Genomic DNA, 288,358 nt, shown 5'->3' with positions numbered 1-288,358 from the left:
GATGTATACATACAGGGTTTGCTATATCTGTATTTTATAACCCTGTTTTCCTGGCCACACATAACTAACACAGAAGTGGACACTTAGACTGCATCAGTCCAATGATCTCTCTTTAGAATTTGAAGTTTGGAAGAAAGTTAATGTTGCATGGTAGAGTGCTGGGGATGCTTTTGGTAGCATTTGCCAATGCCCTTGATATGAGTACATCATGGCCAATTTCAAGTGACCAATGTCATATCATTTGGTTTGTAAAACTCCCGAAAAATTAACCGACTCTCCCAAGCCCTGGTGATCCATCTCCAACAAACCTATGGACACAAGTCACGCTAATTCATATTAACCAGAAAACAACCCCTGAGCCCTCCATATACACATTGTGATGAATCAACATATTGAAAGACACACCTGAAAAGCTAATAAATACTCCATTAAGACCCTCCCTGAGACCTCCCCTAGGATTCCGGCAGGCCAAAGGGAGATAAAAAGCCTCAAGACAAAGGAGTCATGGTGAGCCCTTATAAGAGCACACCACCCACATCTTGTATCTTTGCTCTTTTTCTCTTCAACTCCAAGGGACCCCACGAGACTTGCAACCAGGGGAGCAGTGGGCAGCAGCAGCTCAGTAGGATTTAAGCACACTTCTACCCCACTCCCTACATTTCCCAGGGCTAGGGAATGCAACTCCTTCTTAAATCCTTCTTAAATGAATGGGAGACATCCCTCCCATTCATTTTCTTTCCTTTTTCTGCTTAAGCTAGTCACAACCCGTTTTTGATATGTGTGATATATAGAATCTAATATAATATGGTTACTCATTAATGGAGTAACATTTTAGTTTGAGTAAATTTATGAGATGCTTAAGTCCCTGAGAGAAGTAGGAAAGCATTTTAGAGGGCAGGCCGGGTGGATGAGTCCAGTGGGGAAGCGCTCAGTATCAGATGGTAGCTCAAAGGCATGGTGTGCTTTTGGGAGGCGGTGAAAGAGGGTCACAGGCAGCCTGGAGGACAATAGAGTGCTAAACAACAAACCTTATTTTCAGAATTCTGCTCAGCATGGCTTCTGGCACTCTACCTCTTTTGGAGAGAATTGCTCAAACATTTTAAAAGGGCTATTGACCTACACACCATGGGAGCTCGCTTTGTTTATTCACAAGTACTCATCTTCCATCTTGTGAAAGAGCTGAGATACTGCTGCTTAGAGGAGTAGGCAAGAGAAGCAGAGGAATCAGGGATAACCAATGGGGCAAAGACAATAATGTCTGAGCCTCCTCCCAGATAAGCCTTGAGAATTGAGGCATTCTAACCCTCAAAATTTACAAACCTGTCTACAGAGCAGTGTGTCTATTTAATATTTCAAACTGTGTGCGTTATTGGGGGGAAAAAACCTAAGCCCTAATGCTGATTATATATAAGTAGAGGCCCATTGCATGATATTCGTGCAAGAATAGGCCTTCCTTCCCCTGGCTTTGCTCCTGGCCACCTGGGAGCCTGCAAGTCCTCGCTCCCAGCCAGAGCACCGCTCCTGTAGCTCCCTCCGCCGCCCACCCCCCTCATAGCAGGCGTCCCACCCCTCCCTGCCGCTCCATGCCTGCATATGCAAATTAACCCACCATCTTTGTCGGGTTGATTTGCATACTCACTCCTGATTGGCTGTGGGTGTAGTGGAGGTATGGTCAATTTACATGTTTGTCTATTATTAGGTAAGACTAGAGGCCTGGTGCACAAAATTCATGCATGGGGGGGTTCCTCAGCCCGGCCTGCACCCTCTCCAATGCGGGACCCCTCGGGGGGTGTCCAACTGCCTCTTGCAATCCGGGACCACTGGCTCCTAACCGCTCGCCTGCCTACCTGCCTGATTGTCCCTAACCCCTCTGCCTGCCTGCCTGCTTGCTTGATTGCCCCTAACTGCTCCCCTGCTGGCCTGATTGCCGCTAACCACCTCTGCCTCACCCTGCACCCAGGACCCAGAATTCCCTCCTCCGGCTGGTCGCAGACACCCGGGACCCGGGCTTCCCTCCCTCTGGCTGGCTGCAGGCACCCAGGACCCAGGCCGGCTTCACCCGGGCCAGCCGCAGTCGCAGGGGACCGTGGGGGGCAGCTTCACCCAGGCCGCAGCTGCAGGTGCCCGGGACCATGGGACAGGTGGCTTGTCCCTCTCCCAGGCTGCAGCCTCAGCTGCTGGCGCCTGGGACCATGGGGCATGCAGCTTGTCCCTCTCCTGGGCCGCAGCCTGGCTGGCACCCATTCCTCTCTGGCAGCTCATTTGTGTCTGGCTGGTCCTCATTCCTCTCTCCCCAGTGTTGAGTGTCTGAGCCTTTATGATGTGATGGCATGAGGGTGTGACAACCATTTGCATATTAGCTCTTTATTATGTAGGATATTTAAACGGAATAGAAAATTTGATTGAAACAATATAAGGATGTCAATTTAAAGTAATACTAATTATAGTCATTTATCCAAACTCCTTGCCATTTGGGCTTAATTATGCTGCAATTTGTTAATTATATGCACATTAGTAAATATTACCTATAAACTTGGTTCTTCTATTTGATTAATTTATCCTTGTAATACATAACTCACAAAGTTTAGGCTGATGTAGCAGGTTTGCCTACTCAAAAACTTTTAAAAATTAGCAGGGCTATTGCTCATATTCTGTCATTCTCTGTGTGATCCTGGGGTGCTCACTCACGCCTTCTGGTCTTCCTTGTCCTCAACTGAAAATGACAGATGAGATTATCCATAAGAGCCACTTTAGCTCTATCAGTCTATAAATCTAAATGTATTTACACATGCAAATTTTTATGTATGTTCTGAGAACAGAGGGAAAGAAATTATATGAATACATGATTTAAAATGTCTGGATTTTTTTCTTTGAAGATTCCATATAAAATAATGTTCTTGGTAGTACTAGTCTAGCAAACAGGTCATAATTTAATCCCTGGAAAAATCAGTGCTTGACATACATTAGTTGATAAAACAGGAAGGGAATAGGCCATACTAATGCTTATATCAGGATTCTAACTCAGTCATAAATAAACAGAACACAAGGGAGATCTCTGGAACGTCACAGGCCCTTACAGCTGCCCAGTGATTACACATGCTTTACTGCTCCAGGGGTTCTGAAACACTGGTGTTTGTCAGAATCAACCCTGAATCATGATACAGACAAAAGCTCAGGGTCTGACCTAGTCAGCAGCCTGGTCCTCTGTGTTGCGTTATTGTTTTATTTGGTGGTGACACATACCAAATGTTGAGAACAACTGCCCTGGACTATTTACTCTTCCACTCTCCTTGACCATTGTTTCTCAGTTTTCTGCACATTAGAGTGAGCTGGGAGCTTTTAAAAACCCTGACACCCAGGCCAGACTTCAGACCAATTGAATCAAAATCTTCCCCAGGCATCAGTACGTTTTATCAAGGTGACTACAATATGCCGCCCAGTCTGAGAACTGGTGTCTTTTACCTGTTCTTCTTAAACGTCAATGAGCATATGGATTTCCTGGGAATCCTGTTAATGTGCAGATTCTGATTCAGTTGCCTGAGATGGGGCATGAGGTTCTGCATTACTAACAAGCACCCAGGAGGTGCCATTGATGCTGGCCTTGGATCCTACATTGAGTAGTAATGTTGTGGAAGACAATTTATATTTTGTTCTCTTTCCAAAATCCCCAGCATCTCTTCTTCAATCCAGCTAACTAGAAAGTGAATCAAAGTTAGGAACTCAGAAATAGAGAAGCCATGGCAAAAGAATGAGTGGTTGATTTGGAGAGTGCTGCTGGTAGTGTAAAGACATTGAAAACTGGAACAAATGGTGCACTTGAGGTCCTATGTGGATGCTATAATCAGCTGGTCATTGGAATGGCATAATTTGTGTCCAGGAAAATGCCACTTAAAAGTTAAATCCAAATAACACAAATTAAAAAAAAATGTGCTGGGTAAAGATAACCTGAAGGCCAGTATTTTGAATAAGAAGAGTTGACAGAAATAAATGGATGCTTAAGAAAAACTTTTTCCTGATGAAACCTTCTTATGGTAATAAAGACTCAAAATTTAGAAGATGTTTCCTTTGGACTCTTTAAGACTAACTTTCTGATTACTATATTTTGTAACATGGAAATACAAATTCCTTTAATCTATTTAAATAAACCCTTACTTGCTTGAACAATAAGAATCTAAGAAAGATTGATTTGCATTAAATCTTGCTGATTTTAAAAACAACTCATCTAATTTTCTGCTAAATGTACACGTCAACATTGCATATTTATCTAGCAACTTAGTAACACCAGCAAGACTGAACATGTGTAAATGGATTCTGATGAAGCTACACCAAGTGCAATTTGCTTCAGTACTACTCTTTAAGCCCTTCTGTTGCCCCGTTACCAATTTTTAATTGTCCTTTTAGTGTAAAAATCACATTTCAATGTGTCCTGATAATTAATTTTATGATTTATATAGTGTAGACTTCCAAGAGTATGTTCCATAGAACACCAACACAACAAGATCTTCTACCATTCTGTTTGAATAACCCTGGGAAATGTTACATGCATTTCTTTTTCTTGGGGATTTATACTACATACTAGTGGCCCTGGGTTCCCTCAGCCCAGCCTGCACCGTCTCCAATCAGGGACCCCTTGGGGGATGTCCGACTGCCGGGTTAGGCCCGATCCCTGTGGGACTACTGGCTCCTAACCACTCACCTGCCTGCCTGCCTGGTCATCCCTAACTGCCTCTGCTTGCCTGCCTGATCACCCCTAACTGCCCTTCCCTGCCGGCCTAATCTCGCCCCTGATGACCCTCCCCTGCCGACCTGATCTCGCCCCCAACTGCCCTCCCCTTCTGGCCTGGTTGCCCCTAATGGCCTCTGCCTCAGCCCCCACCACCATGGCTTTGTCCAGAAGGAAGTCAGATGTCTAGAAGATGTCCAGTCAACCCAGTCTAATTAGCGTATTACCCTTTTAGTAGTATAGATAGATTATATAGGATAGGATTGCTTAAATGGGGGGGGAGCCTTTTTCAGCAGGAGGAGATGCTCTTGGCAGACAAAAAGTACATAATCCCTATATCTGGACTAATAACCAGCCATATGCACTATACTGCCAAACCGGTCATTAAAAAATTGAACCGCTTTCTTACACCTTACACCAAACAGCTGTTGCCCTTAAAACCCCTCCTCAGCCCCCACCTTAGGTTCTGCCTTCGCAGTTCACCCAGATTTGATTCTGATTGGTCAGTTTCTATGCCAGTGAGCGTCAAAACCTCCACCTCCTAGGCAGCCATTGGCTCCTTGCAATTCACCCAGATTTGGTTCTGATTGGTCGGTTTCTATGCTAGTCAGCGTCTCCGGGCCTATCAACGAGCCTGATCAGAGAGTTGGGGCTGATCAGCAGCCCCAGCAGAGGCCCAAGAGAAAGAGAGGCACAGCTCCTGGCCAGGCCCCAAGAGAAAGAGAGAGGCAAGTGCTGATCAACAGCTACCATGGAGGCTAAGGAACAGACCCTGCTTCTCTGTCCAGTCCTCTCTTCGGGCCTGATCTGCAGCCCCTCGGCAGTCAGTGCTGGGTTGGTCAAGCCTTCGGTCATTTTGGATGTTATGGACCCTGGGTTTTTATATATTAGTATGGTTGGTATGTGACTTAAAGACTTGCAAAAAATAAAACTTCAAAATTAGACTTTTCAACCCTTTCTAGGCCACTGTTTTCCCAACTATCCCCCACAGAAACCTCCCCCCATCCCGTCACACATGAGCATCCCACATTTTGTAAGATGCTACTCTAGAGTCATAGAACTAATCATAGTTGGAGGGAGTCAGAAAATATTTTGCTATGCTCAATTTCCTCCACTTTTCTTTCTTCTTCAAAACTATCTTTTTAAATTTCTTTCAGTTTTCTTTATATTCCCTCAAAAATATATACTTGAATATATAAATAGCACTTATCAAAATTATTTCTGATTAAAAAGGTTTCAGGTTATTAAAAGCCCAGCATAATTAAATTATGGTCTATATTTAATTAATGTTCTATAATAATTAAACTTTTCTTTTAATGAAGGCATGACTCTGAGAGCTGATTATCTGAAAGTAATTTCCTATGAAATAATTCTGTTTCTGTTGAAGCATCAACTTGAGAAATGGGCGAACTTGGTTTCCTTAATTAGACTGCGTTAGGCCTTGTATCCCATGGCTCTTTTCACTGGTGAAGAATGAACAGGGACACCAGAATCTATGAATTAATTGCAAACTAAACACCAAGGAAAACAAAAGTCTGGAGCCCTCTGCAGACTTAGATCAGTGTTTGGCATGGTCTACTACTGTAGTTAAACTGGACTGCTTGACTGATAGATAATGTCCTGTATTTTTTGATGCTTTTTTTTTTCTTTTCCAGGGTCCTGTAAGTTTGTGTCTAAACAACCTATAGGCATGGCACAGCAAACCTACACACAGATGCTGATTTTACCTCATGTATTCAATCCAGGATGGTGAGCGGAATCTGTTTTCTGGCAGTTCACCTTTTGAACCTTGGAACTGAAGAGATTGCAATGTCAGGCCACTCCAGTGTCAGAGCAGCAGGTGCACAGCCAAGCGCAGCCAAAGAACACCAAGTGTGCCTTGTGCTGGGGCCAGCAGCACATGGTCACTCTGGCTGAAAATGGCAGTGACATTTTAACCTTTTCTCAGGAGAGGTGAGGCACATAGGAAAAAGGACAAGAACCAGAGGAAAAATAAAAGACAAAAAGAACAGGAAGAGCAAAGAAGACCAATGTCAAGGACAGTACTGATTAGAAATGGTGGTGTGGAGAGCAAGCAGCAAGTCCTTTGACAGCTGAGAAGAGAGCAAGTGATAATAGACTTAGAGTGGTTCTGCCACGTGGAGAGAGGGGTCAAAGAAGCTCCTCAACAGTATAGCAATGGCGGCATTAACTCATTCATTCATTCATCATTTGTTCACTCACTCATCCATCAACAAGTACTGACTGGGTTCTCTCTGTGGAAGAAGCCTAAACTTGATTCACTTACAAACCCCCACTTTTTTTTTTTTTTTTTACAATGGACCAAGGAGATTAGATTTCCTGATTTGCTCCAACGGGTAGAGTATTGCTAATTTTTTTCTGGCGGTATATACTCAGGAGCATGAAATCTGGCAGAGAAACATAGATGGGTAATACTACTTTTATGAGAAGGGAATGTCAGCGAAGATAAATGCTTCCTGAGGACCAGATCCCTACCTCCAACTTCCCTGATCTGAGTGTAACATAAAACTGTCCCCACCTCCAGATAGTGATAAACATGGAATCTCAGAAATCACTAAGAAAAATCTTTCTTTGACTCCTATCACTGGGTGGATTCTGGGCACAAGATAGAAGTCAGTTATAGAAAGAAAATAAAAGTACAATTTTTGCATATCTAGGTTTGTAACTTAAGTTCTATTCTTAAGTTTTTTTGAAAGAAATACTGAAAAAAATTCATTCCCAAAAATTTTTAGTTAAAATTTTAGGGCAAGATATAATACCCATATTTAACAATAACAAAATGGTATTGTGTTTCCATAAATATAATTTAGTGCTTTGTTACTTTTGAAAAAAACTTATTTTAGATGCAAAGTTTTATATTTAAGTCTGACAATTAAAATAGACCTTTTCAAAAGCTATATTACAATCCCATTGTTTTTAATTAAGTTTTACAATGTTCAGATGGCAATGTGAAAGATGAATAGATTAATTTTCTCCTGACAGGGAATTATTATTGCCTTAAATTTAATCTTAGTTCTGTAAATGCTGCAGGGATTGAACTGTTTTAAATTACCTTATGATTTATCTACCTTGAAAAATGAATGTACTCTATTCACAATAAGGCAGAATGATATGTAGTAGGCTATAGATGACTTTAAATGTGATTTTCTAGAGATATTTTATTAAAATATTTCTCTTGGGTGAACTGTTTTAAATTATGCTTCTTGATTCACTTCAGGGGCAGGGTTGGGAGACTGGACTCAGCTGATAGTATAGTACTTGTTCATTCATTCGACAAGTACAGAGGTAAATAGATAAGGGTTTAAGGGCAGAGGCTCTGCTATAAGAAAAGAGAAAATCAGGTCTAGAAGTCCACAAAGAAAGGAAGGGCCAACTGGTGTGCTCCAACGACAGGACTGTGGTCACTGATGCCAGGGAAGATGTTTGCTCTCCACAACCTGTGGGTAGAAGGTAGGGATCTACAACAGGATCTAGGCTACAGTAGAAATAGATCTGACATCTGATTATAGGAGGCCAAAACAGAGAGGCTAAACTTACCAATTAGTCTCATACATATTAAGAATATGTACACTACAGAGTCCAAAAAGTTATTCAAATTCAGTTCAATGGCTTGTATACTTAACTCTATTTAGAAGTGTGTACAAAGGGACAAAGGCCAAGGACTGGAGATATTAAGGCACCTGTTAGGTCATAGGGGCAGCTATGATCAACCTCATTTGGCACAGTGGACCCATCTCCCCCCTGGTAAGGGTTTGGATAATATGAGTTGTATTTATTCAGGTTGTAAACTAGGGAACAAACTTAAAAAGGCAAAGTTCTTTTCCCACACAGGCCACTGGAAGATGTGAATTTGGAACTAACTGTAAAATGTGGCTTTGGAAAGATGGTTTTCTCCATGTAGTATTTTCAAATTTGTTTTATGAGCACAGTGCCTAAAATAACAAGAGGCAATGTTACAAGTCTGAAGACCAGTCAACCTCAAAGTACTTAATTGAGAGTTCTGAGAAAGAATAATGTTAGAAAGGTAAGCAAACCATTAACAGTGGTAGCAATTGTATTTGTGCCCAAAGAGGAGGAAGCGTTCACTTATAAAGGACAGTAAAAGGTGGATTTTTGAAGGACATCAACACACTGGAAGAAATCTATAATCATAGACATTTCCGAGTTCATCCTAAATGAAATCATCCTGCTCTAACCCTTTACCCCCGGTCTTGAATACTCGCACACATATGGAATATTACTTTTCTGATCTATAAACTAGGAGTAAGAGTACTGGCCTCCTAGGTGTGAGAACAAATGACATGATGATGCAAAGCACTCAGTGCAATGGCCACCTAGCAGGTAGTAAAGATGACTAGAAGGCTGTAGTCATGGATGCAAATTAATACTATGCTTTTTATTTTATAGACACGCCAAATACCTAGCAACAGATGCTGATGAAGTGGTCTGCAGGCCACAATTTTACTTGGATTTATAAGCAAATCAAATTAAGCAGATTTATACACTTAAATCATTGAAAGCCAATATTGTCACTCTGAGCACTCTCAGTTTTTCTTTTCATCTTTTTTGTTCAAATGATAAATACAGTATAGGCACTTACAATAACCTCATATATGTGTTCCTGAAAAACTTTAGATTTTGTAAAAATTGCACATTAAAAATAGCAGGATCTATGGGAAGAAAAAAAAACTAGTATTAAGGACAGAGTATTGAAAATCAGTACAACCTGGATGTCATCTTCCTGATAAAACCAATTAGAATTCTAATAAGACATTATACTAGCATGGTTACATTTCCATGGACATTGGCCACAGAATCTCAGTCATCCCAGCCTGTGGCCTCTTACTCTGGAGTCATGCTTCCTTTGTCTTTTGAAATAAAGATCCTTAAAGACAGGCACACCCATAATAATCAGTTTAACCAAAATTTAAAATACAATCCCAGAGCAGCCTTCTTTATCCTTAATTTCTATTTTTAATGTGGGGTAAATATTTTAGGCTTCTTCACCTCTACTTGAAACTCCCTGGAGAACTTAACATGGTAGAAAATGTAGTGGTTTTGAAGATAAGTCACATTTTGCACAAAGAAAAGGCATTACTGTAGGATTTTTAGCCTTTATCTTAAAGACTTAATATACTGTGAAGCTTTTTCTCTAATTGTGAGAAAGCATAGCTCTAATGACTTTAAAACATGGACATGTTGGGCAAAATTGTGTATGAAACCACACACCTTCCACAATACACAGATCTTATTCTCCAATTTACAAGGCGAATATGTTAAATGAATTAAACAAGGAGTCTTTTAGTCTGGGGTGGTTCTAATACCCAAGCAGCTGAGGTAAGCAAACCAAAACCGAAGCCTGTAAATGCCTTAAGATTAAGAAATCGAGCTCTAAGGACAACCAATCACAAACAGCTACCTAGGCTTTTCCAAATAACGCAGCCACTTAAGCGTTGGCCAATCAAATAATTTCTTTGTTTTCTTCCACCTCTTCTCTAAAAAACTCTTTCCACTATCTTCTGTTGGTGGAGCACTCCTAACCATTCCCAATGGTTTGATGCTACCCAATTCAAATTGACTGTTGCTCAAATGAACTCTTAAAATATTTACTCTGCTTTAGTTTTTCTTTCAACACATGCTCAAATCAGCATTAAAAACACACATTGTAGAAGAACAGACTGTATGTTTGCATCATCATTATTATAACAACTAATGATGATACTCACCACTAAGCCTTTTTCTCTGTGGAAAACTACAAAATAAACTGACGAACAAAATAGTACTAGAGACATGGAGAAATGAAACAGACTGACAGATCTCAAAGGGGAGAAAGGTGGGGAGGATGGAAAGCGATCAACCCAAAAATATATATGCATATATGCATAGCCCATGGACAGAGACAATAATGTGGTAAATGCCTAAAAGGGGCAGGGGCAGGGTGGAGGGGAACAAAGGATTGGGGGGGAGGGAGGGCGGGAGGATGGGGAGAATCTATAATAGAATCAACAATAAAAATATCAATGATGAGGAAAGTTGAATAAATATCCAATGACAGTGACCTGCAGGAATGTAAGCAATTCTGTCAAAACTACTTTTATAGGATGCACTGTATCTCTCACTCTTGAAACAATTATTTATCAGGAAGGCTTTGGGGGAAAGGTCAATGCAACTGAGTGGGCAGAGGTGTGAACAGACCAATGCTCCCCATGGGGCTTCCCTTGCATAGTAACCTCTGATTTTAGGGTAAAGACTGTGTTCCTTTCCATGACTCACAGAAACCAGGCACTTTGCTCCAAGAAAAGAGGGTGATGACATACTTTAAACCTTGGCCCCTATCAGAGACGATTGCAGCAGAACTTTGATTCCCCTTGGATCATTTCCACTCTCTACCACTTACTCAACAGCTTGAGCCACACTTAGATCTGCATTTACAATCAAGTGAATCTGAGTCCCAACACAGCTCCTTCTGGAGCTTTTAGGTATAAGGGAACAGGAAGGTGCAGAGGAAGGGAATTTTCAGTTCTCTGGGAATTAGTGCAAATACACAAATTCATGCACACATGTACACACACACACATATATGTGAGTGTGGCATGTTTCCTTCTCAAGTATAAACCCAACATATCATGTGGACATATCTGCCTTTCAGCCTCTGTACATTTCTCACTATCACTGAAACCCAGATCTGGACTCAGAAACAGGAGAGCTGTGTAGTTTTCCAGGTCACTAAACTTTGATGAGTGCCAAAACCAGGCTGATAGTTAACAGATATAGTTATGCACAGTATAGTTATTCCAGTTGCTCAAATGTTGAAATATTTCCATATGGTTTTCTGAGTCCACAAGTGTCTAGGCCACCATCCTGGTCTCCCTAGTGTCTCCCCTGAGTCTTCCAGAAGTCCCCTATCTCACCTCAGACCACTGCTCTGGACTTCTTCACCGACCGGAAACAAAGGGTTTAATGCCCGGCCGGCAGGGCATCCAGGCCATGCTCTGAACTAAGGCAGCCACCATTCTAATTGGTCTCCGGCATCTGTGCAGCACTGATTATTAAATACTTTTTACAGCACCTCTCGCTGAAACATCACTAGAAATGTCACATAATGAAGACAAATATATTTGCTGCCACTTTCATTGAGTTGACCTTTCTTTAAAACAAGAGTGTAGGCAGAGGCTATTTACTGAAGAGAGCAATCATCGTACAGTCACAATCCTGATGTGACTCATTGGCTAATTTATAGATGTCCTCCTGGAAGCGTAGAAATCTATTTCTACGGCCCTCCTAACCATTCTTTGAACTGCCAAATGTCATTTAATAAATTCTCACATATAATGCATCCAATTACATCACAGCATAGGAGGTGTGAGAAAGGGCCATGACCATGGAATCTACTGGTCTGAGAACCTGCCACAGCTTCCAGAACCAGCAGGCTTCAGTGGGCGTTTTCTCTGCAAACACGTTGATGTCCCAGAGATAATGAACACACGTAAGACATTTCAGCCAGGCCGTCTGCAACTCACTCTCAGGCAAAACAAAGAGCTCTCTTAGGGAGGATTTCTGAAGAGCAATATCTCTAGGTGACCTGGATGCAAATTAGGTAAAAATTTAAGTGGTTTTTAACTGATACATCTGATGCTTATTTAAGGATTTCATGGAGATAGTCTCGAGGTTCATAAGCAGCACCGAAGATACTGAAAGTTATTTCTGAAAGCCTTAATCCAGTTTGGCAATGTTTCCTCTGATGCTACTGCTAAAATGAGTCATCATCAATAACAGAATGACTAATATGTATTGAGCACTTAGTATGTACCAGGCCCCATCACATTTGATCCCAGCTTTACAGCCCTTCAAGGTAGGTGCATTCATGACCTCCAGTTCACAAATAATGAAGTTGAGGCAAAAGAACTGAAGTAAGTGCACTTAACCCCAAAGCTCATGAGCTCAACACTTGGTTAGATCAGTGGGGCAGAGCCAATGCCCTTGTGAAAATTCTGCTGGCATTTACCCAGCAGTAATTTTCTCCACTACTTTTTAATAATCAAAATACACCTGCAATTTAAAGCTTCCCAAAACCTTTCTCATTCTGAAATAACTTGTGTGCTTTGTGAACCAATCTATATTGTGATTCTTGGCTTGAACCAGCAAATTACTCTCATAAACAGGAGACTAAATTAATCTTTATAAAACTTTATCACTATTACGAAGTTCTATACTCAACAAGACATTGTCATACAAGTTCTGTGCGTCAAAACAAAAACAAAAACAAAAAACAAAACTAAAACTTGGCTTTTTAGTTGGGAAATTGAAGTCACTGACCAGGGTAAAGGTGACCTGAGAATCAGGCTAAACCAAGCAGCTCCTAGCAAGTATCACGGTGTGTGACAGCCAGCCATGAGATTTGGAGCTTTGGACGAAAATTATCTGAAATTTGAGTGATTCTGAACAAGACATTAAAAGAGACTCCATCGTTATCTGGTAAATGGTTGACTTTTTTAGTAGCTAATGAGTTAGAATGAGTCACACAATTGACACTTAACTTATGCTTCTCAGAACCTTAGGATTCACTTAATTGTTTTACCGTATTTTCAGGCGTGTAAGATGACTGGGCATATAGAAGATTTTCCTGGGTTAAAAAGTCGTCTTATACGCCGGAAAATATGGTACATAAATATTTCTTATTTCAAGACCAACACCCACTATCTCCTGGAGTCTCTCCTCTCTAAATCCACCATTTTGCCTTAATCTTGGCCTTTCACCTTCTCGTTCCCTTCACGCCCCCTCAGGAGCCTCTGCTCTTTCATTCCCCAAGCCTCCCCCCCCCCCCCCCATCTCATCCTACCCTTCACAATCCCTCACTGTAGCCCTCTGTTGACTGCAGAGCCTCCATGGCCTCCAGGGGTTCCTGTCACCAGTCAGCTGCACCCACTCCCAGGCTGGCACACACTGCTTTCCCCTGTGCTGCCAGATACCAGGGTCCCGCTGCCCTCACATCTGGTAGGACCTTCCTGCTGTTGTCTTCATCTCTTGGGATCTGTCAGAGCAGCTCCAGACCCACATATCTCTGTCTTGACCTCACACTTATAGAGTCTTTTTCCCCCCAGCTACCCTTTCTCATTGGAGTGAGTCATGAAACTCTCTACCTTTGGCACTTTAAAAAATATGTTTTTTTAAATGAATACATTTAAGTTTTTTAAAGTGGGACACTATTAACAACTATTAAGCAAATCATAGTTTAGGTCAGGGATCCTCAAACTTTTTAAACAGGGGTCCAGTTCACTGTCCCTCAGACCATTGGAGGGCCGGACTATAGTTTAAAAAAAAACTATGAACAAATTCCTATGCACACTGCACATATCTTATTTTGAAGTAAAAAAACAAAACGGCAAAAATACCCGCATGTGGCCTGCAGGCCGTAATTAGTCAAAGAATGTGGAAAAAACAAGTGGGAGGGTCCTTGTATGATTATTACTGAGATACTGAGACTATTTCATTAGCATTTATAACAACATAATAAGGTAAACAGTTTTTATCTGTAGTTTTCAAAGAAGGAATTGGAGACTCAGAGAAGCATTCAGATCATAGTTTGTAAATGGCAGAACTAAGGATTGTACCCAAAGCTGTCTGATGCCAAACTCCACTTGACTAGGTACCACTATACATCAGCACTTCTATAAACCACTTAGATATAGTACTTGGAGTTTAAGAAACGTGGAGTAGGATTCTTGAACTTCAAATTATGATTCCCTATGGTGAGCTTTCTCTTTTCCACGTCCAGCACGGAAAGAGAGATGAACCGGTTCTGAATAGAGGCGGCTGGGGATTGAGAAATAAAAGAAAGAAAGAAACAAGACACAGAGATAGAAGGAAAAAAGCTGGGACTGGGTGGGACCGCCGTCCTCTCTTATGGAGGGACAGAGACCCAGAGCCGACACAGCAAGTTTATTTTATACCTCCAAATACCAGGAAGTTTCACCAAAAGTTAGGCTCAAAGGAGATTATTTGTATTCTTGAGTAGGCCCTGAGCATTCCTGATGCTTGACTGGATTTACATATCAAAGTCACACTCCCCGACACCTGGGCTGAAATGAAGGCCAAGCTGATAACACCTTGCCTTTTTGGCAAAGCGTGTATCCAAGACTTGGCTCTGCCTGTTGCATTGAATTCAGCTGACAATAATTTAAAGAATGCCCATGCGCCTTCCCAGGGGGCCCTCTACAATTCCCCCAAACCACTTGGTGCTCTGGAATGCATTGAAAAATTCACTGATCACATTTCAACAGTAAAATTGGGTGTATATATTAAAGATAAATGTCAAGTCTTGTCCTGCTCAAATCCATCCTCCATTCGACAGTCAGAATGGTACTCTTTTCAACATGCAAATGGGATCTAATCACAGCTGCCACTCCTCCCTACTGCAAACTCCTGCTTCAAAGCAGGCCACTCATTTCAAAAATCTCATTAAAAAAAAAAAAAGAAATCTCATCTCAATCACAATCTCATTGTCCCTTTAGTATCACTTCCTCATGTGCCCTCTTCCCCTTTTCAAATTCTCATCATTCTTTAAGTTTCAGTCTATGTTCCCTCTTCTCAAATCCTTCCTTGACCCCAGGTAAAGTATAAATTCTGCACTATAGATTCCTAAGGGCAGAGGCATGGGTCAGACAACATTGTATTTCTCATTGTATTCATCTCCACCTCCCCTCCCCAATTCCCAAAACTTAGTAAACTTTCAATATTGTGATACCTATGTATGGTGCCGGGTGGGTACTTGAATTACCCAGGGATCACTGTGTAAATTATATAATTGTCTAACCACTATGCTGTACACCGGAAACTAATATAAAATAATATTGAATGTTGAAAAAAGTGTTTCTTGAGCACATAAGTGAAAAAATGAATGAATAATGAATGGAGAAAGGACTGCAAATATTTTGGGAGAAGAGAAGTAAAGGCAAACGTGGCACATTTCTTGGTTTTCTTGGGAATAGTTACATAGTCATAATGTATGTGTACTTAATGATTTTCAACCTTTAGAACTGACCTACAAAAAAGGAGAAGATTTAAGTATGATTATATGACAGACTGTAAATATTATTTATCTTAATGCTGTAAAAGTGCAGGTCTGGTTCATATAAGGTGGGAGTGGAAGTGGGGAGGAGATGTAGGGGACACTGATACCCTTATGTGGGAGACAGTAGAGCTTTCTGGGTCTGGATTCAGATTTTCTGGTCTCTCTGCCACCTTACTGACCTTGAGACCTTAGGCAAGCTCCCCTCCCCCTGCTTCCCCACACACCCTTCATCTGTAAATTGGGAATGATAGGACTGCTACAAAGATTAAATAACATCATTCATGTGAATGCTTAGAACAGTGTCTGGCACACAGCAAATGCCCAATAAAATCTAAGTCATTGTTATCTTACATATTCAAACAGGAAGAGATATTATCTAAAGTTGATGCAATCAGAAAACAAGGTTTACATATATTGTATAAAGATATAAAGGTAACAGAGAAACTAAAATGAAAGTCATTTAAAACAACTTTTGGAGTAGGAGGGAAAATTGAAGAAAATAGAAATGAACTAAATTTTCATATTTCAAACCAGGGAGACAACAGACCCTATTTCAAGGTACAGTGGTCCAAAATATTATTTAGAATTAGGGAAATAACTGTCAGAAAATAAAACAAAAAAGCTTACAAGTGGTTGCTTCTGGGAAATAGGAAGGAATAGGGAGAGGTTTTTTTTTTTAAAAGAACAAATCCTGGATTAAAGTTAATATTTTATTTTAGTTTTTTACTTTTTGTGCTATCTCTTCCTGGAATTCTTTCTAGAGTTTTTAGTCAATAATTAATGTATACAACTGGGATGATAAAGGTTGGTCCCTTGAGCAGAGATGAGACCTCCTCAATTCCCCTTACGTCTCCTAAAGGAGTGACATTCTTATCTAAATAATAGTAAAGGTGTCTGAATATTCTTACAGATACAGAAAAATCACTTAAGATCTGCATCTTGTAAAAAATTTTTCTATTTTAAAAAATCTGATTAATTTTAAAGCACCCAACCAGGACAGGTTTGGGGGGAGGGCCAATTCCTCCATTTCTAATGTCTCCACTGATAAAATAAAGGCTGCACTTCCAAAGCATTCAAAGCTTCCAGATTAGATTTAGTAACAGAATCTTTTGACTTCTGACCCCTTAATTTCACATATCAGAAACCCAAGTCTACCTAGAAAAGGGATTATCTCACGTCTGTGTTGTGTATCATATGAACGTATCTAATTGCCTGTTGGATTGCATGATTTGCCATAGGCTGCATGTTTGCATAGTTAGTACTGACAAATGCCTTCTGCAGTTACACTTGTCACCACTAGATGAAGCTCCTGCTACTTTCGCTCTCCTCTCAAGAGAATTTGTTCTGTTTGGCTACCAGACGTCAGTGATGTGGAATTTAAAATCCTTAACCAAGCTTACTCAAAGTTGCTTTGCTCTGAGGGTAAGGTGACCAATCTATTTTGCTAATTTCAGTGAAATTTGGAAAGCTACGTGTTAAAATGCACACGGATGGCCTTAAAATTGTATTCCATGACTTCTCTAGTTGATACCTGTTTTATTTAAAAAGGTATACCCACCATCCCCGACTGCCTAGTTTTATACCAAGTATTGGCTTCGGGGAGGTGTAAACAAGAGACATCAGGAGAAAGAGAAAGCCTCTATGTCCTTTCAGGTAACAGTTGGGAATTACTTTAGTCAACATATTTTCTCTTTGGTGATCACTGTCCTCACTGCCTTGCAACTGTCTTTTGTCCATTCTTTTTGGTTGTTCCAAGTGAGGAGATAAATCCCAGGCCCTATTCTATTTGGGCCATAGTGGAAGTTCTTACAGATTTTTAAGCTAAATCTGTAAGTAGTGGGAAGCCAAGCAATACTCTTGTTTGGTTCAATCAGTTGGAAGCATAAAAATTTCCCTTCAAAATATTTAACAAGCTCTGAGTCACTTTGATTTCTTTTTAAATTACTTTTCCTGCTTGGAATTGTGTCATCAGTTATTTCTGTGATCTTTAATTGGAAAGGTGACAGAAGCAAAATAATTTTTCATTTGGCTATTAAATAAAAAATTTAAATCTAGTATAATTTCAGTTGTACTTAATATTCCATTCTACATTAACAATATAAATTTTTCATTGTGACATTCTTCTGTTTCCATTTTTAGTAAATGTTGTGGAAGGCATGTTAAAGATATTAATATTTGAAAAGCAACCTTCCTGTCAGTTACTGACTTAAAATTCTGATTATATGCTGTTTTAATTTTCTGTTGAAACTGGATGAGTTTAAAAGAAGCTACAGAATGCATTTTCTAGGTGAATTCCATGCCCCCCTCATGGACTCTCAGTCTTTGTACTATCATAAACTTTCTTTTTTTAAATTAAAACTTTTAAAACCATATTATAGACTCTGCCTCTATTTTATTTGAAAATGTACAGAGGCATAGCAATAATTTCGTGATGTACTTTCAATAGATTTTTAGAGATCCTTTTGAAAAGAAATGGAAGGCAGAGAAGAAGTAGTTTTTTAAACTGTAAACTAGCTGGTATTCAGAGTGATAGCATCTAGCAGGAACAAAGGCCAAGCTGTGTCTATGTTAAAGGGAAAAAATTCAACAGCAAAAAGCTAAAAGGAGATTCAGTAACCTTTCATTTGTCAGGAGGCTATTAATCATTTTGTTTATACTGAACTCTCACCACCCACAACACTAAAGCCACAGGCAGCATTAAGAAATAAATTTTAAGGCATCTGAGTGCCTGAAATAATGTCCAATTAGCTTCATTTGCTAATTTGTCAGCCTGTAACACTGTTAGAAGGAATAAACTTAAAATAGGTATAGGATGTTGGGAATAGCTGAGATAACAAAAGAAAGCAAATTAAAAAACTGATAATAATGGAGAAACTGGAATAAACTCTGTATAGTACCCACAGAATTGAAAAATATATATAGCAACATGGGTTATTACATCTGGTTGGCCTCAAGGGCAGCACTTCACTACAACATAACATTGATGATTATTAATAAAAGGTAGCTATGCATGTAAACAACTTTAAAGTTTTCAAACCATTTATAAACTGTTTCCACATATGTATTATCACAGTCATTCTGAGATTGACAATAATCCTCTGTAATAATTAAGGAAAGGGTTACTGCTTCTTCTTTGGAAATGAGGAAGTGACCTATTTTAAGAAGATGACTGTAATCCAATCCTCTTGATTCTAGGTCCAGTGTGTAATAAAATAAAATAAAAACCTGAGCCACTAAGATTTAAATCTGTTGAGAACACCGTAAGGGGATGGAAATATTTATAATATATTTGGGAAAGATTTCCATTAAAAATTAGTAAAACTCTTTCAACATTTTTACAAATACATTAATTTCAACTCTTTGGAAAATTAATTTTAACTCACTCATTCTCGCCTGTGTGTTCAGGGCCTCCAAGGTGCACAACTCTGAGCAGTGCTGGAGAGAGGTGGGGGCATGGTGTGTGGCCCTGGCCTTCAGGAGTTGATGGTTTAAGGAAGAATATGAAGCACAAATATGGCAGCATAAGGTAAGGGCCAGTAGATCTGACTGAACAAAATGCCTAGTTAGGGGCTGGGGAGGAAGCATGTGTCACTTCCCAGGTGGCTTTCTGAAGGTGACATTCGCCTTGGGACAGGTTTACACACGACACACTGAGAGAGATGTATTGCATATAGAGTGGCAGTCTCAGTAAAGGTGAGGAAATGCTGGCTCACCTTGGCATGGAAGTTTCCCTGATTAGCCAGAAGCATGGAGCAAGTGTAAGGCAATCTGAAAAGAAAAACCTAAAAATATTAAAAATGCCTTCCCCCATTCAACAGCTATTTATCGAGGGTCTCCTACATGCCGGACTCTTCCCTAGGCTCTGGGCATGGACTGGTGAGCAAAGCAGACAAATTCCCTGCCAGCAAGGAGCTTATGTCCTATTGGGGAGATAGACCGAACAAATAAAGACATACATAGTGAAGTCTCAGGAATTGATAAATGTGAAGATGAAAAATAAAGCAGGCTAAGGAGGCAGACCCTGGGTGGTGGCTGGGGTAGACTTAGGGAGGAGTGCTGCTGTTTTAGACAGAGCCAACAAGGACAGCTTCTCTGAGCAAGGGATGGTTGGGAAGACCAGGATGATATGAGAGAGTGAGATATGTGAATTCCCTAAGTAACACACATCCCAAAGCTTATTCTATTCTCAGGAAAAAAAGAGAAACCCCTCTGGTGAGAAATAGTTTTCAATAATAAGCTATGAAGTCACCTGGATCCTACTCAACTTTTTCTTCTAGGATCCCATAAATCAATATGATCACCTTGGTTCCTCGCTCTCCATCATCACTTCTGTCCTCGGGGGCAGGGGAGAATCCTGAGAACTCACAGACACACAGACAGATGTACACAGCTAGGCTGGGTCCTGTGAAAAGGAATGTTGCAGAGCTACCACCACTACTCCTCTCTCCCTCTCCCTTCCTCTCTCTGAAATCAATAAAAACGTATCTTTAAAACACACACACACACACACACACACACACACACACACACACACACACACACTCAAGCTAGGTTCTGAATGTGTACACGTGGGGATAAGAAATGGGAAAGAAAAAGGAGCAGGAGCAGCAGCCGAAAAGCTGGGTGCCTACCCTGACTTGCTATGGTGTGGCTCTTGCTCTGAAGCCACTTGCCAGTCTCTCCTGCTTTCCGAACAAAAGCTTTTGTGCTAAGCCCGTTATACCTCTGTGACCATGAACCAGCTAGTGCTATGACCAGGAAGTAGCCCAAGTTCTGAGTCTTACCAAATAGAAAGTGAAAGCAAAAATAAACTCCCCTCCATTCAAATCTGCAACAACGTGGATTAAGGTAACGCTTTAGCATTTCTCTTGAAATTGTCTTTAAATCAGAATTTTTCAGTGAGGCTAATGGCCAGAACTGAAGGCATAAAACTGCTGTACTGAGGAAGTCTTGCCAAATGAAGGCGAGGCTCTGGTGAAAGGGGGTGAATCTGGCACTACTGTATTGGAAAGTGTGTGCTTAAAGGTGGGACTCGGTTTAAGAATCTTCTGCTTAACTCACTCTCTTTTGGAGATTGTTTAGCCTTTCCCAGACGTTTGTTGCAATACCTGCATCTCCAATCCCAGGATGTTTTGTTCATTGCAATGCTATTGGAGCTACAGTGCAGTATAATGGAAAAGTCGGTGAGAGCAAGGATCCAAGAGCTCTATTTTGGTCTTGATTCTGCTTCAAACTTCCTGTGTGATTTTAGGAAAGTCCCTCTCCCTCCCCCAACTCAGTTTCCTTATCTGGACACTAAGGACTTGTGTTATCTGGCATTTAGAGTCCTTGCCAGTTCTAAAGTTAAAGACTATATGAGTAAATGCCAAGGCCTTTCTCTCGCTCTTACAGAAAAAAAAAAAATGCACCTTTCTTGGAGTGTGTTTGCTACAAGTGGGGCAGCACTACTTCTTAATTTAGGCCAGAGGATACAAGTTACAATATCCAAAATAATAATTTAATATTTAACATGCATTACATGCTTCCTATATGCTAGTTGCTGTGCTGTGCTAAGTTCTTCAATTAATCCTCCCATCGTGAGGATGGTGTAATAATTACGTTGTTTTATAGGTGAGGAAACTAAGGCTCAAAAAATCAGAAATTTGTCCCAGCTCACACAGGTAAATGTGGCAGAGCTAGTATTAGAATCCAGGCATCCTGATTCCCAAACCTAGAACCTAACAAATAAGCAATTTCATTTTTCAAAATATCAGAAATTCAAGCTAATAGACCAGTTTTGGTTTTATGTATCAGAGGTTTCTGGAACATTGAGATTTGGTAGCCATCTATATATATATATATATATATATAAAGATAATATATATATATATATATATAAATAGGTAATATGCAAATTAGCTGGGATGCCTTAAGGCATCGCAACCGGCTCAGGAGGAGGCTGCATCACAACTGGCTCAGGAGGAACTATGTGCGCAGATGGGCAGGAGGGGACTCCATGCCGCCCCCAGCCCCAGCGGACACACACCAGGGGTGGGGGCGTGCTCCGAATGGCCGCAGGTCGGCTCAGAGCACACCCTGGGTGGGTGGCGGCAGCTGCAGGAGTGAAGCAGCCTGGGTCCTGGGTGCTGGAGGGAAGCTGGTGCCGGCAGCCAGGGGAAGGAAGGCCTATTCTTGCATGAACCTTCATGCATCGGGCCTCTAGTAATTTAATACTTGTCAAAAAATAATTTAACCATTATTTTATTCTTCTTTGTCTTTGTTCATTTAACAATACCTGTTGATCTGCATTAATATTGCAAATTGGAAAAATGAAGTAATTGATCAGATAAGTAATTCTAAAGAACTTGTTAATAATGGAAAAGAAAATAAACCATTCATGGGTTTAAGTTGAAGCAGGGAGGAAGCAGGCAGAGGCAGGTGGCAGGGTGGGAGTTGGTATATTAACTATACTGTCCTAATTTTATGTGTTCGGTAGCTATACCCTGCTAATAAGAGGAAATCATCTTAGTTCTGTTTACAGAGGTAGTGAATTCAGTTTAATTTGTGTTTTCAGAGGTAGCCTAAAATGCAGAGGACAAAAACAACTTTTTAATAATGTCAGAATATTATAAACTCAAATTTTATTTCCATAGCTTTTGATAATTTGGAAATAATCCAAGGGTAAACATCTAGCTTGACCAGCAACTTTTATATCAATAGCCATAGAATAAGGCCATTCAGATGTGTATGAAAGAGGCAAAGTTCAATGCCATTAATAGTAATATCTGGCCCTAGCCGGTTTGACTCAGTGGATAGAGTGTCAGCCTGCGGACTGAAGGGTCCCAGGTTTGATTCCGGTCAAGGGCATATGCCCAGGTTGCGGGCTGTCCCCAGTGGGGGGCATGAAGGAGGCAGCTGATCAATGATTCTCTTATCATTGATGTTTCTATCTCTCTCTCCCTCTCCCTTTTCTTTGAAATCAATAAAAAATATATACATATATAAAATAGTAATATCTGGTATCCAAAGAACATACTCTTTGTGACGTAGAAAAAGAAAATAGAAACACCTGTGTAGTTCACTTTCAGGTGAACCAGATACTCTTAGAATGATGTAGCCAAATGTTAGAAGCATTCACCAGGCAATGAATTTACACACCTTCCTTCCGCTCATTGTACAGAAATGCGGAGGGCATTTGTTCCATACAATTTTAAGGCAGAGTCCTTTCATTAGAGCTCTAAAAAATTTGTATTTGTAATAACCAGATAATAGCTCAATTTCTACTTTATTTTGTGGATATTTGGCCTGATTCTGACACGAGCAGGTTTTCCCTATTCCCGTATATCTTTTTATTTTTTTAAGATTTTATTTATGAGTTGAAATCTTTTTTTCATGCTAATAATGTTTTCTTTTCTTCTAGGTTAAATCAATGTATTAAAACATTGTTCAGATCCTATGTGGCGCAACTGGAGCCTATATAGTGCTATGAAGACTATGAGAGTTAGTCTGGAGAGTAACATATCTTCTAGAGAATAGACTTGATATTCCATTCTTCTGCAATGGTTAATTCACACAGAAAACGAATATTTAATGTTTATATAGGATTTTACTGTACAGCAATCATCTTACCTAAAATATGCATTTGTTCTCGGTTCTCAATGCCATCTAGTGATCAGTTCAATCAGGACCTTGGGGCTTTCCCGGCAGCCACCAATGGGGAACCATTTCCTTGGCATGAGCTAAGGCTCCCCAACACGGTCATTCCTCTTCACTATGACCTTTTTGTTCATCCAAATCTCACCTCCCTGGACTTCGTTGCATCTGAGAAGATTGAAGTCTTAGTCAGAGATGCCACCCAATTTATCATCTTACACAGCAAAGATCTCGAAATCATGAATGTCACCCTTCATTCAGAGGAAGATTTGAGATACAGGAAACCAGGGAGAAAGCTGGATGTTTTGAGTTATCCTGCTCATGAGCAAATTGCTCTGCTGGTTCCAGAGAAACTTACGGCTGACCTGAAATACTATGTGGCCATTGACTTTCAGGGCAAGTTAGCTGACGGCTTTGAAGGGTTTTATAAAAGCACGTACAGAACTGTTGGTGGTGAAACAAGGTAAGATGTTGCCCCAGCTGTTTGCAGTCTCTCATGATACTTTCCTTATGTGTTAGATCTCTTTGCCAAGAGCACGTTTCAGCAATCATTTATGAAAAGCCCAATAAACTGTGGGAAAGGAGGTAGAAGGAGACGCTCTGCCGTTTCTTAAGGAAATTGCAGGAAAGCTGGGAAGAAAGAATGCAGAGGCATAAACTGCTGGAGGGAGAGTAGCTGGGAGGAGAAGCCAGTGTGTTTGTGATAAGACAGACATGTTTATGTTCTGCAGGAAAGGATGCTCAGTGCAGAGAGAGCTGAAATAGGGGAGGATTCTCAAAGGAGGCGAGCCTTCATCTGGGACCAGAAGGGAATGTGAGATGTGGCTAGAGAGAGAGAGGAAATGAAAGTATGCAGTTTACCCAGGAACCAGCATGACTCAAATGCAGGAGGCAGGAGCAAATATGTTTGGAGAACTGAGAAATACTGTTTATTTGATCACCTCATGTTTATTGGCCACATGCTTTATGCCTGGCACTGTTCTAGACACTGAAGCTCTAGTGGTGAGATATGAACGAGGTGATAAATGTTATGAAGGCAATAAAACAACGGAGAGTAAGTGTAGCTGGGGGTTGGGACTAATTTAGCTGAGTGGTCATGGAAGTCCTTGTCAACGAGGTGCATTTAAACTGAGATCTGACATTTTTTTTAAAAAGGACACAATCATGAGGATGTAATAGAGCAAAGTGTCCCCAGAAAAGGGAACAGCAAGTGCAAAGTGGGACAGATTGAGAAAAGAAGGCCAGTGTGGCTTGAAGAGCATGAGCAAGAGAGAGAAGTAGAGTTGAAAGGGGTGATATCACTTAGTGCCTCTTGTGAGGAGTTTAAGCTTTTACTCTAGTGCAAAGGAACTCACTGGAAGGTTCTGACCTGATCTCTGCTTATAAAGTCCAAGTGTATGTGGAGGACCCATTATGAGAGGAAAAAGTAGAAGAAGAGCAATCATTTAGGAGGACATTGCAGTAGTTCAGGCAAGAAATGGTGGCTTGGGCCAGGCTAGAGGTGGTGCCTTATGGAGTAAGTGATTGAACTTGGCATTTCTTTTGGAGGATAAACAGACAGAATTTGCTAGAGGTAAGCGAAAGAGAAAGAGGATAATTTGTCTAGAGCTGGGTCACCTGGGAGGCAAGAAGAGCCTGGCTCTCCCACCCTTTATCAGTTGTGTTCAGCTGCCAGTTAGAGGAATCCAAATACAGTGCTCAACACATAGGGGGGTAATTTTCTTGTGGGGAAAAAAAAAAAAAAAAGAAATCCAGAAGTAGGGCAGCTCAGGCTTACTACAGTGCTTCTCGGTGTTATCCAGGACCCACACTCCTTCCATCTTTCTGCTCAGCCTCCTTGGCATATGGCTCCCTTCCTAATACAAGATGATTTGTGCACCCCTGGCCTTCAAGTCCGCATTCCAGGCAGGAAAAACGGGGAAATGGGGGAGAGAAAAAGGCAGAAAGAAGCATTCCGGCTGAGTCTGACTCCTTTTACAGAGCTTTCCCACCCAGTGACTTCAACTAGGCCAAGAGTCATATGCCTACCAACTTGCAAGGGAGTCTAAAGATGCATGGCCTTCCGGAACAAAATCAGGATTCTGATGGGACTGCAGAAGGGGGATATGTTAGTAGGCAACTTGAGCAGCATCTGCTACATACTTGCTTTTCCCTCCCCCACCTTAGGTACTCATTGCCCTCTGGGGGCTCATGCACCCACCCAGAGCCTTAGCAGTCCACTTAGAACAGCCTTCCCCAGGCCCGTCTCTTTCCCCCGCTTCCCTGGGGATGCTTCCCCTCATTGCAGCCTCACTTCTGGGGGGCCTGTTCTCAGGTCCAGGGTAGTGCTGGATAGAAAGCTCAGCAACTTCTTTCCACTAGAGCACCATGTGATGCCTTTTCTTAAATGTATTCAAGTGACAGTGGCCCTGCCCAAAGAAAATACTTTTTAAGGATATCATTTTAAATGGGAGACCTGGGAGATTAGAGGGGGGCATTTTTTGGAATAAGAGCTGGAGGACTTCCAGAATGCCTCCCATAATTAGCTACAGGCTATTTCTGACTCTTATTCTGATTATCCTGATAGCTTCTCCTTTACAGTCTGAATTATACAATTTCAGGCATTATCCAGGTGATGGGATATAGAGATGTGTCTATGCTATAGCTCCTTGCCTCCAGTTGGGGGCGTGGGGGAGGACTTGAAGGTGGAGTTTCCTTTCCAGAGCTCCTGGGGATCAGGCTGAAGCTGCGACCTGGCCTGGCTTCTTCCTCTCCCGATCCTGCTTTTCTCATTCCCTTTTCTTTTGGCAGAACTTTCTTAATAAATCAGGGTCTGCTTCCTGGGAACACATCCTAAGTCATGACCCACCATTAGTCATATATCTGGTTGAGATTCCCACAGGTTTAGAGATGGTACTGACCTACTAATTTCCTAGTCCATTTTGACCTCAACTTGACTAGACATGCATGCTTCTCTCAGCCACTTACTAGCTAAGGATCCAGATAAGGTCAAGCCAATTCTCTGAGCCTTAAATCCTTGTCTGCTAGGAGAATGAAGGAGATCCTATAAACAGAGTGCCCAGCACCATGCATTATTCACAATTGGCAGCCACTAAAACTAAATGTTACCATTGTTTATTTGGGAAAAAAAATAAAGCCTGGATTCTCAAAAATTATAATTTGAGAAATCAAATATGTCACTTCCAGGATTGTTCTGAAGGCACAAATTCATTTCTGTCTTGGTTTCACTTATGTATTCTGCCTGGGGGTGGTTCTTTTCACAGAACAATCGCAGTAACAGATTTTGAACCAACTGAGGCGCGAATGGCTTTCCCTTGCTTTGACGAACCATTGTTCAAAGCCAACTTTTCCATCACGATAAGAAGAGAGAGCAGACACATTGCACTATCCAACATGCCAAAGGTATTGCCACTTTCAGAAACATTGGGGAATCGTTCTCAAGTTGAGCCTTTGTCTTTGCTGTGTTGCTTTTAAAAATATTTTCTTTTTTTCCCAAGACTTAAAGTATTAATTTGTTCTATCAAACATATTGTTTAATAACCCAAATCCTTCTAGATTTTAACATCATTTTGTTTGGGACATTGTTACACCAAAAGCTTTTTAACAAAACAAAGTGATTTACAGCTTCTTTATGTTCATAAGGAAACATTGTTCTTTTAAATCAGTGTTACTTGGCCAGAGACAAAATTCAGAATCAAGTAGAGCAGTCCTTCTCAGACTTTAATGTTCACATGAATCATCCGAGGACCTTGTTAAAATTCAGGTTCGGATTCAGTGAGTCTTGTGGTGAGGGAGGCCCCAGATTCCGTCTTGTTAACAAGCTCCCAGGTGACGGATGCCATTGCCGCTGGGCCAGGGACCGCATCTGAAGGACAAGGATGGAGAGACCCCTGCCTGGGCCCTCCCCCAAATATTCTGACCTAGACTTCTGTGCTGGAACTTACAAATCCGTTTTCATTTTTTGTAAGTTGCAGTGGTCGTTCTTAAAGTTATTTATAAAAATTATTTATTGTGGTTATACACTTTTTTTAAATTGAAAGAGACCTTTTATTTGGCTTGTATTTGTACTCAAAATGCAGAGACTCCGAAAGACACAGTGGGCCTGAGTTGATGTGGTATTTCCTCACTAATGCCGTGCTTGCCATTCGTGTTGCTGAACAAAATGTAAAGTGTTTCCCCACCCCGACTTGTAATGTAGGACAAAGGCAGAGGCTCTCCTGCCGGTGCTTCAGCGGGAGGGGCAGCACAGACAGCAGCCGGCTCTGGCCCTCCCCGCTGCCCTCTCGGCCCTGAACAGCGGGTGGACTCACGGTGGAGGGGAGAAATGAGTTCATAAGCTCGACACTGAACTTCCCAGATTCCTATTTAAACAGAAAAATAAGATATTTACTCTGAAATACTGGCAGAGCAGATCAAGAGGAACATCGCACTTAACACACATCCTATAGCTTTTCCACGACTGTGAAGACAGCAGTTTAATTAGTCCTCTCATTTTCCAGGTAGAAATGCTTGCAAAGCACAGTTCAGCCCCTTTCTGGCAGCTTTTTATTAATATATTTTTATATGAATAACCATGGAGGCTAAAGTAAAAACAGAGTTCATTAAGCCTTTTAATTAAAGTGTGACACCAACATAAATGGTCATTTTGTTATATCAGAGTTTAAGTTTTCTATTTTTAGAAACCCCCAGTAACTTCCCATATTTAAGAAAAATAAGTGAACACTTTGAAAGTATTTTCTACAACCCTTGAATCTTTGCATTGCCTCAGTTGACTAGACCAGTTCTCTGGATCGTGCCGTTTTCAGCAGTTTTGGCTTAACATCCTGCTCCTCGCTGACATGCCCAACCAACCCAGACTTTCAGTTCAGCCAAGAAAAAAAAGAGACCTAAAGGAATACTACAATCATACTCTCTGGATAATAGCAGTGACAGCACTTAATATGGGTTATGGTCTGGTGAGAAGAAGCAACAAATACTAAGTTCTCAATTTGTTTAGTTAAGATTTAAGGGAAGTGAGGAGGCCAGCCAAGCACTGGTAGAGGCAGCATATCTTTAGGGCATTTCTTTGTCCCCTTTATTCCTTAAAGGAGCACACACCTGCTGGTGACACTTGCTGTGCAAGTAGAGTCCTGCCAGTATTGAGAAAACCGCCAACTCCTCATCTAGCAACAAGTGTTTTATGCTTGGAACGTACATCACCATCCTGGATGAACTTACACTAACACCCATACACTTCCACTTAAGGCAGTGTTAACCTATGAGTCACTCCAAGTTCCTGAACAAAACTCAGCCTCCATGGGGTACATCTTTATCTGGGGGAAAAATCAGAGGGAATGCCCATCTGTCTCCTGCACATCATTGCTACCAGCTGTCTGGAGGCACAGATGCTCATTTCCCCATAGTGCCACAGCCTTGCCTCCTCTTTCCCTCACCCCCCCACACACTTGACTCAATGGTTTTGCTGCCGAGTTTGGTCAGAAGACTACAGTCAATGCCTTCTCCCTGGCCCCCTCTTCTATAACCCTCTTTTTTGCTAGGAGTATGTATCCACAGAACTCTGCTTGCATCAGACTCATAAAGAAAGAGATTATTATTGAGCTAAATGAATTTGCTGGAAAGAAGTAATGACAGCCCAGAAGATACTGCTAACTTTCTTAGAGCATGTGGTCATTGTCTTCTGCTTTATAGGAACTTAGGAACTGAATGCTTTGATAGAAATCTGTAGAATTAAATTATGTAGAATTTAATAGCACGAACATTTGTCATTGAAGTAGGCTAGGCAGTTTATGGTGATATTTCAAGCTATTGCCTCTTGCCAAAGCAAACTATTATCTTAACCAAACACATAAAACATGCTCAAGGCCTAGTTAGCACTGCCCCAAGCCTGACACCTTACAAAGTGGGGTGGAAGGTGTGAGGAGGGGAGCAAGCTAGCCCAGGAGTTCTCACCAATTTGAAGAAGATGGTATTTTCAGATCACTGAATCTGACCCATTCAGTATTTAGGGGTATTATACCATATTGGAGATCATCTCTGGGACTAGCTCTTCAGAGCAAATAAAGATAGAACTCAGTAATTATTCAGTGAACTTGAGAGATGCAGCTGACGAGTCTGTAGGCTTAAAACTTTTGCTTCCTCAGTACATAGGCAGGAGCTTAAATTACTAATGACCTCCTTGGCCTGACTGCTTTCATTGTGAAATCAATGAAGCAAAGATAAAAATAAGACTGTGACTAAAGCTGTCACACAGTGAGGTGAAAGAATGAGCAATGTCTTTGGAGTCACACGGTCACATCCACATCTTGGTCTTGCTGTGGAACTTGCCTTGTGATCTTGGGCAATTCAGTTCATATTTTTTGAGACTCTGTTTCCTCACTTGTGAAATAACACCTACCTCACACACACACACATGATAATAGAATTAAAAGATAATGCTAATCATTTAGCACAGTTTTGCTTCCCATTTCCTTCTGCAACAGAGATTTACTTATTATATAACAAGGGAAAAGGGGCCATTCTCTGGGTATTTTTCCTTAGAAGTGCAGAACTTGAATTTATGGCAATTTGAAGATTATTGCATTTCAAGTAAGTAGAAGCATCTAGGCTGCTATTATGCTTTCAAGCAATTAAGCAAATACATTTTCAAGCAAATAAGATTGGCATACATTTTGGGATCTCAAAATTAGTGCAGTGTGTCTTCAGGAAAGTCCAGGGATAAGAAAAAATAAAGGTAGAGAGATCACCGAATGCTATGCCCTCCTAGAAGGAGTGTCAGGCTCTCCTCTGACTTACCTGGCTTATGTCATAGGCACTGGTGTAAAATACTCTCATTTTCAAATGATTCTTTTCCTTCCTGTAGGTTAAGACAATTGAACTTGAAGGAGGCCTCTTGGAAGATCATTTTGAAACTACTGTAAAAATGAGTACATACCTTGTAGCCTACATAGTTTGTGATTTCATGTCTGTGAGTGGGACAACCTCATCAGGGGTCAAGGTAAGATTGAAATCTAATTTCATACACAGCACAGAATAGTGTGCTGAGCGCAATGAACTTTTCTTTAGTTTCTTAAGCTTTGTTCCTTATTATCAAAATATCATGCTTATCTTACAAACAAGAAATAGGTAAAAATAAAATAAATTACCTATAATTCCATTACTAGGATATAATTACTGATAATGTTAATGTATACCTTCCAACTACTTTCTCTATGTATGTTAGTATATGACAGTATATATATATATATATATATATGTATATATATGTATATCTTATATAATAAAAGGCTAATATGCAAATAGACCAAACAGCGGAACAACTGAACAACTGGGTCGCTATGACATGTGCTGACCACCAGGGGGCATGTGTAGAACATGGCAGGCATTGGCCGTGGCAGGATGGCGGAGCAGGTGAGCGGGGGTGCCAGACCAAGGGTGGGGGGCACTGGTCGCTGTCACTGGGGCGAGCCTGTGTTGGTTACTGAAAATTCTTTGCTCCCTCTCTACAGTCCTGCCCAGCGCTCACACCTGCTGCCAGTGCCGGCCCTGCTCGCACCCGCTGCTGGTGCCCAGCACCGATCCCAATCACTTGGTGCCATCAATAGGTGCAAGTGTCGGCTGCCAGCCCTGATCACTCCTGAGGGCTTCTCCACCTTCCCCTGCTCCTCAGGGTCAATCAGGGCAGCAGCCGCCGCTTGCATCGCTGACGGTTCTGGCTCCGCTCGCAACCGCTGCTGGCGCCAGCCCCAATTGCTCCGCGCCAGCCCCAATTGCTCTGCGCCAGCCCCAATTGCTCCGCGCCAGCCCCAATTGCTCAGCAGGTACAAGTGGGGCCGGCACTGTCAGCGCATGGGAGCAGCGGCAGCGGGAGCGGGGCTACCGGCAGACATGGGACTGGGGGTCATGGCAGAAGGGGCCGGATGGAGGTGCAGAAGATGGGCCAAGACCCACCCTTGTGCCTACCACAGCCATGTGGCCCACAGTTCCTTTCAAGGTACACGGATTTGTGCACCGGGCCCCTAGCATTATAATAATACTAGAGGCACGATGAACAAAATTCATGCAAGAGTAGGCCTTCCTTCCCCCAGCTGCCAGCACCGGCTTCCCTCTGGCACCCGGGACCCGGGCTTCCCTCACAGCCCTGGCTTCGTCTGGAAGGTCGTTTGGTCTAATTAGCATATTATACTTTTATTATTATAGATTTATTGGTATTAATATTAATAGTAGCAATCAAGATCAGAAGAGAAGCTGTTAATAGCAGTTTTGTAGAGGAGGTGGCATTAGAAATCCTATATAATAAAAGCCCAGCGACCGAAATGGTGGAATGACCAGAGACCAGAACAACCGCAGCCCCTCACCTTGGCTGGCCCCGCCCCCAGTGGAGACCCTCACCCCAATCAGGGGTGTGGCAGGCTTGCAAAACCCCCACATGGCCCCTCGCCCCAACTGTCCCCACCGCCATTATCTGGGGCCCCCATCAGGGCAGGCCGGCCAGCCCCCACCAGTGCACCAGGCCTCTATCCTATATAATAAAAGGGTAATATGCAAATTGACCCTAACGGCAGAATGACCAGAATGACCGCTCGACCAGTCACTATGAGGTGCACTGACCACCTCTTGGTCCCTCCCCTGGCTGGCAGGCTCTGATAACCTGATGGCGAATGGGGAACCGGGGTAGGTGGCAGCAGGGATCAGGGCCAGCTGTGGGCAGCCGGAGAAGATGGCCCTGATCGCAGGTCAGGCCTAGGGACTGTTCCCGGGCCTCTAGTATATATGTATGTATATGTATGTGTGTGTGTGTGTATGATACATATATATATATATAGTAACACTATATACTGTGTATATACTTTATATAAAATAATATGTGACTATTTTAACTCAATCTTTACCATAATATGCAATAAAAATTGAATGCCATTAAATATTTTTCTGTAATACTATATTAATAATTGCTTAGTACTCTACCTCAAAAAATTTTTTAATCAGTACCTTATTTCAGGACATTCACATTGTTTCCAATTGTTTTTCTCAATAAAAGAAACTCTTCATAATTCTTAGAGTCTTCATTGTTTGCAAAAATTTACAATACCCAATATTTATTTTTATATAAGTTTGGCAAACATCAATAGACACATTAAAATAAACAAGAACTCCTTAACCTGAGGGACCAAATGATTGACATAAAAACATATTCAGAGAACCATAAAATAATGCTTATGAAAAATAGCCATAAACTGGCTATAAAATGGCTATTATAATTTACATATATATGATACCTATGTAGAAAAATTATTAACTATGTATCTGCACACACATCATGGCATCTCTGCACATAGGTCTGTATGTGCATAGCTGTAGACCTGTGAGAGGTCAGATGGCGCTTTACTGCAGAGGACAGGTTGCTGTCAGCTTCCTTGGACTCATATCCCAGGTCTATAGATTCTACATGGGTGACTTGGAGCAAATTAATTTCCAGGAAGATAATAGCAGCTACTTTGTAATGTTATTGAGAGGATTAATTTATATTTACATGTACACTTTTAACACAGTGGCTGGTAATCCATCAAAACACGGCAGCCATGAACATATCCTTCCTAAAAAGTTCTCAGGAACTTCAGTTAATTCAGAGCATGAAAGGAGATAATGGAATGAAAGTAGCAGATAATGGAATGAAAGTAGCACTATGCTTGAAACCCAAGAAAATCAGAAACTAACTTTATTTTTTCTACTTAATGGCTATTTGCTTTGAGGGGAGTCAATGAACATATTTGGCATTTTTTAGTTTAAAGTAAACTGGACTAGGAAGGGGATGGTGGAAACTGGATCCAATATGTTCTTAAAGGCTTTTCCACCTCATAAAACTATGTTTTATTTGAATTGTGCTAATCATAACTTTGGAAGGCTAGTTTTAAGTGTACATGATACTGATGAACTCAAGTGGACTCTCATGACAGAATAGGTTAACAGAGCTTGAAAAATACAACTAGCACCTAGGGAATGAATTGTAATGAAAGATGCAGGATTGTTTATAATTTTTACGGGTGGCTTTTGCTTTAATACTTTGCAGGACATCGTATCCCATGTTGACAACATGCTTTAATGGTATTTCAATACATGTAGTTTGCCTTTCTTTGGATAAGTGTTGTTAGGAATGGTATCATGCCAAGGATCTGTCATTCAAAGACCACTCTTTCTGACCAACATTTTGCAGGTGTCCATTTATGCATCCCCAGACAAATGGAGTCAAACTCATTATGCTTTGGAGGCATCATTGAAGCTACTTGATTTTTATGAAAGTTACTTTGATATCAACTATCCACTCCCAAAACTGGGTAGGTGTCTTTATTTTTGCTTAGAGAATTTGCTTTGATTCCCTCCCCCTTTAGATGTAGTTTAAATGAGCACTCAGGAGGTTCACTTAGCGCAGGAAGCAATAACTTGTACCTCAGAGAGGGTCCTTGAGTGTAGAAAAGTACTTATGAGAAGCCTAAGTAGTGTGGATAATTTTTCTATTCTTTTATCAGGTTTAAAATTAAAATAGCTGCATTCCATGTTAGGCTTAATTTGGTGAATTTTCTGGAGCACATTTTTTTTCTATGCCATATTTGTACAAGACCAGCAATGTTTCATAAAAGTTGCTAAAGATTTATGTAAACAGCTGAAAGTTGTCCCTTCATCTGTTATCTGTAGTTTAATTGAGGTTAGAAAATAAGAAAGACTGTGGTACAGATTTTTAAAAACGATTTGGAGGAGATAGATAATTTGAATGTGGTAGTAAACCTTTATGTAAGAAAATACACACAGTCTATCTTCGTTTTAATTTTATATCTTAAAAGTTAAAAGTTGTGATTTTCATAATATTGCAGAACATATAAAAACTATGATTTCATTTTATAGCTTATGTAGATTACTTTTTAAGAGTTTCTGACAGTGTCAAACATTTATTTTCTTTGGGACGTTAAGAAATACTTCTCCTTATCATATCCTTTTTCTCCTTTCCCCACAACCTCCATTCAATTTTTTTTTTCTTTTTTAGAGAAGGTAAAAGGGAACATGAAAAGACATCAGGAGCTTATTCCTATAGTTGCTGAGTCTCACTGTATTATTTGAGTGTGGATTCTATATACCCCTTAGCATACCTCTTAGCACAGATATACTAAATTCAGTTACCCACAATCCACTGCTCTCCTCTATGTCAAAAGTCAAGGGAAGATTAAATAACAGCAATCAACAATCTGATGTTGTTCTTGAAAAATGCAACTTTGAAGAGTATATGAAATGTATTTTAAAACTAACTGAAAAGAAGCATGCAGCTTAAATAAAATAGAGCCAATTTAAATGTCTCTAATGGCTTTAAGAAATAATCCAACTAATAGAAAATCAACAGTACAATTTAGAAAAAGACTCATTCCCACATTTGAAGTGCTAATGAATACTGATCTTTTTTAGTGCCAATTTAGTTTCTTATTTTGTTATAAGTATTTGTTTTTATACACTGGAATTAACTAGTACAAATTCCAGACAATGCAATTTAAACCAATGACATGGTTCATTGCAAACTTAAAAAAAAATTATCATTCTTTTCAGCTGTACAGTACTTCTTCCAAAATGTCATGGCAAAATAAAAATAAAAATCAAGATTAAATATTAGCCAGAAATTTAAAATTTCTAACCTACATGAAGTCACTGGCAAAGGATACACACACACACATACACACACACACACACACACAACACACACACACACACACACTTCCTACCCACCCATGACTTAGTTAAGAGGTAGAGAAAATATCAATGTTGAGAGGAAATTGAGGTAAAAAATAATTGATGCCTTTTCCCTCTACTGCCTTAAAGAACATTTGCTCATAAAAGAGGCCATATATTCTTGAAATATTAATTGCAATATTGACTATAGATTTTGCTCCTAAAAGGTGTTTTCTAAAATTAAATTTTTATAGCTTTCTCTTTTTATAGAAATGAGTTCATTATATGTTTTGATGAATATCAAATATGTTAAAAATTATTTGACACCTTTTATTTATTTTTTGTTTATTTATTTTTAATTTTTATTATTAAATTTATTGGGGTGACATTGGTTGACATAATCATATAGGTTTCAGGTTTAAATACGCTTTTATTTATTTCAGAGAGAGAAAGGGAGAGAGAGAAATAGAAACATCAATGATGAGAGAGAAATATTGATTGGCTGCCTCCTGCCTCCTACTGGGGATTGAGCCCGCAAACCAGGCATGTGCCCTGACCAGGAATTGAACCATGACCTCCTCAACCAGTGAGCCACACCAGCCAAGCAGACACCTTTAATTTTTGAAGTTTTCAGTATACTAACATAAACTACAGCATGAGTGTCTATAAATAAATTATTTTCTTAGCAGTAGTGCATCCATGGTATTTTCAGAGTCCAGAACTTTTTGAAAAAACAATGGTTAAATGTCAATAGGGTACTTCAACTGCAACTAAAACTGTATTGATAGAATATAGTCTACTTGACATGGGTACTGATTATTTTTAGTGCAACTACAAGACACTGTGTCAATGTTAAGATATTCTTGATGTTTTTAGAAAGTCTGCTATGTATACTGCAAGGATCATAAAGTATTTGAGAAGGAAGCAAATCCCACTTCTGGGGTAGAAGCCATAATGATCAAGTATGGTTGTTCTTATGTTTTAGATCTAATTGCTATCCCTGACTTTGGATCCGGAGCCATGGAAAATTGGGGCCTCATCACATACAGAGAGACATCACTACTCTTTGATCCAAAGACCTCTTCTGCTTTTGATAAACTATGGGTCACCAGAGTCATAGCCCATGAATTAGCACACCAGGTACTTGGTACTCATGACATTTTCTTAGTATCAGTTCAAAAGAGCATTATACAGGACACCACCAATCTTCCTAAAACAACATAAAATTGTATTATTTTATCTCTAGAGGGGACCTTATGGATTACCAAACTAGACACAATATGTCAAGTAACAGAGGGCTACAGCTCTAGACTATGGGACTCATATAGGAATTTTTATCATGAGAGAAGTGATCACTTTATTTTTCCAAAACCCTTCAGGGTAGACCCTTCAAATGTCATTTAGTAGTGAAGGGTGGCAACTATGCAAATTCATAAAACACAGAATTGGAAACCCTACAAAAAAGATTTCTATTAAATATATTTTTTTTCTTATAGCCCTAGTACTGTGATATTCCAAAATCAAGCTTCTTGAAATTATTGTGAGGATTAGAGATGTCTGTGCCTGTCATATAGTAGGCCTTCAATTAGTGTAAGTTATTAATGATGATAATGCCCACTACTACTGCTACCATTTCTTGCAGAGTAAGATTTCCAAGGCCCACTTATTGACACTGTCTTACACACAAATATGGAGCCAAAAAACTAATACTATAGATATCAGAGACCATTTCTACTCTATTTATTTCTGAAAATCCCCGGTAGCACAGTGAATTATTTAGAGCCCTAGAAATTCTCTGTCACCATGTATGTAAATATCATGACAATATAGAACCTGATAATTTCTCTTCTTTTTAATTTTTAAGTTTACCTTTTGTCATCATCATAATAATGTCTTAATTTGTGTGTTGTTGTTTTTTAAGCAGTGAACTAAATACCCAATTACGTAAGAGCCATGCTCTGCACTGCACTATGTGGGCAGCTTTCTCGGATTCAGGATCTCCCCACTGGCCCATCATAGGGATTTTGGATATTAGTCACTTGTAGCTCTAAAGCACTTAACTGAGCCTAGGGATTCCTAATCTTTCTACCCAGTGTTCATAGAAAAATGGTCGGAGAACTCTAGCTCTTCAGCTCCACGCTCCCTCTGAGTTTTTCTTTAATAGCTTCTCCTTTGTGGAAATGCAGAGTGTATGGATGGCTAAAGCAGCAGGCTGCACTAGAATTTTTTGCCTTGTCCATTTTGTCTCCATATGACCGTGTCACTCCTCTGTGTAAAACCCTGGCAAAGACTCCCAGTGCCAACTGGGTGAGTCAAGGGTCCCCAGAATGGCATACAAGGTCCCCATGATAGCCCCTCTCCACCTCTCCAGCTTCATCTCTGACTGACACACTAAGCTTTAGCCATCCCAGACCACTGCCGTTTCCTGAACATGCTAGGTTGTGTTGCTGCTCTATGATTTTGCTCCTGCTGATCTGCCCAGAGCACACACCACTCCCAACATACCCAAGACCACTTGCAAGACTCAGGAAATGAATCATTTCCGAACTAATCTACAAACTCTCCAAGCAGAACTGATTCTTTCCTGCTGGAACCCTCTGTCCCTTGCACAGACATTGATCATGGCACCCATAATGCTTTATTGCATTTATCTGTCTGCTGGTTGCCCTCCATCATTTGTACTGAGACAGAGGCTGTATTATATGCATTCACATTTCTAACATATGGCTTGGTACCAGGAACATAGGTTCTCAATAGATACTCGTTGAATGAATGAAGAAGCAAACCACTCTTGCCAACTAAAAAAAGTGGCCAGAATCAGCTCAACCTGCATTTCTCATATTCATTACTTCTACAATTGAGGAAACACCACCTGTCCCTTCTCACAAATGTCCTTGGGAAGATTGGTGCCCACTTGCAAAATGATCTGAGGGTCATCAAAAAAGGAATAGAGCTCAAACATTTTCTAAAAGCTACAGATGTAGCTGTTCTTCTCTATAACTGTAACAACGCTCTTCTGGATCTTAAAATCTTTTAGTTTCCTATCCTCCTGGAGACTGCAATCCTAACATAGATAAACTAGATGCACTGTAATGGGTATATAGGCTAAATAAATAAATAAAATATAAAAGGACACAAAAATAGTAATATGTAAAACTACAGATCGAATATAGGTCAATGGTAGAATTTTATTTAGATTATCCTTATCCATCCTTTTTATTTTATGTACATAGTTAAAATCTTAGACCTTTATTCACTTTAGTGGCCACGTTAATCCCTGGAAATGTCAGGGCAGAGGTTAACACCAAATATGCTCATCAGTAATACTAAGTAACAATTTGAATGTCCTAAATGAACTCTTGGAATTCTCTTAAGTACCTACTAGTAAAATAAAGAGGTAACTTAACCAAGGATATTTTGGCTTATATTTTTCCTTAGACCTCACCATATATCAAAGATAAACTGAGATTATAGTTGTTGTGCAAGACACAAACAACGCCCCCCCCCCCCCAAAAAAAATGTTTTATTTTCTTCCAGAATAGTAAATCTAATATTAGGAAGTATTCAAAGGATAGAATGAAAATTGGAGAGCTGGAGGCAATGGGAACACAAAAGAAAAGAAAAGTGAAGCAAGCAAAAATGTGGTAGTGAGACAAAAAGGCAGGGAACTCAGTTGAATAACACTGGTGAATCGCAAGAACTTTCAAAACATGCAAAACATGACTATTTAGTCAGGGGCACTGACCTCTTCTCCCTTAGATTATCAAATTAAAAAGTGACGACAACCAATACAATAGCCGTCAGGTCTGAATGAATCAAAATTATACCTATTCTTTGTCAGATTGGCAAAAAATATATTTTGTGTGTGCCACAGAATTTTAATTATTTTATATGCACCATGAGATGCAAAAGGTAGAAGGAAATTGTCCAGAGAGAAAAGGGTAGCAAAGATAGAGGAAAGGCCTTATTTACTAAAAGAAGGAAATTGGCATCCATTCTATTTTTTTGCCAGAGTTAACAGTTACCTGTATTTTTTTGACTTTGAATAACATGGAGTTTTTACCTCCTAGTGGTTTGGCAACCTGGTTACCATGGAATGGTGGAATGACATTTGGCTCAATGAGGGTTTTGCAAAGTACATGGAACTTATCTCTGTTAATGCTACATATCCAGAGCTACAATTCGTAAGTTCACAGTTTTGTACGTCATGCCATGTGCCCTAAGCAATCGTCGATTTACTGTTAAAATTTTTGTGAATGCTAAAGAGAAAAACAATATAGCATGGTGTTTTTTAGCCTATGATGTTTTGTTTGATATACAAAGCAAACTGTATTAGTTTGCTAGGCGTGCCATGATAAAATACCAGACTGGGTGGCTTAAACAACAGCAATTTACTTTCTCATAGTTCTGGAGGCTAGAAGTTTGAGATCAATGTCTCGGCGGGTTTGGTTTTCTCTGAGACCTCTCTCCTTGGCTTACAGAGGCCTCCTTTTGCTGGATCTTCACATCGTCTTTCCTCTAGTGTTTCTCTGTGTGTCCAAATTTCCTCTTCTTATAAGGACACAAGTCATATTTGATTATGGCCCACCCTACAGCTTCATTTTAATTTTGTCCCCTCTGTTAAGGCCCTATTTCCAAACACAGTCACATACTGGGGACTAGGGCTTCAACTTAGGAATTGGAGAGGGGCATAATATTCAGCCCAAAACATAAATTCCCCAACCAAAAAAATTTTGGACAGAGAACTCCAATAGTACAAATACTCATGTGTATATGTGGAGTGAGAGGAAGAAATTTCACTGCTCATATACAGTGATATAAGATAAGACAATGCCCATGGCTATAGGTTCCGTGCAGAGTTCTTAGCATGTAACCTGAATTAGGCATGATTGGGGGCACGATCCTCTAGAATTTACAAAGGGCCTATTATTCACTTCCCAAAAATATATAAAAAGGTTTCTTCAATGCTCTCCCTTCAGGAAGACCGCCCTTGCCTTTCCCTTTCCCTTCCCCCTCCCTGCCCCAGGCGTGTTACCGTTCGCTTCCTCACTCCCAAGCTCCAAGGGCCCTTCTAGGAATTACTTTGTCTACCTCTGTAATTTACCCAATAAATGTCCTCTTACAAAAAAAAAAAAAAGATTTCTTCAAAATTGTCTTTTTATAGACACAGGAGTTCTAAATACCACATCAAGCTGGTTAATAATTAGCTCTTTGGAGTAGGCATTGGTTTAGTATGATATACAGAGACATGGATTCAAAGTCAGTGTCTTATTGCTATGTGATGAATACATGTTTTAGTCCCAAAGCTTCACATAGTCTCACTTATAAAATGCATGTAGTGTATCTCCCAAGCAGGGTGTTGAAAGGATGGCAGATGATGGATGTAAGTTCCTGGCACGTAGCAAGTGTTCACTAATGGGAACCATTAGTTTTAGTTCTGTATCCAAAGGCTTGGTAGCTGGTAAACATTCATGACATATCTGAGGGGATGTTGGATTTATACATTTATGAGTAGAGAACTGTTGAAAGGGAAGTATATAGGGGGAAAGAAACTTATAATCAAGTGTCAGAAATATTAATTGAATATTTACTTCTAAGAATATCTTACTAAACCTAGTATGTTTTCTATTGCTTTGAGAATGTCAAATTGAAATTGAAAAAAAATTGTTCTCTTCTGTTTAGGATGACTATTTTTTGGAAGTGTGTTTTGAAGTAATTAAAAGAGATTCACTAAATTCATCCCATCCTATCTCCAATCAAGCAAAAACTCCTACTCAAATACAGGAAATGTTTGATACAATTTCCTACAACAAGGTAGTAAATGCTGTGGGCAGTGGAAACTCTGTTTTCAGGAGAACTATAAGGCGGCCTATAAAATTAACAGCTTAAGTTGGTGCTGCCGGGTTACTGCACCTGTTTTACTTTTTATTTTATTTGCTGTTCATTTTTCAGACATTATGTGAGTTCTGTAAAATGAAGCTTCCTTTAAAAAGATGTCACACTAAAAACATATATCAGCCAAAACCGGTTTGGCTCAGTGGATAGAGCGTCGGCCTGCGGACTCAAGGGTCCCAGGTTCGATTCCGGTCAAGGGCATGTACCTTGGCTGCGGGCACATCCCCAGTAGGGGGTGTGTAAGAGGCAGCTGATCGATGTTTCTAACTCTCTATCCTCTCTCTTCCTCTCTGTAAAAAATCAATAAAATATATATTTAAAAAAACAAAACAAAAAACAAACAAACAAAAAAAACATATATCATACTCTTTTCCTTTATATATTCTTTTCTCTTTCTCTCTTTAGGGAGCTTGTATTTTAAATATGCTCAAGGATTTCCTGAGTGAGGAGAAATTTCGGAAAGGGATTATTCACTACTTAAAGAAGTTCAGCTATCGAAATGCTAAGAATGATGATTTGTGGAGAAGCATGTCAAATGTAAGTCAAATGTTGGGTTACAGCAGGCTGTTAAGCCTGTAAGCCGAGAGGCTAATTATGAAGGTTATAAATAGTTATATTGTCAGTCAACAGTTACTTATTCCACTTGCCACACTACCGGGGTCCTTAGAAGACAGCACTTTTCCTTTTTCCTCTGGCTCCATACTGAACTGGGGTGCCACACTGGGTTAGCCATAGGGGTTTGGCACTTGACCTCCTTCTCTTTGGTTTCCCTGCTGTGGTTAACCATACACTTTTATCCTCCCGTTTTCCAAAATATGTAATGACTTTGTAATTCCTATTAAATAATACCTAATCTTCTCTGCCCAAATTTTAAGGTTGAACTCTACGTGTTCAATCTGTCTTTAGTGTGTGTAGTAGTGTGGGGGAAATTAAAGGAGAAATTTGGCCAAGAATAAGAGGATATATAAAAGCCAATTGTGAATACTGCTATGTTAATTTTTGTCTCATTATGCTTATAATCATATCAGGAAGGGAAGGTAGGCATTCTTACCCCATTTGTACAGTTAGGAAAACTAATACTAAGGGGAAGATTTGCTTAAGATCATATACCAAGTGAATGATGGAGTCAGTGCTTAAAATCTGTTTTCTGACTCTGCATCTAGTATTCATTCTTTCCATTACATCACAGTTTCTTCCCAGTTATCAGTAAAGTCTCCCACTTAACCTTCTCTTAAAGGACCTATATTCTAGTTGACCCCCTTCTGATGCCAAATGAAACTGTGGTATTCAAATGATAAGTTCCTGAAAATAACTTACTCAGCATTATGTCACATAACGTCAGTTCTAATCCATGTCATAGCAACTTGGAAATCACAAGAATTCTCTGATGTTATTTTTTGTAAAGTGATTTAATAGCACTTGAGAGCCTTAGACAGTGTATATGTCATTTTTCCCACCTACAGTTGTCCTTAGAGCATTAAATCCTGGTTTCAAGGGTTGATTGCCAAGCTGGTGATTTTCTTAGGTCTCATATCAATTCTGAATTCAAAATTTATTGTCCATTCATTATATGTATGCTACTATGGTAGTCATTGGAAATAGCCAGGTAAGGAAAGGTGTTTTCCCCAATGCCAAAGAATTTATGATGTGACAGGAGAAAGTTAATACTAGACACAGTTGCCTAAATGTTAAATAAGGGCATGAGTAACATGCAGAATAAACGGATAAACTAGGACCTTTCCCAGGGGAAAGGAAACAAATGAAAGAAAAATCCAACAAATTGATTCAAACCTAAAACAGTTATCCCACTATGGTGAACTTCTTTAGCAAACTTTAAGTATATAGTTGAAAATTTAATTCATCTGGACATGATAAGGAATATAGCAATTTATGAACTAACTTTGTGTATTTCCTATGGTCACTGCGAAGATGCCTTTTATTCATTTCATGAGTTGCTATGTTCATTATCAAATGTCTGGGTGAATTAAATTGTCATATAGCTATGCTGGTAAATGTCTGCATTCGTGTCTAATATGCATATTCGGTCAACTGGCAGTGCCCAAATGGCAGTGCTCTTTATTCTTGCTTTATAGGGTTGTTTAGAAGGTGATTTTACATCTGGTGGATTTTGTTATTCCGATTCCAAGAGGACAAGCAGCACAGTAAGTATAAAGAGATCTACAGAGCAGACGAGATCTGGCCCATCACCTGGCGGGCGTGAGTGTGCAGAGAGCCCAGCGGTCCCTTTAAATAACTGGAGAGGAAGAGAGCCTCCAGGATTTCCCTTGACACAAAGCCGACTGAAGGGGGAATGTTCAGGCCATTTAGGGGGATGGTGCTGTTACTACTACATTTTTGTTGTTATAATTCAGCTTTCCCACAGGCCCACGGCTGCCTAAAAATATCTCAGCTTTAAATTCCGCTGAGCGCTTACCGAGTCGCTGGCATCTTCTGGGCTCTGAAAACTGCCAAGCGGGATGTGCTAGGTTTGGGAGTGGAGCAAATGGCTTTTGGCTTTCTTGAGGCCTTGTCTCTTCGTTTACTTCTGGGGAGTTATTGGAGCACTTTAGGAGAGAGAGAGAGAAAAGTCATCAAAAACAACAACAACAAAGCAAACTCTTTTTTTTAACCGTCATGGTAATCCCATAAATTATGGATTCTAAAGGAAGATTCTGGATCATCCAGTTTTCAGAAAGCCATGCTAAGAAGCTAGAGGTTTTGTTCTCCATTGAATATACCTCTGTTGATACACGGTTCTGTTGGAACATTTAAAGCTTCCCTTAAAGGAAGCCCTTTCTCTCCTAGGCCACCCACCCTGGGTTCCACCGCTACCAAAATGGAGAGGTGTCTCTTTTCGTGTTGTTTTGAAAGGGAGCAGGAGGAAGGCTCCAACCTCAAACCCTTCCTCTTGGCTTTCCCCGCCATGTGTGTGCTAACCCTCAAGCTCCCACTCCCATCCCTCCCTCAGGTACCTTGCTCTGCCCAGAAGCAGCCCCAGTCCGCCCTCCTCCCCCAGCCTGGTTTCTGGCATCCCAGGGGCCCTAAGTTTCTCATCTCTCTCTGTTTTCTCTCCTCTGTGTTGACTTAACCACAGTCACTTGTCCTTTCAGCTCACCTTTCAGGGGGAAGATGTGGAGGTCAAAGAGATGATGGCTACGTGGACTCTGCAGAAAGGAATCCCCCTCGTGGTGGTTGAGCGAGAAGGACGTTCGCTGAGACTGCGACAGGAGCGCTTCCTGAGCGGGGTGTTCAAAGAGGACCCTGCATGGAGGGCCCTGCAGGAAAGGTGGCTGCTTGTCTTCTGTCGGTCCCATGTACCTCAGCTCAGTTTGCTCGATGTGGTATTAACTTCCTTTCAGCTTCTCTGGCGACCGCGGGCTGCTATCTCGCACAGGGATCCAAGGCCTAAGCTAGCCTTGATCACATTTAAAGAGCTGCAGGTGGCCCAGGCTGTGTTGTTCACCGTTGCCTTCCTCGTGCTTCTGCAGCCACCTTTAGAAGCTCAGTTCTGATGCAGAGGTGGTCGATTATATTTCCATTATAACATCTCCTGACTCTTTTCAATACTAGATTTCTGGGCCTTACTAAGTTGCGTGACTGGCCTATACCTAGGAAGTGTTATTACAGCTATACAAATCACCGGAAAAGATATTCCCCCTGTGGTTAATTAAATGCTAAGACCTCCTGTTGCCTTTTTATTTTCAGTAATAGACGGTAACTGTTATGTCTTAAAACATATGCTGTCCTTGGTGATAATTAAAGCAAATCCAATTAACCACCCTGCCTTGTTCACCAGCCTATCCTGAGAAAACACAACACTGTCCTCTGATCTATTAGCCTATTAACAAGAGGAATTAGGTTCGTTTAAAATGAAACAATCCAAGTGATTCTGTACTGCCTCTTATGGTTATTATTTCTTTTTTCTAAAGATCTAGCTGTCGAATAACAATTCTAGAATTTTTCTTGAGAATCAGAAGCAAATTCAAGGTCTTTAGCATATACCAGGTGGAATATGCACATAGAAAGCGAATATTTTCTCCTTTTGTTTCATCAGTTACCTATTCCCAACCCAACAGCAACGTTTATGCTACTTCTCTGAGACACAGTTTTCTGTTTTTCTGTATGTTCTTCTGAAGTCTGAACCTCACAGAGCTTAGATAATTTGTAACTTGGCAACACAGCCTGGAAATTTTTATGTTTGATACATCGTTGGGAAAGGACTCACAATTTTGTAACTTATCAAAATGTCACGAGAAAGTTCAATAGTATGGATGATCCAGAATTACAAAGATCTACAATGACCTGTATTTTTCCTCTTCTTATGGCAGCTTTTCTATTACTGTTTTAAAATTATTGTTCTCTGATTCATGCCTATTCAAACTTATGAAATGCTAATCTCCCTCTTTTTATTCCAAGATATGTTTATCTGGAAACATCCCTTTCTTCCAGAGCTAAGATTTCATCCAGGAATCATTCCATTAAGTCTTGGCAATATCTATGTGTCCATTTTTACCCTTTTTTGTGTAAATATTTCAATTGCTTTGTTAATTATCTGTATTCTTTGTGGGTTAGCAGGTAGATAATTCCTTTCTGACCCTTTCCTAGATGGAGTCTGTGTATATTGTGTCCTTTAACTTTATATATTTTGAGGACTCTCTCCTTTCCATTGTATACCTGTTAGTGCTTTTCAAACCCATAATTTCACGTGTGCTGGATTACTATGGTTAATATGGCTTAATGTGTGAAAGAAGTAAATTCTGGAAGTTTCTAGAAAGTCAGTGAGGAAAAAAATAGCCAGTTTCTGTTATTTAACATAGTAGGACCATTGGTAAGTAACTGAGGCTTCTATCCATGCTGCTTTTCTGCTCTCTGGACTTGCTGACCTGCAGTTCCTAAACTGTTGGCCACTTACAGTCACTTAGCAGATGGGCGGTTGGATGTGGTTAGCTTTGTTGAGCAAAAGGATAAGTGGAAGGTCATACTGGAATAAGATCTAGACTTCTTAAGGCTTCTCAGTTATTTGCATTAGTATCAGGCTGTCTGAGGTTTTAAAAATATGAAAGGAAGATTGGATTTTTTTTTCTTTTTTATAGAAAACAAAAAATAGCAGAACTTATTATGGTATGAGATTTATACAGCAAATGGCACAGGTAATTGTGACAGAATTCAACTAGTTATATGTTGCTACACCTTCAGTTCTTTTTCTTGGAAGAATCATTGCATGCCCAAGGGTCTGCTAGTCTTAGCCAATAAAATTTATAAGGCCCCTGATAATGTAAAGAATGGGCGGTTAGGTGCCTTTTACAGCTTATCTGAATCTGACAATGTGAAAATTGAAATAGTCATTTATTTAATTTGTAACGGTCTTTACTTTCTAACGTAGGTACCTTTGGCACATCCCATTGACCTACTCCACGAGTTCCTCTAATGTGATTCACAGACACATTTTAAAATCAAAGACAGGTAATGAACTGATTAGCCAAACACATGTTTCAATTCTGAAATTAAATATGTTCTGAACTATTTGGAGGAAAGGTACTACTAATAAAAATTTAAGTTTGGGGAATTTCTCATTTATCCATATACTAGTTACAGAAAGAACATCGTGTGCTTTTAGCATTCAGAAATAAGTTGTATTTATATTAAGAAATGATGGCATCCTGTCTTGCCTTTTAATACCTAAATCCAGCTGTGAAACCATGAGGCAAACGTGTAGTAGAAAAAAGCATACACTTAGGAATTTATTGTCTGTGGATTCATATCATCATTGTCATCTATTAGATGTGTGGCCTTAAGAAAAATGTTTAACTCTTCCTGAGCTTCAATTTTTTCATCTTATTTTAAATGAGGACTAGCCCTCACAGTTATTAAGATAATATGATAATGCTATTTTATCACCAAGTATAATGTCTGTCATATTAAAAACACTTAATATTTCAATTTTTCCTTAAACACTTCACAGAAATTTGAGAGTTTCCATCATAACATCATATTCAACCTGGAGTCCTTATTTCACGCCAAATAAGGACTAAACTAGTGGATCAACTATTTACATATACATATTTCAATGGCTAGTAACTAAACCTGGAGACATGGCCACCAATAAATCAAGCCAAATTCCAGTCATGCTCATCATCTGGCTCTTTGGGCCCTTGCATGCCTCTTAGACCTGCATCGACTGTTTTTGAGAACAAATTTAGCAGTCCTTTTCATATGAATTAATTTATTTATTAATTTAATAAGACCATTATTTCCAGCAGAAACCATCCAGTAGACTATGAAAATCAATATCATCATGACTCTTCCAAAACTTTGTCTTCTTATTGATTTATTAATAATAGTATAGAAACCAACAGTTTTGGAGATGTTCCTGGGGTGTATGCTGATAATGAAATGCCTATGCCAATTTCCTCCTCTCAGATATTCTGGATTTACCTGAAAATACCCACTGGGTGAAATTCAATGTGAACTCAAATGGCTACTATATTGTTCACTATGAGGGGCATGGATGGGACCAACTCATTCAACAGCTGAATCAGAACCACACACTTCTCAGACCTAAGGACAGAACAGGTCTGATCCACGATGCATTTCAGCTAGTAAGGTAATGTAAAATTTTATCTGATTTCACAGGAAATAACTGATTCATAACCAGATATGCTGATTTCAAAATCAAACATTCTTTGTTTTATCATTCATATGATATGAAACTGAACAGAAGCCAAATACTGACCATTAGGCCAAAGCCTACCCACTGATAAGGTATTTTGGCACACACAAGCTTAGATGTTTAATCCAATATTTTAAAATGTGAAGAATTTCATATAAAAATCCTGACTTCTGGAATCTCTTTAAAAATGAGAAGATTTGGCAACTTTGGACCTTCATTCTCACAAGGCAATCAGAGGAGGGTGCAGTAGGAAGATCCCCTGCAGGCCAGGCCTGCACTCTTCCATATGCCCAAGTCCCAGACAGTACACATGAATGGCTTGATTCATTCACTTACTAGTAGGGTGAAACCTCTAGGCACTTACGCTTTTAACCCCAGATTTAAAATTTGTTTATGCTAGTAGCTTGCTGTTTCACCAAATACCTATGTAATCTGCTGGACAAAATGTATAAATATAGTCTTAACCTTTACAATTTTAAATGAGATTTTAGTTTAGTACAATAATCCATTCATTACTGTGCTCACAATAGAGAAATTAATGAAAAATTGGAAGAGAAATGAAGGAAGAATTGGCTTCTTATGTTTATTTCTTTTTAGACTTTCCTGGAAAGACAAAGTATTTCCTTTCCTTTCCCATTTATCCTCAATGAATAATATGTAGGAAAAATAAGATCATATAAGATGGCCAATGGGGAAAAAAAAAATGTAGGGATCAGGTGAAGTATTGTGCATTGTAACTTTTCCTTTTCTGAGAATTACTCATTTTATTGTGTGACATATTATTTCCTTTCAGATGTTTATTTAGGTCAACTTGAGTAAAAACAACCAGCAGGACATTTCTCAGACAAAGCTTCTCCTCCATACAACTGACCTCCTAAATTAGAAAAGAGAAAGGTTTGAATGTTCAATCCTCAGCCCCATGGGTCTCAGGAACATCACAGCATCAGAGCACATCGAAGGCTAGGATTAGAAGAAAGCACCATCCTTCATTTGAGTAGATGCATAACAGACTAGTAGGCTATTTCTTGTTAGTTGAAGGTTTGTCTGCTCAAAGGAGAGACTCACGGATTGCATAAAAGTAGATTAAAAATTTAAGACTAGAAAGGATGAAGAATATTGACAATTCAGCAAATGAAGGCCAATCTTTCCATTAGTAGCCAAGTCTTTTTTGCTGTTTCTAACCTATAGATGTTTGGGTAGACTAAATTTAGCAGAAAGAACACTACAGTTACTGATGTATCAATGGAAAAGCAATTTTCTTTTCTTCACTAAATGAACAGGTTAATGAAGTTAATTAAGAGTACAAATTTTGGTTTAAAACAGATGAATTCAAAAACTACCTCCTCACTTATTGTTTAACATGGGCAAGTAATTTAACTGTTTTAAGCCTAAATTTTCTAGTCTTTAAAACATTCCTAATCTTTAAAACTCCAGATCTAAGTAATAATATCTATTGCACAGGTGTTTTGAAGATTGCATACAATAAGGCAGATAAAACACCAAGCACAGTACCTGCCCAATAAGTGTCAGCTGTTAGCATTATTAGTATTACCTAATATACATTGTCTAAAAGATCATGTGTTGAATAGGAAGAGGAGGTGACAGCATAGAAAAATGCATTTCAAATAATGTGAAGTTGAAAAAAATGCATTTAAAATATGTGTTTGTGTATTGTTATGCTTTTAACTACATAGGAAAAAATAAACTAAACGTGGAGGGAAAAACAAAACAAAACCAGAAGGATATATTCCAGTGCTGTTAGTAAATGTGTAGGGTAGTGAAATTATAAGTATTTCCCCCCTCTTCACTAATTTCCAATTATTTTGTAATTTATTTATATTTTATAATAATAAAATTAATTGTATAAGGAGACAATTTAAAACTCTCATAATACGTCTAAACATTTTTACTTGCTAGACTCCCTTGGTAATATATATCTCTTCCTTCCCTATTCTATGAAATATCTATTTAAGAGTTAAAGGAAGTAATCAGTGATCACTTTTAGTTTGGAGACAAAATTTGACCCACGAATAGATATGTATTTTAATTGGATTTTCATACTTTATAAACATAATTTAAGACTTTGATCTCATCTGAGTTGAGTGGAATTAAAATGACAACTTTAATTTCCTTACAGAAAAACTATTTGTTTCTCTTAGCCCCACACCTTTAAAAAAAAAGAGTCCCAAATTGCTTCCATAAGAATATGGTTGTATTTCCACAAAGATACCATTTAGCTGAAACTATATACAATTAAGTAGATACAGATTTTTTCTGTTGGGTTGAAGTGTATGCTTATACATGTGTTTAATCTTTAAGGTAAAAAAACATTCAGATAACATTTTGTGCAGGTGGTGAGGAGCTGAATTTTTATTAAACAACTAGAAGCCTGGTGCATGAATTCATGCATACGGGGGTGGGGGGAGGGACAGCCCCTGGGGAAGGGAGAGGATGGGAGCGAGACAAACCCTTGTATTGAGGGCTGATTTTCAATAGATTGCAGAGAGGGAGCTGCTCTGCTATGTACGAAACCCTGACCCAGAAGGAAGCAGGTCATCCACAAATGATTTAGCACCAGGGGCCAATGGGGGCCGGCTGGCTGGGGGGAAGGACTAGGGGAGGTTGGCTGGCCACAGGAGGTTGGCTGTGGAAGCACACTGACCACTAGGGGGCAGCTCCTGCATTAAGCATCTGCCCCCTGGTGGTCAGTGCACATCATAGCAACTGGTTGACCAGTCTTCCTAGTCATTCCAGTCATTCAGTTGTAACGGTCACTTAGGCTTTTATATATATAGATTACAGTATAAAAAGAAAAGGAATCTCTTTTAAATGAGTATTAAGATTAAATTTTTTTAATGTAGGCATATATAAAGTTTTCTAATAATGGTATTTGTCTTAGTGAAAAATAAAGTAGTCTTGGCCAAAAAAAACAACAACCAGGATTAATATAAAGTAATTTTTATGTGTTCAACATTCTTTATAAAATGGTGATCGTAGAAAACAATAGCCAGTTTCTTTTGTTGCTGATGCTCAAGGGTGTCAACTGCACTCTAGGTTATGATGCTTACACATGTGAAAAGGAATAATGGCATTCTGTGGATTTGTGTTTTATAAAATACAGCAGACCATATGGTCCAGCCCTCTGTCTTTAGACAAAAATTTGGGGAAACTTTCCATTAGTTTGTTTAAAGCAGCGTGTCAGAAGAGTGAAGTCACAACAGAAGTTGGTTCTCTTTAATTTCATTTCTTTCTAGTTTCAGTTTCCCCATTGTATAAGGAAGGCAATTGATTGCCAGAGAGATTAGGTAATTTTCCCAAGATCACACAACTAGTGAGTGGCACAGCTAGGATTTAAACCAAATGGACTGGCTATAATGAACTTCTGTTATGGCTCTCTATATCATAGTTAATATTAAGAACTGAAAGATATACACAAACCACCGACATTTGTTTTATTCCTCAGTGCAGGAAGGTTGACCCTAGACAAAGCTCTCAACCTGACCCGCTATCTCCAACATGAAACAAGCAGCCTTGCACTGCTCAAAGGTCTGGGATACTTAGAATTGTTTTACCACATGATGGACAGACGCAATATCTCAGATGTCACTGAAAACCTCAAGGTTTGTATTACGTTCGGAAAATTCATTAAGTAAATACACAGTGTCTGGAGGATCAGTGAGACTTGGTCTGTTTTGTGTGGACTCTTGGAGTTAAATTTTTGAGAAGCTGAGGATCCTGGCTGATAGCACGATTAACACCACAGTACCTAATGGGTGGATGCCCCTTCTTTCTTGTCATCACCATTCTAAGAGTCGGACCAGGATCATGAGCAAAAACATCACTCCTAAGGTGATTTTATCTTATATCAGTTGATAGGTCCCTCTCAAAGAGGAAATTAAATCATATTTTTAATGGAGAAACTACCTTTGTTTCTTAAGCATGGTGGGTTGGAGCCAGGAAAAAAAAGACAAGAGAAATATACGTAGTTCTGTGTTTTGGGAAAGGTTCATGCAGATAGTTTAGCATTGAGCCTTTAGATGGGTCAGAGCTGTGTTAAGAACTAAATTTAGCCTCTCTGTAAACCATCCTGTGCTTTCTGCAGCATTACCTTCTCCGGTATTTCAAGCCAGTGATTGACACACAAAGCTGGAGCGATGAGGGCTCCGCCTGGGACAGGATGCTCCGCTCCACCCTGTTGAAGCTGGCCTGTGACCTGAACCATGCTCCTTGCATTCGGAAGGCAACTGACCTCTTCTCTCAGTGGATGGAATCCAGTGGGAAATTAAAGTACATCTAGACTTCTGTCCTATTCTTTGTTTCTTCCACTTAAAAAAATATTTTGTTATTGATTTCAGAGAGGAAAGGAGAGAGAGAGAGAGAGAGAGAGAGAGAGAGACATCAATAATGAAAGGGAATCAAGCCCCCACACTGGGGATCGAGCTCACAACCCAGGCATGTGCTCTGATTGGGAACCGAACCATGACCTCCTGGTTCATAGGTCAATGCTCAACTACTGAGCCATGCCAGCCGAGCCAGGTTGTTTCTTTCACTAATGTAAAAGTCTTTGATCATGCAGGACAATAGAGCTAAAACCTTTTAGTAAAGATAGAAAAGAAACATGCTGAGAATTATATACTCTTGTTTCATGGTCTCACGTAGTAAGTGCTCAATAGATTTTGTGGAAAGTGAGGTTTAAGTCTCTATAGAGGAGAGCTAAATAAACATTGACATGGTACCAGAAAGATAGCCAGACTGTGGGAGCAGAGGGACACCCATCTCCAAAACTGATGCCCTTTAAAGATAAAAAGCAATGTAAAATGTATATACAGTTAAAACTTCAGTGATCATTTGAGGAAACTTGTGAAAGAAGAGGGGGGTGGCCTTTTAAAAAAAATGTGTTTACTTCCTCATTAACCAATACCGCATACCAAGCCTTGGCCCCAAGTTCCCACTTTGATGGGAAACGAATGAGTTGAGCCATTTAAAGAATGTACATGGTAGCAAAATTGATTTCATGGTTAGTAGAAATGAGAAAGATGCCCCGTGATCAAGTGTATTATATTGCACTTCAATTATGTGGCTGCAACTCATAGGTACTAAAAGACTCTGCCTGTGATCATTTCAATGTAAGCCTTGATTTCTGACCAACACATGGTTTTATATTGTTATTGTTAAAACTCCGACTCTGGAGTTGGATGTTTTGAGAAATCAAATCTTTATGTAAATTAAAGGAGATTCATTTTTTTTTAAATAGAAGAAAAAATTCACCATTTTAGTACCATGTTATGAAATGATGTCATTTTTTCCTGTATAAAATTGCTATGATATGCTATCATAACTTTTCTCCACGTAACTAAATCTCAGCAAGTTTTTGAAATATTTCTTTTAAAAAATGTATTTTTTTATTGATTTCAGAAAGGAAGGGAGAGGGAGAGAGAGATAAAAACATCAATGATGAGAGAAAATCATTTATTGGCTGCCTCCTGCATGCCCCACACTGGGGATGGAGCCTGCAACCTGGGCATGTGCCCTGACCAGGAATCGAACCATGACCTCCTGGTTCATAGGTCAATACACAACCACTGAGCCAAGCCGGCTGGGCAAATTATTCCTTAAAATAATTAAAAAAAAGTAATTCCAGTTTTCTTCTTTTGGGATTTTTCTGCTCTTTATGATGTACTCCTAAAATCTTTAGCTCTATTTTTCTCTTCTTTTTGATTGGTTGTTATGAGTAAGGCTAAAATGTAAACATCCTGCTGCCCTATAACATAATAGAATACTATTTACTATTGTGTTTATGCTAGGCATAAGAGGGATGACCTCACCCACAGTAACCCATGTACACTAGATATGATGGTTCCACGAGTTGAGTAGGATGCTATGCCTGTGAAAATATTCTGGTTAAAGCTCATTTATGCTTATAATCAAGAACACATAATTAAATATTGTGGGGTTGGTTTTTTTTTTTTGCTAAACTTTAAGACCATTAGTATTAATTCTAATGAAGAATTCCTTACATAGATTGATTACTTAATTAATTACTTTATTCATTCATGAATTAAAAATATAATACTTTGCATTTCACTTATATGCCAGGCACTTTTGTAATTGTTAAGGGTTGAGTAGTGGACAAAACTACTATGCGTTCTATCTACAAGGAACTTAAAATGTATTCATTACCAATTTTCATAAAATTATACAGACAAGTACACTAAAATCATAGCAATGTGGATTAGAATTTAATTACTTAATCTTTGTTTTATGATTCAAATGGCACTTGGGATATTTAAGTATGTCTAGTGGAAATTCACAAGCATTAGAATCACAGGTTTAAAACCTATCTCCAAAATAGCTAGTTATGTCACCTTTAAGCAAATTATATAACCTTTCTAAGATTATTTCCACTTTTTAAAAATTAGTATAACCATCTCACTGGGTAGCTTTGACAGTAATATAAAGTGCACAAAGACTAGTGCAATCCCTACTATATGGTTGCTGTATGATAAATGCAAATTTCCAGCCTCATCCCAACATCTCTGAGTTGTGGTTTTTCCAAGCCATCACTATGAATATCAGATATTATTGATCTAACTATTTTTGGAATTAAAAATCATAGAATGAACTAAAGTTAAAACTAGTTAATATCTTATAGGATAATAAAACCCCAAAAGTGTTGTGTCTTCTTTAGGTGGATAGAAATAATATGATTGCATCTGATTACTTTTACAGAATTGTAAAATGACCCCCAGATAGGCCTATTAGAATACACCCTTAATGTGACTTCAAAGCAGCAAGTAATCATTTTTATAAAAATTACATAGCACCAATACAGGTTATTTAATGACAGAATTCTGTTTAAACCAGTGCTCTTATATTTCAGAAATCACCTCTTTAATTATTCCTCTGTGCAAGTTAAAATTTTATGATTACTTTTCCTGCTAACATTTTGTCATCATTAGGAAAACTCACAAATAATCTGCAAAGTAAAATTACATAAAATAATTTTATAAAAGTTTGGCAGAAAAAAGGTTTAGTATGCTATTTACTGGGAATAAGTCAGGGGTGATTCTGTTATAGCAATTTTAAATCATAATAAGAAAAAATAATCTTTCTTTCATAAAACATTTTTCTTTACTTTTGTGCTTAATATTGCAGTATCCCAACAGATGTTTTAAAGATTGTGTATTCAGTGGGTGCTCAGACAACAGCAGGATGGAATTACCTTTTGGAGCAATATGAACTGTCAATGTCAGGTGCTGAAAAAAACAAAATTCTGTATGCATTGTCAACCAGCAAATACCGGGAAAAGTTAATGAAGTAAGTGCATTACTTTAACTAAGGGGTTAAAAGTAAACTGATAAAAATTTAATGAAGTCACTAAAATTTTAGCCACCAATTTCAAAAGCATATGTTAATTAAGTCAGGATTTGAATTGCTTTGACTTAAAAAAACATTGTCAAAATGTAAATAGCAAAATGTAGTTATTAAACATGTGATTGATACTAGACAAATGGCTTAGTTTTACTTACAGAACCTTGGAGGAAAATTATTGCAAAACTACATTCCTGTATATAAGATACTTAAATTTTATCAAAGTTATTTGAAATAGTAAGTGAATAAAATTACTGCTAGAAAAAAGTAAAAGTTTAACTAGAACATTAAAAATGTTAGCCAGTAGAGAATTTATTACTTTTTTGGTCAATTATATTTTATCATGCCTCTTTCTCGCCTATTCTTTTAATATATTGGTAGTGTGAGTTCATTATCATTACATATCACCTGCCATGAAAATTCATGTGGTTTTTATTTCTTCAGATTAATTGATCTAGGAATGGAAGGAAAGATTATCAAGACACAGGACTTGGCATCTCTTCTTCATGCAATTGCTAGAAATCCAAAGGGACAGCAATTAGCCTGGGATTTTGTAAGAGATAATTGGACACATCTCCTAAAAAAGTTGGTATTGGCTTATCTCCGTTGTGTGTTCTTTCACCCAGCTGTCTCAGTTGCCTAACACCAATTGTAATCAAATGTCCCCCAAAGCATATAAATGATACCATTTCACACAAATGGTTCAATGAAGTCTATTGGGTTTAAAACTAACTAGCACAAATTACTCTGTCCAGGTGTAAGGGAGAGAATGAGCAGAAGGGAATGGGAAACAGATTTCTCTTATTCAACCCAGGCAAAGAATTGCTGGAAGCAAATACCAGTTGAGTTAAATCCAGTCATCAGCCTCATTCCCCCAACTCCTGGCTGTCTCACCAGCCCAGAGGACTTCAATGAATCTATATGTAGTGCATCACACATATTTGGCTTGCTTTTTGTTCTGGGGGAATTTTAATGAGAGCTAATCCCCACCCTCAGTTTACCTGAAAAGGTGGAGCAGCAGGGAATGTAGAATGGCTGAAAGAAATCTGATTAGAAGTGTTTTGGATTCGTTCTGTGTCTATTCTGGGGTTTCAACTTTTGGGAGAACCAGAGCTCACTCCAGTATGCTCCTGGGCCTAACATATCCTCAGGGGTGGTGGTGGGGGACACACAATAATAATCACATTTCATTGGAATGTACAGAATGGCATTGCTTTCTCTCACAACGAACCCCCTGCTAAGATGCTCAGCCATTTCCTCATCCACATCCAAAATGTCACTTATGAAATACTGTATGGAAAATACTTTGTATGAAAGAGCTGAGGAATTTTCTGTTTTAAGATAAGCAGTGTCAGTTAGCATCTCTGATGTCAGTTATCCCCAGTTCCTCTTATTTGTCATTTCTTAGCCATAAAAGACTCAGAGTCCTCACAGACAGCTTTGTGTAAGCAAAGAGCCCATTTTACATCCTTCTCCCAGACCTTCAAGGGAGGGGTTAACATCCACCTGAAACCAAACAGTTAGAAACTGCTGTAAAAAAAAAAAAAAGTGTTTCCTTAAAAACCCTACTGGAACCATTGGTTCGGTTGTTCACATGACTGTCAGTTCCCTCCTGAAATGTGCAGACTTTTTCTGCAATGCTGTAGATTTCCTTTGTAACTGGAAATTATCCCCCTGTCTGACCATGTGCACAGCCTAGACTTGGAACCATTTCTTAGATGTATCTGTGCTCTGCTTTCCAGCATGAATCCCTTTGACCTGTGGTATGAATTCTTTGTATAAAACATTAGGTGAAAGATGCAGTCTGTGGCTACAAATGAGAGCTCAACCAAGTAGCATTGCCCTAATAAATACAAGGTTTAAGCACAGTGGTATCCAAAATGGGCTGGGAAGTGAGTAAGATAATACATTGGAGTGCAAGGAGAAAATATTACCATATATATTATTTATTATGCCATTTAAATTTTATTTATTTATTTATTTATTTATTTATTTATTTATTTGGCCTTTGGTGCATCTAATTCATATATAAAATGTAATTTGGGAAGTTTTTGGTCCAAGAACCTTTACTGATGGGGTACATAGCCAAAAAAAAAAAAAAAAAAAAAAAGAAAATGTAGAGAATGCTGCTTTAAACATAAACATAAATTTAAATATAAACATTGCTGAATATGATAGTCATATTCCCTAAAATAGCTTTATCTACATTAAAACAAATTTTTATTGATTTTAGAGAGAGAGAAAGGGAGAGGGAGAGAGAGACAGAGAAACATTGATGTGAGAGTGAAACATCTATTAGTTGTTTCCTACATGCCCGCCCCTCCTGCCACCCCCCCCCCCCACACACACACACACTGGGGACTCAGCAACCTGGGTATGTACCCCAATCAGCAATTGAACCCGAGACCTTTCGGTATGCAGATGGCACTCCAACCAACTGAGCTACAACTGTCCAGGACAGCCTTATCTACATTTTAATTTTATGGTCAAATTTAATAAATTTTATACCTTGGGGGTTTTACTGGGTGAATATCAGTTATTCTTATGGTAATTAATAGTCCCTATTGTAAGTATACAAGCTTATCATATAGCTATTAATGTTATGCATTTTAAAAGTATATGATATAATAAACATAAGGCCAGTATTTCTATTACTTAAGTTCCCTTTTATTTTCAGATTTGGCTTGGGCTCATTTGATGTGAGAATAATCATCTCTGGCACAACATCTCACTTTTCTTCCAAGGATGAGTTACAAGAGGTTTGTGACTCTTGCTACCAATCTATATATATAGAAGTCTAATATGCTAATTGCCCCTCTGACCATTAGACTGTTTGACCAGTCACTATGACGCGCACTGACCACCAGGGAGTAGATACTCTGACCAGTAGGTTAGCTTGCTTCTGGGGTCCAGCAGATCCGGACTGGGCAAGAGGGGCCGGACATGCCCTGGAGCCCTCCTATGGTCCCTCCCTGGCCCTGATCATGCACCAGTGGGGTCCCTTGGCCTAGCCTGTGCCCTCTTGCAATCTGGGACCCCTCGGGGGATGTCAGAGAGCCAGTTTTGGCCTGATCCCCATAGGCCAGGCCAAGGGACCCCACTGGTGCATGAATCCATGCACCAGGCCTCTAGTTTAAAAACAAATGTTCAAGTGGTGGAATTGAAAACCAACAGGTGCAATCTTGTTTGAAGTTCTCATTTTATTAAAAGAAAATAATTTATTTTTCCAATGTTATGTAGCAAGTAAATGGAAGGCAAAGGACTAGAACCTTTTAAAATACATAGCATATGAAATGAAAATTATCTTTGAGAGATTAGTTCTTTTGTGTTATTTTGTTCATTATTGTATCATCATGAATGATTATATTGAAGATTGAAAGAGTTCTTAAAGGTTTTTAACAACTGCTATTGTTGGTAATTTTACTTGTCTTTTTTTAAGCATTCTGGTGTTTTACATCTTCTTTCCACAATAAATCCTTAATTTATTTACACATTAAGCAAACTCAGAATTCTAGAACTTAATCCAGCTCACTACAAACTCAGTGACTTGGCTTAATCACAACTTTTTTCTCACAGTGTGCTCACTTGTAAGATGAGGGTTTATCATTCCTGTCTTTATTTATTGTTTGAAGATAAAGTGAAGTACTAACTATGCAAAAAATAAATAAAAGAAGAAGAGGAAGAAGAAGAAGAAGAAGAAGAAGAAGAAGAAGAAGAAGAAGAAGAAGAAGAAGAAGAAGAAGAAGAAGAAAATAACCTTTAGAGATTGGCAGAGGAATGCCTGCACCTGTGTCTGTATAATTCGCAAGCTGTTTGAAACCCTTTGGAAGAGAAAGTATTTTTTAACCATGTCAGTAATTCTTTTCTTGCTTATTTTTTTCAGGTGAAACTGTTCTTTGACTCTCTTAAAGCTCAAGGATTACATCTGGATATTTTTCAAATTGTTCTGGAAACCATATCCAAAAATATTAAGTGGCTGGAGAAGAATCTTCCCACTCTAAGGACTTGGCTACTGGCTAGGACTTAAATGGTCAATACAAAGAGCACATCAGATGCACATTACATCTTCTTGACATTGGCAAAGCTCAAGTCAGAGTTCCAGATATTTTGTCTAAGAAGCCTCAAGAAATCAGCCAGCACAACTGCCTGTTCTAAGCTATGGTCTCTAGTGGACCAGTGTATGGCATTGAAGGTAGGGTAAGGCCAGTTCATAGCCCTTTTAAAAGTAAACTTTTCTGAATATATGGGGAGATATAGATATGGACATATAGATATACCTGTAATAGTTTAGCTGCTGCAGCACAAACTATCTACATTGCCTCACATTATGCCACTCTTTTGCTACTTTGCTGCTTTTTAACCTTGCCCAGTATCCTGGAGTTTACCCAACCAGTTTACTTCCAGGGAAACACAGCAAATCCATGAAATAAATCTTTCATTTGCATCCTGCTATCTCCCCCTCTCCCTGTCCTTGAACTTAGCCTGAGTAGTTTAATTATTACCATTTATGGAAAATCTGAATCAAATATAAAGCAAATATCAGGATAACAGAGGCTCTGTCACCAAATCTCAGATTATTAGAAACTAGATGTCAGAGTTTATCCAGGAGGCCAGGAGGGCCTCTTGGCTTGAGCCTCACATTCATGAAGAGCCTCAAGGATAACCTTTTGAGGTCATCTCGAAAGGAAGTAAAATCTATAGTCACAGAGGTACAGGAGAGAAAGACTATACCACACCACTTTAATCCATACATGGTTACATTATTTATAAACCTTTTGAAAGAATTAGATTATATTGTGTATATTTGGGTTAAATAGTGGTTTAATGTAAATATTTAAATGCATCATCTTTTTGTAACCCAATTTTAGTATTTCTTCATGTTTTAAGGAAACCTCTTGATCTCTGAAATGCTTTTCTAAATGCTTCTCTTGTTTGAATAAGATATTTGGAATAAAGAAAACACCCCTCTACATCCAGGCAGTACATGTAATATATTAATGGTCCCACATATGAATCAGTTTGAAGTATAATAAGTTATAAAAAGTTGTGAATAAATGAACCAATGATTAGTTTGTCTGGGTTATTAAGGGAAGCCGGGATAATGGGCCAGGGGTCAGTTGGGGGTATTATCCAACCCCTTTTGGAGTGATATCATAAAGTCTATGACCTTTCTCAGTCAGAGACAGAATACAGTTTGGATGGACCGTTGGCATGACCCAATACACGTTTTGTTAAGATTGTTTTCAAATAATTTCTTGGAATCTTTGAAGCGTCTTGACTATAGATTTGACCTGGTCAGGGTCCCACCAAGATCTGTAAAACACCTTAGTGATATCCCTCTGGAATCATACAAACTTTTGCATAAGGAAATTGAAAGAGTAAAGACTCCTGTTTTTTCCCACTGCGACAATATATAAATTAAGTAGTGAAATGTATATGAGGTTTTTTTTTTAATATATTTTTTATTGATTTTTTACAGAAAGGAAGGGAGAGGGATAGAGAGTTAGAAACATCGATGAGAGAGAAACATTGATCAGCTGCCTCCTGCACACCCCCTACTGGGGATGTGCCCGCAACCAAAGTACATGCCCTTGACCAGAATCGAACCTGGGATTCTTGAGTCCGCAGGCTGACGCTCTATCCACTGATCCAAACCGGTTAGGGCTATATATGAGTTTTGGTAGAACTGTGCCATCAACATTTCCATAAATAATCAAAGTTCTTTATTTTGTACAATACTTTATCCTATATAATAAAATGCTAATATGCAAATAGACTGAACGGTGGAACAAACGAACAATCGAACAACTGGTCGCTATGATGTGTGCTGACCACCACGAGGCGGGCATGGAACATGGCGGGCATCAGCCATGGTGGGATGGTGGAGCAGGTGAACGGGAGTGCCAGACCAAGGTGGGGCACTGGTCGCTGTCATCAGGGCGAGCCTCTGGTGGTTACTGAAAATTCTTTGCTCCCACGCACTGCGGTCCCACCCGGTGCTTGCACCTGATGCTGGCACCACCCCTCTTGCACCCGCTGCCAGCGCCTGGTGCTGGCCCCGATTGCTTGGCGCTGTCAGCAGGTGTGAGCGGTGCTGCTGGCCCCAATCGCCCCTCAGGACTTCTCCACCTCCCCCTGCTCCTGAGGGGAGATCGGGGCCGGCAGCCACCTCTCACACCTGCTGCCGGTGACGGCCCCATTTGCACCTGATGCCGGTGCTGGAGCCGTTGCTCCCACCCACTGCCAGTGCCGGCCCCACTTGCACCCGCAGCTGGCGCCAGAGCCACCACTTGCACCTGCTGCCAGTACCCGGCACTGGTCCCGATCACTTGGCGCCATCAGCGGGTGCGAGCGGGATGATCAGGGCAGCAGCTGCCACTTGCACCCGCTGATGGTGCCGACCCCAATTGCTTGGTGCCTTCAGCAGCTGCGAGCAGGGCCAGCGCCATCGGCACGTGGGAGCAGTGGCAGCAGGAGCGGGGCTGCTGGCAGACAGGTGACCGGGAAGGGGTGGGGCTGAGGCAGGAGGGGCTGGGCAGGGGGTCAGAAGATGACCTGCCCCTGTGCCTACTGCAGCCTCTCGGCCCACAGTTACTTCCAAGGTGCACGAATTCGTGCACTGGGGCCCTAGTTTATTATAATTTTCCATGTTTTTTTAACTCCCTTTTTTTTAGTTCCTTATTTAAGTACATTTATAATTTTTCAGATTCTTAAGAATTGAGTACAGAAAGAAGCAATTTTATTATTTAATGAGAATAAACATGAGAATTAATGTATCAATAATGTTTTAACAAATAGTTTTTTTAATGTATTGTTCTTACTAGTGTAGTATTTCAAAAGCTTTATGGTGCATGCCAGACCCCCAATACCAAATAAGACTTGGCTAAAGTTAGTTTTACCCAAGGTTGTGGAAAAGTTGTAACATGATGAATAGTTGATGGAGTGAGCAAACACAGCTTCTCCGTGCCTCCCTGATTCCCCACAGAGCCCCCTGGGAGAATTTTGTGATCTCTGCAACCTTCTCAGAATGAGAAACCTTCCAAATCAGGGGGCCCAGAACCAATGGCTTGTTCCCTTTCAGGGTTTGTGTGGGGAGAATAGGCACTTCAGTCCTCAAGAGTCCAACTTAACACCATGACAGGACTTTGCCCTGTCTCATGTGCACACTTCTGCATTTCATTCCTTGCTGTGTCATTGGATCTATTTGAGGTTCCTGAGAAGCAAGCCTGACCAGGAAGTACTACTACAAGAGATCTTGATTTTCTGGGGGAAATTCCTGGGGGGAGTGGGGGGAATGGGTTTTTGTTGTCTTGTTTTGTTTTTGGAGTTAGGAAGGGGTTTATCCCAAACCACAAGGGGGACCTCCAAATAGTCATAGGAGCTGGTTTTCCACTTGGACATTAATATCTACCAAACACAGGTTGTTTAAAATGGCCACGTTTTAACTGCAGTCCTCCTTTACTTATATTCATTATTGACCTTCTTTCTTCCATTTTACTATGTGTCACCTTTACATTTATAAACTTTAGCCCTAGCCAGTTTGGCTCAGTGGATAGAGTGTTAGCCCTTGGACTGAAGGGTCCCAAGTTTGATTCCAGTCAAGGGCAAGTACCTTGGTTGCAGGCCGTGTGGGAGGCAACCAATTAATGTGTCTCTCTCACATCAATGTTTCTCTCTGTCTCTCCCCACTCCCTTCCACTCTCTCTAAAAATCAATGGGAAAATATCCTCGGGTGAGGATTAACAAAAATAAAATAAAAAATTATCATAAACTTTAAATCAATCATCTATTATATCGTTTGCTTCCTGAAACCTTAATCTCATCAAAATCATGTCCTGGAATCATAAGGAAGAAAGATGAAAAAGATTATGAAAGACATGGGTTTGTGGGGCACCTCAGAATGGGACTCTATTTGGAAATAGGGTTGTTGAAGATGTGATTAGTTGAGGTCATATTGGAGTAGGATAGGTCCCTGATCCAATATGACTGGTGTTCTTATTAGAAGGGGAAATATGAACACAGACATGCACACAGGGCTGAAGTGTATTGTATCTTATATAATCTAATATTTTAAAAGATAGTGCCAGGCCATTTTTCTGAAAGGGGATGTTAATTCACTTTCTTCTTACCGCTATATTCTGTACTTGTCAGTACCAAACGCTAACCTCTTATATCTAGTAATACTAAATGTTTACATAGCTATGCCACTAGTTTCTTTTGACTGGTATCTGCTTGATAAAACTTTTTGTAATCTATTACTTGGAATTTTTCTATATCCTTTAGTTTCTACTGAGTCTTTTATAAACAGAATATACCTGAATTTTGCTTCCTATTATGTTCCCCAACTTGGGCAGGCCCGGGCTTTGTTATCTGTCCCTTCCACTCTCAAAGACATAAAAGCTGATACCCTCAAGGTGAATGTTGATTTCAGCCTTCTGCTTACCCCTCAGGGTTCCTGCCTTCACTCCTTTCTCATCCGTGAGTCTTCCTTACTAACTTTGCAGGACATCAATGCGTTAAAACAATTTCAAAATATACTTTATCCTACATTTTAAAACATTTTAACAAGAAGGTCAGCCAGGGTACCTAGTCTAGTATATTCTCAAAAGCCATAATAATTTATTTTCCAATATGCAAATACCTAACACTTTTACATATGAGGCTCCTTAGTATGGAAATTTGTTTGCTGTATTGACTGCATAGTATCGATTTCTCATAGATGAGATTGTGGGATGCCTAACACTGTATCATAATTAGGAAGCTAGCAGTGTAAACAGTCATTTAGTCAGAACTTAAGTCAGGAAAATTTTCCAATATTCATAGGGAGAAATGGTTTAGAAAGTCTGAGAAATGCAGATTTCACTAACAAGATAGAAAAACTTTTCTATGTCTCAATCACTTCTGCAAACTTTACTTTGCAACTATAATTTCAAGATCTTTTGCTAATTTGTTCTTCCCCTAAAAGTCCTCATCTTCTATCATGTTCCCAGATAAAGAAGAAAAAACCAAAAACAGTTCTCTGTTCTCAGTACATGACTCATTAATTCTCACTTTTAGGTATTTAGACATATAAATTTCCACACTTTAAAGTTCTTGCCTCCCTCTGTGGAATTATGCCATACTTCATTCTTTTAATACAACATTTCAGGTTCATGCTCCTGTAAGGAGTACCCGTGTAAACAATCTGGCATATCCCTTTAATCATCCAAACAATACCTCAGTTATAATTACAAATCTCATTTTAAAGTAGGCAGAGTAAATTGTCTAAGACAAAAAAATACATTAAGGACATTATGTTTTGAAACCTTATTCTCCTTTAAAATTATTTTCTAGTAAACTGAGTTTGAAAATTCTCACTCCTTTCTAATATGTTGGAGTTGAGAAAAGGATGGATAGGACATTTTAAAAATTCAAATATGGAAAGAAGTGGGATGTGGATGGGGGAAATAATTGTCTCCATGGCATAAGGCTGTTGGCATGTAGACCCAAAGACTAAAAGCAGGAATCTTAAAAGAACAAATAGAACTTTTTAGCATATCAGGTAAACAGGCGATGATAAGGTCTGGTCTGGAACAACTATGCACAATCTGTGTGAACCTGACACAGTCCACAGGAATCAACTCACACTCAGGGGCTGAATTCGGGTCATTTACGCATCAATGAATAAGTTGTTGGTTAATGAAAGAGGATGGAGAGCATTTAAAGGCTTCTATTTGCTTATTTTTGTTCTAAGTTGTGCCTTATCTCTATATAGGTAGTAGTCATGATACTACTGATCAAAACACTGTTTTAAAAAATAATGTTCTAGCCCTAGCTAGTGTGGCTCAGTTAGTTGGGTGTTGTCCTGGGCATCCAAAGGTTGCCCGTTGCATGCAGGAGGCAGCCAATGTTTTGCTCTCACATAGATGTTTCTCTCTCCCTCTCCGCTCCTCTCTCTCTAGAAATCAATTTAAAAATCTTTTAAAAAAATAAACGGTGTGTGTGTGTTCTGTATTTTAGAAAAGCCATTACCAAATAGGAAAAACTTCTTCTTCTTCTTGTTTCAGATAACTGTTTCTTTGGGAAGCCTAGCTATTTGTATTTTAAGGCCAAGGGGAGTATACTGTTGGTTCCTACGTCTCACTTGAGGACCTAGAAAGAAATAACACCTGCTCTGTTGACCTTGCAAATCCAAATTTAAAAAGTGCTGCCTGAAAAACAAATCCCATAGGTTTTGTTTCACAATACATCTCTCCTTATCCAGTTGCCTTTTCTTCTACCATTTTATCATTACAGACTTATTCCTTTGGGCTGAGAACGTTAACACATTAAATTATAATTTATTAGTCATGCTTTAGTGTGAGTTTAAAAAATTTTGTTTTCTCTATTTGAGAAAAGGGCCTTAAGGAGAGAGAAAAGACCCTGAGCTGGGGGAGAGGACTAGGGAGGGGGATAGATTCTGGAATGAGGGCAATACCTGGGTAGAAAGCTCTGGAGGGCAGTATCTGTCGCTGAATCTCGGGTGTTTGCATACAAGTGGCAATTGACAGATATTTATTGACTGTGTGAAGCAGCATTTAGAAATGAGGGAGGAAAATAAAAAATGGGACCAGAAGAACTCAGAGATAAGCCTACTTGGAAATGTTGCCTCAGGCTGGTCCTGCGAGAACGTGATTGTAGGCTCCCGTGGCATGGCTTATGCGTTATGTGTATATCCCGTGTGCTTGTCCTGACTGGCCCAATGCCGTGTAAGTGCCTTCAAAGCAAAACTTCAGCTCTTGTTTTGTTATTTGTTCTCTTTGGTGCTCTGTACACCGAAGGCCCGTCGCAAATGTTGCTGATTGACTGGCAGCCTGTGCTGGCAGGTATCAGCCAGGGGGAGGGGAAAGCATCTGAGTCAGCCCAGAAGCAGCCAAGAATCACAGTCAAGTGTAATTTTCCGCATAAATATTACCGGACTTTCTCATGCTCAAAAACGGGCAAAAACCCGAGGGACACATTTTATGGCAATGAACCTTAGACAGGCTCTGTTTCAGCATAGATGTAAGAAATAAAGGGAAATGAAAACTGAATCAGTATCTTCAGGAGTGTAAACGTCAAAGATTCCAGCTAGATATCATTTCTAAAAATATCTTTTATACCTCCTGACTTTTATGCAAGAGGGCCAGGATTGGTTTTCCTGGCTGGAGCAGAGCCCACCTTCCCTGCCGCTTCCTGGCCCAGGGAGGCCCCAGCTGACACTGGCTTAGGCATCCACCTGACACCAAGAACTTGGTTTTCTCAGGACCTCATTATTTTAAACTCTCAGGTTGGAATATGTCGGCATTATATAGACTCGTTTGCTCTTGCGTTATACTTTGTGAGTCTAAACTTTTTTGCATGTAATCTACATGGCACTGAAGTTTCACAATTCACATTTAAAAGTAATAGCAAATCCATTTTTAGAGTTTATTTTGTGCCAGTCTCTGTTCAGAGTACTTTCAGTGTGTTTATTCATCTTATCCTCACAGCAACCCTACGATGGGGCACTTGTCCTTAGTTTATAAAAGAAAAAATAAAACCCAGGGAGGTTAAGCAATGTGCCTAGTCACAGAGGTGACAATTTTTAGTATATTCACAGGCGAGTTATGTACCTATCACCATGGTCAATTTTAGAACATTTTCATCACCTTAACAAGAAACCTGTACCCATGAGCAGTCACTTCCCATTCCTCCCTCCCTTCAGTCCTAGGCAACCACCAATCTTTCTGTCTCTATGGATTTGCCTCGTCTGGACATTTCATATAAATGGAATAATACAGTATATGGTCTTCTGTAACTGGCTTCTTTGATGAACATTTATGTTGTTTATACTTTTGGGTCATTATGAATAGTGCTGCATTAACATTCATGCACAAGTTTTTGTGTGGATAGAAATTTTTAATTCTTTTGGTATATACATATGAGTGGGATTGCTGGATCCTATAGCAATTCTATGTTTAGCCTTTGGAGGAACTGTCAGACTATTTTCCAGCACAGGTGTGCCATTATATATTCCCACCAGCAGCGTATAAAGATTCCAATTTCTCTACAGCTTTGCCCACATTTATTAGTCTCTGGCTTTTTTATTCTAGCCATCCTATACCTGGGTGTAGCCATACCCTGAAGTGGTACCGCATTGTGGTTTTGATTTGCATTTCTCTCATGGCTAATGATATTGAACTTTTTTTTTTCATGTGTTTATTGGGCATTTATATACTAGTATATTTCTTGGAGAAATGTCTATTTTAATCCTTTGCCCATTTTTATTGGGTTACTTGTCTTTTATTATTGAGTTGTAAGAGTTCTTTATATATTCTAGATACAAATTCTTTGTGAGATAAATGATTTGCAAATATCATCTGCCATTCTGTGGGTTATTTTTTTTTTTCACTTCTTGATGTTATCCATGAAAACCAGATTTTTCTTGATACTTATCTTCAACCTTATTTCTTCTAGAAAGATGCTATTATGATGACTTTAATTGTGTCTACCCCAAATTCACATGTTGAAGTTGTAACTCCCAGCACCTCAGAATGGGACTTTATTTGGAAATAGAGTTGTTGCAGATGTGATGCGTTAAGATGAGGTCATATTGGAGTAGGATAGGCCCCTGATTCAATATGACTGGTGTTCTTATTAGAAGGGGAAATATGAACACAGACATGCACACAGGGAGAATGCCACGTGAAGACTGACGTTATGCTGCCACAAACCAAGGAATGACTAGAAGCCAGGAGAGAAGCTGGAACATGTACCTTCAGAGGCAAGTCCCTGCTGGAATGTTGGTCTTGACCTTCTAGCCTCTAGAACTATGAGAGAAAAATTTTCTGTTGTTTAAGCCACTCAGATTGTGATAATAATGTTTTACAGCAGTGCTAGCAAACTAATACAACTGACTAAGACTTATTTTTCCATGTTAGTAGTTGCTTTCAGGTCAAGGTTCAAGGTTTAATAATATATCATTTCTTCGTTTGTAACCCTAGTCCTATTTATCAATTATATAAAAATTGCATTGTATTGGACTCTATTTTTAATTTCCTTGTACAGTGTTCTTAGGGTTTAAAAATATTATCAAAATATTCTTAAAATATTTCAGTATTTATAACCTTTGGTGACCATTTAGATTGCCTACCTGACATTTTGCTGGTTTAACCCCCTTTTACCCTTCTGAATGAGCTAAATGATTTTGTCCAAGACCCCCTGGCTGCCTCCCTTCCCCCCCCACCCCCCCCACCCCGCCTTCTGCATATGATATAAGAAAACTGATTCTAAACTCAGCACTCCTAAACTGCTTTGTCTAAGAAGCCGATCATGGTAACCCTGTTTTCATGTCCAGTGATTTGCTTAGAAATGTACAAAATACAGTTTTGGCAAATAAAACCTAAAGAGAATTCGAATGGGGCATTTCCAAGAAAAGTTTCCTCATTCTTAAGAAAGAGACACCAGAGAAAAGGCTCCTCCTTCCTCCCTCCCTGCAGCCTTTTTGGCCACAGGTCACTCAGTCTTTCAGAAAATTGCTCACAGAAGAGACAGAGTGAGAAACTGAGATCTTGATGAGGTTGGGGAGCGGTGACTGGAGACTGCCTTATCTCTGGACTTGTCATGTGAGATGATAAATTTCTTTATTGTTTAAACCAGTTTATCAGCATTTTGCTTTTGTATTCCAAAGCATCTGAACTCCTATAGAACTGTTCTTTCCGTTCACTTTATTTGGCTGAATCTTTTTGCTAGTGTCTAAGCTACACAAGGACTCTGTTGGATAATTATTCTGTTTGTTTTTGGAGCTCTAAACATTGCTTAATTTGGTATAACTTCAAAAATCACTAATAGATGCCGAGCATGCGTGCTGCAAATGGGCACAGGGGTAATGAGATGCTGACTCGTTTGGTTCTTGGGGTGGCTGAGTAGAGTCTGGCGTAGCTGGAAACCTCATAGCGTTCATTGTGTCCTGGCAGCAAACAGCATCCTCCATTTCTTTAAGAGTCCTGAACAAGTAGTTTCAAATGTGTACACTGAGTGCATGTATTGTTTATTGCTTATTTCAAGATAATTAGAAAGATTATTTAATAATGCTAAACCTAAAGTTGACAAGGAATATCAAGAAATTAAATTGGGATATCAATTAGTTAATGGGATAGCTGTCTAGTACTAGCCTGAAGTTGGTTGTATTTCTCTTTACTCCATATCCGTTTCACAGATTATTGTCATTGATCCTACTGTCCCTGTGGAAACAGGGAAGCAACAACAAACTTCAGAGCTCTGGTTTAGAACACAGGCCCCCTGAGTTCCAGTCAATGTCTGCCACTGGACTGTGAGTAAATCCTCCAACCTATCTAGACTTCAGTTCCCGCGCCAGGCAAATTGAGGCTTGGATTAACTCATGCATGGCATACCAATTGCTTTATTTTGATGGGGGGGAAACGTCCCTATATTCATTGATTAGCAAGTTTGTTGCTTCTTGATAAATAAATGCTGTTTGTTATTCAGGGAGCTCATATTTCTCTTTTTATGCTATTTATTATGTTATACTTAGCCTTCCAATTTTTTTGGTTTTCAAATGTTAAGTAATAAAAAGCAAGGATTCTGAAATAGTAAATGGGTATAATAGACAATGTCTCACTATTGTCTCTGTTAATCAATAGTAACTTCATAATAATTTAAAGTATTATGCCCTTAACCTAAAGAGGAAGTTCTGTGTGGGAGGATTGGAGGCAGTTAAAGACTGAACCATGATGAGTTTAACTAGTGAAATTGGCTTTATGAAATCAAATGCAAAATGTTATCCAAAAAAGAAAAACAAAAACCACAATAAAACAAAACAAAATTATTATTATTTGAGGGCAGGTAGAATCCTAAAGCATTTTAGGTTTGTATACTTTTATCTCCAATCCCAAACCCAAACCACACATCTTTAAATGCTCCTTAATAATCTCTCTCTCTCTCTCTCTCTCTCTCTCTCTCTCTCTCTCTCTCCCTCTCTCCTCTCTCTCTCTCTCCCTCTCTCTCTCCCTCTCCCTTCTTCTCTCCCTCTCCCTCTCCCTCTCGGCAAAGAGAGGATAAAGAAATTATTGTCTCTTTGTCAAAGGAATCACTGAAAGACATGATTATCCACCTATATTTACTAGTGCCACGGTGAAGCATTTTTATCACAAGTCTCTGCGGAAATGAAATATTTAAGACAAAACACAAGATAAGGTGTTCCACACTTAAAAGCATGATAGACTCTCGCTTACAGGTGAGGTGAGGGGATTTAACGAGCTGTGGAGTTTTAAATATCTCTGATACTAAGTACTTTGGTTGCAAAAATAACTCCAAAGGGACATGACATGACCTAAAATATAGGGAGAAGCCTCTTATCCAAGCAATACAATGTGTGGGGTACTTTTAACAAAATCCAGCCCTGCATATACTATAAAATACCTGAACACTGATGCACCACCTATGGTTCACTTCCTATTTTCAGTTAAATTCCTGTGGGTGGGGGTAGGGGGGAGCCTAAAGACTATCTTCTAACAGTGGGGAGAGAGAGCAGCTTTGAGGTGTCATTTGATGAAGACACCTTCCCTGTACTGATCACAAACACATCATTCCATATGGAGATGTTCTCTGGAAGGGTGTTCCACAGTGCAAGTGAACTAGAACTCTAAATACCATTGCGTCCACTCCCATATCAATTCGAAAACTATTGCAGTTGTTTGGGAATACAACCCTTATAAAGGTAAAGACCTTATCTGTTTCACGCAGCTTTAGTTCTTGAGAGGGAGGTTGATAATAATAACAAAGCAACAAACAAAAACGTTGTTTTACAGAGTAATGAGTGCTCTAAGAAAACTAAGCAGTAGACCATGTTTCTGCTTAATTTCGATTGTGTGGTCAGGGAAAGGTTCTCTGCAGAGGTGACATTTGAGGTGAGACCTAAAGGACAGGAAGGAACCAGCAGGCAAAGTACCGGGCAAGAACAGTTCTTGCACGAGGAACACACTGGGTGGAACTTGGCTACTTCCAGGAACTGCAAGAAACCCTTGGTGGCCAAAGCCGTGAGCACGTGTAGGAGAGGTGAGGTCCCAGGGCTAAAAAAGAGTTTCGCTTTTATTCTAAGCGCAATTGTTAGTCATTGGAGGTTTTAAAGTGGAGTGGAAAGTGCGTGATTGGATATCATGGACATTTAATAGACAAGATTGCACTTGGATTTTTTACTTCTTTGAAATCTTAATTTCTCATCCCCGTGCGGGTCCAACCCGGCCGCCCGTTTACCCAGGCGGTTTGCGCTCGCCGCCGGCGTGTTTGCAGCCCACGTCCCGCGCCCGCTGACAGCCCGGGAGCCGCCGGTGACAGTTGGCAGGCGCAGTGAGGCTCCGCCGCAGCCCAGCTGCTGCAGGGGCTGGGGATGCGGAAGAGGAGGGAGAGGAGGTGGCGGCTGCGTCTGGGAAGGCCGAGGCCTCCACCTCGAGAGTGGCGGCGATGCGCAACCCGAACCGGGGATGAGGGAGCCGCCCCGACGAGCCTCGCCGGGGCTCGCGGGGCCCCCAGTTGCTCCATCCCCAAGACTTGCCAGGTCTGCCCGGATTTGACATCGGAAACAATGGTATCGAGGGGCCGGAGGCAGAGGCGCGAAGGCTGGGGGGTAGGCAGGGGTGACGAAGGGAGCTTCCGCTGCTCGGGTCTAGCTCCGCCCGGCCCGGCGGCGGACTCCAGCGGCGGCACCCCCAGAGCCGCAGGTGTTGATTTGGGGCTCGGCTCCCACGGGCCTTCTGCCCACATCCTGCGGCGACCGCAGGCCTGGCACATCCAGCGCCGGGTTTTGGGATTCGCCTGCCGGTAGGGGCCGCTGCCGAACCTCAGCCCGAGGGCTGGATCCCAGGGGGTCCCCGCCCTCCCCTGGTCTCCGGGCTCAGCCTCTGGGGACGACTCCGCTGGGGGCGGGCAGCCTAGCGGGGACGGCCCGAGCGCCTTCTCCTCGGAGCCGGGGCGCAGTGCGCTCCCCGGGGCCCTCTCCCCTCCCGGGAACCCGCTCTGCCTTTCAGACCGGCCGCGGCGGCGCCTCGAGCGAGGCCTCTCCACCCAGCCATCGAGTTAGCTAGCGACCCCTCACTCTCCCGCACGCCGCCCTGAGCTTATGCTCAGCGGGGCAGTCACTGCCGTCTCGGGGTCTCCTGCGTTTGTTTGCAGTCTGCTGCGGGAATGTCCGCCCCACTTGGCCATGCCCGTGTTTTCCCGCCGCGGGGCCGAGTCCCCGGCGCCTAGGGCCGCGCAGCGCGGACGCAGGAGGCCCGCACGTTGGCTGAGAGATTCACTGCGGTTCCCTGCCTCCTGGCGGGCGTGGCTGCACCCCGGCCCCAGCTCCCGCCCGGGACCCAGCCCTCCGCTCCCCCCTCTCCCCGAATTTGGCTGCGGGCAGCCCGGAGCCTTTCCCTCCCGCCCCCCGCCTTCTCCGCAGCTGTCGCAAAAACCCGGAGCGGCGGAGCCGCCGAGCGGACGGGCGCCGCCCCTCGCCGCCGCTCCGCACTGGCCCCGGGCCGCGCTGGGCATGCTCAGTCGGCAGGGCCGCCTCAGCTCTCGGAGTAGGAAGCTGGGGCGCTCGGGCAGCGGGGCGCCGGGCTAGGGGGAAGATGGAGCCCTTCACCGGTGGTGAGTGAGCCGACGGAGGGCGGGGGCCCGAGCTCGCGGGGACCCAGAGGATCGAGGGCAGTGGCAGCCCGAGGGGTCGACGTGCCGTCGCCCGGCCGCGGGTTTTCAGCGAGGGTTTGGGGGCGGGGAGAGGGGTCTGGGGGAGGCGGCTGGAGGCTGGGGGGGCGGGGATCGGGCAGCGGCCGGCGCGGGGTTGGGGGCTGGCGTGAAGGTCGTCGCTGCCGCCGGCCCCAGTCCCAGGCTCGGGGAGGGAGGAGGGGGCGGCCCGCCCCGCTGCTCCGCCAGGTGGGCGAGAGGCAAAGTTTGGGCTGCTGTTCGCAGAGGAAGGGGCCGCGGGAAAGTTGGCAGCACGGGTTTGCCCCGAAGAAGCGGGGTGTGCGCCGTGGGCCCCGCGGAACCCAACTTCTGTGCGCCCCGGGAGCTGTCTCCCTCCCTGCCCTTCAGCGAGTGGCCGGCGTGACTTTTCCTAATAGGACGGGTGGGGGTGGGGAGCCTGGCCGGTGAACGGAGTGGAAGGAAGGGACACTTGGGGAAGGCTTGCTTATAATGCGCCCGGCCCCGTGCCCCGGAGGCGCCTGCCCGCGGGGCCACCCTCCCGCCTGCCGCCGAGGCTGCGCAGGGCGGCCCGGCTCCCGTCCCCAGGCTCCCGACAGCGGCTCTTCAGATGCAGGGTCCCTTCCTGTCCGGGGTCCGGCAGCGCGACCTCACAGGCAGAGCGGGGGTCTGCAGGGTGCCTTACCGACCGCCACAGCCCTCCCCCGAAGGGAGAGGATAAATCCCACCCCAATTAAAAGGATGGCTTTTGTTTGGAGCAGCCGTGCCAGAGTCACCACATGAGGGTGAGAGGTCTAACCCTTTTGCGACGTTGAGGACATGGATTCTGTTTTGGGATAGAAAGTAGGAAAACTGCCAGGAAGGGGTAATTGGCTCTTAAATTAGAGAATGCATTCTCTAGGTGACATGTGTCTTCCTGCGGTGGTCGATTGCTTCAGGTAGATGGTTTGTCATATTAATAGGAGCCAAAGTCTACCCCTGGGTGGGTGGGTCATTCGTCACCCAAAAGACATTGTTCACTGAATATCCCAGCCATCATCCTGACTTGGTTGTATGTTGGGATTCCTTCCTGGGCCTGCGAACTACTTAATTGTCTTCTCCCTGTCCCTAATTCAGAATGCTTTTATTCTACTGCCATCTTTCTGTCTGTACTGTTTAGTCAGGTTTAACGATGGCAACTGTAATTCTGGATCTTCTCATTCGGGTTCTGTTTGTAATCATGAAGGCCCTAAGAAGAGTCTAGGAAAGTTACTAAAACAAGATTTGAACAGAAAGGGACCTTAAAGATCATCTAAGTACTTTAGGGTAAAATATGTTTACTATAAATCATTAAATCCTTTCAAATGATTATTTCAAGGCCTTTTCTTTGTTCTAAGTGAATGCTTGGAGCTTCCATCTTTGTAGGATTTTGAATGTGAACTTTCATTTAGGGTAAAAAAATGCCCACAAGGCTGAGTCATCCACTTGGTCAAGATCATTGCTAGCTGATTGGGTGAACATGTGTCTACAGAACTAAAGTACATTTTCAAGTCTTAAAATTGGGGCCTTTTCTCCCCTCTTAGAACAGGCTCCCCTACATATGAATATATACAAATTGCCACATTTGGGAAGGAAGTGGAAAAGTCTTAGAAGAACAAAAAAGAAGCAATCCTTCAACTTTCATGTGAAAAATTAGATTTCTGATCCTCCCCTCTCTATCTTCAGATTTTCAAAGTCTGTGTTGGAGATAGTTTGGCAATGCATCATTTTAGTTAATGTTTTAATCACTCCTTGGAGCCTTATCTAGCATTCTTTAACAAGGAGAATAGAAACTATAATGTCTAAAGTCAACATAAAATTAGCTTTTTAGGTTTAAGGTGGACTTTTTTATTTCAGAACTTTTGAAGGGTAGCTGTAGAATTTTCTAGTATCTTCAAACAGGACATCTTTATACTTAATCCTTTTGAATACAAAGCATACGTACATTTAATTCTTCTCCCATAGATCTGGGCGTTCTGATACAGAGTATTTCATTATCCATAGAATTTATGATTGCAGGAATTATTAAGCTTGGTATTAACTTTTGTTACAAATTCATGCTCTTTTAATAAAATTGTCACCACTTACACTTTCTCATAGATCCCAGTATATGGAAAGAATTGTGAGAGCTTAACAAAGACAGTTTTAGTAATTCAGGACAACATATCTTTCAGTTAAAATCTTGTCAATGGTTTCACCACCCTCTGACCTATAAATTTGTAAAGGAGGCAAATTTAGTTTCTCTTTCATCATTCTGGCTTTCAGTACTCATCTATTCCAGTAGGGCTTTCTGACCTTCCCCTGTTTGCTGCTGGTATGGCTCATTTTTCTTGGTCCCTGCTCTCTGCCTGCTGCTGATCATGTGAACATCCTATGTTAACCTGTCCAGGTAAGACTTCTGGAACCCATTTAATATGCACATCTCCAGAAAAGACTTGTAAAGAGGGACCTTAGTGCCGGGAATTCCCATTTGGCTCAGGAGATATTTCTGGTCTTGCCCTTGGGAGGAACTCCTGACTCTTATGCCAAAGACTGGATATCCATTCTGGCTTTGGATCTTTGGTGACTTTTTTGGTGGGGAGAGAGGTGTGCTAGAGCTAGACCAATACTCAAAATTGTTTTAACAGTAACTATTATGTCCTGTTAGGCAGGTAGAGGTGAAACTATTAGGAAGTAGTGGTTTATATTTCACCATAACAAACAAACAAAAGTGACGTGATAGGGCAAGTAGTTACTTGATGGCTTTATTTGTCCTCATGTGCTTGTAGGGTTGGAGTATTTTAGGGTAACTTAAATTCTTGTTAAAGTAATATAAATGCCAGGATTCAACCTCAGAATCTGATTGAGGAGGTCTGAGGTGTTGGGCCTAGGAATCGGTGACTTCATTTTGAGGATGTTAGAAGTATTCACCAGAAGGGAGCAAATTCAGAATTTGGAGGCATATTGACAGAGGACTTCTTAGCCTGCATGTGCCGTGTGTGTGTGTGTGTGTGTGTGTGTGTGTGTGTGTGTGTGTGTGTGTTTTCTCCCCCTGTGCTTTCTAGGCCTGAAGGAAATCTAGAGGATAAAAAAGCATTGATATTTTGAAGCCCCAGAACTGAAAACTTAATAGTTTGTCATTTTTTTTCCCATCTGAACAAAGCTCCCAGAAATCACTGAAGTACTATAACCTGGTACATAATCAAACAGGGGGACTTTCCTGTCTTACAAAATTATTTTTGTTGTTGTTTTTTAATTGCAGTCCAATTAGAAGTATTTCCCAACTTCCAAAATGAGAAGTCTATACAACAAGTTAGATATTCATGGATTAGAAGGCAGTATAAAATTGTGATTTCATCTTTTCATGTTATAAATAATAATTGTCCTACAGTATACATTTAAAAACATTTTTAGCATCATCTATCAAAAATGTGAGCTTACCACATTTTGCTTATATATATATTTTTTTGTTCTATGGTAAATTACCACATTGAGAGAAAACCCTTAAGAAATGGAAAATCTGAGTTTTTTCTCTCTGTGATGGAATATAAGTTAAATTCTGTTTTTAATCCACCTGCCTTAAGTTTTTATTTTAGAAAAGGAAAATAGCTATTTAGGAATTGAGTGTTAACATCATTTAATAGTCTAAGGTTGAGGTTGTAACAGCCTCCAAAAAAATTGTCTTGAGACAAGATAAACAGCATATTTTAGATGAAATTAAAACCAGTGATTATCATTTATCTATAGATGATCCTTGAGAACTCAGCCAGAAAGATTGAGGAAATTATCATATAGAAAATAAGCAAGGGGTGATTTCCTTCTCAGTAATGCAGTCAGATACCATTTTTCGAATGCCCATTACAAGTAGATTTTCTGTTAGGCACAGTTATAAAAACCCCACAAACCTGTCAACAGATAATGCAAACCTAAATGAGAGAAATGAAATGGAAGAATCTAATTTTGTTTTCATGCTAATATAAAAAAATAGAAGTAAAGAAGCAATAAAACCTCAAGAAAGTTTTCTAATTATGAAATAAATATACAGGGTTGTTTTTATAACCTGTTCATATAACATCTGTCACCAATAATTTCACATTTCTACTGTGAATACTCCTGTTAGAAAACAGTAGCATTTTGACCCTTCCCATGAAAGTGTTAGGAAATCCCAAAAGTTGGGATGGAGCTAGGTTTGACCCCTGGTTCGTGGTAGTTGACATGACAGATGGAAGTGCAACCATGTTCTGTAAATTTGTTACCCAATGTCTGAAAACTGCAGGAGATGGAGGTGACAATAATACTACTAAGCCTTTTCGTAATACTAGTGGAACAACTAGAGAAAGTATTTTTTTTTTTACATTTGAATCCATAGATATGCATATAGCCTGGTACATAATACAGATAAATGATCATTTCTGTGTTCACAGAAAGCAGGATTGGGAATGGAGGGAAATTTAGGAGTCCTTTAATGGTACAGTTCCTTGTATATCTAGTGGCCTTTGTAGAGAAGGCAGTCCGTTGTCCTAATGTTTCTGTACAGTGAATGTGACAATAAGAGTTCCTGTGTCATGGAAGAGTGGTCAGGATTCCCCTGTAACCTGATTCATTATTGTAATTCATTTGTGATTGTCCTGGGAGTTCCTTTAGGACTTCGGCTGTAAAGATCTTTTGGGGAAAATTGGGACTTAAAAGAATGAATGATGAAGATGAAAGAAATGTTGAGATTGAAGGTAAAGGAGGAAGCTGATAGGTAGAGATTTTCAAAATGGTCATACTTTGAACCTTGCAAATCTTTGGTTCAGAAATGAGCCTGGTTTGGGGAGCATGACACTGTTTTGTGAGGTTGAAAGACAGAATCAGAGTTGGAAGGGGGCAGTAGGTAGATCTGGTCAGACAAAAGAAATTGAGGGGTGAAAGAGATAAATGAGTTATGATTGGCATTGGTAGGCCGTAGAAGGAAATAGAAAATACTTGCCATGAGTTTAAACATACGATGTACTTCTCTTTTTCATAGTCGGAAAGTTTATAGTCACTTGTAAGGTAGGACTGTTCACTTTCATGAAAGTTTTAGATTTCAAGAAAAAAAATTTAGAGGACTGAGAGCCACTGGCCTTGTGGGACCTTCCTAATAGCAGTCATAGTTCTTTATTGCCTGGTTTTACTTTGCTATACTGATGCTTATGGTTGAACAATGAGCCAATTAACTTTTTAAAATTCCAACCTCAGCATCTAAAGCAGTCCATTTGCTAAGTAAAGAAAATTCAGGCTCCCAAGGGAGTTTGAAAACGATGGAGAATCAAGTTCAACTGTAGAAGATCCTTTGAAGTTCTTTTCCTTTTAGATTATTTTTCTTAATGAAGGTCTTCCATGGATTTAAGAATGCACTCACCAAAACATAACTCAGGCCACTTGTCAGGATTTATGTAAGTTGGGGGCCTGGGTGGTCCAAAGTCTTCTCCATTCCCCCGTTGCTTTTGAGGGAGGACAGAATGAAGGGAGTAAAAGACTTCCGGATTTTCTGTGAGGAGAGCTTCATAAGCCGTGAGAACAGGAAAATGGGAAGTGCAGTGAGAGAACTGGTATCTCTGTGGTTGGGTGTACTCTTTTCTTCCTGGATCCGACAGCGATGATGACCAGGACTATGTGGCAATGCTTCCCAGACAGCTCCTTTAGGTGTCATAGAGGAAGTTCTGGTGGGCAAGGAGGCCTTGGGCCATAGTATTTCTCACAGCTGAAACTTGTTTTTATAAGATTTGAAACAGTTGTTAGAATATTCATTAACTCAACAGCATTGTATCCTCTCAAGATTCTCTTTAGAGGAAAAATGCATGGAGATTAGTGGGAGTGATTGAGTAGAGTAAATGTTTTAAAAGATCTTTAAGTTGGTTTTGGTCATGTGATTTGAAAATAGAAAGTAGTGTAATACTTGTCTATTTTCTTCTTATCCTATAATTGTTGAAAGGGCCTCAATGGTTAAGTAAGGGAGGCTGCTGTGGACCTTGGGGCTTGGTGGGGGAAACTAGTGTGTCTTAGGTTTATCAAGATTATGTCCAGGAGTTTGGGATGGTTCCCCCTTATATGTATTAACAGTAGTTTTTCTGCTTTCAAAACTAAATTCTAAGTTCCTAACCCTTTGGTCCACTGGCATTGTCCTTGGCAGTATCTAGATTGGGTGGCTAGATTAAGAAAACAATTCAGAGCATAGGGTATTGGGTGTTAAGGGGAATAAGAAATGCATTGCTCTTTAAAACAGCAGCCTCACTCCCATCTGCATCAATCCAGGCTAGTGAGGTTTGGTAACTTTCCAGTGGGAGGAAGTACACAGAAATGATTTGAATGTAGAAAAGAGGGTCTAGTCTGATGCGGGGTTTAGATAATAAATATAGTGTGTTGAGTTAGATAGAAATAAGTACACATTCACTAAAGTGTAGCTACCCTTGTTCGGTTCACGTACAGTTATTTGTTACAGTTGGATGCATAGTTCTGTTTTAATTAATTGCCAATTTGGGAAATACCATAGAGAGAAAGACTTGAAGAAATCATGCATAGAAACTTTTCTTGACAGATAATTGAATGACAGTGGTGATTGGTAGAAAAAAATGTGGTTACAGTCCCAGACTTTTGGATAATCATCACTATTTTTTTAAAAAAATAGGTTAATGATAAACTGACCCTTAGTAGGTTGTAAATTGATGGCAAAATTTTTGCTATAGAGATTTAACACTATCATTTACTTGTGTTTTATCAGTCTGATGAGGTCAAGTCTAACAAATAAATTCACCAATTGATGTACTTTCTAACTCATAAGCATTCTGTATACATTGAAGGGTTCTTATAAATGTCTTTCAATGATATACATTCTCTACTAAATCACTTATAGGTATTCATTAAGCCTAAGGCCATTTTCATTTTAAATAAGGGATTATGGTAGATTGAAATTATTTTGAAACTATATCCAGATAGTGGATGGAATTAAAAATAAACTTTTTAACTAGCTCTTTAAAAGGTATTTGCCTGAGATTAATGAGCATAAATATTTAGGTATCATTGACCATTTCAATTGCTTTCTATAGCTGAATCGTTCTAGGTGGTACTATCAGGATTGTCAAGGACTATGGGACCTATGTTACGAAGATTTTAAAAAATATTATAAACAAGTTTGATATAAACATTAGGGTTTTATAGTTTAGCCTAGGATAGGCAAAAAAAAAAAAAAATGGAAAATTGAGCTCAAATAATTTTATTTTGCCCATGAGCCTATTGGCTAACTTTTAAGTGGAAAAAAAAAATGGCATAGCTGATAATTTTCATAATGATAAATATAAGGATAAAGGAAGCAAATGCTCTCAGTATTCTTTACTGTTTGGCTGTATTCTTTAGTCCATGGAATATTATGTTCCACTTGTTAACTTGATGCTTTTTAAGTATCCTCTAGCCAGAAATTTAACTAGAATATTTTTTTTTCCTGTGGAATCTATAATGGTTTTGAATGCTGACTGTAGAAATAAATGGTTGTTATTAGAAGTTTGTACATTGTTGTAAATTTTATCCTTCTTTTGGTTCTATATTAATTCAACTGTGGATAACAACCAGAGAAAAGAAATACAGAAATATGTATTTATTGGAATATATTGTACAAAAATTTTTTTTGAAAAGGAATGCTTTGGGCTCAGTTCTGTTTTGTTGAAACCAGGTAATACTGAGGTTTAACCTTTTGCACTCGGATGTCGAGATTAAAATTACTCTTTGAATGTATCAATAATTTGAAATATAAAAAAATCCAAATAAATAAGTTTGTATGAAAAGCAACTCTAGTTTTTTATTCTACTGCTGCGCTTTGTAAAATCTGGGGTATTTAAAAAATTAAATCCCGAGTAGAATAAAGGAATCGAGAAAAAAGCAAGCGAGAGCAAAGGGTTAAGTCTACTTAATTCTGTTTTTTCTTCTTTTCCCCATGTTTGTTTTTAGTTTCTTCCTTTTTAAACCATGCTAATAGCTTTTCTTTAGCTCTTATTTTTATTACCACAACTAAAATTAGTTTTCGTGTCTCCTTGCTCTATTTTTCTGTTGGGGAATCAGGAATAGGGGGGTCAGAGAAAAAGCATAGAGTGAATAGTTTAGTACAAATTCTTCTTGCATACCATTTTAAACTGCCTCAATTAACAAATATTTATTTGTTTTTGACATGTCCCTACTTACCTCTTTTTAAAAAGATAATAGTTTTTAAAAAGATCCCTCCTTCAAATAAGTACATTAAAATATAGGTTAACTGTATGCTAACTTGTACCAGGCTTTGTTCTTAAAGCTGGAGTGAAAATATGAATGCAGCATGGTCTCTGTTTTTGAGGAGCTTATAATCCAGCAGAATTAATTTTTTTAAAGGTATACGGACATACAAAATAGTGCATTCTTTTAGAAAATGGCCTGGCTTCAAGAAGCACAGGTCCTATCTTCTACCACTTTCCTTAACACTTGGTTTTGTACTTTTGTTTTTTCATTTTGTACATCTGTCATGATGACCTGTCTAGAAGAGCCGTTCAGATGGCAGCATTCAGATCCTTGCTCCTCACGAACTAGCTCTGTGATAGTTAATTAAGGATATTAGCAAGATGTTTTACTATATTTAGTTTAAAAACTAAAATGTGCACAGAAACTCAAACTCTTCCTGTTATTAGCTGAGGTCAAAGGTACATGGTGGCTTGACATTCCAGCCATAGTGATATTTTTCAAAATTGGAGAACAAATGGTATTTCTTGCATCTTGTTTACTAAAGGCTTGAAGCTAGTATAGAAGGGTTCTTTCCATTTCATATTTATTAACAATTATCATGCATTTGTAACACTTTCAGGTGAGTGTAAGAGTACAGGAACTATTTCTATATTCAATTTGATTCTGGCTTGGATGTGTTTTTCTCGTTCTTTAAGCAAATGTAATATGCAACACCTCATTATTCATACAAGTAGAACTTGTTTCAGTCTTAGATTAGGTATTAAATACATTTTGTCTATTAGGTGGGGTTAAAGTAGTTAGGAATTTAATACAAAAAGAGGTAGTGTTAACATGAAGATATAGAATAAGGTTACTTCATTAACTGGTAACAAGGCCTGTATTTCATAGGCACCAGGGATGCAAACAAACATGTCTGTGTTTAAATTCATACCTATTTTGCTATGTTTTCTCACAGTAAGCTTAATAAGTAGCTAGTTTTACTAGTGAATTTGTATTTCTGCTAGTGACTGTGACAACCTTATTTTATTATTATTATTTTTGCAGAAGGATTGTAACTTGGCAGCAGCTTTTGGCTCTGAGAATCTGTTATGAATCATGGCAGTTTGCCTGCTTACCTCCACCCTGCCAGGAGTCTCCAGAACTGTTTCTTTTTTTTCCCCTCACAAAGATAATACTTTCAACTTCTAAAACATATCAGGCAGTGATTTTGACCAAAAAGCCAGCTGAAGAATGTAAGGAAAAATCATTCAAGTGGCTCTGTGGAAGGATTGCATGGGAACAGAGTAAAGGCATTTCTCATCTTGGGCCTCATTTGTTCCTGGGAAACTTCAGGGTTAAGAAGATAGTGTTTTTCCACAAGAGTAAATTATTGGAGCCCATATTTCTGCTCAAAGCTGCCCAAAGAAACAAATGGTATGTTATGAAAGCAGAAGTACCAGTTGTTTAGGACGCCATTTTTCTAAATGGTTAAAACCACATTTTGAGTTCTGTATAAAGACTGTATACACTTATTAGCTAAAAACCATCAATTACATCAAATAAAAACACAATTCTCTTATTTGTTTGCTACTAGAGTTGCCACCTAACATAGTGTCCCACACATATTAGATGTTTAATAAATGTTATCTGAGGCCAATATTACTTCAGGTAACTCTGAAACAAATATTTAAATAACAATTTTATTTGTTTTCTTTTAAGTTAGAGGTTTTTCTCCCCCCACCCCTTGCCCCCAAGTAAAGTTGAATTTCAATGCTCTTTTCCTTTTTCTATAAATTTCTCAATAGCAACAGAGTAAATTCAGATCACTTTTTTGGGGCAATATTCTTATCAGTGTTCATTCAGCTTCTCTTTTTACTGAAATGCATTTTGAGTGTTTGCTGTATTTCAGACACAGCAAGTGCTTAGCACGGGAAAGATAGTGCTGCATAAGAAGTGGCCTTAGTGTGTGAAGGGAAGAAGATGATGGTTAATAGGTGGGAATCTCTTACTCTTAAGCATTTTCAAAATCAAAATTAAAGAATTGCTTAACATTTCCCTCCTTTCTTTGTAGCTAGAGAGCTGCTGTGCAGTTGAGTCTAAAATGGTGCTGTTAAATCAATTTCTCTCTGGCAGTGCTGTAGGGCCTTCTGCTGACCTGCTATTGGGGAACTTTTGCCCTTCATTAATTAGCCAAAAACAATTCCCAAGCCAATTAGATTCAACTTTTAAAAGGGAATTTCCTAATATCCCACAATTGATAAGGCATAAACTGGTCATACATAAGCATTTGTGTGACCTTATGGAAAGAGTAAAGGAGGTGACCCTACATCATTGCTGTCAATTAGGCAAAGCCATTGAGAGGCAAGATTCTCTATTAGTTGATATAACAGAATAACTAGTGGTATGAATTAGTTACAATATGAGCTGGAATGTGAAAGCATGAAACTAACCAAGAGGGAAAATGTAGATGTTTCTGTTGTAATGTTAATCAAAGGAAAAAAATTAAATGACATTTGGAGAAGAACAAAACCAATACAACTCCTTAGTGGTCATGTAACGTAAATTATGGTGTGTGAACTGTGAAGATATTAATTCAATATTTTCCCCCTTAAACAAGCAAAAGCAAAAGCAAAAACCCTCCATTTCCCCCTCCTCTCACTAAGTATATTTATGAAGTACTTATATGGAAACAGAATATAGGCAGTGTATTAGTCAACTTGGGCTGTCATAACATAATACCAACAGACTGAGTTGGGTAGCTTAAACGACAGTAATTTTATTTCCTTACAGTTGTGGTTTGGAGGTTAGGTGTTCAAGATCAAGGTGCTGGGCATGGCTGGTTTCTGATGACTCTCTTCCTGGCTTGCAGATGTCCACCTTCTTGCTCTGTCCTTGCATGCCTTTCCCCTGCGCTTGCAGAGAGAGCTATGGTGTCTCAGATCCCTCTTATAAGAACATCAGTCTTATCAACCTCACCCTTATAACCTCATTTAACTGTACTTATGTTTTTAAAGGCCCCTATCTCCAAATAGAGTCACATTGGGGGCTAGTGCTTCAACATAAGAATTTTTGGAGGGGGTGGGGCAGGCGGGTTCAGTGCAATCCATAACAGGCAGCTTTCTTTATGGATGATTTGTTTACCTTTAGGTAAAGATTCTGTTTTTTCATAGGAACAAATTATTGGAGTCTACATTCCTGCCTGAGGATGCTCAAAGGAGCATATATTGTTAATTTAAGTTCAATGATTTATTTTTGGACCCAGAAATTCAGGATGATCCCAAACCCCTGTCCCTTCCTTCCCTGCTAGAGAGTGATTTATACCTTCTATATTTATTTTCCTTACTTTATGTATTTTTATACTTTTTCAAATAATATACTGAAACTTCCATTCTTGAATCAAGATGTCTGGAGAGTTTGGGGATTTTTTCTTTATATTTGAAGGCAAAATTATGCTTCTCAAACTTTTTGGTCTCAGAATACCTTTCATACTCTTGAAATTATTATGGACCCCTAAAAGTTTTTGTTTATATGAGTTCTATTTCTAGATCTCGGCTGAAACAACTTTTAGAATATTAGTTTATCACATAACAATAAAAAACTTTTACATGTTAACATAAATAATATTTTAATGAAAAATAACTTTTCCAAAACAAAACACTAGTAAAAGCACTGTTTTATATTGTTGCAAATCTCTTCGATGTCTGGCCTAATAAAAGACAACTAGATTTTCAGATTTGCATCTGCATTCATTCAGTCTGTTATAACACATGTCATGTACCTATGGAAAACTGCACTGTATACTCATGAGAGAATGAAAATGAAAATGTCAAATAACTTCTAATTATGAAAATAGTTTTGACCTTGAAGACCCGCTGAAAGAGTATATTATACCCATACCACATCTTGAGAACTGTTTAAACATTTAATCTTCCTTTTACAGGGACTGGAGAGGAATACCTTAGGAATCCTCAGCAGGTAGAAAGTGGAGCTGTTGGAATTGGGCAGCAGGTTTCTTAAGATAGATCTAGGTCACAGGAGAAGGAAATGTTCTAGCCAGGCAGATCTGACAAACCACATATCAGGTGCCTTAGTTATATGAGGATTCTACAGTTATTTATTTCAGCCCTGGGTAGTTTTAAACTAGAGAGGACACCAAGTTTTAGAAAATGATTTAATTACCTTAAAAAAAAGAAGTGAGTTTTCTCTATTTTATGTTTAAACCTGAAGAGTTTTTAACCTGCTGCCCCTCTTTCTCAAACCCCCTTCCTCCAACATTCACATGATATGGTTACATCATTTAACTTCTTAGCCCTTTAGTGATTTCTTAGACTTATTTTAATAAATTCAAGGCCTACATGGTTAAATTCAATTTTTTTTTACAACTTATTCTGATCTATGGAGTCCAGAATGATATAAAACCCTCTGTCCCATATCTGTACTGCCGGCCATAGAGTGATCTAAATCTTTAAGAGAACTAGAATCAACCCTCTTTTTTTTCTAATGCCATGAATCTACTTAAAACTGTCTTCCCCTTGAAAAATGTCTATAGCCCCTTATTCATAGCAGCATTATTTATAACTAGAGGCCCGGTGCATGAAATTTGTGCACGGAGGTGGTGGTGGTGGGGTTCCCCTCAGCCCAGCCTGCACCCTCTCCAATCTGGGACCTCTTGGGGGATGTCCGACTGCTGGTTTAGGCTCGATCGGGGATTGGGCCTAAACCAGCAATTGGACATCCCTCTCACAATCCTGGACCATTGGCCCCTAATCACTCACCTGCCTGCCTGCCTGGTCACCCCTGACGCCCCCCCCCCCCCCAAGCCTGATCGCCCCTCACTGCCTCTGCGTGCCAGCCTGATCGCCCCTAACTGCCTTCTCTGCTGGCCTGGTCACCCCTAACTGCCCCCTGCTGCCGGCCAGGTCATCCCCAACTGCCCCCTCCCTGATGGCCTGGTCGCCCCACGCAGCCTGCTTGTTCAGTCGTTTGGTCATCCCTCACTAACCCCCCTGCCAGCCTGGTTGTCCCACGCAGCCTGCTGCTCAGTCATTTGGTTGTCCCTCACTAATCCCCCTGCTAGCCTAGTTGTAGGCAGCCGTCTTGTGAGAGCAGCTCACAATTGTCTACCATGGTGAGGGTTAATTTGCATATTACCTCTTTATTATATAGGACTAGAGGCCCGGTACACGAAATTTGTGCATGGGTAAAGTCCCTAAGCCTGTTTAAATTGGCCAACAATCAGGGCCAATCAGGGCCTTCTGGCTGCCAGCTGGGGCCTCCCTTCCCTAGATGCTGGCTGTCTGCTGGGGCCTCCCTTCCCCGGTTAGGGCCTTCCTTCATTCCACACCGCCCCCTGGTGGTCAGCACATGTCATAGCAAGTGATCGAACTCCCAGTCTTCAGTCGAACTCCAGAGAAGACACTTTGTATATTAGCTTTTTATATATATAGATAGCCAAGACATGGAAACAACCTAAGTGTCCATGTTGCAACAACATGAATGGACCTTGGAGTCATTATGCTAAGTGAAATAAGTCAGAGAAAGGCAAATACTGTATTTGTCTTGCACTTGGAATCTAAAAAGAAAATAACACTGAAACCCCAAAAACATACCAAACACTTAGATAAAGAGAACAGATTTGTGGTTATCAGAGGCAGGATGTGGGGAGAGGGGCAATTGGATGAAGGTGGTCAAAAGGTACAAACTTCCAGTTGCAAGATAAATAAGTACTAGGGATGAAATGTACAACATGATGACTGTAGTTAATACTGCTGTATGATTTGTAGCAAAGTTGTTTTAGAGTAGATTCTAAGACTTGTCATCACAAGGAACATTTTTTTTTCTTTTTACTTTTATCTGTGTGAGATGATGGATGTTAACTTAAACCTATTGTGGTAAATCATTTTATCAAACCATCATGCTGTATGCCTTAAACTTACACAGTGATGTAGGTCAGTTATAAGTTCAGCCAACTGAACTAATGTTCTATAAAAGTAGGTCACATACCCAACCATCCTAATTCATACATTTAAAGTACTTTGAAATACTAACATTATAAAGAATTAGCTCTTTACTCAGTTGGTGTTCATAGTAAGTGCCAGGAATATTTTTAAACAGAAGACCATTTATGGTTCCTTTGTGTGAGTGAACAAAAAGTAATTATGGAACAAAGGCCTAGAGTCTGGCATATGAATGTACAGTAATTGTTCAAATGAATAAGCCGTTCAAATTGGCCTTTGTCTAATTAAAATCAGAGTGTTGCATATTCCTGATTCTTGTGTTACATTTTTTAAAGTCAAAGCAAAACAAAAACTACAATTTATCCCTGCCTCTGTCCCTAGGCAACCATTGACCTGCTTTCTGTCACTATAGATTAGTTTATATTTTCTAGAGTTTTATATAAGTGCACTTATATATATTTTATATAAATAGAATAATATACTATCTTTTTGGCCTGGTGTTTTTTGATCAGCATAATAATTTTGAGATTTGTCCACTGGGATCGGGCCTAAACAGGCAGTCAGACATTCCTCGAGTGGTCCCAGATTGGAGAAGGTGCAGGCTGGGCTGAGGGACACATACACCCCGCCCCCTCCCCCCCCCCCCCCCCCCCGCCATGCACAAATTTCGTGCACTGGGCCTCTAGTCTATATATAAAAAAGGCTAAGCGACCATCCAACCGGTAGCTGTGATGCGCAATGACCACCCGGGGCAGATGCTCTGACCAGTAGCTATGATGCACACTGACCACCAGCGGGAAGACGCTCTACACAGGAGCTGCCGAGCTGCAGTGACTTGGCAGCAGTGGTTCTTGGGTGACACACCTGGAACCAGAGAGGAGGGAGCCCGATTCCAGGGTGTGTCACCTGAGAACTGCCCTCTCGCAATCCGGGACCCCTTGGGGGATGTCAGAGAGCTGGTTTCAGCCTGATCCCTGCACTCCAAGCCAAGGGACCCCACCTGTCAGAGAGACCCTGCTCACTCCGCAGATAACCTTCAAGGCGTGGCAACCGGCCAGGAAGGGACCAAGGGAGGTTGGCTCCAGAGCATGTCTGGCCCGACTCGCCCAGTCCCGCCCCACTTGCCACCTTCTAATTAATTTCCTTTCAATGTGCACAAATGCGTGTACTGGGGCACTAGTATATATATAAATATATAAATATATAAACACATACATACACACACACACACACATACACACACACACACACATACACATACACATATGAACATAAACCAAAGATGTTGCTCTATGAACTTCTGGCCTATGTAGTTTTCTGTTAAGAAATCCATGGTACTTTGAATAGTTTTACCTATATGTAATATGTTGTTGTTTTTTCTAGCTGGTTTCAGAGTTTTTTTTACTTTTCGTTTTCAGCAGTTTAATTTTTTGTGTTTTGGTTTGGTTTTCTTTGGGCTTATTCTTTTGTTGGGTTCATTGAACTTCTTGAATCTGTAAATTTGTATCTTTTACTATATTTACAAAGTTTTAGACCATTGTTTTGTTTTTTTAATATAATTTTTCTGCCCCAATATTATTTTACATGTACGTTAGTCTTTTTTATAATTGTCCTATAGGTCCCTGGGGCACTGTTCATTTTTTCTCATTCTATCTTTTCTCCCTGTTATTCAATTTGAATAATTCTTATTTATCTTTAAGAAATTATTACTCTATAATATGTGAATCATAATTAAAATTGAACATCAGTTGAACTTAGAAATCTCCTGAAAAATAGCTGTATTAAACAGCTGCAGTGAAACTTGTTTTTAGTGAAACACTGGTTCAATGAATAAATCTAAACTAAAACTGAAAAATAAAAAATTTCATGCATTATGATTTGTTGTAAATTTTAAGTTGTTAGTTGAAATGCATTTAAGCAAATTGGTCAAATCCTGGGGTATAGGGTGCCGTTTCCTATATTAGTACTCTTATCAGCCAAGACACTGAGTTCTGTGTCCCAGCAAGTAGCAGTATAGTTACTATTTTTCAATAATAACCATACGTTGAAACTATTCTTTGTAAGGAGATGGGAAAGTAATAAAATTTGTTAGAAATATTTGCATCAAAAACATTTTAAAAATTAGCAAATAAACTTGATCATTCAGCCAGAAAACTCTAATATTAATAATTATAGATTCTTTCATCCTAAGTGTGACATTTTACTGTACTTTTTTTTCTCAAAAAATCAGCTATCGCACAACATGAGAAATATCTTTAAAAATAATAATTTTTCAATCATATCTGGTCTCTGTTTTGTCTGAGATCAGGAGGGAACCATGTTGCTTAGCTCTGAACTGTCAGTTTGTCTGTTCCTTGCAATGATTTTTATTCTTCTGGTTTGGTCTTAAAGAATAGAGTAATGACTTGTAACATAGATTTGCTATTTCAGTTGACAAGTGCTTGGACAATGCTAGGATATTCTGGTATCTGAAGAGGACTCATTTAAAAAAAATTGTCTACCATGGTGCAAGAATAAATGACTTCTCTGAGGTTACTTAACCATTTCCTGTAAGTCTGAGAAAGTAGTTGTTTTCAAAATCACCGAACTGAATTTGGGGAGAACTAAACTTAGCTGAGCGATTCTGTGGGTAAAACCCACTCATTGTTTCATTTCCATCTTCCTGTAGAGAAGTTAAAATTTTTAAAAATCTCCTTGGTTCCAATCACTTTTACCAGCTGGATAACTTTATACCAAAGTTAATTGTTTTACCTGTAAAATATAAAGGTTTAGAGGGTCTCTAAAAAAGTTGGTAGTTTTCTAAAATAGCAAAAAATCAAAAGTTTCAGTAAAATGGACACAGACTGTGTTGTATTTGGATACCTTCATAATCTTAATAAGGGGGAAAGTCCAACTTACTGCCCATGATGGGGTAGTAATACAGGGAATGTAATTGGGCAATATCAAGCAGCACCTTTTGAATACCTACTCAGTGCCTGGCTGAGAGAGTTGTGGAAACCAGCGTCAGTGTCTGACACATTTGGTAGTTGTTTTAATCTTTGAGGACATCCTAAACCTCCCTGCAGCTCTTCACTTCTGACCTGGAGTTGGGTCTGTGACCACCTCTCCTCTAGAGGCTGTGAAGACAGGAAACATTTGCCAGTAGGAGGGGCCTGGTTTGACACTCCTGGGCTATTTTAAGTGATATTGTATGTTGTTGGAGAGTTTAGCTACTACAGTCAGAAAAATGTGGGTTTGGAACTTGGTTGTGCTACTTACTAGCAAGTTCTTTAACTTCTTACACTCTCACGTCTTCATCCATAGAATGTTATAGGGATTAAATTAAATAAACTCACACATGTAAAATGCTGATTAATAATACAGAAAGCTAATAATTATGAGCACTAAACTATGTGGTAGGCTCTTTTCTAAAACTTTACAGGTATCTCATTGAATTGTCTCAATTCAATGAGAGAGGTACTATTATTATCTCCATTTTACAAAAGAACAAACTGAGCTTAGAAAGGTGAAATAATTTGCTCAGGGTTACACAGGAAATGGCAGAGAATATCTCTGGTTCCAGAGACATTCTTAACTACTCTGCTGTGCTCAGCCCATTATTAGCACATGCTAAAGCCCTCAGTGAGTGTTGGTTTTTATCATCACTTTCATTGGTGGTGGTGTTGAAATGGTAATGGTGATGATGAACTCTGGTTTTACTTTTCCCAATGTCTAACCTGGTCCCCTTCTAGGACATCAGGCAGAGAGCATCCTCACATCCATTGATGAGGGAGGTAGAAAGTATGAAGTCATGTACATCAAGGCCCTTGAGCTTTGGAGGAAAAGCCTACATCTGCACACAGTTTTTGTATGAAGAATGCAAAATGTGTTCCATTCTCTCCTTATGTGTTTGAGTTGAAGTCCAAAATAACCGTGATACCCTGCATGTGTTTAAAGATGCCACAGAATCATAGAACTGGTATCTATAGCATATATCAATTTTGTCTTAGGGGATAAATTAGCCTATAAGAATAGTAGACACACCAGAATATTAAAGGTATACTGTATGGATGATGGATAAATCAGTCATCTATTGCTGCATAATAAATCACAAAACATAATGATTTAAAACAAGTATCATTTTATTTGCCCATGCTTTTGTAGGTCAATAATTTGAATTGGGCTCAGCTGGATGTTTCTTCCACTGATTTTGTCTGAGGTCACTTGAAACAGCCATCATCTGGCAGGTGAACTTGGAGTTAGAAGATTTAAGATGGATTTGCTCACCTATTGGGCAGTTGGCACTGATTGTTGGCTGGGCTTGTCTTTCCTTGTGGTTCCTCATCCACAAGGAGGCTAGCTCAGATTTCTTCTCATATGACTCTCAGGTCAGCAAAAGAGAAATAGTGAAAGCTGTAAGGCCTCTGACCTAGGGCTGGAAATATTACATAGTCACTTCTGCTGCATTCTACTGATTAAACTAAATTACCAGGCCAGTACAAGGAGTGGAGATAATAGACTCCACGTCTTAATAGGAGAGCACATGGGAGATTAATTAGCAAATTCTATCCTGGTATTCAGGTTTTCTGATTTTTACTGACCAGGAACATTTCTAAGACATGCCAACATTTGATAATTTTTCATTAATTTATTAACTTTACATCTTGAACAGATTAAAACATGATCTGTACATGTTTGAGTGTTTTTTCCTATTATTGAACATTAAAAAGAAAATGTAATAAAAAAAAAATCCAACATACCCACAACTTCACCTCAAAGAAATACTAACACTTTTAGCACTTTTATTTACAGTGTGTACAACTAGACAAATATTTATTTAAAAATGTATAGCCTGCCTCTCAATACTATATTTTGAACACCTTTCCATGTTTAAAATATATGTAAATAATTTTATGTCTGCATAATATTTTATTGGGTATGAATATACCTATCCCCTTTCATTATACACTTATGTTGTTTCATTTTTCTTGCTATGTAAACAGAACTGCTATAAACTTTCTTACATATAGGTGGGGCAAAAGTAGGTTTACAGTTATTTTTATGAAAAATAATACAAGTAAACTCAATTTCATGTATTCACAATTATAAACCTGCTTTTGCCCCCCAACTCTATATGATTGTGTAGATTCTCAAGATAAATCCATCTGTGGAGTTACTTGGTCGAAGGAGTTTCTTGGGCTTTTGACCCGTATTGATGAGACATAATTTTTAAAAGTCTTTGGTTTAAATTCATCAATGAGTATAATTTTGCAGAGCGAGGTTCTTAAGTACTTTAGCAAAATTATTCTTCAGACATGCACAAGTAAATAAATGTACTCATTGTGCTTTGTGTTTGGAGGAACTTAGGTGTATTCTTTTGACTATCAGGATGAACTCTTAGATGTGGTTTACATTAGTTTCCCTTTAATATGGAACATAATACTTTTTAAACCTAGGGGAAAATGGAAACCATAAAAATACATTCCTCTAGCATTTCAAGTCAAAGTGTATAAACTTAGTTGATAATATCATCTTATTGACTGAAGCTTTCCATATGGCCCATTGATTAGAGTTCTATGTCTTTCTTGTATATGATATGTGCTGCCCATATTGCATCTGTGATTTCTAGGTCCTTTTTTTTTCAAGTGGTTTGAGAACTTAAACACTTTGAAGCCTGGGTGCAAAAATCCTTTTAGGACCCTTGTCCCCCAATCTTTTTGCTTTTCTTGCTAATACTTAATTTGGCAGCAGCGTTATTTTGGGGTCTTGCTTTTGTAGGTCTTTCTGATACATAACCCAATTTTCATAGAAACTATTCATTTTTGTATTTTTTCATTTAATGTAATACTTAATTATTACATAACTACAATTATAATTTTAAATAGCATAAACTGGCTTATTCTCGGTAAGAATGCAGCTGCTCTGCTGGGGGCATAAATGCTTGGACCTTCTAGAGAGTAACCCTTTAGTTGTAGGCATTCACCGGGCAGTTGGCATCAAAAAATGTCTTACAGAGGAAATGAAAAACATTGGTTAATTTGGAGGTTTGTTAAAAGAACATCCACCGTGTTTGTTGAAATGAAATATATCCTTCCTTTACTGAAAGAAATGACTCCTCCTTTATTGTTTTACAAGTTAAGGTTTGTATTAAACTGCAGGTATTTATTTGTTTCACTCCTTGATTTTTGACATTAAACTCTGTATCTGAAACATTTAATGCAGATTCTTTATGTAGCCACAGCTCTTGTTTTTGTTTGATACTCTCGTTGGTCATTGACATTCTCTAGCAAGAATGCCTCCTTTTCTGCTTAAATGTTCTCCTTGACAGATATTTAAAATAATGTGCTTCACATTGAACAGACTGTCAAAGTTTAGTGGGAAGGCAGGGGATGGAGGGGTGGTTAGAGATCAACCAAAGGACTTGTGTGCATGCATATAAGCATAACCAATGGACACAGACACTAGGGGGGTGAGGGCATGTGCCGGGGGCGGGGGTGGGGTGGGGGTGGGAGTGGCTGGGGGGAGGTCAATGGGGGAAAAAGGAGACATATGTAATACTATATGTAATACTTTAAACAATAAAAAAAAATTGTGCTTCAGAGCTACAACATTAAACTAGCAAGTAGTTCATCTTTTTTGCGTCTTCCTCCCAGCACTAAAATGTTGATTTTTGCTCATAGGAATGCAGAACTGAACAGAAAATAGCAGTTGTGATTAGATAGAGTAAATCTAATACAGCGTAGAATTTGAAGATGGTGGAAAATTTATCGACTGAATATTTTAGTTTGGTAAGGTCAAATCAATGTCTATGTAATGCTGCCCTTTAGGTTATTTCAACTAGGAAATCTTGAGCAGTATATAAATTTAAATTGCCGTCTTAACAAATTGTGTATCTGTCATTTAATATCTGTTTTATTGTGTGAATGCAATTATAGCAAATGAGCATAGCCTTTAGATACACTAGTCCCTAGGAATATTTTTTTTTTTTTTTTTTATAAAACCTGCCTCTGCTTCTTTTTTTTTTTTTTAAATATTTTTATTGAGGTATTATATGTGTACATATCTTACTATTACCCCCCACCCCACACCCACACATGCCCTCCCCCCCCAGAGTTTTGCGTCCATTGTTTATGCTTATATGCATGCATACAAGTCCTTCGTTTGATTTCATAACTCCCCCACCTTTCCCAAACTTTCCCCCTGTACTTTGAAAGTCTGTTTGATGCTTTACTGTCTCTGTATCTATCTTTTTGTTCACCACTTTATAATGTTCTTTACTATCCCTAAATGAGTGAGATCATGTGGTATTTTTCTTTCATTGACTGGCTTATTTCACTTAGCATAATGTTCTCCAATTCCATCCAGGTTGCTGCAAATGATGAGAATTCCTTCTTTTTTATGGCAGCATAGTATTCCATTGTGTAGATGTACCACAGTTTTCCGATCCAGTCATCTGCTGATGGGCACCTAGGCTGTTTCCAAATCTTAGCTATGTAAATTGTGCTGCTATGAACATAGTGGTGCATATATCCTTTCTGATTGGTGTTTCTAGTTTCTTCGGATATATTCCCAGGAGTGGGATTACTGGGTCAAATGGGAGTTCCATTTTCAGTTTTTTGAGGAAACTCCATACTGTTCTCCACAGTGGCTGCACCAGTCTGCATTCCCACCAGCAGTGCACGAGGGTTCCTTTTTCTCCGCATCCTCGCCAACACTTGTTGTTTGTTGATTTGTTGATGATAGCCATTCTGACAGGTGTGAGATGGTACCTCATTGTCGTTTTGATTTGCATCTCTCGGATAATAAGTGACTTTGAACATGTTTTCATGTGTCTCTTGGCCTTCCTTCTGTCTTCTTTTGAAAATATTCTGTTTAGGTCTGTTGCCCATTTTTTTATTGGATCATTTATCTTCCTCTTATTAAGTTGCATAAGCTGCCTGTAGATGTTGGAGATTAAACCTTTATCAGTGATAGCATTTGCAAATATGTTTTCCCATGCGGTGGGCTTTCTTGTTGTTTTGTTGATGGTTTCTTTTGCTGTAAAAAAGCTTTTTATTTTGATGTAGTCCCATTTGTTAATTTTCTCTTTAGCTTCCATTGCCCTAGGGGCAGTGTCAGTGAAGAAGTTCTTTTGGCATATGTCTGAGATTTTGTTGCCTGTGGAGTCCTCTAGTATTTTTATGGTTTCCCGTCTTATGTTTAAGTCCTGTATCCATTTTGAGTTTATTTTTGTGTATGGTGTAAGTTGGTGATCTAGTTTCCCTAGGAATATTTTGAGACTAGTTATAGTGTCTTTTCAGTCAAGACAGCCATGGACAAATGTGTTAGAAGTCAGATGTAAAACCTGTATATTAAAATCTCTGAAACAGGATTATCTGAAGTTACCTTGTTCCACACTGCCTGAAGTCCTCCATGGACACCGCTGGTGCTGATTCTGAAAGACTTCAAGAGGCCAAAGTTGTTGCCTGTGTTATTATTTGGTATTTATGGCGCAGAAGACAAAATGAGATTTCTGGACTCTTCTGGCTTTACTAGTATCTACTGATAAGTGCTGTGAGCAACATTCAAACATCATCTTTTACAGTTAAAGGGTGGGGAGAAATTTTTCTGATGGATCTTAAAGAGAAATACTAGTGTGCTTGGCTGAAAAGTAAAAGCGTTTATTTGCTTATGCTTTTGAAGCTCCTACCCTAATTACTTAATATATTAGCAATAAATGCTTTATTAATGTAGCACTTTATAGTTTGCAAAATGGTGTGACCCACTTATTGGGCAATGATAATCTAATAACTGGCAAGCCAGTTATTCCCATTTTAAAGTGAGAAAACTGAAGTTTCAACACACACTTACATGGTGGAGCCAGAATTAAAATCCTCAGGTTTCTATTTACTACACTTTATGCCAGGCGTCCTCAAACTACAGCCCGCGGGCCACATGCGGGTGTTTTTGCCGTTTGGGTTTTTTTACTTCAAAATAAGATATGTGCAGTGTGCATAGGAATTTGTTCATAGTTTTTTTTAAACTATAGTCCGGCCCTCCAACGGTCTGAGGGACAGTGAACTGGCCCCCTGTTTAAAAAGTTTGAGGACCCCTGCTTTATGCCTCCTAAAACATAATGAATTTAAGTTAAATACTGACTTTGAGAAAACAAGAGGAAATGTAGTAAGAAGTCTGAAGAATCACTGTTCACTAGTGATGAAATGAGGTGACTCCGAGCCCATGATCACTGAGGTAACTACTAAGCCCCGCATCACAGTAGGTGTTAGAAGGACTTTGATACCCTCATAGCTAGCATGTTAATTTTATCTTATTACAGGTTTCAGTGAACCTGGGTTCAGCCCCTGGAGAATTTATGAGCAGACATGGAGATAATTTTCATTAATTAATACTGCCTTTTATGTATTGGGTATTTCTACTTTCATTTCAACTTTTCAACATTTATTGCAGGCTTCTTCCCCGCTAGGTACCAGAGATACAGAGGCATTGTCTAAGTGTGAAGCAAAATTTATAATTATAGTTTACTTATGCAGAAATTCCCTTCCCTATGGTATACCAGGCCTTGAAATTTTTCTACACCTCCTGTCCTTCAGATTGTAATTCTTTAATAAGTGAAAAGTTACTAAGATTAAAATGTACCCATTAGTCTAGAAAAGTATCTGAAGCAGGTTTAGGAACTTAGTATTTCATCGTAAATGTGGAAGACTTGTATAAGCATGTAGTATGCACAGCTTCCATTTTCCAGGTTTCAGAAGCTGCCAGTGAGTGGTGTGTAGTTTGGAGAGGGGTGACTCATAATTGGGGAATGATTGTTTTGATCTCTCCTGGTAGTTTCTGTAGAATATTGGCAGGGCAGCCAGCACAATTAACACTGCACAGTCTAATTATAAACACAACTCTGTGGACAGTGGCTATGGAGAAGCAAGCCTGCACTGGATAATTTTCTAACTTGGCAGAATTACTTTAGAATAATGACTAGATAATGTCGAGTTTACTCTAAATCAAGCTTTTCTGAGATTGTCCAAAGAGTTACCATAGGGAGGAAACAATATTTGTGGATATCTCACTGGGTACTTTTTTTCAGGGCCCACCTAAGCATTTATTTTTTGCAGTCCTTCTAACCTTTTCATCCTAAGACAACAGATAGGCATCTTAATGTTCAGGGGAGAGAGAGAGTAGGAGAAAGAGTCAGAGTGGGACCTTATTTCCAATAATAGTTGAATTGATATTTAAAAGGTAAAAGAATGCCGAAACCGGTTTGGCTCCATGGATAGAGCGTCGGCCTGCGGACTGAAAGGTCCCAGGTTCGATTCCGGTCAAGGGCATGTACATTGGCTGCGGGCACATCCCTGGTAGGGGGTGTGCAGGAGGCAGCTGGTCGATGAGTCTCTCTCATTGATGTTTCTAGCTCTCTATCCCTCTCCCTTCCTCTCTGTAAAAAATCAATAAAATATATTTTAAAAGGTAAAAGAAACTAGGGATTTCAAACCATTACATTGGATTAGTGTAATTAAAGAGGGAGAAAAGACAAGCCTGTGGGCTGAGGAGAGTGAAGATGGTGGGATAAGGGTCTGATGATGAAGTGGTCATAGCAGCCATGAATGCTTGAGAGAAACAGAAGTTTATAACGTGTGTGGTCTCATACTAGTCAGAGGCAGAGCAGGCACTGTGCGTGGTTGTGTGTCCTTTGGGATTTGCAGAAATGTGGCTGAGAGCCAAGGACCGATTTAGTTAGTTTATATATAGGTTTTGGTCATTGGGTCACTGAGATTCAGAACAGAGGTGCTAGCTGTGGAGATTGATTTCATATAATTGTAATCTGAACTATTGCAAGATGGTTGTATTTCTGCAGAATGAGCCTCAGAGTTGTGACTACCCTAAATGAAGTAAGCACTTTAATTCAGATGTTTAAAAATGAGGCCTTTTTTTTTACCTTTAGATTTTCCTGTTGAGAATTACTCAGTTAAAATTTTAAATGGGCACTTAAAAAGGTTTTTCATTTTTTAAAAATATGCAAAAATTTAAATACAGAAATAGATGAGTTAAGTACAGTTTTTTTTCTTAGGAATCCTTTTTTACTTTTGAAGAGATCATATGAGGTTTCAAAGGAACTTGTTTGGTTCATTTTAAATACTTGCATTTACAAAAAAAAATTTCCCTAGATTTTTATTTAAGAGTATGGGGATAAAATATGTATTTCTAAATTTGAGTATAACTAGCATTATCACTAGCTAAATGATTTTGTGTTTGCCAGCTAGTCTTGAAAGAGGGACAGATAAGACTGTTGGGCTTGTAAAAGAGAGTCTCTATCTGTAGCCAAGGAATCAATTCTGATTTGTCTCTTTAATGAACCTAACTAAACTTTTGGGGAGATATGAAAAATTAGTCTTGGAGATCTGCCATACTTAATTTATGTGGATTTTTAGGCCAGTTTCTAGGAGAATATGACTTAGAGCCAATAACACTGCCTTACTGTCCTTCAGAAGCATTTTTTGCTCAATTAATTTTCTGTTGTTTCTCTGTTTCATTAATTTCTGCTCTATTCTTTATTATTTCTTCCATTTACTTCTATTTAATTTGCTATTCTCTTCTAGATTTTTAGGATGGAAACGTATCATTTATCTAAAACCTTTTTCTAATATATGCACTTAAAGCAGTAAATTTCTCTCAAATTTTGATTTATTTCAAATATTTTCTAAATCCCTTGTCGTTTATTCTTTGACTCATGGATTATTTAGACATTTATTTTTTATTTTCAAATATCTAGGTATCTAGATAATTTACTGTTAGGATTTTTTAAATTGTTTCCATTGTGGTTAGAGAACATAGTCTCTGAAAAAAGCTAGGTTTGTCTTTTGAAATTTATTATATTTATTTTATGACCCAGCCTATAATCCATATTAGTGAATGCTTTATATCTATTTTGCAGTTATTTGATATAATGTTCTATAAATGTCAGTTAGACCAAATCGGTTGATAGTATTGTTCACATAGCCTATGGCTTTACTTATTTGTTGTCTACTTGTTCATGCAATTATGACGATGGAGATGATAAAAATCTTTAATTATGGTTGTGTATATTTCAATTTCTTCTTGAGTTTTACCATTTTCTGTTTTATAAAATTTGAAGCTCTATTCTTAGGTACATTTTTATTTAAGATTAGTATCTTATTCTGATGAGTTTCTCCTTTTATCATCATAAAATTTTATTCTACTTTGTTAACTTACTAGGTGTACCAGTTAATAATTCGGATTTTTTTCAGTAGATGGAGTTACACATATATTGATATATATGCGATCTGATATGTATGCTATTTTGTTGTATTGGCAACAAGCTTCAAAACTTCATGTGTCAAATTTGCTGAAGGTGTTAACATCATAGATATTTTTACACTTAAAAATGTCAAATTTCGTGCCCAAAAAGAGCATTTGTGGGAAGTTTTAATTCATTACTTTATTTTGAAGAAAAGTGCTGCTGAATACTTCGGGAAGCTTATGGTGAACATGCTCCATCTCAAGATACCTGTGAATGCTGGTTTAAATGCTTTAAAAGGGATGATTTCGATTTGAAAGGCAAAGACGTCCAGGTCAACCGAAAAAGGTTGAAGACCAATGATTACAAGTATTATTGGATGAAGATGCGTGTAAACTCAAAAACAACTTGTAGAAAGATTAAACGTTGCTCAGCAAACAATTTCCGATCATTTACAAGCAATGGGAAAGATTTTAAAGGAAAGAAAATGGGTGCCACATCAACTGAAGGAAAGATGAATGGAAAACTGAAAAGTCATCAGTAAAATGTTGCTTCAACGGCACGAAAGAAAGTCTTTTTTGCATCGAATTGTGACTGGTGATGAAAGTGGATTTATTTTGAGAATCCCAAATGCACAAAATCATGGGTTGATCCAGGTCAACCATCAATATCGACTGCAAGGCCAAATCGCTTCAGAAAGAAGACAGTGCTCTGCATTTGGTGGGATCAGGAAGGTGTGGTGTATTATGAGCTTCTAAAACCAGGTGAAACCGTTAATACCGATCGCTACTGACAACAAATAATCAATATGAACCATGCTTTAACCGTGAAACGACCAGAATGTGCCAGAAGACACGGCAAAGTAATTTTGCTTCATGATGACGTACCATCACACACTTCAAAACCAGTTAAAGACACATTAAAAGATCTTGCCTGGGAAGTATTAACCCACCTGCTGTATTCACCAAACCTTGCTCCTTCAGATTACCACTTATTCCGATCGATGGCACACGCATGTTCTGAGCAGCACTTCAAAACATACAAAGAAGTGGAAAATTGGGTCTCTGAATGGTTTGCTTCAGAACAAGAAAAGTTCTGTTGGGACGGTATCCACAAATTACCTGAAAAATGGGGAAATGTGTAGCTAGCGATGGACATTACTTTGAATAAAGCACTTTTGATGTTTCTCTTGAAATTATCATGTTTTCTTTGATTACAAAATCCGCTATTATTAACTGGTACACTTAGTATTTGTATATTTAAATTTAAAATGTATATCGTACAGCTAGTACATCCTTAAGTTTTCCTTTTTTTCTAATCCAGTGTGACAATCTCCATCCTTTAATTGGAATTTTGATCCACTTAGTTAATGTCATTACGTGTTGTGTTTAAGTCCATCATTTTCACATTGTTTTCATTTATTCCTTTTGTGTTTTTTTTCATTCTCTGTTTCTCTAGTAATGCTTGGGTTAATTGGTTGTTTTTAATATTTCATTTTATTTCCTCTATTGTCTTCTTAGCTATACATCTTTTAAATTACTTTTTCATTGATTACTGTAAGGCTCATGATATGCAGTTTTAACTTATTAAAGTCTGTTTATAATCAGTATTGTATCACTTAACATTTTACACTTGATCTTCTCACTTTCTACTTCTCATTTTTCCTTTTCAGTTCACAAATACAATTTAATATAATTCCCCTTATTCACCCTCTCCATTCTTTGTATTCTTGTTGTCATTTCTTTTATTTTTATATATGTTAAAAACTAACATGTTATTCTTGCTTTAAGCAGGTAGTTTTAAAATATAGTCTTTTAAGGAAATTTTAAGAATAAAAAAGGTACATAAACTTTTGCCCTGGCAGGGTAGCTCAGTTGATTAGAGCGTTATCCCAATACATAAGGGTTGGCGGTTTGATCTCTGGTCAGGGCACAATCATGGAGCAATCAATGAATGCATAAATAAGTGGAACAACAATGTTTTGCTCTCAAATCAATCAATAATTTAAAAAAAGAATATAAATTTTATTCATAACAACTTATTTGTAATTTCTGAAAATTTTTTTTTCCTTCCTGAAGATCTGAATTTCTTTCTGGTATAATTTCCCTTCAGCCTAAAGAACCTCCTTTATAATTTTTTTATAGTGTTCATATGCTTGGAATTAATCTGTCAGCTTTCATTTATTTGAAAATGTCCTATCTTGGTTTTTTTTGAAGGATATTTTCATTGGGTATAGAATTCTGAGTTGACAATTTTTTTAATTCCAGCCTCTTCAAAATCTGTGTAGTGTTTTTTCCATTACATTTTTCTTTTTTCATATACACACTGTTTCCAGGCTCCTTTAAAAATGTTTCTCTTCGGTCTTTAGCAGTTTGATCATGATGTAACTAGGTATGATTTTCTTTGTATTTATTATTTTTGAAATTTGATGAGTTTTTTGGATCTGGTAAATAGTGTTTTCATTAAACTTAATACAATTTTAACTCTTATTTCTTCATCTTCTTATGTATCTGTTAAGCCATCTGATATTGTCCCAATAATCTCTGATGCTATATTCATTTTTCTTTAATCCCTTTTTCTTGTTGTTCCTAAAATTGATAACTGCTAGTGACTAGTGACCTGTCAAGTCCATTGACTCTTTCTTCTGCTATCTCCCATCTACTAAGTCTAATCAGTAAGTTTTTCATCTTAGTTATTGAACCTTTCAGTCCTATGATTTTAATTTTTTTTCTTACATTTTTGTTGTTTGTTTTTTGTTTTGTTTTGTTTTGTTTTTAGTTTTAGTTTCTCTATGAGATTCCCATCTGTTCATATATTCTCTTTTGTTGTTGTTATTTGAACACATTTTTCTTTACTCTTTGAGACATATTTCTAATAGCCACTCTAAAATTTCTACTAAATACAATGTCTGGGTCAACTTAAAGCCTGTTTCTAATGTCTTAGTTTTTCTCAATGGATCACATTTTCTAGTTTTTTTGAATGTCCAGTAATTTTTCATTATGTATTGGACAGTGTTGATGATAAATTATTGAGATACTGAATGTTTAAAAAATTTTCTTTGTAGAGTATTGGCTTTTGTTTTAGTAGGCAGTTTAGTTACTGGCTGATCAACTTTGTGTAAGCTTGGTTCTTTATTTTATTAGGACAGATCTGTGGAAGGCTCAAGGTTTTTTTCTCAGGCCCCTCTAATGTAGCAAGACTCATCCTCCAAAGTCTGTATCCCTATGAATTTTATTAGGGCTTGGTTTTAAACTTTGTTAGTGTAGGGCTAGAGCAGACCTTATTCTTGGGTGTGCTTTTGCTCCTAAAGTGAAGCCTTTCTGGTGTTTCAAGTTGATGCCCAGAGTGCTAATGAGTTCTCTTTGTTCAGTCTTGGGTTAGACTGCCAATGTATTCCTATTCTGCTTGACTTCTAGCTCTTCTATTCTATATTAACCTTATTACAGCCACCCTTTGGTAAGCCTCATGTAGTTATGTCCTGCATTGATTAAGGACTCTCAGGATACCCGTGTACAAATGTTTTATGGCTCCCCTCTGCACAGTTCCCTCCTCTCTGGTGCCCTGTCTCTGTCCACCAGCCCTGCTCTGCTTGCAGTTTAGCTCACTGTACTACAATTAGGAAATTGTCCTTAGGCAGAGAATCAGAGAAAATACGGGCTTACCTTTTCCTTCTCTCAGAGATCACATTCTTGCGCTGTCTGTTATCCAGGACCTCAGAATAGTTGCATCGTTTTAATAGTTGTTTACAAGAGGAGAAAGTGTCTGGTACAGGTTACTCTGTCATATTGGAGGTTCAAATCTCCAACAGCATTTTTATATGTGTTTAAGTGAACTGTAGGGGTTTCATAAAAGGGAAAAATAAATCTTAGTCTCTCTTATAACTGAAGAGAGTAAAGTGAGCTTATGGTGCTCATGAACTGAATCTTTTCTCTCTGATCTTGCCTCTAACCCTCAGTCATCCATTCACTTCTTTCTTCAGAAAAGGGGAGGGGAAGCCGAAGAGGGAAAGACCTTACTTGGATCTTGAATCCTGGGTTATGAGCTTGGGCCTGTCAACTGGAATATAAATGTGGTTTGTGAAAAATAACTATATTTTAGGGGTAACAGTAGAAATGCACACAAGACTTTCTGTGTTTGTGTTTTATGATACTGCTTATGCACTGAGATTTAAGGAAACAGGATGTGGGGGAAGGGACTACTAACATCTTCAAAACTTGTTCTTTCTTAATGACTGCCCTTCAGATTCTGATGAGATGATGACATATCTAAACTTGTAACTTAACCATAAGCATTGGGATTGGGGGTAGGTGGAGAATTTTTTGTCAGATTAGAGCTGTTCAAAAAAGTCACCTCTTTTTGTTCTAAATTGTAATCTTTTTTCTTTTCTTTTTAAGCTTAAATGTCTTTAAAATAAAATCTCTTTTTGATGAAAGAAGATTGCTCATAGGCAAATAGTTACCTTTTTTGGTAATTAGCCATCACTTCAGAAATTTAATGAAGTTTCCATTTGGAGATGATCTAGAAGATTTAAATGCTGTCTCAGGCTTGGAGTTTTTAGCTCTATTTAAATGTGTCATAGGGGCCTCAGAAGACTAATCTTTTATTTTTAGAGCCTAATTTGGTTGCTGTATTACCTAATTAAATATAGTAAATCTTGTATCTGCCCAAGAAGTCTTATTTTTATTAGCCCTATTCTTATAAAATTGTTTTTGGCTTATTGATTTGGAAATACAATCCATTTCATTTTCTCAGAAAATATGATGGTAATTTGAAGGAATTAAAGTCTGTTGGAAGTTTGCTCTTTTTAATTCAAGTTCTTCACCATGTTTGCCATAGCTTTACTCAACTTGTACTTTTAACAGTCCTTTATAGGTGAGGAAGGTGAAACTAAAGCATGTTTGGTAACCTGTTTGAGATCAAGCATTTAGTGAAAGAGCCAGGATTTTAACCTCTGTCTAAAGTTAGGCCTTTAAAATAAAATAAAATAAAATAAAGTTAGGCCTTTAACTCTATAATATGCTATTAATCAAATACCTTCACTTGGCTATCTGACAGATATTAAATATGTCATGTCCCATGTCCCATACCAAATACCATCTCATACTCTGTTCTCACTATCGACGCCCCGCCCCCCCCCCCCCCAAAAAAAAAAAAAAAAAAGAGAAGAGAGAGAGAGAGAGAGTATGAAAACCTGTATTTTCCAATCTCAGTGAATGGCATTCCTTCTTTTAGTTATCCAAGCCAGAATTGTATAGAGAATTGACATATAATTACCTCTATCTCTTCGCCCTACAGGCCCATCCAGCCCACGCTGGTGTCACACAATTCCTGTGTAATTCTCCTTCAACACGACTCGTTGTCATGTTCTCCTTTTTACTTCCACTGCTGCTGTGACTGTTTGAGAACTTTATATTGACCTGGATTCCCTTTATTGTGACAATCCAACTCATTGCTTCTCACATTATCTGAGATGAAGAACTAAGGTTTCTTTTTTGTTTTTAATCTGTTGCAGAAATTTTGTAGGCATATAAAAATGAATCCTTGGAAAACTAAAATGAAAAAAGACATGAAAAATATAAGTTCCATTTTGAATTTGACAGTTATAAAATTACTCTGAAATTTCTGTAGAAGTTTTCAAATACCAATTTTCTATGTGTATCCTGTCACAGACAGATAAACAATTTGCCGATTGGCACTGGTCCATAGACAACATTGAGGAACACCAGTTCATGGTATCTGATGAAAAGAAATGTCTTCAGCTTTCTCAGATTATAACCACATGGACCTATGTTATTTAAAACTGAAATATTTCAACTAGGACATTCTTTACTCTTGGCTTATAGAGAGCTTGTATATGTGGATTTAAGAGGTTCTAGAAAATTTCCTGTTTCTTTAAGACGCCTTCTTTCAGTGTGAATAAATCCCATGTGAGCAAGGAGTAGTCATGTATTACATTATAACTTAATGCTAAGATCAAAGTTTACCAACTTCAGAATCTAAAGCAACATTTTCTTAAATAAGCTTAAAGTACAGTCTTCATGGGCTACCTGTAATAAAAGTGATTTCCCCTCATTTGATATATTTAACTTGATATGATTGCACACATATACAAAAGTTTGTTTCTAATGGGCAATAAAATACAGCAGATGGGTTGATGTGTTCCATTTATGAAAGATTAAAATTCTATATACGTATTAATCTTACTGGATGATAAATAATAAAGTTATCTGGATTTTGACAGGCATCTGACTAAGTCCTTGTCGAAGTTTTGAAGTTGATGAATTGTGAACAGGAGATGCTAAAGTGGTCAGACTGTGGATTATCCCTTGGCTTTAAACAGGGCATGGTTTAGGAATCCAAAAACTCAAAAACCAAGTTTTAGAGGGATAGATGAGTTCAGGGATGGAAATGCTCTAAATATTAAGCTGAGATCATACCTAGAGTTAGTTTAAAAATTTATTAAATGAAACCATACTGCCCAGACCCCCATTATTGTCTATATCAGGTCTGACACAGAACAAAACACATGGACAGATTTCTTTGTCACAGAAATTGGGGTGCTATAGGAAGTTTAGGAGACTAAATTCCCAAAGCAGGATGTTTGTTATAACTATCACCCTTCTTCCATTTCCATATCATTCACAGGAGATGGATAGATGGCAACTTGCTAAACCCACACCTAGAAAGTGATTAAAAGTTTTATTCAAAGAAAACTTAAACTAGCATAGCTTTTGTAGGATGGAGAGGAGGGAGGAAAAGGCAACCTAATTGGTATTTCTATGCTCCCAAAGCAAAAAAAAAAAAAAAAAAAGGGGTGAGATAAAGTGAAAGAATATGTATTTTAAAAGGTAATAAAGAAAAAATAAATAACTTTTGTTAATTTACATTGTAGCAAGTTCAGCTGAGTTATGGAATAGCAGGTGTTCACCAGGTGGACTGAATGGAAAGGAGAAATGATGACATTGTGGGCGAGGGAACAGAGAGGAGAGAAGGCATGTGGAGGACAGCATGAAATAGCAGCCTGGCTTGTTCTCAGAGTAGAAAGCAGTTCGGGATGGCAGGAGCACACCCAGGCATGGAGTGGCTAGTGTCTGACTGATCATGGAGAAGGCTTACACCAGTGCTTCTCAAACTTATGGGCACTTAAATCACCTGAGGATTTATTAAAATTCAGATTAAGGGAAGGGATTTGAGAGTCTGCTCTTCCAAAAAGCCACAGTTTTGAGCAGCAAGACTATACATTTTGTCTTAATATTTATTGATACTTTGTTTCATGGATTATGAGTTGCCACTCTTTAGTTATTTAGTGTTTGTTGAATAGCACAAAATACATGGCATTTCTGTCAAGCTAGATATTAAGTAATTTTATGTAATTTGCTGTACTGATGGAGAAATAATACTCTTAGCAACTTCATTGACAAATACAAAATAAATAATTTATATAAAGCTCTCATCACTTATTGAATTAGTTGAGAAGGGGAATGCAACATTATAATGGAAAGAATCTAAAATTTGGTGTAAGATTTTTATAACTAAGCTCTAGTTTCAGTTTTGTGACTAAATAACTGTGACTGTATGAAGATAAATTAAACCAACCCTTCTTTCTGTTCATTTTCCCCTTATTGTCTGAAATAGGTATAATACTTTCCATTTTATAGAATTGTTGTGAGAGTTAGAAATGATATGTATAAAATACCTTGTAGGAAAGTTTAATGGGGGTTTCAATTATCAAACTTTTGAGATCCCTTAAAAGCTAAAATTGTGTGATTCTTAAGTAAAGAACATTGAATGGCCCTGGCCGGTTTGGCTCAGTGGGTAGTGCGTCAGCCTGCCCAAAGGGTTCCCAGTTCTGGTCAAGGGCATGTACCTTGGTTGCAGGCTCCTCCCCGGCCTGAGACTTGGTCTACACTCTAGCAAGAGGCAACCAATCAATGTGCCTTTCCCTCTCTCTCCTACTCTCCCTAAAAATCAATGGAAGAATATCCTTGGGTAAGGATTGCAACAACAACAAAAATAGAACATTGAATGATCTGATCCTAGGAATTATTGATCTATGTGTGATTATTTACTCATCTACTTTTTGAGTCTTTTTTTTTCCTCAGTGACTCTTAGCAAGTTGGAGACTGGTTCTTTGTAGTTTATAAAAGCTTTTACCACTACCCAACCCCAAGGTCCACTTATACTCATGGCAAATATAAAACGGTTGTTACAGAAGGGTATATGTTGTACTTCTGAATGCTCTGGAAGCATGAGGAAATAGGTTGGATTACAGTTTTATCTGATTTTTACCATTCTTTTGTTTTATTTTTAGTATATCTTGATTGTGGAAATTTTCTATATAATTTACTACTTTCAGTTTGCTGTGGAACAGGAACATCCCTCTTCCAGGAGGAAAAAATAACCCTGCCTTTTGCTTAGCTATTATTTAAGCCTGTATAGAGCACACCAGTGATTCTCCTTAGGGAGTCAGAGAAGAGACCCACAGAGACCCTAAAAGCAGGGACTCTGGGTTCTGGTGCCAGTACCCCAGAAGGGGGACATGGACTGTGGGTGGGCAGGGCACATCTCTTTGATCTTATTGACTCCTCACCCTTGGGGGCAGGCACAGCCAGAATCAGGCCAAAGCAGGGCCCTCTGAAGTTCAGGGCAAGGGCCCAGGTTGTTGGGCAGGAGTGTATTAAGGAAATTAGTATTTAATCTCAGTTACCTTCTTTTGATGCTAACCTTTGTTTTTAGCTTTCTTGTTTCATGACTAGTATATTTTTATTTATGCCTGAGTTTTTAATGGATACAAGAAAATTATAGCATCTTATTTATTAGTTCAGTAGCTCTGAGATGGAAATAAATCTTAGTGATTAAAAAATTCTTAGATTAAATGCAGTCTTGCTAGTAGACATTTTATTATGAGCTTTTCTTCCTAACTCTATGCCTTGTCCTTATGTTTTGGTTTTTTAGATCGGCTTCCACTCCCCAGGAATATGATTGAAAACAGCATGTTTGAGGAAGAACCAGATGTGGTGGATTTAGCCAAAGAGCCTTGTTTACATCCTTTAGAGCCTGACGAGGTGGAATATGAGCCCCGGGGTTCACGACTGCTGGTGCGGGGTCTGGGTGAGCATGAGATGGATGAGGAGGAAGAGGATTATGAGTCGTCTGCCAAGCTGCTGGGCATGTCCTTTATGAACAGAAGCTCAGGCCTTCGGAACAGTGCAACCGGCTACAGGCAGAGCTCAGATGGGACTTGTTCCGTACCCTCTGCAAGGACCATGCTGGTCTGTGCTTTTGTCATTTTGCTTGCCATTTCTGTAATAATGGTGATTTATCTACTGCCCAGATGTACCTTTACCAAAGAAGGCTGCCATAAGAAAAACCAATCAATGGGGCTAATTCAGCCACTTGCAACCAACGGGAAGTTGTTTCCATGGGCGCAAGTCAGGCTTCCCACTGCCATTATGCCTCTGCACTATGAACTTAACCTGCACCCAAACCTAACCACAATGACATTCAAGGGTTCTGTGACGATTTCGCTTCAGGCTCTTCAGGCCACATGGAATATCATTCTTCACAGCACAGGCCATAACATCTCAAGAGTGACCTTTATGTCAGCAGTTTCAAGCCAAGAAAAACAAGTTGAAGTTCTGGAATATCCATTTCATGAACAAATCGCCATTGTTGCCCCGGAAGCGCTTCTTAAGGGGCAAAATTATACCTTGAAGATAGAGTACTCGGCAAATATATCTAGTTCTTACTATGGGTTTTACGGTATCTCTTACACAGATGAAAATAATAAGAAAAAGTACGTAGCCCTCTTAAATAATTCTGTTTCTTTGCTCTGTGAGACTTCTGCAATATGGATTCCTTTGCCCACCCCAGAGACAGTAACTACAATTCTTTAACATTTAGGATGTTATGTGTGAAAGAGTAGAATGGTGATTTGGAAAAATGTGCTTTTTCTTTCTTAGTCAAAACCTTGAACATATATCATATATCGTGATGGGGTTGGGGACATGCTAATGGAAGGAAATGGATAAAGATTATACCTATTACAGTCTTTATCACAAAACGTACATTATTTTGAGTTTTTTATATATTACTAGAGGCTCGGTGCTCCTCAGCCCAGCCTGCACCTTCTCCAATCTGGGACATCCCTCTCACAATCCTGGAGCGCTGGCTCCTAATCACTCACTCACCTGCCTGCCTGCCTGGTCGCCCCTAATTGCCCCCCCTGCCGGCCTGATTGCCCCTCCCTGCCTCTGTGTGCCGGCCTGATCGCCCCCAACTGCCCCCTCCCTGCCGGCCTGGTCACTCCTAACTTCCCCCTCCCCCTTCTGGCATGGTCGCCCCCAACTTACTCCCTCTGCCAGCCTGGTCGCCCCTAACTGCCCCCCCCCCCGGCCTAGTCGCCCCTCACTGCTTCCCCTGTCAGCCTAATCGCCCCCAAAAGCCTAATTGCCCCCAACTGCCCCCCATGCCAGCCTGGTCAATCCCAACTGCATCCTCCCGCCTGCCTGGTCATCCCTAACTTTCCCCCCCTGCCAACCTGGTCGCCTCTTACTGCGCCCCTCCTCCCCCCCGCTGGCCTGGTCGTCCCCAATTGCCCCCCTCTGCCGGCCTGGTTGCCCCTAACTGCCTCCCCTGCTCGCCTGGTTGCCCCCAACTGCCCCCCCTGCTGGCCTGGTCACCCCCAATTGCTATCCCCTCCCATTGGCCTGGTTGTCCCTCACAGCCCCCCACCGGCCTGGTCGCCCCACGCAGCCTGCTGTTCAGTCGTTTGGTTGTCCCTCACTAACCCTGCTGCCAGCCTGGTCATATGCAGCCATCTTGTGAGGGTGTGAGGGTTAATTTGCATATTACCTCTTTATTATATGGGATAAGATGAACGTAGTTTTCTGTTGCCTTACAGGATCTCTGGGGGAAGCAGAGTAAAGAAGAGTATGGATTATTCTTTAAGACCTATTTTCCTTATGTGTGGAACTTTTAGGAGGTGCTTAGTGATATGAGAAAGAGGGTGTTAAGATGTGTGTGGTTACATATGTCATTTTTAGTGTCTTTAATCTTTGCTGTCTTTTGTTTTTAATGCCACTGGCTATTTTGAATTTGACAGAATTTTTTTTTTTTTTTTTTTTTTTAAATCTAGGAGAGACTTAATTTGTTTTTTTAAAAAAAATGACTCAAGCCTGGCCAGGTGTTGCTCAGTGGTTGAGCATCGACCTATGAATCAGGAGGTCACAGTTTGATTCCTGGTCAGCACACAGGCACAGTAGGGGGCATGCAGGAGGCAGCTGATCAATGATTCTCATCATTGATGCTTCTATCTCTCTCTCACTCTCCCTTCCTCTCTGAAATTAATACAAATATATATAATATATATATATTTTAAAGTGACTCAAAACATAAAAATATTCAGCTCCCTATTTAGACCATGTATTTTGCATTTTAATCTTAGTATTGATAGCATGTAGTTTGAATTTCCAGAAAGATGCAGTGTACACTGCATACAGGTTATTCTTAAAGTAGCAATAATGTCAGATTTTTTATATGCTCAAAGTCCTTGTTAGATCTGCTTCACACAGCTGGAGCATTGTCTCATATTTTTTTGTAAACCAGCATGTGAATTACTGATGCCATTTGGCTAATGTATGCTGGTGTATTCAGAAAAATAGAAATGAATATTTAAAATCTATTTGAGAAAGTTTTTTGATCTTTCTTAAATGGGGAAAGAGACAAAAGCAGGATCTGTAGCCCTATTCTGATAAGTAATTCTTCTCTTTTTATGTAATGCCTTTAAAATAAATGGCATGCTGGCTCTTCATGGGATCTGACATTAAAAGCAAGTTTATAATTGCAGTGGTAGCTCAGGCTTCTTTGCTGTACTTCTCCTTCCGTAATCTCTATCATTCTAGGAATTGTAGGATATACATTAAAAAAAGTGTTCTTAGTGTGCAAACAAATGTATGAGGCAAATCTTTTATCATCTCTTCCAAGCAGATCATTGCCTTTGGAGGAGGAGTCACATAGTGCCTGCTACTATGTAAGGAGAGGGAAAACGTTATGTGGCAGAATAAGATGATTTGTGGTATGGTCACTTGTTGACTCTTGCTATGGCTGGATTGAAGTGTGGAAAATGCTAGAAAAATGGAACACAGTTCCTTAAAATTAAGAAATAGCATATTAAAAATAGTATTTTAAAGTCTTAAATTAGTCTGTGAAACTCTGCTGTTACAAAAAATATATAAATTGATTAACCTACTTGGTTAGATAAAATGAGTGCCCCACAAAAATGCATATCTTGATGCAAAATAAAAGTTTAGCAGATTATTTATATCTTTGAAGATATCTGAAAACTATAATTCAAAGCCATTTTTGGGTCTTTTTCCCACTTTTAATTTTGTGTAGTTCTATTACAGAAGTTTTTTTGTACTTTTTATCCCCTCTGAGGTTTAAGAAGAATAAATATTTAAACAAGTAGGTAAAGTAATTAAGGGATATATTTCTTATTGATTGGAAAATCAGAGTATATGTAAATGCCAAACATGTATTGACACTGCTTGTGGTAAAAGAAGCTTACCAGTGTCATCTAAGAGGTGAAAATGGCCAGTAAATCTAGAAGTTGTTGATGTTAGACTTAAGGTCTAGAAAACAAACTGATGCTAAAGGAACTAGTAAACAAATTTAGGTTGGGGATGTGTTTTATTTCTTTGTCTTTCAATCTGTCAGTGTCTTTTTCTTAAACTCTTGACATCTTCTTAACTGATCTCCTGGCTTCTAATCTTACCACACTTTCCTCTCTCCTTTTTCTCCCATCTTCTTCAGTGTTGTCAAACTCGTATTTCTAGAAATACAGATCTGATCATGTTAGGATCCATTAGCAGTTCCTCATTTCTAACGTGATTTAGTTCAAGATCTGGCCCTTGTTTTTACACAGCCATAGTGAACTTCATGAGCACTTTCCTGAATTCCAACGATAACAATAGCCCATATTTACTGAAAACTGAAGTGCTAGAAGCTGTTCCATTTTATATGTTTAGTTGTTTATCCTATTAAACCCACTAAGAGCAGGATAGCAATATTTTATTTGTTTTATGGGTTAGGAGGCAGAGGCACATAGAGTAACTCATTTAACAATTTATGGCTAGCAAGTAGCAGAGGGGAAACTCAAACCCAAGGCCATTTTAACTCAGAGGCCGCGTTAATATTATTATTATTATTATTATCACTATTATTTTAATGACCTCAGAGAGAGGAAGAGAGAGAGAGAGAAACATCAATGATGAGAGAGAATCATCAATTAGCTGCCTTCGCAGGCTCCCTACTGGGGACAGCACCTGCAACCCAGGCATGTACCCTGACCAGGAATCGAAATGTGACCTCCCTGTTCATGGGTCATTGCTCAACCACTGAGCAACACTGGCTGGGCTGAGGCCACATTCTTAACCACTGTGTTGTACTGCCTCCCTAGTTCACACTCCTTTCCTTTATCCATTGTTATCCCCAGTGCTTTGAGTTCTCTTACCTGACCCCCAGCTAATTCATAATTGTCTTCAGCACTATTATAGGTAGTACTCAAGCTGCAACTAGTATTTCTGAAAACAAATGCAGTTATTAATACAAAAATAAGCTTCAAGGTACTTAACATAAGTAAGATTATAAGTATCATCAAGCAGCAGCCTTCTCAAAGGGACTTTTATGTGAAATAGTTATTATTACATCTCTTTTAACAATAATTTAAGATTTTATTTGTCTTAGCATATTATGATCCAAGTTTTATCCAAAGTGATGGTCCAAGTAGACTTTCTTATATGAATAGTATGGCTATCATCAAACAAATATTATGGCTATTATCAAACTTTATCCCCCTCGTGGCCTTCCTCCAAAATCTTTTGTTAACTGGGTAAGAATTTAGGAGTGGGGTGAAGAAATGTAATGTTAGAAATGTAATATATTTAAATGGTTTCATTTAAGTTGATTGTTATCTTTTTTACAGTTTACCCAATAGAAACAATTATTTGGGCAAATCCTTAACAGAAAGAAAGTACAATAATTTTAACTGTGAAAGAAGAGTTATCTAGCATTTATAATAAGCATCTATGTAGGATTTTATAGCATAGCAATAGTTTTTGTTACAAAAAGTTTTATTTGATTCTTAATAAAACCTTTTAGGTGTTTGTCTGGGGATCCTATCTCAGTCCTAAATTTGATAAATAAGGAAATTGAGACATAAGTCATTGATTTGCCTGATGTGAGAGGGGTGGTAAACTGAAGAGTTTATATCTTCTAACTACAAATCCCACACTTTTTTTCTACTTATCTTTTAAAAGTGGAAATTTAGCCCTAAGCAAGTGAGGCTATCATGTCTAAAGTGGCAGTTGTATACGTGCCATAATAACTGGTACCTGAAATATGCCACACTTGCCCTGATTATTCTACAGCCATGTTTGGATGATTTCCCAAATGTTTTATTCCTCTGTTTAATTGAAAACTTGCATTTCTCTTTTTCAAGTTTTTCTTTTAAACTTGCTTTACTCCCAATCTTTAGATGAGTCAAATTCTCAAATGCTGTTGCTGTGTTCTAAGAGAGAGAGAAAAATGTTAATTCATTTCTGAAGAGAGTAAAGGAAACAAACATACTATAGGACCACTGGTTTTTTTTCAGTCTTCCTGAAAGTGCAAGTTGCAAGTTTAAGGTTTAGCATTGTGAAGCCAGAGTCTTTACAGATGAGTAATAGTAATTAATGATCACCCTTCATACTGATTTCCCATCAGAAGCCTTCTTATGATCTCAGTGGCCATCTCTAGTCCATTAGTCAGCCATTCTTTTCTATTTAATATTTTTATTTATTTTAGAGAGGAAGAGAAAGAGAGAGAGAGAGAGAGAGAGAGAGAGAGAGAGAGAGAGAGAGAGAGAAACAGCAATGATGAGAGAGAATCATTGACCGGCTGCCACCTGCATTGCATTTTCCACACTGGAGATCGAGCCCACAACCCGGCCATATGCCCTGACTGGTAATCAAACCGTGACCTCCTGGTTCATAGGTCGACATTCAACCACTGAGCCATGCTGGCCGGGCAGGACAGCCATCTTTAGTCCCTGAACATACACTGCTCTTTTGTTGTGCTTCCCATTCTTTCCAGATTGTACTTTCTTCCCTTCTCTACCTTTTCAAATATTTCTCACTTTTTAAATGCCTTCTTCAGATTTTGTCACCAGTTTCCTTACAATGTCTCAACTGCTAGTCAGAATCTGTTCCCTACCCTTTGTTTCCAGTGCTTTGTTTTCACTGTTATGACATGATTTTCAGCCTGACAAGTTTTTGTTCATCATATAACCTCTGTCCCTCCCAGTTGATTGTGGATCCTTTAATAAGTAGGATTGTACAGTGTTTATCTTAGTATCCCTAGTACTTGGCAAGATACCTTGAATAAGTACTTGCTCAATAACTATTGGATGAATTTGCATTTGTTTTAGGTACTTTGCAGCAACTCAATTTGAACCCCTGGCGGCAAGATCTGCTTTTCCTTGTTTTGATGAGCCAGCATTTAAAGCCACTTATACCGTCAAGATCATAAGAGAGGAAAACTACACTGCTTTATCAAATATGCCTAAGGTACTGTTCTGGTTCTTGATTATAAACTTTTTGAGTGGATCTCTTTCTTTGTTGAGAAGACTTGAATTCCTCTTTATCATACTGTTGAGAATGACTGAAAACTCATACATTTTTTTTTTACTTTATTGATTAAGGTATCACATATTTGTCATCAACCCCCCCCCCCCGTTCCCTTCCCAACCCCCCCCACACGCATGCCCCCTCCCCCTGTTGTCCGTGATCACTGGTTAGACTCATATGCAAGCACACAAGTCCTTTGGTTGATCTATCTCCCTTGTCCCCACCCTCCCCTACTTTCCCTCTGAGGTCTGACAGTCTGATCAATGCTGTTCTTGTTCTTCAGTCTATGCTGTTCATCTTTTCCCCTAGATGAGTGAGCTCATGTGATACTAGGAATACACTTATAGGAACCGAAAATGAGACAAGCAATAATAGTTATGCTGAGAGGCAAATGAATCAGTCTATAGTGAGTTTCTTTCTGGGCCAACAGTTCTTTTGAGTCCCGGTTTCTATGTCCAACAGTTGTTTATGTGTTCATAACAGCAATGATATTTCAGTTCTGGATGGTGGACAAATGGTGGTATTGCAGGTCCGACCCTCTCTGGTTTGGTCCTGGGCAATCTGCAGTGACGCATATCTGCTGACTGCTAGTATGGCAAGGCATCGTCAGCGTCTTCCATCTCTGGACTGTTTCTCTTCTGACTTCATGGCTGGAGCACTCCTGTCAATTCCTCTCTGTTGCAGGAATCCACATGTCTCGGAGTTGTTTTCTGAAAATGTACAAACATATTCTCGACCAAAAGTTAATAAAGGAATATTTTCTATAAATTTGACTTAATGATTCTTTTTTATTTTTTTTTGCCCAAACGATTTTCCTTTGGCTTGTTTTGACACCATGTATGTTTTACCTGGGTGACTTGCTGTTAGCATTACAAATGAAAGTTAATTTTCTAAAGTAAAAATTTTCTAGATGTAATTTATTTGCAGGATATTTTTCCTTACATGATATTCTTCTACTATCCCCCCTTTTTTGGTTTAAATATTGGGAGGCTTTTGGAAATTTTATGCTGTAATCTTGATAGCTTTTAAATTTTACTTTTTTGCACTAAAATGTGACTGCTTTAGGTTCATTATATGTTATGCAATTTTACCATGAGATGAACTACCAATAAAAATTTTAGTTAACACTTAGTAACAGCTTTTTTGTCCAGTACAATTGATTTTTCTAGAGTATTTGCTTATTTTGATTGGCCAATTTAAATTAGTCTGAAAACTTGACTACTATTTTACTGTCAAATTTAATACTCTAACAACCATCTTGTTTTACCCTGTAATTATTAGTGGAGAGGATTTTTTGCCTTCTTGAGTAGGCCCTGAGCATTCCTGGTGCTAGGCTGGATTTAGATATCATAGACCCCAGTTCCCCGGATCATAGGTGCAAGACATCTCCATCAAGTCTTGTTGCAGTGAGAGAGCATCTGCTGTCGGCCAAGTCTCTGTTACCTGGGTCCCGATTTGAGCTGGGCATGTGAAGCTGAGCAGCCATCGGGGCAGGAGATCTCCTTCAGCAGGGGTGAGGGTTCAGGCCCCTGCAAACTTGGGGGGGTGAAGGTCTGTGCCCCACCTCTGTTGACCCCCAAGTTCACTCCTGATGGCCCCTATGCGACTGTGCCTGTCTTAGGTTGTTCCTTCCCTGAGGAATCTTACCCGTCTCTGGCTAACCAGCCATCCTCCGGGGCCAAGCAGGGTGATGTGAGGTTTAGTTCTGTCTCCTTGGTCGCCTATGCCCCCATGGCCTCCACGCCCAGCACTTGCCTTGGGATCCCCTCGCCTGCTGACAGGGTCCCAGCACTGATCACATATCTTGTGGAACCCAGGTTTCTTCTCCAAGGAGGCCCAGCTGACCCCACTGGGCAAGAGACAGATCCATGGTACCAGCCATCACGAGGTTTCAACCTTGGCATGAACAGAAGCTCAGGCAACAGCTGTGGACAATTGGATTGTGAGAAGCGGGTCCCTCTTGGCCAACAGGGCAAGAGGGGCCAATTTAGAATGCTCAGGTGCCTTCCCAGGGGGCCCTCTACACAGTGGAAGGGATTAAACCCTTTCATGTCCTTTTTAAATTGCTTCCAGACATTCAAAGAATTAGTTTGTAAGTTTATTTGGGGTAATTGTATAATATGCTGTTGTAATTCTAAAATATCAAGAGATGTGTTACGTTTGTCTCCAAGCACCGAACAGATGATTTTTCCCCCCCGCATGGGCGTGAGGAACTATTATAAGTAATGGGGGTGATCCAAATCTGGGAAAAATTTTAATGACAGTGTAGAATAATATCATGTAAGGATATTCTTTGTTCTAGTCCATGGCAATACCCTTTCAAACTGGCTGTCTATTTCTTTTTGTATAGACAAGGTCTTAGTTACATTTTCTGCACTTCTACCGTGGGCAAGTAGTGATAGTAGTGACACCCTTTCTTTGGTGTCCACACAAGCCAGAAACTTCTCTTTAATTTTATACACAAAGTGGCATTGTTTTGATTTTGTGTCATACAGAAGGGAAGCTGGGTAGAGACCCCTGTGTATTTATACTTTCTTGCCCCACCCATGGACCTCCTGGATGACCAAGGTGTTTGGTATTATTGGTAACTACATTAGTGAGGGGATCAGCCCACATGAGTGGTCTTACCCATGAAGGGTCAGGAGCATAAGTCCAAAATACTTACCCTCTTGTCCCGGGTAAAATTACCGTACATCTGATGATTGCTAGCATGGCTGGAAAGGCGTTCTCATGCATTCTTGGGTTTCTGGTTACCTCACAATTTCTTCCCTGAGTGAAACCTCATACATTCTTATTCTTTCTTAAAATACATACATAAAAGTTAAAATATATGTTGGAATCAACTGAGAAGTCAGCCCGATGAGCACTTGAGGAAAGAGAAAGACCTGCTGGGTATGGACTGTATGGGCAGGAAATGTGAAGTGTGTACTATGTACTAACGATGTACAAAATGATTAATACTGTGAACTGAAGATCAGAGTGATATTTTCTGAGATACAATATATTTGCTATTCTAAACAATGATATTTGATAGTGTTGAATCATGATTGACCTGGATGTTTTATTAGTTATTTAAAAGTCCATGTTGTAACATGGAGGTTTAACAAAAACACAAATAACTTTCTTGTATGTGACCTCTGCGTGGGAGGCAATGAGGTTAAAACCAAGTGGAATTGTTTTTTTGCCAAATAGAATGTAGGGGGTCCTTTTGTTGACACCTGAGGGGCTGTGTGCAGCCTGAGAGGAGCCTCTCAGAGCCCATGAGGCTAGTGGAGAGGAACAGTCACATTCAACAAACCCTGGACTGAGCCTTTGTAGGCCAGAGAGGACATGATCTGTCCTTCAACAGGGAAGTTACTTCAACAGCTTCACTCCCAGACATACTCTTCACCTTAATCTTTCTCTGAAAGAGGTGGAATGCCTGCTTGCCTAGTATTCCAAAACATATTGCAATTCGTGATCAGAAAATCCTATAAGAGTGCCTTCATTCCCTCATCTTGTGGCTACTACAGACTTCTCTAATAATTTTGATCCCACTAAACCTTTTTGGGGTCATCACATGGTACTTTCTGAAGTCATTTTGATGCCAGAGGATTAGGGCCAGACTTCCCAGACACAATTGGGAATGAGGCTCTTGGGATGCTACTGAAAGAAGCATTTTCAGAAGCCTCCATGGGAGGATAGGATGTGGAGGATTTTATTGGTGTGGAGTTACATTTCTCTGGTTCCAATGTTCCATTTCCCCCAAGCCAGTCCCGAAAAGAGGGCAACTGAGAGTTCAGCAAAGCCAGAAACAAGGTCAGTGTCCAAAGTTTCTGTTCCATGTTGCAGCCAGGTGAGGTTCAGCATTCCAGCCAGATTAAAGTCTGTTAGTCCATGTGTGGAGGCCAACATGGCCATGCACCTTGCAAGCACAGGAGAGCGCAGCCCCCTGCAGCAGAAGTCCCAAGAGGGCCCAGAGCCCTGGAGCCTAGAGAGTTAACTTCCTTTGTTTGGAAGTTTATTATTTAGATTTTGCTCGATTGCAGTGGTCGCACCCATTCTGGCCAATTACCTGTTTCCAGGTGTGATTGACAGGCAGGCACTTTCCCATATCTCTCAGACCTTACTGGGCATGTGTCTAAATTGCTTTTGTCTAGACCCTTCCCCCATCAGTCAGCAGGGAACAGACTTAGAGTGTTCAATGCAGCTTTTTGGCAAAGCTGTATAAATGGTATGCCTATATCTAGTCTTCCCTTTCACTCCTTTCCTGTTAAATTATAACCAGGTTATTACAATGGCATCAGTTTGTAGTGATATCCCAGCTTTAGCTCCTTCTTTAATGAGTTTATTTGTAGCAGTAGAGAGGAGCATGCTAGATCATAAAGAAGGATTTTGGTTTTGATGTGTTGTGTTTTTTTTTAAATTTTTTTATTGATTAAGGTATTACATATGTGTCCATATCCCCCCATTGCCCCCCACCCCACTCCTGTACATGCCCTCACCGCCCCCCGCCACTGTCTCTGTCCATTGGTTATGCTTATAAGCATGCATTCAAGTCTTTTGGTTGATCTCTCCCCCTTACCCCCACCCTCCCTACCTTCCTTCTTAGGTTTGAGCATCTGATCGATGCTTCTCTGTCTCTGGATCTGATATTGTTAATCAGTTTATGTTGTTCATTATAATCCACAAATGAGTGAGATCGTGTGATATTTATCTTTCTCTGACTGACTTATTTCACTTAGCATTGATGTTGTTTTAAAGGGGAGACACAGAGCCAATGTTACTTATTATCTCTAACTTATATTTATTTAAAGCCATCTTTTGTTTTTGTTTTTGTTTTGTTTTTTAAAGCCATCTTTTGAAACTAAAAACTCCTTAAGATATCCTCATGATAAAGGATGGTAGAACAGACTGAGACTAAGGACCATTTAGAAACCAGTCCTGACAGATTAAAATATGCCAACATCTTTGCTATTTATTTCCTATTTGAATTTTCAGTTTCTCAGTTTATTTGTCACTGTCATTTATTCCCATAGTTATAGAACTGTCATCTTTTCACCTTTGCTTGTAGAAGTCATCGGTTACCATGAAAGATGGACTTGTTCAGGATGAATTTTTTGAAAGCGTGAAGATGAGCACTTACCTGGTTGCTTTCATTGTGGGGGAGATGAAGAATCTGAGTCAGGACATAAATGGAACCCTGGTATGTTGTTATGGTACTGGTCTTGAAAGAGGTTGAGAGGAATTCTTTAATTATTTCTGGTAACTACTTTATGGAGGATAACAAGGTTTTGGATCACAACTCTGATCTAGGACATTGTTCAGACTTAAAAGATAGCATAAAAATGTAGTTTGAAGGAATACTCCAGGTTGTGATTGGAGTAATGAGTAAAGTTGTTTAAGGGTCTCGTGTATCTGTAATTCGACAAAATTGATTATTCTAATTAGGCTTCTATTTGTGACTGTCTAAATGATTATTCTAATTAGGCTTCATTAGTGACTGTCTAAATGAATTTTCTGCCTTAATTTTACAGTAGAGACCTAATAAAGCTGACAAAATAGAAGAAAAAGGTCCTTTAAAGCTAATGATGATTATTCTTCATGATAGAAATGTTTTTGATCCCCACCAGGGAATATTGTCTACTTTTGAACACATTCAATTGGATTGGGTTTCCTGTCTAAACTAAAGAGCTTTATTTTACTCAGTATTCTTGGATCATTTTATTTTGCTAATTAAAAGGGTATACTCCTTCTGATATAAAAGATTATCATGTCTACCCCCTAACTTAGAATATAAGGACAGATATAAGGATTATCTGGCTGTTTATTAGCAATAACATGGTATGCCTTTATGCTCAATGTTAAAGAATGGAGAATTATTCAAGAAGTAAAGTGAGTGTTAAGGGTAAGTGTAGACTGTATATTGAATAAGTGTTCAATATGATTTACTCACCTTTGGGTTGAAAGAGTTTTTGTCAAGTCTAAACCAAATAATTTTTCAGAATCCATTTCAAAAGAATATTAAGACTGTTTTTAATCTGAAAAAAAAAAAAAAAAAAAGAATTCCTCTTCAAGTGTTGCAGCACATATCTAGCCCTGGATTTAGATGTTGCAGCCTTGATAAAAACTAAAAGGCTCAGTCTACAAAGTCAGGTTTGCTTCTTCATGACCCAGTGGAGAACCAAACCATCTCTCTCCTTGAAGCTTTTCCACAGCTGGGCTCAGTCATTCCCTCTGATCTCTCATTGCACTCTAGTTATGTCTCTGTTGCAGTTCCTGTCACACTCTTTGTTATAAAACCCCTGCACTTTTTATTGTATACCGAAATGTATGCATGCTTGGCTTCTTTTCCCTCTGTCCCCTCTTCTTTCTTTCTCTCTCTCTCTCTCTCTCTCTCTCTCTCTCTCTCTCTCTCTCTCTCTCTCTCTCTCTCTCTCTCTCTCTTTCTCCTGCACTTTTTCTACTCCCTTCCTCCTTCACTCCTTCCCTCTCTCCCTCCCTCCTTCCCTCCTTCCCTCCCTCTCTCCCACCTGTTCCCTAATCCATTCCTTTTTTTTTCTTTCTTTCTGCTGCTATATTGGCTTTTTACTGCTTCAAATTCATCTGATATTCAAGGTCCTCTTATAAATTAGACTATATTTCTAATTGCTCCAGTGTGAATTCTTCAAATTTTATACATCATTCTGATAGGTAGGTAGGTAGATAGATAGACAGACAGACAGACAGACAGATAGATAGATAGATAGATAGATAGAATTGAGAAACTTTTTTTTGCTTTTTATCTACATGTTAGGAAGCAACATGGTTCATCATGGAATGTGGAGTCTACCTGGGTTCAAATCTCTCTTCTATAGTTTACTAGCTGTATGCCCTTAGCAGGCTGCTCTGTGATCCTCTCTAAACCTCACCGTCCACAACTCTAATACTATATTGCCTGACTAGCCTGCTCTCTCAAGGATTACATTTTTTAAATTCCTATAAAATGTTCAGTACCTCGCAGATAGTAATACACACACACACATACATACACACACACACACGCATGCACGCACATGGAAAGTACAGTCTCTTTTTTGCATATGCAAACATCATGAATTTCTTGTATGTCTGTAAATATGAATAACCTTTATTATTTTTAATGCTACCCAGTAATAAATGTGTTTTGAAAAATTTAACATTATACAAATAAATAATTTTTATTAACTTTATTTTTTTTATTGGGAAATGGAGTAACATGCATGGAGTTATACTTTTTATTTTCTAAATCTAATGGGGGGGAGGCATTAGCCCCGTATTGCTGATGAAGAAATGGTGTCTCAGAGAAGTTTAGTAGTTGACCCAAAATTACATAGCCAGTAAGTGATAGTCAGAATTGTACTGTCCACCACAGTATGCTGCTTCTTACACCAAATGACTTAAATAACTTCTGTAGGTATGGTGACCAGAAATTCAAACTTGGAGTCTACCAAAGGAGTTTTGTTATGTTAAAATGTGTCAGTGTCTAGGATGGTTTCTGTTTTGTAATATTTGACATTAGGCCTATTTCACAAGATACAGGAATAAGGCAGTAGGGCTTTGCTTACTAATCAGTCTTACCAAACAACTAAAAATGTCAGAGTTGGCTGTAGATCATTAAATATATCGTGTTCAGTGCTAGAGACTAGTATGTTGTCAAAGGCCCAGGGAAAGAGAAACATTTGTTTTATTATTTCTGTCCATTCTCCAGTGTTCTTTGAACCTCTCCCTGACTTCAGGAATGCCAGAATTACATAGCACATTCCAGGCCAGTTTTAAAATACACTGCTTTATCTGTTTGTCTTGAGGTTTTTGTTTTGTTTTATTTTCCCCATTGCCTGACTTTGTTTTTACCATAGGCAGGTCTAATTAGTGGAATCAGAATTCAGTGGTGGTTAGTCAGATGTGGACTATTTAACATTCGAACAGAACCTTCAACAGCATTATCCATATGAAGTTCTAATTTTAATTTATTCATTTTCAGTCAGGAACATGGCTTAGTTCCATATTTCTGCTAAAGCATTTCTACCTCAAGTATCTCTCCACCAGCCAGGGACATTGTTTATAATTTATATCATTCTCCTGAAGTCCCATCTAATTAGTTATTCTGGGTAGACTTGATACTGTTTTTATTGTGTAGGGTTTTTATTGTTGTTGTTGTTTTTGTTTTTTTAGGAATATATGCTTTTTTATGTGTTCAGCTGTCTGTTTAGGAAAGCTGGTATTCTTTTAGGAGCAGGCTATATTATTATCCTTTTGGGTGGGGAATGAGGTTTAGTTCTGGTTTTGTTTTTGTTTTATCTATTTTTTGCTTTTATTAAATTAAGGAACAGATTAAGTTAAACCTAGCAAATCTGTTACTCATCAGTCTAAAAACACTTTGCTCTGAATCTTTAATTGTGTTTTTTAGAAATCCTTAGCAAGAAATCTTGCAAAAAAGGTTTTAAGTGGTTAAGTCTTAAGGCCTAAGCACCAGTTTAGTTCCGTTTGCAGTATTTAGAGTGCTTTTACCAAGACCAGAATGCTGGTCAACACTTTCTTTGTTAAACTAAATTGCCCTTTTTGTTTATCTTCTCACTGCTTCTGTTGCTCCTAAAATAAGCTTGATCTTAGTTATAAGGACCAGATGATTTATCTCTATTGAGCACTCATAGCACACATTCTTTTAAGGAAAAAGAAAAGAAGTTAAAATATACCAAAGTACCTTTTTCCTAATTTTTGTATACCAGAAATGGGACTAAGTGGATCTTTTGGTCAGAGTTCAGTTTTATATAAACTTCCCTCCCCCCCTTTACTTTTCCTCTGAGGAAAGATGCTTTTCACTCACAGTGATGAAAGTGGCCAAATGGCTTGCCTGGCAAAAGGATGTTTGAAGAGGAATCTGGATGATATGGGTGATGTTTCTATTGGGATAAGCATCTTCTAGATGATTGCATCAATTATAACATAAAATATGTATGTCTGGAAAGAACAGGCAGAGAGAATAAAGACATCTCAAATTCCAAGTGATCTTGGTACAATCATTTATAATAACACACTTTAAAAGAATATGTCAGGCTTTTTTATTTTTTTAGCAATAACACTTATTTCTTCAGAGGGGAAAGGATGAAGGAAGGGCACCTGTCAGCAGCATGAGCTTGAGTTCCCTTGGCAGGTGGTGACTGAATTCAATAAGCTGTGGTCACAGCCCTGTACTAAGGGCTGCGGATGGTAGAGTGCTGGGCTGGTGAAGTAGTCTTGGCCACATGCTGTGGGAGGTTACATTTCTTCCATAGTTACTTTAGAAAGCAACACATTTTTAATTGGCTAACTCTAGTTCTAGACACTTCATTCTTCCAGTAATTTGCCACAAATGTTCTAGTTACACATATTTCACCCATTTCTGATGGAACTCTATTAGTAGTAATGATAATAACTACCATTTATTCACACAAAGTTTTTATTTTATTTTTTATTTTTTTTATATATTTTATTGATTTTTCACAGAGAGGAAGGGAGAGGGATAGAGAGTCAGAAACATCGATGAGAGAGAAACATTGATCAGCTGCCTCCCGCACACCCCCTACTGGGGATGTACCCGCAACCAAGGTACATGCCCTTGACCGGAATCGAACCTGGGACCCTTGAGTCCGCAGGCCGATGCTCTATCCACTGAGCCAAACCGGTTAGGGCATAACTACCATTTATTGAACCCTTATATTGTGTCAGGTACTATTCTAAGTTCTATAAATGTATTAGCTCATTTAATCCTCACAGCAGCCTGTGAGGGTAGGAGCTACTTGTATCGCCATTTCATAGATAAAGATACTGAGTCACACAACTAGCAGAGACTTGAACTTGGCACTCTAACTACAGAGCCTGTACATTTGATGCCATATGTCCTCCATGATTCTGTGATTAATGCATATGGTTCTATAGACTGAAGCCCCACATAAAGGGACTTACGGCTGAAATCTATTTGACCTCTTAGAAATTGTTAACAGGTTTTCAGTCCTTTAATGGGAGACTAAAATCAATTTAAAATGAGAGTTCACCAAATGATGAATTATTTAATGTCTCCATTTCCCACCTGCTGAAATCTTTATTTTGAGGTTTTTATTTTCTGCCATGTCTTGTCCATATTCCCTTTTCCAGGGGAGTATAGAGGTTTTTTTGTGTGTTTTTTTCCAATCAATTAAAAAACAGTAAATATTGCTTTTAAAAGACCCATTGCTTTTAACATAATGGTTTACATTTTGTCTTTTGATACTTATTGAATAATATGTTTACAGTTAGTCACATCTATGTGTTTAACTTACGCACTTAGAAAAAGAGAGAAAGAATAACAATTTAAGTAATGTGGGTGATTGCATCTGCCATCCCCCTGAGCGAGCATGTGCCCTGGAGTGAATGAGGAATGGGGGCATGAATTTATCATCCCCTTAAGTTGGCTTTAGTTACTATGTGCCACTCATGGAGTGTTTCACTCTTCTGGGCGTGATTATTTTTTTATACAATGTGGCCTATTTTCTTATACAACTGGAAAAAAGCAAGCCCTCCCAAGGCTGGAAGCAAAACTGGCTGTGCCTTACTGAAAGAGAGTGTGTTGGTTTATAGTTTTTTTTCTAGAAAAAGTTCAACAAATGTGCAATTTCTGCCTTATGTGTTTATTTTAGAACTAACTCCCTCTTAAGATGCGATTCCTCTGTGTTGAGTGCCTGCCTGCTCGATGCCAGGCACTGTGATAGGTGTCAAAAGAATTAAAATTTGATTTTGTCCTTTAAATAATTCACAATCTTGATAGCTCATAAGCAAGGGAGGGTAACTATAGGTAATGGGGAGGAAGAACAGAGTATTGTAAAATTAAATGGGCAAATGCTTATAAATTGCTGTAATCTGACCCAAAATAGTTTATTTTAGATGTTATGTTAACTATTTAAAAAAGGAATTGTTAAGGTTTGTGGGTTTTTTTTAACATCATTGTATGCCTGGAAGTGATTTGCTAAACTCTGTAGGTGCTAAAAGAACTGTAAGCAACAATTTTTGTCCTGAAAAATCTTGCAACTCTCTGCAGTTTTGCATATGCCAATCTTGACAGTGTTCACCTGAATAAGTAATTATACCTGGCCTTACATCATACATAATGTTTCCTTCTAGGTTTCTATATATTCTGTACCAGAAAAGATTGGTCAAGTTCACCATGCCTTGGAAACAACTGTGAAGCTTCTTGAGTTTTTTCAAAACTACTTTGAAATTCAATACCCACTTAAGAAATTGGGTAAGAATCAAACAGTGCCTCTGATTTTCATTACCATTATAACCTAGAATCATTTTGCAAATGTTTTTTAGAAAGAGCTCTTGCCAAAGTTATTATAAAAGAAAACCAAGAAACACAGTTAATGATTTAAAAATTGTTTGTATTTAATATCATTTAGATTTCATGAGTGTATCTGAATGTGGAGCTTCAAGTTTATGGGGCTATTACAAAGGTGCTGTGTAAGTGGGAATGCACTTAGGGCTTAGTCTGGAGTTTAACTGATTCTAACTTCCTAAAAAGTTCCTGATTCAGATAATAAAAATTGAGTAATGGGCCTGGGCCGTGTGGCGCAGTGATTGAGCTTCGACCTATGAACCAGGAGGTCACAGTTCAATTCCCGGGCAGGACACAGGCCCAGGTTGCGGGCTCGATTCCCAGTAGTGGGTGTGCAGGAGGCAGCGGATCAATGATTCTCTCTCATCATTGATGTTTCTATCTCTCTCTCCCTCTCCCTTCCTCTGAAATCAATAAAAACATATTTTCAAAAACTGAGTAATGGAAGCTCTGGAAAGCAAGAGCATTTCAGTGCTCTTCAGCATGGAGCTGTTTTGGGTAGAAGAGAGTTGGCCCTGCCCATTGTGAAGGTATTAGGTATCTCTTCTTTTGCTAAGGAGCAGAGGAACAGCGACTCTGCAGGGGTTTTATCAGGTTTTCATCAGCTGACCTAGTGGTGAGGAGCATACTGGGCTAGAGTAAGGAAGGTTCCATTTTGTTAGGAGTATAAAATGAACTCTGCCTCCGGATCCACAGTGATAAAACAGTGGGTGAACTATTTTGATTTAACCAGGAAGTACCTTAAATGAGGGAAAGTTGATTACTTTTCTCCTGTTATGTCCAGATTTGGTGGCTATTCCTGACTTTGAAGCAGGAGCAATGGAAAATTGGGGTCTGCTCACCTTCCGAGAAGAGACACTGCTGTATGACAATAATACTTCTTCAGCAGCTGACAGAAAACTGGTTACTAAAGTCATCGCTCATGAGCTGGCCCATCAGGTATTAGCATCCAAGGCTGTTTTATCTCATACCTGTGGTCTACTCCATATCCTAGAGTGTTAGAATAAGTTTAGAGGCTAATAATAATTTAGCTGTTTATTGTAATATTGCATTCATAATAAAATGATGCTTTTGAACACAAACAATTTCAGATGAAAATGCCATCTAATGTTTGTATAGGACTTTACAGTTTATAAAACATGGTCCCATGTATGATCTCACTTTTCATAACTGCTGTAGGGCAGGTGAAAATCCCATTTACAGATGTGGAAACGGGACTCACCGTAAGTAAATGACTTGCTCAGTCACACAGCTAATGAGTGGCAGCACTGGGTCCTAAAGAAGCACTATCTCATCAAGATCTCTTTCTTTTCCCCATAACACACAGCTGTTTGCCACTGACAAATGCCAGCTGCTCAGTATAGCTTTGTGGGGAAAAATCTTTTTCCTAAGTTGCACTCTCACAACACTTGGACTATAGTTGTCATCACTAGATTTATTTTTTCTCTCCTGCTAGAACTGGATTTTTTTTTATTAATTTGAAAGAGGAAGGGCACTCTTTGTATGCCATGGAGAAAAAGAAAGAAAATTATGGGTACATAAACCTCCCTCTGTCTTCCCCAACACCTGTCTGTCTCTTTTGTATCCTTGATGAGGTGCTTATCAGTGTTGGGTATGCTTTAGGGGTGTCATGATGTGGGAGGATGTGGAAGAAGAGTAGAACATGCCCTGGGCTGTTTACTCCCTGTCTCAAACTCAGCCTGAGCACAACTGTGTAGACTTCTGAAGACTTCATAACGAGCAGGCATATGAAGCGTATACTTACTGTTAGAGTGTTAGGCCTGTAGTCAAGAGGTCTCTCAGGGGCTTTCCTCTAGATCCGTTATTTCTGGGGCCTCCCACCACGACTTGGGGAGTATTTCTCTGTTCTTCGTCTTTAGGACTTACAAATCATCTTTGTCTGAAACAGGTTTTAAGATATCTTTGAAATACATATTCTGGTAATTCAAAAGTGTTTTGTTTCAGTATCTAGTAAACTTACTGATTTACTGCTGGTTTGAGTCAAGCCCTAGGCCACACTGACTATTGCATGCCTATCACCACACTTTATTTCAGGCATTTTTGAGACATTTTTTTCAAAGAGTCTTCTTTCATTTTTTCCTTCTTACTTCCTCATAGAAGAACACATTTAAGATCTTTCTGATTTCATTTCTTTATATGCATACCAACTTGCCTGAGGAATGTTGTTTGAATTCTGTTTTGAATCATGTAAATACTCTCCTCAACTTGGGTAATTGAGGAGAAATGTGAAGTATGGACTCTCTAAATATAGGAAATTGTCACACAGAAATTTACTTTTTAGTTGTCATGGATGGTTATAGATACAACAGAAAAGAATCTTCCTAACTTGATATTAGAAAGTAGAAGAATTTCATTATGTAGGAAATCTCATTTTTAATGAGGTGTCTAAAAACTGTTTTTGTTACCTAATATTTAACATGTGTTAAATTGAAAAATATGCTAATTGCATGTCTTGCTTCTTTTCTCATTCAATTAAGGTAAAATGTTAAAAATTTTATTTTACTTTTAAAGTAAATTTACACAGCTTTTGTAAGTCTTTAACTTGAATATAGTTTATTTAACTATAATGACTATATTTTTATGTAATTATAATCTAGTTATAGGTGATAAACCTAACAATTCAATTATTAGAACATTCTTGAGAATGTAACTATTTTGGTTGGTTAGTAATTTGTTTTTCCCCACAGTGGTTTGGTAATCTGGTAACGATGCAGTGGTGGAACGATCTATGGTTAAATGAAGGCTTGGCTACTTTCATGGAGTATTTCTCTTTGGAAAAAATATTCAAAAAGCTCTCCAGTGTAAGTATAGTGTTTTTGTTGTTGTTGTTTTTTTTTGTTTTTTTGCCTACTATGAGTGCTAAGGGAGGAAAGACTCAAATCATATTCGCCATGTATTTTCTATGCATTTGCAGAAATGAAACTATTTCTAGAAAGAAACAATAAAATTGGCCTCTGTTACTTATATCTGTACCTCTTGAGCTCTGACAATGAAAATTATGCATTTATTTACTGACATATTTCATTGAAAGCTGAAAGTATGTGAAATTATTTTACATTTTGTTATTAGGATAAACCTTTTAAATTGATTTGCTACATTTTATTTTCAAAAGTTGTGATTCTTCTGCTTGAAAGAATTTAGATATAATTGAAAGGCCTTATTTGCAAAACAAAACATTTTATCCTGTGCATAAAGAAAGAAAAAAATTAAGGTATTTTGTAGCAATACTGTCTGTTGTCACTGTAATCATACTTATAACAGTGATACATAAGTTGATACAGAAAAATAATTTTCCCTTTTTTAGATACAAACCATATTTTGTTCCTTTTCAAAGACTTGGAACACTATTTTGTTATAGAGAGCATAATAATGCCACCACTTTATTAGACTCTCTGGAGATGTTTCCCATCCTTAGAAATATTTGGACACACTAGGCTAATATATGACAGTTATTGCCAAATAATTCAAGCAATAGGTGGGGAAGTATAAAGATCTCTTTCAACCCTAAAATTCTGTGACTTTCTATTAAACTTCTGGCTATATGACCCAAGACTTCTTTAAAACAGGAATATTCTTAGAGCTTTCTATGTGAAATTTTTGTGTAGGACCTATTCAAAAATTTCAAAAGGCACAGAATGAACTCCTCTTTAGTTAGGAGACTAAACAAGATACTTTAAATCTGTGTTTGCTCCTTAATTAAGCCATGAGATTCACAGTTTCACCACTTGGTGGTGCCCAGAATGTTTAAAAGCTTCTAATATATATTCTAGGGGAGCTCATCTCCTGAGATCTCAAAGAATTCTTTCTGTTTAAGAGTTATATTTTATTTCAAATGAACCCAGTTAAAGGAAATATATATTACCTTAACAGAAAAACTGGAGTGTATATAATAAATCGGCTTAAGGGTGACTTTTTATTTTAATTTCAGATTTTTATTTTTGTTTTTTAATTTTAGATTTTATTTTTAAAATATACACTAACTTTTTATACTATTCATCTTGAATATCAAGATTTGGCATTTTGTTGCTTTAGTAATAGAATCTTAATTCATCCTTATACTGTTGTTGCTTAGGAAACACTTTTTCATGTGGCCAGGAGGTTATAATTTTATTTTTAAATTTGAGGAATATGTATGAATAGCACACTTCCTATATTTTGCAAAAGCTTGTTCTGAAGTTGAGTAAATCTGGTTATTTTTTAATAATGTCCTTAAGTAGTAGTCTAATTTATATAAATAATTGCTATACATGCCTTTGCCTTTGATACTGTTCATGATTTCCTAACCTGTCTCATTTTTTACTAGTATGAAGATTTCTTGGATGCTCGATTTAAAACCATGAAGAAAGATTCCTTGAATTCATCTCATCCAATATCATCATCTGTTCAGTCTTCAGAACAGATTGAAGAAATGTTTGATGCTCTTTCCTATTTTAAGGTATTGCTATGCACATTAGTACCTGGAGTAGTTTTCAAGTTAATTTCCTATGTGAACAAGCTACATGGTTTTGATTATTATAAAAATTAAATGAGTATTATTTTCAGGTATCCTGTTAAAATTTAAGATGTTTGCTTCTATTTAAATTTTGGACTTAACTTTTTCTGGGTTATTCTTTTTTTTCTCTGTCTCATTTAAGTTCTCTGACTAGTATTCTGGGCATTTAACTAGATCTTATAGAAATATATCTTTTAAAGTTGGTTCATTCTTTAGATCTGCAGGTAGGATATGTCCAGGGAGGGTTCTAAGCAAGCCTTTGGATGTGTGATTCAGGATTGAGGTATATTCCAAAGTCAGAATTTCCAAAACAAGTAAGCAAACAGATATTAAAAGAATTGAAGTTCAGGAGATTCCAAGATGTCTACTGAGTAGGTGGAAGCTACTCTCACCTCCTCCAGCACCAAACCAGATTTACACGTAAATTGTAGAGCAGTCAACCTGAATAACCACCTGAAGAACAGCTGAATAGGTATATCATAACCAAGGGTTTACAGAAGAAGCCACATAAAGATTGGTAAGAAGAGGAGATGCTGCAGCTGAGAAGACGCAGGGATATCTTGGCTGCAAACATCCCCCTGAAGAGTGTGGAGTCTCAATCCCATGCCAGGATCCCTAGCCCAGAGCATCAGAGCTGGGAAGAGAAGTCTGCATAGCATCTGGCAAGTGAAAATCAGTGGGGCCTGTCTGCCCAGAAGAGGAGGGCGTATTCTAGAAACCCTGGTGCTCTTTTAAAGGGTAAACACACACGATCTTGCTTTCAGACACTCACCTGGGGCTCCAATAGAGGGAAGACGACTCAGGGCTACGAGAACCATAAAGAGAAGATCTGGGTGGCATGGCCCTGAGGAGAGATCCTGGAGGTCCAGCCACTGAGATCCCTGTCCCACCGCATTCTGGCGCCATCTTCCCAGGGCCCAGCACTCCTATTCCTGCAGCACCAGCCTGTGGAGTGCACTAACCCAGACTTCCAACAACCAGTGACACCTCCCTACCAAGCTTGAGTCCTAATGAGGGGTATGTTGGCTGCATGCAACAAGGAACTTTTATGTGCTCTTTTTCTGGAGAAGCAGTTGCCAGTCATTGAGCCATGTGGCTTTGGAACAGGGGCTGGTCTTGTCCCCCTCCTGCAGCCTCAGCTGCCACCACTCCCAACAGAAGACTCTTTTGATCTGTCCTCCCGGGTCCTGGTGGCCCTGCCTGGCTGAGCTCAGTTCCACGGACAGACGGGGAAGGGAGTGCTGCTCAGAGCTGGGACCTTTGGAGCCTGTCTCCCACCAAAGCTCTTGTCTGGGACTCTGGGGCACTGGGTCATGTGCCTGAAGAGTGGGAGGAAAGGAATGTGTTTGCCCCCCTCCTGCAGGAATGGTGGGCGCCAGCCCCAACAGGAGACTTGTTTGATCTGTCCCCCCAAGTCTATGTCATCAAGAAACTCAAAGTTTAGGTGGTGGGTACTTGTGAAGCATTAAGAGATAATATGTGCTAAAGGAATGGTAGAGTATTTTTGCCTGGGATTATGAAGATAAATTTTTTGGGGGAAATGGAATGTATTGTAAAGGTCAATCCCATATAATTTGCTAATGGATTACATGTGGGATATAAGTGAGGCGTCAAGGATGACTTCAAGATTTTGCCTGAACAACTGGAGAAATGGAATTATTATTTGCTGCATTGGGAAAACTATTGGAGGAGTAGATTTGGGACAAGAAGAAAATTAAAAGTTCAGTTTTTGAGATATGGAGCAGGCAGTTGGGTATGAGTCTGGAATTCAGAGGGGATGTCTGGTTAGCTATATAAATTTGAGATCTGGAAGAAAATTTAGAGAGAGAGAAAAGAGGTCTGAAGATTAAATGCCAGAGAACATAAAAGTTTAGTCCTTGGGAAAGTGAGGAGGAACCAGCAAAAGAGACTGAGATTTAGCCAGTGAACAGGGGGAAAATCTAGAGTGGTGTCCCAAAGCCAAGTACAGAAGGCCATCAGGAGGAGTGGTTGATCAATCATAGCAAAAGCTACTTACTAGTGCTTGATAAGTTGAGCCTCGGAATTGATGTTGGTTTGACACCATGAAGTTCACCTTGAAGAAACCTTGATAAAATATTTCCAGTGGAGTGATGATTGGAAGATGGCTCAAGAGAAAATGGGAAGAGAGCAAATGGAGATGGCAAATGCAGGCAACTATTCTGAGGAATTTACTACAAAGTGAGAACAAGAAATAGGGTGGTAACTAGAGGAGACCTGAGGTTAAGGAAAGGAAAGACATCTTTTATTTATTTAAAATGAGGAAAGTTACAAAGTCTGTGTTTTTAATGGGAAAGTTACAGTAGAGAGAGAGGGAAAGTAGGTGATATAGGAGAGAAGGGGGAATGTTTGAAAAGAGTGAGTACTTAAATTTATAGAACAAGTAACACCAGAGAGAGCAATAGATTTTAAATTCAGTTAATGTGTGTATGGTAATCTTAATGACTTGACATTGCTACATTTTTACCTGAAGTGAAACTCATATTCAAAAACCATTTGAATACTTACTGTGTACTCGGCATTGTTTTAGTCATTGGAGTTGAATTTTTCAGTTTTCCCCTCAACAAGCACACATTCTACAAGAAGAAATAACAATATCTATAGCAGATGCAGGAAGTGATATAAGTTGCTTTTGAAGATAGAAAAATATGATTTTTATCTCAAATTGGAGGCTTCACCAAGGAGGTGGTGGTGGTTATTTTAAGAGTGTGAGTTATGACGTGTGCATCAGTGACTATAATGTGACCTTAATAGGTGCGTGCCTAATTTTGGATTATTAGTGTATACTTAGTACCCTATACATTCATCAGTTCCAAACACATTGGAAGTGACTCTTCAGGAAAAAGAGAGATCTTGGTTACTTTAGCGACATGATATACTAACTTTGGAAATTAATGTAGTCCCAGCAGAGAGACTTCTGAGAGCTCTTTAATTTATTGTCCACAGCCGAGTGCCCATGAATTGAATTGGTGCCTTAAACATTGGGGATAAAAGTGGGGATGCCACAGAATATTTGGCATGTTTTTCTATTAAAAATATATTTATAATTGCTTAGTTTTTTAACATTAACACAAACAGTGAGTAATTGACAGACCACACAAAATGGCTCATAGTAGAATTAATGCACATGGGAATCTACTCCATTAATTCTTTTCAAATCCTTTAAAATAATTTTAAGACAGTTTGAACATAGTCCACATGTCGTTATATGAGACCTAGTAGCAGTGTGTCATAACTAGGCTCTACATATGGAAGTATATGCTTAGATTGACTATATTTTGAATTTTAGATTCTCAATTCTATATATATATATATGTCTATTGTATTCTATTACTTTCCTCCCTTTCTACCTTTTTTCTTCTTTCTTTTTGAATAGGGAGCTTCTCTCTTGTTGATGCTGAAAACATATCTTGGTGAAGATGTATTTCAACGTGCTCTTGTTCTTTACCTGCAAAAGCATAGCTATGCATCCATTCAAAGTGATGATCTGTGGGATAGTTTTAATGAGGTAAGTGGCTGACCTAGGTGTTCTCTTTGGCGCTTGAAGTAAGAAGAGAGGAATTCTATTTATGTTTTTATCAAGTATATAAGTAAGCTGTGATAACAAAGATAGTTATTTGAGAAAGAGGGAGATAGAGCTTAAGAAATAAACATTAATAGAATGCAGAATTGAAAAGAAATGGAAGTACTAGTCTTAATTACTGAAAAATTGTGTGTGGCCTTGTGCAACCATTTTTGTTCTACATCTTAATCTCCATTCCTACTTTGTAGGAAAGTTGTCTTTTCCAAAATAATGTATATTGCTATATTTTCTTCAAAAATATTTTTTTTATTCTTATGTTTTTGCAGTTTTTCAACCTCCTTCAATGCTAGTCTTGTGGCTTGAAAGAGCGCTTATACCGCCTTAGGGATTTTAATGAACACTTAGTTGATAATATCTGCTGCTTTTTCAACATTGTGCCTCTCTCATGCTCTTTAGTTATCACTTAGTTCTGTTCCAGGTCACTTTCCTTTTAGCAATTACTCATTTACCTATATGAGAAATGTAAATTAGCTCAGCATTTGTGCTGCTTTTTATTAACACTACTAGTAAATGCAGTCTTCATAGAATGTGGTACAGAAAGAGGGAAAGATACAAACTGTTAAGCTTTTAAACTGTTTATTTTTAAGCAAAAATAATTTATTCTTTTATTTATAGGTCACAAACAAAACAGTAGATGTCAAGAAAATGATGAAAACCTGGACCCTCCAGAAAGGATTTCCTCTAGTGACTGTGCAAAGAAAGGGAAAGGAGCTTCTTGTACAACAAGAAAGATTCTTTTTAAACATGAAGCCTGGAATTCAGCCTTCAGATGCAAGGTACATGCCCACTTTCTCTCCCTACCATCTCTTTGGACCCTCGGATTAAAGTATCTTTAAATGTTTTATAATCATAGGTTCATATATATTTTTGTAATCCTTACCTGAGGATATATTTCCCATTGCTTTTTAGAGAGGGAGGGAGAGAGAGATGGATGTGAGAGAGACATATTGATTGGTTGCCTCCCATGGGAGCCCCAATCAGGTCCAGGGATCGAACCTGCAACCCAGGTATGTGCCCTTAACTGGGAATCAAATCAGAGACCCTTTGGTGTGCATGCCGGCACTCTAACCACTTAGCAACACTGGCCAGGGCCATAGGTTCTTATAAAACATCTAACAAGTTTACCCCTTTCTGGAAATACTTGAAAATTTTCATCTTCCTGCCCCCAAAAAACAATAAAGCAAAAATGGACAAATTATGTATAACTGACTGAAATATTAGAAAGTGTAATAATCTTTCAATATTTTCTTTTTATAGCTATCTGTGGCATATTCCACTATCCTTTGTCACTGAGGGAAGAAATTATTCAAAACATCGATTGGTATCATTTCTGGACAAGAAATCAGGTTTGACTTAATTAACACTTTCCGTATAAGAAATTGGAAGCAGCATATTTTTTAAATATCTGACCAAGCAGCAGAAAGGAGTTTACACTTTCCAGTGTACACACTCTCCAAGCTGGTTTTGTGAATCACCTATACATGATGTGGACCAAAGTGAGATTGGGTCTATGTATCTATCATGTATAAAATTGGTTTGTCTTAGTCATGTAACATAAGGTATAAAAAAAATTGCACAGAAAGTGCTAGCAGTCCTGGTAGAAAATAACAAATGCTATATCTTTATATCCTAGGTAGATATTTTATGTCACAAAGTAAGAAGTACAGCAGTTTTTTTAAAGGATGCTCTGCTGTCTGCTATCTAGTTATCTAGGGACAAGCACCCTAGATGATGCTTATGCATATTAAAGGTTGATTGATGACTTAGATTTATAGTAAATAATTATTATAAAATGCCCTATAGACATAGTATATATTTTTTGGTAATGAAAAAATGGGGCAAAATATTATGATTGCAAGGAAAGGAGTAATGTAAAGATTGTATATGCTGACCCACAACAAGTCTATAAAAAGCAATTGAAATGTAGTTTCTGACCATCTGTTAACTACCTCTATGTATCCTGCTATACCATGTATCCTCTTAATTTACACCCTGAAAGAATATATGGCTTCTGGGTTCTGCAGGAACCATTAGTGATACTCTAGATTTATGTAAAGGGAAAATTTGTTATTTGAATCTGGTGTTCAATCCATATTTTTTAGAGTGCAGGGTAACTTAGTGGTTAAGAGAACAGACTTTGGAGCCAGCTTGCCTGGCTCAGTTGTATGATTTTAGGCAAATTATATGACCTCTCTGAACCTCATTCCCTCAGCTCTGGAATGGAGCTAGTAGTTATACTTACTTTATAGTGTTATGATGAGGATTAATTGAGTTCAATTTTATGAAACACCCAGAACAACAGCTGGCATATGTTTTGTGCTATATAAGGGTTGGCTATTATTATTGATGTTATTACTGAAAAAAAAATACTTTAAACATTATATATCCACATTACAGAAAACCTAGGAAAAAGAACAAATCTCACCCTATCATAACGACTCTCATGTTATTTCTTTCTAGTCATTTAAAAGTATATTTTACTTAGTTGATGTCATTGTGTACATGCGATTTTTAAATTTTTTTAAGCTTAATATGTATAGTAATTGACTTAATCTTTCTTTACTATTGGACACTTGATTCACCACTTGTCTCTATGGGGGTGGGGGGTGAGGAGCCTTAATAAAAATTTGGGCTCTTAAATGTTTTTTCATTATTTGAACTTTTTCATAGGCATGCTTCTCAGAATGAAGACTCTTACCTTTGTGATTTAATACATATTTCTAAGTTGCCCTTCTGTTGTGTGGTAACAATTTATGATGCCAATTGAAATATACAAGCATGCCAGTTGCATTGCAGTTAACTGGAATGAAGTGTTACAACAACAATCTCATTATTTAAACCCCTAAGAACAGTTGTGATACCATCATATTTTTTATTAATATAGCTTAGCTGGAAGTGCAAGTGCTGCCTGCTTTTTTTTGTTTGTTTGGTAATCCTCACCCGAGACTATTTTTCCATTGCTTTTAGATAGAGTGGAAGGGAGTGGCGGGGGGAGAGAAAGAGAAAGAGGAACATTGATGTGAGAGAGACACATCAATTGGTTGTCTCCCACATGCGCCCTAACTGTAGCCAGGGAACAAACCTGCAACCCAGGTATATGTCCTTGACTGGAATCAAATCTGGAGCCTTCTGTGAACAGGCTGACACTAACCACTTAGCAACACCAGCCAGAAAACAAATCTGAATATTTTAAGTGAACCCTGCAAGGGTAGTCTCTAACCTAAGAGAGAAGAAATAATCTCATCTCCCTGTTTGAAAGGGACTAATAAGGATATTTTGCAAACGTCCTGGTAATCTGTAAGTTTTTGGTGGTATTAGAAGTTTCCGCCGCACAAAAATTGTTTGAGCAGCTCCAACAGGCCATTCTTCCTCGTGTCTCTCGGTGGCCTTTGTTTATGCTGTTTTGCCACCTGGAAGAACACTCTCGCCTCCCCACTCCCTTGATTTACTCCTGTTCATTCTTCAGATCTCGGTTCACCGATTGCTTGCTCCGGAATGCCTTCCCCCACCCCGAGACAGGTTAGAGGCCCTACTTATGTGCTTTAATAACATTCTCTACTTCTCTACTTTTGTATACTTTACTGTTTCACGTGTATCTGTCCCCATATTAGATATGTCCCCTATTGAAGGTAGATATCATGACTATATGAATCAGTTTTGCAACCTTAACACCCAGTAGGCACATAACATTTATTGAATGAATAAATCTTGTCTATAGTGAAGTGACTCAATTTCTAATCTCACTGTAAAAAGTTCTAGGAAAAGAGCATTGAAAGCCTAATGAAATTATATCTTCTGTTTCCTTTCATTTCAAAATACTCTTGGTAAAGGAGAATATACAAAATGCACTACAATGTAATTGGTTTAATGTAGCGCTGTAACTGAGCCAATACATGATGAAAGTGGTGTCTGTGGGTCCCTCTTCTCACCTGTGTGATTTCCCTTACTGCTGCTGCTGTTTTCATCCCTGGCAGTTTGGGTTTTGAGGGTCCACATTGAAAATGTTGTATCCTCACACAAAAAATGTTGGACCCTAAGGACAGTTGGCTCTTCTTGGTTCCTGATACTTCAGTGAGAATCACTCTTATTTTAATGTTTTCTGTTCTCAAAAGAAATGTAGCTGAGGTGGTGGCTACAGAGGCTTATTTTATGTCATATGACTTTAGTACAGGGTGTTATCGTGGTAGTTTGTTAAATCTATATTATAGTCCCATGTGTTCCAGGGTTGTTGGGTTAGTCCATTAGTTCAGTCAAATATAGGAGTTATACTGTATTTGGTTAATATTTTTGTCACTTTTTCCTGCATACATGAATTTTGAACATTAATAGTTGTGCCGAAGAAGGCTTGAAAAGACCCGGCCGGAGTGGCTCCGTTGGTTAAGCATCGTCTTGTGCACCGAAAGGCTGCTGGTTTGATTCCTGGTCAGGACACATACCTGGGTTGTAGGTTCAAGATCATGTATAGAAGGCAACTGATCGATGTTTCTCTCTCACATTGATGTTTTTCTCTCTCTCTAATCATGTCCTCCAGTGAGTATAAAAAATATAAAGGTCTGAAAGGGGCCTTTTTTTTTTTTTCAAGCTACATATTGAGAAAATTATACTAAAAATGTGTTTCCCTCTCCCTATTCTTCCTACCCGCCCCATTCTGTCTCTGTCTCAGTCTCAATCCACATCTTACTCAGACCTCTAAGCTCTTTAATTTTATAGGAAATTTTTATATAGAATCTAACTTGAAACATTCATGTTTCTAAAAGGATATCACTGTGCCAGAAATATTTCCCTGAAATTAAAAGACATGTCATTGTAGTGAGAGGCAACTGGAAAAAAGAAGAAGGAAAATCATAGAATTAAGATATTTGTCATGTGCCTTTCTCTACTCTTGCCCCCCACCCCCCCACCCCCCCCCCCCCCACCCCCGCTAATAAAATAAAGGAGAAGAAAGGAGTTTTGCAGAAAGGAATGCTTTTGAACAAGAGGGGATGCAATTCAACCGTATGTCTCGCGCTAGTCCTCTGGAACAAACTACACAGGAAATTTTGTGACTTTCTAGTAAAATCGTGATTTTTGTTTCTGTGCTGTAATGTTTCTTTATAAAACAGTAGTTGATTTTCATAACTCATGGACAAATGGCTTTTTAAAATCAATATTAGATTACTTCATCTGGGCTTCTGCCATTTAACATTGGAATTGCTCATTCTTTTTTACTACTCAATAGATTGTGAAAATTGAACTGTTAATCTGTTAATGATTATAATAAATTAAAAACATATGAGGGTAGCCTCATCCAAATTTGAGCTACAGGATGTAGTTACCTCCCTTGTGAGCAAAGCTATTATTTTTTGATACCCGTGGTTTTAAGGATCTCTATTCTGGATCATTCAGAAGACCTGAAAAAGACTAGCATGTTGACTCTTTAAATGATAGCTCTCCTCTCTGTGCTGTTGGCTGTACTGCTTTATATTCTGTCATCAAGATGACAGTAATAATTTCAAATACACTCCCAGCTGCATTTCTCCTTTCTACCATTTCATTTGGACTTGGCTAGGTTTACAACACGGCAAGTTGCTTGCTTATCAGCCAGATTCTCAATATTTTCTTGCACCCATCCAGTGGGAAAAGTGCCATACTTGTCATTACTTGCCTCCCTTTAAGAGAAAGGGAGAGTTGGAGCTCTTCATTCCTTCCCAAGGTCTTTTCTTGATAAAAGATCTGTAGAAAATTGTGTTTGGTGAGCTGGTGAGTGTTGATATTTTTTTATTAGCTAATGATAAATTTAATTTCTTTAGTCATAGTTTTGTTAAAAATGTCTTCAACTTGGAGCAGCTACTGTTGCCATCACAGTTATTCCTTACAACTTCATTCTGCTCTAGAAAAAGGAATAGACAATATTAATATAATTGATTTTTCTGCTATATCAGCAATAAAACAAATTAGTATGGAATTTTTAAATGAAAAATACATTGAGATATGTCATGTTAAGAGAAAATCAGAATGTAAGTATTTTCCATCTTAAACATCTTTTGTAGTTTCAGTAGAATTAGAATAAATAAAATATTAAGAGAATCTGAAAAATTTTAATAATTAATGCTTTTGAAGTTGAGAGACCCTAAGATGTCATACACTAAAGGATTTAAGTGTGTTTATAAAATATATGTGCAAAAACCTTCACACAGCATTATTATGATAGTGAAAATTTTAAAACAGCCTGTTTCCAAATAGGAAACTCCTAAACTATGGTAGGTCTTGAAATAGATTTATTATGAAGATATTTGAATACTGCACAGGAAGACAATGGAAAAATGGCAGGGGGTGGAATCTGATAGATGAAAATGAAGTATAAAAATGAATGCTTATGTATAGGTCCATAGTATGGAATATTACATTAATTAAATTGTGTATAGGAAAAATCTTGGCAGGAAATATACCCCAAAGTGCTATTATTATCTGAGTTTAGATTATTTTCCTTATCTCTCTACTCTTCTTTATCTTATAATTTTTAAAAAATATATTTTTATTTTAGAGAGAGAGGGAGAGAGATAGAAACATCAATGATGAGAGAGAATTATTGATCGGCTGCCTCCTGCACACTCCCTACCGGGGATTGAGCCTGCAACCCAGCATGGGCCCTGAACAAAATCGAACCATGATCTCCTGGTTCATAGGTCGACACTCAACAACTGAGTCACACCGGCCAGGCGGGTTGGGCTCTCTTATAACTTTAAAAATTAGTATTCTTTATTTTAAAATGTGGAATAAAACGTACATAAACATTTACAAACCTTTTTTAGATGCTTTAGAACGATTTACCATGACAGTTATTTTGTTTATTCATCTATTAACTACCCAAGTATTTTTGAGTACTAGGACTGTTCTCAGTGCTGAAGGATTAGCAGTGAAAAAAACAGTTAGTTCATGGAGCATATCCTATATATAATAAAAGGCTAATATGCAAATTGTCCTCTCGACCAGGAGTTTAACCGGTAGTTCAATAAGGGGACAGGACCAGCTGGCCAACGGCCTGCGGCCCCTCCCCCCAGCCGGCCCCACACTTGATTAAAACCCCCCATCCCAATCGGGGGCGGGGCCGGCCAGCCAACTGCGCACGGCCCCTCCCCCCTTCCCCCCCCCCCCCCCGCCAGACCCCAGCTGTGCATGAATTCGTATTCTAATAAATAGTAAACCTTAAGGCACTTAGAAGCATACCCTCAACTATTATATTAAAATCATGTCCTTGTTGCAACTTTAAAGGACATTTCTTGATTAGTATTTTTAAGGATTTTAAAATTCATTACATATATTTTGTAGTCGTATAGTTTGTACCTCCCTATTAATTATAAATTAATTGAAATTATTCCATATAAATTTCTAACAATTCTGTCAGCATTTATATATAATGGTTTGGACCAAAAAATGCAAATCACTTTTCTATTATTTTCACTCAATTATTTTATTTGTGCGTGATGAGACATTAATCCTTCCCTAAAGTTTATTTTGCAGGATTTGAATCATGTGACTTTATAAAATGGCTTTATTTTTCTTCCTTTGCTAACACAAAGACAAAGGCTGCAATGAAACACATTGTATGTAGTTCTCTCATGATCTTCCCCTGCTGCTCCACCCCACATGCATTTCCCTTTCTCCCTGCTTCTCTCCTTTAGCCACAATGAACTTGGGAGCCAGTTCAGTGCATGGACACCATGTATACTTTCTCTCTGGGTCTTGAACACTCTTTACCTCGCTAACATCTATATATCTTGAAGTCTCAACTTAGCTGTCATTTCTTCCAGGAAATCTCCTAACTTTCCCTATGGAATGAAGCATTTCTTCTATGTACTTCCACAGAATACCATATTTTCTTTTTCTGTCAATAACATTTATATGAATTCTACCTACCTCGTTACAGTAAACTGTAAGATCTATGAGAGAAGAGACATAAGTACCCATAAGTACCTTGTTCACCATTAAATAAATACCAGTGATTATTAAATGAGTGAGTGGTAATCTTTGTTAATGTGAAAATAACAGCATTAAAAGGCAGAGATTTAGTTTCTTAGTAGGATAATTAAATATAAAAATATACCATATTAACTTTGAAACAAAGCATTTAATTTTTTTCTTGCCTTATTACCCTTCTCTCTCTCTCCCTCTCCCCCCCTCTCTCTCTATCTCTCTCTCTCTCTCTCTCTCTTTTTCATTTTTTGATCTGTATTAGATGTCATCAATCTTACAGAAGAAGTACAGTGGATCAAAGTCAATACAGACATGACCGGCTATTATATTGTACATTATGCAGATGATGACTGGGATGCACTAATAAAACAGTTGAAAATAAATCCTTATGTCCTGAGTGACAAAGACCGAGCCAGCCTCATCAACAACATCTTTGAACTTGCAGGGTAGAGTATGCTTGGTTTTATTTTGTTTGTTTGTTTTTTAAACAAGTGATATTGAGGAAAAGAACATTTTAGAAAAAACAGTTCAAAAGAACTAGCATGTATCATGTATTGCCTGTTAGGTATAAGTCATTTTGGAGGAACTGGAAAATGTCAGGCATAGTCCTTGCCTTCAGGGACTTTATAATCTATAGTGAAAATTAGCTACAAATATTGAACAGTTAAGTAACAATATTTACATAACATTTCAAGAATGTAGATGCCAACAAGCAGGACCCATATTGCTGAATAAATTGATGTAGTTCAGGCGTTGTTTTATTTATTGATAGGATTCTTTTCAAGCAGCACTTGGTTTGTGTGATGCTTAGTGCTTACTCACTAGTTTGAGGGGCAGCTCCGATATCTGGAGCCTCCTTATTTATGTACCACTTGCCTCTTCCATCACCTCGTGTGCTACTGGAATCCCAGAGCCAAGAATGATAGAGACCTTGTGTATAGAGAACCTTCAGAATAGGTAGATTACCAATTTAGGTTGTTAATGGGTCTAGAAACACAAGGAATATTCAAAAGTGTTCCTCCTGACTGCTCTTGACCTTCCTATTTTGGTTCTTTTTTCTTTTTTAATGAAATGACTATTATCTCAGCCATCATTGTTATGATTTCTATAAAATGGTTGATTTTAAGGATGGACTCAGCATAAATTAATAGTGGACATCCCTTTAACAAGTTTGACAAATAAATTCCCATATAAATAATTTTCTTTTTCAAATTCTCTTTATGCTACCTATTCTCGCCTGGTAAATATAAGAAATTTAAAAAACAAATAAAATTAGTACTTTTAATCATTTCTCGTCTAAGATGTTGTAATTCCTGAGTTAGTAGCAATTTACAGGTGACATGGAATAAAAACAGAGCAATTGTTTATCATTTTTTTCTGAAATGTGTCTTTAACCTTGGGTCACACACATGAACTTAATCAAAGGTAATCATATTTAGTCTAACTTAACAGAATGACACTCTAAGCTTAAATTTTAGGTCTTTAAGACACCATCTGACCATAAAACTTCTTCTCAGCATGCGTTCAGTTCATCTGCCTTTCTCAGCATGTTTACTTTTTCTGTTCTTTTACCCGTTAGACTAGGCAAAGTGCCTCTTCAGAAGGCCTTTGATTTGATTGGTTATCTTGGAAATGAGACCCATACTGCACCCATCACTGAAACCCTGTTTCAGACAGGCCTCATCTATAACCTCCTTGAAAAGCTAGGATATATGGATCTGGCCTCAAGACTGGTGGTGAGTCTGCCTTTTTGCCAGCTTCTCTTTGTTGATTGCTTTTAATGTGGTTATTCAGCAGTAATAGGCTGAAAAAGGAATGAAATTCCATTTTCTTCACTTTCCAAGAAATCTTTATTTTTAATCAAAATGTCATTGCTTACCATGAAGAGTTGATAAAGGCTTAGCATGATTTGATCTTGTTTGAATATCAACAGAGATTTCTCATACTGCTGTCACATGAAAAGAAACTTTTTCTATTCAAATTTTTATATAGTAAATGCTTTAAGTGGACCCTTTTGAAAAGCAGTGCTCCCATTAATATCCTAGTAGTCTATATTAAATGACAGTCATGTTTGTGTTGTTTGTATTAGGATTATTGTTTAGGAGCCCTTCTGATACCTGTCTTATGGATGAGGATGCTGGTGCATATGTTTCTCTCCAAAGCAGTAAGGGAGTCTTGGTATTGGAGACTGTTTTACCTTTTTTAAAAAACCAGTTGCCTGATCTTAACAGTTGTTATTTTAGACACTTTCAGTGTTAAACTGTTGACTGAATCTTTAAAAGCTTGGAAGGGAGTGATGCATCCTTTGTTTTATCCAATTTTCTGAATCAGCACATTCTGACCACAGGATTTGCTTTGTAAACTACTTAAGTTTTCCAGGGACCAAGCAAAAGGCAACTTTCAGGAAAAGGAAGAAAGTATTGGACCAGGAATTAGATTAAGTCTTTCAGGGTTTTGGTGTCTTCACTGGAAAAAGGAAGGGGTTGGAGTAAATCTTTTTTTTTTTTTTTAACTCCTTTCTGCCACTTTTAACTGTGCATCCCTTATGATGAGTTCTTATCACAGGCATGACTCTCAGTGGGGGAAGGGAATGTAGGGCAGGTGGGCCATATGCAGCTTGAAAAACACCATCCCTCACAAGTTTCTGATCTAACCCCAAAGGAACCACCCCCATCCCTACCCATAAGTGAGATTCTTAAGTTAGATGATTTCTGAGGTTTCTTCTAATTGATAGATTTTTATCATTCTCCTATTTCATATGGCTTTAACTACCAGCCTTAATAAAAATCAGCTCCTGGAATGTGCCCCAGCCCATAGTGGCCTTCAGTAAATGTGGAATGAATAAATGAGTGAGTCACTCCAGAAACAAGTACATGTCAATGTTTATTATATTCTGTACACCATGCTTAGTGCTTAGTGTTGATTACCTTGTTTAATCCTCACACAACACCAAATGGATATTTCTACCTTCATGAGATAAATAAGGAGACTAAATAACCCCAAACTCACTTACCCAGTCAATTATAAAGCTGAGATTCTAACCCACATTAGTTTTACTTCAAAACCTATTCTTTTCCTTACGTTGCTATATTTTAAACTAATTTGTATTCTAACAATGTCATCATTCCAATGATACCTTTTTGTTGGGAAAAATCAAAGGTTTTTGTTTTTTGCTATCGTTCTTTTTTAAACTGAGATTTTAAATTAAAACAGGTTGAAAAGCTTGGAGACCATGTGTTTAAGGTTTAAAATCACAGACCCACATCTAGTGACTTCCTTGAAAATGAAATTGTCAACTTACTATATGAGATTTTTTTTATACCCAAAATTTTAGTAACAGTATTTTTTATAGTATTGATGTGCATTTCCAAGAAGTATACAGCTAACTTATTGGTCTCTTTGGGGCAAAGTTATAATCTGACACAGACTTTCTACTGTTAGCTTATTAAAGAAATTGGCCATTTGTTAGCCAGCCAGTTCAGCCACTGTAGATGGACATTTGGGTTGTTTGGAGTTTGGAGCTATTATAAACAGTGTTGCTATGAATATTCTTATACACATCTGTGGTGAGTTTCTATGGGGTATGTGTGTGGAAAATGGAATTGCTGAATCAAAACATATGCATGGTTAATACTGTAATACCAAATCATTTTTCAAAGTTACACCAATTCAATACTCCATCAGCAGTGTATGAGAATTCAAGGTCTGTTCTGGATCTATTTTTTTGTCAACACTTATATTAATAGTAACCTTTTTCTTTTAGCCATTTGGAGGGGTGCACCATAGTATTGTAATTTTGGCTTTAATTTATATTTCCCTAAGTGAAGACGAATTCCTTCTGATATGTTTATTGACCATTGGGTGTTCTCTCTCTTTTTTTTACATTGAATTTTAGAGAGAGGAAGGGAAAGAGAGAGAAACATCGATGTGAGAGAGAAACATTGATCAATTGTCTCCCGCACCCACTCTGGCCAGGGATTGAACCTGCAACCTGGGTATGTGCCCTGACTGGGAATCAAGCACATCAACTTCTGGTGTATGAAATGATGCTCCAGCCAACTGAGCCACCTGGCTAGGACTGGATATTCTCTTGTCTTGGGATATTCTCCCAAGTCTTTCATTTGTTTTTCTATTGGATTGTCTGCCTTTTTCTTATCGATATTTAAGACTTTTTTTTTAAAAGACTTCTTTAAATATTCTACTTATGAGTCTTTTGTTTATCTTGTATATTTGCAGATATCTTCTCCTACTTTGGCTTGCTTTTTCACTTTCTTAATGATTTTTAATTAGCATAAATTCTTAATTTTAAAGTATGAAATCTGCCTAGCCCAAGATATTCTCCTAAATTTTCCTCTGAAAACTTTTTTTTACCTTTTATATTTAGATTTATGATCCATTTGGAATTGATTTTTGTATATGATGTGAAGTAAACATAAATATTAATTTCTTTTCAATATGCGTATCTAAGTGATCCAGCACCAGTGTACTTCATTGTATCCATTTTTTATTATAGAATTTCTATAACTACTTTGGGATTATTAGTGCCATATCAAATCAACACTATTTGGGGTAATATATTAGTTTCCTAGGGCCATCGTAATAAAATATTACAAACTGGGTGTCTTAAAACAACAGAACTTTATTATCTCACAGTTCTGGAAGCCTTAAATCAGGGTGTTATCAGGGTAAGGTTGGTTTCTTCTGAGGGAGAATCTATTCCATGTGTCTCTCTCAGCTTCAAGGGCTTGCTAGCAATCCTTGGCATTCCTTAGGTTGTAATTGCATTACTATAATCTCTGCCTGTCTTCACATGGCATGTTTCCTGTGTTTCTTTGTCTGAATTTCCTCTTGCAAGGACACCCATCATTGGGTTTGGGCCCACTATAATCCAGTATGACCTCTTCTTAATTTATTCACATCTGCAAAAATCCTGGTCCCAAATAAGGCCACCGTCACAGGTTCCAGTCAGACATGAGTTTGGGGGGCATACTGTTGAACCCAGTGTAGGTAGCAGTATTAGCATATGTCACTCATTTCTTTTCAGTGTTAAAGAACAGTGTTGGTACTGAATGTACTCTAAGAGAAGGCCGAGTAGCTATCTACTCTGAAGCTGCCCAGAAGCTACTCCTCCTCTGCCTCTCTCCTTAACTCTGTTGAGGCCCAGTGTCAGGAAACACCTGGTAACTTACCGCAAGCTATCCCTGTGCTGAGACTATAGATGCGAAACACAATTCAAGGAGTTAAGCCTTTTGAATATTTTCCTAATCATGTAACTCTGCATCTTCATTCCTGATGATGACTTCCAGTTTGCTGGGCAGGTGTGTGTTTGTTAAGAACATACTTCAGAGTGGGGTCCAAAAGGTGAGGACGGGCGGCTGAGTATGTGTCTGGAAGACCACAGGCCCTTTTACTGCTGGAGATTGCATAGCTTGGTGGTTAGTTAAAAGGTTAGCTTCAGTTCATCAAAAGGGAGAAACTGTTTCTTTAAAATTATTATTCTAATTTTAGGACATTCTGGTAGCATCAAAACTCTCAAAATATGAAGTCTGACCCACTGTAGTCAGAGATTGGAATGGCACACATTTCTGAGTCTCTGGAGCCAATCTTCAGTAGTATTTATGATTAGGACTGGTATCTAATTTTTATGTCATTGTTGCCAGAGCAGAATGTACATATATTGGTCATTTTGTTGTATAGACTGCACATACCTATGTAGCACATATCCATATATCACATTTTGTGATGTGTGCTGTGGAGTTGTGGTGGGTAGGGTCTGGAGGCACACTTGAATTGTGTTAGATTGTTCACATATGATGTTAACATCTGATCCTAGCTATATCCTGTCTCATCACTTATAAGTCTGTCATTCTTATACGTATGAGGGATTGGTGGGATAACCTTTTGCAATAAAAGCTGACACTTCACTTTTAAGAAGTTCAGTTGACCCATGAAAGAACTCCCTGGACATATCAGTGTAAAATTAAAGCAGTAAATCAAAATGTAATACATAGCATAAGTGCCAGCATCTATCCCTGTTTTATTTTTTAAATCATTTTATGTTGTTGCATTTTATTACATATCCAATGTTTGTAGTTTGTATAACCCTACTTAAGTGTCAGAGGAAGAAAATATTCAAAAAGTTTAACTCCTTAAATTGTGTGTAGCATCTACATTCCCTCTCCCCATTTGCCATTTTCACTTTATGGAATCAGAGGATGGGATTCTAATGTTTAATGAGTTTAAATTTCAAAAATTAATTTAGAACCATGGAAAAATAGTTTTAATTTAATTTATACAAGGCAAAGGTAATTCAAAGCACTTGTTATGGTTAGTTAATACTAAAAATATAACCTGGAATTTTCTAAAAATAAGTTATTTTTTTCAAAGAAAATATTTTACTTTTACTCTATTATGTAATCATTTGAAATATATTTTAAATCAACTATTTTGGTAATTCCTCTTGGTGTACAGGGAATAACTAGTAAAAATTCGCCATGTAATTCTGATGGAGTAACTGCTCAGGAATTAGCCTGTTCAAGGTTCAGGCTCCTCTTGCCTTCAGTCCTTTCCAATGACATTTTTCTTGTACTGGCTTCTTTATGTTTTAGTTAATTCTCAAGAAGCATTGGCATTTTTCTCTGCTGAACTTCTTTTTAATGTTTTTTATTTCAGAGAGGGGGAGAGAGATAGAAACATCAGTGATAAGAGAGAATCATTGAAGGGCTGCCTCCTGCATGCCCCCTACTGGGGATTGAGCCTGCAACCCGAGCATGTGCCCTGACAGGGAATCGAACCATGACCTCCTGGTTCATGGGTCGATGCGCAACCACTGAGTCACACCAGCCAGGCTCCACTGAACCAGAATAGTATTTCAAACATGTGACTTTTTTTTCTTTCTCATCCCTTCTTTGTTTTTATTTGACAGTTATGAGTAGCTTTTAAATTTCTCTTTTCCATCAGTCATTTGGGATGGTTTGCTATCGTGATGCTGTTGAGGTCAGGCCAGTGAAGACACATGTACCAAAGTGGTCATGTGTATCCAGGAGGGTCTGCATTGCTTTTATGTTCCTTGCATTATCAATCAGCAAAGCAACTATTTTTCCACTTCACATCCTCCCAGTGACTCACAAGCTTACTCAGACATTCTACAAGGTGTCTGTTCTCCTTTTTATTGCTTTTGAAGCAAGCAAACAATAGCAAGTTATCATGTCATCACACATTTTGAGTCCTCCTTGCACGGATTCTTGTTTCCATTCTCTTAGTTCCACAAGAGATTTATTCGGAGGTCTTTTGAGAAAATGGCCTCGCAGTTTACAAGACTCTGCCTAGGATTCATTTTAAGTATTGACAGTGGCACTCTGTAAGAATATAATGCTCTATGAAGAACTTGAACTACTTTTCTGGGGTTAAGAGTTTTTGTATTTGGTCATCTGTGGTACTTGACTACTTGACATGAGACATGATAAGGGTGATGCTGTTAAAGAAGAACCAGTGGGAGGAACTGCCCCTGCCCGAGACCCTGTGGGCAGGATATGGCTGCAATTTTTTTTTAAATGTTGTTTCTTATTTACAGCCATGAGGGTTTTCTAAAAAATACCTCTAAGCATTTTATATTAAAATTTGTGTTTATTTTAGTAGCATTCATGCATGCATATCTTACATGATGATTTTTTTAAAATCCCGTATGTCCTCACCCCTCCCCATGTACCCCAGCTTGCAACATTGAAATATTTCCATATACTATGAACAGTTTTTATACTTTTGTTGTGGGGAGAGATGAAACAGAAATAAGAGCTATATTGATTTCTTAATACTATCCTATCTAATAATCCTATCTAATAAAAGAGTAATATGCAAATTGACCATCACTCCAACACACACGATGGCTGCCCCCATGTGGTCAAAGATGGCTGCCCCCATGAGGATACAAGATGGCTGCCACAAGATGGGCAGCAGGGGAGGGCAGTTGGGAGGGACCAGGCCTGCAAGGGAGGGCAGATGGGAGCGATCAGGCCAGCAGGGGAGGGCAGTTGGGAAGGACCAGGCCTGCAAGGGAGGGCAGATGGGAGCGATCAGGCCAGCAGGGGAGGGCAGTTGGGAAGGACCAGGCCTGTAAGGGAGGGAAGTTGGGGCGATCAAGCCTGCAGGGGAGGGCAGTTAGGGGTGACCAGGCCTGCAGGGGAGGGCAGTTAGGGGTGACCAGGCCTGCAGGGGAAGGCAGTTAGGGGCAAACAGGCTGTCAGGGAGCAGGTAGGCATTAATCAGGCTGATAGGGAATGGTTAGGGGGTGATCAGGCTGGCAGGCAGAAGCGGTTAGGGGCAATCAGGAAGGCAGGCAGGCGAGCAGTTGGGAACCAGCAATCCTTGATTTTGAGAGGGATGTCCGACTGCCCGTTTAGGCCCGATCCCAGTAGGATCGGACCTAAACGGGCAGTCGGACATCCCTTGAGGGGTCCCAGATTGGAGAGGGTGCAGGCTGGGCTGAGGGACACACACCCCTGTGCACGAATTTTGTGCACCGGACCTCTAGTAAATATATATTAAGAATGACATTTTAGCCGAAACCGGTTTGGCTCAGTGGATGGAGCATCGGCCTTCGGACTCAAGGGTCCCAGGTTCGATTCCGGTCAAGGGCATGTACCTTGGTTGCGAGCACATCCCCAGTGGGGGGTGTGCAGGAGGCAGCTGATCGATGTTTCTCTCTCATCGATGTTTCTAACTCTCTGTCCCTCTCTCTTCCTCTCTGTAAAAAATCAATAAAATATATTAAAAAAAAAAAAAAAGAATGACATTTTATTCCGAAGAAACTATTAACAGTGGACTGAAATAGTGGATAGTATTACTGAATAACTGAATTTCTTTCAGAGTGATAATAGAGAATGTTCTTATTTCTGGGAGTTGCATGCTGAAATATTTATAAATGAAATATCATGATATCTGTAACTTACTCTCATGGTTCAGCTAAAACCATAAAAATATATGTGTATGTATGTGTGTTACATGCACATAGAAACAAAGCAAATGTAAGAGTATTAAAAAACAGTAAATCTAGCATATGGGTGTCCAATGTACTATCCTTGTAGCTTTTCTGTAGGTTCAGAATATTTTTATAAATATTGGGGGAGAAAATAACTATAAACATCTATACTTTCCTACAGTACTCATTTTCTCACTAATTAGATTAATTTGTTACAGCATCAATATTTGAAGTATTTATTTAATATTAGATTTAAAACAAACAGTAAAGAACTATATTTTTCTCTCTGACTGCTTTTTGGATTTATGAATTCTAAAGTCACAAGGTCAGGAAGTTCCAACTTCCTTCTAGCAGTGGTACTTTGGGTCAGGAAAATAACTTCTTGCTGAGTACACACTGAAGAAAGGTTCCCTACTGCAGAGAAGCCATTAATTCTTTCTGTGTTATGTCATTAAAAGTCCCTGTTGGCTATAGCAGCCTTTTGTATAAACTTTGTCATTGAATGGTTCATCTCAGCTATTTGCGGGCAATTGATATTTAATGAGTAATATCTCTGTCCCTCTCTCTCTTTTTCTCCTTGGGTAAATGTTGGGAAAAAGAGATCTAGTTGTCCTGATTTTCCTGGTTGTCCTAATTATTATTATTCCATTGTAATCTATTTTGTCTCTCTAGACCAGGATATCTAAATTGCTTCAAAGCCAAATTCAGCAGCAAAATTGGACTGATGATGGCTCCCCATCTGCTCGAGAGTTGCGGTCAGCCTTGCTAGAGTTTGCCTGTGTCCACGACCTAGAGAACTGCAGCACTACTGCCTTGAAGCTGTTTGACGATTGGGTTGCATCCAATGGAACTCTAAGGTGAGGTGTGCTTTTACTCAAATGAGCTCTCTTCCTCTTCTTTACTTCACATCATGTACTAAAACCAGGATCTTTTCATCCTGGGTCATACCTGTTATAAAACTGAGTGTTAATGTGTGTGAACTCTAGGCATTTATGTTCTCAAATGTGGTAAATTTTATTGTGGTAAATTACATACAACATAAAATGTACTATCTTAACAAATTTTAAATGTACAATTTGGTAGTATAAGCATATTCACCTCATTGTGCAACAAATCTCCAGAACTTTATCTTGCAAAACTGAAACTTCTTACCCAAACGAGTCCCCCCCTTCCCTTTTCCCCAGCCCCTGGAAACAACCGTTTTACTTTCTTTTTTATGCGTTTTTACTGCTCTAAATACCTCATTTATGTGAAATCATACAGTATTTGTCTTTCTGTGACTGGCTTGTTGCATTTAACATAATGTCCTCAAGCTTCATCCATGTGTCAGAATTTTCTCCTTTTTAAGGCTGAATAATCAATCCATTGTATGTACATACCACATTTTGCTTATCCATTCATTCACTAATAGACATTTGGGTTGCTTCCACCTTTTGGCTCTTACCAATAATGCTGCTATGAACATGGATGTACATATATGTCTTTGAAACCCTGCTTTCAGTTGTTTCAAATATATACCCAGAAGTAGGATTGCTGGATCATATGGTAGTTCTGTTTTTTATATTTTGAGAAACTGACACACTATTTCTCATAGCAGCTACATCATTTTACATTCCCACCAACTGCACAAGGGTTTCTTCCAATTTCTCCACATCCTCACCAACACTTGTTATTTTCTGGGTTGTGTGTGTGTGTGTGTGTGTGTGTGTGTGTGTGTGTGTGTGTTTTATAGCAACCATCCTAACGGGTGTGAGGTGTCAAAGAGTCTCTTTTAATTTAGGAATAAAACATAGCAGGTGGAGTTAGCAATTAGTAAAAACAGTTTGATGATGATCAGTTCTCTCTAGGTTCCCTATTGGGCATTATGGAAAAAGATTCAAGCATCAGATAAGAGATTTTAATAATGGCAGAAAACTATGCTCCCTCCCCTCTTCTCATCCCTCGCTTTGTATTTCTACCATGGAACTTAACACACTGTATTGTAATGAATATATTTCCTGTTCTGTACTTTGTGATAGCCTGTGAGTTCCTAGAGGCAGAGACTGTGTCTCTTTCTTCCCCTCTCCATTATCCAGCCAGTCACCTGCTTGGTTCTTTGTGGATGCTCAGCAAATAGTTATTGTATTAAATTGAAGTCATATTTCTTCTAGTCCCACCAACTAGGAAAGTAGCAGCCACTAAATTAGCCATTTTCTTCACTATTGGTTAGTTGTACAGTGAAGACTCTTCTGTACTGCTCTGCTCTGACCCCTAAAACATCACCACTAGTCGTTTCCTTACCTTTGAATTTAGGATGTTTTTGTTCTCACATTTGAGTACCTCTCTTACAGCCTACCTACTGATGTCATGACTGCTGTGTTTAAAGTGGGAGCAAGAACTGAGAGCGGCTGGTCGTTCCTCTTAAGCAAGTACATCTCTATAGGCTCTGAAGCAGAGAAGAATAAAATACTTGAAGCTCTTGCCAGCTCAGAGGATGTTCGGAAACTTTACTGGTATGAAACCAACCAAGGAATATGATATGTAGAAACCAAAAGTATGAAAGCACTGTGCTGCAAGGGTGGAGAGCTCATTTCCTCTGGGATCTCCCTTTTACTCACAGGCCAGACTTGACTTGGTCAGTGGGGTAAGGAGCCCACATGTGCTGGCTTTCAGCTCAGGAACTGGACAGATAGGCAGAAGGTGCTTTGCCCAGAATCCCAGCACCCACCTACTTTCTGCTTAAACACGGCTCCGTTCCCTTGGCATGTTGTCTTCATTCCACAGTTAGTGCTTCATTCTTTCTGGTCAAGGCATTGCTCTGTCCAAGCTGTCATTTTGAAAATGGAAACACTACAGAAAAAGGGATTATGTGAAAGCGTATAGGCTTCATATGAATTTGTCAGACATTTCCTTCCTAATATTGACTGACAAAACCTGGAAATGGGAGTTTCACATGCGAAAGAAGGGCCGTGAGCAGGGCCTCCTGACCAAGGAGCCAGCAGTGGTGGGGCAGAGGAGCACCGGGATCCAAGGGAAATATGAAAGGAGCTTGAGGGTCAGCGCTGGGAAGGTCAGAGGGAGGCATTAATGTGTCACTGCTTCTCTTGTATAAATGTACACAGATAAATCCTAAGTGTCCCAGAGATGTCATCAGCACCGGCCCAGACCTACTTTCCAAAGAATGCGCTGTAAATAATTGTTTTCCTTAATGTAGTAGCCAGCTTCTGATCCAAGCAAACAGAGAAAAGTTTGTTCTAAATTGTAATAATTTTTTGTTTTAAACAAATAACACACTAATAAATTCCCATTATAAAGTATTTAAACAATATTTAAGAAAATGGAATAAAACATGAAAGTATCTCTTATATGATTCTCTCATGTGATCCTTTACTTCCATTCTTACACTCTCTGCTAACAGTGTCAATCCTGGTCTGTATATTTATATGTCAACATCGTTTATACTATCCCCAGTGTTTTGTGATGGTCCTTTCAGCCAATGATCTTCTCTGAGATTTGCCATGTCAGTTCATGAAGCCTACTTCATTTGTTTGTATGGATGCATAGTATTCCATAGTATGGCTCCATCATAATTTGTTTAACCCATCACAGCTTGATGATTACTTGGGTTTTCTTTCTATTAAAAGTTTTGCTGCATTTTGGGGGGCATGTGTTTTCTCTATATACACAGATTTCATAGCTCAGGAGATGAGAACTGCTTGTGTTCAGATGCCAGGCTGCAGTATTTACTAGCAGTATAACTGGGGCGATTACATAATCTCAGTTTCTTATAGAGTGGGTATAGGTAATAATTGCCTTTTTTTAAGCGTTGTTGTGTCAGCAGTTTAAAACATTATCTGGTACATATGAAATATTAATAAATAATAACTATGAATATATCAAGAGTATATTCTGAAATGTGTCTTCATTTTCACATTATTTAAACAGCCCAGTTTTTAAAGAGTAATACCTTATATTAAAATCATTTTTTTTCTGTTAAGCTTTTTAACAGGAAAAAAAAAATCAGTCTTCAGAATTATAAATTCTACCAGGGTTTATTTCTCAAATGTCTTTACTATATCAAGAAGTATGTATTATCTCAGAAGTGCTTATCTCATTGGTGAATTATTCATTTAAAAAAAAATGACAAGTTTTCAATCTATTAATCAATCTTAAACTAACCCAAATTCAATATCCCTTGAATTGCTACAGAGCTTTAATTAGGAGACCAGCACTAATCTAAGTTCAGTCATCACTTCATCATGAATAGTTATTTTGGAAGCTAAACCTGTTTGCTTTTCAGGTTAATGAAAACTAGCCTCAGTGGAGATACCATCCGAACACAAAAGCTGTCATTTGTCATAAGAACAGTGGGCCGACATTTCCCTGGACACCTACTGGCATGGGATTTTGTCAAAGAGAACTGGAACAAGCTTGTACAGAAGTAAGTGTCTCAGAATTCCAGCTTTTAGCGTTTTCAGTCTCTGCACTTGAAAACTATTCTCAATGTTGTATTGGTTCACAGGCCTTATGATTTGCCGTGAGAGGAAAATGCTTCAGGAACATTTAACCAAAACACTCAGAAATTTTCACATTTGTAAGCATAATTCCATAATGTGAATCACATTTGGGTACTAATCAAGCCTAGCCATGCCCAACTCCAGGTCACTTAGCTTAGCATGGCCACGGGCTAAATCAGAAGAGCTGTTTAGTTATGTGTGTTGAAAAATGCCTCTTCAATGCCAAGGGATCCATTCAGAAGTCACATCCAGGTAGACAGCACAGATAGGGTTTTTTTCTTTTAAAGCAATAGTATTACATTTCAGGATGTTTGCTATGATTTTTGAATAGATCTAATGGATTAATAATTTATCTGGTATTGCCAGCTCCTGCCTTTTGTGCCCACCTTTCCTTCCCACGGGCAGTAAGTGCTTGTAGGACTTCTCCCGACTTCCGGAGCTGCAGTTCCCAGCAGAGGGACGAGACTGCTTTGGCATACATAGCTCTCAGGAAAGCATTTCCTTTGCACTCGGGAACTTAGCTTACCAACAGCTACCTCATTTTTTGCTCTTGTATTTGTATTTCTTCAGGTTCCATCTGGGTTCCTATACCATACAAAGTATTGTTGCTGGATCAACTCACCTGTTTTCAACGAAGGCCCATTTGTCGGAGGTTAGTTGTGTAAAATGCTACTAACGGAGATGGGGTATACCTTTCCTCTCAGGCTGCTCAGTTTAAGTCAGATGGTGGCTTTTCATGCCAATTCCTGTCCCTCTTCTGCCTTCATCAATGCTAATGATTCTGCATTGGGTTGCGTCTAAAGGCTGGATATACAGCAATGAGAAACAATTCTGGTGAGGAAAAATTCTGATTCCATTCTCAACAATATCCCCTTGTCTCCCTGATGCAAATAATTTTGTAGTTAAGACCAGTATACGCCAAGTTTCTAAGTGGTAATGAGATTGTTGTGAAGAATGCAACTTGAAGGGTAAAGTTGGCCACCAAGCCTAACTTTAGACTTTATCTCACTTGCTATTACTTGGCTATTTTATTTTAAATTTGAAAAACTCATCCTTATGGGAGTAAGAAGAACGCATTTTTAAAATTACCTCAGTTTAACCATACTTGATTAGTAACTTGATATAACTACCCTGGATATTAAAATACTTTTTGTCTCTACTTTCAAGACATCAACACAGCCAATAACTAAGTGAAAGTTTATTTGAAAAGGATATTCAGAGTTACCTGAGATTAACTGTTATTTTCTTTTGAAATATTTCTGTGTGCAACTTACAGGTCCAGGCATTCTTTGAAAATCAGTCAGAGGCAACCTTTCAGCTTCGTTGTGTCCAGGAGGCTTTGGAAATCATTCAGTTGAATATCCAGTGGATGGAGAAGAACCTTAAAACTCTGACGTGGTGGCTATAGCATGCACGACTGTACCTCATTTTGTCACCCGTCAGAGAGCATGTTAACTTGGGCTCTGTGTGTTAACTTTTGCGAAAGCCAAGGTGAAGCCAAGGATCGCTGCTGAGTTGTTTGCACTCTTAGGAGTTGTAGTTCGCTCAGAGTCCATCTGTATTTCCCGTTGGTCTTTCTGAAACGTCTTTGGGCAGTACGTAGTTATTTATGACAAAATTACCTTCACTTATATGCCAACCATCTACAAAAACAAGTAATTTTTATACTTTGAAGATACCCAAATGGGGAATAAAATTGTTTGGAATTCTGTTCTATTTCTCAATATCCATAAAGTACTGACCCAGTGAAACAAGGAAAGACCTACCATGGGAGCCGCCAGCCGTCATTGCAGGCTGCTGGCTTGTGAGCCATTTGTTGTTTCTTGTTGATAGTTATTGAATGTGGTGACACTTCAAAAAGTATGGCAATCAGTGAAGTCGATGAAGCATGCAACTGTAGAGAGCTGATCTCAGGTGTGCAGATCTACTTTGATTTGGGGTTTTGATTAATCCTTTATTTCCTGGAAAATTTTTAAATAAGATCTACTACAACTATTATATTTTTTTTCTGCAGAATAGCTAGGTGCTACAGAATTTTTAAATTTTTGTTATATTAAAAAGCTAAATAACAAGGCCAAAAGATTATATTTTCCCAGTGTTTAACATTTTCTTTTTCATCTTTTAGGAAAATGTTTCAAACTAAGATAGCTTTAATTATAATTATTTTATTCATAAGTTTCAATATTCTCCATATCTGTACACCTTTACCACTCCCTGCCCTAGATGTACCTTATGTTATAAATAAGTATTTTCATAGTTACGGCAAACATTTTGTTATACTGGTGTCTTTTATCATTACTTTATCACTGTTACTAAAAATATAGGTTGTTTTTAGATGCCTTTTGGCATGATAAATTATAGACACTTTCTCTCTAAATCATACCCATGGGTGGATTTTTCATTTTATATGATAGAGTAGCACATTGGAAACATTTTAAAGTAGGGCCTTGGAGAAATTGAACATTTTTATTTGAAGTTCACCATAGTACCTTAAAGGAATGAGAGAATGTGAGAAAGGAATAACTTGATTCGTATGGAATATGGTGGGCTTTGAGTTTTTTCCCACTATCAAATACAGTACTTTTCTTTAGTTGAAAAATCATAGTTTTATTTTATCATGGCCAAACTAGCAAATTAAAGGGAATGTCGGAAGGAAGGAAGGAAGGAAGGAAGGAAGGAAGGAAGGAAGGAAGGAAGGAAAGAAAGAAAGAAAGAAAGAAAGAAAGAAAGAAAGAAAGAAAGAAAGAAAGAAAGAAAGAAAGAAAAGAAAAGAAAGAAAAGGTCTAAAACTGTATGGCATTTTTACTCCTTCTAAAGGAGAAATACTGTACTTGAATTTTGTGAGCTCTGCAGACTTATATTTAGATTATGGTGTTTATTTGATTCTTAGGAGAAAAGCTTTCTTCCAAATAATTCTTGTACTTTATATTGTGTTTGAAAACATATTTGTACAAAAAAGGATAATTACCCATTTTCAAGCACTTAAAAACACTGCACAGAATCAGACAATGGGAACGGTCACCTTTTTTTATTCAGCAAGTGTAAAGTGAAAACATGTGGGATTGTGTATAAAACTATATTTTATTTTATGAAAATATTTTTATATAACAAAATTTAAAAGGCTGGCAAGCTGAAATATAGCTTTCTTTACTCCTAGTGTGTTTTCACCCAATTTAGTCTTTTCTAAACATTTATCTCTCTGTTTTAGAATAGAAAACATTATATCCTGAGAATCACAGCATCATCTAAAGATGTCTTATTGAAACTGGGGTAATTGTAGGTTTTTATTCCTCTTGTGCTTCAGTAAATGAATGATAATCTAGTTGATAGTGAAAGTTAGTGAGTTTTTATATTTTTAGAGTGGGGAAAAATACTAAACTTTTGAGGTTTTTTGTTGTTGCTGGGTTGTTTTTTTTACCATGTTATATTACTAAATTCCACTTTGATACAGAGTTTAAATTTTGCTACTTCTCAAATTCAGTTGATGTTTTAGTTTTATCTGCCCATCTTCACATGGCTCCTGTATCATGTGTTAACTGCATATGGCAGATCCTGTCCTGAATTATATCATTTTTTTCCTGTGAGAGTGTGTGTGTGGTATGGGGTGTGTGTTATTATTATAAGTAAAACCTTATCAAAAGTTCAGCTAAGAAAGAGGTAACTCATAATCCATTGCTATCTTTGTACTCAAAAGCCGTTCATTCCCATGAAACCGGATCCCTACTATTTATAGTTGTGTTTGTGGGCCTCACCTCAGACTATTTGCAGTTTTAGTAGGTCTTACCTCAAATTTTCCCACAGAATTCCATAATTTTCATTGTTGTGCTAATCCATCTATGTGAGACATCTAAAAATTAACCTAAATCAGGAACATAAGGTTAAGTAATAGCTAAAACATGTAGTATAGTAAGTATAATTGTAGCTTTTGAAGTTTTTCCCAAAAAACTTTATCTTGGCCACTGAATTTCTGAGAAGTCAAATAGACTGAAGCACAGCATTTAGCCTTTTTTATATAAGCACATAGGTCCATGATACAATTAGATACTTGTTTGACAAGTATTATATTCATTTCAGAGAGACAGTCTGTTTGAATGTAATGTCAAAGACACATCTTGATCCTTAGGAAACATAGAATGGAAAATCTGGAGTTATGGGAACACAAAACTTAGGCTATGAAAGTAGAAATCCAAGGAGTCCAGTTGGTTCTGTTAATATCAAGCGATTGGAAGTATTAAACTGCAAGGAGTGTCAGCCTCTACCATAAGCCTGTGCCTTCTTCCATCTTACTAATTTACATAAATCTCTTTAAGTGAATTTAAGTGTCCCTGCCATTGTTTCAGTGTCCATGAACTTTCTTGCTATCACAGGTTCCACTTGAATCTAATATTCTTTGCCATTCATGTTTTCATTTTATTGTACTTGGCCATTGTAGGAACAGAAGAGCTGGCAGAAGAGCCCTGGGTACACAGAGGATGTTGAGCTGCATCAGTCTTACTGGGTACAGAATAGAATGCTTTCTGAATATTGTACAGTAAGAAATGAAAATTAAGTGCTGAGTTTGTTGGATTACTGATAGCCTGTTACCGAGTTGGATTTTAAAAACATTCTGCTCAGACTAAAGCACCTGGAACCATAATCTACAGTCAGATTGCTGATCGTTCACATAATGCCTTTGCATTTCGTGGGGCTGCAGGGAAGGCCTATGCATCTCAGGAGATGTATCATCACCAAGCATAGCAGTTCCTGGGCTAAGTTTGCAGGCTAAGACCTGAATTTCCTAAGTATGAGGTAGCTCTTCTTCTCCCCTTTGCCTTAGTTTTTAGTGTTTTTATTGGAATTAACTCTCTTTTTAAAGAGCTTCCCCTCAGCCCCATTTGTATTTTTTAAAGTAATGTATATAATTTTGCTGTTTTTTGCATTCTTGTATTGTGTGCTTCATTCTCTGTATTGGCAAGTAAGTACCAAATGAAAAGTGGAGGTCCAAAAGTATGATAAATCTCCTCTTCTCCCTTTCCCTTATTGCCGGCATGGGCAATCGCTAGTAGAGTAGTGTTGGCTGATTTATTTTAGTGGCTTTTGGGGGGTATATACTTTAAATATGTACATATGTGGTTTTGATGTGTTTTTATATACTTTTATTTTGTATATTTTGTTCTGATGAAAAATGAAATATTGTCCATGAAAATCTCCTCTGCCTTCCCATATTGTCTGTGTGGGCAACAGCTCTGGAGTGGATTTTTATTTCCTTTTTTGGAAGGAGGTGGTGATATTGAGAGGTGAGCAGAGTATGTTCTTTTAAAAACGTGTACAAATGTTTTTGCTGCTATTTTGTGGGTGTTGTTTCATTTTGTATTTTGTTCATCCTTCTCATGGATAATGAAGTGTGGAGATCCAGAAGTCGGACAAATGTCCTGTTTACCCCTCTCCTTGTTGCCTGCATGGACAATAGCTAATAGAGTAGTTGTTGCTGTTGTTTTGATCTAGGCTTAGGTGTTGGGGGAGATGTGTATCATTCTTTCAGGTATACATAAATGCTGTGCTACTTATTTATTTTTCATTTTGTAAATGTTCTTTTGCATGGATGCATTATACACTTAATGAAACAGGTTCAGAGAATGACAGATTTTCTCTTTTCCTTATTGCCTCTTTGGTCAGTCGCTGATAGAGTAGTTTGCTTTGTATTGTGGTGTAGAAGAGAGTGGGGTATGTACTTACTGTATATAAATAAATTTGCTACCACTTTGTACTATTAACTCATTTCGTACAATGTCCTTCTCATAGGACATTTAAGTACCCAATGACATTGAGGTCGGATGTATGACAGTCTCCTCTGGTCCCCTTCCCTTATTGCCTATGTGGGCAATGGCTAGTATAATTGTTGGAGTGGGTTTTGGCGGGGTGTGTGTGTGTGGGGGGGGAGGGCAGGGAAAGGTGGGCAGGGATGTGTATTTACTGTATATACCTGTTTTTACTACTGTGTTGTATTATTTCATTGGGTGCCCAGACTGGAAAGTAGCTAATGACCCATGGAGGTCTGGATGTATATGAGTCTCTCTTCTCCCCTTCTCATATTGCCCGAGTGGGCAATGCCTGTTAGAGTACTTGGTTAGTTTCAGGGTTCTTTTGTGGTTATTAGGATAAATGCTTTGTACTTTCTTATTATCGTTTTCATTGGGCACCAATCCTTCACTTGGACATGTAGGTTCCTAATGAACCATGGCGTTCTGGATGTATAGCAATCTCCTATTCTCCCTTTCCCTTTTTATCTCTGTAGGCAATAATTTTAAAGTAGTTTGGGGTTTTTTTTTGTTGTTGTTTTTTTGAAGTTTTGGAGGGTGGGAAGGGACTAAGGGCTAGATAGATCCTTTTGAAAACTGTGTATATAGTGTCTGTTACTGTGTTGTGTTAGTGCATTCTGTACCCCGTCCCTTACTTGGACGTGTAGGTACCGAATGAGACGTGGAGGTCCGGATGTATGAAAATCTCCTCTTTTCCCCTTTCCTTATTGCCTCTGTGGGCAATAGTTTTAGAGTAGCCTAGATTGTTTTTTTACTCTACCACTCCCTCCCCTGGGATGGTGGTAATATGTACTTTTAAAAATGTATATAAATTTTGCTTTTTTTTTAAATTTTATTTCATTTTGTACCTAGACCTTTCCAAGAACAACTTAGGTACATGATGAAAATTAAGGTTCATTCTATGAAAAAAATCTCCTCTTCTCCCCTTCCCTTATTGCCTGTCTAGGCAATGACTAGTGGTGTAGTTGTTTAGAGGTTTGGGGGTTTGCTTTATTTTCCGCAGGATTATAGGGGATTTCTGAGTTGGCTTTTTTTTTTTTTAATGTATATAAATGTTTGCTGGTTTTTTGTTCTTTCTCCCCAAACCCAGTTTTCTGTTTGGAATTGTAGCTATCAGATGTAATGCAGAGGCCCAGATCCAGAGGTGTAGTAAATCTTTTCTCCCTTACCCTATAGCCTGTGTTCATGAGAATACTGTAGGGTTTGGGTTTTGTTTTTGTTTGTTTGTGTTGTTGTTTTTTGCTTGTTTTTTAAGGTTTTAATGGGGAATTGGCTTCTTGGGCAAGATATGTTAATTTTTAATTGTATATAAATGTTTTGTCTCTTTGTTCACTTCATTTTGAATCTAGTTCTTTGCATGACTATTAAAGTACTTAATGAAAGTTGAGGTTGATTCTATGAACTGTCTCCCCTACACCCCTTCCCTCATTGCCTGGTGGGCAGTGGTAGAAGAATAGATGTTTGGGTGCTTTTTTGGAGGGATAGGGGGGTGGGGAAGGTGTGTGTGTGTGTGTGTGTGTGTGTGTGTGTGTGTGTGCGCGCGCGCGCACACATTTTTAATGTATATAAATATTTGCTACATTTGTGTATTATTTCATTTAGTACTCAGTCCTTTGCTGGGACTCTAGGTACATAATGAAACATGGAGGTCCAAACCTATGATAAATCTCCTCTACTCCCCTCCCCTCACTGCCAGCACCGGCAATAGTTTTATAATTTGGGTTTGTTTCTTAGGGGGAGGGATTACTTGGGTGGGTAGGGTTGGGGGAAAGGGCAGGGTATGAACATTAATATATATATGTACATATTACTGATTTTGTACCTAGTCCTTTGCATGAATGCATAGGTACAAATGAAAACTGAGGATCAGTGTATGACAGATCTCCCCTCCCCGGCCCCTTATTGCCTGTGTAGGCAATAGTGACTAGAATAGTTGTGTGTTGTTTACTGACTTGTTTCTTTTGTAGAGATTTATATTTTCAACAGGGGAATATTTTTAATACATATAAATATGTTTTCATTTCTTTGTTATTTCATTTGTATTTAGTCCTTTGCATGGCTATGTAGGGGCCTAATGAAAATTAAGTTTCATAAATTGACAGATCATTTCCTCCTTTCCCACAGATTTCCTTGGTTAGCTGTGGCTAGTATAATTGTTGTTTTGTGGTTAGTTTGTTTTATTTTCTAGCATGTATGCCTTTAACGATGTAAATATACACAGATATACATAATTTGCTTTTTTTCTAATGATTTTCCTTTACTACTTAGTCCCTTGAAGAGCTCTGAATATGCCTAACAAAAATAAAGTTCCACCAAGTCCCTGCCTCTGACTTGAAGGCATTGCATTGTGGTGATGTCACTAATGGCAATGGGCATATAGCCAATAAGATGGGAGAAGACACTTGGACATGGCTAAGCTGTGAAAGCTAATCAGACTCCGCTTTTCCTACTTTCATTCAAACTGAATGAAATGGTGGGAAGGGACTTGTACATTGGAAATCCCAGAAAGGCAAAAGGACAGTACTAAGTAAAAGTCTGTTTAACGTTTATTGCTGGTTAATCTTTCAGTGACTGGTAAGCCAATAGAAGTGCCTTGATAGTAGCTTCTTTTAAGACTGGAATCCTATTCATCCACAGAAGTCTGTTGCAGTTCCATCAGTAGCATATTCTTGTGTACCCAGTAAAAATTATTTTGGTTTTTGGAATAAAACTTTTTTTGACTTATTGTCGTGGTTCTAGTGAATGACAAAATGGGCCCAAAAACTAATCCAAAAATAATTTGTGGGACAAGCCCTCTGTCTTTCAGCACCACATGTATGTGGTAGGGCAAGTTGGTCCTTTCCTACCCAGAGCTCTTCTGTGTGGCGACACCCTCCTCCTCAGTTCTCCACTAGCTGGATCATTCCTGTTCTTCCTTCCTTTTTTCTGATCAGTGCCTACACCATTAGATGTTATCTTCAAGTGCACTGAAAAATGTAAGCCAGTGTTGCCTCTTTAGCTATATGCTTTTGCATACATTTCATACATTCAGACCTGTATGTTTGCTTTCACCATTCTCAATCATACATCACATTGACTCTTCATCCACCACAAAGTAAATATGACTCCACATTTGTCTGTATCAAAGAAAACATGTGTAAAATCCACCCTCTGTCCCTCTCTTCCTCCCTTCCTTCACGCTTCTGAGCATCATTGATTTATTGTGCAATTTATAATGAATATAATGCTGAAGAGTTGCCATATTGCTATTACATTTTTAGAAATATTGAGTGATAGGACTCCTAGAAAATTTCAGAGATTTTATTTATCACATCAAACTCTCAGGCTCTAGTGTTGAAAATTAGCCTACACTTTGCTGTTACTTATACCTGCTGTTGTAGAAAAAAATAAGAGCTTATTCGTGACACATTTAACTTTGATCATAAATAAAAGAGAAGGGGCACCTTTTTAGAGTTAGTCATGGTAGTTAGTGATATTTCTGAACAGCTTTTAATTTAAAATACTTCAAAGAAAGTAAAGGTTATGGCTTAGCTGGCTGAAATGCTCCAGAAATTGAACTATATAAATTAATACACCCGTGTGTGCGTGCGTATGTATAAAATAAGAATTCCAAAATAATTGGAGCATTTGCATTAATCAACAAAACTCACATTAAGTCAAAACTTAGTGTTACAGCTGTCCTGGCTCAAGCCAAGTGTTCCATGTTGCTGTGAAGAATAGTCTCTTTCGAACACTTTGAAAAGTAATTACTTGGAAACTTGTAAAGGTATTACATTTTTGTATTTAAACACCTATGGAGATCTCCAATTCCTAGAATCTGAGCTTGTGGGAGGAATTCTAAATTTATATCATAATCTGTCTTTTGTGAAAGATTTTGAAAATAGTATGTGTGTATATATATACATATATATATATAAAACCTTATATATGCAAATTGTGTTGTATCACTTGTAAAGGGAAAAAGCTTATTTTTCTTTATACTTCTGATAACTTGTTTTGCATATGACCAGCACTGACTGAAAGGCATGTGTAACTGCAAACACTGTTGCTTTTTGTGTGAAATGAAAATAAAAGTATTTAAATATAAATATTGTGTGGACTATTTGGATGAAAAAAATTACATACAGGGGTCGGCAAAAGTAGGTTTACAGTTGTGAGTATGGGAAAAAGTTTATTCTTGTATTATTTATTATTGTATTACTTATTTGTATTATTTGTCTTCTTGTTATTATTTCATATCCTCACTTATGATTTATCTTTTAGGTAATGATGGCTGATAATTTAACCTACTTTTGCCCACCCCTGTATATAAAGGAGGTATTGTCTCAGATTACGAGCTCTTCCAGGACAACGGCCATATTTCATTGTCTTTCATAACTTGTTTCCTACCTCACCAGGACCCCAGTATCCTTACTGCACGTTGACTCAAGGTTTCTCACACTCACACTGTGACATGTTGGGCTCTCCTATGCCTTGTGTGATGATTAGCAGTATGCCTGGCCTCTAATGCAAATAGCAACCCCCACCCCCCAGTGTGACAACTAAAAATGTCTCCAGACATAGCCAGATGTCCCCTGGGGTGGAGAGTGGGGATTAAAACATTCGGTGGATGCATGGAGCGGGGGCTCAGTAACAGATGAACTCCATCTAGGGCAATTATTTACTCTGTAGCTGACGTGCTTCTTGGAAATTCTCATGTCACTTGAATAGCCAAATGATGCAGTAATAATTAAGTTCCTAAATAAATCTAAGACATAACTTCTTAAGCCAGTGAAACTAGGGAACACTCACTATCTTAAGTTGAAGGTGAAAGGACATTGGTTGTCATCAGGGAAAAGCCCTGGCCCTGACTCGCAGATAATTGAAGAGTGAGTGCACAGGGTTTTCCAGGGGTCACCATAGTTCCATTCCCAGTCAGCTGTCCCGTAAGTAGTGTTAAGGTAGAATTGAGAATTTCTTAGGCTTCCAGCTCTGGTATTTTAATTGTTAGGGCTTGAAGTGGGCAGGTTGAGGCAAATACAGTGTCTCTTAATCCCCTTACCCAAACCCTATTTCTGTGGACACAAAACAACCTTGAAGCCATACCTTTAAAAATATCCTATGATGATCATCTATACTAATCTATATCAATAAAAGGGCAATATGCTGATTAGACCAGACGTCTTCTGGACATCCTTCTGGACAAAGCCAGGTGGCAGGGACCTAGGCAGAGATGGTTAGGGGTGATCAGGCCTGCAGGGGAGAGCAGTTAGGGGGCAATCAGGCTGGCAGGGGAGGGCAGTTAGGGGGCGATCAGGCTGGCAGGGGAGAGCAGTTAGGAGGCCAATCAGGCTGGCAGGCAGAGGCAGGGGTGATCAGGCCAGTAGGCAGTGGCAGTTAGCGGTGATCAGGCCAGCAGGGGAGCAGTTAGGGGCGTCAGGCCGGCAGGCAGGTGAACGGTTAGGAGCCAGCGGTCCAGGATTGTGAGAGGGATGTTCGACTGCAGGTTTAGGCCCGATCCCTATGGGATCGGGATAGGGATCGGGCCTAAACCGGCAGTCGGACATCCCCCAAGGGGTCCCAGATTGGAGAAGGTGCAGGCCAGGCTGAGGGACCCCCCTCCTCTGTGCACAAATTTCATGCACTAAGCCTCTAGTTAATAATATAATGGTGAGATGTTCTTAGGAAGTGTAAAGATTGTGACCAAAAGCTTCTGGTTAAATTTTTGATACTTTTTTATTCACCAATATTGACAATGAACTATTAAACTAAAATCCACTATAAAAGTAGAGAACACTTTGATTCCAATGGACTTTTGGGATGGAGAGTAATAAGCCATTTTCTATTATTTTCAAAAACATTTTTAGAACTCATGGCACTGAAGAGTTAGATCTGGATATATATGTGTGTGTGTATACACACACACACACACACACACACACAGACACACACACTAGAGGCCCAGTGTATGAATTCGTGCATGGGTGGGGTCCAGCTGGCCCGGCCCCAATCAGGGCGGATTGGGGCTGGGCCTGTAGGGAGGAGGAGATGGTGGGAGGTTGGCTGGCTGGCCTGCCCTGATTGGGGCCTGATCAGGTCCCGGCTGGCTGGGGGGAAGAGGCGTGGGCATTTGGCCAGCAGGCCCTGCCCCCTATTGGGGTTGGGGGGCTTATTGGGGTGGGGCCAGCCATGGGGAGGGGCTGTGGGCAGTGAGCTGGCTGCCCTGCCCCGAATGGGGTGGGGGTGCTGATCGGGGGCCAGTGACCTGGGGAAGGGGCGATGGGTGGTTGGCTGGCCTGCCCTGCCCTGATGGGGTGGGGAGCCAGGCAGGGGAAGGGTCTGTAGGAGGTTGGCAGGCTGGCTCCACTCCCTATTGGGGTGAGGAGTGCAATCAGGGGTGGGGCCGGGTTGGGGGAGGGGCTGCAGGAGGTTGGCCACCCAGCCCCACCCCCTATTGGAGTGGGGGTTCGATCAAGGGTAGGGCCAAATGGGGGAGGGGCTGCAGGAGGTTGGCCACCCAGCCCCACCCCCTATTGGAGTGGGGGTTCGATCAAGGGTGGGGCCGAATGGGGGAGGGGCTGCGGGAGGTTGGCCGGCTGGCCCCACCCCTTACTGAGGTGGGGGATGTGATCAGGTGTGGGGTGGCCAGAGGGAGGTGCTGCAGGAGGTTGGCCAGCTAGTCCCACCCCCTATTGGGGTGAGGGGGACGATCAGGGGTGGGGCCAGCCAGGGGGAGGGGCTGCGGGCCGATCAGGGTGGTGGGGGCCCATCGGAGGCAGGGCCAAGCAGGGGAAGGGGCTACAGGCCTATCGTGGTGGGGCGGGCTGTGGGGTGGGCTGATCGGGGACAGAGTGGGGAGGAAGCATTTGACTGGCCGGCCCGCTCTTGATCAGGGTGGGAGAGTCCAATCAGGGGTGGGCTGGCAGGGGGGAGGGGCCATGAGGTTGGCCAGCCAGCCCACCCCCTGATCAGCTGGTTTGCTGGCCACAGTGGGCGTCATAGTGACTGGTTGTTATGGTCGTTATGGCCATTGCGGTCGCTGATTTTTTATATATATAGATATATATACTGGCTATATATATATGTGTGTGTGTGTGTGTGTGTGTGTGTGTGTGTGTGTGTGTGTGTATATATATATATACATAGCCAGTGTTTACAAACACTTGTGTGCTAGTCGAACAGCCGACTTACCTGCTGTACAGAAGTGTTATTACTAGAGAGCAAAAATACGCTTTCATATGATTATTATAGCTCATCCTCTGGATCCAATATCAGGGGTCCTCAAACTTTTTAAACGGGGCCAGTTCACTGTCCTTCAGAACGTTGGAGGGCCGGACTATAGTTTAAAAAAAAAAACTATGAACAAATTCCTATGCACACTGCACATATCTTATTTTGAAGTAAAAAAAAACAAAACGGCAAAACACCCGCATGTGGCCCGCGGGCCGTAGTTTGAGGACGCCTGCAATAGTTGGTGATACATTGCTAATACTTTGGGCTTGTTTTCTTCCTGGGTGGACAGCCAGTCAACTGGACAAAGTGCAGTTGAGGGTAAATGCGCTGTGGGGACTGGTGATTTCTGCCATTGGCTGAGCTGAATTAATCAGGGCGTTTGCTTATGTATAATAACTTTCATTCTTTGCACTCGTTTTTATAATGGGAGAACATAATGTAAGAACATAATAGAATAACCTAATAGACTTGGGATCTGTGATGCTGCGAAGTTGAACTGCTGAGCAGGCAGTATCAGGAGGAAGAGTGTGAAAGGAAGTGAGGGGACACACAGAGGCCAGTCAGCCTAAGAGAGGCTTCTTAGGGGAGTCATTGTGCTGCTTATTCAAGTGTCATTTGTAGACAATCTAAGTATGGGGAGTGGGAAGCCCTTTCGTCAGTGTTTTCTGATGCTGCTACTCTTCCATGTGGGTGTAGCTCAAGAGATCCTTGGGTGCTGCATGCAGGAATGCACCCGAGGGCCCTATGGGTTTAGTGGCTGTGTATATCTTCATTTTCTTTCCTTCCCATGCCTTTGTAATTTGAGCAAAGTTATTGGAATATTAGTATTAGTCACATGATAGCAAAAGGTAACGATTTCTAGAAAGGTAAAGTACTTGAAAGGTGATGGAGCATAGACTGGCATCGATTAGAACTGGAACTGATCCCTGACTTACTTTCCGCTTATTTCCTATTAACCTCAGTTTTTTCCATGAGTAAAACAGGGACACTACCTACCTTACAGGGAGGATTGGTAGCATTAAATAAAATAACCTGTAAAGTGCCTCCCATGGTACCTGATACAGACATAGGAAATATCAACTGGTATTGGTTTTTTTGTTTGTTTTAAAATACATTTTCATTGATTAGAGAGAGGAAGAGAGAGAGACATCCATAGTGAGAATCATTAATCAGCTGCCTCCTGCACGCCCCCCCTCTTCCCTCCCCCACCCCAAGGGATCAAGCCCACAACCAGGGCACTTGCCCTGATTGGGAATCAAACTGTGACTTCCTGGTTCATAGATCGGCACTCAACCACTGAGCCACACCGGCCAGGCTCAACTGCTGTTGTAAAACTCAGTTACAGATGGAAGTGAGCTTTTAAAATTGAATAAGGTTATAGAACTTGCCAGTTAGGAAATTAGAGAAATAACTGCAGTCTAACCCTCTTTTTATATAAATTTAAGCCTTACATTTGCAAAGATTTTGTTTATTTGAGAGGTACTGTAGTGTATTAGAAAAAGCATGAAGTTATATAGATTTTATGACTGAAATGATGTCCTGACTGTCACTGAACTTGGATAATTACAAATAAGTATGAAATAAAGTTCTGACCTGACTAATCTGCAGCGGGGATAATAATATACACCTTGCAGTAAAAACATGAGGAATTAGGTCTACGAGAAAGACCTGGTACTTCACAGGTTCTTGGTAAATACTCCTTACCTTTCCATTTATTTGCCTGGAATATGCAAAAGAATCACACATGTCCAAGTCTCAATTCTAGCTAGAAAACATTGCATACACCTATGGCATGACACCGAGAAATTGGCCAAATGTAGGCTCTCGGTGAGTGCTAGAAGGAGCCTTGCAAAGGACCTAGTCTAACTCCCTCATTTTACAGAGAAAGTGAGGGCCCCAGAGGTTGTGCCTTACCTAAGACCTCCTTAATGTCACATGTTAAGTTTGTGTGTGTGTTTGTAGTAGAAACCATTTGTGTGTATTACCTTTGAGCCTAAAGATGTGCAGTTACCTGCAGGAGACTGTTTCCTTGGAGACAAGAGGATTAGAATGTACTATCGAAAGTGTTGTTTCATTATTTTAATGTGGACTGTGAAGCTAAATTAAACTGTCCCAACATTTAACTTACAAACGTGATGATGTGAATCATCTAGATATAATCCCGAAAGAGCGGCCCTTTCTGTATGCTTACTGGTAGACGGAGTAGGTTGTGCTGAAGTGCTGTCTCAGGTGGAAGATAACTCGTGTCGGGGAGGTTTAGACAGACTTCTCTCACCCCTAAGGGGACTTTAGGAAGGAGGGGGCGGGTTCATGACGAGTAATGTGCTGTAATGGGTGAGGAACTGGATGGGAGGAACATAAATATTAACTTCAACAACTACAGGTAGGAGGTGAAATGAACCATTTTTCTGAAGTGGTTGAAGGCAGCCGGAGATGGGCCCTCTGTCCTCAGGTAGGCCATCGAATCCAGACCAGCGATTTCAAACCTTTCCTCTCATGGCACACATAAACTGAGGACTGAAATTCTGCGGCACACCAAAAAGTATACTTTTTGCCGATCGGACAAAAAATAGGTAGAAACTATTAACATCGGATGGGCTGTTGTTGTGTTGGCTATGGTTATTTTTTTTGTTTGTCAATCTGAGGGAAAAGAGGTCAGTGCCCCTGATGAAACAGGCAGGTATGGATGGCATGTTTTTAAAATGCATGTGGCACACAGTGTGCCGAGGCACCCTGGCTGAAAATCGCTGTCCTGGACCATGGGTGCAGACTGCTGTCCTTTCCTGCTTTTCAACAGAGAAGTCATTGAAACTCACAGAGGGGAGAGTGTGAGAGGGAAGTTGCTCTCACATGCTTACAGCAAGCTTCCTCTTCACTTAACATTTCCCTTCTCCAGAGCCTTTCCTTTTATCTCACCATTTCTGGGGGATCTGTTCACCTACCTATTTTATCCAAAGTGTGTGTGCACCTGCACACACACACACACACACACACACACACACACACGCCTTTCTGACTGCTCATTCTTGCTCCTAGATATTCCCTTGAACTTGAAATGTCTCCTACATCCAGATGCACATGGCCAAGTGCACCAGGAACCCAGTGAGATCAATGGCCTGTAGTTAGCAGCTGGCCCCATGGTTTAGGGCCAATCTGTGGCCTTTTGCTATTTGGATATCTTCCTTGGAGTCTCACCCCTCACTCCAGGCAGCTTATCAACCTTTCATTTCAAAGAAACACATTGTTCTCATAAAAGGGAACTATGTACCTCTTTAGATTGGCAAACAATTTCCTCCTAACTATGTTTTTCTAACCTAATATGAAAATTGGCTTATAATATCTGAGCACATCCTGGCTTTGGGTGAGAGAAAAACAGCCATAAATTGAACCAGTAGAAGAAGGAAGCTAGGCCATACTTTTAAAATGTTTTTCATGGGTCATTCATTCAATAAATATTTGCAATCCTCTACTATTCACCAGGCCCTGTGCTAGGTGGGTCCATGAGGTTTGACTCTGTAATGTGAGCAGCTGGCTCCAGCTGGGAGAATGCCACCTGGGTTTTATAAACACTGCCGGCGTGGTGGGTGGTAGATCGTTGAGGGCATTTGGTTTATGAGGAACAGAAGTAAAGGGTGTCACAGTGGGAGGTTGTAAGCTACGAGGCTGGTAGTGCTGCAGCCACTTCATAACAGCAACTGCCTTGAATGGGCTGGGGTTGGGCACTCATTCCCCAGCCGCAATTCTCCGGTGGCTCATTTGGATGTGCAGTGCAATGTGAGAAATGGAGGCCTTGCAACAGATGCTGCTTAAGTGCCCACATTTAATGCTTGTGTCACTGATTGGGAATTAGAGGTACTTTTGATCCTCACCGAGTAACCACACAGGTATTCCTTTCTAAATGGATGATAAGAGGCAAGATGTTAATTTACTTCCTGTAAAGTGGTCGATTTAGGCAGCCTCGAAATCTCCTATGACCACCAAGGGAGTTTAGTTGTCCCGAACAAGACTTGCTACAGCAGAAACTCTGGAAGGTGGTACTTTCCCAAAGCAGCCGGAAGGAGGCAGTACATGGGCTTGGCTGGAGGCCATCTCATCCCAGGAGAGGAAAAGCAGTGCCAAGTCCCTGCAGGCAAGAATCTCCTGTAGGATCTGTGAGCAAGGGTCCTTGTGGGGTAGGCAGGGTGAGTGCTAGTCCTCAAGAGTGTTGCATATTTACCTTCCTGAATTAGGCCACAAGCCTGTTCAACCCATACTGAGACTGAAGTCATGACTGTTGGTTCACCAGGAAATGTGGTTTCAAGAGACATTACCCCAAGCGTACAGAAGAGAACTGCAGCTCAGCCTCCTCAGCCGACAGCTGCTCCAGGAAAATGTCCTTTCACTCCTTACCAGGCAAGCTCTGCAGATGGTTGTCAGAAAAACATCGAAGGGGCATTCAGACCAGACAAATTTAATAAGAGGGGTGAGTATTTGATGGTTTGGGGCACTGGACTTCTGTGGGAGAAGGCAGTCTGGCAAACCTGTCTGTGATATTTGCAGCGCCAGTCTTCACAAGTGTTTGTTCAAGGTGATGCCATTTGGAGACAGGTGCTTCATGATTTAGAATATGAAGCTTATTGATGCTCCATGTACACTAATGGTCCACCCGGGAAGACCCCCGTGGGAGAGTGAGAAACATCCTGGAGCAGCGGAGCCTCTCTCTTGCCTCATGCAGGCCAGCCAGTGGCTGGGGATGAGGTGGAGAGAAGCAGGTGGATCAAAGCTTCGAACATCTCAAATGTATGGAGCTGCCCAGTTCCTCAACTCCTTGTGTATCACTTTTATCCCCTTGCCTACTATTGATAAGAAATAATTTCTGTACCTAACAAATAGTAGAGGCAGAAGACATCACAAGAAAAGGAAACTACAAACCAATATCTTATAAATATTGGTGCAAAAATCTTCAACTGAAGATTAGTCAACTCAATCCAACAACATATACTAGTATAAATGCTTATACATCATGACCAAGTGGGATTTATACCAGGAATGCAAGGTTGGTTTAATATTTGAAAAATCAGTTAATGTAACACATCATATCAAGGATACATCATAGAATACAAAATAAAAGCAACATGATCATATCAGATGCAGGAAAGCATCTGATAAAAAACAATATGCTTTTATGCTAAAACACACAACAAAGAAGGAATGGAAGAGAACGTCCTCAGGCTGCTAAAGAACATGTATGAGAAACCCATAGCTAATATCCTCACACCTAATGGTGAATATTGGAAGATTTCCTCCTAAGACCAGGAACAAGACAAAGATGTCTATGCTCACTATTTGTATGCAACATTGTACTGGAAGCTTGCAGATAGCATTAAGGTTGTTGATTAGTTGACTTTAAAATTAGGAGATTATCCTGGATTTTCTAGCTGGGCCCAATAGCGTCGAAAGGGTCCTTAAAAGAGGAAGGAGACAGAAGAGGAGATCAAAGTGATGCCAGGTGAGCAGGACTCCACTTGTTTTTGCTGGTTTTGAAGATGAAGGAAGGGGGCCACCAGCCAATGAATGTGGGTCCCCCCATAGAAGCTGCAAAAACGAAGGAAGTGCACTTTATAGAGCCTACCGAGAGGGGTGCAGCCTTGCCCAGGCTGTGAATAACTGGTGAAACCCATCTCAGACTTCTGGACCATAGAACTGTAAGATAAATTTTATGTGTTTAAACCACTGAAGTTTGTGGTGATTTGCTACAGTAGCTGCAAAATAATCGGTGAGTGACTGGCGTTAGAAAATTGGATCTGATCACTTGCTAAGAAACAATGGCTACAAATCCCACAATTTTTACCTCTGAGGAAGGAGCTCTAAACTTCAGACAAGTTATTACAAATGCAAACAGAGTTACTTGGCAACAAGACAAACAGTTTCAGAGAAGCCAGCTGGAGATTGGAATCACCATCTTTCAGACTGAGTTTCTTGGTACAAACGTATGCTTTTTTGTGTGTCTTAACCACTTTACTTTAAAAAATACCAAGAGAGTAATTCAAAAGCTATGTATAAATCATCACTCATGATGATTTTCTCAAAAATGGGAAATTTATTGAGTGATAAAAATGGAAGAAACAACGGCTCTGAGGGAGTCCCTGAGTAAAGGTAGTATCTAGATCAGCAGAGATGAACATCTCTTAGGTCACAGACCCATTTGAAACTCTTTTTTGTTTGTTTGTTTTTTATTTATTTATTTATTTATTTATTTTTCTTTATTAATTAAGGTATTACATATGTGTTCTTATCCCCCCATTGCTCCCCACCCCACCCCCACTCCTGCCCTCACCCCCCTGGTGTCTGTGTCCATTGGTTAGGCTTATATGCATGCATACAAGTCCTTTGGTTGACCTCTCCCCCTCACCCCCACCCTCCCCTACCTTCCCTCTGAGGTTTGATGTTCTGATTGATGCTTCTCTGTCTCTGGATCTGTTTTTGTTCATCAGTTTATGTTGTTCATTATATTCCATAAATGAGTGAGATCATGTGATATTTATCTTTCTCTGACTGGCTTATTTTGCTTAGCATAATGCTCTCCAGGTCCATCCATGCTGTTGCAAATGGTAAGAATTTCTTCTTTTTTAGCGCAACATAGTATTCCATTGTGTAGATGTACCACAGTTTTCTAATCCATTCATCTGCTGATGGGCACTTAGGCTGTTTCCAAATCTTAGCTGCTATGAACATAAGGGTGCATATATCCTTTTTGATTGGTGTTTCTGATTTATTCGAATATATTCCTAGAAGTGGGATCATTGGGTCAAATGGGAGTTCCATTTTTAGTTTTTTGAGGACACTCCATACTGTTCTCTACAGTGGCTGCACCAGTCTGCATTCCCACCAGCAGTGCGTGAGTGTTCCTTTTTCTCCGCATTCTTGACAGCACTTGTTTGTTGATTTGTTGATGATAGCCATTCTGACAGGTGTGAGATGGTACCTCATTGTTGTTTTGATTTGCATCTCTCAGATGATTAGTGAATTTGAGCATGTTTTCATATGTCTCTTGGCTTTCTGTATGTCCTCTTTCGAAAAGTATTTATTTAGGTCCTTTGCTCATTTTTTGATTGGGTTGTTTATCTTCCTTTTGTTAAGTTCTATGAGTTCTCTGTAAATGTTGGAGATTAAACCTTTATCAGTGATAACATTTGCAAATATGTTCTCCCATACAGTGGGCTTTCTTGCTGTTTTGTTGATGGTTTATTTTGCTGTACAGAAGCTTTTTATTTTGATATAGTCCCATTTGTTTATTTTCTCTTTAGTTTCCATTGCTCTAGGAGCTGTATCAGTGAAGATATTGCTTTGGCATATGTCTGAGATTTTGCTGCCTGTGGATTCCTCTAATATTTTTATGGTTTCCCATCTTATATTTAAGTCCTTTATCCATTTTGAGTTTATTTTTGTGTATGGTGTAAGTTGGTGGTCTAGTGAAACTCTTTTTAGAAAAATTGGCATGCATACCTACCTACACACACAATTTAGCATTTGTTTTTATTGGTTTTACAGCCCTGATGTTTATAAACTCAGGTTAGAAGCAGCTGATCTACTAGTAAACAGATATTGTCACAATGTCCTGTTGGATGGTAGTGAGGGATGAGTCTCTTAGAAAACATTCGTGCGATGGAGCACAAGTTCACACGCAGAAGCAGCATTTTCCTTATTCTAGTTAACTGAGGGACTAGCTTCTCTTCTGGTTTTAGTCATCAATAGGATCTAAATCCAATCCTTCGTTGGGAAAGGACGTGGGCTCTTAAATCCTTCAACTGTGAAGCTGCAGGAGTGATTTCTCAGTCCCAGGGCTCTGCAGTATCACTTTCGACAGAAGCATCTTGGAAAAGTCCGCTGTGAAAATGTGACCAAGAAGTCCTGAAGGAGAAGCTCCAAGATCACAAGAAGGTACAGGGGGTGGAAGTGGGTGGAAACATTGGGATTTTCTCCACTTAAAATTAAAACATTCATGCTTTTAGTTGGTTGGTTTGGTTTTTAACTCAATTCATGGAGATTTATTAACAGAAAACTAAAAATTAAAATAAAGCCAGTGGCCACAGAACTGGTGGTGCGATGCAGTTAAAGGAGTGTCACCTCGCTGTAAAGGGCCCATCGCCCGGGGCTGCATGAAGGCCACTCAGCAGAATTCCCTGGACACAGTGTTATGCCAGGGCAGATGCTGTTATTGTAATTATTGTTGCAAAGTGCTTGTGTAGCAATAGGATTCTCACAATCATAGAGTTTTTTACTCTCCCTGTGAGCTTAGAGGTAGATTAACATACTTCCCTCCTGTCTCCTCCCTGTTTTACAAATGAGGGAACTAAGACCCAGCGAGACGAAATAAGTTGTTCAAGGCTTGCAAAAAGAACTAGGATCTCATTCTTCTGGTTTTACAAAACAAAACCTAGTGCTTTTTTAAAAATAGCTTTTCCAGCACTGTGGTTCTCATGGTTGATTGCCTTGTTAATCTACAGCAGTTTTCCATCCGCATCAAAAGAGCTAATGGACTTTGCTATGAATGAGAATTCTCTGTGCCCATGCATGGGAGCATTCAGTGGGAAGCCAAATCAAGACCAGCCAATCTTCCAAATAGCTCTTCTAATTCCTGTGTTAAGTATTTACTTTTTCTCAGTCCGTTCATGACAGGTCAACCAGGGAGACAAATAAGCTCAACTGGGAAAATATAGAGGAAAGGAATCTAAAACATGTGCCTACAAAAAAGATCAGGCACCTGTAGGATGTGTTCTAGGCACTTGGGAACCGTCCTTAGTGGGAAGAACCACGAAATACAAGAGCATCACTTCACAGCCAGTGCAAGAAGGCTTTGCAGATGGTCGCACAGCATAGAAACCATATTTTAATTTTCTCTCAGTGAAAGGCATTATGAGTTGTTTCAGGAACATGAACTCGAGAAGAAAAAGGATGGAACCAGGATGAAGACATTGGGATTTTCTCCATTTAAAAAAACACACAAAATATTCATGCATTTAATTGGTTGGTTGTATTTTTAATTCAATTCATGGGGATTTATTAACAGAAATAATTTATTGCTGGAGCCTCCTCACTCGTGGGGTGACAGGGGCAGAAGTTAATTCTGCAGAGCCATGTTTGAGGAGGAGGCTGGGGATGCCAGGCTTTGTTCAAAGAGACAACACAGTTAGAAGCAAATTCTAGAAGCTTCCCATCAGAAGTGAGTCAGAGTGTGGGGAATCCAGGTGAGAGTCTGTCCATGTCCAAAATAACCACAAAACTAAGATATTATGCCTTTTACTCCTGTATTTATGATCTATCCTCTAAACCAACTGGTGGTTGCTACTTTAAAAAAAAGTCCTTTAATAATTTTTTTTTTTAAATTTCCTCAGGAAACAATAATTGACTCTGAATGCAAAGTATGTCACTGAAAAGTGATCAATTTTTTATGAACTGTCCCTAAAGAGAGTAGTGTACAAATTGGCTGTTATGTTTTAAGCAAAAGACTCAAAGTGTCAAAAGAAAAGAAACCCAATCTTTTAATTGGCATAACTGATGAAACTTAAACAAGGGACTGGGTATGCCCTGAGTGTTGATATAAGGTTTGTTATTACCGTTATTTCTGAGTGTGTTCTGATTTCCATTATGATTTCTTCTGTTGAGAAGGAAAATAGGGGGGCAACTATGGGGGCTTACAGCCTCGATCAGTATCTAGTTAAACAGTAACCTTACTTCCCCATTCTAACTGACTTGGGCGGAGCTGCAAAGCCTACCCCGAGGGGCCCGCCACAAGAAGATATATACTAGTATATCCAAACCTCCACGCATTGTCTGTTCAGGCTTTGGATCAGAGTCCCCTGGACTAGCAGCGCTGTGTAATAAAGGGAACTTTCCTGATTCCTCTGGGTGCCAGCTGTCATTCTTGTGGGCCATTTGCCACAACAATGTGATCCATGATTTAAAGTTTATATATATATATATATATATTAATTTCTAATATATGAGCTATTTTGGGCTATTTCGTTACTGATTTTTCACCTCATTGCATGGTCGTCAGAGAATGTAATCTGTGCAAAACACTGGTCAAAGTTATAAAAGTTTCTTTGCTGTGCAAAGGGGTCAGGATATGACACCCCAAACTATGCAATTTGGAACGTTGATTATTTTGAGCAAAAGGCAATGGAGAAATAGTAGGTGCTTGAACTCTCTGCTGCCCCCCTTTCTGACTAAAAGCAGCCATAAATCCCCTCCTCTCCTGTGCCAGGGCGAGGTGCGGCCCTCGTCACTGAAAACCGGAGCCTGCACATGAGTGTGATATGCAAACCTTACTGAAGTAGCCTTCACTTCCACTAGTCCCCCCATGTATTTCCTACTCACTTCCCACAATGCATTGGCCCTAGTACCCCAAACCCCCTTTTCTTTGTCTAATCACTTCACAGTTTTTTGTCCTTTGTTGAAATAGTACTAAGCCCCCAAGTCTAACTGCTTCTTCGGGTTTTCCCTTCTTTTCTGTAAAAGATCCTGTACACATAAAAAAAAAAAAAATCAACATCAATACAATTTGTGTGGCTTTTCTCCATTAATCTGTCTATTTTCAGTTTAGCTCACATGCCTCATTGACTGAACCTAGCAATTCAGTTATTCACTTCCTTCCTGGGAAGGGTCTGGTCAGTCTTGCCAGCTCTTCTGGCTTAAACACTACACATCTCTGATGTCCCCATTTAAAAAAATAAAAAAAGGTACTAGCTTCTGATTTCTAGATGTTGACTCCGTTTTTTTAATTTTTTATTTCTGAAAGCATCATGCAGACCAAACCAAACATTCTGCAGAAGGTATATGGCCCGTGACTGACAGTTTGAGACCTATAGAACAGATGGCTTAACTTTGAATTTTTTACCTTGGGATCATTTTATTGAAACTTGTAAACATACATGTTTTTCATTTAGAAACTGAAAATGATTCAGTAAATTGGAACAAATATTTTTTCTGACATAAGAATGTCTATCTCAGCTTTCTAACAAACTCAGCCATTTCTCTAAGTCTGAAGGGAGTGACGTCTGCTAGTTCACCTGACACGCTACCTGCAGAGAATCTGTCTCCCTATTATCACAACAAAGAAATCCTGGTGATTAACTGGGTATAATTTGCATAAAAATCATATTCTTGCCTTAGAAACACACACATCTATTTATGTGCAGGGAATATCAAATGCAGATCATTTCCCTGTGAAGTCCAAATGTCCACAGGATTTCCATCTCATAATATGTTGGAGTGCAAAACTCCCCAAGAACTACCGAGATTTGCAGAAGAAAAACTCTACGCTGCTTGGGGCCCTCCCCTGGCTGCTTGGGTGGCTGAAATCCGCACCCTGCTCAAGCTGATCCAGGGTTGCTTTCCGGCCTCCTGAGTGATCCAGGTAATCTGAGCTCCAGCGCTCTGCCTGGCCAGGCAGCCATAAGGAAGCCATTGCTTTCTCCTGGGGGTAGTGCACGTCAACCTGGCAGGGCCACATGTTCCAAGGCCAGCTTTGCCTTGTGCATGGGTGACAGAGCCTGCTAGGAGCCCTTTGAAATGCCAGGGCAGCCTGCAGGCTGGCGGAGCAGGCATTCAACCATGAGACAGCTGGAACCCATTAAGGTTGGCAATTTTTGCCCAAGGGACCAAAGTGCCTTGACATTGGCAGGGCCAAGGACTTGGCTCACACTTGACTGATATTTGTAAATGTTTAAAGGGAATTTCAGGCGAAGGAGGTGAGCCTGTCCCCGGGGTCCTGTTTCATGCCTGAGCGACCTCCCTGAGGAAGTAGTTAGGTGCCCTGCTGATGGGCTCCCTGTCAATTAAAGACAATTCCAGGAATTGTCCACAAAGTCAGGCATTCTATAAAAATTTCCATGAAGGAAAATGGTCTGAACACACGGAAAAGATCTAACTAACAGTAGTATGTTTCCCTCCTCTTAGTATTCTTTTTAACAATATACTAGCTAATCAGTGTTTAGAATAAAATATATAGGACATTGTTCTGAGGGCATTTTATTCTGATAATTTTTCCATTCATTTAAAAATGCACACGTGATTGTGATAAAATCATCTTTAAGTCATCTGTTTACCTAAAAGAAAAAAATTACCTTTAATGTAACTCAATAGCAAATACGATTTATGAGTATGATCAAATTCTAGCTAAGATAGGTATGGTAAAAGCCTGAATATGAAACAACATACTATTTTCTTCTGCAGAGATAAGGCGTGGGCACAGAGCCAGAAATTGGGAGCCACGGTTCTAGTCCAGTCCTGCAAGGTAGTCGCTGCAAACAAGGGCCAATGATCAATTAAATTGCCAAAATGCCGTGCTCTGTATTCTATTCTGGAGATTGACATTACCCAATTTAGAACTCTCGGGTTAAGGAAGCTAAACACTCCATTTTCCATATTCCCTGCCACTGTGACTTCTCACGAGAAAGAGGTTTCATCAATTCGTTGCATTAGTGCAAAGTTGAGTCCAGAACGGAGTGAAGTCAGGAGAGAGGCAGCGGGCACAGGGCACCCATTTGAGCTTGTCCAGATGGAGAGGACACAGAATGCCTCTGAAGCCAAGAGTTCTGGTGATGACTGGTAGTCCCTGGAGTTACCGTAGGGAAGGCTGTTTCTGGGATGCACAAGAGGCAGCTTCTTGATTCCTAGATCTCAAGTAAGGCATGATGGTCCTGGAGCCAGCGGTTGTCATAACCGCTCTCTGATTGAACTGGGTCCCTTAGCAGGCCAGTTCTGCAGTGTTATTCTGAAAGTGGTTCCTGAGAGCCCAGCCTAGAGTCTATTCTTCTAGCTATCCCAATGATTCCCCGGATTAAATCTCGTTCTGCTTGAAGTAACTGGAGTGGTTTTTCTTACCTGCAGCTGAACCCTTACGGTGCACTGTGGCTCCCTGTTGGAAATGTTGCTGTAAAGTATAATCCTACGAGGTGGGAGATATACCCATGCCGTTTCCCCTTGACCCACCCAGCCCTTGTTGGTAGGTGGTGTTTGTTCCCGTATCTTCTTTAGTAGTAAATGTTTTTCACAATCCGTGAGCTTTCCCCTCTGGCCAAGCTGCCATGTCTCTCTGAAGAGCCCAGCCTCCTCCCAGGGCAGGCCAGGGCAGGGCCAAGAGTAAGAATGGCACATGCTTGCTTCCTTGGGTGCTTCCTTGCTTCCACAGCGCCTGGCTGAATGACTGTTGGAAACTCATAGGAGATTAACATACAGTAAATGACAGCAGGTGCAGAGCTTTGGAATGTTTTCTGACCTCGTGTGAAATTGCTTTGACACTTTGTGTCACAGGCTCCCTTAGACAGATTTCTTTTGCATATGGACGTGATGATTCTATAAATCATAGGTAACTGTTTATTTTATTGCTCAAGAGCCTCCTCTTGCAACCTAGTTTCCCTTGAGTGCTGAAAAGGCAAAGCTGTGCTGCTAATGACTTACAGTTTTGGCTTATAAAATTATATTTAGCAAGCGATTTGAAGTAAATTCTCATTAATTATAATTATAGAATACTTTATTAAAATCATCTGTGATCTATTAGACACATAGCAAACTAGCACCCACCAGAAACATCAGTCATGTATGGTCCTAAATCTCATACATATAACTGGTGTGAGGGCACCTTGCCCGGACTGCCCCTCCAGCTGTTCATCAGGGGCTGGGGTCTTGGGCTGGGTAGTGGGTCTACTGTGTGAATTTCATTCGTGCCTTCATGGATTCCTCACAATCCAGTTAGTGGCTTTCAAACAGAAGGAGTCTGAGAACTTCTAGCTCTAACTCTTTATAAGGATTTTCAGGATTTTTCTGCAAACTATGCTTTCTTTTCCACAACCAGACCTGAATTCTCAGTAGACTGTGATAGATTACTTTCTCCTTCTCCTGTGGTTTTTTGTTGTTGTTTGTTTTCTTAGAGGTGATGGGGGAGAAACTAGCACACATTTAAGCTAGTCCACAATGTTAGTAGACCCTAAAAATGCTACCAGTTGAAATCTATGCTTCCCTCAAGGTTAGTTGAGGCTTTCCTCACATCATATCCTTTTTACCTCACAGGATGGTTCTTATAAAAGGGGACGCCATCCGAGGGTGCTCTGGGATTGACATTGTGCTGTTCAGTGACGTGTTTGCCAATGTGAACCATTGCAAGAAACAACTGAGGGAAGTGTTGGATGCTCTGAGAGAAAACCTGAAGCAGACTTCACAGAGGAACACGTTTGGGTGAGTGTATTTCTGTGAATTCTTCTGTTCCACAGGTGAAAACACTGCTAACAGGAATCCTTAGCTCAGAACAAAAGAGCATTATTGAGTAATAATTACTTGTGTATGCTAAACATTAAATTCTTGGGAGAAAATCTGAAGAGGTTGCCCCAGAGGCAGTTTTTAAAAGGCTTCGAGCTAAATTTTCAATGAAATTTCACGAATCTGAGATCCTATGATTTAAGGACTAATTATGTCTCTTCCAATGCACCTTTATTTAATTTCCATCCCCTCCACTGAAATCTAACCCTGAGGAATGCAAACAGGAAGGGGTGGGAAAGGTGCCTCCGAGCACAAGAACCTTTGAGACACATTTGTCTGATAAACATTCCCTCCCATGGCGTCCTGGGGTCTCTTGCTGATGTGACTTTGCTGACATTATACACAATGTCTCTTTGCCCCCAAATGTTGAACTAATCAGGCCTGGTGGTTTTCTTTCCCTCCCTCCCTCTCTTTCTTTCTTTCTTTTTCTTTCTTCTTTCTTTCTCTTTCTTTCTTTCTTTCTTTCTTTCTTTCTTTCTTTCTTTCTTTCTTTCATGAGTTCCAAAAAGAAAAAAAAGAAAAGAAAAAGCCTCGACATGTTGTTATTTATTTTCTTACTTCATTTTTACGTCCCCTGCTATTTTTTTTTTCAATCTAGTCAGTTGTGGATGAAGAAAAATGCAAATAACTGTGCTGTAAAGTGAGTAAAACTTTTTTAAAAAGAAAAACAGACCAAGCTGTTTTACTTTAATTCCAAAATAAGATAAATGTTTTAAAACAATGTCCCAGAACTGTTTATTAATTTAAATAATAGATTCATTACCAAGCCCTTGCTTCAACTGAGTCTAGAGAACCAGCTTGAATGTGTCTTTTAATGAAAAACACTACCTTCAGGAATACCAAACACCTACTAAATTGTGGTAGTTAGTGAAAGACGTCAGATGAATGGCATGATGGTGACTATAATGAAGCATGTTGGGGTTGGAAAGGCAAAAGGGGAAATGATGGAGTTTCACATATGATTACACTTTGGACAGGGAAAGACCACCTTCAAGAAAAAGGGGGGAAAAAAGTAGAAATGGGAGAATGTGTTTTTCATTTTTACCCATTGCTTCTTCCAAGTTTTCCCCATTAAATTTGTAAACTATAGGGTACATTATAGCATTGTTATTATTATTTATCAAAACAAGACAGTTAATGTACTCTAAAGGCACATTAAATATAAGAGTTAGGGTATACCCTTTCCATAGTGACCTTATTTGGAATCTAAATCTTTGTCCTTCATTGTTATGCCCTTTTCTACACTCCCTGCCCACCCAACTTCAAAGAACCTTCTAGATGCACTCTCCCTCACCCTGTCCCCTCCCTGTGTCTGTGGCACCCTTCTCCTGGGAGTTTTTCTTTTGTTAGACTTCCAGAACGAATTCTGAAGTAGAACCCATGAAAAACAATAGTGCTGAAAACCTGGGTTCATTTGCTTTCATTTTTCCTGCCTGAAAACATGTAAACTCATTTTCTAACCTTTGTTCCTTCTCTTCTTTCAACTCATTAAATAACTTAATTAAAAAAGCCTTTAAAGTCGAACTGAATTCCCAGGTAACCAACATCCTTTCTTTGCACCTAATAAATTTGCCTGTTCCTTTTCTCTTCCTTGGAATGAGTTTTCAAGGGGCTAATGGTTTTAATTCAGCTTGGAATATATTTTATCCCATATTTTATTTTGGTGAATGGTTCCTGTGGCAAAAAGGGAAAAGGAGCATATTTACAGAAGAATGAAATTTCAAGGCAGACTCGGGGAGGAGGGGCGGGACTGAAGTCAGGAAAGGAGACAGATTGTCCAAGGGTTTTTTCTTGTACTGATATCTATATGCAGCAGTTGCTTTTTCTGGCTTTTTTCTCTGCTACTCAGAGCAACGAAGACCATACCATGATTCATTTGAAGGGAAAAATTGAATTAAAAATGGAAAAGAAGCAGATATGTGAGTCTGACAGTCGGTTTTGACTCCCACCCACTGAGAGAGTAAAGAAGTTTATTGTTTCAGTTGATACCTGGTTTTTGGTGATATATTGTTTGTTGCTGTTATTTTTAAAGCTATTCGGTTACTTTACTTTGAAAGATGGGTGTGAGAAAGCCTTTCTTTTCCTTTGGAACTAGTCCATGTCTTAACCTACCGGTAATAGCAACTGCTCTGTGTCAGTCATTTTCTGGGCCTGCTTGTGAATGGAACCCGGGAGACTTGCCCAATGTGCCCAGGTCCCGGGAAGCATTGACATGCCCGCAGCACCAGGCGCCTCTCTTCACAGACCATGTGGTTGTTACTGAAAACTACAGCGGGAAAACACATTCTGAGCTTTGCAGGAGACAGTGCTGTAAATATATGTAATACCTACGACAGTTATGGTTATAATTGGGATTCCTGCCCATTATCTTTTATTTCTTATTGCTTTGCGTTAGAGGGGAGAGGACTGGGGGCTGGGTGAGAAGGGCGAAGGGATTAAGCAAAGAAAAAAATGAAAGACTCATGGACGCAGACAGCAATAGGGTGATTGCCCAGGGGAAGCGGGTGGAGGGAGGTAGAAGAGAATAAAGGGGGGATAAGTGGAACTTGACTTGGGGTGGAGAACACACAATGCAATATGCAGATTGTATATTGTAGAAGCGTATAGCTGAAACCTGTATATTTCTATTAAACAATACCACCCCAATAAACTCAATTAGAAATAATAATTAGAAACTTAAATTACATTTAAAAAAATGTCTACATTATTTCCATGTGCAGCAAGGGTGGGAAGCGACTCCTAGAGACGACTTTGTTCACCAAGGACTTTCCCTGATCTTTGTGCCGTCAGCTTCTGAGACTGAACCTTAATCCGTGCTGCCCAGCCTGGCAAAACTCAGCAGTTCCTTTCAACTCTCCAAGATATCAAGCAAATGTTGACAAGAAAAAGCAGGCCATATTTCAGGCCCAATTCTCTACCCTTCCCTTTTCAGCAGGATGCTGGCCTGTGACTCTGTAACACTGCTTCTGCCTTATGAGCCTGACAAAGTTCTGCTGGTTTCTTTAACCCCAGAAGCCTCCCTTTGGCCACCAAAAGTTCCTATATTCAGTCTCTTGTCCGTTTCTGAAGCCGGCCAATGTCCCCTGGGAAAATGCAGCAGAATAACAGTCTACTTTTTCATGATCTGCTGCTCCCCTATCACATCAATGCCTTGCAAACTACTCCATTTTACCAGAAGTAGAAGTCTGATTTTTTAAAAAAATATTTACTTAATCATATTTATGATTAATAGTACCTTGTATCAAAATCCATATTCCAATACAATTGATTTAGACGTTATTTATGAATCACCTACTATGTGTCAGATACTAGAGACAGAGCAGTGAACAAAGCAAACACAGTTCTTGCTCTTAAGCACCTGACACCCCAGATGGGAGAAATAAGCCAATAATATAATGCCACGTGGTAATTAAATGCTATGAAGAAAAATAAAGCAAGGTAACAGGACAGGAAATAGGGAGGGTGCTCAAGTTTTAAAGGGTAGCCAGGTCCAACTGGTGTGGGTCAGTGGTTGTGACTCAGCCTATGAACCAGGAGGTCATGGTTCGATTCAGGTCAGGACACATGCCCGGTTGCAGGCTAGATCCCCAGTGGGGAGCATGCAGGAGGCAGCCGATCAGTGTTTCTCTCTCATCAGTGATGTTTTTCTCTCTCTCTCCCTCTCCCTTCCTCTCTGAAATCAATTAAAAAAAAAAAAAGCATAGCCGGAAAAGGCCACGGGTACATCAGAGACTGAGTGAAGCCAGGAAGCAGCCCCTGTGAATTATCTGAGACAAGTGTATTCCAGGCAGAGGAACAGCAACGGCAAAGGTCCTGAGAGGGGAACACTCCTGGAATGTTCAAGAAATTGCCAGGAGAGAAGCAGGGCTGAGTAAGGGGAAGCATGGTTGAAAACCATCTAGTACTTTGCTTTGTTCCCTTTCTATTGTCTTTCATGCCATATCACGTTTCCTTCTTAAGGCTACCAATGGGGAAGAGAACACCATTGTCTTTAACGTTCAGTTTTTTATGTACTGGAAGTCTTCACAGTCATTCTTCTGAGATCGTGGCCCACACCCTCCACAGGTGAGATTTACTTGTTTTGGTTCGCAGGAAACTTTAAAATAGCTGCTTATTTAATATGCATTTATAGAGGCCTGGCTGCATCCAGACGCAGTACTAGTATTGAGCGAGGCATACAGCATCAGGCTGCTTGCAATAGAACTGAAACACGTAGTATTTTTAAGGAGTCACTTTTATTTTCCAGTAATGCATAAACACCATGCGTCCTTATGCCACCAGTTTTTAATTTAGGAACTATGATCAAGCATTAATATTTGTCCAGGATAATAGAGTGGAGTATAAAGAGCACAAGAGAAGTATGGACTTGGCCTGCAAGGAGCTTCTTGTAGCGGGAATCCCAACTTGAGCCAGTTGAGTTTGCACAGGATTCAGCCACAATCTGGATGGCTCAGGAAGGTAAACAAGTCTCCTCTAATAGAAAAGACAGGTTAGGAAGAGCTTTGATCCAAAGTCAACAGATCAGTGTTGAAGAGAGGTGTTTAATATTCAGCACCAGTGTGGACTCATGCCTCTGTCTTTGGAAGACAGATTTCAAGAATATTGAGTAAAAACCAGAAGAGCTATTTCCTGAATGTCTACTGAGGCGGCCAGAGCTCAAATTGGCACAGCTTTGCAGCCTGAGGGGTAGAGAGACATTCTGGCGTTGCTGTGTGAGCAGGGAAGAGGCCCGGAGAGCCTGGACAGCCAGAGGGACCACCCTCAGTCTAAACTGAGAAGGTACAGGAGCAGGCCTGTCTCTTTGCTGGCCTGACTTTCCTGGCATTGGGAGGAGCAGTTGTGCCTTTGGCTGGTGTGGCCATCACTGGTGGCATTACCATTTTTGGCGGGACTGTCAATCCTTTGGTAGCAGCAGCCACAGAAGACATCACACCCAGAACAATAGAGCAGGAGAAGAGGAAAAGGCAGATGCCATGTTGTACAGAAACGAAGAGCCTGCAAGCACGTGTGAGATAGTAACATCACAAGGACCACAACAATGTCATTCTCATTAGGTGGTTGTTTTTTATTGGTTTTAGAGTGAGAGGAAAGGAGAGGGAGAGAGAGAAACATCGATGTGAGAGAGAAACATCGACTGGCTGCCTCTTGCACACCCTCTACCAGGGATTGAGCCCACAACCCACGCGTATGCCCTGACCAGGGATCTCACCTACAACCTTTCAGTGCTTGGAACAATGCCCAACCAACTGAGCCACACCGGCCAGGGTGGGAGGTTTAGATGAGGATTTGGGGGTGGGACCCATGAGGGGATTAGTGCTCTTATAAGAAGAAGAGACACCAGAGCTTCCTTTCTTGGCCACGTGAGGACACAGCAAGAAGGTGGCCATCTACAAACTAGGAAGAGGGCTCTCGCCAGGCACAGAATCTACCAGCACCTTCACTCGAGACATCCAGCCTCCAGAACCATGAGAGAATAAATTTCTGTTTTTTAAGCCTCCCTGTCTATGGTACTGTGTTATAGTAGCCCATGCAGAGGCCAGATGACTAAGTGATTTATATAGGTGTAAATGCATTCTCTGGAAACTTGGGGTTGAGTCTAGGCTTTTGTTGATTTAAAACACTGAAAATACCATAGTAATGTGTGAGCCAATACATGACGGGTCTTCTTACTCTAGCTTAACTGTAGGTATGAAGTATTTTCACTGATCTATTCATTTATTTATTTCATTCGATCATTATTTCTGGAATATCTACTATATGCCATTAAATACTTATAATAGGTTAGGTAGGAAATCAGGATTTTTGCTTTTGGGGAAGCTCACATTTGATAGAGGAGATATTCATGAGCAATAACCTTGAAATATTTGTTATCTTCTAAAGCTCCATGCTTTCTCCTATCTCTCTGTCTTTGCACAATGTTTCCATTGATACACTTTTCTTATTCCACACCTACATTCTGCCTTGCAAATTCCTGCTTACTCTTCAAGACAGCTCAGCTTCAGCTGAACTTCCTTCCTTAATCCTCCCTAGACCTGCCGCTTCTGCTTTCCCATCGAATCTTCCCTGTGTCACTGTTGGAGCATGATCCTGTTATATTGTCACTGTGCACACGCTTGGCTTCCCACTGTATTTTGAGCTCCTTCCATGAGAATAAGTTTTGTTTGTGTGCCTGTCACTGTATTATTCAATAAATAGGACCTTTCAGCCAGACTCCAGAGGAACGTGCTGACTTTCTTGAGTTAGTTTGCCGCTCAGTTTAAAATTCTCTTCTATTGTGCTATAATTTGTCAACATACATGAATTGCATGCCTTCCATGTTCCAGAGACTGTGTTAGGACTGGAGGTACACATATGAATAAGACATGGTGGGGTTTATAGATGGAAGGTAAATAGATCACATAAGTAGGTCACTTTAATAAAACATCATCTTGCCCTAGCCGGCTTGGCTCAGTGGATAGAGTGTCGGCCTGCAGACTGAAGGGTTGCGGGTTCGATTCCGGTCAAGGCATATGCCTGGGTTGCCGGCTCGGTTCCCAGTGGGGGGCATGCAGGAGGCAGCCAATCAATGATTTTCTCTCATCATTGATGTTTCTATCTCCCTCTCCCTTCCTCTCTGAAATCAATAAAAATATATATTTAAAATAAATAAAACATCATCTATATTAATACAGAGGTATGAGGAACTCTGAGTTAAGATAGGAGACTAGGAAGGAGTGTGTGCACTCTTAGCCCAACCTGAGGTTTTAGTAAGTCTTCTTGGCTCTGGTAATTTTGATGCGACTATAAGATTTTCTTTTTAATGCTGTGATTTATCCGGCACTTGTTATGTGCCATACATAATTCTCAAGGTCCTAAAATTAATCTGGTTAAATGAATCTTATTTAATCTGCACAAAAAAACTGAAAGGGGGCTATTATTCCCAATTTGAATATTTAAAAACTGAGTCTTAAAAAACGTAACCAACTTGCCTGTGGTTATGTGCCAGTAAGTGCAAGAGCTGGGATGCAAATCTAAGTCCAGCTGACTGTCTAGGTCCTGGGTACTGATATGACTTCAAGGTTTTATAGTGGAGAGAACACACTGGGCTTGAAGCCAAGTCCCAGATCTACTTTATATTATCTGTGTGACCTTGGGTAAGTCATGGAAAACTCTCAAACCTCATTTTTTTTTCCACTTAAAAAACAGGGATAGGAAAGTTACCTCACTGGATAGTTGTGAGAATTAAAATATGAGAATTAATTTGAAATCACGTGGCACTAATCATGTACTTTAGCTCCATGAATATGTATTAAGAAAAATATTTTCGTTTCTTTAGTGCTAGCCATAGGCCCATGGTGCTCCTGAGTTTTTGCAAGATGTTTTCTTTCTCTTGTGTGCTGGCTTCAAAAGCACAGTTGTTAGCCAACAGCAGCTCCTGGGCCCTGGTCCTGAGAGGTTGAGGTTATATCAGTAGCTTTGAGTACAATGTCTCCCAGAGGACAGAAGCGTATTTTTACACTGGCTTCTAAGTCCTCTGAGTTCTTGAGCACAGCTGTGTGAAATGAATCGGAAAGGACTGAAATTATTATGTAACCCTGCTTCTCTCCACTGATGATGGGAATGGGTTTGACAGGAGACCAGCCACTCACACAAGTCTTAAGATTCCAAGGAATTTTAACGGGCCACTAAATGTTGCTAATCATTGTCAGAGTAAGATTCAGATGATCACATCAAATCTTCACAGGCATCTTAATGTTATTTCCTGCACAGCTTACATTTGTGCTAGATGACTAATAGCAAGGCCCATGTACCATGACCAGCCCAGGAACGTGAGATTTGACAAGGTCATAGTTGACAACATTCCTGTTCCAAATATTATTCTCAGGTCAGCAGTATGGGAACTTGTTATAAATACAGAATCGTGGGCTCCACCCCAGACTTACTAAACCAGGAACTGTATTTGTATCACTGATTTGGACCTAAACAAATGGACCAATATAAAAGGACCATGCAGGTACTCTTAAAATCAGGAATCCAAATAAAGGCATATATGTATTTTTTTGTAAAATGTATTCTACACATAAAATAAGGTTACTTACCAATTAATTTTAAGATGTGCATTGTAGACTCTAGATTTGCCATGATTAACAAGTGTGTCATTATGTGGCAACTTAGTTGGGCAGGAGAATAGGTACATATGAAGGATATACAAAATAGATTCATACAAGAATCTCTAACTGTGTCTAATTGGGAAAATATAAGTAGATTATAATAAGAGACACTAAACATTCATATATCATACATTTAAAATGAGCTCAATCTGAATTAATGATGTTTTATGATACTGTAGAACTAAGTTATAGATGATTATTTGATCATTCTTGCTTTTTAATCTAGTTTTCCTCCCTTATTAGTCTATCATTAAATGAAATAGATTATTTGTTTTCAATTTGACCTAAATATGTCTTTTAAAATCATCTCCATCTTTATTAATATAATCAATTCCTTCAAGTGTTCAGGTAGTAGAATCTCTTCTGCAAGTATATACACAAATAATAATTTCGATAGTAAAGAGGAGGATTATATAGGTTATTGTGCAGACAGATAATGACATTTAGTTCATATGCTAGAAAATATTTGCATAAAGTAAAATCTGCTGAGAAATGAACATCCTCTGCTGACAGAAAATCTCTCAGATTTCCTTCTGCCAGGGTTTGCTCAATTTGAACTGCTCAGGCCTCAGACTGTTGAAGCTCTCTCATTACTTGGGTAAACTGGAATAACTCTCCTAACTATAGAAAACACTTTTGTTTTAAGTGCTCCAGGTCTAATTAATCAGAGAAGCATAGCTCATTTGTAGCAGGGGAAACCAGAGAGGAGAGTGGGAGGAAATTCTCACAGTTGTCTTTGTTCCTTGGTGGTAACAGATTTAAGACTTCACCTTTCCCGCAAACTGTACCTCTGTGCTGACAGGGAGGCGTTACAGCTGTGCGCCCCGGCTCTCCTGCCATGCCAGTGGGCTTTGTCAGGGCTTCTGTTGTGGGGACGAAGGCGCTCACTTGTTGAAGGATACGCTGGTTCAAGACATCCTCAGTGTAGATGGGCACATGGGCACCACGTGAGCCTTTCTCTTTTTGGGCCCCTTTCTTCTTTCGGGCCCCCCATCTCTTTCCTTGGTAGTCAGAGGGGACGTTATATATAAATGGGGAAGAACACACAAGGGCTGTTACAGAATATGAAACATCTGTATTACATGATTCCAAAACATAACATAATAGTTTTGTAGGAACCGAAAAATAGAAACAGAAGTATTCAGTGGCCTAACCAAGTGGATTGGTGCGAGGAGGAAAGGCACCGAGAAAGGGAAAGGGAAGCACTAGTACCATGTGAATGGGACGTTTACAAGCTTCAAGTGTTCCTCTGCTGCAGCCGGTTGTGAGGAGCGGAGCTGTCCTCCAGGGGATGGGACCTGCAGAAGTTAATATGTGCATGTCTTTGCATCTCTCCTTCATTTGGGTGGCAACAAACCCTAGTTCCAGTGTACGGCAGTGAAGGGATGTGCGGGAGACTCAGAGACTGGTTTGCGTATTTTAAGATACACTTTTCATAAACAGAGAACTAGAACATGTTTGTATGAATTCGTCATTTGGCAGATATAGCAGAGGCAGGGGGATTTATTATAACGTATTTATATAGCCACTTTCTACAAGGGCTATGCCTTCTTCATCTTTGTATAAAGTTGCTGCTAATCTTGATTTGTTCATCGGAATCACACACTTTCCCTTTGCTCCTTGTATATTTTTGTGTTTAACAGTGACGATAACAGTCACTTTGTAAAAACATGCATTCCTTCTATATAATTGCCTCCTATCTCTAAGCATCTCTAAACATTCCCAGGTTTTTCCTTATTTGAGTAAAATTTATTAGTGAAAATCGAAAAATTGAAGACAAAGAATAAAGTTTCTTACCTGAGTAGATCCTTGGGTCAGATAACAGGTCTGCTTTTGAAATATAACACTTTTTTTGTGTGTGTGTGGTGGAGTGCATTTATAGGTTTGACATAGCAGAACAATAATTCTAAAGCTTAAAAACGTGGAAGGTGGCATTGTGGGACAATTGGACCACATACATTACACCATAGTAATGGGTTTTCTAATTTTGGTGAGTAATCTGGTAATGTGTATTAAGTATTTTTATGTGTTAAGGATTTTAAAATATTCAAACCATTTGTCAAGTTAATTTCCCTTTTAGTAAAAAAAGAAACACAGTAAAAAACGTTTACTCATTTGGTTTCAGAAAAAGAGTTGAGGCCACTTAGAGTAAAAATCTGTCGTAAAAATGTCCTCAAAATAATTTTAAAAAAGAGTTCGGGAATACTCAGAGGAGCTGCACTTAGAGAAAATAAATCATATTTTAAAAATTAATTTAAGTATGTTCAGAGTGTTGCTAATAAAGATAATAAAAATTCTCCTGAAGAGTAAATAAACTTGTCATTTAATATGCTGAAATACTACTCAAGATAAATTTGGGAAATTGGGTAATACATATTATTAAATGACTAAATAGAACACAGAATAATATGAACACATCTTAGAGATATGTAAATATATATTTTAAAGTAGTTTAATGTTTATTAAATAATTTCCCTCCTCTAAATTTACTTTAATAAAATGTTAACAACCTTCCCAGCTTGAGATGTTTTCAACCAGGACTTCCTTTTGGCACTTGGAGCATCAGATGTTGAGGTGCGCATGGATTTTAATCTTGTGTCCACTGTTGTCAACCCTGAAGGAAAATTGCAAGAACTGGATTCTTCATAAACTGAAATCTGATTTGCTGTTTATTACCAGGACAAGAAATTTTGTCTACTTTTAATTTTTTCTATTTCCTTTACTAGGGTAAAAACAAATGACAAATAGTAATAGTAAAAAGCATATATCATTCTAGTAGGAAAAAATTTCAGGCTTTGCAATATATCATCAAAAGAGATTTTCATAGCCAATGAATGCCAAGGCAATACAAACACATATGTAGATGTCAACAAACATGAAAGACTAAAACTATAATGTTGTTTTTTTTTTCTCCTTTGATTTTGTTTTTAATTTTTAGCTTTACATTTTATTTCCCCTCAGCCCTTCAATGTACATTAACTGCGACTTAAAAGACATAATGTAAAAAAAAATTTTCTCCTTCATCCCCAATCCCCACTTCTCCAACAATAGTTAGGGCATATTCCTCCAAATTTGTTTTTTTATACTTAAATAGAGGCCCAATGCATGAAATTCATGCAAGAGCAGGCCTTCCTTCCTTCTGCTGCCAGCACCAGCTTCCCTCTGGCACCCAGGGCCCCGGGCTTCCTCCGGCTTTGTCCAGAAGATTGTCCAGTCTAATTAGAATATTTTGCTTTTATTATTATAGATTTTTAAAATGTATATTTTTATTGATTTCAGGGAGGTAGGGAGAAAGATCAATGATGAGAGAAAATCATTGATCAGCTGCCTTGCACATCCCCCACTGAGGATCTAGCCGGCAACCCAGGTATGTGCCCTGACCAGGAATCAAACTGCAACTTCCTGGTTCAGAGGTTAATACTTAAATTTTTTTTAAAAAACAAAAGCAAATGTATTTGCAATTTATGTATTGCTTTGAAAATTATTTTTCAATTAATCTATATTGTATCTTTTTATATCTGTACATAGAGATTTACCTTCTTTTAATGACTAGTACATAATACAGGTCAATGCTGGCTAAGAGAAATATAATGTGAGGTTCAAATATGAGTGACATATTCAATATTATATATCCTAGTAGCCACATTAGAAAGGTAAAAAATAATAGTTAAAATTAATTTTAATAATATGTTTAGCTCAATATATCTACAATGTTATCTCTTCAACCTGCAATCAATATAAAAATGATCAGAGATATTTTACTTTTTGAAATATAAATCTTCAAAATCCAGTGTGTACTCAAGACAGACTAGCCACAGGTCAAGTGCTCAGTAGCCACACGTGGCGAGTGGCTACCGTATTGGACAGGGCAGTGAGAGATGCATCATGAAACTAACTAGTCTGCTACCGGTGAGCATTCCAAAGTTTACTATTAGAAGCAATAAAATAAAGAACATACTTTAGTACATAGCTTTGAACATTTGTAAAAATGTTCCCACAGAATGAATTTGTAGAAGTGAAACATGCTGGGTGATCGGGGCAGAACATACCGCATTTTCATAGCATCGACTACAGAAAAGGCTGCATTGATTTACATTCTCGTCAAAACAGTGTGAGAATATCCATTTCCTCACAAACTCACCAATGGTGGATGTAGAATCCTGTATTTTTTGCCAGTCTGATTGGTGGAAATATTCTTGTTTGGTAAGTAGTGAGATTGAAAATAGAATTTCTTTTTTTATAAATTGCCTGTTGAGCTCGAATCTTTCTCAAAACTGAAAAACCTGCCTTCATTTTCTGGGCTAAAGGAAGTAGGCCCTTCATCCTGTGTGTGTAGATTCCGGAGACTATCCTCCTCTTAAGTGGAGGAGGAAAGTCCCACAATTTACAGGGGAACTGCCAAAAAACCCCACAAAGCCCTGTTCTCCAGCCTGGTGTGGGAACGGGGGCAGACCTCAAACTTCTAGCACGGAAATCACATTGTTTGGCACAGACACTGTTATCCTAGATTCCCCAGAAACATAAAAGGTGACGCCTTTCTGATGCCGTTAGGATATAAGAAGCTTGTTTGTTATAAAGAAAGACAGTCTGGAGCAAAATGTAGCTTTACTGGGATTCAATGTAAATGAGGCCTTCCTTACCACAAAGTCAATTGCCTTCCATTACTTCTCACAGAACTTTAACTTTCAAGTGTGAATTAAGAGTAATTTGAATGAAATGAATCCAATATGAATATAAACAACAAATGAGGGGAAACTGAAGACTGAATTCAGGACTCGTTCCTCGTTCCCGTTCCTCGGGTGAAAAGGAAAAATGAGGGGGAGTTAGCGTGGGAGGGGCTGAAGCAAGTGGCTGTTTGCTGTTGGGCAGGATTAATCCTCTGTGGACTTGCTCCCACCTTTCCCCAAGTCCTTTCCTTAACCCAGTTCCTTCTTTAACTCTGGCATTCCCCTCTTCTAACGATAGGGCAAATAGAAACTGCCTTTAGAAATGGACAGTGTGTGTGTGTGTGTGTGTGTGTGTGTGTGTGTGTTTAGACCTTTTATTTGAGAGCCTGTAAATCCTCCTGTCAACGTGTGTGACACCTGCAGCACCTGGGACGAAGTTGCCCAGGCGGCGAGATGCAGCCTGTTGAAGCCTCTTCGCAGCAGAGTGAGAGCTGAGCCCCCAGGCTTTTCACAGAACTGGTGACTGGGACACGGCGTCCTGTCCTTGGATTTCTGTGAAATAAAGAGGATGCAAAACATGACGCCAACACAACTGCTCTGGATGAAAGGCAGCAGGAAGGAGACTTGTCTTCATTGAGTTCACTGCTTTAATGGATGGACCCAGTCTTAATCAAACATTGATGTGATTCATTGTTTCAGAGAAAATGTTTCAGACTCTAAGAGAATTGAAATACCCTCCCCCACTTATTGGATTTATTTGTTTAGATGGCCTTGTGACCAAAAGAACATTTTTTAAAAAAATCTAAGTAGCCACAATAACTAGATAAATAATCCTTTGAGAACAGATTAACGAAAAGGGTAAGATAGCTTCTACTTTTTAGTTTTGATTTATTACAGTTTCAGGTTGACTTTCAATTCTCCTGTTATTTCATTGGGTCACCTGTGTTTTCAATATTTCCCTATGAATTTTGCACTAGTTACTGCCTATTTACTCTCAGACAGCATCTAACAAATCACTGCATGGAAACATGAAAATAGCTGGGAGAACCACAATAGATTGGCTCAGAGTAAGTTCTTTCCAAAATCATTCTGTGACTGCCTGCGTCATGGCTCATGGGCCAGAGTGGAGCATGGTTAGGTGTGTAAGTCACTCAGTCATAAGGAAGGATAAATAAACTATCCAGGCTATTGAACTGCCCAGTTTTGCCACAACCCTTTTCAATTGTTGGGATCAAGTGTTTTCTTTTCTATTAAGGGGCATTAGCAGCCACTGATAATGGAAGCCAGGGCCCACCAGAAATAGACTGGAGGAAATTTCCTGACTCCCTTGCACAGCAGCAATTCATCAGCACGGAAGATATATGAAGTGTGACTGCAGAGCAATGCAGGTGATCAGGCTTCTCCGCACAGGGAGCTCTTACATACTCATGAGTGCTGTCCCCCGTCCTCAGAGAACCTGGACACTTACTCCAGGATGTGACTTGTCTGGGAACACTTTTGGACTTCCCCTCAGGGAAGAATATTCTTTTGAACATCCTTAATAGTCACAGCATTTGTCCTCTGAGGGTAGATTTGATTTTTGGAAATGGTACCATGCATGCATAGTGGACATCTGTTGTTTGTTGCTTACCCAAAGATCTTTTCCTCAACTAATGGTTGGGGAGACTGCATTTCTTCTATTGTTCATTCCATTTCTGAAGGCTCTGAAGGAGAAATAGTTTTAAAAATGTCTTGGAAAATGATCACGTTTTCCCCATTTTGGTAATGGAGCCTGTATTTACCTCAGGTGACTATGCCCCTCCCCGCACCGCACTCCCCCTCACCCCCAGGTCTAAGTTTTTTGGGTGGGCTGACTTGACCACCACTTAATTCTAGAATTTGAGTGTTGGGATCCAGAATGGTTAGATCAAGTCCTGGTTTGTGCTTCTAGATCCAGATGTACTCGGAGAAAAAAACTATCCCAGATTTGAACTATTGGGAAGAGAATTTCTCATTCTGCTGTGATGTAAGCATGAAACTGCTGGCCACCGTCTTGCTGCTCCAAGGGGAGGGCCTGCCCAAAAATGTACTTAATGCAAAAGCAAGCAGATTTGAGAAATAAGCAACGGTGCACATGTATGTGCACATATGTATACATCTGCAGGATGAGAGAGATCAACTCCTGGTGTGTGCTTCTGGACCCAGATGTACGTGGAGCAAAAGCTGTCCTGGGACGCTTTTGTGTCACGAGTAAATAAACTCCCTTTTGCCTAGTAAGTTTGATTTGCGTGTCTACCTTACAACTAAGTGAGTCCCGACGAATCCTGTAGAACAGAGCCAGGTCTGGTGAATGAATTAACTCACCAAGCAAGGAGTAAGAAGCCCCAAGACACTGATGACAAATTTCTACCCAAGAAACATTCATTGAGTGCAGGCTAAGGATTAGGCCTTATAGTCGAGGTGCTGAAATAGACCAGTCAGTTCAGGATGGCAAGGTGCTCTCAGCCACAAAAGAGAGACGACTTTTCTTTCTTTGTTCACACAGGATCAGAGGGCCATTTGCAAGGAGGAGCTTGTGACAGGAATGTCTTTGGCAAAAACGGCACTCAGCATTGTCAGAGCATGACGTTAGTTTCCCAAAGTGACTAGTTTTTGTTTTGTTTTCTTAGTTTTGTTATTTTTTTAAAAAAATATTTTTTATTGATTTCTGGGAGGAAGGAAGAGGGAGAGAGAGATAGAAACATCCATGATGAGAGAGAGTCATTGATCGGCTGCCTCCCGCATGCCCTCACTGGGGATCGAGCCCAGGCATGTGCCCTGACTAGGAATCGAACTGTGACCTCCCGGTTCATAGGTTGATGCTCAACCAGCCAGGAGAATAGTTTTTTAAGACAACAATTATTTGAGGTTATGAATTCTGTGCTTCTAAAAATAAAATTCTATTTTCCCTCTGTGGCCATACCTCCTATGGAACATAAGGACATAGAAAAATCTGTGTAGGGGAGCAAGGACAAGATGGTTAGCACATAATACATAAGTGTGTTTCAGAGTTGGGAAGGACTCCTGACGGGTGAGACCTTACATTAGAGTGGGAGGGGCAGTGAGAGGGGGAACACTTAACTCTGTCACCAGTTCTCAATCTAGTTTTCTTAGCAGCATTTCTATCACTCGAGGTTCCTCCGTTTGCAGTATTTTTGGTCTATTCTTACAGGATGAAAAGTTCTGAATGAGCTAATGTGATTTTTCTCTGCAATGAGGAAAGTGAGATTTCTATGGTTGCCAGGTGTGTGACCCACTCAGGGGAAGAATGAGTGAAATTATTGCAGGTCACTTGGGCCAGCAGCTCTCACCATCCCCTTCTGAGCCTCCTGCTCTCACCTCCTGCGTCTCTGCTTGTCTCTGCATCTGCTATCTGAACCCATTAGCTTCCTCTCTACCACCCTGCGGGCTTCTGGTTCCTACTGCCTCATCCCTTCAGGCTGCACAGACACAGTATTCATGAAGTTGACTCTTCTAGGTTCAGCTCCCAGTTTGAACTGGAAAATTCCTTCCATGTTGCTCGTTCACATTCCTGAGAGGAACAGACTGATCAGGCCAGTTTGTGATTTTGAGCCAGATTACCCGGAACTGGCGAGCTATGGGGCAGCTGTGACCAAGATGGGGTTGTGTCATGTGGAGCCAAATGAGAACACGGAAGAAGCAGGCAGACAGCGGTACGGGTGAGCAAGACCGGTTCCAGGGCCAGCTTGACAGTCAGCCTGCTCCATGTGCCCCTGTCTCTCCCCATAGGGCCTGGTGGAAACAGCCTACAGAGAGCTTAGTAGCGGTCATTTGTAGGTCACGTGAATGTTCCTGTCTCCAGGGATAACAACTCTTAGAAATTTTCAAAGATTTGTAGTAAAGGCATAAAAAAAAAGTCACCTCTTCTTTAGTAAGTCAGAAAGTAAAAGAAACCGTGATCAGAAGAAGCAACAAGTGATGGCAGTGGGTAATCTATGAGAGACAAAGAGAAAATAAGGGACTCTCTGGAGAAGCGGTTTGAGACAGAATATGCCGCCAGGGAGGTCTTTCAATACTGTGCCCTAGACCCACAGCTGCCCCCTGTTCTCCCCTCCTCTGCTCAGTCACAGCCTGGACCTGGGTTAGGTCCCATAGATCAATACTTCTTGCTTACATAGGCTAGTCTGGGAAATTTGCCACCATTTATGACCTTGTTCCTGTATAAAGATGCCTCCTCAGGGGTGAACAACCAACTGACTCACAAGTGGACTTGTGGAGCCTACTTGCTGCTAAAACTGGGAGCTGCCTACATATAGATACCTGGGACTTTCACGTGGGAACAGTTGCTAGAGAATCAACAACTCTCAGAAGGAAGCTTCTGCTCCCCTTTCCCTCCACCTACTTTGTTCCCAGGAAGAGAGGCTCACAGGGCTTAGTAAGGTTTAAAAAGGGGCTGTAACCATGAGCTAACAGATATTTTCATGGTTTCCTATAAGGGATTAAAAATAATTCCAAATATTGGGGACAAAGTGATAAAAAGAGTGGGAGCTGCTCTCTGGGGAGAGAAAAGGCAGCCATATCTCTGCCCTCCTGCTTCTTCCTAGCTCCTAGGAGGCCAGAGGCAACCTTCCCCTCTCTCCTTTACTCCTTCCTGTGACCACGCCCCCAAGAGGCTAGTTATGTCAGAAGGGCAGGAGGGTGCTGGCTAGTAAAGAAAGTGCTAGGTAGTTTTAGGCCACAAGAGCTCAAGTTTAAATATGATCAGAAACACCTGGTGAGGTGGTAAATAATCCAGACCCTCCCCTGGAATTTGGTCAGCAGGTCTGGAGTATGTGCCCAGGAACTTGTACTTTTAAACTTGGACCCTGATTCTGGTGCAGTTAGTTCATGTATCATATTTAAGAAAGAAACCTGGGCCCTGGGGAAGAATCTGGTTTACCTGCAAAAATAAAGTGTGTGTGTGTGTGTGTGTGTGTGTGTGTGTGTGTGTGTGTGTGTGTGTAGGCACTTGCCCTGCTTTAGTTCTGGGCTCCAGGAGAGTCTCTTAACCAAGCAAAAGGATTTGCTTTTACCTGGCTCAGAAGAGCCCAACATTTGAGTTTGGGCCAAAGCCAAGTAAGTAATAGCTCCCACTAGCGAGGCCACCGGCCTCTGAGCCAGCACTTCCTGGGCAGAGCATTGGTTCTCAGCATCACTGCACATTAGAACTCCCTGGGGAGCTTTAACAAATACTGATGCCTGGGCCCCCCTTCCAGAGAGTCTGGTTTCATTGGATTGGGTACGGCCTGGACATTTAGGGTTTTTTAAAAGCTCCTTGGGTAATTCTAACGTGCAGCTAAAGATGAGAACCACTGTGGTAGGGAAAATGACTTTTGTTTTCCTAGAGCCCTGGCTAAAAACAATCTTCTATTACCTCTTTAACATGATGGACACCATAGAAGAATTCTTGATATTTGCATTTCTTCAAGGCAAAACAAAAAAATATCAACAATATATAAAAGGTAGTATTTTGAATAGCGGTTACCTAAGAACATAGTCAAGGGTAATGAAAATATTCTTAGTATGACTTCCTTTGTCCTTTAGCAAGAAAGAAAGGCATAGCATGGTATAAGTCATAATTCTCTGAAGTATTTCAGAGATAAAGTCACTTACAACACCTGTAAGCTTTAAAAGCTTTCCCTAAAGAAACAGGAAAGTGTTAAACCTTTATGCTTTCTTTCTCTTTTTCCTGAGACCTAGCTGATCAGATTCATGGTTGATGTAGATACAATTTTTCAAGAATATCTATTGCTAGAAATAGGTGAATGATTTTAATAGCAAATGTTATCAGTGGACTATAGCTTTTGAACAAATGGCCATCTGAATTCTGATCACTAGAGGAACAATGACTTTATTAAATCTGTTATATTCTGATATCTCACACCAGCAGCTAGTTTAAGCTATGTTTGTTTTTTGTAACAATTGGGTATGTTTGGATTTTGTGAAAATTAAACTTATCTTTTGTCTAAATACAGTGCAACTTTATATTTAAGGATGATGGCATTTATCTTAGAAATAGGCTCCACAGGGGGATGTCTGAGCTAGGTTAGATTTTTGCTGAAAAGTTTATGAGATTGTGAGCACCTGTTCAAATTGAGTTGTAAATTGGGGCTTCTCGGAAAGAGAAATCTATGGAAATTTGGGGAGGTTCACATACTCTCTGAAACTGTTCGTCTAATTTTAAATGTATACACTTGGTTCTGTTTTTCCTAGAAGAAGGTCCATAGCTTTTATCAGACTTTCAAAGGGTTTATAACCACAAAAGGTTAGGACCCAGAGCTCCATATACTTAAATTGAGCACCCTTCACTCTGATCCCCTTCAATGCAGTGTGCTATTGATAACAGGATGTAGACAAGGAAAAACAATATTACATGTGCTCTTCAGCTCTGCTCTTCTCTGGGCCAGGATTATAGAGGTTTCTGTGAGTTACTGACAGCCATGATGTCTTAGCTCAAGTTGATTTGCTCTAAATGAGCATTGGAGGGACCAGCAGTGGCAGGGAACCGAAGTCTTGTTTCTTTTGCTGTAGCTTCCATGCCATTCCAGGAAGAGGGGGCAGTGTTGATCAGCCCGGAAAAACTGATAGTGGACACAGTTTTCTGATTATAGGCAGAAAGTAAATTTGATATTTTCCTAGCTGATTCCTGTTCCTGCATCTAATTAGATAGTGTCAGCTTGAGGGGGTCATGTCAAAGGCTGCAAATGCAGTAAAGGTGGGCCTCCCTTTAATTGCACTCAACATCGAAATGGCGGCTTTTCTCAAATGGTAGAGTGATGACTTGATAAAAAATTACTTTAGATAGAAAAAGTTTCCTCAAAATATAGTCAACGTGCAAACACTAACTCTAATTCCTTTTTGGGAATATAAGAGAATAAAGTTTTCTTCTAGGTGAGTGACATTTAGCCTCATTCTGGGGAGGAATGCAATTTTTGTTAAAACAATAATTTTTAAATAAAATTTATATAATACTATATATTCTCACCTTTTCAAAACATTAGTGTCGGGCAGATATGTCGGTAAATTTTCCTCTAGTGTGGGAAATGTAATATGTGAAGTTAATTTTTATTATTATGGCTAATTCCAAAATATATTACCAGCATACAGTAGTTTTCATGGGGATTTAAGGAGTGCTAAATATTTTTGTACATATTTAGATATAAGGCCAAAGTATCATATTTTTTGTAAGCTTAAAGTAATAATAACAGTTTTAGCTTTCAGGAAAGTTAGTTTGCATTTGCCTAAATAAGAAGAAAAAGAAATTTTATTTAAGATTGAGAAAATAGTTTTCTTTCATTTGAATTATTGGACTCAATGCAAGATAATCCTTTTCATGTCAGATATGGAAATACCTACATGTTTAAAATTGTCACTGCTGCCATTTTTAAATTTGAGTGATCATCTAAAATTTAGTGTGTATTTTCTTTTGGTTTTCTAATCAGTTGTTTGACCCAAGCCCTTTTCAAAGAGAAGTGGCAATGTCTCAACCTTCTTTAAAGAAGAGTCCAGTCATTTAAACTTAAAAATGACAATAAATTGAGCTACTGGTGGCTTATGTTCTTGAACAACAACAAAGGCCGCTAAAGATTTCTTCTCTCTAATGCATGAGAAACTAATCAAAGCAAACATCATTAAATGCTAATGATTTCTTCAAAATGTTTCAACCTTTAAAATGCCAATAACTTTCTCCATTATAGATATATGACTGTGGTGGCAAAAATAAAAACAAATCAATTCAAGTTATCTATTTGCAAATTATAAATGAACATGACTGATTGCAGAACTCATAAAAATTGAATGTTAATTCTTGAGGAATTCTTCTTGAGGGTTCTACTGTAAGTGATATTTATCCCCATATGGAAGAGTGTGGATTTAAAAAAAAATTATCACAAGAGCATTTTAAACCACATTAATTTTTTTTCAGTAGTTTCATACTATTACCATTTCAAGATCTTTGACAGTGGGATGTCCAGATGAAATCCCCCCTTGTGATTTTGGATTACAGCCAGTAGAGTGTACGCTCTTTTAGCTTACAAAGTTTAGAAAGAAATCCTGAACTTTGAATATTTTTTAAAAACAATCCACGTTTTTATTTAATTCCAATCCATGTTTTTTATTTAATGAAAATTGCTATCATGCTTTCCCTCACCCCCAGTCCTGACTGATGTTCCTTGGGGGGATGCTACCCTGACCCATTCTTTGAAACAACATATATATAATCTAGCAAGTCACATGTCAACCAGCCCTTAGGCTGGAGCAGGCCCTTGCAAATATGTTTCAAACCACCTGTCTCCGTCCTTTCCTTCTGAGGTAGAACTACTGTGAGAGTGATGAAAAACACTGTATCCTAAAAGGGCCTGGCTGCTCTCAGATTCTGTGAATGGAATGGGTGGAGAGGATTAGTACAGCCTTCAGGTATTAGCTATAGGGACTAAAGCCGCTGATAACCTCCTTCAATCAGCTTCCTGATGCTAGAGTCTGGCCTCTGCCAGCCTCTGGTACTTGGGCCCTGGCCTTGCTAGTGATAGCCACAGAGGGCCGTGAGGCTCAGCTGGTCATCACTGGGTGAGGAAGTGTCAGGATCGCTGTAGATCTGAGTCAGGGCTAAACTCAGGATTTCTTTCTTCTCTTTGTAAAACCGCAGTTCTTGTCCTGCTTTCCTGGCTTCCTCCAGCTCCCTCAGAGCCATTCGTAGCTCTTGGGACAGAATTCCTGGTGACTCCCGCTCCTTCATGATCCAGTCCAGGGCCATGTGGCTGCGCATCTTTTCATCCAGCGAATACTGGGAATAGTAGGAGATGACTTCCTGGGGGCCAAGAGACAAGGTCCTGAGTGTCAGCAAAGAGCACCAAAGGCACCTGTGTTCATGGCCTCCCGGCGCCTCTTTTCCTCTGCCTCCACCCCTCCTCCACATCCACGAAGGTCTTACCAACCACTAGGCCTCTTTGATGTTCCCAAACTGTCGCCCAGTCCCATGCCGTACTGCTTACAGAAAATGAAGGACTAAGCTGGTGCAGCAAAGCAAAGTTACTCCAGGTTGAGTCAAAACACTAACACCAGGAAGACTCAGTAACATTCACAAAATAGAGGTCTGACCTCGGTAGGAAGTGTGCTGCTGGCATAAGGAAGATGACAGTCTAAATCGCTCACAGAAATGACGGTAACAACTTTTAAAACGTATCATGGAATGTAGGCATTATCATTATTGATATCATAATGGTACCTTCATGTACATGGTCTCTTACTTCTGTAAACAACTAAAAATTAGTCACTAACTGTCAATTCTCGTGTGAAAAATTTGCCGATGCATTGTAACATCATGTGTAGGTTTGATGGAGACACTTTAAGAAGATCTTGTGGAGTGAATGCATTGCTTATTTTTATTTTCAGGAACATATGGTATTTATTTATGACCTTAACAAATTAAAAACAATCATGGAAAAGTGTTTATAACGAACCCCGGATATTTCAAAGGCCTTTTGTAAAATCAAAGGAAAAGGAAAAATAACCAAAGCCATTGTCAGCTACTCATTTCTTTTCCATCCTTGACATTTTGAAAGCCAGACTTTCTACGCAAAGAACAACTAAAAGCTCCTGGGGCCGCAGTGCATGGTAATGCTTACATCCACCTCATCTTGCTGACTAGTAGAGGCTTTGTTCCTCATGCAAGTTCCTGTTAGCAAACTCTTAAAAATAAACTCCCATCTTTCAAAGTCTAACGGTGGATAAAGGAAGGATAAATCTTGGAGGATAGTGGGTGAAAACCATTAAGTACACAGGAAGGAGTTTGCCTTTGCCTTTAAAAAACGGGGGGGGGGGGGGGGGGGAGAGGGTGCTTCTCATAGGTAGCAAAGAAATAGTGAGACCCTGTCTCTAAAAATAAAGAAGAAATTTCCAAACCAAAAAGTGGGGGTGATTGGATGGCAGCCTGCCCACTTTTACAAGCATTTCTGTTGCCCATTGGGGACTTTTGGTGGCTGTGAGAAAAGTCCTGCTATCGTCAACTTTACCTCCCCTCACTGCGGAGGTCCCCACGTGGTGCACTCTCAGGTTTCCTTCCGCACTGCAGAGCGGAGGAGGGCACACACTCTAACAGGCAGGGCAGGTACATGGAATGTATTTCACAGTTGCCTTAGAAATCAAGTCTGTCTCAATGATCCCTTTGTTTGGCATCATTCAGTACAAATATCTAAATCAGTCCTATGCCTAGTCAATGTTCTCAGTATGCATATTTGGTCAGTGCCTGACACAACTGGCCTGTTATATATACATACACACTAGAGGCCTGACACACAAAATTCGTGTGCGGGTATAGTCTCTAGGCCTGGCCTGAGATCAGGGCCATCTTCCCCGGCTTCTCACAGCCGGCCCCACCCCCTGCCACCACCCACCCCTGGTTCCCCACTCGCCATCGGGCGATCAGAGCCTGCCGGCTAGGGAAAGGAACTGAGAGGTGGTCAGTGCACCTCATAGTGACTGGTTGAGCGGTCGTTCTGGTCGTTCTGCCATTAGGGTCAATTTGGATATTACCCTTTTATTATATAGGATAGTTATGTGTATTTATTCATGTGTCCTCTGCTCTTACTCAATAAACAAAGCACCAAATTTAACAGGAAAAAGTCCAAATAAAGGAAACCTCCTAGAGACATCATGGCCATCTGATCTGTCTGTACAACACAAGGCCATTCTGGATGGTAAAACCTCACCTGTCGGGAACACTTCGTTTCGCGAAGGGCTTTTAGGCTCCCATTCCAGTGTAGTAGTTGGAAAATGGTCATCAGCTCCTACAAAACCCAAACACCTGTCATTAGTCTCAAAGCAGAAACGTGAAAAAAGTGCCTCAGTGAGAGCTGAGCAGGGCGTGACTCTGACCCCCAACTCTGTCAGGGAAACAGGACACAAAAGATAGTCAGGACACTTTGAGACTTTCAAACACCGGAGTCCCAGGCTCCTGGAGCATTCTTCCTTCTCTTTCCTGCTATATCCATATTTGCACAACAAAATGGCTTAATAATGTATAAATATCTTTCAACGTTAAAAATTACCTAAATAGACCAGTGCATCAGAGAATACTTTATAGGCATCGCAATTTGTGAAATAGCCTGAGACTGGAAATATCTCAAATGTTCATTTTTAAATGAATAGCTTAATAAAGCATTGAAGGGCAGCAGAATATGCCACCCAAAATATGAATTTAGGACATGACACCACAAAATATGCCACTTTGGTATATTGATTAATTTGAGCTGAAGGCACTTAAAAAACAGCAAATAGAGAGAGAGGGTCTCTCTGAGCTCCTCTTATCTGTCTAAGACACATCCTCCAAAAGGCACCTGGTTGTCATAAATCCCCTCCTGGGCGTTTCACTAACCCGGGAAGGCGGACTCATCATAGAAGAGGAAACTGGAAGTCCACACCACACCCACACAGGCTTTGTCACATTTATTCTTCTAAGTGCCCGTTCATCTTTCTTTCAAGTTACCTACTTTCCCTAAGAAGCCTACATCCCCTTCCTCTTTCTCTATTATGATGGCATTTAATCCTGAATTCTATGCCACCTCAGGATGTAGTCATTTTTCCCTGGGTCTTTTTCATGTATACACGGGGCATACATGTCAATAAACGTGTTTTTCTCTTGTTAATCTGTCTTTTATTACAGGAGTCTTAGCTAAGAACTCAGAAGTGTTCAGGGAAAATTACTTTTCCTCCCCTATAATACATCCACACCACGGAATACGGTGCAGTCATAAAGAAAGGATGGGGAGGCTCTCTAGGTTCTAACGTAAAGAATCTCTGTGATGTATTGTTAAAATAAAATAAAAGCCAAGTGCACAACCTGTATACTGTGTGCTACTAGTTGATAAAAATGGAATAAGAGATCTCCATAAATATTTGCTTGTAAATGCCTAGAAGAGTTCTGAAAAGATACAAAAGAATCGGGTGACATTAGTTGCCCCTGGGAGAGAACAGGGATGCCTGGGGACTGGAGTGGGAGGGAGAACTTCCTCTGACATCCTTTTGCACCTTTTGAGTTTTGAATCATGTGACAACATTACATATTAAAGAAAAAATTAAATTTAAAAAATCGGGACTAAAAAATAAATATAAAACATATAATAGGCAAACTATAAATACTGTAAAAATACTCCCAAATTTATAAATTCAGTTAAGAAAATTCCTTAAAATATGAACAATACAGTGGAACTGACATTAAAATACACCCACCATGGTGAGGGCTTGGGGTGGGAGGTGGGGGTGGCTGGATGGGATTGATGGGGGGGAAAAGGGGACATACGTAAATCTTTTAGCAATAAAGATTAAAAAAATTATACCCACAGTTTCCAATGGCCAGTGCTGAGCACAGCATTGCACTTTCTATGAGCTTCATCCTTGCCCTGCACGGTATCAAGGGCAAGCTAAAGGGAATAAACGTGCTGATGATGTTATTTTTCTAATGTGATTAGAGCTGGCAGTCTTCCACTGAAGTTATCTGCATTTCTTTTCTTTTTGGTCAGAGACACGTTTATTGTGGATTATAATACCACAAACCACAACCTTATAATGATCAGGAAATAACAACACAATTAAGGAACTTCCTGGTCATGAAAACCAGTTATGAAAACCTTACATTTAGACAGATGTCTAACTGCCCATTCAAAAAAGCTGACTTTCACTGTCTTTACCTCATAATAAAAAAACTTTTCATTATGAAAACCAGGAGGCACAAAGTCATTCTGGGATTTCAGACATTTTAGGATTATTGGGTAAATTTTAAAGCTATAAGGTAAGCAGAAGAGCAAATAGCACTATTAACATGTTGGAAATTGCCATTAGAATGTAATGTGTTTCTTCAGTTTGGATCCAGTTTGGGATTTTGTTCTTCTACACAGTAAGCACCCCCAGAGACCTCAGTAAAAGCAAAACTATCTGTTTTCATTCATTAAAATCCGACGTGGAAACCGGCAGAATTACTCCTGCCCCAAGCACAGAGCCCGCCGCCGGCCCGGGCCCTGGGTCCAGGGCCAGGGAGGCTGCTCCTCTCGCGCCTGCCCGCCTCCGCTTCTCCCTGCCCCGCTCCAGATGTTCACTCCGTCACATCACCGTGCTCATTTGGAAAAGTGAGAGTGTTTTGTTCTAGAACCACAACCAAGTGTTGCCTAACCTCGCTCACCACTGTGCTTTTTATCAAAGAAATCCAAGCGACTGAGAAAGATGGATTTGTGCTGCCCTTCCCAACTTACCTTCAAATCTACTCACTGAATAGTTCACAGCCAGACAGATGAATAGGAACACTCTGTGTCCTGATATGAAACAGTCTCTGTGGTGTTACAGGAGGGCCAATATTTACAAATAAGACATTTTGTTTCATGTTTTATCTTAACTCTCCACTTGAATTTTATATTCTATGGTATATGTTTATCTTTTATTGAGAGAGAGAGAGAGAGAGAGAGAGAGAGAGAGAGAGAGAGAGAGACATCTATTTGTTGTCCACTTACTTATGCACTCATTGGTTGATTCTTGTATGTGTCCTGACTGGGGATCGAACCCACAACCTTGAAGTATTGGGATGATGCTTTAACCAAAGCTACCCGGCCAGGTATATGTTTATTTTTTTTAAAAAAGAAAATAAATACCACCTCCACTCCTCCACCTGCGCTCCCCACCCCCAGTCTTCATGTAAAGTTGACAACCCAGAAGATACACTGAGTTTATTCTGTGGCTTCCACTAGCCCTGCTGGCATTGTCCTTACTCTCTGGTAGCACAGTCTGAGGAATAGCCTATTGCTAACAGGGGTCTTATTCCATGTTCTGACAACTGTGGCCTTGATAACACATCCTTCCTCCAAGGCCTACAAGGCTCTCATTCTTATCTCTACACAAACCCCCTTTCCCAATCAATTCCTGTCATTCCATATGGCAATCCCCCTAAGACTTTAGAACCCACAAATTCTGCTGCAAACAGAACCAGAGACCTTTCTTACATACCTTGGCAACCTACATCTCTCAAAAACCCCCAGACTTGAACTGTCTCTGCCTGTAGGATGAGGGTCATCCTCCTCACCCGCTCTGGTTTATCTAAATTTCTGATCCATCACCAAGCATTTTTTTTTTTTCTCTTCAAGTAACACAAGCACCTCTTCCTCAAATGTTGCTCTTGTTTCTAAAGTCCTTCAGGGAAGATGACCTTCTTTCTGCCTTCTTCCATTATGTTCCCACCTAAGTCTTGCCCTCCTCATAGACATATTAATCTTGCTATCATTATGCAGATAGTCCCAATTCTTTATTTCCCCTCATAAGACCAAATTCACTATCTTCAGATCTTCCTGAAGCTGCATGAGCTCTAGGCTCAACCCAGGAAATCTTTGTGTGCCTCCCATTGATTCATTCCATCGGAAATCCTGGCATTACTGCAGACTGGCTAGGAGAGGGCTGCTCCCTCCTTTCACCAGGATTCCTTACTGCCTGGTCTTCCAGACTTGTATTCTACCTGTCGAAGTTCTGTCCCTTTAAGGGAAGCCTGTTCAATGAGCTCTCTGTCCTGCTCCTCACAGGACTTTTCCTCACGGGATCTGTTCTGTGGACTGATCTAGAACCTGGGGAGTCTGGGCATCCCGAGAGAGAAACAAGCAGCTGGCCTAAAGGTTGGGTTGGGACTAGGGTTAGGTGAGTGAAGCAAGTTTAAGGTGAGTCATGCAAGTTCAGGGTCTTTTATTTAAAATTCTGTCATTATTTAAAATTTTGATATTTTGTTTGTCATGAATTTTTGCACGTTTTGACTTTATGCAGCGTTGTGTTAAACTACTACTCATCTTGATTACTGAGTTTTTTGACACTCCTTTAAATGCCTGAAATGAGTGCCTAACTCTTCTCACCTAGTCTGGACCCTTCTCATGGGTCTGTCTCATGGTCAAGGCCAGCTTTGTGAGCTTGTGATCTGTGCAGTCACCTAGGACCTTGAGCTTGGTGTAATGATCCACTGCCTTGAAATTCTTAGTTTTTTAACAAAAGGCCCTGCATTTTCATTTTGCCATGGGCCCCATAAATTATGTAGTTAGTCCTGATCAGCAAAGTAAAATTAAAATAAAGTGGAAAAATCAAGCCTTGTGTGGTTTTTTTTTCTCTTCAGGGAAAATTTACAGCTTTCTTGGTTCATTTTGTCATTCATTCCATTTTAACCAACTACAACTGGGCTCTGTCCTCACAGTGCTTCCTGGTAGAAACACTGGCCCTTCAGCTGCTTTGCGGGGAGGGGCGGGGGGAATGCACACTGTTTCTCTCTGGAACTACGTCTGGGAGACTGGCTTGGTTCTGTGATTCATCAGAAATAAGAAAAACAAACACTATAAATGGAGAACTTGAAAAACAGGTGGGCACCATCTCCCCACCCAAGAGAATGGATTTAAAAGGAAATTTGTTTATGAGATGAGGTTTTAAAAAGCAACCTGGAGAATTTAGCAAAGATGTAAATAAACAACTCGTCCTTGGATTGCATTAGGCTGCAGAATAAATATATTAACCGGCGTCAGTCAAAGTCTGCCTCGAACCTGACCTTGACAAGACCCAGTGGCTAGTGCTGTTACCATCCCTCCCCCCAAACATCAGGCAGTTTTCTCTAAGGCAAGGCTACCTCAAAACAGGCATCCAGGCTTCCCTCCCAAGTGAAGGTAAGCAGAAGCCTATCAGGTTTCCTCTGCGCCCTGCCTCCTTGACAGCGCCCCTGGAAAGCCTGCGGGCAGTCAGGAGACACCAGCCTTGTTTTTATACGGTGTAGTCATCTATGGGTAAGCACACATCTATTACCCACCAGGGGTACTGACTGCTGGGTCGGCTGTGGTCAATTCCCATCATGTGCAGAAACAAGCCGATGCATTTAAGCCTGGCCACCAAGGAATGTGCAGGCCCTGCAGGCAATAGAGCTGGTGGGAAAGAAAGGGATGTCTGTGCTCCAGGCCCTCCTCCTGGGTTGCCAGCATCCCTACTGGGGAGAGGGATTTTGGATTTTCCCTGTCCTCACATCTTCCTCTTCCTTCCTCTGTCCCCCATCCTGTCCCCAGCCTCCCCTCTGTGAATTTATGAAGCATTTCCAGCATGATTATAATTATTTCACATATTTAAATGTCTTACTACATAGACCACACAAGAAACACAGCCTATACCAAGGCAATTGAAGTATTACTGAAAGGTGGTTAGTATAGCCTTGCATAGTACTTGGATGGAATTTTAAGAATTAAAAGAGAAAATCTTGCCTCCCATCTTTGGCAGACTACCTCAATGGCATTCAAAAATCATTCCTGGCACTGAGGGCGTGCCACCTGCCTCCCCACCTTCCCTAGCCTCCTGCACTCCCTGCTGCTCCCAGCCCACACCGTGATCAAGGAGCCCGCATCCTCTCTGTCTGCTTCTTCCCTCGATACTCCCGCACGTGGACGTTGACTCAGACACAGACGTTTCCAGTGACTCAGAATTACAGGCTGAACTAACACCAACCACTGACCCAGAGTCGCCTACGTCCCTAGACCTCACTGGTAGTGCAGAGTGGACCACTGAGGATTACTTAGAGAATACACAGGTTTGGGAATGGTCTACGACGTGGAATCAAACACCTCCAGCTCTGTGGAAGAAGCCACTGAGGAGGCCACAGTGAAAGTCACTGGTGATTATTTGGAAGAGCCCATCACTATAGCGCCAGAGGAGCCCAGCACCTCCACGGAAAGCGATGAGGTCACCTCAGCGCTCGTTTAAAATGAGGCAGATTCTCCATTGGCTGTGATCTTGGCTCTGCTAACCACAACTGTCTAAGAAGATTCTGAGCTTCTGCACAAGCCTGCTATTCCATTATAGGAGTGCGAATAATTGTACAAGACCAGTGAGCTATAGGATGTACCCAGCGGTACAGTGCAGGGAACTGTCCACAGGCAGAGGGGGTACATTCCTTAAACATGTCCCATTTAATATGGAGTCAATAAATATTCGTTTAAAATGAAAAAAAAAATCATTCTTGATTTTCTGAAAATAAATACTAAATCATATACAAGCTACTAAGTACTGAGGCAGGCAATATTCATTCTATATATTTTTTGTCTGGGTTGAGAGGGGAGAAACTTTTAAAAATGAGGTTCTTTGAGAAAATCACTGTGCTAGACACTTTATAAATGTCATATTATGTAAGTCCCACAAAAATCCTATACAATGGGCATTATAATTCTTATTTTACACATGGAAAGCTGAACCTCACAATAGTTCAGTTCACAGGCAGAAAGTGGTAGAGCCAGCTTCACATACAAGTCTTTAAAAGTTTGTGTTCTCTCTACTGTGTTATGATCCTCCCTTTATTATTTTTTTCTGTTTGACTTTAGATTGTTACTGGGGGTAAGGAGAAGTACCCTTTATAGTCCCACCTTTTTTTTTTTAAAATATATTTTATTGATTTTTTACAGAGAGGAAGAGAGAGAGATAGTTAGAAACATCGATCAGCTGCCTCCTGCACACCCCCCACTGGGGATGTGCCCGCAACCAAGGTACATGCCCTTGACCGGAATCGAACCCGGGACACTTCAGTCCGCAGGCCGACGCTCTATCCACTGAGCCAAACCGGTTTCGGCTATAGTCCCACCTTTTTATTCTACAGCAAGGATCCTGAAATGTTCATGCAGGGAAGCTACCCTGTCCTCATCTGAAACCTTTAGTTTATATAAAATTGTCAAAGGAATCTACCCAGGAGCCTCCGGCATAAAGCAGTCCTTCTTCAGAAAGTTATATAATAAGGTTTGTTAATCTTCACTGAGCATTTACAACATGCCAGCAACTGCCCTGGACTCTTTCTACATGGTCCCTTTTGATCCTCATAATGGTACTGTGAGGAAATGCCACTGCTATTATGCTCCCTGATTTATATGCAAATGAGGAAGCAGATTCAGAGGTGAGAAGGCCAGCCCGGCTGAAAGGGACCAGCCCCCTCCAAAGCCTGGGCTCAGAACCAATGAGCTGATGTGTGCCCTGGGCTGCTCCGGAGGGTAGACTTTAAATAGACACCTGGTCTCTTCCAAACCAAGACAAGCAACATCAAAGGTCCATGAGCCCATGGCCCCTTAAGGAGAAAACTGGACGAACGAGATCTTCCTAGGACAAAGTGAAGAAAGAGTACTTTTGCTTCATCAAACTAGGGACTGATGAGGAAATATTGTTTATTATTTTTTAAATGTGCAGGAAGGACTCATCTACTTGAGCAGTGACTATGTCATTGTAGTTAGGAAAAGAGCTAAAAGGTACCAAAGATGGTATTTGAAAGTTAGTGACTGCAGGCTGAGCTGTAACACCACTGTAAATTATTTCATGATGAACATTTTTGTTCATAAAACTTTATATCTTTGAGTGCTTCTTAGGATCTAATCTAAAAAAATAGAAATACTGGGTGCAAAAACTCTTCATTACAACATTGCATATTGATTCCCACTAGCTCTGCATGAATGTAGATATTCAACTGCATTCAAGTTTAGTTTTTTAGAGGGCAAACTTTTCATGTCTAGCAAGTGAATTTTCACCTGTCCAGCCCAATATAGGATAATAGTTAAGGGTGTGAGCTCAGAAATCAGACGGCCTGGGTCTGAACCTTGGCTTTGCCATGTGCTAAGCTCTATGGTACACTTCCTTCAGTGATAATGTGGAGATAATATATACTTATATGCAGATTTTGAAGGTTAAATTATGGCGATATTTGTTAAATGTTTAGCACAGTGCCAGACACGATAAGCATCCAATAAGTGTTAGCTATAGTCCTTATTGTTGTTGTTATTGACATATTATTTAATTTGGAAATAAGAGGTAATGTAGTTCCTCAGCTCTATTATGGCTGTCTGCAGTGGATGAAAAGGATTATAGCTTGCTAATTTTTTTATTTAGTTAATGATAGGAGGTGGCAGATTTCTTTAATAGAAATACTAGAACTGAGGGCAACATTGTTTAATATACATCGCAGGCATCTTCATCTATGGCTTCTGAAAATTAAGAACCAAATGGTCACAACCAACACTTCAAACTGTTTATTTTGGTTGAAGGGGGACATTGTGTTGAAAAGTTGGTAAAATGATATAGTTGTAAATCGGTTGTGTTCCATACCTATTTCTTAGACTTAAGTCTTTTAGTTCCCTTTAAGAAAGCAAAAATTGTGCCTTGTTTGCATGCTTATTTTAACCCACTGAGGCTTGGCTAAGATGGAGCTACCATGAAAATGACCAAAACAAATTTAAAAAGTAGACCTGAGAGACAGAGGGTGTTCGTGATAAGAGTGGCATTCTCCCAGGCTTTTAGATTGTGTAGCAAAATAAACAAGTGGCAGGAAGTCAGGCACCTGAAATTCCAGCATGGTCTTCCCCATATTGGACTCCAGCATGTAGTGATAGGCGCCGATGCTGGTGCTGGGGTCGTCAGCGTCGTCCAAGGTGCCCTTGGGAAGGAAGCAGAAAAGGGATTTGAGGGCCTGAGACCACATGGAAGCTCCCTCCCCTCATTTGGGTGATCACAAATTAATGCCATGGCCCTACAGTGATCCTTCTATTGGCCTAACACTTCAGGTGTGTATTCCACAACCAAGTCTCCAGTTGATTTGGCATAAAAATCCTTAATCTCTCCACGATTCAGAGGAAAGAGGATTTTGTAATCAATTTGAATCTGGCACTCCATTAGATTGTTGACTGATTATATCCTCACTAAAAGAATAATTATCCCAAAGCAGAAATTCCTGTGCCCTCGCACAGGGTTTTGTTGATAGTGGCGTTCATGTTCTAGTGGTTGCCCACGTAGGCTGCCTTCAGGTGTTATTGGAATCTTGAAATGATGACCTTGTTCTGGTTCCAATGATAACCAGGCAAGATTATGTAACTGACAGGGAAAGAGTTCTTCAGTTGTATGGACCATTCACATTTTACTGCCATGATTCTTCATGGGAGCTTTTCATAATATGCTGGTGTTCAGCCTGGAGACATGGATCTTGGTTTATATTTTTTTACTTCCGGATCACTTAATCTTCAGCAATCAAGGTGGGTGGGTGATGTGTAGAAATGAAATTCTCCTTCAATTTGGTTAGGGGGGGATGGCAATGAAAAAGCTAACATAAGGTCTGGGGCCTGCCCTTCAATATCCCCTGGTCTTGGATTCCTGAGAAAGTGGGCAATGACTTTGTGAGGCTGAACATACGACTGCCGACATCAGATAGCAGCAAATTTATAACTTTTGAATGCAATAACATTAACACTGCTGCTGAAATATTTATGTTGGCTTTTTAAATATCCCAGAGGAAATCCATCCAGAAGCCTGCAAATCTTATATATTTTCTTTCCTTAGAAATTTCCATGAAAAAATGATAAATTACATTTACACTGAGGGCCCCTCCCTGCTCCTGAGTAAATTCCACACATAGAAATCAAGCATCATTTTCCTAACTTCTCTTCCTCAGAGGCACTTGAAATGTGCAGGGCAGCGAACAAAGGCTTCCTTTCATCCTCAGAGCAGATATGGAACAGAGCTCCTGAGGTCTCCAAGCCAGGTCAGCCGCTCTCTGCCCCTCCTCTCTCCTCTGTGTGATAAGAGCATTTATGAGGGGAAAGAAAAGGAGAAAAAAAGGTAACTGCTAGTGTGATAATGTCTCCTTTATTATTAACAGCTACTCCAGAATGACCGAACCTTTAGTCAGAGTGAGGGAATCAGAGAATGAAAACCTCAGGTCGGGTTTATCCAAGCTAAAGACAAGCCAGGAGTTGACTAGCCCCTTTGGCAATGCCGACTTCCTGACCTTGGGGGACATACAGGGCGACAACTGCCACAGTGGGGACCCAAGGCTTCCTCCGTGGCTGATGGTTTGGAGGCATCAAGGATCAGGAGCTCCACATAATTCATGGGGTAAATTGCCTATGCCTGGATCGCTGGGAAAACATCCTAGCTAAATTTCTAAGACAAAGTGTTTTGCTCATAAGCACTTTGTATTTAGTTATTACAAACATTTTCAAAGCCCTCTGAAAGAATTGATTAAGTATGACAATTCTAATAGTTAACAAATATTGGGCATAGAGCTTTCCCCATATCTAAGCAGTCAGCGTTTCCATAAAAACACAGATTGCAGCACCCCATGGGGGTTGAGGGGATTGGCACTTTTAAGAACTTCACATCAGCCGAAACAGGTTTGGCTCAGTGGATAGAGCGTTGGCCTGCGGACTCAAGGGTCCCAGGTTCGATTCCGGTCAAGGGCATGTACCTTGGTTGCGGGCACATCCCCAGTAGGGGGTGTGCAAGAGGCAGCTGATCGATGTTTCTCTCTCATCGATGTTTCTAACTCTCTATCCCTCTCTCTTCCTCTCTGTAAAAAATCAATAAAATAAAATAAAATAAAAGAACTTCACATCATTTGTAAGATTAGTTAAGTTTAGGGGGACATGAGCTATTTTATCTCTAGAGTAAAGCAGTGTTTAATTGTATGTGGTCTCAGGCCCTCAAACAAATCAATGCTCTTCAAACAGCAAACATTCAAATAAAGAAATCAAGGTGGATCAAATTATCTACCTTGATTTAAGGCTTGGTTAATTGTGGTCCAGGAAGGTTAAAGAATATTATTGAGATGAAGAATAGGGAGCCAGTTCCAATTTTGTGATTTCCAGTCCAAGGGTTCTTTTTGCTGAAAATTAATGATTTAATGGATAAAAATTAAATCTGCCCAATTCTTTAAAAATGTGCTCACTTTCGCATCTCCCATGATTCAAAGGCCTCAGTATTCTCAGAGCAGCCAGCTCCTCCCTTCCCTGGGGTACTCACGCTGGTGGAGGCAACTGCTTCCTGCACACTCTCCATAATGAATTCCTTGGTGATCCTTCGAGAGGGCAGCTCATTGAACAGGGAGTTGATTAGGGCCACTTTAGCTGCATCCCGCCTGGCCTCGGCTCTGCTTAAGCAGCACTTGAGAAGGGGAGGAGAAGGGGAGTCATTAAAGGATTCAGCATTTCACCATTTTGTTCCTACCTCAGTGGGTCTCTAGACATTTCTATTCATATATTTACTGTCTGTACCTCTTCTTTCACACCCATTGCTAATCCCCTGAAGATCATACAGATTTTCTCTCAGCCCTAGATTCCATGCAAATGTCTTGGTTGGTCTTCAAATGCTGTTTTTGGTCTCATTTCATAGTCATTGAATGGCTACTATGCACCAGAGGCTTTGCATACTGTTAATAAATAATCACAAAAGTCATAATGGCTACTTTTATGTGCCAGGTAATTATATTCATTATAAGGGCCTTCCTCAAATCTTTATTTTGGAGAAAAAAAATGTAAGGAGAGAAGGAAACTGGGAAATAATTAAGACAGAGGTTCTGGGGTCAGGCTGTTTGGCTTCAGGCACTTGCTAGCTGAAAGACCTTGGGCAAGTTAGTCTCTCTGTGACTCAAGTTCTGCCATCTGTCAACTGGAATAATAGTAGTCCCTCCGGAATAGGTTTGAGGATAGCCTCAATTAGTTAATATAGGTAAAGTAGTGAGACAACCTTACACATGGTAACACTCTATGAGCACATTCCAGTCTAATACTTTTTACCTCCAGGTTAGGACAAAGGGGCTGCTGTCAAAATCTATTGTTTTTGCTTTTCCAGCACTTATCTTTCCACCTTCCCTCTAACAACCATTCCTTGATTTTCTTGAGGGCCACCCTTTCCACTTTGGTTTCCATCCACACAGTTTGGTTCAACATTTGGCCTGTCTGAAGTTAGGGCCCATAGGCAGTCCATGATTAGTAACTCATTAAAAATAAATAAATTCATTTCTCCCAAATGTAATATTGCTCTCCTTCTTCCCAGCCTGGCTTTCCTGTGGCTCACACAAGTCTGCTCAATATATCCTGATTCTTTCCTGTTAATTATTTTATTCATTCTGTCTCTTTCCTTATCAACTACAACTCTTACTCCAGTTCTGGCTTGGCATGGACCCTGGGAGTCCCGAGAGAGAGAGAGAGATGGAAGTCCTATGAGAACGGCACTGTCCCCAGAGCCCACCCCTGTTGGAGGACCCCAGAGTGTGATGGCCTCTCTCCCACAGCTCCTGTGAACTGTCCAGGGTCCTAGACCCTACGCCAAGACTCTTAGAGGGAAACAAGCCAGAAAGAGAAGCCCAGGCCCAGGTCCTGGTCACAGGGTGGCTGGGCACCGCTGTCTCTGTGACTGTGAGACCGGGGATGCCAGAACTTTGGGGTTTATTTCCTAACTGAATAAATGGGGATGGTGGCCTCTTTGATTTTAAGGCTCCTGATACCTAAAATGCATGATTCTCAGAATCAGTAGTGCTCGGTGACTGATGTGAAAGAACAGAGCAAGTACCAAAGGTCCCACGTCATGTTGCAGTTTCACGGCCTCAGTGGCTTGGTAGCACCCCTGGGCAAAGGCCACGCCCCTGTGGTTTGCTTTCGGCACATTGACCATCCCTGCACGGACCCAGGGACACTCAGAACTCCCAAGTGTGTCATCTAGAGGCCCAGACTCTCCTTCCATCTCCACAAATCCAGATTAGCCTCCTGAGGTCAGGACCTGGCCCCCTCTGATTTCCTCTTAATGTGTCAGGACCCTAACAAAACAGAACGATTAAAAACAACACAAAGAGATTTCCAACATCACCTCTAAATAAAGAATTAAGCTGAAGGTCTAAAATGTATGTGAAAAACAGTTAGGGTTTTTCTCCAAAGAAGACTTTGGGGTAGCGTGAGGCAGTAAGCAAAGCCATTCAAGGTTTAGACCTCTCCCAAGGTGCAGGCCACCTGTATTAAATCGTGAGGCATGGCTTTGCATTATGGACTTGACTGGGAATTATTGGATGTTGCGTTCTGAGTCAGCAGTATCTCACTGAAGCATGGGTGCCGCCTCTTTTAGGAAGTCTTCCCTGATCACTCCGAAGGTGGGCTGGGAGGACCGCTGTCCATGAGAAGCACTCACACACGGTTACATAATTGTCTGCTAGCACCTGCCCCCAGACTCCAGGCTGTGAGCACCCTAAGGGCAGAGTCTGTGGCTTAGTCATCTTTAAGTCTCTGGACCTACAGCACAGTTTATTGAATAACTAAATGCTGCCTAGGAAATTTAAACACAAATCGCTAATGCACCTAATAAAATGCTCAAGAAATCCTCTTAAAGAGGAGAATTAAAGATACATATTTACTATTTTTATTTTATTTTCTTTCTTTTTTTCATAATTACTATTTTTAAAAAGTCCCTTTTAAATATACCCTGTGTACTATGCATAATCCAGTAATGTAAAAATATATTAACATGTGAATTTCAGAGGGATAATTGGACATTAAGTTCAGACACTTTGAGATTACCATTTTTGTCTGAGTACAAGATACGTTTATTATTCTTCGGAAAGTCAGCTCCTCACTAAAAAGCAGAGAAAGTTTCTGCAAACAGTACCTGACAGTATCTATAGGAGCAGCTCATTTTAATAGGAATTTGCTTTCCAAAATCTATAATGTTGCTGTTGGGGTTTCAGAACTTAGATTCAGACCTGGGCACTCTTAAGAAACTTTATATAACTATCTAAATGATAGCAATTGAAACGGTCCTTCCTAGAGGGAGACCCAGTAAACACTATTTAGATAAAAGAAGCTATCTATTTTAAATAAGCCCCACTAAGTACCAGATCAAAGGCACCGCATACACTTACAACCAAATGGCACTGCTTCTGAGATCAAAGTGCTGCGGGGCTGAGGGAGGGAAGGAGCCTTTACCCAGAGAGCACGGGAAAGGACTAGGAGACCTCACCAACAGCAAGATTTTAAAGTGGACACATGTCTTTACTTATGTCATTGTTGCAATGTACAGAATCTTTGGTTGAAATGGGGGAGAAAGTGTACCAATTAATAATAAGCACATAAAGTAAGTTCTGAGCCATCAAAGGGCTTTTCTTGCAATTGTTCTTTGCATTTCTGAAAGACAAGTACTTCAAAATGTTCCTAATGTTAACCAGCCGCTTTCTTCTAAGTTTTGGAGCTACAAATCCAAGTCAGTCAAGGCCGCATATTTTCTTTAGGGATCTTTTAACGGGGCCTCTCAGACCTGAAGGACCTGTGCGCGGGCAGGACATTTAGCCAAAAGCAATCTGCTTGGCAAATGGGAATCAGAGTGTGGATTCTGCTGTGAGAACAGGCACGGTTAGCGTTACCATCAAACCGTGGGAAGCGCTGCAAGAAAATAAAATATAGTAAGTGACAGAACATTTTATTGATGTGTCCAAACCGGTCATCAAAGACATCAGTTGGAGAGTGAGCGAAGCATGGGGTTATTTCAAAGCAACTTCCTGCTAGAATTAGACTTCCCAGATCGTATGGTTTATTCTGTTTTTCAGCCAGACCCCAATCATAAACACAGATTTGTAAACCGTGCCTTATCTGCTAACCATTCTTACTTGTTAATAGAGAGAGACAACTTCTGTCCTTTGCACTTTGTGAAAGTGCAGAGCTGGAATATTTAATAGCCGGGATTTTACTGAAGTCAGCTGTGGATTTCTTAGGCATGTGGAACCACATGCTTTTCAAGTGGCTAGCAGACCCCACTCAGACATTTATCTTGATGCTCAGATGCCTTTCATTTGCTGTAGATTATAAACCACTGAAATCATTTCAAAGCCTCCTGACTCTAATCTAAAATTAAAGCAAAACAAGCGCGTCTGTGGCATTGCTAAGGAAAACTATGTAAGGCAGTGGTAGCCAGCCTCTGAGAGAGCCCCTCCCCCTCCCCGTGATCTCTGCCTCCTGGTATTCACACCCTCGTGCAGCCCCTCTCACGCTGCACTCTACCAGTAGAATATGGCAGAAGATACAGCATGTCACTTTTGATATTAAGTTGTAAAAGCCACAGTGGCTTCTGTCTTGATCACACTTACTCTCTATTGCTCTGGATAAGTCGCTTCCATGTTGTGAGCAGTCCTACAGAAAGGCACACGTGGTAAGGAACCCATGCCTTCTAGAAATGGATCCCCCAGGCTCCATCAAGCCTCAGATGACTATAGCTCTCTGACCACTTGACTGCAGCCTCCAGGAGACCCTGAGCCAGAGCCACCCAGCTGAGCTGCGTCCAGATTCCTGATCCTCAGAAACAGTGTGAGATAACTTGAGTTTTGAGGCAATTTGTTACCCAGCCGTAGATGACTAATACAAAGGCTTTGCTCACGTCAGGTAATAAGGAATTCTCTAAGCCCACACTGATGGAGAGCACAATAATAGTAATCCTCGTTGCTGAGCTAGGCACTTTATGTTTATTGTCACATTTAGTTATTACCACAATCCTATGAGGTTAGGTTTGTTGTTATCCTTATTTTGCAGATGAGGAAACAGAGGTTATATATCCCAATGGCTCTGTCCTACAAGACTATCTCCACTGCAGAGATCAACTGCAAGTCCAGGTTGTCAGCTGCATCTCTGATCAACCAGCTATAAACGAGAGGGTCTTATAACCCCCCTCCTTCATCATTTGCTAGAATGGCTCACAGACTCAGGAAGACAACTTACTTACTAGATTACTGATCTATTATAAAAGGTATACCCAGAGGAAGAGATACACAGGGCAAGGTATGTGGGAAGGGGCTCAGAGCTCCCATGCCCTCTCTAGGCACAATCCTCCCAGCTCTCCAGATGTACACCAACCTAGAAACTCTGTGAATCCCACATTTAGGATTTTTATGGAGGCTTCATAATGCAGGCGTGAGTGATTAAATCGTTGGCCATTGGTGATTAAGTCAATCTTCAGCCCCTCTCCCCTCGTAGGAGGTCAGAGGGTGGAGCTGGAAGTTCTAACCCTCTAACCACAAGGTTGGCTGCCCTAGCTGCCAGTCCCCATCTTTAGGGGCTTTCCAAAAGTCACCTTATTGGCACAAACTCAGGTGTGGTAGAAAGGGGTTTTGTTATGAATAACAAAGGGTTTTAGGAGCTCTGTGCCAGGAACCAGGATAAAGAACACCTATATATTTCTTATTATAAATCACAATACCATGATGGTAAAACCACTTCGGCTAACACCAAAAATGCTAATTTCTTACAAGGAAATATCTCAAGGAAAGCAGTGTTCAAGCTGAAAAAAAATCCTTTATGACAGTTCTAAATTTAGGCCCTTAGGAAGTATATAAACACTGCCAACTTAACTGAGGTCTCAATTTTCTTTCTCTGCTCAGTAGTTTCTATTTCTTCGATGATAATTTTCCAAAGTGTCCACACTATGCAATGAAAAAGTAATCACCCAAGATTAATTGGGCCATACGCCATCCCCAAATAGAATAGTGGCTAGTCAATTTTTTAAGGATGCACAGAAGTTCTTAAGTTAATTGAAATATAATTTGGTAGTCATGAACATGTCATAAGAATAGAAATGCATAATAAGAAACTGGTTTTATAGTTAGTTATTTCTTAAACACTTAAAAATCATTGATGTGTGCTACTATTGATAGAAAAACCTTACAGCCAGATCAACACAATTTATACTCTGAGCAATTACTTTCCTCGTGGCCCTTATTTGATTAATAATTTTCCCCATGCTTTGTATTAGAAAATAGGTAGGGTACATGTGTGGAGTGGCTGTTTCTGGACCCCAAGCGCTTACTGTACATACATCCCAACTGTAGTGCTTTCTTTAGGAAAGCAGGTGAAAATACATTGATATAAGTAACATCTCTCCATTTTAAACATTCAACAGACCTCTTAGAATTATTTGTATTTTAAAGACATCAAGAAAAAGTAGGTCTGCAGATCCAAAATGTATAAAACCAAGTAGTCACACGTTACTTAGTGCCTACTAAGGCTAGCCAAGCAGTTGAGAAATGGTCTACGAAGAGCGAGGCTTTTGAAGAAGAACAGTCATGTAATTGCAAGGGTGACAGATTGTACCTACATGGGAACTCAACGCTGAAGATGTCCTCCCTGGACTCCAGGGCAAGTCAGTGTTATATAGGCGGCATTCACTCGGCTCAAGAGCACATGGGACTGAGCTGGGACTTTACAGGTGGCAAAACCAAATAAACTGACTCTGTGAGAGGTGAGAATTCTTGCCCAAATCCTTTAGGCTATAGTGTCTGTCATTCAGGTGGTTGGGAACGTTTTGCTTTTGTGACTCAGAGTCCAAGTCGCAACAAGTGACCTGACTTGCGGAGTGTGTGTGTATGGCCTGCCAGCTCTGGTCAGTGTCACCAACACCTCCGTTCCATCCTGACAGCAAGCCATCAGCACCAAGAATGCCACAAACCAGGCCCTGCTGCTAATTGTCCCCCTTTCAGTTCTTTAAGACCTGTGTGCCCTCGTCTAAGCATGAACATTGCATGTGCTCCAATTTATCTAATTGTGGATATATTAACATTTCCCCCCTTCCAGATGGTGATGTGAAAAAAGGGCAACGGGTTAAATTAGGTCACCCAAGTTAATATCATGTCTCTTTCTCCATAGGTCATGTTGGGAACAATTTGGAGCTCTGTGTCAGCAGGGAATAGGGGCTCTTTGCTAGCTATGGGGGAGGGGAATGGTCTAAGAGTCCAATTTTCAGAGAAAACTCACCAGTTCCTGTCAACTGAAAGAAACGTTTCATGCACATGGCGGGTCAGAATGTTATTTTTATAATACAAACCACCTGGCCTCCTCCTCATTTACCTCTGCCACACATGCTATTCTACACACATACCTAGACCAAGGGCCCTGGTAACTATTACAAAACCATGTTGTATTTTGCTCCTTGAGGTTTTTTCTTTTCCCTTTTTTCTTTTCTTCCTTTTCTTTTTTCAAGTTAAGGTGAAGACAAGATGAATTGATCAGGGCTTAGAGTTTTGGTTTATTTTTATAGTTGCTTTGATGTAAAGGGACTTGGCTCTGATTGCACGGAGAGGGGTGAAGGGGGGTTGGGGAAAGATGGAGTCAGCCTTTCTTCCTCATTCAGCAAGTCCTGACACAGTGAGCATCTTCCTAAAACTTACCTGAGGAGCTGGGAGACTCCGGGTGGAGAGCCTCAAGCCTTTAATTACCAAGAAGCCCTTTCCCAAGTGTTCCTTTCACTCTACTCTGCTATTTTCTTTGGACATCAAGCACCTTTATTCATTGTGCTTGCTAAGAAAAGACAGAATAAACGGCTGGGGAATAAATATAAGGTTTCCTTAAATAATATGCACTCACAGTTTCATGGGCAAATCATTGCTGTTTGATCATTAGCTGACATATGATTTTCAAATGGGAAGGGGTTATACCTAGTCTTCTTATCTTTGGGTCTCATTAGTTACAAAATAGGATGCTTTCCTGAGGAGTTTTCTACCAAAAAACACCTTTAGAATTGAAGTTACATTGCGTAGCGTGTTGTGCATCTGAGTCAAGTAAACAACTCTAGAGACAGACAACAAAAGAGCTCATGGCTGATTTCAAATAGAAACACAGCATTAGTAAAGGGCAACAGTCTCCACCTTATGGCAGAAACTAACTCACTTCTTAGGGCATGGAATGTTATAACCAGGCCTTCGTTAATAATTGGTAGAAAGAGAGCATTACAATCCCATTAAGCCAAGTCCATGATTTAATCAAAGTTTCTCTTAGTCCTTCTCTCCTGGGAAAAAGTTAATTTTATAAACTTAGCTTATTGTGATTTAAATATTCTTTTACTTTCCTGGACTTTGAGAAGAATGTTTCAATACCTGAAAGTATAAAATATGTGTTTTATATCTGATAAACAGGTGAAGTGTGCTTGCTGTGGTAGGTAAAAGTTAAGCACCCTAGTCTTCTTGTAGCCAGTATGAGCCTTTGAAAGGAGTTTGGCAGGTATCTTCCTAGGCAAAGGCTTTATTTGAAAACTAAGCGGCATAAAAATTAAAGGAACTGGTCTGCTGTGAGGGTTCCACATCACGTCTCCCAGATGTGCAGTCCTCTATGCAACACCAAACACTGGGTCAAAGCAAACAAACAACCAACAAAATCAATCAACAGGTTGCCTATGGCAATTTTACATATCTCAGTTTCCTATGGTGCCTGGCATTGTACAAACGGGCTAAGGACCTGACCCTAGTGTGTAGCACCTGTATTTACTGTTGTGAAGCAATTTTAACAACAAAAGCTTGTGAAAAAGATATGATACCCCAATGAATTAGTGTCCTTCAAATAAACTGAGCTCTCACATCAATGTTTTAGCCAAGGGATACACTTTTTATTCAACCATAACTCATGCACATAAATAATCGCATGGTCTACTACCGTACCCAAAGGAATTTCTGCTTTTTATTCCAAATAAGAATAAAATTCATTAATCCAAATCACTCCAGCAGACTATATGGAAGACCATGTCACTGGCTTGAACATAAAACTTAAATCACAAGCCTTTTAATAAAATGTAAAATAAGATAAAACACTCAATTAAGTTCCCCTTTTGGATCTGGAAACAAAACAGCTACTGAAACAGCTTTCCTTCTGAGTGTATCAAGGGGGGAGCCAGAGGTTGATCTGATGGCCCTTGTGTTGCTCCTATTGTAAAAAATGGAAATTGCTGCCAGTTTTCATGGTAATGATATGTGACTAGTGAGGGATTAACTGCCTAGATAAAAATGGCATTAAGAAAAAACATCCAAAATGCACAAATTCCTACTTAATGCCTGTAATATTAGAAAATGGCTTCCTTTACAAAAAAAAAAAAAAACAAAAACCCACACAATTAGTATTAATGTGTTTCATTGTAATTTTCTAAAAGAAAAATAATTTAGTATCAATAGGTCATTTTATTTATTGTTTAGAAATTAAAAAATGAATCACATATTCACTTTTCTTTTCCTCTACTACAGTAGTTTATGCAAGAGTGGGTTAAAGACAGGACTATGGCTGCTTTCTTTCCCTCTAGCTCTCTGTTTTTTGGGGGCTGTGGTGTCAAGACTAACTGAAAATTCTTTAATTAGTCCTCCTGGACACAGCTTCCCTTTTACTTCAATCGGAGGTTTCTTTGAAAACCAGTGGTTTGTGTCCATCAGAACCTTTTGACTGCTTTCCTTTGTATTAGCCAGAAAATGAACGCACAGTCTGAATACCACTCTTCTTAGAATGAATGAGCGTAATCTCTTACAGCTTTCATGAAACTAGAGGGATTAATCCTGCAATCCAGTCCCATTCTACACTTCAAGTATTTTCAATTACTTGGCACCATTGGAGATGATGTCCGCAGCTCAGTAAGAAGGCTACTGCTGGCATAACGGCTTCTCCATGTCTCAGCACATGGTCTCGGCATTAATAATCCATCGTGAAATGATTTGCAATGCACGAGGGTGACATTTGATTACGTGAAAGGCATTGCAGGAATGAGCATGTAGGCTCTCCCAGGCCAAATGCTGGCAAAAACAGGATGAAATGTTATATGGTGAAAATATCATTTAAGATGGTTTCTGAACTGACAAAGAAAAGTGCAAGGACATTGCTTTAGGGGAAATATATATATATTTTTTTCCTTTCTGGTTTTTCTTTCTCAAATCACATTTTGGAGGGCGAAATGGGTTAAGGGGCCAGATTTGGCAGTCAATCACCCAAACACAATTTAAAAACATATTTGATTCAGGAAATTCTGGATCTTTTAAAGCAAGGATGTTAACAATCCTCCTGAGAACCTTAAAATATGATGCTTTAAACATAAGGAAAAGGAGGCCCTGAAATGATCAGAGAGATCACCAAGACTCCTCCTGCTGAAAAGTTTAGTTTTTCCATTTTGTTTTCTATTTTTAAAAGACCACAACGAGGATGTTGACTGTACTTCCTAAGGGAAGACCTATTATTTTGGGTAGAAATTTATGAAACAACTTAAAACTTCATAGTTCTCAAAGTAGCAAAAACAAAAACAAGAGCATTAGAATGTCTTACTCTTATGCCTCTGATCCATTCACTGATCTGTCAAATGCATTACATTCTAGACTAGAGGCCTGGTACATGAAATTCATGCTTGGGGGGTGGGGAGGTTCCTCAGCCTGTCCTGCACCTTTTCGCAATCTGGGGCCGCTGGCTCCTAACCGCTAGCCTGCCTGCCTGCCTGGTCACCTCTAACTACTCTTCCCGCCTGCCTCATTGCCCCTAGCCACTCTGCCTGATCGCCCCTAACTGCTTGCCTGCCTGATCACCCCTAACCACTCGCCTGTCTGCCTGATCACCCCTAACCACTCGCCAGCTGCCTGATCGCCCCTAACCACTTTGCCTGCCTGCCTGATCGCCCCTAATCACTCACCTGCTTGCCTGATCACCCCTAACCACTCTGCCTCAGCCCCCACCTCCGTGGCTTCATCCAGAAGGACATCTAGAATGATGTCAGGAAGGTCGTTAAGCTTTCCAGTCTAATTAGCATATTACACTTTTATTATTATAGTTATAATAAGTGTACTTATTACATATGAACAAATATAATGCATAGCTGGGTGTGAGTATGGCCAAGTCTTGGTTATTTGTGGTCATGGGTACAGAGTGGAGGAAAAGTTACTAATGTATAAATTAAATGCAGAGAGAATTAGAAGGCTTTTAAAAAAAATCTTTACCCAAGAATGTGGTTTTATTGATTTTTTAGAGAGAGGAAGGGAGAACATGCAGGAGAGAAAAAGAAACATCAATGTGAGAAAAAAACTTACATCCATTACCTTCTATACACGCCCTGACCAGTGATCAAAGCCACAAACTGGGCATGTGCCCTGACTGGGAATTGAACCCACAACCTTTTTGGTGTATAGGACAACGCCCCAACCAACTGTGCTACCTGGCCAAGGCTAGAGTGTTTATTAAGTCAGTACTTCCAAAGTAATACACTTGCAAAACTTTAACCACAGATATGAGCTGACTTTAACATTACTGACTTTTCCTTTTCAGCTTGTTGTCTTGTAGAGTTAGGTGAAATATCTTAATTTATATATTAAACTTTATATAATAGTATATGCTATTTTGTATATCAATCAATATATAAAAATGGACAAATATAAACTTCATCGATTCTTGGGACTTGTCATTCATTCATTTAGCTATTCATTCAACAAAATTTATTAGGCACTTACTATATACAAAGTGCAGTGCTTAGCATCATAGAGATATAAGAATACAGACCCTGTCCCCGAGACACTTACATTTTGTTATAGAGACGGAACATGCACATAAGTAGCTGTACCCTAAGGTAAAAACAGACCCATAAAATATTAGAAGAGAAACTGATATAACTACTTTGGGAAATCAGAGGAAGTAGAGAAATCTAGCAGGGGGTTCAGGGAAAATTCATGAAGAATGTGGCATTTGAGTGGAGTCCTGGGAGTTGGGCAGGGTTTGGACATGAAGAGAAGGTGGCAACAGCACTCACAAGCAGGTCACAGTGTGAGTGTGTAAGGGGCCAGAAGAGGTCAAGGCAAGAATGAGGAACAGTTAGAAGGAATCACTGAGTGTCAGGAGAGGAATTCAGGGAGATAAAGCTGGAAAAAAATGTTAGGGACAATCATATCGTCTTTATTGACAGATTACAAAATTTAGTCTATAATAAGAAGGTAATAGGGAACTATTGAGGTCTTTTTAAAAGAAAAACTTTTTAGTTTGAAATAAATTTTGACTTACGAAGAAGAGTTTCAAAGATAATACAGAGTTCCCAGGATATTTCAATATCATCTAAGTTTTCATGTTTAAAAATATAATTGTTTATGTAGTATTCTTATATTATGTTCCTATAATTGCATCCCTTTTCTCATGCTTAGTGTAGTATATGCATTGGGGTTTTTTCTTACTCAGAAATGCCAAAGATTTGTCTTCTTTATTTATCTTTTCAAATAAATAGTTTTTGGTTTTGTTGACCTGGTTTGTCAGTTTTTGCCCTACTTCATCAACTCCACCAAAGCTACCCTCCACATATATTCAGTCTATGTTAAAACAAACACATGGTTATATCAATGCACAAATGCTATCTTACCTAATAATAGACAAACATGTAAATTGACCGTACCTCCGCTACGCCACCAGCCAATCAGGAGTGATATGCAAATTAACCCAACAAAGATGGAGGTTAATTTGCATACACAGGCACCGAGTGATGGGGCAGGATGCTTGTGTCGTCGCCATGGCGACAATGCAGGCATTCTGCCCCACCCCCTGTCTCTCTGGGCCTCTGGGCAGTGTGGGAAGGTGGGGCCAGAGCAGAAAGAGGCAGCTCCAGGGCCTGAGTGGAAAGGGGCTGGGCTGGAGTGGAAAGGCGGTGCCGGCAGCCAGGGAAGGAAAGCCCATTCTAGCACGAATCTTCATGCATCGGGCTTCTAGTATCCATCTTTTAAGCAGAATGCTGGCCCTCAGTCTTACATAGTCACAGAGCTACCAGTAAGTGATTCTTTTGTCCTGGTTCTGCTTGGAATGTGATCGGCCATTTCAAAATAAAAATCTGTGCTTTTCTTTAACTCAAAGAAAATTGCTTCCATTATTTATTTCTACCTATCTATTTCCTTTGACTCTTTCTAGAACTATTATTAAAATAACTAGAGGTCTGATGCACGAAAATCATGCAAAGGGCTCAGCCCTCGCAGCCCCAGCTGCCTCCGCTAGACCAGCCCTCACAGCCCTGGCTTCATCTGGACAGTCGTTCGGACGGTCGGTCTGCTGTTTGGTCTAATTAGCATATTATCTTTTTATTATATAGGATGTTTACCTCCAGACTTATCCCCATATCTCCTGTACTATCTTTTTTTTAAAAATATATTTTATTGATTTTTTACAGAGAGGAAGGGAGAGAGGGATAGAGAGCTAGAAACATCGATGAGAGAGAAACATCGATCAGCTGCCTCCTGCACACCCCCTACCTGGGATGTGCCCGCAACCAATGTACATGCCCTTGACCGGAATCAAACCTGGGACCTTTCAGTCCACAGACTGACGCTCTATCCACTGAGCCAAACCGGTTTATGCTGTACTATCTTTTTTAATCTCTTGTCTTGTGCTCTAAGTTCTAGAAGACTTACTTTACTATTTTTTATTTTTTTTTCTTTTACTAATTTGGCTGTGATCTATGTCCACTCATCTACTTACTCCTCTTTATTTATTCTTCTAATTTGGCAGACATATTTTAAATTTCCTCTTCCCTACTTACTCCTTTTATCATAGACTACAGGCCCAGTGCCTGAAATTCGTACATGGGTAGGGTCCCTAGGCCTGGCCAGCAATCAGGGCTGATTGGGGCCTTCTGGCTGCTGGCCAGGGCCTTCTTTCCTTTGTTCTGCGCTGCCCCCTGGTGGTCAGCGCACGTCATAGCGAGTGATCGAACTCCCGAGGAGACAATTTGCATATTAGCCTTTTATTATATAGGATATTTTAGGGATAAATATCCTCTCACAATTTTTTGAGGATACTCATTGTGATACTCTCTTATGTCCTTCACTACTTGAATTATTTCTGTTCTTTTGTTTGCTTGCCTTGAACTTTTCTCTTATGCTTTTAGCTTTCCTCAAATGTTTGGTGATCTTTAGTCCACTGACATTCATGGACAAAGAAATAGATTTGTTTAGGTGGCTCTCAAAAGCCTGCTCTGTGGTGAGTAGGTCTGTTTCCCAAGGAGGTCTCCCCTGAAGCGGGAAGTCTGATGGGAGACTATTACTTGACTATTACTTACTTTACTGTGGGCAGGCTTCACCTTAGAACCTTTGATGATGGTACTGCAAGGTCACATGGGTTAGGGAATCCCTTCTGCAGTGGCTGCCTTTCTTCCCCCTTCCCTACCCATCATTCTTCTCTAAGTGTCTGAGGTTACATCAAGCTCTATTCTGAGGCTTCTAGACCCACTTTCAAATCATTCTTATCAGGCAATTCACTTTCATTGGTCAGAGGTCAAAATCCACTGGTGGCTATTGCTCAAGGTAGAAGGCAGGACCTCACTGACTAGCTGGGTCAGCAGTTTTAAATTAGCCTTAAAATTACCTCTTACTACTGTCAGAATACTTTCTGAAACACATTTGAATATACCATTCTCCTGCTCAGAATCCTTGAGTGGTGTTGATTTTATATAGAATAAAACCTGTTGTCCTTTACCAAGCATGAAGATCCCTTATGGTTTGATATGGGTATCTGACCATCATCTCCCACCACTTCCCTGCCACAGACACAGGGAAACTCCCAAAATTCTGAAAGTGCTTGTGGTTTTTGTTGTTCCATGTGCTTGCATTCACCATCCTCTGTGCTAAGGATGTCATCTCTCCTTTACCTACTGGCAAAGACACCCTCAACTGCAGATCTCGGCCTATGATTGCATACCTCATGAACCCTTCTTTGGCTTCCCCTAGGCGTCAGGTTTATGGGTCTATTTATTTAAACTATATTCTCCCATCACTCCACAAAATATGTAAAATAACATAAAACAGATACATGGTAATAGGATAAAATAAGTAAGTGAGACATACTAAGTTCAAAGGAAGACTAGAGGTAGAAATATAAATAATATTAAGTATTACATGACATTAAGTTCTGTAGACTTACACTACCAAGAGATACACTGAAAATTTGACTCTGGGCTTCCTGCTTGTCAAAGGTAAGAGGGAAACTTAAACGTTCATGAGTTTCACATTTTCCACAAACTAGAAATAAGGCATTTTACCAGTTATTGCAAATTGAGAGATAGTTTACTGTACTAAAAAGGCACTTATTAAGGTGACTGGTAAACTAAGAAGTTCCTTCCTTTATGCTTTTATTGACCCTCAAATACAATTCTATGTAGTTACTATAACATTTTGTACATTGATTCCCTCAAGGTGTGAACCATATCCTCATTACTTGGCCTGATGCTGGATGCTTCCTAGTCACTCAGTGAGTATTTGTTACACACACTTGATAACCAGATGTTGATTAGGCCAATGTTTTTGTGTGAGTAGGTGTACAACTAGAAATTAATCATCATTTACACCCCTCATAAACATCATAAAGATTTAACCACCTGAAATCTTTATAATAATTATCAAAACAATTGTTGGAATCCCATCTAATAAAGAGGGAATATGCTAATTGACTATCATGTACTCACAAATATGGTGGCGCCCACAGCCAATAAGGAGGGAATATGCTAATTGACTGCCACACTTTCAAAGATGGCAGCACCCAGTTCCCTCAGCCCCCCCGGGGCGGCAGGCGCACAGCATGGCCGGGCCTGCCCCCAGGTGAGTCTGGCCACTCTGCACGTCTGCCTCTGGAGTCCCCCAGTCCCCTCAGCCCCCCAGCCACCCAGGGCTGGCCTGAGGCACAGGCAAGCCTTGGATGGTGGCTGCCCAGCTGCCCAGGGCCACCCAAGGCTCAGGTAACCAGGGCTGGCCGAGGCTTGTGCTGCCGGCAGTGGCAGCAGCAGAGGTATGATGGGGATGCCACCTTCCCCTGATTGGTCGGGTTGCCTCCCGCCCCTGAGGGCTCCCAGACTGTGAGAGGAGGCAGGCTGGGCTGAGGGACTCCCCCTCCAGAGCATGAATTTTCATGCACCGGGCCTCTAGTACTAAATAAACAAATTGCATGTATATCTCATGACTCCTGACGAATCCTGTGGGTACTCCTCATCTCAAAGTTGAGGAGATCAAGGAGTTAAATCAATCTCTCAAGGGTTAACAGTTATTTAGAGGTAGAATTTGAACTTAGCACAAGTGCCTAAGCCCAGCCCTGTAAATCTTAATCTTTGCTGTTGGTTCATGTTTTGGCATGTAGTAGATTGATTAGTACTTGATTACAAAATTCAGGAAAGTGGGGACTATCTACTGGTGGAAGGGTCATTATGGAAGGACTATACCAAAGTTCCTGTGTTCTTTAAGGTATATTCCAAAATATTTTCTGGGAAAAAGGCAGCAACTATCAGGCAAATAAAATGCTGTAAAATTCACTTTCCACAAAGAATTATTAGGGGACACCCTAATGTAAAATATTTCCAGTTAAAAAAATTAAAATATCTGACCAATTTATTCATATATATATATAATGGAATATGACACAGCTTTTTTCATTGCAACCAAGAAAACTTATAATGTTACCATTTTATTAAAGGGCTTACTCTATTTTAACTTTCACTGACTGACCAACATATGGTTGCTTCTTACCTGAAAGTTGCCGAAACAGCTTCCCCCTGGAAGGGTCACATAACTCACAAAGGGAGGCCCAGGAGATGGCAGCGACTCATACACCACCACACCTTCACTGGGGAACGCAGCCCTCTGCTGCTGCTTGCTTTCCCAAAATTCCTGCAACATTGACACAACGTTCACTGAAAAAGACAAGAGAAATACCAGCTATTCAGAATGGTCATACTCTGGCAAAACAAAATTTTATTTGTGGGGTGCTTTTAGTTGTGAAAGAAACAAATACTATTTAACACAAAGGTGTTTATTTCTTCATGAGTATGGGTCAAGTGGCTTGGTGCTCTAATTCTAACAACACTGCAGTATCTTAAATTATCTTTACAATTGAATATCAAATTTAAACATCTCAGTCTTTCTTCTTTGAAAATTTGCCTTAATAAACTTTGTCCAGACCTATAATTACCCAGGGCCCCTGCTCCCATTTCTTATAGATTCTTAAACCTGCAAAGTGAAAGCCAAATTTGAAGGTAAAGATGTAAGCAATGTAATTTTAACTGGGACTCGCCTATTATAAGGTTTAAGAGGAAAAAAGGCAGAAAGAAGAAAAGTCTTTCATGCGTCTCTCCACCCAATCTTAAGAATGAAAGGCAATTGTGTAATAAGCAGGAGGCTGGAAAAAGCCATAAGTGAAACTAATAACATGGAGACCTTGTTAAGGACCACGTCTGTTAGATGACTTCAGAAAACATAGTAATGGCTGGAGCCATGTGTTTTAGATTAAATGACCTGTGATAGCCTGCAGAATTTCCAGATCAAATTAGGTTGGTTTGTTTATCCTGTACTGCAAATTGAATTGTGGAAATTAACAAGGATAATAGAATTGTAGAACTTACAGGTCATGCAGGCAAAGCTCTGCCTAATGCAGGCATTCCCTGCTCAACACTACTGACAGATGTCTGTGCCTGAACACGTGCAGAGACCTGGTACTTGGCACACCTAGCGGCAGCCTATTTCAACTGCTAATGGTTCTGACTGTGAAAGGGTCCTTTTGGGACTGAGCTGAAATCTGCTTCCCTGTAAAGTTCATTTCTGGGGCCTCCTAGAAGCTTATCCCCTTATCCACATGAGAGCCCACCACAAAACTTTGAAGGCAGTGTAGGCGTCTGTTGTTTTTACCTGCCTGCCATTTGATTCATTCCTCTCTTTGTGGAAATAGCAAAGGTTTTCCTTAAACAACTACTTTTCCTTCAACCATGTCTTCTCCAGGGCTGAGGGTGGGAGTTTGACCAAAGCCACATCATCTACCACCAATAAGTCCAGGAATTTTGTTGGAAATGTTGGAAGACTAGATTCTTCTTTTTTTTCTCTAGCGTTGCTAGGGTGATAGATAGGAGCTAAGTGTGGTGCTGCCCAAGCAAAGGGAAATCAAGTTGGCAAGAAAACCAACAGAGAAGGGCAGAACCAATAGATGGAGAAAGAAAGACTAAGTCCTGACAGCAGGCTTTGAGCTCCTGCACCAACACGTCTGCTTTTTCCTTAAACCATTCTGAACTGGTGTCTCTCACTTGCATATCAAAATATACTAATTCAAACAACTTTTGATTTCCTTAAGTTCTAGATTAAATAATTTTTTGTTTTGCCTTGGCCAGCTTGCTCAGTGGTTAGATCATTGGCCTGAGAAGGGCTGAGGGTTCGATTCCCAGCAAGGGCACCTAAGTCCATTGCAGGTTCCCCAGCCCCTGTAGGAGTGCATGCAGGAGGCAACTAATCAATGTGTCTCTCTCACATCAATGTCTCTCTCCCTCTCTCTCTCTCTCTCTCTCTCTTTCTCTCTCTTTATTCCTCTCCCTTACCCTCTCCCTCTTCTTCCCCCCCTCCTCCCTCTCTTTCATTCTCTCTAGAAATCATTGGGGAAAAATATCCTTGGGTGAGAATTTAAAAAATAATTAATAATACTTTTGTTCTTTAAAGCATTTTTTGTGTAACATAGGGTCTATATGCCCTTTGACATTCTCTGGAATTTCCTGGATGTACTTCAAAATGCTGGGCGTTGATATTTTTGAGGGAGTCAGGAGAGTTACATTGACCTGGAGGCAAAAACATTGCACAATCCCCTTTTAAACTGTTTCTAGAGCACCTGAGTCCTTTACCTCATCCCTAGATCACAGATTAGTTTAACAGTATGTAGTCCAGGCAAATTATGGAGACATCTAAGGAATTGAAATCCCGTGTTTATTTAAAAACTGCAGTGTTTAGTTTTCTTTCTTTTCCTTTTTTCTTTCCAGCTTTATTGAGCTATATTGTGCAGTGTTTAGCTTTTAAGAAGTGGTTTGTAAAGAAACTGGGAAAATAGAAGACTACTAGAGGGGATAATTGAATTTAAATATAAAATACAAGTTGAAGTGGTCAAAGTGAGATTGGTCACTACAGAGCTTTTCCATTCATTCAAAAATATTTGAAATAATATTTTCTACCAGTTAATGTAATTCAAAATAGATTTAGAACTTTTATTTTCTAAATTGTATTTCTTCTGCTCACCCCTTTCCTTCCCTCCCTTCCCCCCCCCACCAAAAGAAAACACCAGAAAAACCCCCACACACAAGGATTTTGAACTGGTTGATTTGTGTTTCTACTTGCATTTGACCTCCAGAATTCAGCAGAGATGTCTAAAAGATTGAAGCCTAAAACCAAAGCCCGTGCCCTGTTGCTCTGATAGTAAACAAAGCATATTAACCGCTATTTTAAGTAAGTTCATTGTTGAATGATGTTCAGCTGAGAACTAGAGTGGGAAGTTGAAGACTCATGATTATTTAGGTGAAATGAACACAGGAATTTTGGCACATAGAGCTATGTGAATTAAAGAGTTTGAAGGTATGTACTCAGTAAAATTTCTGCATGAATAAAAGTAGCAGATTTCACATTTTTCATTCTGCAACCTTGGAAGATTTCTTTGATGCTTTTATGTATGTCAGCACCTCTGAAGAGTGCAACATATGTCCATGCACACACACAATCCATCTTCCTATTTCTATCTCCTCTGGACGACTGCAAAACCATATGAATGGAGTGCAGAGAGAAGAAGTCCAGCTTGCTATTTGGAATTTCAAAGATCCTAATATCAGAGGATACTCTATTTATGAAAAACATGCTCCTCTATTTTTTTGAAGTAGCAACAACAAGGTTCATGGACAATATCAAAGAAAATATGAGCAGAGGGTCAAGTACTGCTAAAGAAAACCACCCAAGTTTGAGAATAGGCCCCACACAGTTTAGAGAACTGCAGTTGCACCTTCAATGCTCCGCAATGATCCTGCCTTCACGTTACAGAACAAACTTGGGCTATCAAGCATGTGATCTCCAAGCCTAGATCTGGAGTGGCTCATCTACACAGGTGCCCACTTCCACCTTAATTCCTCAAGTCTCAAATGAATTTGTGCTGCTTCTCCTGGGCATTGTTATAGTCGTCATTCTCTTGACCTATTTTTTAGATGTTTTTTTCTTTATGCCCTCCTTCTCAGCTGCCATAAGTATGCTTAAGATGATGAATGAATGAATGAATGAATCAATCAATCAATCAAATGAAACATTCAATATTGGGGCTATTTCTGGCTACTAATTATTAAAATTTTCCCATTACAGTCAAACTGCTAGAAAAATATGTTATAATCTATGTTTTCTTATTTTCCATTCATTTTTAACCTACTACAATCTGGTTTTCCTCTATTTTATTCCACTGAAACTACTCTGGCAAATATCACCCGTTCCTAATTTTCAGTCCTTATTTACTTGACTTCTAACTGCATTTGACACAACTAATCAATTTCTTCTAGACAATCTCCTATCCCTAGGCTTTTCTAATAGTAGTCCTCTTGATCTGCTTCTCTATACCTAATCATTTCTTCTGTCTGTCTAGTGGGTTTCTCTCCTTCTGCCCACCCCTCATGTTGATTTGCATGACAATCTTATCCTTTTGTTTTTTTTACTTCTCTCTGCTGTTCTCCTCCAATGACAGAACCTACCTCCATAACTTTATCAACCATAATGTGCACTGACAGTTCCCAAACATTCTCTTGTAACTCCAGCTTTGTTAATAAATACTTCCATTTGTATGTTGCACAGATTCAACATATTCCCAAACTCAGCTATTTTCTTTTCCATCAACTCTTCTCTTTCTCCTGAATTACTTAGAGTGTGATGTCACCTAAATCAGAAACCTGGCAGAAACCTTCATTTCCTCTCTCTCTAACTAATAAATGCCCCAGATTTGTCAATTCCATATCCTGACATCTTCCATAGTCCCCACTTCTTCTCAGTTTATACTGCCTTTGCTGCATTGGCTCATAGCTCACCAAGTATATCACAATACCCTTCTGATTCCAATCATCCTCCCATCCAACCCATCCTGTAATTGTTTCCAGGAAAATCTTTCTGAATCTCATAGCTGATCAAATCACTCACAGCTTCTTAAATCCTTCCGTGAGTCCCTCATTACCTACAGGATAAATAACTCCTTGGCAAGGCATGGAAAACCTTATGTCTTGATATTCTTTCTCATTCCAAACTTCTCTCTTCAAGTGACCTTCCAGGCTTCCACACTCCCATGCTTCTTATGTTACTGGAAAGACCCATATTTCCATTCTCTCCTTGGAGTGCCCTCTTTCCACTGTCTGTTGTCTTCTTTACTGGCACTACTCATTTTTTTTTTAAGATTCGCCCCCAGCATTAACTCCTAAGAAATAAAACCAAAACCAAAAAAAGTCTCTAATTCTTTGCTGCAGAAACTGCAGTCCTCTGAGAAACAGCCTGGATATCACTTGGGAACTTGTTAGAAATGCAGGATCTCTGGTCACACAGAGGCCCACTGAATCAGAATCTGCTTTCTTAACAAGATTGTCAGGCAACCCGATGCACGTTGAAGTTTGACAAGTCCTGCTGTAGGAAGAAGTCGTTATTCTCACCGCCCTTACCATGTACCCATTATACGCCAGGCACCGTGCATTTTCTCATTCAATCCTTACAATGTTCCCGCAAATAGGTTTTTATCATCCACAACTTATAGATACGAAGTTCAAGATGCTCAGGGTACAATCACACAGCTACTCAATTTTAGACCTGGGATTTTAAACCTAGTTCTTGCCTGAGTGTATAATATATACTCTTAGTTTATCCTGAGACACTCCCTAATTATGATGGAATTTAAGTTGTTTTCATGTATAAAGAGACAGTTCTCTACAGAGGAAGAATTACATCCTTTTCCCCACAATGTCTGGAACATAGTAGGAGCATAAAAAAAAAATGTTAGCTGAGTATTTGAATGTTATCAGAGGAATGGAAAATATGCTGCATTTGTGAGGCTGTTGGTAGGGGAGGCATAGGAGGCTCTTCATAAAAATCACTTCACTTAGCTTTTCCCAGGGGCTATTTTTCTGACATTTGTTCTTACAAAGTCAAAGGAAGCAAAAGCTAACATTTTTTTATACAAGTGATATGACATGTTTCCAGCTTGGCACTGTCACATTGAATGAGCAGTGGACAGGTATCCTGATGACCAATCTTCAGCCAGCACTTGGCTCTGGTTTAAAGCAATGGTATAAATACACCCACTGATTATGTGCTCAGAGGGGGCTGTGACTAAGCATCCCATTAGAGTACCTTCTTTCAAGGAAAGATGGCTAAAAGAGAGACCACAAGAGAAACAAGAGGAAATGACAAAAGACTGAGGCGGCTGTTGACAGAGGGGCATTAGCTAAAGTCAAGGTCAAGTCTGTGTGATGGTGCCCTCTACCTCAGGGCCAAGAAGCTATAGTCTGGAACACATCATTTTTGGTCAGGCATTATTTCTCCCAAAGCTTAGTAAAGTTCTTTTTGAAAAGTTTCTACTTTGTCTCAATGGACAATAAAGGAAAATGTCGTTATTCTAAGAATCCTATATAATAAAAAGCTAATATGCTAATTAGACCAAACAGCAGAATGACCATCTGGGTGACCTTGCGGCCCAGGCTGCGAGGGCCGAGCCCCTTGCACAAATTTTGTGCATCGGGCCTCTAGTAATAGCATAAAAATCCAGTTCCTTTTTGTGACTAAAACACTAGAGCTTCCTCTCCCAGCCATCATCTGCAAGCCAGTAAGAGGGTTCTCACTAAGTACCAAAGCTTTCAGAAATCTGAAGTTCCTAGCCTTAAGAACTGTGAGAAATAAATTTCTTTTGCTTAAGCTGCCCAGACTATGGCATTTTGTTACATCAGCCCGAGCTGACTAAGATAAATCTCTTTGGCAGTTTTAAATATTTTGTGTACTGACGCCAAGACAATTTGCAGTTTATAGACTATTTTGTGTGGCTATTTTCTTTTTCACTGTGTTTTGAAATTTCTTCATGACAGATTTTTCAGAGTGGTAATTAGATCCCCAAGCAAGTCTCTCATAAATGATGTTTTCATTTTCCCCTTCCTTAAGCTTTCTTTTTGATTATAAAGTTCAGCACTGAGGGATTCACAGGAGACATTTGACCAATGAAGATATCCAGCGATGTTAACCCCTTCACCATCCACCCTTTGACTCACTCTAGCAGGAATCCTCCATCAGCTTTAGCAAAGGCTAAATCTATCAAGTCAGACTTGGCCAGAAGAATGAAACACCTTGTGATAGTTCACCCTGTAGAGCAGTTTTCTGGAAATTAACTCACAGCAGACTATGAGAGTCTAGAGGCCAGGGACTCTGGTTCATTTTTCTCTGGAGCTTCCTTGGTATCCAGCACAGGGCTATTCATCAAAAAGCAGTTCTTAAATTCATTTGGAATCTAAGAAAATTCCACATACCTGAACAGTTTGAGTGCAACTGAATGAACGTATAGAAGGTAAGTGAAGTCACTATGATTTGTGGAGAGATCAGCACTTCCTTCTGGAATGGCAGGTTTCATGTATAAACCACCATGGTGCCCACACAGCATGGCTATGGTGGTAGCAGCCATTCCTCAGCTGGAGGTGGTGGAGTATGTGCAGAAGGATGAAGCCTGGTCAGAGGAGACAAGTGATAGCTAGTCGCTTGACAGGTGGGGCTTTACCTTCAGTAATAAGTAGGGTTTAGGAAAACCCTGAATGGGGGATGATGAGTACTCTTGTCTTACAGTGCCCACATAATATATTCACAATATAATTAGTGAACAAAACGTTAAAGTGCTACAATATAGAACAGAGATTGATTTTAAAGTGATATTTAAAACTTAAAAATTGATGACACAATAATTAAATCAACAGAATGAAAAATGTAGATGAATTCGGCTGAAAAGGTCAGGAAAAACCTGCATGAAAGCGGGGGCCTACTCTGAGCCACCTCAGAGACATGAGATGGAGACCAGGATAGAAGAAGAGGAACTGTGCTCCCAGAGGAGAGAGGGTGGTCTTTGACAAAAAGAGTAAGGAAACCACTACTGCCTCCGCTGAGGAATTGTATAAGGGAATGATGGGAAAGGGTGCCATGAGGAAGGGAGGATGACTTAATAAGAGACGGGTAAGGGGACTTAGCTCCTTTTAATAATTGAAAACCAACCCCATTGTCCTGGGGTCCCAGCTATACCCAAGAGGGAGAGAAACACAGGAGCAGAGAATGCCTTTTTCCCCTTGCTAACATGGCATGCTGCCAGTGGTGGTTCCATCCATGAAGAGGAAGGACCCAGACACGTAGAGAGAATGCGTGGTTGCTCTTTGCATCTGGGTTATCCCCAGAAGCACGTTTCTCAGGAAGGAGCGTGGGCAAAAAAAAAAAAGTCTTTCGTGTGGAGGAGGTGAAGCAAGCAAGAGTCTTGCTTCCTGGAAAGAGCACAGAGCACATCGGAGAAGGAAATCAATAACTGGCACTCGAAGGGCTTTTATCCTAAAAATACAGCGCTTGCCATTTTCACAGACTGGACACAATGGAGATGCCAGTAGGGACACATGATCGATGTTTTCATATGGGAATTCTGCAAATGCAGTGGATGCAAATGCCCCATGGATTATGGAGTATGTCACAGAAGAGTCCTCAAATAAAGGCACTGTTTCAAACACAATAAAATTCATACCACATCTTGCCTCTCCACCTTTTATCAACAGGCAGGCAATTTGTTTAGTAGTTAAAATTATGGACTCAGGAGCCAGAATGCCTGAGTTTGATTCCTGTTTCATCCAGTGTCAGGTACTGACCTAACTGCTCCAGGTTTGTCTGTAAATGCAGTACTTACATCACAGGGTTGCTGTAAGGCTCAAGATGGAAAATGCTCAGAATAGAGAGCTTTAATATAGTAAGCTCCAGAGTGTTAGCTATTATTTGTGGTAAGAGACGGTGAAGGAAGAAATGAAAAGGCCTGCTTATATACTTGCATGTTGCATCTTTGAAGTGGACTGTTCCTGGGTTAGAAACCATATCATTAAACTTTCTAAAAATAGGCAGTAAGTCTGAGAATTCTCTAATTGTATACATTGTGCTAGTTAATTTATTTCCAAAATATGTGGAGAGTTCAGAGATCGAAAAGAGAAAGCTCTTTTGATATCACTCACCAGTAAAGTCAAAACTTTATTAGTCAGAAAATGGATGAAATGGTACATGTCTCAAAATTGGAAATATGGATGTTTATCCCAATTTTTTTATTTTCTAATGAATGTTAAAGGCAATAGACCTGCTCTTAGCAAAAACTGCAGAAAGTATCTAACTTTTATTTTAACTTAATGTGTAACGACTGCTTATGCTTCAAGAAAGTAAAAATATTATAGTTCATGGCCCAGTTCAATTACCTAATATAAGTCCTGCATGGAAGACAGTCATTTGTCTGCAAAAAGGAATCATAAAAGTATGTTATAAATCTATCAGAAAAGAAGAACCAATTTTCCTTATGCCTTATATGAGAAAAAATCCTAGCTGGGTAAAATGTACCCTGCCAAAAACAATTAAAGACAAATTGAAAAGGCTACCATTTAAGGATACATCATTAAGAGGCTTTCTCGATGACTAACATATTTTCAAATTGATTTTTTTGCCTCTAAATAGATGGATTTATGTTCTGTAATATAACCTTCAATTAAATTAGCCTTAGCAGATGATATTTTAAAGTTAATTAGTACTTTCTATGCTTGCAATTTAATCATGTAAAACTTGTTCTTGCCAATGTGATAGTCTAGTTTTGTTGAGAAAAAAAAAAAAACACACACACACAAAAAAAACAAGGACCCCCAAATCATTTGGGTAAAGCTCAAGGTACGATGCAATTTGCCATTCATGCAAAATGGGTTGCAAAATGGGGTACCTTTGCGTTGTGTGCTGGGCGGTGAACCACCAGCCAGCTGTCTAATCATTTATAACCATCCTCAGGCTTTGCCAAGTTTTGGCCACACTAACGGAATCTTGCTGACACGGCTCCCATGTTGGGGACGACGCGTCGGAAACGTGGGCCCCTTTTTCTTTTGTGTAGACACTTTCTAAAGGTGGTCACAGCCACACAGCAGCGCTGAGACAGCTTGGAGTCCTGCCTTGTTCCCAGCAGAGAAACGGTCTTTAGAGCACGCTCCCGTCAGCGCCCAGCTCCTTCCTTCAGCAGCCGGCTGTGTCTCTTCTATTGTTGGCTTTTTCTTTCCTCCTCTTCTGGTCCCCATCCTCTACCCCGAACACTTTTTCAAGGGAATCATGATCCTTTAGTGTTTTACAAAGTTAAGCAAATTCTCCAAAATATGCAAGAAATATATCATTCTTTTTGGTTTAATTTTCATTTTTAGAATTTAAAGTTGCTCAACTTTGGTGGGAAGAAATTTAAATTAACATTTATTTTTCTATATCTTTGGAAGTACATGGTGATTTAAAAAAAAAAAAAAAAAAAAAGGCAGAGGGGAGAGAATATGAAGGGGCAAGAGAGAGTTGCAAAGACAAATGAGAATAAAAAGTCATTAAGTACACTGGAATTCCCATGTGTGGAGTATATGTGCACCATAGGTAAGATGATGTCTTATATATCACAAAAGCTATGTAAAATAATAACCTGATGTAATCTATTTAACCAATCAGGAAGACTGGATCTTCTCGTGTTCCATTGGGCACTGATAATGCTCTGTATTTAAGAGACTTTGTAGGACTTTTGATTTTAGATTACCAACCAAGGACCAAACAAACGGCAAAAAAACATTACTTCACTGACCAGTTCTGTTTAGTTAAAATAGTCAAATCTTTGCAAACGTGGCCTTACGCATATAACGTATCATCCCCGGGAACAATCATTATAAAAAAAGCTCTTCAAAACCCTGCCACAGCTATCTAATGAGGGTTTATGTTCAAGGCACAGAGTTTGGGCCAAAAGAGGATGGTGCAGGGCCTTTGGTCACTCCCAGTTCAGGGAGGGCAGACCCTGAGGGTATGAGGATTGGCAACCTAAGTCACTGTACCAATGTGGTTGGTATATGGGATGATTCAGGCTGTTCTACCAAGGCCAACCGGAGGCAGTGCTCTGGGGAAGTCGCCGGAGGGCTGTGTTTATTTCAGAAACCCCTCTTACTCCATGCTCCCTCCAGTCTCATCTGACTGTCAAATTAACCCTGCATGCAATTAGGCTGTGATTAAGGAGTCAGTGGATGATGAGTTAGAAGGTCTCAGTACAGTTTATCTCCTCATAAAGAACAGAACCTGACAATAGGAAAAATCTTCCCCCATTTGTGAGAGAGGAAATCAACCAACCAACAATCAGAACAGGTCTGTAGGGCACCTGCTAGGTACTGGTCCCATGGGAGGTACCTTGGGGGTTCCATGCAAGTGCAAGCTATGACTTTGCCTTCCTGAGATTTCCAACTTAGGTGTGGACAAAAACATGCCGGTGAGGCTATAGCTCACAGTGCAGAGCCACATGAGAGAAATATCAACTACACAGTACAGGCCATAAGCGCCAAAGGAGTGGTGACTAAATGATGGGTTCCCACAGCTGCCTAACAGGATGAGATCAAAATAGGGATCAACTGATTATCATCGCACCAGGGAAAAAACCCAAACCATAATTCAAACAGCATTCCATGGCACCAGAGAGAGAATGGAGGGAACTACAGGGAGTATAATAACTGCCTATTTTGTCAGTATTAAACTTTCAATAGGATTCTCTTTATTTCTTTTTCTTTTAAAATAAGATTGTTTTAACTACCTTAGACTACTAAACTTACATGAGCATTTGAACATGGAGGAAAAGAAATGAGTCTTTGGGGTTAAAATTTCACTGTGAAGTGTATTAAATAAAGAAGATTCTTTTATGAAAGGCTTCTAAAGTTGTCTTACATTTCTTAAATCAATCTGTAGCACATAATCAGTAAAACCGTATCATTTAAACAGAAAATTCATAACTTAGAAACTCACCCTTGGGCAGCTGTATCCTATTATGGGCTGTAACTTAACACATGAGTTTCAGAAGTTGTTAAAGTTTGAGTTCAGGCTAACAAATCTTAACTGTTAAAAAAAAAAAGCCTATGTTAAGAGACAGCAGACCATGAAGAGGCACCTGATTTGATCACCGGATGAATGTCAATCACATTTTATTTTGATTTGTTAAATCTTATTTATACATTGAGAAATAAATGTACTAGGACAGATATGGCCATTAAGTGCTCAAGAAGCCACTTAGTTTTTTTTCCATTTTAAAAAATTTTCCTCTGGGGCTGAGACTTTCAGTATTTAAACTCTGCCAAATGTGTATTTACTGAAGAAAGGAGAAGGGAGCTTATCCCAGTGATATCTGACCTGAAATCTGCATTTTCAAATAAAAATAGTTGTTATTATCTCAGCATAAATTTTTAAAGTAAAATTGGCATCAGTACACCAGATGTCCACAGTTCAAACTATTGTCATTAAGATGTAATCATGTTCCCAAAATGAGCTAGTGAGCAGTGAAGGTTCTTTTAACCATATTCTTCCAGACACACTTTACATGGTGAATTCAGTGCAATATGTGTGGAGATTTTACTGCACAAGCACCTTCATCCCTTACATCCTACTCCATTCTTTTCTGTGAAATGCAAAAAACCCCCATACATGTACCATTAAATTTATAGATTTTAGATAACTACACTAAAAAGCATGAAATGGAGAAAATACTTGACTCTTGAGGATCTTGCTCTTTCGCATTGCACACAGCCAGACTCATGATTACTAAGAGGTTTTTAATAGCTCTATAGTCTGGTCTAATTTTTCCAAAGGGAAAAAAAAGTACTTTTTGAAGTATTCACCTATCTGATATAAATAAGACCTTTTATGCAGAAAAATGTTTCCCCAAATGGAAGAGTTAATGCACCTCAGATATGTGAGATATTTCCTTCTAATTGTGCAATGTTTATTAAAGGGTCCATCTTATTTTTTTCATTATACAATTTGGGGAAACATGCTGGTGAAATCTAACATGTCACTTTATAAATCAGTACTGGAAACAACACATTCTCATGGCTTCAGTGACAACTCAGATAGCTTTTTAACAATCTGCTTGAGAAAGTTTGTCTGATTTCGGCCTTCAGACAGTGAATGTGGTTTCTCTCTACATTTTAAACATTTACAAATCTTGCATCTTGCCTGAATGGGTAAAATAATTCTTGCTGTGAAAAAGCTGTAATTGTCTCCCAACTTAGTATCAGGAAGTGTACCTCCTACAGATGTCAATATAATCTTTTCCCCACTGCAACAGAAAGCCATAAACTTCCAGAACTAATCCAGGATCACTGTTAACTCCAATGGCTCCCGACTGCCTGCACGCTAGGGTGACTCCACCTGCCTCAGCCTCGCCTCCCCCTCCCCCAATGCATTGTTTTTGTATTGCCTGATCTGCCTTTGGACAAGCTGTTCTCGCTCCTCAAAAATGCCCTTCCCCTTTCACTCTGTCATACTGTTCAGATGTGCCTACTAAATGGGTACCCTCTACACTTCCAGAAGAGCTCATTTCAATCCCCCCTGTTTTCCTAGAAGATGTTACCATGACGTGGTCATTTAACACCTCTGAGAGGCAATGTCTGGCAGTGACTAAAGGTGAGGAGTTGGAAGATAGAATTTGAATTCTGGCTCTATCACTTACTAGCTGTGTGACCTTGGGCAAGTCACCTTAACCTTCATGAGCCTCAGTTCCCTCACCTATAAACAACAATAGTGTGCATTACTGTGAAGGATTCATGTTCCTAGTATCGTGTCTTTCATGAGTTCTTGGCATCCTAGCATTACCACAAATGAAGAATGGTCCCAAAGATGGCAGATAAGCATATTGTGTTCTTGTAATTTGAAGAGTTAACACTCAGAGTAGAATCTGACAGTGCAGCCACCTTGAAATCATGCGGTGATTTCCTTTGAGAAAGCATGTGAGAAACTGTCAAACAGTGGCAAACAAAATGAAGCTCACACACACTCTCTTAAAAGACCTGACAGGGGCTGTGTTTACGATAGCTCATCTTTGGTTGTGACACGTGACACGAAAAGAAATGAGATGTTGCAGAAAGCCACAAGTGGAAGGCAACAGGGAGATGTGCCCTGGTATCCCTGCAAAGATTCTGTCTGGTGGTGTGGCGATTCCCAGTGCTTCTTGTTACACAACGGGGACATTCAGGCAGGGGGGAGCAGTCAGAGGCAGCTTAAATGAGCAATCTTCAAATGGAGAACCCACCTCTTAAAAATGTCTTTCCATTATTTTTCATGTGAGATGTAAAATAGGGAAAAGAGAAAAAGTGATGTTCTATGTTAATGAATAAAATACATAAAGGAAAGAAAATGAAAAACAAATTACAGCAACAGCCAGACGAACACCTTGCCTAAAACAAATGAGGGATTTAATGAATTGCAAAATGCCACTTGGAAGGCCTCCTTGGCTGAGACGTGCATTCAAATTTTATTTATTTAAATGACTAACTCTCCCCATGGGCATTGGTCTCAGACCAGAAACTCTGGGTGCTTTTCCTCACCAAAGTGCAGAGAAAATTCAATCTACTACAAGCCAACTGAGGGCAAGAAATTAATAAAGTGATCATTTATATCTCCTCTATTCTGTGTTTCTAAAGAATAAAGAGAAAAAACTGCCTCTGCATTTATAGAAAAGAAATTTAGAAAATCACGTTTACAGTGTGTGTGGGTTTTTTTACGCTCCTTTGTTCAACTGTGCTGGGCTTTTAACATCCTTGGATTGGTTCTTCCTGTTGCAGGAAAGTAAGGTAACAATTTTTCTTAAGCAATTGGCAGTGATGTGCTTAAGTGCTTAGCCTTTTCTTCTGCAAGGAAGAGCCTGGGCCAGGGTGGGGGGAGAGGAGCCAGGAGGGACAAGAGGGGGAGGCTGCTCCGGACCTGCCATTCAAGGCTGGTGGCAGCTTCCTATAGGCTGCGTAAAACAGGAGGGCGGTGGCAGCAACTTACAGGTGTGCCCAAGAAAATGAGTCCGTGTGCTAAACTCTGGCACGCACACGGGAGGTTGCCGAGGCATGGCAAAGGCGCAGGCGGACTTTTGATGTCCTGCCCCAGAAAGTAGTAAGCCTGTTCCCATTTATGCCAGGAGCATGGTGAGTGGCTAGATGTTTTGATGTTATAAAAACTCCTGGTGCAGAAATCTGCCACTTGGCTCACTTTCATTTGGTCATTTTTCAGATTAGAAACACCTGAGGGAAAGGATGGGCAGTAATATTCACACCTTTTAAGCAATGCAGGCAGTTGCAGAGTAGCAGCCCATTCTAGGGTCAGCAGGCAATGCTATCTGATCAAATTTCCGTTCTATGTTAATGAATGAAATAGATACAATAGGACGTTCCTTTGTCTTTCCATATAAAAGAGTTCCTGCAAAGGCCTAGATGACAGAAAGAACATAATGTATGCTTTATTTTAACCCTTCTTCTGTTTTATTCTCTATGCTAAACTGTAAACAATTTTGGGGGTTAATTCACCTTAAGAAGTGGGCCATGATTTCAGATTAAACATCTTAAATTCACAACGAGCTCAATGAAAATTTTCCCCTGTATTTCTTTTTACTGCTTCCACTATCCAAGCCCTCAGCATAAGACCCCCTGGTCTTACACAATTTATCCAAAGCTCTGGGCAGGTCAAGAGCCCTTTACCCTTCACTGGTGAATTCAGGGCTATTGTATGAGACACACATTCTTTCCTTCCCTTTTCACTTAAAGAAACATACTAAACCTGAATAGACTCCAGGCTAGACTGGGGTAGGGAGTGATTTTATTAGTCCTAACATAGCTATTGACACATGTTTGAATACAATATAAGGAGAAAAAGAGAAAGAGAAAGAAAGAAAGAAAGAAAGAAAGAAAGAAAGAAAGAAAGAAAGGAGAAAGAAAGAAAGAAAGGAGGAAAGGAGGGAGGAAAGGGAGAGAGAGAAAGATCTTTTATGTCTTAAAGGGAAAATTAGTTATAATTTAATTTCTAAGAAGAAAAATGTATAGAATAAAATGGCCTAACATTTCTTTTTCTTCATCACATATGAGAAATATAAACTAAAAGGACATCTGGAAACTAACATTATTCAGCAATCAGAAAGGAAAAATCCAAACCATTGAAGTTTTGATGGAGACAAACATAGCAAGATTTACAAAGAAGAAAGCTGTAACCTATTGAAGAAGAAAAAAAAAAATCCATATGCATTTTACCTTTTGGGCAGTTCCATAGCAAAGTTCTATTTCAGAAGCTCTTTGTAATATGAAACCCACTGTAGATAAGATACAGGGGGAAGATAGTCTGTTTTGCAGCAGCAGGAAATCAAATTGGTTCCAGAAACAAAGTTACATGACAAATGGTTTAATAGAACTGCCAGATTTGGAAAGCTTGATTGAGTTATTTTTCATAATCATTAAAAGAAGATTTTTAAATAACTTTGCCATAGCTGTTTAGATTTTTTGGAAGGGAAGGGTGTTGCAGAGGTGGGAAGACATCTAATTTCATTGGCCTTTTAACTAATGTGTTATAATTTGTTATCAAAATTTAAGAGCTCAGTGGTGATTTATTAACTTTTGTTTGCAACAAAAAAATTCCAGACAAGCACAATACTTGATTTAACATAACCAATATATGTTATTAAAGATTAAACAGATTAGCAAGTATATATTTTATTATCATATGCAAGTTATTTTTAATTTTAACCTTAGTAGCAGTCTGCTTTATTTTACAAAAGCATCTGGAAAAGTTCATTAAGTCTTAGGTGAGCCTTAGATTTTAGGAGAGACTTCTAAGCCGTTAGCAAGATGTATCACTGACAAAATAACCCGGCAACTAATACCCCGTAGGTGAAATGAAATGAAATGAAATGAAATCATTCTTCTGACTGAAGTCAGGAACAAGTTAAACATCACTAGACCACAGCACACGACTACAGAGATTTAGAAGAAATCATATTTAAATAGGATGTGACTAGATGTTTAGGACTATTTTCTAAAAAAAAGTAAAAAAACTTTTCCCCCTTCAGTACTTACAGTCTTTGAAGACTAGAGCTGGGTCTCTGTGAGGCAGGACTTGGGCAATGATGTGTCTCAGGGATTCCAAGGTTCTGTCCATCTTGGGTCTGCCTTGTGAGCCTGCTGCACAGTGTCCTCATGCCTGGATTCTTGCAGTCCTGGACTGAATTTGTGCAGCTCATTGATGCACAGGATTACCAAAGAATCCCTTTTAACATCTGCCAATCAGACATTTCCCAGACTCTAAAGACCCCTCAGGGGGCCCTCCTCCCAGGCTCACTTATCTTTGTTGTGTGCTGAGCTAATTAGCTCTAAAGGCTGGCTGACAGGCAGGTTTCCATTGCTTCCTTCTGTTAAACACACCCACCTACAGGCTAGCTGGGGAAGCTCCCTAATCGTGGGAACAGCTTTCCTCTCCAACCAGATTTTGCCCGAATGGCTTGCAGCTTTCTGACTTGGATATTTCTTTTGGTCCCCCATCTTCAAATGTGCTGTTCTCAGGCGTGTAGAATCAAGAAGGTTATTTCTCAAGGAAATTTCCTTAGTAACAAAGGAGATTCCAGCTCAAGGCTTCCAGCTCAGAATCAGTATAATCTAAATTCTTATTTGGTAAAGAAATGCTATAAAGGTTGTGAATGTAGCCAGGCACCAGATTATGCCTCTATTTGAATTCAGGAGTATCTCTTTGGAAACCTAGTTTTTAGTCCCCCTCCCCCACTCTTCCCATCCCCCGGCCCAAATTATAGTCACTCTAGTCTGATGAGCAGTGGCAAACAGAAACTCACGGACTGACTTTCGGCTTGCCTGGGAACTTTGTTTCCCTATTTATCCTTCAAGGCAAATCATTCCCAAGATTGACTTTAATGAATTCTGATATCATTCACTTCCTTTCATTTCATAATAATTACTTCTATTAAAAATTGCAGGAGAAGCAAAAATAAAATATTGTTCAAGAGAATATAGGTAGTTATTAAAAGATCTTAAGAAAACAGATTCTTTTTCTGTTTATACCACTCACAGAATTCATCTTTCTACAGGAGACATAAATATAAGTCATGAGCTGCCAGTGCGATAATAAGGATTTGGACCAGATGTAAAAGAACGGATTTTAATGGCTATTACCTACCTTAGTTGTTGAAAACTTGTTGAAGACTTCTTTATTTTTATTTAAAATATTTTTCCAGAGTAGACACAAGAGGTTGCTTTCCAATGTTCTTTCCAATTTTCAGATTCCACAATTATGTTGTATTATATGATTAACTGAAACCAGTCCTTTAAAGTCTATAAAAATAAAATGTTTTCCATGTGACCAGCTTCTTCAGCTAGTTGGTAGAAGGGTGGTGGGCTTAATAAAAGGAAACCGAAGGAATGGGCTATAATAATAATTCTTATTTATAATACTGTCAGTTAGCAAATGCCCACAGCAAGTATATGCCACACACAACAGACATGAGGCTGCCTCAGAGTGCACACCTATTATTATAAAAAACTTGAAAGAAGTATCATTTCATGTTAAGAAACGTATTTAGGGTCCCAAAGCAAACTTTTCATGGGCTGTACCAAATAGAAAATCATCAATAGTTTTGCCACCAGTTTATCATTTAAAGGGAAATTGGATGGTTTGTAGACAACTCCCCCCCCCCCCCCCCAAACTGTTATACACTGATTGGACACAAAGTTTAAATAAATGTAAGTACTTTCAGTGTGATATTCAATTGGAAACCAAAATATTTAAGTTTCCCATTAGGGAAACATGAAAAATATGGAATCCTCAAAGGACTGAGACTGATAATATAAAAACAAAAATTAGAAATGATTGATCCTGGGATTTCAATCGGTAAATGGACTTTTTATGGGCTTAAATTTAATCCCAATGTTACATTAAAAATATTTGGTTGTGTAGTGTAGTTTTGGAAATAGTAAGATCTAGAATTGGGCTTTTGTTATCTGAATTACTTTGAAGAAGTCATTCAACTTCTCTGGGCTCAGAGTCCGTATCTAGAAAATTAGAGGGTTGAGCTGGATGCTCCCTCTCAGATCTAACATTGGTGATTCCATGGCTACATTGCAAATGAGCACAAATATTCTCAAATGTTTTCTAGCTTTCTGGAAAGTCATATATTTATTTCCTAAAAGCTGGACTGGTCTTCAAACAAATCATTTCTATTCCCCCAGTCAACCTCATATCCATGCATCAATATGACAGACACAAGTTAATAGTGTGATTTCAGAGATACCGCTAATGCTAACTAAAATGTAAGGCAAGAATTCATTAAATAAACCAATCTTCAACCTCTACAAGATTTTTCTAAAGAAGGCAAATTAGAGAACCACAAACCAGTTTGCAAAGATAATCTCATAAAAATATCATGTTCTTTAATGTTATATTTTAAGAAATAAAAAAAAGAATTCCAGGAAGGAAGGTTATACAACATTACAGTCTGTTATTATAGTTTCTTTTATCTAATTAGGTCCTTTCATTCAACAGTTTTCTGAAACCCTTTTTCTTCCTTGTTTGCCCATAAAGATGTTTCATCTTAAAGTGCCGTTGTGAGACAGTCTAGAAAAATTGAGCAGTTTCTCACCATTCTCTTTGAAGGAAGAACCTGAGAAATCACTGGGCAGTGTGTCTATGGAGTGTCCCCCCAAAATTTACACACACTTTTGAATAATTATATTGATCTTATTTTTTTAAAATATATTTTTATTGATTTCAAGAGAGGAAGGGAGAGGGAGAGAGAGATAGAAACATCAATGATGAGAGAGAATCATTGACTGGCTGCCTCCTGCACGCCCCCACTGGGGATCAAGCCTGCAATCCTGGCATGTGCCCTTGACTGGAATCGAACCTGGGACCCTTCAGTCCACAGGCCAATGCTCTATCCACTGAGCCAAAACAGCTAGGGCAAGGCAGTGTTTATTAAAATACATTGCATTTGCAAAATTGAGCTATCAGCTGTTAAAGTGTATATGCATTTTGTTTTTGATATGCTGTATTTTGGTACAGATTCTACATATAATTCACATGTTAGTTTTCAACGTCAGCCTCAATCATCTGTAGGAATGTGCCAAAAGCAAAATCAAAGTATTGAGACAAGGGTACATGACTACAGTGAGAACCAAATGATGTTTTTACAAATCCTGTTAGAGTACTTACTACTCAGAAGTATGAGAAACGGCACCCAACTGACATATTCGGTGATGGAGCTGTCATCCAATGGTGGAAGGGAACGGCTCAGTGCAGCAGCACACTCACCAAGCTCCCAGGAAGCACAGAACTCTTTGAAAAGATGAGAGATCAAAGTGGTATGTTTTGTACCATTCTGTGCACAATGTGACAAAAAGTCTATGGAAACATTAATTTTGCTGGTAAAGAAAATGCATTCTTATCATTGCAATGATATTTTTGTTGTTAAATAATTCATTACAGGTACAAAAATGATAAGAAGGCAGGGAGCACTGATTGCAATAACATCCAGAATGTTAGAAAACAATGAAGGCACCAAAGAAACATCTTTAGTTAAAAACAGAAAGGAACTCCCCCCATCCTCCTTGCCTCCCGACTTGCTAATCCACTCTGCCCTGGAAGAAGAGATCAGGGTAAGTGAAGCAGGAGCAGAGCCAGTAGGTGAAGCTGCAGTGAGGTTTGTGAGACTCCAGATCCTAAAAGATTTCAGCCTAAGGCATGCAGACTCCAAGGAATATGCCTGCAATAACTGAGCCTGAGCCCATTTATCACTACTCATCTCTAAGGCATCAGGTGACTCAGGGAAGGAGAGGCTAATGATTGAGATTTAGGAAGATTATCCTCCCTGAAATAATTTCTTCACTTACTTGCTACTGCCTTGATTCTTTTTTTTTTTTTTTAAATATATATATATTTTATTGATTTTTTACAGAGAGGAAGAGAGAGGGATAGAGAGTTAGAAACATCGATGAGAGAGAAACATCGATTAGCTGCCTCTTGCGCACCCCCTACTGGGGATGTGCCCGCAACCAAGGTACACGCCCTTGACCGGAATCGAACCTGGGACCCTTCAGTCCGCAGGCCGACGCTCTATCCACTGAGCCAAACCGGTTTCGGCTGCCTTGATTCTTAAAAACTAACAATTTAAGATAAAGTAAGCAAAATGAAAAAAAAAAGATGAATTCATGCAGTTAAATAAATTAATACAGAGAGCAAGTAGTTTACAATAGCAATGGGAAATGACTGACAGCAGCTCCTTGCAGATGCCAATGGGAGATGGGTGGAGGGAACTGGAAGGGCCTAAATGCTGGATTGGCAAAGAAGGTCCAAGTGGAGTGTGAGAATGAAGAAGGGCCATGGAGAAACCGACTTTGCAGAGGTAATGACTAATGACTGTTTAGTGTCAGCGAGGAGAAGACAGAGGAAGGAATGAATGGCTGCTCAGCCTCAACTTTGTTTACTCTCAACTGGGAAGGGATCAATGCTAAGTTTGAATCAAGGTATTCTCATAGAGGGTCAGTTAGAAAGGCAACTTCAGATTAGGCAACAAAACAAATTTAAAAACACAGGCGACATCAAAGAACAATCTCAGACATTTGTTCATTGATATCTCACTATATTTAAGAACATGAATAATTAGAAGTTAATAAATCCTGTCTACAGATTAAAGAATGTACATTTCCTCATTTTTTATAGAAAACTATGTGAAATGCTTTCATGAAATAATTTTCCTTCCCACCAGATAAAACCGTGAGTGAACTGCCCTTTTCCCTTGCCAGGGCAGTCAGAGTCGGCACCCATAGCCAGAAAGCATCATGAAAGCAAGCCCCTCCTTTATCTGAGCCTTCTATGTGTAGAAGGGGATCCTGAATAAGTTTCTGTCTCCTTGACTGGGTTATGTAAACAATTACCCAGGTCTGCCATGGTACTTGCTTTCCAAAGAGAAGTAAAATTGATTCTTTAAGAAATACTTTATAGACCAAAGATATCATTAAGGAAGGCTTAGCTAATTTACAGGTTAACACTTTCAGGATAAACTCAGTTAAAGGTGGAAGGATTTGGATGCTCAAATTTACAAGATTGGAGATGATGATACCCAGCCTTTGGGTCATTAGATATGTGTTCGGTGAAAATTGATTACCTGAACTATAGCTGGCTGACTTTAGCATAATATGTATTTTTAAAAAGAAAGTTTAAATGTTTGTTTATTTTTGGAGTGTTTTTTGCCAGTGGCCTTTACAATATTTTCTCTTTCATAAAAATTTATCTAATTATTGGTTCCTCTCCCTCTTCCTGCATTTTCTCACAAACCACCCCCACCCACCCGCCGGATCCTACTGTCCAGAACAGTAATTTATTTTGTTGGGTATTCAGAAAAAAATATTATACAAGTTGTGGCTATAAAGTGATCAGACTGATTGTAAAAGAGGTATCTGAACTCTAGCTGAGTCGTTGAGACACTCCTCAAAAAGAGATGAGATCCGTCTTCAATAGGGGGCATGCTGAGAAATGAGACACACACTCAGTTTTACATGAGCTAATCAGAGCTACCTTTTTCCTTCTTTAGATAAAGTCATGTTTCTGAGGATATGAGTTGTATGAAATGTTTAAATATTTGCAATAATAATGAGCATATTAAAATGAAAATCTAGACTCTGAAAAAATTAATAATATTAGCTTAAAACAAACCTAGGGAGAATGTTTATTGGTTTTAAACAAATGACTTAAATAAATCTGAGATTAGTTGATGGAGATGTTAAGCCCAAGTAAGCCAGTAATTTCACAGCTCCATTTATTTTAGATGAAGCTTCCTGTAAAGACTGCATCAGTGGTATACTCTTAATTCAATTCAGGCTACACTTATGGATATGCTTACATTAAGATAAAAGCCTTGTGCCATCCATTTCACACAGTAAACTATAATTTCCATTCTACTTCCTATGTAGTCACCACCAGAGCACTGCACTTAGCAAGCATCCTGCTGACACAGAAGAAATATGACTTTTCAAAATTTGTTTAAAGGAGGAATAAGAAACTTCATAGAAAGATCTATTTTTCCACATATTGAAAACTGGAGAAAGACCAAGTTAGAGAATAATATATTCTTCTGATCTTCTCAAGGTACCTCAATAGCCCAGAGCTCAAAGAAAGAAAACTGCTCCCAGCACTCCTCTCCCACCTACCTCCCCACGAGAAACCAGAAACGTTCCACTCAGGGCTTCCGTTTATTGAGATGGGTTTTCTTGGGCCTGTGAGAAGATAAAAAGGCTTATTATGAGGACACAGGGGGACAAATAACCAAACTTGGTTTTCTAAAAAGGAAGGAAACTTTGGGGAGAGTAAGACTCAAAACCTGGGCCTGGTTGTGAGGGCTGTCCCCTCTCATACCACAAGACTAGGACGACAGCCTGGAGTTTGTGGATCTGAGTGATTTTGCAGGGGCCCCGAAGACCCAAAGCACCTGACTGTGCTGGTTTTCCCACCATTCACCCATTCACTTCTCTGGAACATATCGGTTCCGTATTTTCCTCCCACTCACTCCCAACCTTATTTCACTCTATTGACTTTGGGCAAGTAATTTTATATCCAAAGGTATTTTCTCATCTCTAAAATAAAAAGGTAGTCAAGAATCTCTATAACTCTAGAATGATATAATAGGATTATATTCCAGATTGTCTTAACCTAATCCTTAGGCTGACTGGGTGGGAAACTTTTTAGACTCTTTCTGGACGCCCCCTCCCATCAATCCATTGTCTGACATGGATAGTTTCCTTAGTTCTACTCCATCTTCCTTTAAAATCAAATCACTGCACTGCTCAAAATTGATGATAGCTTTTTTCTGATACATCAAATTAAAGATTTAAAAATGTTTTCAAAATCATCTTTAATTTGGTCCCTTGTAGCACAACACCCATTTCCCAACTACAGCATAACAAGCATACTACATTCACTTCTGTCCTTGCATTTTCTGCATTTCTCTGTCAGTATTCCTATTTAACCAAATCCCTCTTGCCCAAAACAACTCACCAAATCACTCTGGCCTTTCACTTACCCTTACAATTTCCTCGGCACTAGATCAATGATAGCAGGCTCTGTGGTGTACCACCTTGTACTGTCATGTAATTGTTGTCTCTTCAGAAGCAGTGGGGCTTTAGCCAACAGAAATTTTACCTTAAAAAAATCTGTGTACTCCCTCCCGATATCACTTTACACAACATCAAACACTTGGAGAACTGATGTATGAACATATATTTTCTTTTCTTTTTTAAAAAAAATATATTTTATTGATTTTTTTACAGAGAGGAAGGGAGAGGGAAAGAGAGCTAGAAACATTGATGAGAGAGAAACATCTATCAGCTGCCTCCTGAACACCCTCTACTGGGGATGTGCCCGCAACCAAGGTACATGCCCTTGACCAGAATCGAACCTGGGACCCTTGAGTCCGCAGGCCGACGCTCTATCCACTGAGCCAAACCGGCTAGGGCCATATATTTTCTTTTAATGAAGGCCAAACCTTTTACCAACAGTAAGCAAGTTTTTTAAAAAAATTCATTTCAAGTGGTTCCTTTTAAAAAATGGAAGCAAATAATATTGTGACATCCCAAGTAACATATTTGTATTATGAGGCATGTTCCTACTTACAGAATTAAGCCTACAATAATCTGATTCTAAATCCTATATAAAATTTTAATGTAATTATTATTTGCAATATTAAGGTTTAAAAAACTTGTAACTTTTTAGATATACCATATTAGTCTTTGCGAGTGTTGTAGGCTTTGGAGTTATTCCCACACTCCTGGCTATTATACAACTGTTAGCTCATGGCTATTCTGAACTTTACCTCATCCCCAGCCTTATACAGTTGCATAATATGGTTCTAGTAATTCATTAAGCAAATCAAGGTCAAACTAAAATATGATCAGATGTTCTCTAGAGATGTTCTGAGGAGAGGTGAACAATGATGAGCCTTAAGCCCACCCTGAGTATTGAATATGACAGAAAATAAATCTATACTTCAGGAAGTGCTCCCCTGACAACCTAAGAACTCATCCCTCCATCCTGTGGGAGTGGTTGATAAGCCTGTAGGCAGCAAGTTTATCTGGTAAGTTCAATTAGGCAATTGTTTTGCCAGAAAATTTACTGAATACTTAAATAAAAGAATGATTATCTCAGCTGTACTAACCTTCTGATTTGTACCTTTTAAAGATCTTTATGGTTCTGGGGAAAGCCAGCTGTGCGGTAAAGAACAGAGCGATGGCTACCAACACCACAAATCAGCACAAGTATAAACTACATGTCCTGTAGCAAAAGCTTATCTAATAGAAATGGGAAGTAGATGATGCAAAGCTACAAGCAAAGCATATGTGCCTCTTGATAAAAACAAAAAGCAAAACACCAAAAGGATCATAGTTTCATTAGTGACCTTGAAAACAGGAAAGATGCCTTTGGAATATCCCTTTTGGTAATCTTAAGTCACGTGATACATAATGTACATTTAGCAATAAGCAAATGTACATTATGTATCAGGCTCTGTGCTAAGCTTCTTACTGGTGTTATATTTCACTTAATCTTCATAACCCTAAGACAGGCACTTTTAAATGTCACTTTACAAATCAAAAAGTGAGGTTAGGAGGCTACAGACAGTACCTGAGGTTTGAGAAGTGGTAGAACTAGGATTTAAATTCACAACTCCCAGAGTAAAAAAAAAAAAAAAAAGTTTTGTTAAGAATCACGATACAGCCCTGACCAGTGTGACTCAGTTGGTTGAGTATTGTCCTATGCACCGAAAGGTCACCGGTTCAAACCCTGATTAATTTTAGATTTGTGCATTTGACTAATTTGTACTGTGATCCACAGAAAATTTTAAGCTATTAAGGGAAAGATCTATGTTTGTCTTCTAAGTCCCTCAAATAGTAGTAAGTTTTTTATGTAGTAGGTACCCCAAAGTTGACTGAGTCAATTCAGTAAAGCTGACAGGATGAAGTCATGTGTTTTATTCCCAGTTCACTCTGACACTCTGAATGAGAAAATATATTCCAAAATATATATTGTATGGTTCTAATAAGCTGTCAATATAATTTTGTTGTTAAAATGGTTTAAAGTAGACAGATTATAAAAAATACATAAACTTAAATTCAAAGCTACGTACTTTCAAAATTAACTTTCCAAGGAAATGAAATTCGACATTTTCTTGCATTTATATTAAAGTGAACTTATCATCACTAGCTCTGCAAATAGCCAGTAAAATTAATTTTGAAAAGGTGAAAGTAAATCTGCTGTCCTTATCAATCTTGAAAAAAAAAAAGTGCTGATATTGCCTCTGGTAGATTATCATCAGATGCACATAATTTAAGGACATCCTGTCTGGTAACTGTGCAGTGACATTGCCATCTAGTGGTCCTTTTGTGCTGCAGGCCTCCTGGGCAATGCTGAAAGGACTTGAATACAATCAGATACCTATACTTAAGCACCCATCTTCAAGTCTCACTGTATTATAAAGTCTTTGAGGAAGGAACCATGTCTCATGTATTTTCTTTCTTGACTAAACTCAATAAATATCTATTAATGTTGAAGTGAAACATGTTTTGGACCCACCCAGCTAAGACTATTTAGAAAGAACTTTTTCACTCTTCCTCTTTTACCTTCCCCATGATCCCCATACCCCTAACTCTTCTACTTCTACTCAGGCCTGCATAAAAACTGGCAACTGTAAAAGCTGTAGTGGGATTATTTGAAGTTTCTGTTTCCATAACCACATTACCAATTTAATAGCAGAAAATAAAATTATGCATTATTGACTTATCCTTAATACTAGAGAATTAAAAAAAAGATGGCAGTGAATTCTTTCTGTGGTCTAAATATAATGCAATCAAGTTAAGCAGAATTTCAGAAAGATAAACATCATTAAAATTACAATTCTAATAGCCACACTTTACTGAAAGCATATAAAGTGCTTTCTGTGCATTGCTTCATGTGGTCTTCAAAACAACCCTATAATTATAAATCCAATTTTAATAGTAAGAAAAACTGATAATGGTGAAGGAAAGAGGGAGGGAAATATGGCTTGCCTAAGGTTGTTTCCACTAGTGAGTGGAAAAGCTATGATCTGAAAGGCAATCCACCTATTTTTGGTAGAGAACAACAACAACAACAACAACAACAAAAACAACAGAAATGACATTTAGATTTAAAAATATACCCAAATATTCCTATTCAAAATTATTCTGAAAAATAGATTTTAGCAAATGCACTGGTCATCAAAAATTATTTGAAAAATTGTATTACCATAATTATTCTTTAGAAAACATGTATAGAACGAGTCAAATTTATACAGGAAAGAGTTTATTTATTTATCTACGTTGGTCCAAATAAGACTAAAGGTGGCTTAAAAAGGGGTCACAGTAAATTCCTGAAAAACATTTAAGATCTTAAATATATTACTCTCCCCAAAAGCTAGCTGCTTCCAAGCTTGACTTAATATTTTGCATATTTTCTCTCCGTTGCTTGGTAAATATATTTGCTTCTCCTTTCTGCAATCGACGTCTGACAGCTGATTTTTGCTGTTTTGTCAACTGACGTTTCACCTTCTGTTTCACCAATTCCTGGAAAGATTTCAATAATTAGTATCACTGATGATTAACCATTTTGATAGGAAGTAAACATTCAATAAAAGTGCTAATATTTTTCAAATTTCTGTTAAAAGCATGTATTTTTAAAATTCCAAATACTAACAGTACTATACAAATCAGCAATAAGAAAACAAATCTGTTACGAAATAAATTACATTCCTAACAAAAATACAGATTATAGTAGTCACAATTCTTTGAATAAATTACCATAGTGCCACCTAGTGTCCATCAGGAAAACTTAAAAGAAAAAAAATCCCTCACACCAAAATAATCAAAACAAAGAAGATAAAAACTTGTTCCTCTGCTTTCTAGGTAAAAATAGGCATGTCTTTGCGTTACAAAATTATGTTTGAAAGCATTCACTACTGGTAAAAATATATCCAAAATAGAGCCTTCATAACTTCTGGTATAGAAATGAGCTGAGGGCAGCAGCTACCCATGGAAAAGTCTACATACAATTTTTGCGAGATGCTGAATGCTTTCTCATAGTGAGTGACCATAAATTCAAATGATTTATTACTTAGGACACAGGCTGCCAATGACTGCCAAACCCCCTTGATCTAAATTTCTATGATCTTATCCTTCAAATTCAAGCTAACTTACATGCTGCCTTTTCCGTGAAAGCTTTGATCATTCCTATATTACTGAATTTGTACTTATAATTTTATACTATTAACATGTGAGGCCCAAATGCTGAGACTGTCTTGTACATCATGTAACCTTCACATGCAATCTGACTATAGTAGTGACCTAATAAACACTTGTAAACATTGAGTGAATGGTTACCGGAGGAATTGTTGAACAGCTTAAAACACTGCCCACAGAAGTAACACTCAGAGTTCTTGTTCTAGATCGATTAATATCTTCCATATTTTCTTCATCTCTAAAATTAAAACAGTACAATTCATCTAGTTAATTTTTATAGTTAATTATGCTTAACTAATTTATATCATTCCTTACATGATGATAAAACTTAAAGACATAAAATTCCTCAGAAATACCATTACAGTATATTTAACATTTCTGTGAAGTAAAACTACCCACAATTCAGCCAAATATATTAACAATTTTCATTTTTCAGCATTCTGATAGTCACCATCAAATTTCAAAATGGTAGACTATTTTGGCCATCAAAACTTATTATCACTTAGTCACAATTCATGTAAGTTCCCCTCTTCTTTCACTTAACTATACACAAATATGACTCTTACAATCTAAATCCTTGGAATAGTTTTTTGCCATCTTCCCAAACAAAAGCAGATGGAAGAGACAGTGCTCTACACTGCTCTAAGGTAGAAAAACTGCAATGATAGATAGAAACTGTCTAATTTGTTTTACGCATTGTTCAAAGTTTTAATGTATAAGAAACTCAGATGATATTAATTCTTAACAGTCAATACTTTTCAGAAACATCGGTTATACTTTTATTTTGAATAAAGGTTTTGCCCAACATGTGTTTAAAGAGTAAGAACAAATTATTCTGTGCTTAGAAGACTATTTAAGCTATGTAGATTTTCTTCTATTACTCCAAATCCTGAGCCCCTGCAACCTTAATACTAAATTTTACATGTTTATCATTAAAGGGGTAATAATACTAAGTCTCAATACACAGTTATATGGAAAAAGAACAAAATTCTTGTATTTTGCTTCACAATGAGACTAACAATAAAGGCAGCCTTAGAATGTAAGCCAGAACATGTATTGAGAAATGCCTAATAAATGTACTAATTTAATTTTAATCGTCAAATTACTATTTTGAAATAAATAAAACTATCATTTCATTAAACTATTTATTTGATTCTAGATAAACTATCCCAAATCTAAAAATTAAACTTTAGATAATTTGCTAATCTATGCTGAGACTGATTAATATTTGCAAGGAAAAAGTTCTTGAAAGAAAAAGAACATAATAACATTACAACATTATTTTACATGAACAAATAAGAACAGAAGAAGGTTCAAAATATCAGAGAAAATTCACTGTATTTCTTTATGAAGAGAGCAAACATTAGATATATATTATGAAAATACTAGAGGCCCGGTGCACAAATTTGTGCACAGATGGGGTCCCTAGGCCTGGCTGGCGATTGGACCCGATCGAGGCCACAGGAGTTGGCCGGCCGTGAGAGGTTGGCTGTGGGAGTGCACTGATCACCAGGGGGCAGCTCCTGCATTGAGCATCTGCCCCCTGGTGGTCAGTGTGCATCATAGTGACTGGTTGACGGGTTGTAATGGTGATTTAGGCTTTTATATATATAGATACAAATGACTTATCCATTTAAAACATGATCAGTTGAATGAGATCTGTATTAAGTCTTTGAAAGTAATCAGTTTGTACTTTAAGGCAGACTGCTTAAAATTGGATCAATATGCTGTCTAGCATCAGGTCGATTGTAGAAGATAATTGGAATTTTAACAAAAGGGTTATTTGCTTTCATTTTACACTTAAAGGCCAGCTCAGAATACAACTCTGCCATGTTATTTGAAAAAATACTCATGGTCTTCAGATTAAAGTAAAAAAGTACAGGTCTTCAGATTAAAGTAAAAAAATCAATCAACAGAAATGTATACCTGAAAGGCCTGAATTCTTTGTTTAATGATGATAAGGCAATCAAATGAGGGCATTCGTCTTCATATTCTTCAGAGCCTGTGGGGCTTCCTCCTTGACCTCTCTTAGCATCTTGCCTGGTGTCATTTTCAGTGTTGTTTTTCTCCCCAGAAAAATGAGTTACAGAATTGTTTTCAACAACCTGCCCTTTTATTTCTTCTAAAGCTTGATTGAATTCAGTCATGTCAAAATTGTGCGCATCAGCACTTTCCTCTGACACATCGCCTTCCTTTATTTGTTCAAGGTCTCCAGACAATCTGCCACAGCAGTCAACTGATTCATCGACAGAGTTTCGTTCACTTTGATTTTCTGATCTATAAACCTTTGCTTGTTCTGATACCTCTTCATCAGAAAATGAAAATTCAGATCCTTCCTCTGTTTCAATATCATCTGGACCTATTGGATGAAGGAGTTCATCATCTGCCTGCATTTCCTTTGTGTAGCCGCTGGCAGAAACCTCTACATCAAGAGAGTCCTCCCTCCTAGGAAAAGAAAGCATTCAGAGAGGTGAAAATCTACTCAAGCATTCAGAGAGGTGAAAATCTACTTGATATGGAAAAATATTTATTACTCTGAAAATAATTGTAATTCTTAAGTGAGTTTATTTATTTATTTTAAATATATTCCTTTGCCTGAAATGTAATACTTAAGTTACTTAAGTATACAAATATAAAAAATATAAGCTGGCTGTTATTTACAAATAAAATAATATGACTGTGAAAAGTAATAGATATTAATAGAAAGATCACAGAAACGTGTTGGTTTTTACTGATTTAATAAACTAACTTTCAACAGGGACTGAAGATTTCTTCTTTTAAGTTATGTCAATCATCCCAAGCCAGAAAACAATATTTTAACTAAGGTTGTAAAATAAATGAGAAAATTTGGCTTTCAGAATGTATTTATAATTATAGATAGCTCCAGTTCTGAGTTAAAGGAAAAACACAAATTCTGATAAACACTTGGCTTGATTCCTTACAAATGGATTATTCACATAACATCCCTACAATGAATAAAAGTTCTTGAATTTATAAGCAACAAAGTGTGTTCTTCCCCCAAATTCAGTAATATTGTCTTAATGGATAAAAACCAGGCATTTTCTAGATTTTAAGTTTCATTTATATACCACACAGCTGATACTCAACAATGATTACAATATGTCAAAGCTCACTATTTTAACATCTTTTAGATGAGACTGTTAACTTTTAAAACTAAATAAATCAGGTATTAAACAGAGTTCTAGTTTTAAGCAATGCAAAGTACAAACCTGATATCACTAAAGGTTGGATAAAGCTCACTTTCATAGCTGAAACGTTTCATGAAGAAATCTCTAATGCATTTAACATCTCTGTCAAAATACCTGCAAAGTAAAGAATCAATTTTTATACAGGTTTTCATTTTTTCCTTATTAGTCAATGACAATATCCTTAGTATTCGTTGTTATGACACTTCTACTCCTTACATGAAAAAGGATGTTACTTAAAAGTAAAAGCAGAGGAACTAAGAATAAAAGCTGTTAAAGGCATACAGCACCTATGGTTAGAAAACTCAAGATTTTCCCATAATGCAACATGAGGTTTTCCTATAATGCAATAGGATGAATATATATCTCAGAAAGAAGACTATGGGCCTGTAATTTGGCGGCAGCGGGTTTCCTCTGCAGGGGTGGGGACCATCCAGTCTGAGGGCCATATAAGGCCCACAAAATCATTTGGTCTGGCCCTGCCAAGGCATTAGGGGTGAGTTAATTAAATGTTTGACCGAATATGGCAGGCTAATTTTTAAGTTGATATTTTGTGCTTAACAGAACTCCTTCACTCAATTACTTGTCCATAAAAGTTCAAGTTAAATCACAATGCATTCAAAAATAATGCAACCTTAACTTGGAATGTCATAATCTGTTATATTTCTGTCTCTAATTCTGTGGGTTCCTAGATGTTCCTTTATTGTGTGACTATGCTGCACCACTTTAATAAAAATGGTAATTCGTCATCACCCAAAGATATTAACCACCCAAGTGGCAGGCATTAATCTATTAGTATTGTTTTGTTGGGAATATTCTCTAAGTTTATTTTTAAATGACATTTCTTTCTCTAAAGTAAGTGTAGATATTTTCTAATAAAAATCAGGAGGAAGAAGAGCTTTACTGAACACAAACTGGTTTAAGCTCAAACTTTGCTCATATTATGTAAGTGATAATAGTTATCTTTGGGGAAAAGGAGAAGCTTCTCATTTTATAACTTGGAAGGAGAGGAGAAAAAAATACCCTTAATTGAATTATGCTCCACTGCATCATGGAATACAAATAAAGAAAAATATTGTCATATTTCACCATTTGGCTGGTTTAAATGTTTAAGCAATGTGAGGAATAAGATTATTAAGTATACAAAGTAGTTCTGCCCTGTGTCAGGGATGAGGTTTTATGGGAATTCTTTTCTAATAATAAAATTCTTTTCTAAGCTAAAAATGACATGAGAGATATTGGTTTGGCAACTGAGTCCAGTCCAAATCCATAACTTTTATTAAGGCCCTCAAGATGATTAAGTTATGCCTGGTGAAGCTCTCTTGGAAGCAACCATAGAGAAGGGGAAAGGCAGAGAAGATGGGGTTCCTTCCATGTCCCTACTTTTGTTTGTTTTAAAAACTGGGCTTCCACCTAAATGTTGGCTTGAATAAAGTGTTCCATGGCAAAGAAAATTTGACTTTTGAAAGTCTGTCAGATTATAAGAGTAATTCAAATTGTTTTAATGGTTTATAAAGGCAGGCAGTTTCTTCAGATGTCTAATACACACATAAGCTAATGAACAGGTTTTAAAAACTGGATCAAAGTGCATTTCCCTTTAAAATAAGGAGAAAAAGATTCTTTCAGGGGAACTATCTTAGTAGTTTGATATCATTTAATATTAAAAAACCCAGAATTTTAGACCACTGACAGCCACTTCCAAATAGTTATTGACCCAAATGACAGTATTACAAAGTTGGAAATTATGAATAAAAAATGACTGCATCACAGATAAGCACACCCACATTCACAATCAATTTCAGCATATACCATTCAGCATTGGGATGAGAAGTTGAAACCATTTGTGGAAAATCAATCATGGTGATGTGGTCATCTTTATCCAAAATGAGATTGAATTCATTGAAATCTCCATGAATCAATCCATGATTTGCAAGTTTAACAATTAGTTCCATGGCTTCATCATACACTGATGCAGGATCTTCAACATGGTGTATCTGACATCTGAAAATATTTTAAGTATAATGTGTGTATATATTATTTCCATCATTTCTCTCCCTTTTCATTACCATCAGCATTTAGACACAACAGCATCCATCTATTAAAAAAAAAAAAAAAAAGCCACACCCTGCATAGATTTTGTATTTTCTTTTCATTGTCACATCCTTTCTTTGATCTTCTTTACAGCCAAACTCCTCTACATGTGCTTTTTCCAAATATTTCCCCCCGACTCTAACAAACCATTTCTTCACCCACCTTGTTCCAATAAAACAGTCCTTGTCAAGACTATCAATGACTTCTATGTTGCTAAATCCAATGGCCAATTTTCAATTTTCATCCTCTTTGGTTTTCCGGTTAACTTCTTCCCCCTCCTTGAAACACTTCTTTCACTTGACTCCTGGTATTCCAACTCTTTGGGCTGTCCTCTTTCTACACTAATCATTTCTTCTTAGTCTTTTCTGCTAATTCTTTTTTTCCCCCTGACTTTAAATTTTGGAGTTCTTCAAAGGTTAATCCTAGAGCCTCTTATTTTATCTTATTTCTTATTTAAAATCACTCCTGGTGATCTCATTCAGGCTCATGGCTTTAAACACAATATATATATATACTGACTTCGATATAGATTTCTCCTCTGAACTATTATGTATCTCATACTTACTATGTCCCAAACTGTAACTCTGATTCTGCCCCATCCTCTAACTTCACACTGTTCTTTAGGTTTTCCAGCTCATAAATGTCAGCTTTATCTCAATTAAGTCATCATTCAGATCCAAAACCCAGTTATTACCTTTGACTCGCACCTTCCTTCATATCAATATCCAATCCTAAATAAATCATGCTGGCTCTTCCTGGAAAACATCTCCAGAATCTGACCACTTTTCGTCACCTTGACATCTATAACTGATCTAAACTACCTGTCTCTTGACTGGATGATTACAATTGTCTTCTTAATCTGTCCTTATTTTCCTTTCTGTCTAGACTCAATAGAGCAGCCAGTGATCCTATTAACACATTAGTCAGGCCATATCTATTCTCAGTACAAAACCATCCTATGCCTTCTTATCTCAATCAAAATTAAAGTCCTTGTGCTAAATATCACTACAATGGCAATCAAATCACAATATATAACAGTATCAAATCAACATAATACTATAATTTATATCATGTCAAATATATTTAAAAAAAATTAAAAGGCCTTGAAATGACCTACAAATTCTAGTGATTTGATCCCCTGCTGTCTTTAGGATCTTATCACTTACAATTTCTCCTTTCCTCATTCAGATCCAGCCACAATGACATCATCCTCACTGTTCCCAAAAATTCTGGGAATATTCCCACCCCATGGATTATGCACTTGCTGTCCCCTCTGCCTGGAATCTTCTTAGATATCTTCATGGTTCCCCCCATTTCATTCAGGATTCTTATCAGTGAGACTTTCCCTGACCACCCATGTAAAACAGCAGCCTCCTTTACCCATCTCAGTCCTTCTTGTCCCCTTACCCTGTATTATTTTTACCCATAGCATTTACTACCATCTGATATATACACATGGAGCAAAAGTAGGTTTACAGTTGTGAGTACCCAAAACAGTTTATTCTTTTTCTTTCAATGTTTTTTTAAAAATTGATTTTAGAAAGAGGGAGAGAGAAACATCGGTCGGCTGCCTCCTGCATGCCCCCTACTGGGGATGGAGCTTGAAACCTGAGCATGTGCAGACGGGGAATTGAACCTGAGACCCCTTAATGCATGGGATGATGCTCAACCAACTGAGCCACACCAGCCAGGGCACAGAGTTTATTCTTGTATTATTTATTTTCCATATGAACAACTGTAAACCTATTTTGCCCCACCCTATATTTTCTTATTTAGCTATTTACTATATATTCTCCTTCCATCAGAATGTAACTCTGTGAGGGCAGAGATTTGGTTTACTGCTGAGCCTGGAACAGTGCTTGGCACATACTAGATTGTTAATAAATATTTGTTGAATGAATCATAGAGAAAACAAAATACAGTTAATGAAACTGCATTTTCAATTTACCTCTGAGCCTACTGCTAATATGTTAATTTCTAATCTCCCAGAAATAATATTCCACTTAGTTTTAAAAACAATTTTACTTTTAAAAACGGAACCTTACATTTGTTATGACCCATGGTTTCAATAATAATAATAAATACTTACAGAGGATAGCCATTTATGAGTTCCATGACCACTGCATGGCGATTATAATCAATTGGCTTCGGTACTGGAAATTTCCTCTCATGCAATGCCTAAAACATAGCAAACAGTATAAACTAATGAAGAGGTCACTAATTTTTAAGGAACAATGAAAGAAATATATCTGCTCACAACCAGAAAAAAAAAAATCCAAGCCTTTACAAAATTACAGTTAACACATGATTATTTGTATATAACTTATTCACAGCACAGAATGAGCTATATATATAAAAAAAAAATTAAGCCAGTTTACTTAATTCACATTTTCACCAAATACTCATTTATTGAACATTTACTAAGTATTTTACACTGTGCTAGGATTACAAAAGTGATTGTGAAAAAATCTCTGCCTTTAGGATATATTCTGTATACTTTTGTAAGTTTCTGCCATTTATTGGGAGTATGCTTAAAAAAGATAAATAAAAATATATTGTGACTTAGGAAGGACTGTCTTGTGACACATTAGGAAATGAAATATTCCAATAGATTAGGTATTTTAGTTTATAGAGCACTAACCTTTTCTTCAGACCAAGTATGATATAAGTCTAATATATACACATTGTAGTAGTCTGAGTCAAATGTTACTTCAGCTCTGGCTGGTGTGCCCAGTGATTAGAGCGTCTGCCCTTGCACTGAAGGGTCGCCAGCAGTACATGGGTTGCAGGCTCGATCCCTGGCTCATTTTGGGGCATGTGCTGGAGGTAGCCAATTGAAGTGTCTCTCTCACATCAATGTTTTCTCTCTCTCTCTCTCTCTCCTCCCTCCCTCCCTCCCTCTTTTCTACTCTCTAAAAAAAAAAAAAATCAATGGAAAAACTATCCTTGGATGAGGATTAACAACAAAGTTACTTCAGATCATCCATAGATCCATCTTTTCTCCTATGCTTAACTTTTTCTATCCTTTAATTACAAAGTCCTGTTATTACTTTCTTCAAAATGTTAGATTTATGACCTCTGCCATTTGAAATGCTACCATTTCAAAGTAAGCTTTTGTCCTTGATACCCAATTACTCCAATGGTTCTAGCTCTTGCCACTATACCCAGTCTTTATTCTGTGTACCAATAGGAAATTAAGATGCTTGTGTCAAATGCTGTTTTTAAAATCTACAATGGCTACTTGACTTGTGGTGGTGAATACACAATAGTGTACAGATAATGTATTGTGGAGTTGTACACCGGAAATCTAAGATTTTGTTGACAATGTCACCCCAATAAATTAAAAATAAATAAATATAAAAACCTGCAATGGCTATAAATGCTGATTTTTATTCTGAACAACTTTTTCTAGTTTTCAAAAATCTCTTTAATTCCCTTAACCAGTCCTACTTTTCCCAATATTCTCCCCAATAAGCGTTCTGGAGTGAAATCAGGGCAGTTACCTCAGTGACTAATACCTAGACACACAGAGCTTACAACCATATTGCTGTCTTCACCCAAAGTGGTTCCTCTGCAAAATGCACTGTTTACTGTCTCCTCTTTATAGCCAGATCATATGCATGCTTCATAACTTTACCCAAATCCCACTCACTTTATGAAACTTCCTTCTTCAACTATTCTACTCTACAGAAGTTTCTCTAAACACATATAATTTGATTTTTAAATTGTTCTTTGTTTTATGTGTGTTCATGTTATCTTCCCAACTTTAAGACACAGACTGCGTTGGTTATTCTTTCGGTATCTAGCCCTATACCCCATCCTACCCTAGTACTTAATACAGTGATAGGCACATAGCTGATACTCAATGTATACTTAAATTGGTTGCTTGGCTTAAAAAAAATTTTTTTTTCAATGCAAGTGATTCTGAGCACTCCCTGGCAGCTCAATAGCATATAGTAATGTTAACTATTGTTATAGTGGTCTAGTCCAAGTACCACAGCTTAACCCTTAAGCTATAGCTCAATTTTATCTTATTCTCTGTTAGGAAAATATTAGTGTATTTAAGAACATGTTTAGGCACAATCAAGTTCTATTGCTGTATCTTCATATACACACCTTGAGAATATACTTAATATAGTTTTGGGAAATTGTGTAATGATTCCTACCAAAATGCCTACTTATTGACTAACGCAGGATATAAACCATTAGTATAAGACAAGAAATATATAACATGTATGGTATCAGTATCATTTGTACTGTGTTGACAATTATACCTCATGATCACTAAACATTAAAGCACATGAATTAAAATAACCTACTAACACCAAACTGAAACTTCCAAGAAACAGTAGTCATCCATTGGACAACTTTTAGTAATTTAATTATTTTAAAAATGAAGATGTTAATAGCAAATAAATCCCACTGAGTAATAAAAAATGTAATGTTATTTTCTGTTTAATTTAAATATGACTGAAGATATGTTATCAAAGATAGACATACGTACAGTTTAAATATACATTCACACATACACATTGTGAGACAATCACATCGTAAATGTATTTTAACTTACTCTATCTTGTTTATATTGTAGATTATATGCTGCCTTTATACATTTATAACAATTAAAACCTCCACCTAGAAAAACACGTAGGAAATCAACAGAAAAACAACAGAAACGAATCAGTAAGAGTTAAAAGTGACTGTAGGTAGGGAGCTAGATATGGGAGCAGCAGACTGATGCTTGTCACTACAGCTTTTCAGCTTCAGGTATTATTTGGTTAAAAATGAACAATTATTTAAAAAATACCTTCATATAGGCAAATTCTTTCATGGCAGAGAGACGAGATAAATAAAGCCAAGACACATTATGCCTGTGTTTATGGTAATCACGCTTGTTTTTCAGATTTCGAAAGGAGGTTCTTCCCAGTCTGTGAAGCTTTAATGCAAATTGCTGGCCTTCTTCATTTGCAACAATATAAATATCTAGAGCCAATATTTAAAAAAATAATTATTATACTTTTATGCTAATAAGTTGAAACAATTCAAATTTTCTAACTTTGTCTGATTTTATATGTATCAAATTTTATCTTTCCTAAATACCATAAATACTTACCAGCCAGCAAATTTTTCTTTATTTAATTACAATCCAAAATGATATGATGACATGTATTTAATATCTACTATAAACCAACAAACAAACAATCAAACAGGAATATAATGTGTCAAAGGATATAGTTTCTAAAGGAGATCAATGTTCAACTCAATTTGGTGGGAAAACATCTAATTGTTCCTTAGTGTCCCATATGTACAAGAAGTGACTTAATAATATTTTCCTGTTCAAAAACAAGTTCATTTCTACAATTGCTTCAATGAATAATTCAGTTATCAGCATATAACCCCATAATTAGATGGAGTAGATCTTTCCTTAAGTATTGCAACTGTCAAGACAAGTTGTTGTTTGTAATATTAAAATGTAGAATATATCCTAATTATTCATGGGAAACTTGATTACTATACTTACCAAGAAATAGCCTCTTTCTTATATTGGTGGGATTATAAATTGGTGCAAACATTTTGGAGGGAAATTTGTTAATATCACACTTACATAATTTTTAAGAATGTGTTTAACAACTAGGACTAGTAAAATCAATTATGGATTGACTGTAGCACCGAGCAACTATGAGAAAGACAAATCTGCTCATGAAATATCAGGGATGCATCAAATGGAAAAAGATCAAGGTGCAGAATAGCAAGTACTGTTTGCTTTTACCTGATATTAAAAAGATATGTGACTGTGTACACATGTATGCTTAATACATTATAGATTTGTATTTACACAAGTTTTTAGAATATTTCAAGAAGGATATGCAGGACATCAATAAACAATGATAGCTTTGGGATTAAGACCTGGGTTAGGGACGAGATTTCCTTTTTATTGTACTCTCTTTTGTACTATTTATCATTTTTAAGAAAAATGAAGTTCTTAAAAAAAAAAAGGCCATTATTTTTTAAATTGAAAAATATTGGACATAAATTAAGAGAAAGTGTAGCTCAAAAGATATTTCATTTTCTCGTTTTATATATTGTATACACACATACCCACACTGCTGTATTTAGCACTCATGTTACTTATTAAATATATACCATAATCTGCATATTAATACAGAAGACATATAAACCATCTGAAGTATAGAGCAACCTATTTTGGAGTAGGCTTCCTAATAATTCTTTTTCTCAACTTTAATTTTCCTTCTTCAGCTCAGATAAACAATATAATTATGTAAGATAAACTGTATTGTATAAAAAAAACAGTGTATAAGAAAATCATTCCCTGTTCTTCATTTCTACCTGTCTTCCACATAGAAAACACATAAGCATTTGTTCAATGCTATTTTAGAATGCTTTTCTATGTTCTATACATACCCAACTTTGCCTTATTGATCATATTACTGTGAAGAAAAAATTTGTGGTTTTTAGATATTCAGTGTGCTAGTACTTCCTTATGTTACATATTTTAGCTATTTCACACATCCAATTTAACAGATTAAGAGAAAATAAAATATTTGTCAAAGATTTCAGTTATTAGAGGAAAACTAATTCTTGGTATACTTAATTTTCAATAATACTTATGACAAAGTAATGATCCACTATACTCAGGGTAATGAAAATGCATTCAATAGTACTGTTAGCACTTACCTGATTCTTTGCCAACACCCATCTGGTTTCCAACAGACTCAACTACCTGTCTAGAAGAAAGTGTTTTCAAAGCTAGGTAGTCATAGCCTGCGTTTGTCAACCGATAGCCCTGGACAGCTAGACAAAAGCAAATGAGAAAGATCATATTTTAGTTACATTGTACCACTAAGTCACATCAGTTCAAGTCATGAGAATTTAAACATGGGAAATCTTAGCTGGAAAAGATTAGCTATCCCGTTTTACAAGGTTAACATTTCTTCCTATAATTTGTGTTTTTTCTCTAGAGTTGTGTTACTCAAAGTGTGACCACAGACTGACACCAGTCTATGTTACTAGTCTGTGACAAGATACAGAAACTGAAGTGGTTAAACAATTTTTATATCAATTTGACCAAATTATTTTATGTCTTTAACTCTAATAAGGAATTTGTACCTACATTTTATCAGTTTCATTTTTCTAGTAATGACTTTTTTATTATTTTATAAAAGTATAGATCCATGATAGGCTGAAAAACAGAAACTCACCCCTCACCACAAATAGTGTGAGAAGTAATGTTCTAGAGAATCTTGTGGCAGAGTGTATTTTCCAAAGATGGCAGCGTCAATATCTATATCCTGCTTGCTCTTATGTAACTGGAATTGCTAATCCTCTACCAGGAGGTACAGACTATTTTCCACCCTCTTGGATGTGGGTGGGCCCTCTGATTGCTGTAACCGACAGACCACAGAAGTATACTGTGGAAGTTCTGACGGTTTCTGGTTTGGCAACTTCCTGCCTCTTGGAAGGCTTGCTCTGGTGGAAGCCAGTTACAATGAAAAATCACAAATGGTGCCTCAAATACTTACTTTTGGTACGCTCCCAAGCTATGAGTTTATGTTTCACTAATTCTCTTAAAACTTTGTTACAACCACCGTGTTTAAGGCTGGCTATAGAAGCAACCAAACTGCAGGGAACTATTTCATGGTTCTTCATGCCCATTTCAACCTGAAATTAAAGGAAATATTATGTAATCATAATCAACACAGAGCTGCTATCAAACTTTGCTAAGAAATTAACTTCTCCTTCAAACTTCTCTGACCATGCAGTTCCCCATCCGATTCTGAGACATAGTTACTATGTTCTCTGGATATATTTTAAATCACGATTTGATATATAATCACTGATATTCATATTCCATCTCACTACTAAATGATATATACTTCAAGAGAAAAGAATGTGAGTGCTTAACATAGTTACTGACATGTGGTAAATACTAAAATATTTGATATCCAAATATTTGTCTTTAAAAATTACAGATATTCTAGATATTTATTAAGAAAGTATTAATGAGAAAGTATCATATGTAGTATTGTAAAAGATTAAAAAATATGTAAAAATACTCTCCACCCCTGCAGAATATATTATCTACCTGTGGAAATAAGAATGTGCACGTCTAATTCTATTAGCAGGTAAAAAAGGAGGTAGTTCAGGGCCGAATAAGAATACTTCTAGCTGAGGGATCAGCTTCAAGAAGTAGCAGCACTTGAGATTTTGAGATACAGGATTATAGAAAAAGCAGACAAGGGAAAACCAGGGAAAGACAATAAAAGATTTGGAAATGGCACATAGGCAAGAAAATACAAAGCACAGGAACAGCTATTAGAGTGGTAGCTCAGGTGGGATAGCATGTAGAGTTCATGAAAAGAAGACTGGAAAATGCTTTGGAGTAAGATATGGAAGGCCTTGAATACAGAAAAGGAGTTTTAGATTTTATACAGAGGAAAGTAGGAAACCCTTGAAGATGTTTAGGCAAAGAAGATGTATGAAGGTTTGTTTTAAGAACATTAATCTGGAAGAACTATGCAAAGTGGTGTAGAGAAAGCAAACACTGGAGGTGGTATATTGGAGAATTAAGATGACAGTCTAAGCCAGAGGAAACAGAAGCCATTAACAGGGAAGAGGTAGTGGTAATAGAAGGAAAGAACTAAAGATCTTTGAAAGCAATATGGAATTGGCATTGGAAGTGGGAGAGTAAAGGAAATGAATCAAAGCTGAAGTGAAGAGGAAGAGCAGGTTTTGAAATTATAATAGTAATAATTACTTTAATAGAGTTTGGGAACAGAGGGGATTGACAAAGTTAATGAATCTGATTTGCACACAATGAGTTTGAGATGTTGGAAGGTCCTGCAAATGAAGATGTTTAAGGAAAATTGGAAAAGCAGATCTATAATCAGGAATGAAGTCATAATTAGAGGGAAAAAATTGTCAATTATTTGATAAAGGTAAGAGATGAAGCCATGAAGTAAATGAGTTCCTCAAGCAAGAGATAATGGAAGCAAAGGGAGCGTTGAGGGGCAGAATTTTGGGGGAATTTTACATTGAAAGGTTAAGGGCAGCCAGTCAAAGCATGATTATCGACAGAGGATATGCCAAGGAAGTGAAAGGAAGACAGGGTCAAGGAGCGGTGCCACTCATACCAATGTTGGTCAGAGATAACTGAGACTGCAATATGTATATTTAATGAGGTCATTCCTTAATGAGCTTCAAAAAAGAACTTAAATATTGCAGAGACAAAATTTTAGAAGATAAATCTAGCATTGTTTTGATGCCCCAACAAAAACCTCACACTTACACTTAACTCATCTTCCATGCTTTGTTCTCTCTCTCCCAGACTCTTAACATTTCTTTCTCTTGACGACTCCCTTATTCCTGCCAGAGGCATTAAGGAATAAGTGAATGTGCTGAGGAAGTAGAGAAGGAAGTGACAGTAGGGCCCGGCCAGTATGGCTCAGTGGTTGAGCATCAACCTATGAACCAGGAGGTCATGGTTCGATTCATAGTCAGGGCACATGCCTGGGTTGCAGGCTCAATCCCCAGTGTAGGGCATGCAGGAGACAGCCGGTAAATGACTCTCATCATTGATGTTTCTCTCTCTCCCTTTCCCTTCCTCTCTGAAATCAATTAGAGAGAGAGAGAGAGAGAGAGAGAGAGAGAGAGAGAGAGAGAGAGAGAAGTGACAGTAGGTAAAGACAGTCCAGCTGAATTGAATGTATTGGAGGAAAAAGAAAAGTGTCCTCCAAATTTCATTCTGAATTTGCATTTGAAAGTTTAATAACAGCTCTTAAAAATAAATGTACTGTTTTATTCTGCAAATGCCCAATCTATGTGCTGCTTTTTGTGCCAGAAACTAGGACCATAAAAACAGGTTTTTTTTGTGTTTTTTTTTTTCCATTTCCCTGCTTGAAAACATTCAGTGGCTTCCCTGTACTTTAACATCCCCAACCATTCAGCCTCTTGCTCATTATTTTCCAGCCACACTGGCCTTTCCATTCTTTCAAAAACGGTTTCTGCCTCAGGGCCTTTTCACTTACTACTGCGGTTTCCTCTGCCTCCAACTCTTTTCCAAGGACTTCACTGGGCCAGCTACTTCTCATTCAGCTAGTATCCTTCCACTCTTCCTTCTACTGAGCATTTATTCAGTACCCAACGAGTCCCAGGAACTTTTTTCAAAAGTTGGGTTACAGCGGTCAACAGATGGGATTCTTGCACTCAGCAGTGGGTCTTCTCTAGCTACACAACTTAAAGACAGCACTCGTTCTCCCGCGCCACTATGAAAGGTTTCTATCCCTTTATCCTCTTCATAGGACTTCCTGTCTGATTTATCCTTGTTATTTATTTACTTATTCGTTTACTTGATGATCTGTCTCCCTTGTCTTGTCTGACAGATCTTGATGATCTGTCTCCCTTGTCTTCATCGTCTCCCGATGAATTCCCTAATATTGTTACTAAAAACCGGACAAACGTGTTGATTGAATGGGCCCGAAAGAATGCCACGAGCGTGAGTCTGTGCGTGGGGAACTCAATGCCATTAATTCTCAGGAGCCTGAATCCCTTCTCAGCTGGTCGGAAGTCCAGGCTCAGAATAACTTCCCGGGCCACGGAAATGCGTGTGGCTACAGCACAAGGAGAGCAGAAAGGAAGGACACAATTACAACCGGGGCCTTTGCCGTCCTTGTTTGGGAGACCATAAAAGCTTCCGAACACAAGCTTTTGGAACCTTCGACTCTCTGGTCTCCTTTCCCCCATTCCCAACCTCGGCCGCGTTCCAGGGCCCAGAGCGCGCTCCGCTCCCCGGAACGGGACGCACGGAGAGGACGGGCAGGGGACAGGGGTGATCGGCGAGTTTCTTACCGCGGTCAGGACCCTGAAGTCATCCCGGCTCAGGTACCGCAACTTGGCCACATTCACCTTCCCCATGGCGGCCCCCAGGCCCGGCGCAAAAAGCCGCTTCCGAGACCACCGGGGAGCGCAAGGCACGTCGGAACTCCGCCTCTCGCGCACGCGCACGCGCACGCGCACGCGCACGCGCCTTCCTTCAGGTCCTTGCTAACCAATAGACGCACGCCTCTCACTGGCACGGGCAAGTAGAACGTCTGGGTCTGATGAAGAACCTAGTATGGGAAAAGTAGAGTACATTGTAAAGTGTGTGTTTTTTAAAATGTGTATGAGTTGGCGGATCCTCAGTGTTCGCTGTAATAATGACGTTTTATTTTTCACATCTGTCAGGACCAACTGCTTAAAGGACCTCTGAGCGCAGAGTGTGACTTTCTACCAAGTTTCATCCCCAAATAGCAAAGCGAATTCCAACAACAGAGGAGGAAAATGGACCTGAGCGGGACTCAAGACGATCCAGGGTCCTAAAGATAAGAACGATGGTCATCACACCAGCAGCCCTGGGCCTCACGGCCTGCTCCGGGCGGGAGGAGGCGTGGCGAGGGGGCGGGCATTCTCCCGCACCTGCTCCGCCCCGGAAACCCTCGTTGTCCCGGCCTCCGTTTGATGGGCTTCGGATTTAAGAGACACATTTCTGGTCTATATGTCATATGAACAAATTAACACCCTGTTAATTTTTAAATGTTTTAAGCCAAGATTTGCTTATGATGAAATTAACGGGTTATTATTTTGTTATTAACTCACTGTTATTTTTAACAATTTTTAGCGAATAGGCCACATGTTGGGAAAAACAACACACTAGTAATTTCGCTGACCTAAACAAATATTACATATCTACAAGCATAGTTTACATATTTAAATCCAAGTCACCTCTGGTCAACAACGTTCTGCAAATGATTAACATGTGATCACAGTGATTGGTTCTGTTGTCACCTGGGGAGAGTTCCTGCAGTAACTTGAACACCTGGGGCCCCAGTGCCACGTGCGCTAAGCCACGCCCCAGCACTGCCTGTGATTGGTGAATGCACACGTTTACTAGACCTAGCCAGTGTAAATTTAAAATTACAGTATAATACATATAGAAAACTTTTCTGTGAAATTAAACTTTTCATACATAATTTTTTTAAAAATAGATTTTTATTGATTTCAGAGAGAAAGGGGGGGGGGATAGAAATGTAGAAACATCCTTGATGAGAGAGAATCACTGATTGGCCGCCCCCTGCACACACACCCCTTCCCTGACCCTCCCCGCCTGGAGATCCAGCCACAACCCAGCAGGTGCCCGACTGGGAATCCAACCCCTGAGCCGCTGCCGGCATACGCACTTACTTTTAACCACACAAAGGTGTCTACATAAGTAAAAACAGGTAAACGAATTGTCCATTTGAATTAGTCTGTTATATCAAGGTTTTACTGTACTGGTTGCAAGTTGGTTCTCCAGACCCCAGAGTGCGCCTGCACCTGGTGGGGGTGGGGGATGTTGTCTTTGCGTCTCTGGAACATTTCCAGAATTTTCCATTGCATTTTGATGGTTGCCAGCAGACCTAGGAGGTTTGGATACTCAGGGCCTCAGTGTGTTTTAAGGGCTTTAGGAAAGAGCAGCCCACACTGGCCCTGGTACTCTTCTGGACCTCTACAAAAATGGCCATCCGAGCAGCAGTAAACAAAAAGGAAAAAGGCTGCACAGTCTGCTTATTCCGTCCCATACAACAGCAACGAGGATTACTAAGTGTGTATGATAGTATTTGTGTTTATATCCTGCTTCATGAGTTATATTTTAAAACTTTAAAAGGCAATTATTTTGGTACCCCTCACATGAGGTTTGGGTGCCACATAGGGTCATGGAGGATTGTGCAGTCGGCTTCAGCTTTGATCTCATTTTCAGCCACTGGTGTTTCTCCTCTCTGGGTCCAGTCTCAAAACTTCCAATGTAAACTTTGGAATTCTGTATTTAGATTTACTTTTCCCCCCTTGTGGGGTTCCACTGACATATGTGCTGGTTTTCCTTCCCTCCAAGGCCCTAGTGAGTATTTTGTAAACATGTACTGGAGTTGTTTTTTTCTTTTTGGTTCTCTGAGTGATTTTTCTTCAACTCTGTCTTCTAATTCACTGATTCGATCCTCAGCTTTCCCTAATCTGTTGTGTATTCCTTCCAGTGTGTTCTTTATTTGTGCTATGCCATTCTTTATTTCTGACTGTTCTTTTTTTCATAGTTACTATATCTTTTCTCATGCTATTGAGCATCTTTACCATCATTATTCTGAACTCTATATCAGGTAAATTTCTTATCTCTGTTTCATTTATCTCTTCTTCTGGAGAATTCTCTTGTTCTTTCATTTGTGGGTTATTTCTTTGTTTCCTCATTTTGGCTGCCTGTTTGGGTTTGTGACTATGAATTAGGTAGATCTGCCAGGCCTCTCAAAACAGGCAAAGCCTCAAAGCCTCCAGAGACTGGATAGGATTTTCTCTTAGGCAATGGTCCACAGCTGTGGTAAGAATTTTTTTCCAACAGGGTGGGGTAACTGTTTTTGCCTGGAGGCTAATTGTTGTTCTCAGTCTCTTAAGGGGCAAAGTGGTTTCCAATAGGGTGGGTCAGCTGTCTTCCCCCAGGCAATGTTGCCTGTGTAGCAATTGTCTGGGTGAGAAAGATTACCTCTGCATCCTGAGGGAATGGTGCAGCATAGGAAACCCGGTGTCTGCCTTCTGAGCTCTAACCCCAGAGCCCTGGATCCAGGCTTCTGCTCACCAGATCCAGTCCACTCAGCTGTTCCTCTGTCGGAGCACAAGATGGGTTGCTCCACAGGGAATTTTATGCGTTGGCCCTTTAAGAGGGTGCCTGAATTTCCAGCCTTTGCTCCCTGGCAGACCGCTACCCCATTGCTTTTCACATCCAGATATTATGTGGGTACCTTTCTCAGTTCTGGTGCTGTCTGCTGGGGGGCCCAGCTTGGGAATTTGACCCCAGAGTCTCAGTGGCAACCCCCTACAGCTGAAATACCTCTCCAGAACTTCAGCTGCTGTCTGTGGGGTCCCCGCCAGCCCTTTCGTGCCTTCATCCCTCCTACCAGTCTCTATGTGGTCTCCACTTTTGGTCCTCAGTTATCAGGGTTCTCTCCAGTGAGACTTCCCTTGATTATTCAGTAAGTTTTTCTGTATTTTAGTTGTATTTCCAGTTTAGACCTGGGAGCGTGTCCGTGCAGCATCCACTTTCTCCACCACCATTTTAAGTCATGTACTGGAGTTAGAAGGAAGGCAGTTGAATCTACTCTGCCTTTCCAACCAGAATAGTAGTACTCTGAAATCATTGGATACAGGAAGCAGACCAGCCCTCTATCCCCTTTACACTACAACCTTGGTTCCTCCCCCCACCCCCACCCCGCTTGAATGCAGTAAATCTTTAATGAGCTATGCTGGACTAAATGGAAACCTCCACTGAAATGGAGTTTTTGTGTTTTTTTTTTTTCCTTTTCCTATACCTCACATAAGAGGATATGAAAATGAAAAGTTTTAAAGAAATCAAATTACTAACTTCTGGAGCAATGGAGAATGAGTCACACAAATCATTTGGATACTACTCCCAATGCAACACTTTAGCAGACATTGATAGTCTATCATGCATAAACCATTTTTTGCTTCTCAAGTCTGCTCCAGACAATCTTCATAAATGAATTGGATTTGGCTAGAATTGCTGTCCTGGTTTTGGAATAGTTTCTAGGGTTAATCAAACAGAGCTCAAATATCTTATTTTTCAGTTTTAATATTTAAAAAAATAAAATGAGCCTAATCAGACTGTTATTGAACTCAATGGGTTCACCTCTTTGAGTGTTCTATTCAAGAAAGTGTAGTTGTTGCTAGGTAGTTTCATTTACTTGCACCAAATAAAGGAACTGGGTATTCACACTCCTAGCTCTGTGTCTGGGAAGGTAGGCTTAGCCATTGCTTACATACTCCATTTGGTTAAATACATATTGACTTCTTTGTGAAACAGGAACTTTGGGGGGTGAAAAAGACAGGTTTAGGAAATTTTAGAAATTAAGGGGACCATGGAGGAAGCACAGGGCTGCAGAGCAGCAGAAGGTATATCTCCATAGAATAGGGGAGCTGAAAAGCTGCAACAGGTACATTTCCATAGAACGAGGGAGCTGGGAACAGCAAAAGGTCTCTATTTACAAAATAAAGAGAAGGAGAAGAAGAAAGCCCAAAGGGAATAGGAAAACAATATGGAAGGGGGGGGGGGGGGGGGAGAACCTTACATGTCCCATGTGAGGCTTGACCTTTGAGCTCAGGAGTTACTATAGTAACCAGTCCAAGGGACTAGTGACCAATCAGAAGGGATATCAAGGCACCAGGATCTACAGCCTTTATAAGCCATAGGGGAAAGGAACTCAGTGGGACTCTTTCCTCCTCCCCACGTGGGAGTCTGTGCTGTGAGATTCTTTCCCTTTCCCCATGGGGGAGTCTGTACTTGTTCTTCAGTAAATTTCCACTTTTGCTATACCACCTTCCACCCGTGGATTCATTCTTCAACTCCTACAGACAAAGAATCTGGGGAACCAGTCTGCCCTGGGGAACACCACGTGTTCCAGTCCAAAAATTCTGTTTCATTTGCAGTGGGCTACCCGAGTTGGGTTCCTGTCAAGCTCATCCTCTTTATATCTGCCTCTGCAAAATACTGTGCTACATTTTAATATTTAACAAGAATAGTATTTAGTAAGAAATGTCCAGACTTTGAGACCCATATCCTATTTAACAAGACCTTTGAAGAGTAAAAGTGATTCAAGTGCTTTTCAGGATTCTGTTCAACTCTATCATACCATGCTTGGTAATGACTAAAACAAAAAAATGCAGTGTTCTCATTCCCTCATTTACGATTCATCATACAAATATGCCAGAAGTTTTGCTCGGTACTGGGGAAACTCATTTCCAACCTGGAAGCGTTGTGGTGGAAGGAGATGAATAAAAAGTTAAAGAATAGTGTGGCATAAGTATGCAAAGGATTTATCACATTCTTTCCCCCTCCTAGACCCCCACTCCCATCACACACAAACTGTAGAGGATCTTGATTATCTACAAATTAATTTCTTAAAGTTCAAACTTCTTAGATTAGCATTCAAGATCTTTAACGATCTGCATCATTATTTATTTTCAACCAGCATATATGCCTGCATAATTGAACTACCTTGATTTCCTGTCTCAGGGCCTTTTTCTTTCATCTGCAATTGCTCCTCCTCTTCTTTTTCCTTCTTTCCAGTTACCATATATGTAAATCCTACTATTCTTCAAATGCTGTGTACTCCATAAAGCTTTTCTTTATTATCCCTTTAATAGTTTCCTAGGGCTGCTGTAACAAATTATTGCAAACTTGGTGGCTTTAAACAATAGAAATTTATTCTTTTACAGTTCTGGACCACACTTCCTCTGGAGGCTCTAAGGAAGAATCTGTTTCTTGCTTCTGCCAGCATTTGGTGACTGTTGGCATTTCTTGAGTTGTGGTTGCATCACTCCAGTCTCTATCTTCATAGTTACATTGCCTGCTCCATTTCTGTGTGTTTCTCCATCTGTCTCTATCTTATAAAAATACATATAATTGCATTTAGGGCCCATCCAGATCCTTAGTCACATCTGAAAAAAAATTTTTTTTCAATAGAGAGTAAATTTAATAGATTTTAGGGATTAGAACCCATTGCTATCTTTTGGTGCATGAGGAACATTATTCAACCTACCATAACTACAAAAAGAAGTAAGCTCTCCCTCTAATCTACTGTATCTTTACCTTTAATGATGCTGGCCACTTTTTAAAATCCCCTATGGGTTACCCTTTACAACAGCATGGATGAACCTAGAGGATATTAAGCTAAGTGAAACAAGTCAGATAGACAAAGACAAATACCATATGATTTCACTTATATATGGAATCTATAGAACAATATAAATGAACAAACAAAACAGAAACAGACTCATAGATACAGGGAACAGACTGATGGTTGCCAGTGGGGAGGAGGGTTGGAGGACTGGGTGAAAAAGTGAAGGGATTGAGAAGTACAGATTGGTAGTTACAAAGTAGTCACTGGGATGTAAATAAAGTACAGCATAGAAAATATAGTCAGTAATATTGTAATAACTATGTATGGTGTCATATGGGTGCTTGAAATATTGGGGGGAACACTTGGTAAAGTATATGATTTGTCTAAGCAGTATTCTGTATACCTGAAACTAATACAAACTAATATTGAATGTAAATTGTAATTGAAAATAATTTACAAATTTTAAAAAATATTTTTAAAAAGATTCTATTTTACAGTCTTAGACCTACACAAGGAAATTAAGTCAAAATCTTTATGGTTTGCCTGTTTTGAGATGTTTTCTTTTTAAGTACCTTAATTCAGAGAGTAAATAGTTTGTGTCAGATTTTTGTCTTCTACTTCATTGCCTTACTTCAATTAATGAATATACTTATTTTAGTCTGGTGCTTATTTTTTAAAAAAATATATTTTTATTGATTTTTTTAGAGAGAGGGAGGAAGGGAGAGGGATAAAGAGATAGAAACATCGATGAGAGAGAAACATCGAATGGTTGCCTCCTGCATGTCCTCTACTGGAGATTGAGCCCCCAGCATGTGTCCTAACAGGAAATCGAGCTGGGGACATCTTGGTTCATAGGTCAGTGCTCGACCACTGAGCCACACAGGCTGGGCAATGCTTTTTTTTATTGTTATACTAGAGGCCCGGCACACGAAATTCGTGCACTTGGAGTGGGGGTGGGGTCCCTCAGCCCAGACTGCACACTCTTGCAGTCTGGAGCCCTTGGGGGATGTCTGACTGATGGCTTAGGGCTGTTTCCTGCGGACATCCTTAGCACTGCCATGGAGGCAGGAGAGGCTCCTGCCACCGCCACTGCGCTCGCCAGCCATGAGCCCCAGCTTCTGGCTGAGCGGCGCTCCCCCTGTGGGAACACACTGACCACCAGGGGGCAGCTCCTGCATTGAGCGTCTGCTCCCTGGTGGTCAGTGCACGTCATAGCGACCGGTCATTCTGCTGTTTAGTCAATTTACATATTAGCTTTTTATTATATAGGATTTGTTGTTTACAAGAGCTAAAAATAACTATTATTCTGGTAGTGAATTTTATTGAATAAGGGTTTTTGAGTTACCTAAAATAGTATATATAATTGTCTTGGTTGCAAATTAGAACATTTGACAAATTATTCCAAGTTACTATTTCAAATGCTGGAATTTTAAATGTTTCCACACATTAAATTTTACATAGTTTTATGATTTTTCTTTGAATAATAAATCTGGGCCTTAAAAATATTGTCCAGACTATGTAGTATTTAACTGGCCCTCTATTAGAATTGCTTTTTTTAGTCTAAGCTACTGCCTGACTTCCAAACTTGGTTAAGCATTCTTAATATTCCCCTTTTAACATGGCTCACTTAATATGTACTCTTTAACAAGAAATTATTATTTGCTCATAAGGAGTACTCATGAAAGTAGACTTTATATAAAATATGGTATTTAACTTTCAGTAGGAAATGGTCAAATAGAGAATCTTAAAAATGAGGTATTCAAAAGTAGAATGGTGGTTTACTTAGCTAACGAGTACTTTAAAATGTCTGTTGACATAAATTAAACATGAAAATGTAGTTATTTAGTTGTGTTTATCAGTTGAAACATTATTATAATGAATAATCTATAAAATAATTTTATTTTCTGTATAAAAATGTATGTGATGGTTCAAAAATACAAGTTCTTTAAGATTCAAATTGTGAAAGTACATTCTAGTTAAGCTTAATGAATGGCAGTAATTGTGCCAGACCTCCAAATATAGCAAATCCTTTTCCATAGGTAAGTTTATAAATACTCCAACGTGCTTGCTGAAAGTCCCACCTGAACAGAACAGTTCACATACTGGGTTCTTTCAACTTAATTTTGAAAAATCACTATTTTGAGACATGTTCAAATGCTTCTGCTTTTATTACCACAGGTGTCCCTTTTCAAACAGGTCTCCCAAGAATAAGATTGTTCAGTTCTCTTAGAATTTTCAACTTTTTAAAGCTGCCACCAATAGTCAGAGGACATCTGGAAACATTGGAATTAGCTTTTTAAAAAGTGCTGTGTTTTATACATAGTCACTAATACTCTGAAATTCCAAATTAATTTATTAACCTACTGGGGAGTTCTTGTCAAGGAAGTCAAAGTTGGCTTCAATTGATCTGTGGTTGCCGCCTGAATTTTAGTTCATGTTGAACTGATTTGTTTTTCTGAACATATCTAACCTATATTAAGACTGTATGGAATAAAGCTCACACTATGTAGTTTGGCCAAAAATAACCTGAAAGCTGGTAATTTTTAGAACTTGCACTATTTTTATAAAAATTAGAGATGGTGTCTTCTAGTACTTAAGATGTGGCCTCTTTGCAGTCACTGGAAGAACTGATTATGTCGTTCGTGAATAAATCTTGGCTTTTTTCTTATGGATCTTCTCTAGGAATTTTCTACCTGTTTAACTCAGGATAGGTGGATAAAAGAAAGTGAGATGAAATGAAAATGATGCTATTTTTATTGTTGCTTTTATTTCATTGGCTCTGACAAAATGTTTCTTAATAGTTTGAAGACTTCACATTAAGGGCCCTAGCTTATGTAAGGAACATTATTATTATTTTTTCATTGTTTTTGCTATTTCTCTATGTCACTGAAAGTTTATCTCCACATTAGTTTCTTAAATATGAAGTAGGTAATAATTTATGCATGTTTAAGGTATTTTAGGACTAAATTTTTAAATAAAATTATTTTTTATGCAACAGCCCTGTAATAAAATAATTTTTCATTTAATTTTTTTGTCAACAACTATATTTTTAATTTAAATTTTGTTTTTTAATTTCAAGTTGCATTCAATATTTTAGATTTGTTTCAACCATTTTATTTTTTTAAAGTATATTTTGAATGTGTAACATTTCATGTTAAACTTTTTTAGTAATTTCTTTTTCAATGTTCAGTTTTAATTTTGACTATTAATAAGTGATTGTTAGCAGGATCTGCTAATTATTCCCAATGTCCATTATTTTTTTATTTCCTTTTGGCAATAGAAACTGCTGATCTCCAGCTGGGCACATGGCCCCTGAGCTAGAGACTGCATTTCCTAGCCTGTTAGAGCTAGATTGGTTACATGGTCTAAGTTTTTACCTATGACAGGTGAGCAGAAATTATAAATATACCTCTGAGTTTTGCCTTTAAAAATATGTGCATGCAGATCCCCCTATTGCATTCCATTCTTGACTATCGTGGTAGTGAGCCATGCAGATAAGGACCATGCAGAGTAGAGCTGTACTATGAGAGGATGTCTGAAAAACAGGTTCAAAGGGCCCTGGTCCTAGGTAACCCCTTGGAGGTAACCCCTTGGAGGAACTAGGTAACCCCAGTTCACTTCTCCTGCTACCTCTGAATGTTATGAGAGAGCAATAAACTTCTACCTTATTTGACCTCCTATATTTAGGGCTTTTTGTTACAAAAATTAGTTTATATGGTAACTAATACAGATGGTACTTTAATTGAAACATTTCTGATGACTTTGAATTTCAAAGGAGGCTCTGGAGGCCAAGGCTCATAGATACTATATATCTGCATTCTAAGTTTAAGCACTTGGCCATCTGTACAGGATTGGAAAAAGGGGCTTCCAAAACTCAGTTCTGCACTTGTTAACCTATCACCTCCCACCCTGCTATGTAGTTAAAAAAAAAAAAAAGGATGTTTCCTCCCCTACCTTCCCCACAGAGAGGAGAGTGGTGTTGGCCTCTACCTGAAGTCAAATGATGGGGCCTGAAGAGACCCTTTTAGAGAACTTCATATGTGGCACTAGGGATTTAGGGGGTATAGAGCCTGCTACCTATCTCACTCCTAAGAATAAGTTAAAAGGCTGGTTGGAAGGGCCTACTAGTAAAAAAACAAAAAGGGAGGGATGTATTGAGGTCATCCTGTGCTTCCAGAGTTTGGTTGGGCAACCCTCAAAGGAGATAAAGAACTTTGTCCACTTATTGGAAGTGACTGACTGTGATACCAGGTGGGTCTCTCTGTGGCACCACCTGGTTAAGCATAAGCTTTAGGATAAATTTTACAGTATCATACTCATGGGTTGTGCATTATGTTTTGTTGAGGACAGTGAAACTATACTAGTAAGGTGAATCAGTCAGAGTCTAGTCAAGAAACCGGAACTATACCAATTGTTTTAATAGAGAATTTTATATGTCAAATTCTTAATCAGGTGTTAGCAAACAGGTGTCCCCTTTAAGTTTGGGGTACAGAAAGAAAGAGGTTGGTATCTTTACATCTTAGAGGCTTTAAGAAAGGGATCCTGGGTTGGGATGCAGAGCTCTAAGGAGGGGTCATTGTTTGACTAGTGCTGTACTTCAGGAATATGGGTACTGGGCCGAGAACTTTGGGGAGGGGCAACAGCCATCTGGTCTGATAGCACTGAGGGACACAATGAAGGTGGTTTTGGGAGTGAAAGTGCAACCCACGGCTGCGTTAGGATTAACTGTTTCTGCTGGGGGAAAAGTGCCAATATTGAGTGAGTCTGACAGAAATAGGAAGCATACAGGAAGGAGCATGTT

At 39.3% G+C, this 288,358-nt stretch overlaps 4 protein-coding genes and 1 long non-coding RNA gene across 10 annotated transcripts; 3 read left to right on the top strand and 2 right to left on the bottom strand.

Annotated features, from left to right (window-relative positions):
* The first annotated feature begins 20,722 nt into the window (after window positions 1–20,722).
* On the top strand, window positions 20,723–60,158 carry ERAP2 (endoplasmic reticulum aminopeptidase 2). Its single transcript, XM_054714288.1, is given in 19 exon segments — window positions 20,723–20,757; window positions 23,206–23,910; window positions 26,711–26,849; window positions 30,307–30,441; window positions 33,658–33,778; window positions 36,139–36,293; window positions 39,224–39,337; window positions 40,836–40,967; window positions 41,454–41,585; window positions 43,142–43,210; window positions 44,159–44,334; window positions 46,432–46,511; window positions 47,469–47,652; window positions 51,182–51,338; window positions 51,821–52,005; window positions 54,874–55,035; window positions 55,534–55,674; window positions 57,767–57,848; window positions 58,973–60,158. Coding segments are annotated over 19 exon segments (3,048 nt in total). The 3' UTR covers window positions 59,117–60,158.
* Window positions 60,159–71,642: 11,484 nt separating this feature from the next.
* On the top strand, window positions 71,643–263,810 carry LNPEP (leucyl and cystinyl aminopeptidase). 5 transcript variants are annotated; one of them, XR_008555844.1, is made up of 19 exons: window positions 72,526–72,717; window positions 108,115–108,955; window positions 114,626–114,764; window positions 119,878–120,009; window positions 125,958–126,078; window positions 126,956–127,110; window positions 128,880–128,993; window positions 130,496–130,627; window positions 134,079–134,210; window positions 134,901–135,061; window positions 135,543–135,631; window positions 142,501–142,684; window positions 143,818–143,974; window positions 151,888–152,072; window positions 153,546–153,707; window positions 155,495–155,635; window positions 156,282–156,363; window positions 182,774–182,938; window positions 263,756–263,810. XR_008555844.1 is itself a non-coding variant. In XM_054715042.1 (18 exons), the coding sequence occupies exons 2-18, from the start codon at window positions 108,138–108,140 to the stop codon at window positions 157,117–157,119; spliced, it is 3,036 nt and encodes a 1,011-aa protein (XP_054571017.1). In that variant the 5' UTR covers window positions 71,643–71,674; window positions 108,115–108,137; the 3' UTR covers window positions 157,120–158,379. The 5 variants fall into 5 exon arrangements, 4 of the variants coding, with proteins under 4 accessions (XP_054571017.1, XP_054571019.1, XP_008142743.1 ...); XM_054715042.1 differs by lacking the exons at window positions 72,526–72,717; window positions 182,774–182,938; window positions 263,756–263,810 and adding exons at window positions 71,643–71,674; window positions 156,988–158,379; XM_054715044.1 differs by lacking the exons at window positions 72,526–72,717; window positions 182,774–182,938; window positions 263,756–263,810 and adding exons at window positions 71,783–71,907; window positions 156,988–158,379.
* LOC129148854 (uncharacterized) lies at window positions 160,216–164,234 on the top strand. The gene is made up of 2 exons (XR_008555845.1): window positions 160,216–160,987; window positions 163,778–164,234. It is a non-coding gene; the product is annotated as an uncharacterized LOC129148854 (long non-coding RNA).
* LIX1 (limb and CNS expressed 1) lies at window positions 204,137–250,422 on the bottom strand. Its single transcript, XM_008144520.3, has 6 exons — window positions 250,326–250,422; window positions 233,920–234,083; window positions 217,656–217,796; window positions 215,203–215,298; window positions 206,561–206,638; window positions 204,137–204,660 (listed from the first exon to the last, which is right to left on the bottom strand). The coding sequence occupies exons 1-6, from the start codon at window positions 250,405–250,407 to the stop codon at window positions 204,373–204,375; spliced, it is 849 nt and encodes a 282-aa protein (XP_008142742.1). The 5' UTR covers window positions 250,408–250,422; the 3' UTR covers window positions 204,137–204,372.
* RIOK2 (RIO kinase 2) lies at window positions 260,445–277,851 on the bottom strand. 2 transcript variants are annotated; one of them, XM_008144519.3, is made up of 10 exons: window positions 277,712–277,851; window positions 274,387–274,525; window positions 273,542–273,658; window positions 271,653–271,828; window positions 268,935–269,023; window positions 266,564–266,755; window positions 264,779–264,871; window positions 263,475–263,993; window positions 261,690–261,786; window positions 260,445–260,876 (listed from the first exon to the last, which is right to left on the bottom strand). In XM_008144519.3, exons 1-10 carry the CDS (start codon window positions 277,775–277,777, stop codon window positions 260,712–260,714), a joined length of 1,653 nt encoding a protein of 550 aa, XP_008142741.1. In that variant the 5' UTR covers window positions 277,778–277,851; the 3' UTR covers window positions 260,445–260,711. The 2 variants fall into 2 exon arrangements, with proteins under 2 accessions (XP_008142741.1, XP_028005638.1); XM_028149837.2 differs by lacking the exon at window positions 274,387–274,525 and having other exon boundaries at window positions 260,448–260,876; window positions 277,712–277,776.
* Window positions 277,852–288,358: the final 10,507 nt, after the last annotated feature.

This window comes from Eptesicus fuscus, chromosome 4 (genome assembly GCF_027574615.1).
Source record: "Eptesicus fuscus isolate TK198812 chromosome 4, DD_ASM_mEF_20220401, whole genome shotgun sequence".
Classification (NCBI taxonomy): Eukaryota; Metazoa; Chordata; class Mammalia; order Chiroptera; family Vespertilionidae; genus Eptesicus; species Eptesicus fuscus.
Note: the sequence above shows the minus strand (reverse complement) of the source record. Positions and strands in the feature narration are given on the sequence as shown.

Excerpts from the sequence above, each read along its gene's own strand:
- LIX1 (XM_008144520.3), bottom strand. The coding sequence starts at position 250,407 with ATGGACAGAACCTTGGAATCCCTGAGACACATCATTGCCCAAGTCCTG. Across the intron at positions 206,639-215,202 it reads AGACCATGCTGGAATTTCAG|GAGCTGATGACCATTTTCCA; the intron begins GTGCCTGACTTC and ends TGGGTTTTGTAG. Across the intron at positions 204,661-206,560 it reads AAACGAAGTGTTCCCGACAG|GAAGTCATCTCCTACTATTC; the intron begins GTGAGGTTTTAC and ends CTTGGCCCCCAG.
- RIOK2 (XM_008144519.3), bottom strand. The coding sequence starts at position 277,777 with ATGGGGAAGGTGAATGTGGCCAAGTTGCGGTACCTGAGCCGGGATGAC. Across the intron at positions 264,872-266,563 it reads TCTCATCCCAATGCTGAATG|GTATTTTGACAGAGATGTTA; the intron begins GTATATGCTGAA and ends TTTACTTTGCAG. Across the intron at positions 260,877-261,689 it reads GCTGTTCAACAATTCCTCCG|GAATTGGTGAAACAGAAGGT; the intron begins GTAACCATTCAC and ends AAATCTTTCCAG.
- LNPEP (XM_008144521.3), top strand. Across the intron at positions 130,628-134,078 it reads ATGCTCTTTCCTATTTTAAG|GGAGCTTCTCTCTTGTTGAT; the intron begins GTATTGCTATGC and ends CTTTTTGAATAG. Across the intron at positions 134,211-134,900 it reads TGTGGGATAGTTTTAATGAG|GTCACAAACAAAACAGTAGA; the intron begins GTAAGTGGCTGA and ends TTTTATTTATAG.